The sequence below is a fragment of the Gobius niger genome, assembly GCF_951799975.1.
Source record: "Gobius niger genome assembly, chromosome: 1".
NCBI classification, from domain to species: Eukaryota; Metazoa; Chordata; class Actinopteri; order Gobiiformes; family Gobiidae; genus Gobius; species Gobius niger.
In genome coordinates this window covers 19217671-19461463 of record NC_136852.1, presented here as the reverse complement: position 1 = coordinate 19461463, position 243793 = coordinate 19217671, and the positions used below count along the sequence as shown (strand labels likewise).

The following is a 243793-nucleotide window of genomic DNA, read 5'->3' as shown; positions in this document are numbered from 1 at the left end:
TTTCTGTTTAGATGCAGGCTGGGCCTCCCAAAATTATATACAAATAGTAGCATTGTCTATAATGCTGCTACAATGTAGGTGGTTTCTAACTCAGGTAAAATTTGAACTTTTGTGTAAAATAATTTAAAAAAAGCTTCTAGAGCAGATGTGAGACGTCACATGACATCCATGGGGTGACAAGACCTTTACTTGATCTGCCTCTGCTTGGTGCTATTTCAGAACCAGTGTCCGCCTTTCAATTTCTTTTAGGGCACGGAAGAACTGGGGTTCAGGGCTGATTTTAGAGGAACCGTTTCAGCTCCTGCTCTGGGTAGTATTAAAGTAGTACTTTATAGCAAGAACAAAAACTCTTTGGTGATGAGGTTGCAGTACATGTGAATCACTGCATTTGGCGATTTCTGCAGATATAAAAGCTCAGATTGAAAGCTGCCCATCTAAATTGTTAAAAGCCAGTACTTGAAGGATTTGGTGGATTGTGACGTAAATTAGTTGTTTGTACGGCACTGTGACAATAAAACGTGAAATATGTTTATAAACTCATTCCTGTAAAGAAATTGTCATGAAATGTTGAAATTTAGGACTGAGCCACAAATCCTTTCATTACTTTAAAAGAAAAACAATATTCCTATTTTCTATGGAACAAAATCCAAGGCAAGCCTGTGATTAGTCAACAAGTATTCTTTTTTTTATTATTTCATTGAGTTTATGATTTTGGTTTTGTAGCAACCTACTGGAGAACTCGAATGAAGTGCAATTGAACTCAAGCTAGTTACATTTTGAGCAATGACAGGCACACAGTTTGTGCAAATTCAACAGCATCTGAATGGTTCCTACATAAACAGCAAAAATACATGCCAGAGAAACTAATAACTAAAACATTTTACAATAGACAGTACTCAAGGAACACATCCTTCAAAAGCAAGTCACTTCTATAGACCCACTACTAAAATAACTGAGCCACACTAGTTTCAACCACAGCAAGTCTGTTGTGGTCCAACTACAACTCAGCTACTACACCCAGACCACTCAAGCGACACATTTGAAAAGCCTTCGGAAATTGCACTTTTAACTAATACGAATATTGACATGACAAAAATGCTCTCAAAATTATTTTACAAGCAATTTGTCGATCTCATCTCAGAAGGCCTTTGTATTTTCCAGGTCTGGCAGTCAACATTGGCATAGCAACAAAACAATTATTTAATGCAACTAAGGCTATATTAGACAATATATTTAAGGACACATGATCAACAAAATATATTTTCCCATAATTTTATAGCAACCACCAAAAATAACAGCTAATAGGAACATAAATGACATCCATAAACTGAGATAATCCATTGAAATAAAAGTCCAAACATGCACTTTTGTTAGTACTCTGGAGTTGGGATCTGTATTATTTTACAGGCATTGGTCTGAATGAGCCATTTGCTTTCACAGTGAAACTTTTTAAAAGGACTTTATGAATGGTTGGATGCGCCTACAACACTCTTTACAAGTGTGCTTATGCTTAATTGCTTTTCTAGCAGCAAAACCATCATTTATCACTCCGTCCCCTAAACGTATCATAAACACATGCATGTAGTTTTTTTTCTTTCTACACAAGTAAATCTTAAATTAAAATTCTGCTCAAGTAAGGAGCTACTTTTCACGATCAAAAAGTCTTGGCATTGGTCAGGTGAGGGAATTGTTCTAACTGGTGCACACAGTACGATCTCACCATCTAACTGATGGGAGCTTCATAAGGACTTTTTTGTAGGAAAGCGTGTACCTTACATTCTAGGCTCTCCTTTTATACAATCAAGGGCCACATATTTTCACATCCTTGAATTGAACAGCAATAACAGAAACTACTTCAGTTGCATTCAAATGGCAACTATTGAAAAGTAAACTTACTGTAACATACATTTAATATAGTCCATGCAACTGTGCACGGCTGGTTTGCATTGTTATGGTATGTCATTATCAGAGTATGAGAGACATCAGCCACCAGTGCATTTCTCATTAGAGGTACTCCTTCAACATCTTGCAAAGCTCTCACCCAGACTTGAAAAGCAAAATTGCCACTTGGCCTAAGTAAAAGTAAATGAAATGCTTGGTCTCGTGAGTCACGTAGCTGCCGAAGTTTCTCCCGACAATGCAGTGCCAGGTTGGGTTGTACTTCTTGTCAAACTCCTGCAACAAGATGGGAGAGCTGAATCAGTGTTATGGCCCACCATAAAGTCTAGCAGAGCAACATTTGAAATTCTTGTTTACTGTGCGGCCACATAAACCCGTTTCAGGATGAGAACTTGTTAATGCATTATTACAACAATGTAATCAGACATTGACATTCACTGCTTCGCTTATTGGCCTGGCCACTGTGGCTATAGTCTTTTTTTAAATATTACCAGCTACTTCATGTTTCACAAGCCACACTTAAGGTGTTTGTGTTTATTTTGATTAAGCACAGACATATTAAAAGCCTGTATGACTGTATAGTGTATATTGATCTTAGATAGACCAAAAACATGATATAGCTTATCTTCGAGATGTAGTATTTAAGACCAGGACTTTACAAGCCATTTAAGGAACTCATGACTCAACTCAGTGACTAGTGACTCGACTTGAGGATTTTGATTGGACTCAAACTTCACTAATTTAATCTCAAGCCATGAACATTACCTGGATTCAGACTTGCACATTCTTGCACTTTAAAGACTTGGACTCAAACAATGTGGATTTAAGGGTGACTTGAACTCAAACAATACTCGAATGCAACTCTGTTTATATATCTATAGGTAGCCATTTCCCCCCTTTCTTACAATGCACAAACTGGCATCACCAAAGAGGCTAGTGAGTGAGAGTAAAAGTGTTACTAACCAAAAGTGGAAATCTGTCTGGCAATAGTTGGCTACTATAATGTCAAGCTCTGTCAGGATTAGAACGGAAATATTTAATATAATAACAATGTTTGCCACTAAGAGAATGAGGGCTTTGACTGTGGAGAAAATGTTGTGGAACCTGCCCTGACCATACCTTGATCCCTATGACAGATAACTTTAATAATGAATCCGAAGAGCCAGTAATATTTGCATATCACGTACCATGCACACTTACAACCGCGTTAATTGGCCAATGTCCCTCACCTTTTTGATGTAAGCTGCAATGTCCTTCTCTATGTTGTACTTCTCCATGGCCTGGGTGGCACAGTCCACGGCGTCCTGCTGCATGTCCTCCGACATGTCAGCGTTTTTGATCACAGCTTTTCTGTCAGTCATGTTGAGGACGATGATGGGAGCTGGTGATGACAACAGAGCGCACTGAAAATTAACACTGCACGTGGAGGGGATGAGGGGGTGTAGGCCGGGTGGTTATCAGCGGCACTCGAGCGACCATCTGCGCGCCTGCCCTGTGTAGGATGTGGTCCTTTTGTGTGCCAAATACAAAATGTAGGCATTTTAGGCCCTGTTGGGATACGGCTTGAGCTGCACATAGATTGGCTGCGTAAGTTGATACAGGTGGAGTTATATTACTTGGCAAAATCACTTTCCGATAAAAGCAGCCTCTGCTTTGGAAAACACGTCACCAAATGTCGCTTTATGAATGAGCCATTTAACGATTTGAACAAAACAAGGCGAAAGCGACTGAAGAAAAAACGCATCAGAATACAATACATATTAACTCTAACCCAAATGTGTCAACCATGCAAGTTGGTGTCGTCTTATTGTTAATGCACCCACTCACCTGAGCAGGGACACTTCTCCTCGCGTTTATCCAGTAAAGAATCAGTCTTGACCAGCAAAGCTTTGATAATGCTGCTGGTAATTGCTATTTAAAGATTTACACAATAAGCATGTAGGTTGTCCCTCTGCTGTGCTCCAAATGCTCCCCGCCCTCTGCCGCGTGCTTATTGGCTACGCCGCAGCCTCCCAGTGTGGTGCAAGCCTTTTCTCCTGCTCTTCTCTGTCGGCATCCTATTTCATCCCACAATGCATCATTCACGGCGTGCCTGCGTGCACCACCGACGGTGGGAAAGGGAACGGAACCTTTGTTGGTGATGCTGATGCGCTTAGCAACTGAGCATGTGGCTGGTCTATAGCTCATTACTAAAAATATCTTTTTTTGAGATGCATGATCTATCTTTATCATAGTGTGATGTAATAGAGCTTCAAATGCTCATGGGGAAATAAACTAATGACATTCAAGAAAGACGCATGAACAGATTTTTAGTTTTATTGAAAATGCTGAGAAAAAACAAACAAAATTGAGATACAAACTATTCCCAAATAAACCCATTCCCAACCAACCCAATTTTTCATACCGGACATCTACGACTCCATCCTTTGATCCAACTACTCCATCCTGTGATCCAACTTCCTGGTCCTCTGTTTCGTTTTCCTTGTAATTTAGAGCCATTTAATCTTTGACACTTTAGATGGGGTCTACTGGTCAGGGGATCCATTATTAAGTTCTGAAAAATCAACTGATTTGAATCCTGGAAAACTGATCCCGATCCGAGCTGATCCATCCTTGCCCTTCCATCCTATCCCTTTCCTAATCGATCCACTCATCCAGCTCCAAGGATTGGGATCCACTGAGCCACTCCTCCAATCAAAACCTTGAAATACCAGGAAGAAAATCAGAGGCAGACTGTTAGAATGGTGTCAATGGTGGGCCCTAACCTTCCATGTTGAGCACTTAAAAAGCTATAGCTATCTCTACCATTTTCTGACATAAAACAATTTACAATTGAGAACACTTGGGTCAAAGTAGAAAGTTCTTGCAACAAAAGTTTGAGATTACATATGACATCAAAGATGTTACACTTACATCACAACACACTTGTTCTAGGACTGCTTATTCTGTCAAAGGTAGGAGTAGCAAGTGTATTTTACAAGTACAGAACATATGGCTTCAGTAAGTATGACATGCATGATAACAAACCTATAAATGCATTTGTGTTATGGAATGAAGCGTACCATTTCTTTGACCTGATTCCTCCTCAATTAGATGTCCTATCCTGACCATACAAATGAAATGTGCTCCACAATGGTTTATTCCAAATCACTTTAATCCTTCTCTGCAGATGTCTAAAGGAAGACACAAGGGTAAAATACAGTTAAGCACTGGGCTTCCCACCAACATGACCCACCCCAATATTGAGGCATTAAAATAAAAAACTCAATTTTAAACACTTGCAAAAACATTGAGTACGGCTTATTTTGACTCAACATTTTTCAAGTCAAGAGACACAAATTATTATGTTCAAAAAATTGAGGACAGAAAGGAGTGGGGGTGGTTCAGGGAGGTGAAAGCAAAAAGACAGATTGAGGGGGTAGAGAAGTTGAAAGGAGAGAGCGGCAGACTTAATATCCACAACAATGGGACATAAAATGCACAAATTAAAAATCATAGCTGACATCTGAAAACTAAGCGGTAAAAACAGAAGGGTATAACACCAAGAGGGGAAAAACAGTGGTAGATTTAGGAACGGGAACGAGAGCGACTGTGGCGTGGTGAGTAGCGCGGTGATCCTCTGCCGCGGCCTCGGGAATTGCTGCGACTGCGGCTGGCGCTGCGACTGCGGCTTCTGCTTCGACTTCCACGGCTGCGAGACCGAGACCTCCCGTAACTGGGGCTGCGAGGACCGTCTAATTTCACACGAATGTAAGCGGTCTCTCCCTGGCAGACACAAGAGAACTTGACATTGAAAAGGCAACATTTTATGCCGTTGTGGAATTGCCACCAGTAAATAGGGCTAAGAATGCAGCACATGTGTTGCTCTTTACCAGTACTCACCAAATACAGCAAAAGAAACTGATTCCATGACAATCAATCAAATCAGTGAACATACCTCATGTGAGCGGAATTTGGTGTTGTCCAGCTTTCGAACAGCATAGGTCATGTCTTCTTTGCGCACAAATTCTACCACTCCAGTTCCGTCTCTGTAAACATCTGCATAGCAAACATCTCCTGCTTCACGCATGTGGTCCTTCAGATCCTGCCAACTGCCACTCTGTGGAAGACCTGAAAAACAACAATAATAAAGAGACTGTTGCAAATACAACCGAAAGAGCCAAATACTGTGTGTACTCATATTTGAAGACATGTAAATATTTCAAATCAGTCAGTGGATAACTTAATGTAAATTCTCTTGAATTCTCTCGCTTACCGGACACGACGACTCTGTATTCAGAGCGCCTGGATGGAGGTCCATATCTGCCTCTCGGGGCGCCGCCTCCACCGCCGCCTCCACCACCACCTCCTCCTCCGCCACCACCACCACCACCTCCTCCTCCTCCTCCGCCACCAATCCCTCCAAAACCTCCTCTGGAGCCTCTCCCGCTGCGAGGAAACTCCACACGCAGTCTGTATCCGTCGTAGTCATAGCCATCGCGACCATACACAGCATCGTCTGCGTCTCTGTAAGATGGATCATATATATAGCTAAATATAAAATTTAAAAAAAAAGGCAATCAATGCGATGCATTAACCTGCGCCTGCCAGTCAGTAGTTGCCAAGACGTTAATAACACACTGTAAGTTTAGTATAAACCAGATGAGGAGAGTGGTTACAGAGTAACTTGCTGCCATAAATCAATACCACACATCCAAATCAAAGAGCCATCGGCGCGAACATGTAGCGAAACTGTGTCAACATGCTAACTCAAGTTATTTACAAACCGTGGACTGCACAACCCCCCAAAATGCAACTAAACACACGAGCAGTTCAGGAAGCAGTAAACATTGATATTTTAGGGGAGTTGGACGCATGCAAACAAAGGCACTGCAATGGGCTACTTGCTAACTGCTAGCTAATCCACACTTACCTTGGATCCTCAAACTCTATAAAGGCAAAGGGTGGGCCTCCTCTTCGGTTTTTCAGGTCAATGTCTCGTATCGTCCCATATTTGTAAAACACGTCCTCCACGTCTTTGGTACGAATATCAGGGGGGAGATTTCCAACATAGATTCTGCAGTCGTTGTTTCCAGCGGGGCCTCGGACAACACCAGACATTTTGGCTACCGCTTAGCTTGCTGCTAACGTTACACGTTCAGCTTCAAAATTACCTCAACAGGAGACGTTAAGCCCCTGTTTGCAAAGCTGACAAAATTACCGAATGCCGAAAAAAGTACACTAACGATAAAGAGTGGGGTAAAGAATCTCAATAATGTCCTATCTTGGTGTTTCTGGAGAATAGTCGACGCAGCGCCTTAATCTGTCCGCGCTCTTTCGCCGATGAGCACCCACCGGAAACACACAGCCGCCGCTACATCCGCTTCACAAAATAGTGCGAGGCCACATGTCACATGACGCTGATCAGAGGTGGGTAGAGTCGCCAATATATTTACTCAAGAAAGAGTAACCTTACTTTGAAATAATAATAATTAATAATAATAATAATAAAAATAATAATAATAATAATAATAATACATTTTATTTGTCGACGCCTTTCAAAACACCCAAGGTCACCTTACATGAGCTACAATGATAAAAGCATAAAAAATAAAACACATCAAAGTAAGTAGCTAACTTTAAATAGGTGGGTTTTGAGACGCGATTTAAAAAGGGGCAGTTTTTACTCGAGTAAAAGTTTAAAAAAAGTACTTGTAAAATGTTACTTGAGTACTGTGAGTATTGAGTAACTTTTTGAGCAAAAAAGTCTGTTTCATTTTCAGTGATGCCATAAATTGTATTAAAAGAAACATAAAATCATGTAGAAGTTGGGATATTTACAAAGACAATTCTAAGACAATGCCATGAAAATACAGAAAAACAAAATAATTCTAAAGAATAAGGTGCGGGAGATGAACTGCATCTACTTTATAGATAATAATGAAGCATTTGCCACTAAAATATTTACTCACATTGGGAAAAGTAATATTTTCACTCAAGAGTACAGATACTTCATTATAATTTTGCTCAAGTAGAAGTAAAAAGTACTGTATGATAAAACTATGCTCTAAGAAGTACAATTTCATAAAAATAAAAAAAACCTGAGTACTACCTGCCTCTGATTGTGATAGGCTATAGGCTATCTTATCCGTGCAGTTAAAATTCTGAGGTATAAATATCCATGTGAAGGAAATCACTATTTGTTTGCAGATAGTGAGCACGCCACAGCATTGTTGTTTTACGCCAGTTTGTGACATTGTAGCATAATCACATATAGGCTACTTATTATTTGCCTATCAGCAAAAAAACAACAACCCAGAATTATGCACATATTTATTACTTTTATTAATCACACATTTTTTTGCAGGACAAACATTTTCAACTAAGTTGAGCTCAGCATGTTTTCCATAAGACTCGGATCAGTATCCATTATATCCATTGTTTGTATGTTGCTGTGCCAAAAATCAAACAAGAACTTGCACTTGTACTATTGTATAGTACTATTGTACTATTCAGTATACATAGATAGAGCCATAAATATGTTGTCCAGAATCAGCGTAGTTGTCACTGCCAGTGTACTTCCCCTGACTTGCAAGGCTGTTAATCTAAAAAAAGAAGTATGTTTAAAACATAAGTTCAGCACTTGTTTATAAGTTGTTGATATACCTCTGCTCTTTTTATAAACTGTTCAGTGGCAGTTTTCTCATTCTCCTTGTGTCCTCTCCAAGCTCTAAGTGCTGAGGCCTGAAGGGCACGCCCAAAGGAGAAGGTCAAGACCCAGGGTTTAGGTAGAGGACAGTTGTTGATGGCATTGAGGTGAACAGATGCCTCCTCCTCACCTTGACCCCCAGAGAGAAATGCCACTCCTGAATGAAAAAAACCCAAACATTATTAGTTGAAGCTTTTGGTCTCGTAGAGTATATGGTTTCATTATGGATTAATGTTTCCCTGTGACTGCTGGAGGGACAGTACGGCGTATGGCAGTGAGTGTGGCCATTGCAACCTCTTCTGGGCTGTACTTGCTGGGGCAGCTGTGTCCAGGGGTCACCATGTTGGGCTTCAAGAGAGTGCCCTCCAGGTAGACATGGTGCTCCGACATGGCTTTGTAAACAGCTGCCAGGACCTGCACTCCACACAGACAAATCACAGACAACTAATTCTTGTAAAAAAAACTAAAAAAACAACATAAAACAGACAGACTTGCCTTCTCTGTGACCGACTGACAACGTTTCAGATCGTGATCTCCATCTGGCAAAATCTCAGGCTCAATTATGGGCACAATGCCTTGCTATAGAAACAAAATAGGTTTTTGATTTGTCTATTGTTAATACATACTATCATGTCAGTAGACAGTTATTCAAAAAGCTTGACCTGCTGACAAATACTGGAGTAGCGTGCAAGGACATTAGCATTCTCTTTGATGGCCAACTGGGAAGGATTGGTGTCACTGATCTTTAGCACACAACGCCATTTTGCAAAAACAGCTCCATCTTTTTTGTACTGTGCACAGCGCTCCGACAAGCCATCAAGACCTAACAGGCAAAATAAACGATGCACATAAGTTCTAATTGCTTTTAAATTTTTCAACACATTGCCCTTCACCTTGTGTGGTTGTCTCCCCACAAGTTCCTGCCAGTGGAACAACACCCTTATCAACCTGAGAAAGAATACCACAGAAGTTTAAAAATGATTTCAAACTAGATGAGAGCAGAAATAATCAGTACCATCACCTTGATCCCTATCATGATCCCTCTATCCCTTATCATTTTGACAAAGGACACACCGCCATCCGAGTGCTGATAGAGAGTCTCATGAAAAAAGATGACTCCTCCAATGCAGCTGTTAATGCGTTCATCTGCACTGAACAAGATCTGCCTGAACTGCCTGCGATTCTCCTCAGTGTTCTCTACTCCCACCTGGGCCAGTCGTTTACCCATGCTCCCTGCAGATTAAACATGCAAAAATCAATAATTATATACTATATTAGTAAAAGGTTATATCTACTAACCAACAGACTCATCAGCAGCCAGGATGCCCTTCCCTGGAGAAACGATGCGGAGGGCGGCCTCATGTAGATCCTTCTTCTGAGCCTCGGAGAGTGTTGGGGGCATCCTGACAGAGCTGAACATAAAAATGAACATACACAGATCAATAGGAAATGGTCAATTTCAGCTTGATTTTGAATTAGCGAAACAAAGAAAAGATTTACATTGTACATACTTCAATGAGGCTTTACTGTGAACCTATACATAAAGTTAATCCTGGGTCTTACCTGAGAAAATGAAATCAATTATAAATGTCCAGATATGTGATGAACAGATGACAGAAGTTCTCTGTTGCCTTGCGTCCTGAGCTTAAAGTATGTCGCCCACTGAACCCACTCCTCTAGGCGGGACTTGTACGCCCACTTTTGCCCCAAATAAAGGCAAATATTTTTGGTGAATCACTGTGAGATGTGGTTTTACAATATATTCCACAGCTTAAAAAAAGTATACTTTACTCTTTGGTCCCCTTTCACATCTAGAATTCTTCATTTCAGTTAAATACAGCTACTGCACTTAAGCACTCACTGTTTGATGACACCGTAGCATTATTGAAAGTTGTTGCAAAAACCCTAGTTTCTTTATGGATCCTTTACATCCGTAACAAATTATAAAATTGTGTTTAAAGGTGCATTATGCAACTTTTTTTTGTGTGAAAACGTATTATCATTACTCTCTTTTGTGTTAAAAGATTAAAAGTTTTCTCATCTCGGGAACTCGGGCATCAAATTATCTCCCAGTTGGCAAGTGACATTTACCATAACTACAAGAGCACAGGAAAGCAGCGTTATTCTGATGAGTTCCCGAGATGAGATAACCTTTGACCTTTTAACACAAAAGAGAGCAGTGATAATAAGTTTTATTGTCTTTTAGCTGATTGTTATGAAGCAGACACTATGCATTAAGCTATTTAGCTACTTAGACACTTATTGTATAAAAAAAGCGCCAAACTTTATAGGTTTTCCATTCAAAGCAGATTCAAAGGAGCAGTAGCTTGTTGACGACTTTCTGAATGAATCTAATTTTTTGGTTTATAGTGTAATGGTGTTTGTTTTTAATATTCACTTTGCTGCGACACAAAAGCACTTGAACACAATGCACTCGTAACTTCCACTGCACAACTGGAAAGGATCATCTTTACCAGAGCTGAGTCACTGAAAGGTCAAATATGCACTAACAATCAACTTTTTTTTTTTTTCCACATAAAATGTTGCATAATGCACCTTTAACTTATAAACCTATTTTAACTACCCAGTCATGCTGTACCTCTCCATGAGCTATTTCTATTTTAATTAGCAAAAGCACGCCCCGAGGACATGTTCAGTCTCTCGATAATTTGATCCTCACCCTTGAATTCACTGGGGTCTTTACGTCTCAAAGCAATTCATGCACTTAGTGGCTTGTGAGCTTTAATCTGTGAAGACTGCAATTAGATGTTAAAATTAGAAGTATTAGCACGGGTCAATGTATTAAAATATTTTGAAAAAGAACATTTGTTGCAGTTGTATTTTGAAATTATCAACATGAATGTAAATGTTGTTTAAATAATATAAAACAATATTTTTACCATATTACAACATTTTATTTGTGTGGTTTGGGATTTGACTCTTAATTAATATAATTGTTTAATTGAGTTATCTAAAGTGAACTGTAATTGTATTTTTTAAATTATAGTTTATCGTCGAAACAACCAGGATGGCCAACAGCCTCTAGTTTAGTCGGAAGTGTACCAGAATGTAGAAATCAAACAATTTCGCTTTGCGCTTTGGGCCCTGTAAAACTAAGCTCCACCCCTGGGCGACCCTAGAGAAAATGTCTGGTTACGCCACACTGTTAAAAGTCGTATGCCCATTTTGTTATTGTAACGTAAGAGTGTAGTTTGTTTTCACATGACAATGATCGTTTTAAATGTTTAACTTATGTCAGTAAGTTCAAAGGTCAATAACTCTTTGAGGTGTGTTGGGGTAACATTTAAATGTGAACTTGACTTAGTTTGGTAAGTTTTAGAAAGAGACCGGATCTTGTAACCCCACAACCATATTACTGCGCCACACATATAGTGCTAGAAAATAATATAAAATAATATTCAGCTTTTTTGAGAGTGAATACTTATTTTTAATAATAACTCTTACTGTAACAGCTTAAGAAATGTTGTTGGTAAAAATCAATCTGGACCAAACTGGCGGAAGAAAACATCCACATCAGTCCGTCCTGCGGTACATTTCAACAGTTTTGTTTTCAAATGGAGTGGACGTTTCTTCGCTGAGGATCGCGCTAAAGTAAGGAAACAATCTTTCACTTGTGTTTTAGCCAAATATAATTTATGTTCAATATCACCCTAAGCCATGTCCTGCCCATATATGGATATATGGATTTTTTTTTTTTTTGTAAAGTAAGCCATGCGGTGCTAAAGCTAGCTTCAAAAGGGGTGGGCTATTTGAAGAAAGTGTGGGGTTTTTAATTTGCTCTAAAAGCTTCATCGTGGTAATATTTTCTCGTGTAACACAGCAGGCGAAGTCCAGGCCAGTCTCCCACAGAGGAGAGAGACAAGGAAGAGGGGAGCTACTGGGCTAGCCATGCCACAGGTTTCATCTGAGTTCGTGTCTGTGCGAAGGTAAACTACTAAGGCTGTTAGTTTACTGTTTAGCAAGTACTTTAACCGCTCAAGCAATGACTTTGCTACCGATAATTTCCGCATTACGTTATTATTTGTTTTGTACAACGCTGCGCGCCACTTTTCTCTGCTTAGTGGAGCGGCGGTGCTAAGCTAAACTAGCAGGGGTGCTAAGCTAGCAGGGGTGCTAAGCTAAGCTAGCGCAGTTCAAGCCCAAGAACAGGCCACGCTCTGCGGTCACTGCATGTGTCTCCGGCCGCAGACCCGTCTCGGTCACTGGGCTGGTAAAGCCCCGTGCTCCGTACGGAGGTTTGAACGTGACCAAGTGATTCTTCCACTGTCAGTATGATCTGCGTTTTGGCCCAGTTTAACATTAAATGCTCGTCAAACGTCTGTGCGTCACTGTTGAAATGAAATTATTATTCTGTTGTCATTCTGAGTAAATGCTCGGTGTGTGTTTATGACACGTGCGTGTCTCCGTGAACATGACGTGGAGACAACACACGTTCACAAAGGTCTGGAAATGCAGTACTATAATAATTATAGATTCACGTTCACTTGCATTGTCAGGGAGGGGGCACTAGGGCAGCAAAGGCAGAAAGATGAAATGTGTTCTAAATTGTTTTTTTTTTATACTAATACATTGTATACATACTTACTGAAATTGAGGGAGTAACCCGGTTTTATTTATTGGCACATGACAAAAAGTAATTACTTTAATGTGTTAGCATATAAACTTTGGGTCAACCTGGATATGTAGCAAACGCATTAGTTTCGATTGTGTGCTTATTTATGCAGTATGTTTGAGATTAAGTAGGTTTAATCTTAACATATTTCAAAAGGAGCCTCAAGAAGGTGACTGTGAAGAAGAAATGGAGGAAAACTGGAAGAATATGGAGAGAAATTCGTAAAAACAGCCCCATTCATGACAAAACCAATGTTGGCCCAGTGGAAGAGAGAGCTTGTCAGTGATGAGGTGATGTAACTGTTTACTGTTTATTGTTTTGTTTTATTTGCGTGCTTGCTAATATACATTATTTGTATTTTGTTCACAGATAAAAGCTGAATTTCAATGAGTGGCTATAACTGAACTGCTGGCTTCATTTCTGGACGGCCTTGAGGAAGTTTTTCCCCGACTGCTAGAGCTTCACTAATGTTCTAGCAATTCCTGGAAGGTGTTTCTCCTTGTGTCATGTAAAAAATGTAAGTATAGTGGGAAATTAAGTTATCCTTTATTAATCTCTGTAGAGTAATCTCAATCCTTAAGACTCTGGAACTTCTAAATGCAGTAGATGCCATTTTATTCCTCAGTGTCTCGTATCTTCTCCACATAATGAAGGAAAGTTGCTCATATACAACATTTGTCACTTTTTGCAGAACACAAGAGGAACAGGACTGCTGCTCTGGTGGTGGGATCAGCACTGCCTCCGAGAAGATCCATCCAGTGTTTTTGAATGTGTGCGGTGAGTACACTAAATTTGATCTAAAATTTAAATATCAACAACAATAATAATTACATGCATATTTGTTAGTTCCTGGCTTTCATTGTGAAACATGTTCGTTAAAGGTACACACTAACAATTTCATGGACACATTTCCCCCCAATTACATTCTGCTGCGGTGTTTTCAAATGTGTGGTATCGCACAGTATTGTTCTGTCATTCATGTGTCCATGCGTTTGTCCCAACACACACTATATCGTCCTGTTTTTCCAGTCGCTATTTTTATTTTCACACGTATCCTTCTGGTTATTGATTTATTGTCTATGGGTAGGACTTACACGGTGTTTCCTCTAATTTTGCAGCTTATTTAAATATTGAGTATATCAGCCCTACTAGCTCTGAAAGATGTTGAATGATCACAAAAAAGTAAAAAAGTAATGTAGAATAATGTATTGCAAAGGTAAATGACACTATATTAATCCCAGACATAAATAATTCACACATCATCATGAAAGGTAAAGACGCTTTGATGTTTTGACACTTACAGTATGATTTTTCTTTCTTAAGGACCATTCAAAACATCTGGATGAAGCGAATGGAACTTGGACTGCTTAATATCTATGAAGAGGAGCAGGATGCTGTTGCACATCAGGACTTTGTAGCAGGTGTGGTCACAGAAAGCCTAGTGCTTCACCGTGAGAAAATCAACGTCACATTTCTGCTAAAGGTCATCATGAAAATCAAACTAGAACAGGCTCCGCTGGAGTACATGGACTGTGCAGGTACAAGATACAAACCATTATTATAGGCAAATGTTGTTGTATTTTTTTTCATCCTCTCTCACTGTTCTGAGACATTTTTGATTTGTAACAGGCCTGTTTAATTGTCCCCTTTTAGAAGTAATTTTAAAATTAGTTATTTTTGTTAACACCAATATTACAGTTTTTGTCAGAGCGGCATCAGAGGCACTGCCATGCCTCCAGTTTGTCTACAACACAAGTGTCGGCCTGTCACAATCACAAAAAACCACTAAAACAAAATCTCAGTAAGCAGTTGTTCTAAAAGTACATGTTAAGAGATCTTCAACAACACGAGTTGCAATTAACATTTACTTTGGTAAAATGCTAAATTATTTTAGATTTATATGAAGTAGATATATGAACTTTTGTGACAGGCCTACACAAGAGCATACAAAAAATATACATGTATTTGCTTAAATGTATGAACAAAATGTGTAAGTTTCATCAGATTTTAACATTTGTAACTTTATAAGCACTTGTATATATTTTTACTGGAAAATTAAAATGCCTTGACTATAATTGTCTCTTGTCACTTGTATCTGTCTGTTAACAGGAATTATAAGTAGATGTTCTGTTAACTTACTAGTGTTTGTGAAGTTTCTGCCATAAACATTTGAGTTCTTTTAACATTAGACTGTAAGTGGTACCATTGTTTAAAAACGTAGTATTTTGTGTTACAGTAGCAAATATATTTGGTTTCATTCAACTACAGTGAATGAGTTGAAATCTGTTCATAACTTAACCTGATGTGTTCATAGAGCTCAAAACATTGTTTTCTTTTGACATTCAATTATAGGTCAAAGATGTTTTTAACTTAGCCTCGTGAGTTTAAAAAACACACACACTTGCGTTAATATGAAGAAGCAATACAAGTTTATGGTTGGCACAACAAATCATGTTGGTTTGTTAAAACTGAAACTGTTAAGTTGAAACAATTTATAGCAATGCTTTATGGACCATTTATAACTTACTGGTTTTACTTGATTGAAACAATATCGGTACCTTCAATGAGCTCAAATCTTTATGGCAGAAAGTTAACATAGAATTTTAAGTTGAACTGCTATATTATTTATTACAGTGCACTGCAGCTGGTTACTGTTATTGTCCACATCTGCTTGTGTTGCTACCTGTTAAGAGCCTTTTATTAGCCTAATGATGATGTTCTAAATGCAATTTTGTTCTATTTAACAATGACAATAAACCACCGAAGAGTTACATGTCATTTTGTAACTGTACACACCATTACTATAATAGTAAGGAACACGTGATTTGTTCATAGTCCTTGCAGCAATGTTGTTTTGTGTACATATTGTGTGGTAGCCAGGCCAGCCTATAGTAAAAGCTATGAACAGAGCATTGAGAAGATGTCTTTCTTGAATTGTGGGTCAGTGTGTCTGTGAATGAGATGTGGGTCAATGGACTGGCTGCCACAACACAGACATGGTGGACCTATCAAAGACAAGGGCCTGAGAGGGAGGTAATGTCCTGTGGCAGACGCAAGAGGAGATACCGTTTTAAATATAGGCTGCTTGGAGGAGCGCAGCAATTATAGACTACATCAAGTCTCGCAGGGACCTTAGCAATTCCTCTGTCACCCAATTAAAAACATTTAATAACACTGGTCCTCAGTTTGCTGTCCCATTAAGGTTGTCCTTAATAGATTTCGGAGTGTGCTTCTAACTGGGTCATATCAAGACAGTGCAACAGAACATATGGATTGAAACTGCAGTTTATTATTCTTATTTGAGTAAAATATAAGTTACATAACACAGTATTGGACTGTAACTTAAGTCATTTAACACATTGTTTGGTTATAATCTGATAACCTCCTTGCAACATGAAGTTGAAATGAAATTTCAATATAAAATGTGGGATTAACTCAACAAACTTTTGACACTACTCAACAGATAAAGTTATGAGCATCCAGAGTTAACGTCTAAAGGTCTAGATTCTTGCTGGTTAAAGCCCAGATTTGTTTTGGGTAATGATGATGATCCTTGAGAAATGTATGTGGGTGAGCAATGGACTTTGCCATAGTCAAAGTTTTTCAAATAGTCCACTGTAAGGCCTCGCATTGCTTTGGCCGGCCAGTCCGGGTGATTCCTAAGTTTAAGAATAACCTCAACAGGCCTTTTCTGCAACATCTCAGAGTCAAAGGAGGTTCCTCTGAAGAAAGCCTGCATTTGGAAACAGTCGAGATTACGGAGGCGGTTCACAGGGTTTTTAGACAGGAGCTGTAAAAAAAAAAAAACATACAAAAAAGTCACTATTTGATAATGTTGGTCTTGGTTCACAGGGCCAGTGACATGTACAAACCTCAGTGAGTAATACAGTAAGGGCAGCATTGCACGTATTGGGAATGATGTAAGGGCACTGTTTGACCTTGTTCAACATGGCGATGTGGCCCGACTCGGGGGGCACTGGAAACTAATAACAGAATTAAAGTCAAGGCAGATTTTTTTATAACTTTTCCTTCAGTGTACACAAACTACAGGCATCTTTACCTCACCAGTCGCCAGGCAATGCAGCATAATACCAAGTGACCACCAGTCGGCAGCGTGGTTATATGGACCTCCACCGAGAACTTCAGGGGCTGTCAAGGAAGCATGTGTTTTGGGCAAAGTCATAATATAGTATTAATCCACTACAATTATTTGTAATTATAATTATAGTGTCCAATAGTGGCCTACACTTGTATTAATATACAGTGGGCAAAAAAAGGATTTGGTCAGTTTCCTATAGACTTATCTGTACTTTTTTCCCCACTGTATAATAATAATAATGCATTGTTTTTTTTATAGCGCTTTTCTGGACACTGTACATTGCATTATTCATTCACTCCATACTTAGTGGTGGTAAGCTACTATTGTAGCCACAGCTGCCCTGGGGTAGACTAACGGAAGCGAGACTGTCAATATGTGCCATCACCAACACCAACCACTCACACACTACATCCATACAGGCAATGGGTGACAATGGGTCTGAGCCATTGCCGCCTCAACAATTTCTATCATAGAATATTTATACCCATGTACTGGATTGTGCCACATATTGTAAATGCTCTTCCTCCTCGCTTCAAGTGACGGGACAGTCCAAAATCAGACAGGCGAAGATGGCCTAAATCAAAAATGGTAAAGTAAGATAATGATCCAGCAGATGCACAAAGTTAACAACACTTACCATGGTCACTCAAGAGGATGTTTTCCATCTGAAATGCATTAACATGATCATTAATAATAACAATGGCTTAGACTTTTATTGCACTTAACAAGATTCTAAAAGCACTACACTGTAGTCATTATTCATTGATTTCATTCTCAGAGGTGAAAAGCTACTATGATCAAACCTTTATGTCTCTGTGCATGATACCCAAGTCATGAAGGAATCCTACGAAAAAGGACTGAGTTATTATCTGCAGATTTGACAGCGATGATTAAACGCCATATCTACCCAGAGCACTGGCCATCTCTGCAGCAAAGACCCGGATGTCATCCTCTTCAAACTGGCTTTGTAGTAACCAGCAGGTGTACAGATCCCCCATGTCACAGTAATCACACACTAATATTCACAAATACAATACACATTTAAAACAGTAGACTTGCACTATGTGACATGAAAATACAAAGATTGATGATACACCGAGAAAATGGGAAATGACAAAGAAAAAGTGAATTTCATGTATTAATCATGAAGCAGCAATCAGACCGCCTTGATCATTTTCCATAACTTAATATGCTAAGAGTTTTAGATGAAATTTTTTCATTGTTTGATCAAACTCACTGATGAAAAGATGGTGCTGTGTCTGCCAGCAGTCCTGAAGGTGGTGGATGAATGGGTGTTTGAGCTGCCGCTGAAATGCAACAGTGACGTCCAGTGAATGGATAAAATAAAGTGACCGTTACAGTTTGAAACGCTGCCATTTCTTTAACATTAACATTTCTTTAACATAACTATAGGGTAAGTATTCTTACTTACACCTTATAACTGATACCTTTCTACTCTTATACCTGCACTATTACTTCCTCTTTTGATTGGTCCAATCCTCCATGGTTTAGTATCTCAGACTTTGGCAGAACCTGTGACCAACAAACAGTAATAGTCTATTAATAGTCTTCGGAGCTCATTCATTTCCCAGGGAAAGAGCAGGGATCACACAACTAACCTTTACAGCATAGACTTTGTTTATGGAAATGTCTTTTATTTTTAATACAGGTCCAAATGATCCTTTGGCAATAAATCCAAGCACCTATCAGAACAAAGAGAAGAACACAACGTTTTAAGGCACGGTTCTTACAGGCTTTGTGTTGTAGACCGTACCTGGAACTGGTTTTGTCCAGGAAATTTACGAAGTGGAAACTCAGGCAGAAAGAGAGAGATGTAAGACTGTTGACTCTTGTTCATTTCACGGAGTAGTCCTCCTTCGATGGAAGTAGAGGTATTGGTGATGGGTAGCTGCACAGTCTGAGAGAATGGCGCGCGCCGGAGCCTGTGCGCCACAGACGCTCCAAAGTTTGAGAAGAGGCTGAACCTGCGGTGATGAGCCGCCGCACCATTGGGCTGTAGGGTAAGATATAAGAGGCTACATTATTGGGGTGCTACAGACGTTATCATAGAGTATGCTCATTGGTGTCATATAAAGTGAACAGCTCGTCTAAAACAATTTCTCGGAATAAACAAATTTGAACAGCATGTTAGGACACAATTTAGGCAAAACATGTTTATTTATACCGCGCATTTCGTACACAACTCAATGCGCCTCAATTTAGAGAGCACTTTAGGCAGGAAGGGCAGGCACTTATCGAATCAATGATTCTATTTTTACTTCTCTCTAATTGCAGGATTTAGACAACCAGACACATATTGAGGAGGTTGTATAAAACATGTAGCCTTTTCAGATGATTAAACTACGAAACAAAACGTTGCCGATGATGACCTGTGGGCTACTCACGCTTCGTCTTCTGCTGTCGCTGTTTCCCATCACATCTTAAAACAAACGTCGCTACAGGAGTAGTTTCGAAGGTTGTTTCTGGTTTAAAGTCAAAGTATCCGTGTAGACGCGTGTCCGGGTGGTGTTTGCGCTGCTGTGCCTGGTCTGCGTCAAGCTCGGGGTCGAGAAGGCTCGATTCCGCTCCAGTTCATCCAGTCACATTAATCAATCATGGCGCGGCTGCTCAACTTCACAGTGATGCTTCAAACCTTAAAAAACAAAACAAAACAAAAACTATATATTTATGTATATAGACTATATTTTTTATGCAGAATTAACAGACGTGAATATTTTATCTGTCGGATGTGCTTTATTGACAATAAACCACACACACACGTTCTTAAACTTATTTCATGGCAAGTGAATGAAGCTTTAGCAATTAGTTTAAAGTCATAACTATTTTGTACAAAAATATCAAAGTACTATGCATAAAAAGTGCTCCAGTGTTAAAATTACAAAACATCCCCAGCATCGGACACGGAACAGGATTAACCACATGAATAGCACTCATATTACAAAGTATAATGCACTGAAATTCACAATGTCTTGCTTTTTTGACACATAGCATGATGAGAATGAGGCACATACACAAGCTTGCCGAGCAAACCAAGTAAAACTCTAAACAAAACTTTTATGGTTGTTTTTTTTTGGCCAGAATGTCAAGCATTTCCTTTAGCCATATCACATGTGAGATATGATAAAACATACAAATATATAATTGGCATCATATGCTGTGTTTCAAATTTAATGTGTTGTTCCTGAACCAGCAGGAAAAAGGTGCTTTCAGTTTTGCATTTGATATATTTAAGCAGAGGAATCACCAAGTGCATTACTACATACATTTTCCTCGATGCAAAAGTGGTACAGTATGTAAAAGCAGTGTGAACATTAAAGTGACACATAAAGAAAACACATTTGGTCAAAATGGCACATAAAATACTGGCATTTGTTTAAACGCTAAATAATTTATAAGATATGGCAAAATAATTCAAGTATTGAAAAACAGAAAAGATTCTTCATTCAGCAGGCTCTGACTGTGATCAATACTAAAACGAACAATGATGTATTTGAAATCATTAGACCAACTCCCTTTTTCCCCCCATGATGACTTAAGTCTGTTTGACTGCAGTCATTTGCGTCGGCTGAAGATGCTCTTTTTGCCAGAGCTCTTGTCCGCGGTACTGAGGCCAATGAGCAGCCGAGCCTTCTCATCTTCCTCCTGCTGCTGTAGACTGTTGTCACTCTTTGCCTCAGACGACTTTCCTCGCACATCAGAGCCCGCAGCTGGCTTCAACCGCAGCTTTTCCTTTATCATCTGTGCACAGTGGGATCATCATGTTAATGTAGCATGCCGCATTAAATAGATTTCAGACTTTGATCCGTGCTGTGCAAATACAGAGGAAAAGGGAAGCGTAAAACATTGATACCTGTGCTACAAGTGCCTTTCGACTGTCTCTTTTCACTGCCATTGCAAAGTCCAGCCATGTCCAAGTGTTGTTGTGATACTCTAAACAAGGCAAGACCAAGTTCAGGTCCTTCCAGTCCACACTACTCTTCTCTCCCTTTAATGAACATTTTAGAAAGTTAGTTTAACAACCAAGTTAAATGTTGCAGGTATGCAGCTTGGCAGACTTACCTTGTAACTGACACAGAGGGGCACCTGAGGAATCTTTATGTAAATGAAAGAGTTGTTCATAGCAGCCCGTTCCTTCATTTTGTCAATGTCGTCAACAGGATGCTGTATGGGGGGATTACACAATGTTTGAAATATTAGTTATACAAACATGATTGACACTGAAGAACACACAGCTTGTTACCTCTGGAGGCTTTCTGAACGACCTTCTGACTCCCGCTGTTCGATTGAGTCCCTGGGCCATGCTTTTGCTCGGACCAATGGGGCCAATGGTGTCCTCCGATGACTGCCGAGACTTGACAGGGATCCCTGTAACACAGACCTCATCTCAGTGCTGCAGCCTCTCTGTAACTGTACCTGAACCTTATACTTCCACTGGGCTCCATACACACACATTAACACAGAGTCTTTTAATAGCTCTGAGGCACATGACCTAACTGGCTATTCAATATCACAAACACTCCTCACAAAGGAAACCAAGAAGTGCTATTGACTCACAAAGAAAAAAAGTATTTAAATAATTCATAACCCAAAAGGGCAAAAAACAGTTACCAGTAGTGACCAATCTAGACTTGTCCTCCTCATCAGCAACTTCCTCCTCCTCAACATTTCGACCCGGGAAGAAAAAACCCATCATCCTTTTGAAGAACTGATACATGAGCTGGATTGTTAGGGGCACCACGTTTACCTTATAATCAAAAAAAGAAATAAGTTCATCAAAAAAGGAAATCAAAATATAATATCATAGAGCGATCGGTGTCAATACTCACTTCAAAATGCTCCTTCACTGAAATTCCTCCCACGGGGGGGCGCACTTTACTGAAGATGCGCAAGGCAAACTGGCGTCCTGATTGGCAGGGACTTTGTGGTCTGAGCACAACCTATAACATTGGAGGAAAATTAAACATCTCCCACATTACTCTAAAATATTAGACAGATAAAGTGAATGGCGTCATAATGGAGACAATGCAGTATGAAATAACAAAATGTGTTTTTTTTTTTATGCAACGAGACCTTCCATGCATGCAACATTGTGGGCACAAGTGGATACACCAGATGATTTATGCAACACTAGTGATACTCGGGTTAAGTTTTTTGTAAGCCCTTTTGGCCTGCATTTGGAGCAGTTTCTACCGCGCCCACAACGTTTCTATTTTTATTGCCCCGGTAAGAACCATTAAAAGTTATAAATATGGAGACTTAAGTCTGAATGGACCACGACTTTAGGTCCACCTGAAAATGTGCTTAAAAGTAAAACGAACAATAAAAAGGCAAGAATGAGGCGTAGTTAAATTAATGGGAATAGCGCGTCTCATCCTGTTCTCTCTCCCTCCTGCTCAGAGCAGCAGACTGGTTAAAGAGTGGAGGTAACGCAAACTCATGCACAGAGACACATACCATGAAAACAGGTGGCATTGGACTCCATAAAAGCGTTCTAGGCACCACAGCTGCAAAACGGTGCTTGTTTTATGATAATCGGCCTCATATTTACGTCAAAAACCTGCTGCAAAGATGTCTCAATTAAACGTGGCTAAATACACGGCGACAATGATTGCGCATTTTGATTCGCCCCAACCCACCATACGGTCAAATTAGAATTTCATGACCCGACCCGACTCACGGGCAACCCACGGGGTCCACAGCTTTACCCGCAACCCGCGCATCACTAATGCACACTACCAGTGGCAACACTTTAGTTCTGTGTACATACCCTTAATCGCTGCACAGGACGACCAGGTAAAGAAATTGAATATAAAATAATAGTATTTAAGCAACATGTGCTGCAAATTAATAATAAACTGCAAACATATTAAACCAGTTGGAAATTTCACATAAAAAGTGTACCTTGTAGGCAGCATTGGGAAGAAGGTTGTTCATGGTGAACCAACCGAGCTCCAACAGATGTTCTGCTGTGTCATCAGACTTGTTCAGCTACAAAGAGAAAGGAAGCTCATAAAAACTGTCTACTCTCCACAAGGTGTACAAACATCCACAAGTTACTATTCCAGACCTTTGATGTTACTAAATAAAGATCTGTGACTGAGAGCAAACAACCAAATAACAGGGAGACTATTGATTGAAATAATAATGTCATATGGAAGCTGACCTTGCTGTACATAAACCTTTGCAGCTCTAGCTCCGCAATCCCGAGCTGTCCGTCCTCTTCGGTCAGACACCAACGTGCCTGCGCAAAGTAGATCTCCGTTCTCCTCACCACACTCACATCTTCAGGGGGCTTCCTCAGCTCCAGCTTATTGGCCCGTTGCAGCTGAAAGTCCTTGAAACACCTAAAGTTTACAGAAATTGTAAAATGTAGTGTTCTTTGCAACAAAGTCTGTAAGTGCTATATGTGTGAAGTCTAATGACAGACCTGATAAGAATATTGAGCTCCTCGCTTTTCATCTGCATGTCGTTCTTCTCCTGGTTCAGCTGATTCTGGAGTCCTATATTGATATCTGCCAGTTCATCCATGCTAAAGTCTTCAGGTAGGGCCTGTTCAAAAAGATAAAACTATTACATTACATTTTTCTTTCACATTATGGCGGTTACTGATAAAAGACAGTGGCAGACCCGAATATTTGAATATATCTGTTTCTCCAGCCGTCTGATCTGAGCCAGGTGCTGCCTGACTGCCTCCTGGAGATGTAGGATGCTGCTGCGCTGCTCCTCGGGGTTACTCGAAATCTCCAACTGGAAGCGCACTCGTTGCTTTTTCTCGCTGTGCTCCTACACAGTGGACAAAATGAGAAATGCGCATTAATAGGTTTAAAAATGGAATAATTCATCACAGTGGTCTAGACCCGTTAGCCCACCTTCCTCCTGGGCTCCACGTGAAGCAACAGGTTGTTTACAATATCCAGAATCATGGCATATTGAACAGGATTTGTTGATATCTCAAGGTCATGGTGAATAAGGGTGAAAGTGTCCACCGCTCCTGTAATGTAAAACAGCACAACACAATTAAAGAGTCATACCGCCCTTGTTACTGCATGTCCGAATACAGGTATAGTGTCAAGGCCAACGAAAACACGTGCATTAATGCTGGGGCACACACCGGCTTGCTTCTTCAGCAGGTCTTCTTTCTCGTGGGTGTTTCGAAACTCGGGGGGCTTAATTTGTGTTTCCAGTTCAGGGTTTATGTCATGGCTGTAACTGATGTAGTGCATTCGGCAGCTGCAGCGGGAAATGATTCGCTGAACCTGTTGGGTTTCGTTGACCTGGGCCGGCTGGTTCCAATCTGCTCATGGAAAAAGGGAAGATAGAATAGATTTACATTTTTAGCACAGTACTTGGGCTGCAATGGATCATTATTTCAATAGCTGACTGGTCAGTTTAGTTTAGTTTATTTATGCAGTTAAAATTCTGCTCAAAAGGAGTGTGCTGAAGCAAAATCTTATACGTTTATGTTTATTGCTCCGTTGAGACGTTTTGTTACATCTTCACCAGAATTGGTTGAAAATATGCAAATTAAAGTTGACAAAGAATTTTTCATTCAGATATAAATTGCTGTGCACGTTTATCACATTTCATATGACACATAAACACCATGTGATTAAGTGCAATTAAAATAGAGCAGCAATAAAAATGATTATACTAAATATTAGATCTATAGAAAATTTGTTGGGTTTGGGCATCTCTGCTGAGACTGCTGCCCCCGCGACCCGGCCCCGGATAAAGCGGAAGAAAATGGATGGATGGATGGAGAAAATGTGTGAATTCAAAGTAAAAAACAAGGGGTTTGTTTGTCTTCTTTTTTTCCACAATAAACCAAAACTAAATTTTGTTTTATTTTTCTGGTTTCAAAATATACCTGTAGTGGTGCTAACCATTCCCCCCACTGCCTGGCCACTTTCCATCAGCTCCAAAACAGAGTCTAGGTGCCTCTGCCTATGTTCTTCAATGTTTTTAACCTGAATACAACAAAAAGAATTTAGCACATTGGTAACGGTTGGATGGCCAATAAGTCGGACCTATACCTCCAGCCACAGCTGCCTGTCCTCATCCTCAGATGGGTTGGGCTCCATAGTGGCAAAGTACTGCATGCCATCGAGCAGACATGTCCATGTGGTTTTCTGCTTCAGAGTGTCATTGTACCAGGCTGGATGGTGTTCACACTGAAGGAGCTGAGCTTTAGCTGCAGACACAAGCACACAGCCAGCTGTCTCGGTCCCACGCAACATCATCTGCACAAGGAAAAACAAGACAATTGATGAGTAACATATTCATGTTTTCATTTAATCATGTCAAAGAAAAAAAAAGTGTGTGGAAGACGGGTGTCATTCCAAACGTATTATTTAGGCTCCAAATGCATCTCTTAAATGTAAGATAGATACTGTAATTAAGTAAGTGTTCCAAAACTACAAAGTATCAAAGGATGTTTTGGGGGGTTATTTGAGTGATTTCTTTTGCAAATAGTAGCACTTGTTAGAGGCAAAAATTAACTAAAACTATTACTATAGAACCTTTGATGAGCCCATATTTTTTACCTGGCAATTGACCAACTCAATGAACCAGTTGCGATTGTAAACATCATCAGTTTGACACGCTGCAATGCCACACAGCTGATCACTGACACCCGAGTCTTCTTCTGAGAACACCACAAACCGATCCGTTTCCTCAATCAATTTTTGGAGCATTGAGGTTCCTAAAAAGAAAAAAATGGATCAGTACAGAAAAATACATGACTTGCTTAAAACATTATTATTGTTTGGTAATTATAAAGCTAGTAGCTCACCTTCATTGTGATGTTTTTCTGCTCGACTGAGGGTGCCAGTGGTAGTGGGTGTCGTAGGAGCCGTTGTTGGAGAGTAGTTGGAAGGAGATCGTTTGAGCTTCTTGGCCTGCACTGTGTGTGTGTCAATCTTCAGTCCCTTCAAAGCTTCAGTGGAGAGGTTCCTCTTCAAGACCGATGCCTTTTTGTAGCCATCATACAGAGCAAAGGCTATGTTTCTGTTGGTGGTGGTCCAGGAGGCACGCAGGTCCACAAGACGCAGTTTATGAGTGTAGGAAGCATTGGTCTCATCTTTTGTATTCACCTCCTGTTCAGAAAATAGTATTGTTAAAATCCTAAAACCATGCTTGTGCAGTAGTTGTGTGCCTATTACCTCCTCCATACGATTGCTTTGGCGCTGGTAGCTCAGAGAAGACAGACTGAGCAGGTGGGTTTTGTTGACCTGGGTGTTTAATTGGTGATCTGCAGTCTCGTCCCACGTAGAGGCCATGAGGTGGACAGTCACCTGCGACAGCTCACTCACCATTTGGGTCACGTTCCACTCAGAGATCAGCCTCCTCATCACAGTCCCAGCTGGAGGAGACACAGGTCAATTAACGCTCAATTTGAATGGTGTGTGTAAATTGAGCGAAAACCAAGGCCGTACCCTGTGGAATGAGCCTCTGAGCCCCTCGAGTAAACACATGGCCTTTACTGCACTCTACTTGAATTCCTCTCTGCTGGGCAAAGGACGCCCAATACAGCACCTGAGGCAGCACATGCACCAATGCTATATTAGTTTAGCTTTATAGGAGAGAGTACAAATCCAACACAAAGCTTACATGCAAAAAAGACTCACCTGCAACTGTGGGAAAGCAGCGGTGTAAGACATCTGCTTGTAGTGCTGGCCCAGCTTCTTGCGAACAGGCTTAAGGCTTTGGAAGAGCTTGCCTCTGCATATGGGTCGAGAAACATTTGTCCAGGTGGCCCAAAAATTCTGCATCCACCGTAAAGTGCTGCTGTACAGTAGGATTTTGGGCTGGGAAGGCTCTAAAAAAACAAATTATATTGTTCCAAATGTATTACACATATAGAGGTTTCTTTGAATAAATCTAGAAAACGTACACACCGGAGCCAGTGCCCTGATTGAGATCCATGGTGATGGAGAGATTGAGGTTTTCTGAGCGGAAAGCTCTGTAAGAGTCATGAGGTTGTCCTGAAGTCACATCTGCGATACTGTCAGCACAGCACAGAGTCACTGCATGGTGGTCATGAGGGTTTCCATGGCAAAGCCACTGAAGGTCGAGGGTCATACACAGGTTTGGCAAATTCAGAAAGCAGATATCGTCATACCTACATACACGACAGATCAAACAATGAGTGACAGTTTATGATTTTAATGTTGAGTTACTTTCTGATAAAGTTAGCTTTACTTTGATGCTGTCCGAACGTTGACCTCCAAGTCGCCTTTAAACACAAATTGGCCAGGGTTCCAGTCAAAGCTGAGTTTACTCCACTCCCAGTGCAAGTTTTCTGTCGTGTTGTAAGGGTCCTATAAAAGAAAATGTAATGTGAATAATTAGATAATAACTTTTTGATTTCTTGCAAATTGACTGTGTGCTGCCTTACCTCTGTAGCCAGCTGATGGAGATTTGCTTGCTCAATGTCCATTACCCAGTGACCATGGAGAAGAAGCCGACTTTTGTCCCACCAGGCAAGGAGAGGAGAGAGGTCAGCTGTTTGCTTGGTCAACAAATCCACTGACTGGCCAATTAGAGTCCAGGCAGGGTCCCAACAGGGTCCCCAGACAATAGTGTACAGGGAGATGGTTGCTGCATAAAAAAAGAAGAAGCGGAAAACATCACTTCTGAAACACCAAAGAATGAACAGTAAACAATATTTCTACACATTCACTATTCAAAAAGCAAGCAACCAATTTTGTATCTGAAAAAACAAAAAACTTTATGGTTCATTCAGCCCAACAACTGATCTTCCCTTACATTTAAAGTCATAGTAGAACTTGAGAGGTGGTACATTCCTGTGGACCGTCACATCTCCCCACGGTGAGCCAAGAGGGACCACTTCTTTGCGATGACCTCTTGCAAGCCCATCTTGTTCTGTCCCAACAAGACGTCCTGACAGCTGCCAATCACGGATTTCAAATAAGTATCGAGGATAGTCCCGAATTCTCACTGTAACAGGTTAAAAGGGCACCTTATACAAAAGGTCAAAGGAAGCAAATACTTGTACGGTAGTTTTAAACATACCCAAAAAGGCGGCAAGTTTGAATTTGACAGCTCGACCCCACTGCACCACCAGGGGCAGTCCGTCTCTCGGGAATGGGCTGATCCGGTCGATGTCTCTCAGCTGCTCACGCACCCTCTCCGGCCCATGAAGGGAATCATCAGCCAGAGCCACCAACTCCAGGTCAGACACAGTCCATGTGAGCAGGGACTTCCTCATGGGAGTGTTGGCATAGAGACGTCTTGAACGCTGGATGTAGATCTCAATATGCTTTTTCTCAAGTGAACTGTATAGCTCCTCTATCTTCCTGGCCGGAAGTAGTTCACCATGCTGCTTACGGAGATCACCGACTTTCTTATCCAGTAACTGCAGACGCTTGGCACTTTCCTTACTCTCATCTTTCATCAACTCGTAGTTATCGCGCAACTTAATTTCAAAGACATCATCGAGGAAGACAAAAGAAAACTGGCTGATTTTAAACACAAGATCAGGAGGCAAGCGCTGGATGTCTTTAGTTTGACTCTGGGACAGATGAAGTGTTTTTAACCACTTCTGAACACTGATGGCCATGTCAAAAGTGTTGGAGAAGTTGTACTGATAGGGAAATTCCACAGCCAACAGCGGGCAAGTCAAGACCCAAACTCGATTCTTAGGAGTAGTCAGGAAAGAGAAGGCACCTCTGTGTAGCTGCATTTCTGCTAGATCCGAATGTGTCTCTACATTAAGGGATTTAAAGGTGACTATGTTGTTGCCGTCAAAGTTAAAAATGAGACACGGTGACTGTAGATGCATGGAACAAGCCTGCTTTGAAAGCAAAAGGGCTTCAGCATGGAGTAAAATGTAGTTTTCCTCGCTCACATGGGCTGTCAGGCGCGTACAGCCGAGTTCAAGGCGAACAATAAGACTCTTACTTTGGCTTGATCCACTAGCACTAGGCTTATCAGGACTTTCCTTTTGAGTTCTACAAAGCATAAACCAACAAGCCTGCGCCTCAGTCATGTGTTGATATAAGACCATGTGATCTGAAGGTGTCCAGTCAACACTGAGCTCCTCTTGACACTGGACCTAAATGACAAAACAGATAGGTGAAGATTATGCACAATTCAGACAATTATATTTACCTGTATGTTTTGTTACCTGAAATGTGTGGATTGTGATGTGATAAGAGAAACTAATAGCTGCTATTTTCAATATGGGGCTTGGAGTCTCAGAGGCAGGACAGCACATTTCCATGTTCTCCTTCACCGTCTTTATGACTGAGAGCGCAAACCCTTGCAGAGTGACATTACAGCTTTCTGTGGAGCTTAAAACAAGTATAGTATCCATCCGCACGGAGACAGCTCCTATAGGGACATGAACATTTGATGAAGGCACAGTTTTTGCAGTAGAAGTCGTAACGCAGCTCAAGAACATACCAGCCAGATTGGACAACGTGAACACATTTACATCCTCGAAACGGGAGTCCAGTTTAAAAAGAAAGCTGAGATGCGATGGAGTGTTGGGTTGGACTGTAGGATCATTAAGTGCAGGTGCTGCAGTGGTGTCTTCTGAAAGGTGCAGGTCCTCATCACGAGGGACAAGCAGAAACAAAAGGCGGGAAAGGCATAGTGCACAGGTCTCTGAGAGCTCCACCTGCAGCCCCTTCAGACTGGACTCCAGGTTCAGACACGGCAGCTGATCACAAACCTCAAAGTGCGGGCGGTTGAAGCTCCCCTGGAGAAGAAGAAACCGCATTTGATCATTTCGTTCTGTCAGTGGAAATCACAAAAGAATATGCCATACCTTTAGAGTTAGAGAGTCCAGTACGAGGGCCTCTCCCCAAACATGTTTACCAGGCGGGTGAGGGGCCTGTTGGATGTGAGAGCCCTGCCCCACTCTCCACCAGAAACTGTCCAGGACCACAGATGCCCGCTGGTGCACGTTCTGAGGCTCTGGTGATCCATGGTCCGTTCTAATGTCGGGCAAATGCTTTAATTCTGAAACGGCGAAAAACAATGTTGTGATCACCAAGTTCCACTGATAGGGCTGGGGCCATGCCTTGTTTAGTTAACATGTAACACTCACAGCTAATCTCACCTTGACGATTTTCTTTATATGCATAGAGTTTATATTATGTAACTTTCTGTATCCACGACTACTTTAATTTAGAAAAATAACAATAATAATGTTACCTGCATTCACAGAGAGGAACCCAAGAGCAAACGGTGTTGTGTCTCCCAGTTGAACAGACACATTCACATTGGTCACACTGGAGGTGAGCATTACAGGGGCATCCAGATGAGGGAGGCGCCTGAGAATAAGGAGGAGGTTGGGGAAATAAACTAATGGGCTAAAATAGAACAAAAACACCAAGACAAAATAGGATAGTGCACACAAACACACGGGTAAGAGGAGAAATAGCAAGAGATAAACATTAAAAAGTTTCATACAGCCTCAACATTCATATGATTAGAAACAAACAATTGAAATTAAAAAGTCTTGATTTTGAGTTTATGGTCACTTGCCTTTTTTTATGTGCCGTTTTTCTGTGCAGTAATGTTTCCCATGAAAACAGATTGAGCCAATGGGAGAACTCCTGATGACGGTAGTGGATGATGCAGGTGTTAACAGTGAAAAATGAGGAAATATCCATCGACGAAACCTGAACGAGAAATCAATTTAGCATTTCAAAAATCCGACATGTGAGGCTTTGCAAATGTGTGGCAATGTGTGGTAAAACTGCCTACTCACTTGCAGTGCTGTCTTCAGAGTGTTCACACAAAGAATCCTTTGTCTACTTTGGGAAAGAAGAAGTCCATCTGCCAAGCAACAAGAAATGACTTTATGTTAGGTAAATGTTTAAATCAGTGGTTCTCAAACCAACAAGTTACCAAGCACTATCAGGCCTGGATCAAAATCAATCTATAGTATATTGGACCAAATTATCCCTAAACTGGCCATGTTTGTGTAGGCTCTCGGGCAATCAAGTTCAATCCAGAAAATCACTTAAATGCATTGCTAAAGCACTAACAAAATTGAAGGATGAACAAAAATGAATGAAATCAAAAACTGTAGACACTAACCACCAGTGGTACACGTGCCAAAGTTTGAGAACCAATAAAAAACGAACCTTCCAGTTGGATTTGGAGGTGACTCTGGGGAAAGCTCAGCTCAGGTGAAAAGCTTTTGAGTGGATGCTGTTCATCGTCTCGACCGTAACAGAGTTTCAAAGACTTCAAAGTCCAGTTCAGGTGCCTTAGAATAACATTAATCAGTACAGTAAATATTCAAATCATACTGTTCTTAAAAAAATACAGGCTACAAAACACATCAAAATCATATGTTGAGTAATAAATCACCAAAAGGTTGACATACTTTGTGGTACATAAATAATATAATCTTGTGTTTATTTACTTCACTTGAATGCCAACAGATTTTACTTTCAATCTGCATTAAACCAAAGTGAAAAGGTCAACTCACCTTTTCTGACTGTGCATGGACAGAGTTACATTTGTGTTATCCAATTCCACATTGACCTTCTGAGGAACGAGTTGGTGAAACCGTTCCACATCCTCTGATCGGAAAAAGTCATTGCCTTCACAAACTATCCAAAAATAGAAAACAGAAACAAAAATGAGTCTCAAAAAAAAAAAGACATTGATTTTCAGTAACTACTTACTAGAGTTATCGTCTGTTGATGTGTTTTTTGTGTGGGAAGAAGGAAGTAGGAGTTGGCTGAGAAAAAGTCCTTCATGGAGCTCTCCTATGAGAGTCCTCACACACAAGGATAAACAGCCTGGCTTCAGATCTGGCAGACTGACATCACCTGACAACAACAGGCTCACAGCAACCTCAGCCAAACAGATGTCCTGTAGAAAAATTAAATATGTTAAACTGTAAAGTTTGCACCACTGTTGTAAACGAATAAATTAAAAATAACCTCACCAATTGACTGCTTTTGAGGACTTTACTGCTAAGTTTCCCCACAGAAAAATCCCAAGCCAACCTTGATCAGAAAATGAAATTGAATAAATATTATAATGATTATGATATAGAATTGTATACATCTTTTCAGACTTACTTTGTGCTCTGATGGTCCAGTAGTAACGTAATGCCACTGATCGTCATATGCCACAGTGACTCTGACAGTGCTAGGTTCAGCACCATCACATTGACTGAACTAATGTGAAATGATAGCAACTGAAAACATACATCAGTCGACATGTTAGTGGGTTATCATGCATCTGTAGTTCAAAATATATTATAAGCCTCCAAGCATAATTGCCCAAGTCCCATTTAAAGATTTTCGGCAGTAAATAATTAAATAAATACATAAATAACTACTTTGGTAATTATGTTAGGAGGGTGAAAATATGTTTATAAAAGGCTGCATACTTGTGAAATAAAGTGGAGCAAAGTGGGGTTGACAAACATTTTCCCAGATTTCTTCCCATGGCTTTTTGTCAGCAGTGGATTCAGCGGTGACTGCAAGTCTATCCTAATTCGAGTTTCTCCGATGCATAATCCCAAGTATCTCCTGCAAAACGCATCACTGTATCTGACATATGATCTGACAAATGACAGTATGGGTGAGGCGTGGGCCATATACTTACGGCAATCCGGGGTTGAAGAGTTTGCTTGATATCCATATTCTGTCAATTTCCTGTGGCAAAGAAAGATCTTCTTAATACACTTGTCTTGCATAGTCTGGATAGCTGTTTGAAGCCTGCAGTGTGTGGTTCGTAAGGCGTGTCTTACCAAAGTGTGCTGAGGGTGAAACTGGATGACGACTCCATTAAGAGAAAACAGTCCAAATGAGTTGATCTTTAACTCTGCGTTCAGGGCAGTCCTAAAATACTTTACAGCCAACCTAACTAGAAACCACCTGCAAACAAGAGAAGCATTTCCTGTAACGCTTTAACCCTCACAATGAAGAATACAAACTCCATCTATTTACCTGCATACAATCCACAAGAATAACGCTCCAACAATAAATAACAGAGGTATTGTTGGTAGAAGGAGAGACATCTTATCCCAGATAGATCACGCTCAAAAAGTGAACATGGTTTGTCTGTTCCTCCTCTGTCTTCTGCCAGCTGCTGTCAAACAGGAGACTGCAGCTCGGGAAAAGTCCCTCTCAGTTCAAGTGATTAGAGTCCCAGCTCCATTTGTGATGAAGGTTGCATCTGACATAAATAGTAACAAATGACAAGATTGCATTTCACAGATATGGTGTTTCTGGAGGAAACATTGCTAGCTAAACTTTAACTCTCAGCAAAGGGGTGTTTAAAAAAAACAATGCAATGTGGATGAATCACAAATGCCCAGCTAGCTATATGGACAGCAATTCGACTCATTCGCACAGGAAATGGTTAAAACATTTGGGCAGTCTCACTCCACAAAATCAGTAGCAAATCAGTGCTAGCAGGGACAAGCTAATGCTAAAGACGTAGCCGAGTTAGCACAACTGCTGCACTGACAACTTTCATTTCACACAAAAACCGCGTTAGTCTTCATTTAAAATCGAAATGAACCTACCTGATAACATGTTTAAAGCGCCAAGTTTCTTCAAACACGATACTTAAAGCAGCGACATACTTGTGACAGTTGCAGGAGAAGTAAACAGTGCAGCTGTGGTGATCCGCCCTGCTGCTTAGCTGGCATCTCTCTCTCAGCCAAGTCCAGTCTGGAAAAGGGCCGACCACTGTGTGATCTATGCTAACGCTGATTCTTCACATTAACACAAAAATAATAATAGAAAACACACAGCTTTTTATTACAACAAAAGGTACAGTGTCATATATGTCAAAAAATAATTATCAAGAAAAGATTCAATTTGATGGCATGATTATACATAAATGTAAGTTGGTAATAAAAGTTAGTGTTTTTCAATCTAATAAATGTACTAGGTGATTGTAGGACATTTCTCTCATGCAGTTGCCTTCTGCCGGTTGTGTTTGGCAAACCACTCTTCACTTTTATCTTCCGCCATAGCCTATAAGCAAGAAGGACAAGTATGAGGGACTTCTTGTGTGCAGTTTGCTTTAACATATGGGAGTGAAGACAATATTGTGCTCACTTTATTCAGCAATTCATTCCCTTGAGGATCCACTGAAGACAGTTGCTTAAATGCTTCGTCTCCAACAAAGCAAATCTCATGGCCATCCTGAAAAAAAAAAGTATATTGTTTTCATCATTTACAATCACATCATAAAAACTGATAAATACTAAAAAAGTATTTACTTACAGGATCTCCCAAAATAACCACCTCAACTGTGGCTTTTCCAGGTGTGTCAAGGCTGACTAATGGTGTGAGAATCTTTTGATTTTCTTTTTTCATCAGATTTTCAAGGTCCGGCAGCTGAATAAGTTGACAAGATATTGAAACATTAAAAAATATATAATTTTTTCAGCTTGATAAAATATTTTTTCATATATGCATTTGATATGAACCTGGTCTCTGGGACATGAAAAGGCTATTCTTCCAAATGCTGTTCCATGATCTACTGGCCCACTGACATCAAGAAGTTCCAGTTTGCACTAAAAACATGTATAGGTGCATCAATATCATAATTAAATCAATGTTGGGAACATCTTTGAGGACTCTGCTTACCTGTGTGTCTGAAAAACCCATTAAAACTGTTTTCTTCTGCTCATTTCTGTCCATGATGTTCATTCCCAAAAGTGTCGACCAAAAATGGGTGGATCTCTGCAAGTCTGACACAGCCAGGCAGACCTTCTGAACTGGGTCTATGAATTAACATGATATGCATTATATGTGCCTGTATAATAAACTAAGCTCTTTAGGGAAGAAGACTACTAACCACTGAGGGGTTGCTCTTTGTCAATCAGATAGAAGGGATAGCCTCCTGGAGCGTGGGTCAGATAAAGGTCCTCTTCTACCTTGGTCAGAGGCCAGCCCAGATGTTTGGCGTTGCTGACAGCCTTACTTGACTGAAGAGTTAGCCCCTGGTGTCATAACATTTGCAGCACAAACACAACCATACTTACAATTTATCACTGGGTGGATTTTAGTAGGAGAAATATAGGCAGTTGGAAGATTCTTACCAAGAAGTCATTACCAAGACGATACTCTCCCACACCATAATTATACGTCAGCTCAGCAACAAAATGATCATCTTCTGGTCCAAAGCCAACCATTGTTTTGCTCCACTTTCCATCATAAGGGCTACATAGGAATGCATTGTTTTCAGCCACATAACATCCTTCCTATACACATTACAGTGCAAAGTCCAATTAGGCTACTGCAAGATATTTCTTACCCATTGCAGGAAGCTTTGCAGCCTTCTTCAAACTCTTCATGCCGCAAAACCTTCAATATAATAATTCATATCAGAAGGTAATGAGTTTTTAAGCTGGGTGAGCAAGTTAAATGATAACAACATGGCCGATATGCTAGCCAAAAACAACCATTGTCATTTTAGTCATAAACAAACTAGAGGCAATACCTTCATCCCCAGAACATCTCGATAAAAAGTGGCTGTTTTGGTTCTGTCACCAACTTTAAAAACAAAATGCAAAGCTCTCCTCATAGCCATATCTTTCCAGCTGCTATCTGTCAATGATCTTAGAGCAAAAGTGCGACACTCGATTAAGCATCCTAGGGATCGATGATTCGGCCATCAAAGAAATTAAACAGGTTTAAATACAATATATATACAAAGACAAAATTGCATTTAACTTTAATGACGGGGTGGCATACAGGCAGAGACCTTTAAATACACAATAAAATGTTTGTTAATATTTCTTAAATGCAAAAATCAAGTTTTTACAACACTGGGGGGCAGTGTGGGGCGTCAGCGTCCCTACACAGCGTATCTGCACTATGTAGAAGAAGTGGCTACACAATCATGGCAGCTTACATGAGAGGCATGTTCTGCCTTCTTTCCTGTGAGAGAAAAGCGTTTCTGTTGGGAGCAAACAGCTGTAGACCTGTTGTGGAAAGTAAACGGTATGTACGCGGACTCAGGAGGAAACCTGTCAAAGTGTTATATCTTGAAGATGATACGTCTAACGTAATCAAGCCACAATCTGCTCCCAAACAGCAACGCGAGAAATCGGAGAAGCCCACAAAGGGCACTAAAGAAAATGCTTTTGCCAGGGAGTTTAAGAGTGTACATACAGCACCAAATGCAGTTCATGTTGTTCCCAAGAAAGATGAAATCGATGGACTCCATTTTGAGAAAGCTTTTCCTGGAGACAAGAGACTCGCGTGAGTAATTTGATTTTAGTTACAGTTCTGAACTATGTTGGTGGTCCTAGAGGCTGTTGCTTTATCTTAGCTTTGTATAATAACAATCAATCTATTTTTTTTTATTTGTTAAAAAAAAAACAAGGAGGGTGGTGAGCATGGCTCGGTCCAGGAAATTTCGGGAGCAGCAGGGTAAGATCCTACTGGAGGGCAGGCGGTTGATCATCGATGCCCTAAATGCTGGGGCCAACCCTCAGATGGTGTTCTTCAGTACAATGGATCGCCTTTTAGAGCTTCCCGTGGACAAACTGAAACGGGCCACTCTTGTTAAAGTCAAATTTGAAGATATCAAGATCTGGTCTGACGTAGTGGCCCCTCAAGGTGTAATAGGTAGGGTTTTTTTGTTTATTATTTAGCATGTTGCCTTTGACATGTAATTTGCTAATTAGCAAAAACAACTTTTAAAGTATTGCCTATTTTCTGATTCTGCAGCCATATTTGCTCGTCCAGACTCATCCCGGTTGCATTACAACAGGGATTATTCAATACCTCTGTCTCTGATATGTGACAACATTCGTGACCCTGGTAACCTTGGGACTATGCTACGTTGTGCTGTTGCAGCTGGATGTCACAGCGTTCTCCTTACTAAAGGTATGCACTTAATTCAAATGCCTAATATGACTTTGGTTTCAGAAAACTAACAGCAATTTGTGTCACCAACAGGTTGTGTTGATGCTTGGGAACCTAAAGTATTACGTGCTGCAATGGGTGCCCACTTTCGCCTTCCTCTCTATTCCAATCTGCATTGGGAAGACATTGAAAACCATCTCTCTAAATCTGTGACTGTTCATGTGGCCGACCACAGTGGGGATAGACCTAAGGAAAGTATGGAGCCAAGAACTGATGAACTGAAAACAGCTCAGAAAGCGGGAGACTATGGCTGGGTTGGAAGAAAGTCTAATTACAAACAAGTGGACTATGATTCAGATTCCGACTCCGACAGTGACTTTGAACTGTCTCTTCCCAGAGTGGACTCTAGACCATACTTTGAGAACTGGGCTGAGAGCCCCACAGCTCTTGTAATCGGTGGAGAAACATGTGGTCTCAGTATTGAGTCAGTACAGCTTGCTGAAAAAACTGCTGGGAAGAGACTTTTTATTCCTGTGGTTCATGAAGTGGACAGTTTAAATTCAGCCATGGCCGCCAGCATTCTCCTGTTTGAGGGCAGAAGACAACTAATGCAACAACTTCCGTCTACAAAGAAGGATAAGTCTAGGGTCTTAAAAGGAACACTGTCAACATAGATACTTTGAAGTCACAAAATATAGATTCCTGTTCAACAATACTGCAATTATCAATGGGACGCAAGTTTGATGAGGCACCATTTTGGTCTGTCATTTGCCTGCAAATATTTTTTGTAAAAAGTTGTGCATTTTACTAATATACTACTAATAGCTAAATTAAACATTGAAAGGAACTAGTGAGTCACTGCATTTTATTGTTTTACATAGATCCGCCTTTACTAATATTGTGCTTACCAGTGCATTGAAATACATTTTAATGGTTGGTCATATCAAAAGGTACACAACAGAAGTAACAGAGAAGGAGGATTTAAACATTCATTCAGAACCTTCCATGTGTTTTTGTGCAATCATAAACATGATACACACCCAGGATAAGCCTTGATTGTGAACCATTATCTTACATTCTAACATTGCAGACACACACACACACACACACACACATACATACAAAAAGATTGAAAGCTTCAGTCATCGATTTGTTAAAAAAAAAAAAAAGCACATAGTGTTCTTAGGTGTTTAAAAGTAGGGCCATGATGCCGTACAGCTACATCCAGCTGAGGTTTGGTGAAATATGTGGCATACGGGTAACAGACAGCACAGGTCCTTCTGGGAACATAATTACTCAAGGTACATAGCTATTATGAGTAAAAAATATTTTCCTCAGGCAAATATCAAACAAAATATCCATATATATTACTGTGAAGGTTAAAGTCAATGCAAGGCACCACAGGAGAAAAAGGACTCCATTAAAGATCATGTCTAAAAATTAAAATGTCAGTAAAAAGAAGGATGTGTCTAACAGTCTGACAACAGGAGAAAAACCAGGCTGGGAGCGGAGTAGACATCGCAACAGAACAGAGCTTGATGATATGAGTCCCATTCCTTCTGTTCTAGATGGGCTCTGGTTTGAGCTTCTCTGCCAGAAAGTCTTTGACAAACTGTTCCACAATAGCTTGCGTGATCTCCTCAACGTCAAGCACATACTTGGCCCGAGCGGACATGTCCAGGATAGTGAGAAGAGGAGCTGAATCTGGGAGGTTGGTGTAATCCCGCAAAGATTCAGTCATGTTGTCGTCCTGCAGTGAAGCAAAAGGAAATAAGTCAGATTAATGGTTTACTCATCAGTAAATTCCTTAGCTTGTTTTTCTAAACATTCAATTCAATTTAAGTGTACAAAAATAAATTCTGTAAAAGACGGGTCACAGGACACAGGTCATTTGCCTTGTGAGCAAAATGTCACGCGATAAAGCTTTTACAATAGAAATCAAACAGTGTTAAACTGAAGTTGCACAACTTCCATGAGGAAATCGCAACAACCTTTCTCTCTGCTACAGAGGTCAACAGCTTTACTCACCTCTGGATTTATGTCTCATTCAATACAATGCTGGACAATTAACTTCAAATCAAAAATCAAATGGGGAGTTACAGCCCTTCAAAAAATGTTTTTTTCTGATGACCTTATTTCCCCGTAGTAAATGTTACAGACTCACGTTGAGAAAACTAAAGATGAGAGTCACATGGAACAAATTACACTGAAGATGCAGAACTAAGATCTAAGGATTAGGGAGTGACACTGCAACAAAGACTTTTCAACATGAAAGCAACAACATTGCTTCTATCACACAGAACTCCATAACCATATTAAATACAAGGGCAATGAATGAATGAATTATTCTGTTATGGAGAGGTAATCATCACTCAGCCATGGCCTATGAGGAAGTCATGCATCTTCCTTTGTTTTGTGAGGTGCTGCCCTTCCAGTGGCCCTCGTTCCAGCCACTCAGTGCAGCTCAAAACAAAAAAATGAAGGGCCTCTCAGCTGCAGCAGGCCATGATGAGGCTTGACATGTGTTAACTGTGTACAGCCCACTGAGATTACTCTAACATTTCATACAGACAGACAGTCTGATATGAAATATAGTGATAAAACTCCCTTTTAAGCATCTCCATCCATCTTACTTGGTATCTTTGAGGACGAGCTTGAAATAGTATGGCATCAACATGTACAGATCAAAGACATAGGACAATTCAGTTTGGCATCAAGGGGACGTGTAAACAAGCAGCAACTTCCCTCTCTCTTGGTACAGCAGCGTTTTTTTGCCTTTTTCTTCAAACTTGTAGTTTGTGTTCCACATTCTTTCACTGGATACTTTTGTACATCTTTGCTGTGTTTTTGTAAGGTTCAGCTGGTTTATTTTACTGCAGAGAGACCGTACTAGCCATGAAGGACTCTGCTTATGTGACCTACACATTTTCTTCTACTGAAACACTGAAGAGGCATCAAGAGTCCCCTATACCTGCAGCACAGTGGAGGCGTCACAAGAGGCACTACAGGAAACAAAAAAGGACAAATGAGGAGAAGATGGTGAAAGACTGTTGTGGAGCGGAGGGAGCTGCACAGGAGGAAGACGAAGGATGAGGTGGAGGAGGTGAACAGTGCAGGACACCACGCTATGAAACGGGGACAAACCCAGAAGGTGGCACACCATTTCAGAGGAGCACTGAAGGAGGCCAGCCAGGTTTCCTCTGGTTTCCCCTACCCCCAAAAACATGCTAGACAGGTTGGCCCATGGTCGCGGCACGTTCATTCGTAGCATCTCAGAATTAACCAAACACCTGAACGTAATGTTGTTGTACAATTGTACAATGACAATTAAAGCAATGACATTTAAAATAAAACACACACCCAGTTCAAAAATCTACACTGCCTTTCCATCAATAATTGATAGCAAACATAATGAAGAGGGAGATGCCAAATACATCACCATCTTTGCAGCAACACGAGGCACAAGCATATGAACCTGAGCTGTGAGAAGTTAGGAACTTTAGCACAGGGATGCAAAGGAAGAAAACAACAGAAGACAACAGGAAAGTAAGTAAATCGAGTCGGACCTCATTTGCAGGGATTACTTGGCCTTTTCCTTGATTATACTTTATGTCCTAAAAACATTAGCGTTCATTTGTGTTTTTAATCAGTGTACAGTATACAGGACTTTAACACATTGTAACTGTGGGGAAACCATTAATCTGTAGGGAGGTTTTTGCTACAGTTTTTGAGCTAGATGAGCCAAGTAGTTACTAACAAAATAAACATACATCCACCAGAGGGAGCTGTTGAGCAATTTTTGTGACTCCACAACATGAAGGAACTGGCTACTTGAATGTGGTCATTTCTAGTTACTAACTATCTTGATCAATTCAGTCTTTCTCACCTCTCCAACAACAAAGAATAGAAGTGGCATTTCTTCTTCCTTGGCTTTGTACTTTGCCATCAGTTTCTCTGCTATTGGCTGAATGAGCTCCTTGGCAGACTCCAACTCGCCCTCTTCTTCTGCATCTGAACAAAATAAGAGACACAGTTCAATGCAGAAGGAATAACGCTTTCTGGACAATCACAGTGTGAAATTGTTGAGATAAATCATGATATGCCTGTGGTTAGAATTGTTACAACTTTTAACAGTACAATACAAACAGTATTTAGACAAAAAACAAACATTGTATTGTTTGTATCATCGAAGGGCATATTGGCATGCATAACTTTGCCTTAAATTGGTTTTCACTTCAAATGTAGAGCAACATTTGCCATTTTTTTGGCATCTTTCTGAACACCACTAAATGTTTTACTGTCTACTCATCCTTAAAACAGGTTTCAACATATGAAGCAAGGAGCCATTATCGATCTACACACCCACAAACAGAACAAGACAGGGCCCCTCATGAAGCTGCACTGCGTTTGACTCGCTGAGCTCCAGGACGGGCCTAGGGTGCCAGGGGAACAGGCGGCACTCCGGGTCGTTCAACACCTCCACACGGCCCTGTCGCGTGATTATGTGACCTTCAGCGTCCAATAGGATGAGGGTAGGGATACCTGGAGGCAGAACAAGAAATCCAAAATGTTGTGGGATGAGGCCATTACAAACGTGAAGACAACTGGGCACAGACGTGGGTGGTGGTTGAGGTCATTTCCTGTCATTATGGCATTGTGACGCAGCCGGCTTACTCTCATGCTGAGATGTGATACTGACTCGATGCTTTCTACCATTTTGGACTTATGTGTCATTCTTCACAGCTCTCTCGCCGCCTCAGCCCAATAAAATCTGAGTTTGCTTCACAGGTAACGGCTCACAAACACTGATTATTACACTCCTGTAGCCTTATTAACAGGCTTATCAGGAACAGACACCATCTGGGAGCTAACAAGAGTGAGTGCATGAGTCACTGGGTTCCTGTCTGGTCATGTGGGCAGCAGCAGAGGCAGGGGGCACCATGGGCTCTAGATGGGCTGCGAGTGTGGTAGTCGATATATTCCCTCTGCATTCCTCACATTCTGCGCAGGACAGGCCCAGAGCCAACTACTGCCAGCTTGATTCACACAGAGGGCAAAAGGGAGAAGGCACAGGGAGGGAGGGGTGTCACTTCTCAAGTCAGCCCAACTTAATTACTAGCCTACATTCTTCCAACGATGCAATGACTGCTTAGCAAATTTAAACTGGTTTGGAGGGTTTTTCTGGGCTTGAGAATTTTATTTTTTATGAATAACATTCAACTTGACGATGAGTTTATGAAATAAGGGAATAAAAAATGAACATGTACAAAGCCACAAGATGAATTACCTTGTATTCCATAAAGTCTATTGAGCCGTGATCGCCTGGCTTCATCCGAGTACGGCACTGCTACCCATGGCATCTCACTGAAATACTGCGTAAAAGACTCCTCTGACCTGAACGTATAGACAAATTACAACACACAGGGACTTATTTACACCTGGGGATACATAAAGAGACTGGACTACACATAATGACAGCACTCACCTATCAGCGCTGACAAACACAATCTCAAATTTCTGTCCCGACTCCTTGATCGCTCTGTATGATTCAACCAGGACCCGGCTCAAACTGCGACAAGGTGGACACTGGCAGAAAGAAAATTAATACATTATACTGTATATATTTCTCACTGTTAAAAGAAGACAGCATATTGTAGGGCAGCAGAATTAGTCACAATCTAAACAATATTCTGTTTAAACCTACAAAGTTTAGACCTCAACACATGCTAATTCTTGTAGCTTTAGTAGTTCATGTCAACACAATGTTAATTTATCTCATCGCAATACTTTCTGCTGTGTATTTACCATTTTTCAGGAAACTAATTCTCCAATAATTCAGGCTAAGTCTTATTTGTTCTGTGTGTGTTTACAGAGCACACACTCCGTCCGGCACAGTGCTGTTAATATGACTGGAATTAAGATGACGTCACATGGCTTTAGCAGCAACAGCAGAGAAACAGCACTTTTGGCTAGTGTTTTTTTTTTCTTTTCTTTAGTAGTGCCCAATCTACACTACCGTAAGTATCTCTCCCACACATTTATTTGTTAGACAAACAACTACAATGGCAAAGTAAATGAGGTTCAGCACATAGTTTGTTTATGGCACATCGGGCCAATTGCAGAATAACTCCGGCTACATTTAGCAGCACAAATCCAGTCATTGTCCATTGGTCACTTGACATTTTAATGCATTATTTGTAGGCATGCGTTGCCATTTTAGGCTTTGATGAGGTGTGTGCAGAACAGTGGATTAAGCCATGCGTGTCTACTTATCATACCGATGTCAACACAAGCGTGAGAAAGTGAAAGCCTAATCATTGCTTGGTTTTAATTGCACCGATTTAACTGTTAAAGGCACTCTGCGTAACATTTTGGGTTACACTCTTGCCAGCAATACAAAAACATGCTCCTAATGACCGGCTAGACACAGAAAACGTTATTATTGCAGTGGGTAATCAAAGAATAGATTTGGATGAGGACCTAAGCCATTTAAATCTTATATTTGGCTGCCTTTAGTCAACATCTCCATGGAGACGAGCTTAAAAATGTGTAATGTAAAATAAAGGCTTGTTTTTTAACTTATTCATTGGGTGAAACACGGTGCTGCTTTAAAAGGGCGAGGCCAGCTAAAAAGCTCTTGCGACAAAGTGTGATTTTTTTGTACTTTTCTAACAGATGAGCGGCAACTAGTATTTAGGTTTGCTTACAAAACACGGGTCTAAATATAGTCCATGTATCTTTTCTATGGACAATTTCACTTGCCTTGACACACACTGCTGTTTACTTGCATTCCAACACCAGATGCTGGAACTCAACATTTGCAGCCGTGACTTCAGCCCTAGATAAGTTTATACTAGTAGTGGGAGTGATTATACACAAGGTTGGTAAACGTTTTACTTCTGAGATGACGCCCTTTTTTTCAACCTTCAAGTGTACGGTTTGGTCACTGATGCATGTACCGTAAACTAATACTTTTGCCAAACTAATAACTATTGAGGCAAGGCAACTTTATTTACCACGCATTTCATACACAAAGCAACTCAATGGGCCTAAAAAAACTACTTTATTCCAAAAAGTCTTAAAAACAAAGAAGAAAGAAACCTTTTGCTTTGGACAAGACCAATAGTTTTGATCATTTACATGTGCTGACTACTAAGTGACTCTATTTTCACATAGATGACGTGTGATGAGTGAAAACAGGGCAACAGTGGCCTTCACTTACCCAGTGAGCTGAGAAGTACACGCCCACATAGTGCCCCTCCAGAGAGCTGCTGTCTGTGGTCTCCCTGTTGTTCCTGAGCAGAGGCCCTGCCACCACCTCCGCAAACGGCTTCGGTCCCCAGGGGAACTCTAAGCCTGAAAGAGGGTCCCAAATAGCGGCAATGAGTAAACAGGAATGGGCATGGACAGAAACCGTTGGCATATTGTTCGCATGCTGTTAATACATTAGAATGATTATTACCTAGAATTAAACCTAAGTTTTATATCGTGCTACAGCAAAAGATAATTCCCCAGTAGTGCAACAAAAGTGCAAATACAGCGGACAAAACATATTGTTTATCGGTTATTTATTATAGTCATCTTATTGAGCACTTGCTGTGGCAGTCCTACTTGTGCATGTCCCATATGCGTCCCTTTCATATAAGTGCTTTATTCCAAATGTCCTTGGCCATTTGTCTAGTGTGGTGTCATTGAAAATGGGTGGTCTTCAGTAAAAGACATTAGCACCGCTTCAAAATAGCCCTTTTTGTGAACTTGATCACCCAGAGCGTCATTAGGCAGAGATGACATTGGGGGAGAGCTGTGGTTTATTGTTGCTCCGATTGTGAAAACGCACTCTTGTCATTTACGCTGTGGGCTGGTCCGGCCGCCACTCCACACAGGCTTTTCATTGAAACTGAAAAGCAGCCACTATGAGTGTTTCAGCTGCACTTCTCTTTCATCTGGCTATATTCAACCATTCATTTGAGTTTCTATGTGCTTATGTGACGTGCAAAACTGTAGAGCGGAAAGCCAGAAAAAAAATCAAAACTAGGTTACAGGGATATTTCAGTATTTTTGACATAGGCCATGGTGTTGTTAATTTCTGGATATATATATATTTATATTTTAATTCATGCAGTCCTTATATTTGAAGAGTTTAGTGGTGCTAGGCTAGTGCATGTCTATGGTAACTAGTAGCCTACATTAAAAACCTCTTCAAAATCATCGGGTAGTCCTCCAACGTTGCCATATCTGATTTGTAGAAAGCTCCTTTGTGAATTCCACGTGTAGTAATGCCGACCGCAGGTAAACAAACTACTGTGGATCCGGTAACCAGCAGATCACTCCACCGTTGCGTAACTTACAACCAGGAAGCTGATGCTGCTCAAATACAACTTCTTGTAAATGCAAAATGGTTATATTAAAAAAATTATTCAGTCGACACAGACATTTATATGGGTAGTCTGGTGTTATAAGTGATTTGCCTCAGGTGCACTGTGCTCGGGTCAGACTGTTTTTAATGCAGGCTACTAGTTACCATAGACATGCGCTAGCCTAGCACTTGCCTAGCACCACTAAACTCTTCAAAAAAATATAAGGATAAAATTCTGAAATATCCCTTTAAGACTACCAAAATCATATCCACTCTATTCTGTTTGCTAAGAGGTCTTTATAAAGATGTTTACATATAATTGCTTGCATGTTAATCATTATATACTATAATTTGAGCATTCACACTGGTTGCAACTAGAAGGCTCAAAAGATAATAAAAGCCAAATCTTTCCACCTGAAAAGACTATTACTCGACATGTTACAAGCCTGTGAAATCTACTCCAGGGCTTCTAAAAGCACCTTTTAATCCTTGATTTGTTACTGCCCTTCTCCATTTTCTTCATTTATTTTATTTCAAGAATTGCCAGAGCAGCTTAGCCACAAAGGGTATTTTCTGCAAAGGAAATGAAAAGGAATGCAAGTCTACTCAATGTCTCCACTTCAAAGTGCAGAAATGAGAGAAACACAGACACACTGTAAGATGACACTGTAATTATGAGACTATAATTATCACCGCAATAGTATAAACAAGGATTAAGTATTTGGTTCATATGTTAATACTGTATAATTCATACGGCCAGAGAGAGGACTAGGGCTAATAAATTGTAATAGAATCTTCATTTGTTTAAGTGAGCATCTTACCTTTGGGGTCGTCTCTGACCACGAGCAGCCCATTTCGACAAACCACCTTCCCCGTCGAAGCGTCCACAAACACCAGAGATGGTATACTTGTTACTTTGTACTTGTTCCACAGCTTCATCTGAGGAGAGAAAAGTAAATGAATGTTAAAAAAAAAAAAAGCCATGAAAGATGACCCAACCTGTTCACCTGTGGTTTAAATACATCCCCGAGGTCCCATTTGCACCTGAAATATTATAGCCTATAAATGGTGTGTTTGCTTTAGGGGTTTGGCCAAAGAAGACAAACACACAGGCTATTAGGATCATATTTTAAAATCTACATGGAGTCTTCCGCCCCTGTAGGTGGAATTGTTTTTAAACCGAGCACCTGTTCATCTCATTTTATCCGAGGGACTGTCCTTTCTAGTTGAAATAACCAGTGTTATATAAATGGAAAAGTCTCGATTGATGAACGGAGAATCCAGCGCATGAATGTGAAATCGTAGACCAAAATGTAGTGCACTGTCTGAACTTTGATGTAAAATGTTTCCCATTAAAAGCAAAAGGCAACAGGAAATATAATCATGGGCGTAATCGATAAAGAACTGACCAAGGAACATTGTGAAAACCGAAAAAGGTTTTACAGTAAAAGGTCATCAGAGGACACCAAGTTTATGAAATTGTACAATTTATTACTTCTACACAGAGCCAAGCACTTAAGCGTCACTGTAACTCTAATCGCCGCAGTCTGGACATTTCTTTGAGCAGGTTTAGGCCAAATGAAGTGAAGGGAACTTTCCTCTGGGTTTAGCGGAGTCGGCCAGGAGTTCAGTTACAAATGAGCTTTCGGTTGATGAAAACCTTTTGTTGCTGGTTTTGTGTTAAATCCAACTCCACAGCAGAAGCTTAGCCCAAAGACTTGAGTGACGTGAGCTCGCACCTAGGGAAGAGTTTAGTAGAAAAACACACAATGTGGAAATAAGGGCTTAATGAACCTGAAGAATAACTCTTGAGCTACAGAAAACTGACTTGAAATTACATGGGCAAAGCGCAGAAAAAGTAATCAAAAAATAAATGTCTATTTGCAAAACATCTTAGCAAATTATAGTCCATTACAAACACCGAGGACAAACATTTATATTAGATACACATTTTGTTACAAAATGAAGTCCACTTTACAAAATTAACACCGAGTCAACTGATGTTGTAGGCCCATACACAAATCCAGACTCTTCTACAATTTCCATAGTGGTGTTGCAGAATATAGTTTAACAGTAAATTATCAATACCTAATGAGCATCAGGTTTTATTAGACACTAGATGTATTACTGATTCTCTATATTTCTAGGTTATGGGTGTAAGATATGCCAAGAAATTCCTATCAAAGGTTTCTTAGCCTAAATTTCAATCTTTCGCCCAGGTCTTATCTGGATGTTAATAATTTTACTTTAATGACTCATTTCAAATCCCTAATTCAACATTGCTCTGGACACAATATAGCCGACGTGCGAGTGACTTTCCTGACACCATGTTTAGTCTGTGGGGCAGCAGAGGTCACGCAGTGGCTCTTTGGACAAGACGACATGGAGCCTCCAGAAGACGTGGGTCTGGAAGGTCCTCAGAAGAAAAAAACAAGCCAGCCACACTAAACGGCTTTTCCACACACTGCTCTGGAAACTCCATCACTGCGCACAAATTGATGAGGTTTAAGGCATTAACTGTGACCGTCTCCAAAATCAAGGAGCAGAAGTGCAGCCATAGCTGATCCAACCTCGGGACGTGACACGAGTCGAAGAGTTTGTGTAAATGTCAAAAACAGACCATTGACCAGATGGAAACTGAAGGCCTTTTAATAAAAGAAACTTTTTATGATTCATCCAGAAGTAGCCAGCACTTTATTCTCCACAAACACTCGTATGGGATAAGACTGTTTTATGTGTTCATAAAATATTCTTAACAAAACTACTACAAGCCAAGATTGGAGCTGGTGTTGCCAACAACCTTATTATACAGCATGATGTGCTTCACTTTACAGGGGCCACACAATATGATATAATAAAAGCTCTTGAATCATGCACTGGTCTATAGAGAACTGCTTTCAAACTGCTATTTTAACCATGTATAATGAATTAAAATGAATTAAAGCAGCATGAAATTATAGGAGCCTCAATAGGACACTGTAGGGCCTAATTAAATGTGAGTTTCATGACAAAAGTATTGTCGAGTATCCTCCTTGTGTTACACTACTTTACAGCATGTTTGATTTAAGACGGTCTTGCTGTGAGATCAGAGTAGCCTCAAATAATAAATCTTTCAGGGGTTTGAGTTGTGCCTTTAGGATCAAAGCGCAGCAGTGATTCCCAGGCGGGTGGATAACCTTGTAACTAACAGCGCATACATGACCTGAAGCCAGTCACAATAAAATACAATTCACAACCTTGAAAGACTGGGATGGCCCGGATTAGCATCGCACTTTGTACAGATACAGGAAGGGTTAAGTTTCACTGCGTCTGTTTAAACGGTAGGTCAAGAAATTATCCACTGCTAAGCAGGAAGAATGTGCAGCATTTCTTTACAGCTACTGCCTCAAAACAGATGACACAAATACAGAAAATAACTAGAACACATCGAGATACCTAAATAAAACTAGTCTTAATCTTAGGAGTGCCTGCTTGACTAAACTCTATCATGGCTAAATGAAGCCAATATGCAAGGTCAGTGTCCACAGCTCAGAGCAGAGCTACAAAAGAGCAAGCACGGACTTTATACCCTGAGGTTTGACCTGTACATAACTCTAATTAGATACGATTATGATGCCATCTTTACGGACTCGGATTGCTGATTGTGCTGATAAATCTAAATGGTCTGGGCCCATGTGTACAGCAAATAATAATAATAATAATAATACAAAACATCCATTCTATATTAAAATATTCACTTAATTTGGGCATCCTTTGGTTTTTGTTCCACATATGTTGATTTCTTCGTCAAATTCTAGTCTCACTTGCTGTTTCCCAATCCGTTTATTCCAGAACACACATAAGCCCAACACTGTTCATCAGGCAAATAGGCAACGTTGGATCTACCATCCGTAACTGAGACTATATTTGAACTGGGTTTGACATATTACAAATAACAATATTCACCATATTTCTCCAGTCTTAGTAACTTGTTAGTGCACCATGCCCTCCTTAAATCTGGTTAAATAGAAACGCACACAACACAGACAAACCTAAATCCAATTCATTGCACACAAAGGCACAGATGACTTGGGTCTTTGAAAAAAACAAAAGAAAACTCAAGATACATGTGTTGAATAGGAATACAGGATTTGACTGCCAGTGCCACCCTGCCGCAGAGAGAACAAAAGATAGTGAATATGGAAGCCACATTTCAATGGTAAATGTCACGCATGACGAGACCACTTTCATGCATCCTCACCCTGGTGCACTTTATGGCAACATTTCAGAGTTAAAAGGGGATTATCATTGGAAGAGAAACCACCGTCGCCGCACTCCTAACCTCCGAGTCCAAACATACATCTGCTTCAGCTTTGCCCGTGTCCTTCTCAGATCCCGACAGCTCTGACCTGCTCTCAAACCTCTGTCAGCAGCAGGAGGGTCCACGGTTTGAGTGTCATGTTGAGAGTGCGGCAGAGGGGAGACATTTCTTCACTCAGCGTGGCCAATTCAGTCATCACTGTGAGCGCTGTGTCCTCTCATAGATGTGCATTCACCGGGCCAGGGAAAAGGAAAAAAAAAGGGCCTGAGGCATCTGCCAAACTCTGCTCCTTCTTTCTGCCACGCTGTCACCACAAAATGGGATAGCGGGGTCTTTTGCAACCGCACTGCCCCACACACCGTGTCACTGAAAGCACTTTATCTGTAACAGTTACACCTGGGAAATATTGTAACATGCTAGAGGATATATTCAAGCCAACATAATCATGGCTTCAAAAGTCAAGCATTTCCAAGTCATTGAGTCCAGTGAAGTGGAGTGTTTTCAGTTCGGCAGACAAAGTAGATTTGTGCAGCTTAATTCGACTACTCAGGAATTCTGGCCTTTATTATGGTCATGAGGTACAAAATATTTTCCATACTCTCCGTAGAAATTAAACAGAAACATCGGGCCCGGCAGCACACACAGCCACACGATATCCCCAAAGATCCCATTTCAATTCACAACGGACCGTCTCCTGTCTATGAGATAACACGGTGATCAGTATCTCCTCATAGATCACTTTGTGGAGGCATTGAAAGGAGGCAGGCGCAGTTATAGACTAACCAACCCCCTGTAGACACGTTCAACAAAAGCATTTCTCTTTTCACTGGGACTTCATTATTGAGTGGGCCTGCAGGCGATGCAACCTCTGACCCCTAAGATTTACTACGGAGAAGGCGCTGCTGGACTGTTGGTTTTGGCTCGTGGAAAAAACTAAAGAAAAAACATGACACAAGATGCTTATTGAAACTGCATGTGGAGCTCTGTTCAATTAATTAAAATCCTACGGGAATTGTGTTATATCGATAAGTTCTTGCAGCCAAAATGTGTATCCTCATATAAGAACTGGATGACTATTGACCCCTAAAGTCAGAAGTAATGGACGAGGGGATCAAGAGGAAGTGACTGAGACAACTGGATTGAGCGACTGACTTTAATATACTTTTTGTTGACGTTTTTTTCCATGCTTGGTGTTTAAAGAGACTAGGGTTTTCCCCTCTGTTGCTTGCTTTTTGTTCTGTTTTTTTTTTTGACAAAAAGACAATTTGCATCATCCACAAACAATAGATGAGATCGGAAAAAAAAATGTGCAAGCTTTGAATACAAAAAGACATTTGTGAAAATCAAAATAGGAATAACTTGATGTGACTTATCCCCAAGAGGAAAATCTTGACCAATGGAAAATAATTGTTGAAAAAAATAGCTTAGCACTTGAACAGGTAAAGTTAACCTAAACAAATAGCCATATAATCAGATTCTACAGCAACGCACGTGTTCATCCCATGTGGACCAGAGTTCAGATTGGAAACAGCCCTGCATTTTATTGTAAGCAGCTTGAACTTGTACATCACTCTCTTCACCTCACACAACACAAGTCGCTCTTTGGCTCAGTCCCTGAAGTCGGCAGCAGCAGCAGCAGCAGCCAGAATTGACTCGCATTCCTCCGCGCTCGATGGGCTCTCACACGCGGTCAGTATCCACTTCAAAAAGCCCTCTTGCTGCTGCTCTTCTCCGCAACAAAGGCCACCCTCTCGGTCTCCTCCTCTGCCCCTCTCGCCGCACTTCAAAAACCCGGGGCCGGACCAGTGTGTGTTACTTAGCATGTCCATGTGTGCCTCCTGACCTCACTATCGCGTTACTCTTCTGACAGAGTGCGGCTGGGGATCTCCCGGTGCTGACATCTTGGCTCGGTGACAGCTGCAGTTGCCGCTCATTTGCCGTATCGTTTTGTCTTGCACAAACAGGAGTGACACTTTCATCTGTCTATAAACCATCTATCGTTTATTTCTTTAAAGGATAGAACATGGAAATCTTCAAGGTATACTCGCTAATAGTAGAAGACAAGTTTAGCCACAATCTGTGCCAGAACAGATGAATCTAATTCCTTCAAAAACTCTCAGACCTTTCAGACCTCTCGAAACCAGGATTGAATAATGTAAAGCGCTTTGTGACCATGTCTGTGAAAGGCGCTATATAAATAAAGATCTTCTTCTTCTTCTTCTAATCCAGAACCGAACTACAACATTTCATGGACACCAAATAGCCAAGAGTGGTAAGCCAAAAGTAACGAGAGAAGATTTAAAAGATCAGAAGCTACAGTTACAGATCATAAAAACGGACTCTCTTGAGATTACAAGGCCATAAATCCTCTCACAGCAAGTCTCCGATCACAAAAAATATTAGAGCCATCTCATGCATTTGAACGATCTTGCAACACACTCCATCCAGCTTGGCGATTTTTTTTTCCTCTTTTTTTTGGGGGTGCTCGACTCACTGCCTAAATTGCTTTTTCGATGAAGGCCTCTTGTTGCCATAGCGACCACACGCCCCCGCTGCTACCACCACCTCCATCCTCGCCTGCCTCCTCCTCCTCCTCCTCGAGTCAGGACGTGTCACCGAATGCGAGACGCACTGTGGGGCTCTTACTTACAACAAAAAAGAAAAAAAAGAGAAAAAAAAAAGCAAGACAACATAAAACCTGTGTGATAAAGTAGGGTTTTTGTGAATGAAAACAGGTGCCATGTAATTATACAGGGCTTAGGGGGATAGGGCGGTAAATGTGTGAAAAAAACCTCTGCAGACCAGACTCAGAGAAAGGAGGGGTCATGTACAGCTTCCCCCGTAGCACAAAAGCCACTGTCTGAATACAGGCTCTAAATCCCAACTTGGACTCTCTCTGGCCATGGTGAGAAGTTTTTTTTTTTTACGCAGGGTGGATTGTAAAAGGAGAAAAGGCCAGGGCTCAATAGGTACGCACCGCTTTGTCTCTCTATGAGCATAAGCTGCCCTGGAGCCCTACAATCGCTAAGGCCATAGGTCATGACTACAGGGGGCACATACTTCACTCCCAGCAGACCAGACACTCCTGCCTCCTGGCGCACTTGCTGATTTTTATTTTATGAAGTTTGATTTCAATGCAAGTGAGTGAGTTGATTTAAAGTGCCACTCATAGGCAAAAAAAAAAAAATCCCATTCAAACACGTCAATAATAATGACATGCAGTAAGTAATGATCTCCAAATGATTTATAGTTCTCACACAATGTCAGGAGCTTGCTTGGTGCATGTCAGGAGTCAAGTTTCCACACATCTTGGCACAGCACCTCGCCCTCCATCTCGTCATGTTGAGGCCTGTGGTGTCTACAGCTGATCAGTGCAGATAGGAAACCAGTCTGGCGTCGCCCCAACTGGACCTTAATCCGACCTCTAAACCAAATCCAGTAAGAAATCCAGAATAGGAACGACTGCTGCATTTTTGTCATAGTTTGGCAATGAAGTAACTGTATAACTAGAGTGCGGAATGTATTCTGGCGAGTGTACGTGTCTCCAAAGCACTTAGTTCATTAACCCTACTGCGAGACCTGCCTTCTCTCATTCAATTGCATATTAATACTGAAACCACGTACACACACACACACACACATAAGGAAAACATAGGCTTTTACACTTACTGCTCAATTAGCCGCACTCACAAGCCAGACCCCAAACAGAGGGGAATAAAATCTACCCAAAGCCATAAGCCGCTGTTTCCTGGAGTGCCAGCAGCAGGGCTTAGACCCAGCTTCCTCATTGTAACCTTTGCTTGACCTCGCGTTTAAGTGCTCCCCTTCCCTCCTACTGGGACCCTGGGAAGTCTGCTGCTCCATCTCGGGGCTCACAACACATTAATATTTATAGGCATTTGGATCAGGTATTATCAGTCTGGCTTTGTGCATGAATGTGGCATTATACACCGTTTAATAGGGAAAGATATGCATAAACTGTATTGCGAAATGAAAAAACATGGCACCCTGTATTGCATTTTAACGTTTTAAACAGATAAATCTGACACAGAAATGATATGAATAAGTGAGTAAGCCTCGACTAGAATATCTAAATTAGGTTATGCAAAACCTAGAGAGAGAGAGATTAGGGCTATGAGAAAAATGCTAAAGTATAAAGTATTTTACATGCTTAAATATTTGTGTTAATGTATTTTTCAATCAACATTAAACAATCATCTTATCATTATCTGCATCGAATCCACATATATTGAAGACATTTAACAAGAACCGGGCGCTGGTGCTATATTCCTGAGCCCATTGTAAACTCCACAGGCGGGAGAGGGAGCGTCATAAATCACAATGGCACTCTTAGTCTGCTCTGCCTCATAAAAACAGTGGACTAGTCTACCGACTGGAGCACTGTACGTACTACCGCAACTATAAATAGCCAGGGATATTTGACGACCAGCTCCTCTCTCAGGTGCTTTTCAAAAACGTCCTTGAAATCCTGACCAAAGTGTAAGGTTACAATAGCACTGCTGTGGGCAACGATGCTGCTGCACCATGAAAAGCCGTCTCACCAACAATGGCTGCCTTTCCCCGAGGTATGGGACGATCTGCCTTAGCCGAGATAGTCCTCTAATGACACTACATGGTGAGAATACCAGGGCAGCTTTCAGTAATTGTATTGTGTTTTAAGTTAAATCATAAAGTGTATCATAAAGTAGTGTGCATTTTCCATATGTAAATTTATAAAGCCAAGTTTTTAAGACACTAATAGTAAACCTGTAATTTATACTAAGTAGTTTCCTCTTCTTCTAGTAAAAAGTCACATCTCTTTGGAAGAACATTGCATTTTATAGTCAAACTGTACATCTGGACTGCTCCTCCTCATTCTCCCTCCCTTCTTCTCTCCCGCATGTCTGTCTCCACACCACACATGCGAGAGTCTCACACGAGACTCATTCTGGCCCTTGACAGTTTTCACAGCACCAGCAGCACATTCCCATAAGCCCCCTCTGCAGCAGAACCACGAGACGCGACAATATGCTCTCAAATCAGCATGGGCGCAATATGGTAATGGATTTAATTTCAAACAGATGTCTAATAAACAGCTAAATACCATAAATCAAACACACAGCGGGATTCATCTCCATGGCAGCACACACCTTCTAGATCTGCATATGGGTCGTCCAGACAAAAAGAAGACATGACAAAACAAAGGCAAGCGGCAAACGCATGCTGGGCCCTTTTATCTGGCTACTGCAGTGTGACCTTTGCTTACAGGACCGACATGGTCTCACCCCATTCTTTACCCCCTTTTACACTTTACTGTCCCGTCTAATAGAGCCTAGAAAACAAAAATTCTTACAATTAGGGATAGTGATTTAAATTCAAGGCAACTAGTGACACTTTCATTCTCACATATCAAGAAGCAAAACAACATCATCTTCATGCAAACACATGATCTCGACTGGTTTCTCAGTAAAAGGATGAACTGTGGAGCACACAAACACGGGCACTGGGCAGCCACATGAAGTTTTAGGTCACGTCACTCCAGCGCAGGGCAGATTGACTCCACTGACACAGTTCAAAGTTCATGTCCTCCATTGCCAAACTGAGACAGCATAGCCTTTTATGTCCCTCTTTTCCCCCATAACCCACTTGTATTCCTCAATAATATTGTCCCACCTTGAAAACACTGCCTGTTTTAAGATCCCTTTTAAACATCCCAAACCACTTCAACTCTGAGGTCTGGAGCAGTGATTGATGTCTTTTTGCTGTAGTAAGGCTAAAAGTGTGTTTGTGATTCAGGTCCACTCGGCTGACAGCTCGGATCTGAGGCCTCCTGCTGTTTCTGACAGAGGTCATCGAGCGTTAAGCTTTGGCTTCCTACACGCTCCCCTACATATCACATTTCAGTGGCTAGAGGGTATTTTCAACAAGACTGTGTAATCCCTTCTACACAACTCTACTATTGGCTAAAAGTCTGTGTTCAATAGAGTAGCCATAAAAAGTTTTAAAATAGTTGAAACATCTGTCATTGCTGTTTTTCTGTAAAAGGTCTGATAGAAGTGATTCAAGCCATAGTCAAGACATTTTACTTTAAAGGCTACCACCAAGGAAGCAGCTTACATGAGGGCAAAACATGGCGTCTTGATTTCTATTAAGTGAACTGTGTTTTTTTGTTTCTACAGTATTCTAGTCCACAGAGCCCTGACCACTTGGCGCTGATTCCACATTGAGGATGTTCATCACACTTGGACTTCCTCCAAAAGTTCTCCAAACACAGGAAACGTGCACAGGACTTTACCCAGAGAATAAATCTCTGCTTCAATCCATTTATACAAAACAAATAGTTCACATCTAAATGCACCTAATGCCCTACGACTGAGTGCAATATTAGCTTGAGAAAACTGACCAGGGAAATGTGATGAATGTTTTCCACAAACTAAAAAAAAAAGCATGTGGAAGTAGAGGGGGAAAAGACCTAAAGTCATACAATTCATTGTTGTCAGTGAGTAACAGACCAATAATAAACTCAGCCAAGCAAAGGCTCATTAATGAATGCCTAAAAACATGTGGTGGTCATAAAAATAAGCGAAAGAGCGAATGAATAAAATACCGATGATGTGATCTGAGAGGGTCTATTCCTGTCTTGCATTTGGCCGAGGGCTGAGCGAGCATCGCGAGACAAAGACGACTCACACGGCAGAGGTGCAGCGCTCCGGGGCAGTCAGGAATGTGCCGGGGGTTTTACTGATTTAAAAATAACTGGAGTGAGCGGAGCGCGGGGCAGACACAAAAGGAGCTGCTGTTCTGAGCGGGACCACTGTGCCCGGACCATTGCAGCACAGCTCCGTCCGACTGCAGCAGTTAACGCCTGAGCTCAGCCCGCTGTTTCAGGGATTCCCACCACCATCCAATCACCATTAGTCGCCATTTGATACTTAACAAATAAGACTGCTTATAGTATGGTGACTGCGTCAAACAAAGAAAAGCAGCTCTGTCAAAAAACAGTGATGAAATTAATGAATGGCCGGCCTGCGTGGGGCCTTTAAATGGACAGGTCGTTGGAGGTAGGGGTGGCAGATATCATTGTATCACAGTTTTTGTAGAGCCATGATGCCATCTTCTGCTTCTGAAAGTTTCACTTCACTGCGATTGGTTAAATTCACCTGTATCTAAACACTGAACAAATTGGAGTGAGGAACAACGTCTGTATGAGCATAAAGTTGTGTTATACAGAAAAGGCTGGAGTCACAAAATGGCAAGATCAACACGGATCGTCACAAGAATTAGATTACAATTAACTTTCTTATTGCCCAGTCCATCTTGTCAATCAACACACTCTTATTTTTTTGGAAGATTATTGAGAATGAGAAAATGAGAAGGTTAAGTCCCCTCCTCAACAAAAACGAAACATCGACAACTCTTAACAAAAAACAGTATCAATGACGACATGAAGCATCCTTTTCCACGATCAGAAAAACAGCAACATGTTTAGTCTTATATCACCCAGCCCTACATGAACAACAACAGGCAGGCTATATGGATCCAAGGCCTTCGGAAGATGACAGAGGAGATTGCGACGAGGTTCATTTCCTCGTCTGGGCTGGAGCTGCTCATGCCTGGAGCCCAGATATACATCAACCCGACCTTATCTCTCCTGCTCTTCGTCACCTCCCCGCTTCCCTCCCTCCCTTCCTCCCTCCCGAGACTGACAGAGCACATGCACCGGGGGACCAGGGGAATGAGCCAGAGATGAGGTGAGAAGGTGATGACTGCACAACCAGTCACACAGAATTTAAATGATTCTCTCCAAGAGCGACAAAATGGAGACCGGCATGACGCTGTGATGGGAGCCTTGTTTTTTTGGGGGATTTGGAGCGTGGTCCAGACTTGGGTCTCCAATGCGATCTGTTGGTAACACGCAATTATCTTTTCAAAGATTTCCCCAGAATGAAATAAATCAGCCACAACTTCCCCCCCCCCCCCCTTGGGTTGTCCTTCTACAGTTCTGCAAAGTGTCTGACCAATTACACAAGAGGGAAAAGGCTCAAACATTTATTGCATTCACTGCACTATTCATTATTTGAGATTTGCTTTTAAAGTGTGGATTGCATTTCTGTGCAATTTCAGCTCTTCAAAATAAGCCACTAGGATTGTACGGGCTGTACGGTTTTGGAAAATAGTCTAATTGCGTTTTTTTGACTTGCGATTAATGTATGAAAGTCAAGACACCTTCAGTTAAATTTGAGAGAATTTGAGAGAATTGCTAAACTAATATAAGAAGTTTTTTTTACAATATTCAGAAATGATTACATTACCTAAATACAGTAATCGCGTTCTAAAATGCGGCCATTCTAATTCCGATTTTCGTCCGATTCATTGTGCCTGAATCCTGAAGTGACTAAAAGACACATACAAAATAAAATGTACCATTTATAGCAACTTAAACAGCCATTGCCTTTTCGTGGACTCCCCATGCAGCACCACATAGAGCGGATCTAATTAAATGCAGTTCCACATTAACAGGATTGAGCAACATTACACTTCTGCGGCTTCGTCTGCCGCCGGTTTGAGTGGCAATCGGTGAAATGCGCAGGAGCAGCGAACAGGCCGAGCCCCGCCACGACACGAGCGAATCCGACATGCACACACTCAAAGACGAGCAGTGAACAATTGTAAAGCATGTCCCGGTTTCACAAAGCAGTGCTCGCGGTCTTGACTTTTGCCCGACTACACTCTACACATTACAGCTAAGGTCTGACTGATCTTTTAAGTGATTTTTTTTCCTTTTATGTCTGTGTGGATCTTGAGTGACGGATAACACCATGAAACCAGGCTTAAATGCAATACGAGATGGTTTCAAGGTGGCTTCACTGTCACTGTAAGGCTTAGCTCAGTCGCACATCTACACGTAATACATTCCCCCTTTCCCCCCTAGTTATTTTGTTGTCACTGAATTTCAGGGCTTTGGATGAAAACCTGTGTTAGCTCAAGTTCCTCTCCCCTCTGCGGCCAAATCCCAACCAGGAAACTGTGGTCTGTCAAATTCAGAGTGAATGTGGCGGCGCAGTACAGAGACTGTTTGTATGAGGTTTGCGTTCCCTTACATTAACTACGACCCCAGTTTGAATATGGGTTTGTGCACGACAAGTCTCCGTGATTGTAAAAACAGACAACTTTCACTAGTGTGTTCATAAACATCTGAGCCTGTCCTATGCGTTTCTACAGCCCCTACAGTGCACTCTATTTATGTGAAACCTCTTCTATAAATATTAACGCATAATGAATCTCTCTATATGTTAGCAAAAGCCGCACTTCGCTGTTCTGTTTGTCCTCAATGACATCTGTTTAGACTGGACAACTGCTCTATCTCACCAACTGTTGCATTACACGACGGACAGCACAAGTTTTCTTCAACAATATTTTAAAAGTCTGGCATGTTTTGCAGCAGCAGCAGCAGCAGAGGAGGAGGAGGAGCCCAGCCTCTTCTACGGTCGTCCTGTGAGCCCCTGCTTTATGAGAGCAGAAATATTCCTGCAATTTCATTTACTGTTCAGACCATGTTCCGCAGTTAAAACAGCATGAGACCAATTCACCTCGGTTGTTAAGACTACTGGTACACACTTACAACCAGTAGTGAATCACAACATAAACAGTATTTAAGTCTGAGACAAACGTCAGAGAACAATCATCATTTGGGAATAAGAGGAGCATTGCTGGCCAAACCGCAGTACTTTTATGGTCCAAGCAGAATATTTTATGAATTCCACAACTTCTCACAGCTTTATCTTTGCTGACTGACTCCAAAATGTAATCAGTTCTAGAACATATACGGCATACATGATTATTAAGAGAGTGAGTTTGTGACCTTATTGGGGTTTTTTTCCGACTCTAAACATTGTAAAATTAAAAGATTATTGGATTGAAGCATGGTGATAAGCTACTGTGTAATGAGAGGGAATTGTGACCGAAGGAGGTCCACACAGCCTATAGCGCAGGCATGTCCAAAGTGCGGCCCCTCCAATTTTACACACATAACCAGAGCTGGTACTTTTTTACTGCCATCTTAATAATTCCACACAATTAAAACCTCAAAAAGTAACAATTATTGTGAGACAGAGCTGGCATTATGGTACCCAGCCTAAATAAACATGTGGGGAATGGTTTAAACCTCTCTTAAATACACCCAGATGAATGTTTGAATGGACTGATCATGCATCTGTGGCCCCCACGCTGTATCCATGTCAAAATGACGCCTTTGGTGAAAAAGGTGAGCAGAATTATTTATTATGCAGCTTCTTTTTGCCAGACAAAGTGGGCATAACAGACTGAACGTATTATAACATGAAAAAAGGTAATCAGAGGGACACTCACTCTTGAAAGATTCATGTAATAACCGTTTTAAGGGCTGATGATAATAAACAAACCGACAGACAACATGGCTCGAAGGCTTGAAAGTGTTATTGAAAAGAGGAGAATACAAGAGTTATTAATGAGTTGAGATTTAGTTTAAGTCATAAATGTTTTTTTGTTTTTTTCATTTTGTTAAGATGGGTTGGTATTTGGTTATCTCTTGTTTCATTGTGTGGCATAAACATTTATTTATTATGCAAAAAAAGCTTCTCTTCTCTTTTTCTTTAACCCAAAAAACTTATTACAATATCAAGCCATCAATCGACTGTCAAAATGTCCCATGTCTGCCCTAATGGTATGATTTTTCTAGGATTTCTCAATCTTTTACTTCACAAACAGGCTCTGTCCCAAACCGCAGTTTTTATAAACAAGCAGGGCCCGGGGAGCATCCTCACTCTGCGCACACTGGTGTTCATTATTCCTTTTGTTTGTGAAAAATAATTTGGTAAGCAATTCTGCTGCATGGCGCTTTTCCCTGGAGAAACAGAATGTTCGCTTGTGTTCATTGTGTTCACCTTCTCAGTCTGGGTGGTCCGGCCGAGTGCGCTGTAAATGACTGTCCCCATTGGTCCGGTCCACAGTGGACTCTTGTATGGAACACTTTTCTTTTAAACTCCATGCATTTTCTCTCCAGCAAATTGACAAACCTGACAATGCCGCCATTTTTCGATTTTAATGAGGTCACAAACATCCTGAATTGCCGTACTGTTTCAGGGGGGCTCCAGTCAGCATCAGCACTTTTCCAACATCACTCCCAAAGCCTAAACTGTAGCCCACATGGAATTACTGTAGAGACGGGAGACAAAAGGAGACATGATGCAATGCCGCTCAATAATTGATTTTCTCGCGCAGTCCGTTCCACAGAAATCCAATAACTACTAATTGCTCCTCGACAACATAAGCGCTCTGTACGTAATGACTCCATGTCTTTCACACTCTGCTCTTAAATCTCTCGAACTTCAACTCACGGTGCACCACAGCCCTGTAATTAATTCACGAACAGCAGCCCTTCCCTCCATTAGAGCGCAATGATTAAGTCCAGTTAGCCGGGATTGGTCCTTCCACACCTGGTCCATAGCAACAACAATCTGCCGCCGCAAGATGTTTGCAACTGCAGTTTGTTTGCAAGAACAGACAGACTACTATTGTCCAAATTGTCCAAAAGCCACACCGCCTTGTGAATGCCCGGTCGGGCCTGGTAGTACCTGGATGGGAGACTGAGTGTAAACGAGGTAGTCTGGGTGAGTGGTGTGTAACGCAAACATATCATTTTTTAAAAACTGTAACTAATCCTAAATCCTAATCCTTTTTCCTAAAGAGAATTGCTACATCATATTTTCTAACCAGATATTGCATAGCTGCATAGAATTCCTTTGGGAAGGACAACATAATCCAGAAATACTTTGTTCTTTGTTTGATCTAATCCAAGCAGTTGCTAATTGCTGTAGTGTTGTGAAGCATTAAGCTAAGATGAACAACACAAAAAGACTTCAGAGGAGGATACAATCTGGTCTTCTTTCATTGGACTTGGACACACTTTTGTAAAAAACTATTTAAAAGCAGATCCACAAAACAAGCAAAACTGGTGGCTTGAATACCTGCTAAAAATAATAGTTCCTTTGCTATAACATCAATTGCATTATGTCACCAGTTGTAATATGTAAAATAGGAATGAACACTTCCTTACACAGCTTAAAACGAGAAAGCAGACCGCGTAGAGGCTTGTGCATTCCTATAGCTGGTACTTTATCAGCAGTAATAGACTATAGTCAAATAAATCTCTAAGGCAGGACTGTAGCATTGATGTTTAACTAGCCCTGTCGAAAGGCAGCTTTGCATATACTTAGCAGCACCAGTCAGGGCAATACAACATTCCCCCACGAGCACGGTGGCTGAGTGGTTAACGCTTCCACATCGCAGCCAAAAAGGTCCGAAGATTGATCTATAGACATTGAATCTGCCCAGACCACACATCTCTAACCATTAGACCAAAGAAAAGGCACTTGACTTTCATGAAATGGTTAAGTGACTGTATAATTACATTTTAATAACAAGAAAGATGAGGAATCCCTTGTGAAATGTATCGTATAAAAGCAAAGAAATCTAATACAAAATACTAGAGGAAGGTGTGTCCATAGATAGACAAACACATTTGCAAAAGGAACAGTAAAACCTTAGAATGTAGATGGTTCCTGTGTTATACTACATGATATAGTAGCATCTAGTTTTCAGATAAATGGTCTTAAACTCTCATTCCGCTCAAGATTATTTACTAAAACTAATCTTTAATCAGTAAACTGAGAATGCTGTCTTTAGTGCATATCCCCGAAAGCTACACAATTTTATCAAACACTTCTAGATGTCAGTGTTCTAATTACTCGATGCAACCATGGCCTTTCTTTTCAGTCAAAATAGACCTACAGAAAGCACATAGTGGACTTCCATGGGCTGCTTTCATTAAATAATAATATGGACCAAAATGGCATCTGCTGCACAGTGTCCGCTGCGTATCAATAATGCACCATCCTTTGTTATGAGGTTTAATGGACAAATCCGCAGTCAAAGCATTCAACTTCCCTGTAAGAGCCTGCCATTGTTTCCAAACATTTAAGTGGGCTGCAGTTCTCCGCTGTGATTGGCTGCTGTTGACATTGCAGCGGGGAGCATGGCCCAGCAAACCGGGGCCACAGCAGAAGGTGGATGCACGAGGGGGACCAGAGGGTGTTAGCACAGAGGATTATGAGGGGCCAGACACCAGGGAGCTATTGTTGTAAGGCCTGAGAAAGTGTGCAGGAAGACTGGCACAGAGGCTGCAGGAGATGGCCAGGGTTGGCTTCAGTGAGGAGCGGAAGGAAAACAGGAAATTCACAGATAGACCATGTTTGAACTATTTTACTACCGTTGTTTTGAGAGCTGTTACGAGGAAACGTGATACTTATAACTTTTCCAACCCACACAACAGCAGTAAATCAACAACTCTGCGATGATTCTCTGCCATTGCGTGTAAAAGTCTGCTTTGCCATCTCAGTCCTGAAGTTATGAATTAGGAATGCACAATCTGTTCAGTTTCTTTAATTCATTTGTTGCTTTTGCTCTGCTCCAAAGATTATTGATTAACTTCTAACCTCAGGCTTCATGGCATTGTTACATTTCATGCAAAAGACCATTTTCCAGTCAGAATCATCTAAAAAGTGGCATCATAAACCGAAGACTAATTACAGACTTTAAGAAGATCGATTTCTTTTGTGAGTTTGTCAGCTCGTACTGCATCTATTTTTATAATTTATTATTAATTATTAAGCTTACAACGTCAATTTACTAATTATGTACACCCATTTTATTAAAAAAAAGTAATTGGCTGTAATGTACTTTGCTCCAGTCATTCATGAGTAGCATTTTTAAGGGCCTGTTACTGCATTGTAATTTCGCCAATGCATTTGCCTGCTGGAGTGTCGCCATTTTGCACAGACTGCATTTGGCAGGCTGGAATGACAGAGTGCTGCTCATCTGGGAAAATGGCCAGACAGGAGGATGTTTCTGATATGGGAAAAAAAAAATAATCCACAGTGCCTGAAAATGCAATTATCAAACTGACCTCAAGTCCAAGCCATCAGCCACAGTCTGTTATTTAAACATGGACATGGTAATAATCTGATGCACAAGAATATCTTTCAAAGGCAAATATTTTGTATTTCTTCCTACACTGCATCTGTGGGTTCACTCTTCCAGTCCAACTCAGTCTGTCAGGTTTGCTTGGTCAAAATTGACTTATTTATTTCACTGTAAAAGAAGAACCTGTGTTGTGACATTTTGTAACATGACATAATTGTGTCTAATTTTAAAATCCTTGGGCTTTTATGATGTCCTGTTCTCAACACTTAACTCTAAATCAAAGAATGCATTAACGTTATTTACATGAAGTGGATAATAACAGCATCAATCAAGGAAACCTGACCCAGTGTGTGTTTTTGGGAGCACATTACTGCGGGAGCGGCGGGAGCCATATAAAACAAACCGTAAATGTAAATGTCCAGGCTAGAGGCCGACCAATATATCGGGCCGATATATTACGAAATCGGCTATCGGCCGATCTTGCGCTGAAAAAACTCTCTGGGACCGAAAGTGATAGAGACTTCACGTTTTTTGCATTGGAAAGAGAGATGGCTTTAAAATGAGTCCCTCAACTCACTGGGCCTCAGGGGAACAGAGAAACATCGCAATGAAAATTGGTTAGCAACAAGTTTGTGAAATAAACGTTTTACTAAACCTCAGTCAATATGGACATGTTTACATGTCCTTTAAGCACAGAACCTGTAGAATTGAATCGCTTAGTTTTAACCAACAAAATTGATCGCCCCACAAAATGCCGTAGCTAGCAATAGTATGCTAATGCTAACGGCAGCTATTAAAAGCTGGGACAGAAACTATAATTGAATGAACTTAAAAAAATAAAATCGGCCGCTACTGGAGTGGCCAAGCATTTATGTTTTTTACAGGCTTATAGACCAGACATTTGCAAAAATCGGTCAAAAATGTCGGTCGAGCATATCAGCATCAGCCAATGAATATCCCAAAAATTGGCATCGGCCTAAGAAAAACCCATGTCGGTCGAGCTCTAGTCCAGGCATTGTCTTTTACAAGGCTTACGCAAACAATTGAAATATAACCATAATCTCAATATCAGTTATTGTCTCAGAGCTGATCAGTTCAACAGCACCTGATTGAGTTTGTCACTAGTAGTAACATGAAAGATTTAATAATAATAATAATAATACATTTTATTTAAAAGCGCCTTTCAGAACACCCAAGGACACTGTACAATGGACACATTAAAAACATTAAAAACAAGAGCAACAGAACAAAACAGAATACGGACGATTGAGAAGGTGAGCGCGTAGCTAGGTGGTGTAGGACTGTCTGAACAGGTGAGTTTGGAGTTTGGATTTGAAGAGGGGCAGGGAGTCTATGGTACGGAGGTCGGAGGGGAGAGAGTTCCAGAGCTGGGGAGCAGAGCGGCTGAATGCTCTGTGCCCCATGGTGATGAGTTTGACTGGTGGGACAGAGAGTTTGAGAGTGGAGGAGGAGCGGATTTCTTTGGTGTTTAATGGTACTGGAGTGATTTACGTAGAAGATCTTGTATATGGTCATGAATCATATACTAAAAGCTATATCTAATTAATATCAACATATAAAATACTCTAATCAGAATAAAGATTGATCAATATGAAGGAAAAAAATATATAAATACATATTTTTTGGTGTCATTGTCCAGTCCAGTCCAATATTTTCCATGTCACAGATTTTGATTATTGTAGCCATGTTGGTGTCCATAAAAACTCAAATCTCTCATGAATCTTGGAAAGTGTTGGTAAATTCAATAAATAACAAAATATTTTTTGTTTAAATTTGTTGCGAGAAAACATTTCCAGGTAAAGCTGTAAGTGGAAACCTTGGCAATAACAGTGATGGGAGCAAAGCATTTACCCCTGAACTATTCAAAAGCACTCATGAGACACCAGTGAGAGATGGGACCAAAGCTTTGGCTCAGTGTTGCGATGTTAACAGCATTTAGCCAATGGCAGGTCGACAGTTGGCTTCGTGTTGAAAAGATTCCTGAAGCAACAAAACATCCCTTGAAAGTCTTTCAAATCAAACAGCTGCAGATCCGCGTTGTTGCACTGGTCTTGCATATTGCAGTAATTATTTCAGTCCTCTGGCATCCTCCTATACAGCTGCACACACTTCACTCACAGGCAAACACAAAACGGAACCAGGATACAGCGTAGCTCAGGCCGTGTGCTTGTTTCTCTCGATCACAGAATTTTCTTCATGCCAAGAACGGAGTGCAGACAGAAACCAGCAGTCAGTCGCTACTCACCACTCACCTGCACAACTGAAGCGCAAAAGCCTGTTTTCTATACTGGCTTCGGTTCATGTATGAAGGTTGCACTATGCCAAATAATAGAGAGCGGTAGTAGCTGAAACAGAAACTAAGCTGCAGAAGTGTTAACAGTAATGGCAGTAGCACACAAGTACTTTCCATTGAATAGGCTACATATTAAATATACCTTTTTAAATATACTTTTATATCTGCAATCATTTGTAATCAGGGGTCTGCATTTTTACTCGGCCCACATATATACTAAAATATAAAGCACTCAGAATATTGATATCAAAGTCAACTGCTTGATCGAACATCAAAATCATGCTAATTGGAAGAATTTTGAAATATTGTGTCCTTTTAGAAATTCACGGGAAAGCCCGATCTTGCGTTCCGCCTCGACGATGAGGGGCGCACCGTGAAATCTTCAGCTCTAGACTAAACATACGTAAGTGGGTTGAACGGGGGCTGTACATGGGCTGGAGAGACACCCATGGCCAATGGCAAAGTTATATGTACAACAGCGGTCCCTCCCAAACCTTTTTCTTCATATTATACAGACCGGTGAGCACACGTGCTGGTGTTTTGATCACTTTACTGCGGTGCGTAAAGTCCTGCACGGCACTCTACGATACTAGGGCCAGCGTTGTGTTCTCTTTCTCTAGGACACGGCAAATATTTAACTCACAGTGCTATGAAGTTTGTAGTTTGTCCTATAAGAGATTGAAAACGATATAGCCTAAATGCTAAAGGAAGTACATGAGGCCGTGCAATGTTAATGTAAAGATGAGGAGAGAAAAGGGGAGCAACAAGTGCTTGTTGAAGTCACACCACGCCTCATTTGATCTCTACTTTCTAAGCCACGCCAACACTGTTTTGCACGCTGCTGTTGCGCCAGGCGGAGGATGGGTCTATTATTTGATGAAAGTGCTTGTATCTTAAAACATAATTTCTGCTTTTGTCTAGAGTGTCACTCGTCGATTTGTTACTCCTCTCCAACATGCCCACAAAACCATAAAAACATAGTGTAGCAATCATCATAAGCTAAAATGAGGAATGAAATACTGTAACTGGGAATGGTAGCAATTCAGACATCAAAGATGGTGTTGATGTCCTCAAAAACATGTCGACTAAAAAAAATGTATGAACAAAAATCTCCCACGGTTTTATTGCAAATTGCTCAGCTTTGAACGGTTGAATTGAACAGCTGACTCTGTCAGAGAAAGACATCATAGAGGCTGGGCTAATTAAAATATAATCCTGCTGAAGTAGGTATAGCTTTCAGGGCTTAATAACTCAGGCTTGTCAAAAGATCAACTCCAAATGACAAAAGACAGGAAGACGAGACCACCTACAGAACTCAGGAAATTCTAGTTGAAGGCTTTATCGGCTAAACTGAAACGCCCACCGGCAAAATCCAGACAGGAAGTTACTGGTTTCCATAGACACTTGCTTTTCCTGGAGCTGAAGAGGACAAAGACATTTTTCCAACAGAAGATGATATTTCCAGTTTCAGACAGAGTTCAAAGAGAAAGCCAAGTTAATAATTCCCACATTGTAAGGCTATACCAATAAAACAAAACAAATCTTATCCTTAAGTTTCAATGGCTAGATCAATACGGGATTTATAAACAAAACTGTGCAAACTCGGACTCTGCAACAGCTGCAAAACTACTCCAAATGATTTGCCAGGAATAGTTAACTGGTTGAGATAAATATTTGATCTTTGCAAATTGTTTTTTGATGCCAGACATTAGACAGGAAAATTGCAGGATAGAGAATGACAAGTCAAAACTAAGAAACTGCCAACCACATCAAGATTAATGGGATGCCACACATTTCTACAACCAACTATCCAAATGGGAGGAAATGTTTTAGGATGTACCTGGGAAATGTATGATTGTATTTCTGGACAGGCATGTTCACATTTAATGAAACTTATGCTCAAGTCTCATCTCCAACTTTGCAAGTCCTTTTTCAATCCACTAAGAGCACATCTTACTGACATTAAGTGCCTACATTGCTAATAAGGAATGTCCTCAAATAGCGTCACTTTTGCTTCATGTGGCTAAAGATGGCTTTAAGAAAATAACTTTTAATTTCCACAAGTTTTCGGTAACTTTGAAATTGCGAACACAGAGTTCTGCATGAAATGCTTGTGGTATAGCCCAATGAAACAGTCTTTATTTCGTTCCCAGGAGAACAAAGTATTGAATGCAAGCCTTTTCTATCTTGTGAGTGTGAAAAAAGAGAATCCATACCTCCTGGCTCTTGACGTACACTGTAATTAAAGTGGGAAATAGGTATCGCGCTTGGCAAACACCCTTACATTCCGAACACCAACCTTTTATCTCGGCACCAGCCGCTTTCACTGCTTCAAGAGCACATCCGTCATTGATGTGGGAGAACAAACAGGAGTTAGAATAATGTCTGTGTTTCTCAGGGAATAGTGACTGGCCAAAACCTGCTGCACACCTGCCACAGGCCCGAAACGGCGCTGGAGTGTAATGAGCAGGTGCTGAGTGACACGGAGCTGATATGCGAGTGGAAGGAGCGCAAGTATTTCATCTGTTTACTCGCGTCAGACTCAAATTTGAGTAACTAAGTAAGTAAATAAACCACAAGCCTGGACCTACAATTCAGCGAAAGGGCGAATTAATTATTAAAAAATATCACTGTGTCAGACCTGCATGGATATTTTATAGTATTAGGGATCTGACATGTGGGATAATTCTATGAAGTACACTATCCCCATCTCAAACACATTTCCTGGCTTTAACATTTAATGGCAGAGTTAATAATACAGGTGTTGTTCGGCAACAATAAATCTCATGGCAATTTTTAAAGGTCGCCTTTAGATGGAATACCAAGGTTCTCTCCATGGCACTGTTGGCAATGTTCAAGCACACACTTACTCTATTCCCAGACGGGCAGAGGGTAGTCAGTGCACAATTATCTTCCTAAATGTACCACAGTAAGAGATTCAAATCTTTTTTTGTTAACACAATGTCTGACGACTCAAAATCTATTAAAAAAAAATCTGTTTGCTACAGATTTAAAACCCACTTTCCCTCATGGCAGGATCCATTAGCGCCTTAACTGCCTGTTTGATAATGAACAAAGGGCCGGTGTCTTTATTGTTGGGCATCATGCGACTCAGAAACTCCTTCTGTGTTAATCTCTCTGGCCCTGCGTCTGTAATTGCCTGAACTCTTGTGCCGCACAGCTTTGCTCTCATCCCACAGTGAAAAGATGAGACCTCTGCTTGCTCCTTACAGACGGCTTAAACTGATAAACCCTTTGATTCAAAATGGCCGTGGGACTGGGCGCTGCTTGCAAACAGATTGAGGAAAGAACGAATAATCAAAACGACGATTAGCTCCCAACGCAGCACAGAGCCAAGCCACAACAGGGGGTCTGCAGTCTCCCCACCGCTGAAAGTGTTAAAAGGGACAGTCTGTTCGAGCCTTTTCAAATAGTGTAAGTGTAATGTAATGAAACAACATGACCAAAGCTATGCCTGGAATGCACGCCACAAGATTTTATTAAAGAACAAAGTTGTAGCAAGGGTGACTTTTAAAGGGGATGTGACAGCTGTAGAAGGGGGCGGACTGTATGGTTGTGTTCAAGGATACACACGCTGAAGATAATTACTCAGATAATTACCACTTTCCATGATAAACTCTCGTGTAGGCCACAAGCACATACTGTATGTGTAGAACCAGACAACAGCTCTGAAAGAATATGCACGGCCCTTGCAATGTCAATAGAAGTTGCTTGGTATGGCCACAGAGTTCTCAATCAAATCCAAACATCATACTTTGATTCATTACAAACACTGCACTAGCAAAGAAATACACAAATTCATAGAAGCGCACAGCACAAAGTAATGTATACAAAGCTTGCCAATAAGAAACAATCCTTGCAACATCCTTTCTTTAGCAAACTGAAACAAGATGGAGTGTTTCACAACATTTTGAAACCATCAGCTGGTCTTCAGGGCCAGTCGTGGCTGGTAATATTTCTCCAACGTGCATTTTTCCATTAAAAGGTAATAATTATTGGAAAGATGAAGAATGAGCCCTGCATATGGCTGTTTACATTACGGATAATCCAGTAATGCGAATCGATTCATGGCCCTACCATTATTTGTGCAGAAGAATAGCTTGGCCAGAGGTGACCTTAACTAATAGACCAGATGCGTGGTATGGAATCACGTGACTCAAGGGTGTTGGCAGGGATTTGGTATCAAAAGGAAGGCTGTGTTAGACTTGAATGTTGTTACAGGCTTAAAAAAGCAAAATAGACCTATCTAGATCTAAATTGTTAAGTATTATCTCTAAGCACGTTCTTAAAGCAATGCAAAAGCTCAACATATAACGCTTTGTGCCGATAATCCTAGAAAGCGACAGCGCTGCCATTTGACCCTTGACATTTGATACCAAGTCTTCTCATTATTGCGCGCTGCAAAGCGCACAGTGAATGCAGCATCTGTCTAGGTCTAAGTGAGGATCAACAGCCAGTCGGTGTCAACTAATTTGAATTAGGAAGGTCAGCAGTCGATCCATTTAGATGCAGCTCAATGTGTGAAATCGAAGATGTTTTTCTGCTCTTTAGCTTCAGTAGCACATGAAACTGAACAATTAATTTACATCTTGCCTATAAGAATGAAAACGATACTAAACTATAGATCTGTGCAATTCATAGCGTACAGCGGTAAATCTGATTCAATGTCAAACCAACAGACAATGGGAAGGAAAAGTGCTAATGTGCCACAGCAAAAGCACAAACAGTGGCTTTAATCAGTGTGAAACCAAGACACACAAGCCATTTAGCATCATTCAGAAAGCGCAATGGTCATACAGGATGGAAGGTACAGGACTATCAAATTTCCCCTACAAAAACCATCACACAATGAATAAATGTACATCAACGGTGTTATCAAACAGCACATCTCCTCCTGAGTAACAAATGCAAGATCCTGAAGCATGCAATGTTCCATACTATTTCATTTAGTCTTAGAAATATGATAAGTAGTGAGGACAAAGGGAATTCTGGGCTTCCAACATTCTGCTGTGGAGAGGTAACAAAAGCAGGACGAGAAAGGACAGCCTTGGATGGTGAGATGCCCCAGGGTGGTACTGTCATTATGTTTGTGAGGGCTACTGAGCAGTGGTGCAGGGGCCATTAGAGTCCGGAGGAGGATGAACGGGGGGAGGACCGACGAAATAAACCATCCATGAAGAGAAAGAGGAGCTCGCCTTTTAGCTTTGACGCTCAAATGAATATGGCAGAAGAGGATAAAACATGGAATAATGCCGGATTTATGCATTGATTGAAAAAACCACCATCTGCTTATTTCCGTGGAAAGAAGCAGAGCTATTTTTCTATCATCATCAGCATATTTTAAAACTGATATAAGCGAAGGAATGCAACAAAGCTGCAATAGAGACTGGTTAAATCCGTAGCTCTCATTTGAAGGCATGTAGACACTGTGGTGAGCAGTGACATTGTCATTTTATTATGGAAAGTCTAAAAACTACCACGTCGAAGTGATCCAGAGGAGATATAAAGGACATTTTATCACAAGAATATTTATGTAGTTCAGAGCCGACAAGCTAAAGTCACGGCCCAACTGCAATGGAGCACTGTTGTTAGGTTAGATAACGAATTCAAAACAGATTGAGCTGCAACAAAAAAAGAGGTTCACAGCTCAGTAACAAAGCCAAAACACCCACTACTGAGGATATCTCTATTGTCACTTTGATAACACAAATTAGTGAGAGGAAGTAGAAATCTGAGATGAGACCCAACAGTCACCAAGTCGCGTCCTTGCCCTGTGGCCTTGAGCTGCTTCTGTGGAGCAGGTGTCTACCCACATTCTTCATCTACGCCCTTGTCAAACACAAGGCCAAAACATCAAAACCTTGCAACAGTACACTTTCAACTGTAGGCACGAAGAACCAGTTAGACATTCACTTTACTTCACATTTTGTTTAGATTACTGCATAATGTAGAGCTGCACAAAAATGTAACAGCTAACTATGTTAAAAAAAACAGAAATGTAAGTAATAATACAACAAAAGCCAAACCATGAATTAACAAGGTGATGATTAACTTTTTTATGTAACTAAAGATTGACTGAGCAAACTTGTAATTTACAAGTCAAATATGCCAGAGCGTCTCTTGTAAAACTAGCTTTCCACTGGTACCACACGGAATTCTGTTTGCATCAAGATGCTGCACAGCCTGATTGAGCAAAACCGAGTAAGTAACGCAACCTCAGCGTATCCTTCAATTATCTGCAAAGCTTTCAATTACATACACCCCACATCACTCAGGCCTCAAATATTGTTGTTACCCTATCAACCAAATGCTCCACAGAGACAACAGCCTCGAATGCCAGATACACAACAGTTGTACGGACAGACTACACAGCACATTTCAGCAGGTCGGTGACATACTGCAGCCACTGGCCTCGTACAGCTGCTGGCACTGAGCCGAGGGAGTGAGTTAGCTGCCAACGACGAGGCCTGCAACAAAACACAACCGCAGAAGAACAGTAATGTAATGTGATCCATGTCCTGTTTTATTTAATGAAGTGGGTTGCATTGATTTATACTGAACTGCCTCCACTCTTCCAGCACAAGTCCATGTAAGGCAGTGTAAGACGGCCTTGAGACGCAGACAGCTGGTCAGCTCCAACTGTGCTATCAAGGATCCCCAGTGACAGGCAGTGCGATTTCAGAAAACAATAACTACAAGCCTTGATACCACATACCACACACAAGATGTTCAAGGTAAGAGATAAGATAGGAGTTTATTGATCTCACAATGGAGAAAGTCACTGAAACCAGATGTACAAGACAAAAAGAGAAAGGTAATGACACTGTGTACCTCCTCCTACTATTCAAAGGGTAGACCTGCCTTTTCTCTATGTAATGTGTTATCCTTATTGATAAAAAACAAATATTTCCTGCAACAGGAAGGAGAAGATAAATCGTGATGACAATGTGGCCAGTAGAGAGCAGGCGAATAAAACTGGAGGAGGATTTTGGAGCAGTTGTCTCATTTACAGGAGATGAACTCTGCTTGGGCTCCGAGGGCTCCAACAGAGGAGTGACAAGGCCGCTTGGATGCAGACCACATCCGTACTTACTTCTTCAATTAATCAGCATCTTCACTCACCACTAACATTAATGTGAATTATTAGCCGCTGAATAGCACTCTGGGGAAAGGGAATAAAAGAAATGAAACACGACACAGGCCATAACAATATTTTCTTGCCTGCATTGAATGCACAAAACAACAACCCTAATTCACACAATAGAGATGAAGACTACAGTGTAATAGAAATCCAGACTCTGGCCTTAATAAAAATGTATCGAACAACTGCATTATGTCCCAGAGAGCCACAATACCAGGTAATCTGAAAATGCATAAGACATTTTGATGCCACTGATTTTCCATGCATTAACGTCACACCAACGCGATGGATGTCGTGCTCCTCCCAGACAACCCCCCACTCCCTGTCATTTTTCACTTATGCCTCTCGGTCTCACTGGCCTTCATTATGGAAATCATCGCTGCATTGTGGACAAATACAAATGCTCACAAGAAGGCAACAGATTAGGCCCAATCATTGAAACAAAATGTGTAATTTGAACATTAAATTCCACAATTTTTACTTTTACTTACATTTTTTGTATTTTATATTTTCTTTTGATAACAAGCTTGGCTCTGACAGTGTTTGTGTGACTAAGATAATTATTATTTTGAAAAATAATTTTGTTAATCCTTGGCTCCACTCTGGCAACACTGAATATCACAGTACAAATTTCTTCAGAAAATGTAATTCATTTAAAAAATGTTTTAAAATAAATTGTATGGGGCTGTAAACTAACAAACAGCCTATTCTGTACTGAGAGACTGATTGCAAATCTGAAACTGAACCATATGATGCAGTGTATGGTGCCACGATACATCAGCTAATAGGTGTACAATACTGATTTGGTATTAGTTTGAAACTATTCATTTAAATAAACATGTTGAATTTGTTATATTGTTTCATTTAACAAAGAATGTAGAGGAGACTGCAGATGGGGTAATAACACAACAATAGGAGGCCTTCAGCACAGATTTGCTGCCTCACACTGAACATATGTGAAGCTGATAGAACTGGGACGGCTTCCAGTCACATTCATTTGCAATAACTTACATTTTGCTAAGTGTCTACAATTTATCATATATAAAATGTTCAGATGAGTAACAGGCATTTGTTTTCTTTAACATCTCAATACATACCATAACCTATAAGATGTACAGTTAGCCTAATACCCTACAAAGAGAAATGAAAATAGCCTTTTAGTAAAGCAAAAGTCTTACATGCACAGGCTGATCAGGCTTCAGTAATGTGATAGTTTCATGCAAACTGTAGACATTACAAATTCGAGTTCTGATTTTCTGTAGCCTAATCCCAGCTGTAAATGAGACTGACTTGTCTACAAAGTTTATGGCTGCCAGGTCAATCGAGACGTGTGGACATTAGGACGTCAACATCCCAAAACATTTTTCACAAGCATTTTTGCACATTTCTCACACATTACATGATCTCCACCACATCTTACCTTTTTGTGTCTATCCTTGAAAGGTAACGCGGCCCATGGCATCTCTTGTAAAAAGTCTTGCCAATGTTTCTGATCTTGATCAGATGAAACAAATACGATTTCCATTTTATCCTTGTGTTCCGAAGTCTTTTTAAATTTGCTGTAAAACTCGCACAGGCTGCCATTGAACTGCTTGCACGGGGCGTTCAGGCTGCATCCAAAGAACAAGCCGACCAGCGACAGCTTGGAGCCCAGTGATTGCACATCCACCTCGGCTTTCTCGCTGTTGACGAGCCGCTCTCCGAGTAGACTCACCAGAAACTCCGACATGGCAGCCTGCGGTCCGCGTTACCTCAGCCGAGACTGCTCCTCATACAACCGCTGTGTTGTGGGTGATTATTAGCCGCCACTTGGTCCACCTCGGCCGCGCGGTCTGAAAGAGCTCCTGCCCCTGTCCGAGTGTGTTGTGTGGAGCCTCTGCGTGCGCTTCCTCCACGGTGTGAGCGCTGTGCAGGAATGTGCACAGCTTTAGATGGCCCTGCCTGCAACAGCGGAGTGTGCTCACCTCCGCATGCTAACACTTAAAACGTGACATCTGCTGGCTTCACTTCAGACGCTACATGCTAATGTTTTAAAGCACCACCAGAGATGGCACATCTTTGGATTTGCTTTCAGGACACATAGCATAGCAAGTACAAAAAAACAAAATGTTCTTTACTCCTAGGGTCAAATAATACTTTCCCATCACCACCAATTTAATTAGGTAAAATTTGCTTGATTTCGGGAAAACCCTCTGGATAAATAAATGGCAGTGAAGAGACTGCCATCGAGTGTACAAAGCAGGTAATTACAAGTGAACAATTTGCACAAAAATGCAATATGTCATTTGCGATATGCTTGAAATATTATTATTGGTCAAGAGTGTTTTTAACGATCAAAGCTATTTTGGTGCCATGACTGTAAACTCCCTGCCAACGGTTGTGATATTTATTTATTTAATTCATTTTTTTTTACCTTCTACAGTGGGGCTGAAAGTTAGACTAAAGGATTTTGACCAAATACTTTTTTGCCCCACTGTTTATGTATATATTATACTTTTGCCCTTTTATGCAGATAAAAAAGTTGATATTTGTGTGCATTTGACCTTGTAGTGACCCATGTTGGCTGTATGAGGGGTCAGCATGGACCCTTATATTACTTTCCATAACGGTGGTCCTACAACGCTCCAGTATCAATTGTTTTGTAAGTTTTCTGGTGAGAAGGTCTGTCAGCAGTGAAAACCTTCCAAACAATTGATCCTAGAGCTTACTAGACAGACTCATACAGCTGCCGGCCAAATACAAGGTCAAATACACACATATATCAACTTTTTTTTTTTTACATATAAAAAGTTGCACAATGCACCTTCAAAGCTTTCTGTTCACTGTATATAAGATGCCTCTAGTTACTATTTCCTGTCTATTTTACACCCCCTGAGTATTTCTTAATCGTGAATAGTGAATTTCTCCATTGTGATAAAAAATCATCTTATTCTAAAAAATATTAAGTCACTTGTTTTTGATCAAATCCACACAGCTTCAGTTTCACAAGTGTCATTTACAGTAAACAAAAAAATATGAACTCTTTAGTGTCTTCAGATGGGCATCCATTTATATTATTTATTGGACTTTCAGGTTCATCTAAACATGCAAAAAATATGAATCCAACCATTTAAAATAATTGGTTCAAAATATCACTACAACACACCAAACACTGACAGCATCAGTTTTTCCTGATCCCCATAGCAACTTAAAAGTATGGGTCTCTTGAATGTTAAATGTCTTTTGAAACCCTGCAATAGTGAATAGTATAATTCATTTAATTGAACATTATAGCACAAGGAGTCAACTGAGATAAAATAATAAGAAAAACAAACAAACATTGAGGTTTAACCCTCGCTGCTGTCACATTTATTCCTCAAATACATGTAGTTAAAAAAAAAGAAGTATATTAGGGAACTTTTCAGTCTTCAGTAAACATCATGCGTACCAGATCAGATTTGAAGCATTCCTCCTCCACAAGTTTCTGGGGCTGTAAACAATTTCACACAGGTTACAAGGTAACATGACAAGCAGGGTAATACTTATTTTCAATTATAGGTGGTCTCACAGTGCCATATCGCAGAAGAGTTGGAACCCCAGTCAATTTTAAAGTCTTCTTGAAGTCATTGTTTGAATCCTTCCAGCTGAAAAATAATAAAATAATTGTTTATTAATAATAATAATAATAATAATAATAATAATAATAATAACAACTTTTAATAAGCCTTTATAATAGCTCATATCATAACACACACTATATTACACACAGTATTAATATACCACAGTATATAAATAAAACAATATCATAACATTTTTCTGTTTCCAACAGAGAATAAAAATACTGACTAGGCCCTCTCTCCGACTTGACAGTAGATGAAAACAGAATCCTCGGGAAGATGACTCATTTCCTTTCGGACAATAGGCTCAGCTGAAAAGTAAAAGTGCGCATTAAAACATGCATGTTCCACAGTAAATAAGTTTGCATGAAGTAGTTACCTGTTACACAATCTGGACACCAACTTTTCCCTTTGGCATCTTTATCACCTGAGAAATAAGCAAAAATGTCCTTCCCTTTTCTTTCAGCCACAGCCTGACAAAATTCTTCATAGCCATGCACACTAACTTCTTCGTACTGAGACATTATTTAGATAATCTCTGTTCCAATGTGGCGTTCGTACCTTGCTCAGTGAACCAGGTCTAATGCTTTGAAGTTGGTTAAATACTGCAGACCCGTGTACAGCTGTAGAGCATGAGCTGACAGTGCTGTATCCGCTTTGGTCAAGGGTTCTTAAAGAGACCGCCTCCCAGGTTTAATTTATTATATATATGTTTGTTGTTTTCGGATTCTTAATCGATTTAAATTTGAACTAAATCAACAGTGATTATGTTAAATAGAGAGTTTTCTTCGTAGAGTGTTAAATACCGCAGTATTTCAAATTGACTTTCAATCAGTTTAGATCCCTTCGAGCACCCGTAGTAAAACAAATCTACTTCCGCTTGAGCCGTTTATGTTGTCATGGCGGCCTTTCAAACTGTAATCATTATACGATAAAGTAAATGTATAATCATGTTATAAAAGCTTTATTATTTCGTTTTCTAAGCAGTCTGTGGTATCTCTAAGATACTTTTTATGGTTATGGCGGTGGAATACTTGCAAAGTAGTCCAAGAACTACTCACCAAAAGGGGTGGATTGTTGTGAACTCAAACCGTAATGTTAATGACAACAGAGAGCTGTCAGTATCAAAAACTGGAACAAAGGTAACGTCAACCAAGTTAAAGTCATCACGTAAACAGAAATATTGAATTGCTAGCTAATGTTTTGTATTTTATTTTTTGAGCAACTCATAAAGCTTTACTGACAAGCAACACATTAACTCTAGCTAGTCATGTTTTTGTAATGTGAAATAAAATTATGTATGGTAATTATTACCCAGTTTGACTGTTGTGTTGTACATAGCCTAAAGTCAATTAACAGTCTACTAGGGGTATATCATATAATTCATATTTTTGTACCTCCCAGTTACTATTCAATGAAGCTGTTCCTGCACGTTCCAGCAATCGTGCCACCTGTGTTGACCCACCTACTTCCATTGTCATTGAAAAGTTACTACCTGTGTCAGAAGAGCACAACCTCCCTGACAGTACCAAAAGCTCCATCAGCTTCATTGCTTTGTCTGAGGAGCGCCTCAATGCAGCTGTGAAACTTGCTAAAAGAGACTTAAGAAGAAGGCGACTTGATTCATTAAACAAATCTCCCCAAAAACATACCCAAAGGACCTCCCTCCTAGAAACGAGTGATGTTGAACTATTGCAGGTATGATGTAGTACATTTGTTTTTGTATTATGTTCATACTGTATTATAACTCTGAAATTGTTGTTATTTTGGTCCTTCTCCTCGTCCAGGAGATTGGAGCTACACCAAGCAAAGTTAAATTAAAGGCCTCCAGTCCAAAAGAGCAAATAGCAAAACCAAGAGGGAGATTAGGACGAGCATCCTATAATCGACCTCTGACCAGAGAACATGGTTCACAAGAGAACAGTTCTTTACACAATGAAATACTCAGGCTGCAGAATGAGCTGGAGATGTGCATACGGAAAGTAGAGGAGCAAGCCAGCAAAGGTACTGAGCCTAGTTTATGTTTAATTGTCAGATGCAATATGTTATATTTTCATAAATGTATCTTCACCCATTGTGAACAGAACAGAAATCATTGGAGCCACTGGAGCCTGATGAGCAAAGCAAGCTGAATATCCGAAAAGAGAAGCAAGCCGCTCGGTCTGCCAGTGTTATATATGCTCTTAAGCACCAGGTATTTAGATGTGGAATAATTATTTTGCAAGTTAAATCTATTTAACTAAATTTCCTATATTTATGTAAATAGGTAAACGAACTACAAGAAAACTTACAACAAGAACATTGTGAAAAAACAAAGGTAAGTTCATGTTACATTTTCACAATCTGATAATGAATTCTGTAGTAATTAATACTGCCTACTTGGATTCTTATTTTTAGTCTACATCACTACAGAGACTTGCAGCTGCTTACCGAGGTGCTCTCCGAGCTCTACATGGGTTCATGCAGCAGCTCTCAGATTCAACTCACTATACACATCCACCTAGTTTTAAGGATTTAGGGCAGCTCATTCGCCAACTGTGTTTGTGCTCAGCCAAAGTTGAGTTAAATAAAGGGTCAGCTTTGCCTCAGTCTGCTCTCTCCATTCTACAAAAACTAGAGGTGTGATTTACATTTCCTTGAAATTATTTTTCTTTATGTGTAAATGTAACTAAATATATACTGTATATAACACACATTTTGGTGTTCTATTCTCATTTTATTCACATCTTTTCTTTGCTAGACTTTGGATTCAGCCCTCAGTAAACAAGCCATGCTCAAAAAGATGCAAGTGCCAACGTGTCCTCCACCCAGGGAGTCTCACCAAGGAGCCAACGTATTTGCTCATCAGGCTAAAAATGCAGCTAATAACATAAAGGGTAAAAACAACACAATTGGTCTCCCACAGTTAGAAATGTCTGTTTTTATGCTGAAGGGCTGACTAAGAAATTATGTTATAACAAGAGCAGCAGTGGTCCTCCCCGGCTGTTCAAGGCACTTGACTCCTGCAGGTTTAAATTGGATTGGAAAGCTCCCCGTGGACAATGACAAAAGCATAAACCTTTACCTATCAGTCTCTTCAAAGACCAATGACCTTGTCCCTGGTGAACAGGCCCTACCATTAGGTTGAGCAGTAATCAACTGGGACTGAGCAGTTCTGAACACTACTGAAAATAAGTGGTCATTTTTTAATGAATGATTTTTAGATCGCAAGTAATGGTGAAAAAACTCTACTCTGTTATTATTTACAGGTAAGAAAAAAGCCTCAAGAAAATCCAAATCTGTGTCACATGATCTGACATTTAGAAGAGATGTGCTTAGAGCTGGTGTGGAACGACTTGCCCAGCAGAGGGTGCAAGGGAACAAAGATGTTGCACCTCTCAGAGACTCAAAAAAAGCAGTTCATCCAGAAAAAGTTGCTCCTCTCATTAAGGTTATTACATTTAAGAACTTACTAATACATTGACTTTTTGCTCTTTTGTCATTTTTACTTTACCCTTTTTTTTGTATGATTAGGCACACAGTAGTTTTCAGCAGCCTACAGTTTCATCTCGGCTCAGAGTGAATCAGCTCCCTCTGAGAGAGCGGTCTGTGCCCTGGATACCTACTTCCCCTCACTCTCCTCCTCGTCAACGGTGAGCCTCTAGTCTATGTTAAAGGTGTACAGGGCCTTTGTGTCTTCTCTGTTATTGGTTTTAGTTCTGCTACATCATTTGATTTGATGATATTAATGCTTCTAATAAGGTGATTTGTATAATTTAACCCTTATCTCTATATATTATATTCAGGCCTCTTCAACCAAAACCAAGACCAGAGCCCCGTTGCCTTTTTCCCCCTGAGAAGAGCCCTCAGTGCCCACCCAAAGCTAAAGTTGCTAACGAAGCAGAGCCAGCTTTAATCTCAGAAAAGGAACAACAGGCCCAGGAAGAGGCAATGAGGTACACAGAGCAATTCCTCAAACAAATCCTCATATGAATCTGTTATAAATATCATGAGTGGCCACTACTGCCCTCCAAGTAAATGGAAAGGGAAATGTTAATGAATGTGAATGATACGCAGCTCTTAGATCGCACTTGAAAGGGGCATTCAGATTCTGAGTCATGGTGAAAGCACGTTGATAGTTGTGTGCTGCCTTATACATATAATATGTTATTGATGCTATTTGTACTATACTTCAGCTAACAGGTTGCCACCTTCTGATTTGTGAAATAAGACATCCTGATTTATGAGGGAAGGTGAGATGTATTCAATTAACTGTTGCAGGAGAGTATGGTTGGATAAAATGACAATGCAGAGACTGAAAGAGCTTCAACAACTTAGTGAAGAAGAAAAACAGTGCATCCATATATTAAGGTGATTTTTAATATATAATGTTATTTCAAGATCATGTTTCTCTATAACTTAGTATACATTTGTAAATGGTCATAATATAAATCTGTGTGAACATTTTCCTTTTGTAACTTATATAACTTATAGTCTATGCCATGTAAACATTTTCTATCTAACTGTATAAGATGTACAAGCTCTTTATATGACTTTATATGCTGCATTGTGGGTGTGCTTTGGATTAAAGGTCTAAAGTGATCTCGCCAACTCGGTGGGCTGAGGGGCCTGAACAGAAGGCTACAGAAATTATACAGCCCCTTGAAGACCAAGCACATGTTTGTGGTTCATTTTCCTTTTTTGATAATGAGTTTCTTGAAAAACTCTACAAGATGTAAATATTTCCTTTTTTGTGTTAATAGCAATTTGATGCTTCAAGAAACACAACTGTTCCCTCTCTCAACAACAGACTAATTGAACATGTTGCACAAGGGGTAAGAAAATTTAGCTGTTTCTATCTAGTAGATGTAACGTTTTTAAAATGGGAACTATTTTGTTCTGGGGCACATGAATATAGTTTATGAATATTTTTTCCTGAGCAGTGTGCAGAAAGTGCAGAGCAGCTGAGTGAGGCCCTTCTGGAGGACCTGTTGGAGGATACGGTGCACGCGGCGTGGGCAGTGGAGACAGACAGACAGCTGGAGGGCAATGCCCAGAACTGGGCACAGACTAGCACCCTGGAGAATATGCTGCTTCGCATGGAGGAAATGCAGGTGAGACTCCCAATTGAACCTCCCACCATCTAAAGGTCACTCTGACCAAGAAAGGTCAGGACTAGCTCTGTTTTATTTATAGCTTCTGTTGTGATTGTGCAGTTTGTTTCTGACAAAGAAGCCAGACATTATTTTGATCTCAGAAACTGTTGATATTTGATGTGTGTTTCCTCTTTTATATGTGAGCAGAAGGACCAGGAAGAAGTAAGGAGACGAGTTACATCAATTATATATTCAGATCCTCTTAGCTGGAACAAGTCAAAAGACACAGGTAAAGCAGATTCTAAACAATGTTGTTGACTTTAACCCTGTAGGTGGAGACAAACTTTTCATTTTCAATAGATGAGGTTTTAATGTCTGTTGGTAGTTGATCCATTAGTCTCATCACACTCTTGTCAACCCTTTTCTTGCTCTTTGCTCTTTCAGGCAAAGACTCTTGCTCCAGGCAATGTTCTCCTCAACCAATCAGACTAACCAGACCACTGTTGAGGCAGAGCCCTGCTGCTGAAATAATATTGGAGAAACCTTTAGAGACCGGGTATGTACTACTATCAAACTGCTCTTACTTCCTTGACCTTTTCAACACCCTCCCATTGCAATGAATGTTTGTACTGTTTTGAAGGACAAGAACCGAGCCATTTCGGCCTGTAATTTCAGCTTAATGTTGACTATAGCCTGTGCCCAGTGTGTGTCCGTAATGAATGAAATCTTTAGCTATGATGATTGACTTGGTTAAATAATACAGCACATTGAATCAATAAAAGGGAAAGTAGTCATAATTCTTTCAATAATGCACTGAAATATTTTTTTTTCCTTTTCACACGGCATACTCTTGACCTGCTCTGCCATCATGGGGCCTTACTCATCACATAAACCCACATTGTGAGCACCATACCTGGGGCAGAGTCAGTTCTCGTTCTACTGCTTTAGCTACAGCTGCTCCACTGATTCAACTAATGAGAAGAACTTGGTGGCAGTCAGAGTAAAATAGTCAGGGCATCATCAAACAAATACAGTTACTATCATCACCAGTAATTGCCTTATGTAGACTAAAGTAATCCATGTGAGTTTGACAAATACAAGGAATTAAACTTCACTACACACTTAATAATACCACAATAAATTATTGGCTTTTGATATGGTGTTTATTTACAAAAGATCATTTTGTCACATCTACTCTGTTTGAACTGCACTGAATGATGAGTCTCTTTCTCAGCTGCTGTAAAGAGCAAAGAGAGTGCGGTGCAAGACTAAGACTGATTGACAGAATCGATTTAAGCATTTATTTGTTTTGTTTGAGTAAATTTAGCCCCGGGTGAAACAATCAAAAGGTCGGCTCAGCATCAGTCCTCTGCTGGTGCTTGTTTGTTTCAGAAAATTGTCTCATAACAAGACGCCAAAAGGTTTTTTGGGGGAAAGTTAACAACAAGTTTAAACTAAATTAGGAAAGTCATGGCAGAACTAAAAGAGAACTTAAGCATATTATTTCTTAGTGTAATAGTGCGAGATATATTGTGTTACATTTCACTTTTTGATTTGAAGCAATAAAAGGTACCTTGTCCCATATGATAATCTGTGGATATGCATAATCAATCCAGCGACAGAGAGGGTGGATGATTGAAGAGCTTTTGTCACAGGATGTCGATGTGTGCTGTTTTATTCATCGCAGCAGAACACACAGGCCTAGAATAAAAGAATGTTATTTCAGCTGCCGAGTGTGGCTCCTCACATGCGCGGCTGACTGGATGTTTATAATGGAAATTTCCAGTCACAGGCAAACAAATACCCAAATTCTGCAACAACGCTAACCAATAAAATTATACATTTGGCAGTTATGCAATGGACATCCTGGCAGCTTTGGGAGACTTTAATGTGACTTTCAAGAAACAACGAAATAAGGGAAGAATGGCTTCCAGCTCAACATTGTATTTTAAAAGCACAGGCGATCAAATGCTCATTATATCCCCAGAAAAATAACATTGTGGCATGCTTCTTTCTCAAATCCATGCATAAAACAAAAGTCATTGCTGTGTTGCCTGGCTAATAAATGACTGCATTGTCAATGCTATGACACAGCTCTATCTTTCCAAACACGAGCAAAGCAGCAGATGAGATATGTTTCCATAGTGATTAGATGTGGCTTTTGGATATTGCTGACTGATCCACTGCTTCACTCACAGCTGGTCAAATAAATTGATGAGAAGATAAAAGCTCCACTCAGCTATATTGTTAATATTTTATGTGTTTTCGTCTCTCCAATCCTCATGCCTATTTGGAACTGCAGCTAATTCACGTGTTTACACAAATTATCTCCTACTTTTTGATCAAAGGAAAGATGACTATGATGCAACTATTATTTATTTTTATGGCTCTGCAGCAGTATCGTGTGCATAAAAACAAAACCACAGGGGTTACGGAGTGTTTCTGTCCTAGACCTGGGTGAATTGAGTGAATGAAGCACTCTACGGCATCTGTAAATCTTACTCTTGGTGCCAGATTGTTTTCTGTGGCAACTCCAGAGGGGAAAAGAAAAACATAATAATGTAGTGTGACTGGACTTATACATGTTCCTAATAAGCGCTGGAGGGTTGCTCCTGAAACAGAATTTTAATTCCACTGAATCTGTGGAGAGCTGTTCTCAGTCGGCCACTCAACTGTAAATTGACCTATTTTGCACTAGAAGCACAGTCCCCTGCTCTGGCACTTTCATATTTATGGCCGCCCTGTGGTGTATAGCCTTTACAATCAAAACAGAGCAAGTTCAGTTGAGGCCCAGCAGCACAATGGAGCGGTGCTTTGCTTTGGGAAACTGCAGCGACACTAAATATAGCTCTGAGAGCGGCGTCGCCCGGGCAGGCTGATTTGTCCAAACAGAGAGGATTATAAAGCCAGACCATGGCAATGCCCAGCTGAGCCCCTACTCACTGCGTGCTCTCTGACACCTCTCCTAAATTCATCTTCCTGGATTTTATATTGGGCACAGCAAGTGTGTCTGCTCCATCACAGCGCCACACTTCACTGTTGTTGCCTTCTCAATAAATGCATTTGTTTCTTCCCCACAGCGTCTGCCCTGAGAAGACAGTTCATGTTGCGAGGATGGAGTAGATCCAGATAATGAAATGGAGTCACTTTCCCTGTGCGTACTTTAATCTTTCTCTTTCTGACCCAGAGTCTTTTTGGAGGACAGGCAGACAGAGGCGGAGGTGTTTGAGGTCAGGAGCATGTTCCCAGTCGCAGTGCAAAGCAGCAGAGGCGCTGTTCTCTCTGTGCCGAGCCGCACTCTGAGAAGCATCCGCCAATATCGGGAAGACTATGAGGCTTACTGTGGCTCTGTGGCTCTCAAGACCACTGGTGGTGTCACGCCCTGGGCCATTGCAGACAGGTAATTACAGAAAATAAACAACGTCGTTAAATATCTTCAGCATTTAATACCGTTCATCTAATCTATCTAGAATCTAGTTGTAATTCCAGTGGCATGCTACAATTCAATATGAATGTTCTAATGTCATAAGTGCTATTACCAACTCATTACAACACTCCCAAAGGTGCCATACAGAGTTTATGGTTTGTGTAATCTCCGTCTCCTTGGTTTTTACTGTTGTTCATCTCATCAGCATAACTAAGGGAATCTTTTTGTTGCCCACATTGAACAAGAAGACGTGTATCCAAAATATATACTATATTAGGGCAACAGCTATTCAGTACAAGACTTTGTTACTGCTGCTGTCACATAAAAATCTGTTTTTTTTTTACGATGCTGCTACGATGCCACACAACATCTGCCTCAAATGAACTTTCATTCTTCCTTGTTCGGTCGGCCATTGCTCCTGTCTGGTTTTCCTGAGGCACTGGTTGAAGGATGGGTCAAACGGGTCTACATAATCCAAACATCACTGTCACCATCTGGCAAAGCTCTCACTTGAGAATCGTCCGGTTTATGTTGTTTTTGAGCGGGAAAAGAATCTTTCCCAGTGCTTTGCCATCTAAGAAACTCGCCTGTCAGATTGCTTTCATGACTGTCTTGCCCTTGTCCCTCAGTCTAGCGGAGGAGCTGTTGGCGGAGGCGTTGACCGTGGTGGCTGCCGAGTTTCAGGACGTGGTGGAGGAGTACGCTGAGGCTGTCTTCACATCCGAGTTTCTTCAGCCTGTTCAGTCACCCACTCCTTCAGCCCAGGCAATAACGTAACAATGATAATGATTGTAATATTTAGATGCTATTTTAGACACTTTTTCTCTTCTACAGTATTATGAGCCAGCATCACACAGGAAGCGTTAGTCACAATAGGTTCGCACTCTACCTGTGTCTGTGATTAAACAAATGATGTGGTAGGTTTGTGCGCGTAAGCTGTGAGGGCCCATTAAAATATTATTGAGGATTACAAGATTACTGCATTCCCTTTCCGCCTCATAGAAATATCACAAGAGATTACTCTGCATCCATTTCCATATTGAAATACGGAAATAAATGATGAGCATCTGTTCTTGCACATGGGAGAAGCTAATATCATGTGTTTTTAGTCTGTATTGTTTTCCTTCCACTAATGTGATGCTAATCATTTGCTATCGAAGTGTGAGTATAGAAATCCTAGTATTTTGTAGTTTGCACCTTGGTTTGAAAAACATTTATTAATGCATTACGGCGCTATACCAGGGACAAAATAAACTCTGTGGACTAGTTATGCCAGCAGAATGTCCCTTGAGCGTCAGACGAAAGGCGGCAGAGCGATGCAGAGAGCTCAGATGCTGTGATTGTCTGTAGGGACTATCCTCTGACAGGGGACATACACTGACTGCATGAATTAGCTCACTTTATATGAACTGCCCCTATTTTTTCTCAAGCGGGGTTGTGTGATTGTCTGGGTACGTGCAAGCTCTCACTGTCTCAAAACACATATTTTTTTATTAATGGAAGATAAATGAGAGCACTCAAAGCAGGAGGGATATTGCTTTTGTAACTGATGTACTGGATTGAGGTTGTTCTACTGTGTAAGGAGTGGCTGGAGTGTGCAGGAATAAACTCAATTTTAAGAGCTGATTTGTGAGACCTATTTTTGCTCTTTTTATAGTTGATGCGCAGTTTGCACACTATTAAATGATAAATGACTGCACCTCCAGTGGTACATTAATCATTCTGTTTATGCAGAACAGCAGTGAAGAATTACTGATGAGCAACCTAAACTTTTTCTGTCCATGTTATACTCATGCTCACTGCACACCCGTATGTGTTGATTTTGTGATGTATAATTGCATTGCAAATACCCCGTATGTGTAATGGCCACTAGTTTTCCCATTAGTCTGAAATAACACCTTATGTAACAGTACTGTGCTGAGTGTATTTAGTGTAAATAATTATATTTAAATTTGCTATTAACATGGAGCTTTGTTTGTTATCACTGACTCAAGTTGTTTCCCGAGCTTTTCCACCCACCAGCTTCAGACACATAACAAAAACAAATCCACACCTCGGGCGCTATATACAGGCTGCTGACGCCAACTTTCGTGTTGTGTGACTGTTTAATGGGTCCCAGAAAACTTTAGGCAGAAAGGAGTAATTAACAATATAGATTTTTTTATTTTTTTATTCCGTTTCAACTACAAATATAACCAACAACATAAACTGGTTAGCTCTTTCCTTAACCACCACATTTATTGCTCTGGGTATTTGATGTTGCCAGCAGCAGAAGCAGCGCAAATTAAATATGAGTATGTTCTCCCCCACTTTCCCACTGGCTCTGAAAGTATTCTCCTTAATAGCTTTAGATGCTTTGTTTTTACCATTGAAGCTGTTTGCTATAATCACTTAAGTTCAATTGCAAAAACAGACACGTTTTGATTTTCTTCACTGCACTGGTTTGTAGATTGTTTTTTTCCAATAGCACTTATCTATTTTGGCCACTGAACACTTAATTCTTCTTTCAGTCTATATGTTCTGTATCTCTAATGGAATTTAGCTTTACTGGGGTGTAAATTCATGCTGTAACCTGGATAAGTAGGTTGGTTTTGGCAGCGCATGTGAAGCCTCTTCATAATGTCTATACTTAATGAGTTCAATGGGAGTAGACAGATGTCTATTTCAAGATGAGGTTTTTCTAAGGCACAATATGGGCTCCATATGTTATGATTTCCTGCAGGGGTGACTATACTGGAGAAACCAAGCCAAGGTGACACCTGCTGCTTCCCTGATTGATCGCGGGGATGGATCCTTGTTGTAGCTGTGTGCGTTCTGGATACGCACTGTGATTGCTTTCCACACGTGACGTGAAGCGCACAATTCTGTCACGATAAACTTTTGACCGACTCAAGACGTCAGACCTCGATGGAAAGAAACACCGCTGGAGGCAGTGGTGCCGCAGATTGAAGGCTTGTTTGTTAAAACTCTGGTTGATAACGCGAAGGACTGAGGCAGGAGAGGTGGGTGGGCTGGGCATGCCATGTGAGACAGTCTGCACAGAGACTGTATGCAGAACTATGTCTGCGGCACAAGAGACACACTCTCGGGGATTTAATACAGGTGAATGAGACATCAACAAATTCTGTTTTTTTTCCTCAATTTCCCGCGTTTCATTTTTTCCCCGCGGTAAATGAGGAGACAGACGCGTCAGCTGAAGCTCCGTGCCATCTTCACAGGATCCATCCCGCTGCAGAGCACTCCGGTCCGAGCAGGCGGCAAGGTGCAGGGAGCGGGGAAGAGGGCACATAAGAAACTGCTTTTTATTTAATGTAGGATTCGACTACACAGAGACGCGCGGAAAAACGTGACGACTTTTCTAAGTGAGACTGAGACCCACAGCGGAACCACTATGTCCAAGGAGACACGAGGCAAAGGTAAGGGGACCCGCGCAGTGTTCACGTTCACGACATGCTAACAGGTAGATGTGCAGGAATGTGCCGTGATCATCACGGCTGCTTAGTGACACATTGATGCTCCAGCCCCGTCTGTCCTCTCACCGGTCCTAAAGCCATGTGCCCTGTCCTGGCTCCGCGTGCCAGTGTCGCAACGCTCTGCACTACTCACCGCATCACACAACACTGTGGACTAGACCAGTATCAACACAACAGGACCGTGCACATTTTTGGGCAGTGATACATCCTTCCCATCTTTTCTCGACAAACCAAAAAAACCTAATTGAAATGCTATTTTTAGAACCATTTAAGCTGCAGTGTAAACTTGAGCATAAAGAGTAAGCTAACGTACGAAGCGCAAATGTGCAAATTTTGTATTCAGTGTATTGACTAACTTGAAGGTCATGCTAATAAAGATGGAACAAAACTTGAATGTGATGCTATTAATAGCGTCACCTGATTCTGGGGCTGCATATAGCTTCAGGCTATGCCACAAGTCATCATAGGCTATTCAGACTTTAAGCTTCTGTGGCATGGTGACAATAAACAACACATGATGGAGCACAGCAGAACCTTTTACTAGGTTAGGTGTTAACTGGAGAGAAGGATTGGTCTCCTGCTTGCCATATTCCCCTGCACTTGTCCAGAACGAGTCTTCTATTAAAGTGTGTCTATGCATTAAGGAACATTTCCTGAACATTTTTCTGCATGAATATTTTAACTCTGGTAAAGGCAGGTCATATATGCACGTAGTCCTCGGTTTAGCTAGTGCTACTATTATTACATTTAATAATTTAATGGTTTGCAACATATCCCCAAACCCCTCTTGAAGGAAGGGAGGACAGACGGACTGAGTGAAGCTGTAGGAGGCTTCTGTTGTAAAGAAAACTGGTGGGCGCATCTTGGGTTCTTTTGGTGTGAATTAAAGGTAAAACAGATCAGTCAGGTGCTCATTGGAGATAAGCGGGTGATTCCTTCTAATTGAAGTAGGAAAAAACTCCAAGGCACTCCAATGAAATTAAAGGAAAAAGCCTTTATTTTCACATGGCCTGTCAGGGTGTGTCGGGGTGCATGCTGTAGACACAGGTTTGAGGTGCGGGCGGCACGGTGGCACGTCGATTAGCCCTTGTGCTTCACAGCAAGAAGGTCCCGGGTTCGATTCCCACCTGGACGGAGCCTTTCTGTTTGGAGTTTGCATGTTCTCCCCGTGTCTTGTAGTAGTATGAGTGTGGGACAACGGATGCAAATTAGCCCAAGGCTACAATCCAGTGTGGCTTGTTTACATGCATGAGTATCATGTATGTTCGTTAACATGCACCGTCCCGACCAAACAAACAAATCAATATATGGAGGAGCCCTATGGACCCTCCTCTAACATCAGCAACACTTTATAATCATTTACAGTGGAAAAACGACAATAACATGCCACCATATGTCAACAAATGCATAAACATAAAGACATTTTGCAAACAGGAAAGAGGATTAATAGATGTAAAGCAGTTGTCAGATTTAAGTGAGAACATTTTAAGCTTCACCACCCTTAATGTTTAACCGGATTAGAAAAATCACTTCCAAAAACTCATAATTAAAATATTGCCTTTCTCGTGATGAAAATATAAATATACAAATACTACACAAAAAAGGTGCAATATCAATGTCATCATTTAAACCTGGCCAGCATGTTTCCTTCAATGTAACAATTCAGAATAGCCCTTATAGTCCACACCTCTGTGTCTATAGCAGGAGCTGAAACGCATTTTTAATTCAGCAGGCCATATGAAAATAAAGGCTTTTTAATATTAAATCATTGGAGTTTTTTCGTACGTTAATTAGGCTTCTGTTTTGCTTGGCATTTGGCACAAGGGTGTCTGAACTAAGGAGGTAATGGTACTCTACAATTACATTTCCGTTTGGTTCAACTATTTGAAAATGTTTGTAAAATGTCATTTAAAAACTGTAGATTTATTCATAATATTAGAACATTTCTACAATGCACTCGCATTTTGAATACTTTGGATTGTTTAAAGAATTTTGTGTAATCACTGTAACCACTCAAAAAGTAGTGCCGATAAATACTACTCCCAAATATGTCCAAGACGTGTGAAACATTTGTTCCGCTGCACTTAAACTTGCGCGACTAAATAACGGTAAATAATGAAACGGTTCAATACTTCACGTGTACAGTTACACCCCTCGCCTGAACTATTGCCTGTGCACTGTACAGTTCAACAAGTCCTTTCACCTGCATGGTCCCAAACCAGGATTAGATATAATGATGTGCTACTCCACTGAATGAAGATGAACAAATTATGAACTAAACAGTCGTCCATGGCAAGATTAAACTGTAGATGCCAATGTTTCCCCAATTAATGACAACAAACATGCAGTATTTTATTTTATTTTTTGACCAGCTGGATTAATTTAATGTGAAAGAACAGTGTGAAATGTAGAGCGAGGAGAGACACACAGCACATTGTCAGAGGTAAATATTTATCTCACTGGTGCAGCATAAATGTGCAGCAGACCTTAATCAAACGCATGTATCTTTCAAAGTGATAGATGCAGCCTTTGACCACATGATGTGCCCTGTGTGTGATTTTAAATTAATTTGGATAACAATGCATGCTCTTCAGGGTCGTCTGTAATGTCTTTGAGCTGAGCCTCTTTCTTGAGAGTTTTATCCCGCCGAGATCAATAAAGTGCCAGACTGTTGTTGCTCGAAGCCCTGACAAAGAGTCAAACTGCCAAAGGTCCATGTGTTTTATCTTAGGGAAGCCTATTTCAAAGTTGTGTCCACACTGCATCAGGGGTATCCTCAGACTTTTTAAGAGAGGTTCAGCAAGGTGGTGACGTGTTTTACCCAAGGACACAATGATAGTCTGTACAAGTAGGAGCCTTTGGATCTGTGGACAAAAGCTCTATCCAGCTTAGCCTCTGTGGCCAACAGTTTATTTAACAATAAGCTCTGCTCAGATGCTTTTACCTGCGACAGTATGTTATTTCTACATGTTGTCCCCCTAAGTCTAGGTAATGAAACGCCAGTGAATCACGTTACATTTCTGCTGGAGATTTTTTTTTGTTTATTAGAAAAGGCCTACAATTGCAGTTAATCTTCAATAGTGGAGTAAACACTGCCATAAACCTTGCAGGAAATTGCTCACTTGGGTCTCGCATTATTTCACCTAAATGCTGTAAAATTGTGTAACTACTGGGAGGGCTAAGAGTGGGGCAACAGATTAATGCAACAGGACATTGTGAGGTCGCTGTATGTTCATATAATTGATTTGCTTTCATTACAAACTGCATGAGCTCAGTCGGCAGTAAAATGCAGTTCAGTGCTCCGTAGTGGTGTATGCAGCCGTCCTCTTTTTCTCATTATTCAGTGACTGGGTGTTTATGACTTGTAAACTAAACAGGGAGACATTTCTTTCTCCAGCCGCTGCAGAAACCTGTCTGTTTGCCCAAATGTACTCGCTGTGTACACAATATTCAGCTTTTTTTTTTTTTAAATGACAGTGGAACGTGGAATATTCAAGAATTGTTACATGCCTTTAGTAATGAGGATTCTTTCTGTTAGAGAGCCTGGTTGCTGGGCTGCACAATACTGTATATCACCAAATTATCAGTGCAGAGTTAGCCAAAAGCCACAACATCACTGAGGTCTCCAATTCATACATTTTTGTGGCAACACAGCCTAAAACAAAAATGTCTGGTAACTTATAAAATGTGCAAGTTTAGCTTTAGTCCAAAAAAAATTAAATTGCTTTCCAAATTTTAGAATGTAGTGGGGTGTGGTGTCAGGAAATGCTTGAGTAAAACGTCTTTAATGATGCAATATTGTGCAGCCCTATATGGTTGTATGAATGAGGAAGGTTGAGCAGGGAAAGAACTAAAACAGTGATTCTCAACCATTTCAGGACCCACTTCCAACTTTTTGCAACTCAAATACAAATAGTAACTTGACCTTACTTTATTTTTTTGGGGAATTTAACCCTAACGTGTTGCAAATGATCAGAAAAAACAAGAATTAGCTCCATTGTTCTGTGGATTCAAGAACTGATCATTAGGCTGACTATGAAACCCTTTTTCTACAGTTATTTTTGGTAAAAGTCCATAAACGACTGACAATATAAGTTTGCGGCCCAACCGTAGATATAGGAGGTCCCAACCCACCCATTTGGAACCACCCATGGCAAAGCTAAGAAATATGCAAAACTCTGCCAGTAATAGACAGACAGTCTGCAGTGGGAATCCTTGAACGCAAAGGCAATAAGTAAAAATGCGAGGCTTATGCATTGAGTGTTGGCAGTGGCAGACCACTGAATAGTCCATTAGCTCATCCAGCTTTTCTGTAAAGCACAAACACCGTTAAGCATTTTCTCCAACTTGAAATTGGCGAAAGTAGAGAGAGAGATTTTTTCCAGTTCAGTTCAAATGTACAAATAAATGAGTTGGCTGCCCACTGCGCTTCAGTCAGAGCTTAAAATGACTCCAGAGGCTGCTCATAAAGTGTCTCTCTTTCAATCCTTTTTTCTTTTTTGATCAAGGTACTCAATACTATTGTCGCCGACATGCTTGTTTCCATTCGTGGTCCTCTGTTGTACTAACACAAGCAGTGTAGCAGTGTTTTGTGTTCTTTCAGCCTACATAATAATAAGAAGGCGGGCATATTTCCACGATAGCAACAGAGGTGTTTTAATGCATTCCGCCTGTGACCTCTGTAATTGTGTTTGATTATTAAAAAAAAACACTCTTAATTCAGACGTAATAGGTGTTTGTCATGTGGGCGCACACCGGGTCTTGTGTCCTCACGTTGTTCGCCTCAGCAGTGCGGACTGGTCAGACAGGATGTTCACGGGGGAACGGCCTCTTCCCCGGACCGCGACGCTTGTTTGTCAGTTGGTCAGATTGACGTCACGCTGGGGACGGAGGGACCATATTTGGCACTGCCTTCTTGACACTTTGGTGAGTCACTTTATATACTTGCCAAAAAAGACCATCCAATACGTTTTGGATGGTTGATGGACATTTTGATAAGCATTTCTTTTTTGTTGCAATCTTTGGCAGAGCTGCTAAAAATCATTCCTCAGCTGTGCAGCATTTCGCCATAGCTATACTCTGATTTAGAATTGGCCCAAAATGAACTTATATTTTTACTAATTTGATTGCATATAGTTATTCCTTCAATAGCTTCAATCTGCTCCGATATGTTAATTCTGCGGAGCACTTGTATCTAGCCAGATCAACGACACCTCTCCGCAGCAGTCCTTTATATCCAAGATTGATATTGACACATAACACTCCCATGAGCCTTTGCAGCACAGTGTAATGCAGGCACTGTCCTTCAACGGGAGCAAGTGAACATTTTATTGACACCATAGTTCACTTGTGGAGACTCTGCTCTTTCTGAATCCTGGCACTTAGATGTATAGAGTGGCGTGCACCTAGATCGACCCTTGTCTTTAATACTATAAGCAAAATTAGAATCGACTAAAATGTCAGCCTCCTGATAAACTCTCATGCATAGAATTTTGTTTATTTATGACCATGGACTGGATACTCGCCCATCTTGTTATGAACATAATTTAATTGCTTGTTATGGTTTGTACTATATTTGTACAGTAATTCCTTTAAGAATTGCTCTTTGAATATTTGAATAGTGCTTGTTTGTTTTCCATTAGTAAGAGAGAACACGTGGTGCTCTGAGAGTTGTTGATCCCTTTTGTTATCGACAAAACCGCACTTTGTACAAGCACTTAAGTTGAATATACATAATCACATGGGATTGTGCTAGAATAATTATCGCCAGAAATGTTAAAGCACATTCATTTTGCTCAGTGTTGTAATTCCAGGTTCGATGGTAGGTGAGTTTACTCTGGACAGTCACCAGTTAGTTCCTGGGCTGACAAAGAGACCAGCTGCGGCCAGTTGTCACGCTGAATCAGGAGCTCATATTATAAGTTTTTGAACCGTGTTACTAAAATATTACACTATCTATTCTCCAAAAATGAATCGCTGATTTATTCATAACTGCTTTTCATACTCTTCAGTTAGCCTGTTCTGGGCACTCCCTTTGGTCTTTCCAGGCACATGCATATAATTTATCATGATTTAAAAGGACTATATCCATCTTGATCCTCACTAACCATTTGACTAAAGGCCTATTATGTTTAAGAACATAATATCATACGTCAATATCAAATGAGATTATAGATAAGTAATTGCCTCTTCATATGCAATTTGCATTTCTACATGGACGTGTGGACTGAATGCCCTCTCTGGCGGAAAAATGTCATGTGAATGTGTCGTCTACTTTCTGCTGCAGACAGACAGAAGTGGGGCCATGCTCTTTTGTGATGATTATCGAAGAGTGGATGCACAGCGGTCCATTAATAGTCAATGTGGCGGCTGGTGCATAGCTGTGGTGCACATAGATACCATCCGGGATCATGTCTGGAGGGTTAAAGTGACCCATTTAACATTTCAGAGGCCCAGATCAATATCGACCGCTCCGCTCATTTGCAACATTGATTTTCAACACATACCAAAATTAAGTTTGTTTCAAGTAGAACAAAGGGCTTTTAACTGTGTACTAAAATAATTGTACCAACAGACGACCTGCAAACATCCAGGTTTCCTCCGGGTGTTACGGTTTACTCTACCTATAAAAACAGGCTGGTCAGGTTTACTTTTCTTTATCATTTGTGTCGTCATCTGTATCGGTTTTGCAATTACCTTGACTGTAAAAGTTCACAATATGGTTAATCGTAAGGATTTTAGGACCCACAGTTAACTGCTGTCATGTCTCACAAGCAGCATCCAAAACACATGCTGTCAGTGGCAGGTTCAATAATCCAATGTATCCAATGTAACGGAGAGCAAATCTCAACCACTTTCATGATAATTGCGTAACGCTGCCAAAAGAAGAGTCCCAAAAGAACCATCAGCAGCTGCGTTTTGTTATGTTGTGGTAAAAATGAAAGTGATAGCTGATAGCTTCATGATTTAGGTCACCTTTTTGTAATTATAGTGAATTTGTGAGACAACAGATCACAGGGGGCATATCTTATTATAGAATATCTGTTGAAAACATTCACACCAATAAAAAAATTTGATAATCGGGAAATGTCGCACAGCTGCAATATTTTTTCTCACAATAATGATGACTCAAACATTTTTAATTGCAACATTAATACACTGTATATCCCTCTGATAGTGAGGCCTTGTTTACCCTACTTCTACTGGCACCACGTCGGCTTCGTTCTGTTCGGACTCCGGAGTCAGCTACACCCTGTTAAGCATCAGCCTGTTAACTGGCCATTGTCCTGACATGGAGTACGTCTCGGTCTCATTAGCATGATTGAACTCATATGGTTGTTTTGATTTGGGGTGGCGAAGGATACTGTAGATTGTGAGATAGTGGGAAGATAGGACACTTTACCACATTATTCGCCAAACAAGCATTTAGTACCTTTGAACTAGCAGATATGTGTTCCTTGGCCTGGATACTATTATGTTAGATGAGTTTGTTTTTTTACTTGCGTATTTTTGCACAATGATGTACCTTTCTGTGCCTTTCTTCAAAAATGTGCCCACTGTTGCCTACTGTGCCTAAGGGCTTTGCTTTTAGTCTTTTAGTATCTAATTATTCATGACTGCAATAACGCCAATCAATCACAAAATCGTGAAATGCAATTAATCAGATACTGTTCCAAATATTATTCACGCTCGTCCCAGCACTCAAAGCCACTCATCTGATTTACTGTGGATTTTGAAATGTAACGGGAGGGAAATCCGTCCAGACAGAGAATAGGGGCGTCCGATTGTACGTGACTTGGTTATGAGTCTAATGAAGGTTAAGGCAGTGTTTTTCAACCTTTTTTGAGCCAAGGCACATTTTTTTCATTGAAAAAATCACGAGGCACATCACCAGCAGAAAATATTTAAAAAATGTAACCCTGTAGCATATATTCAGTCGTTCACATCAAAGTGCCTTGAATAGGAACACCGTATAGCAGGGGTAGGCAAGTTTTCTTGGTGGAGGGCCGATTTTCTTTATTGTAAATACACCGAGGGCCGAAGCTGCTGATTATATTAGCCCAAAGTAAAGCTCAACAATGCAAAAATGACCATCTTAAATTAGATAAATGACTTAAAATTGCTTGAATTAATGTTCTTCTATGTTGAATTTGAGTCGGTTTGAACTAATCCCAAGATACAAATGCTATAGCGCCATGAAACAAGAATGAAACCCACCTGGAATCAGACAAACTTATCTGAATTAAGAGAATAACTACTACTAAGCTTTTATCTTGTCTAAGACCAGACCAAATCTGCTGAAATCTTAGATTTAATCTGTTAATTCAAGTAGATTTATGTCATTTCTTCCTTTATACGATTATTCTTTTCCCAGTGCACTTCCTTCAAATGCCAGTTTTGTACAGAAAATATGACCTCATTGGGTGTATTGACAGTATTTCTACCTTTTTTTCTCCCATTTAACTCTAACAATGTTAAAAATACTCTCTGACTTGTGTAATAATGTTTCTCAAAATCATCTTGAGGGCCAGAGGTGCTGTGCTGGAGGGCCGGATTTGGCCCCCGGGCCTGACGTTGCCTACCCCTGCCGTATAGTCTCACTAGCCACAGTGTCACAGTCACCGCCACCTGCCGCATCCATGCATCACTATTTCTCTTGTTTCAAAGAAATGAGTGACCTAATATGGAGTATTTATTACATGGTTACTCTACTCTAGACAGAACAGACACTCGAAAACGGTACATTATTTGCGGATAATGATGAATTTCTTTTAAAAAAAACAACTAGGTGAAATTGGATAATTTTCCAAGGCACACCAGACAATATCTCATTGCACATTGGTTGAAAAACACTGGGTTAAGGTATTTTAGGAAATTAAACATACCATATCTCTTGCTCCACCTGTGCATTGTTTCAGAGAATCACAATATTCACTCCTGTCTTTTGACTGTACATGGTGTGCTTAGATTTATCCTTTTGGATTCTACAGCAATACAATGTCACTGTGTTCCCAGGGTGTCTTTCATCCTTTCCAGGGACGCTCTGGATTTTCTCATTTCCTGTTGTCTGTAAAGAAAAACAATATTGGATTTCTTTCTCGCGTCATGTTAAATATCACACCGCGTTTTTGAGCTTCGGGTTTGGTGCTTCCCTTCGCGGCAGCTTGCGGCATCCTCCTGTCCACGTCCTCCCGCTCCATGTGACGGCAGCAGTTGCAATCACAGACGACGCAGGGAGCTCTTTTTGGGTGTTGTTAATTGTGAAAGTTCATTAGATATTAAATAGTGCTGATTACAAATTGAAGAGATTTGGCCTTGGCAGCGGTAACCCCGGACCATCTGTGTGCGAGAGCAACGAGCACAGACACGGTTAAATCATGGGTAAATGGAGCAATGACTTTGCTGGATTGGGCTGATAAAAAGTGCATTATAAATCTGATGAGCTACTACTTTGGTCTGCAGGCTTTTCTCATCAACAGCAAATCCCCTTTTATAGCCTTGTTCAATATCTCTAAATGTGTTGGTTAATAAGTTGAGTCATGCTCTTCCAACAACTGCACATTTTTTGTTAACTCTCAAGCAAGTATTACGATTACAGTGTAAGCATTTTGAAGAACATTAAACAAAAGAGAACTGCATAGCTTTACTTTAAATAAGTAGTTGCTGCTGTATTCTGGTGATTTCTTGTTTAAGAGTGACCCTTGCAGAGAAAAATGTACAGACACACAGTGTAAAGGATTGTTTGAAAGTCAAACAGAAGCTGTTGTCATGTAAGAGTCAAGAGTCCTGAGTTTGTGTGGCTGTCCTGTGAAGTTTAGGGGGCACTCCACAGGGAAGAATGTCATCAAAGCAACAAAGAAGCATTGTACAGTTCCTGTTGACATTTTATTTTTGTTTTATGAGATGTTGTTTGCAAGATTCTAACAACATGTTGGTGAAATCTTTAGGAAAATGTCAGGAAAGGTCAGTTGTAACCAATGGGCGAGGAAAGTGCTTCTCTTTGGTCCTTGTGGCGAGGAGCTGACATTGCTGTAATAATTGAAAAGGGATTCCAATGTAGACTTTGCACCTCGCTGGTAGCCTGGTAAACCACAGCCCCTTTTTTTCTGCGTGAAAGAAGGTGAGTCTGGACATACACGGTAAACAACAAGTAACTGATTGGCAGCTGAGGTCGAACCAATCACAACATCTTCTTGATGCACAGCTGTCGTCATGTCCGGAGTTTTCCACCTTTTTGTTCTTTTTTGGAACATGAGCTGTAGGAGGAGATTGAGCAGCCATCATGGATTTGTTTCGAATGGAGTAATTAATGTAAAGAGGAGTGAGCACAAGCGATCTATCAGTATCATGTCTATGGTTGTAACTAATATAGCCTAGTGCCTGTTCAACCTCCGTCCCCTTTATCAGTGAATTACAACTTGTCGGCACAATGACAACCAATGCTGCCTTATGAGGGCACATCTACAAATCAAACCTAAGTCACTGCTAGTCCTTTAACCCCCATATTCATCTTCATAGACTATTTTATTATAAATTGCCATAATCAGATCCAGTCCAAAACAATACATGGTACCTTTGTTTCTGATTCATTGTTCTGTGTTTTATGAATTTTATTTCGTAGGCACTTGCAAAAAACACATTGATGGAAATGTTCTTGGATGACTCGTGATGGCTCCACAAAAACAATAATCTTCATATTGCACTCACCTGCCCAGAAACATTCATAGCAATTACTGCCACACACATTGACAGTCACAAGCAGTATTTCAGCCTCAACAATCCCTCTGAGAAAGTCACAATAGAGATAATAAAACACAGAGTAAATGTCTGGCTATGAATTGTATGTTTGCAATGCTTAATTAGACCTCTCGGAGCTCAAGAACTGAAATGGTTTCATGATAAAAGAATACAGTCTTTTAATCAGGTTTTCGGTTCTTTGAGCGTGTTCTTTGTGTTACCTTTATGTTACCAAGGCTGTTCACATTTCAAGACTTATCTCTTCTTTTTGCACAACGGCCGCAAGCACAATTCAAGGTTAGATTCCTGTATCCCCATTTTGATGGGAGTTGAGTAGACTAGCATACACAGAGAAAGGAGCCATTAATTCTAAATCTTTCAGAAATGCACTTCAAATAAAGTTGGACCCTCTCAGCCAGTCATTAGACTCATTTGTGAAGTGTTGAACGTAATCCTGATTAAAACATCTGTAATGGGCCAATTTCCTAAACAGAACTGCTCAAAACTAGTGGTTTAGGGACTAAAAATGCAGAGCTCTTTCGGGTGCCATCTATTGTGCAACAAAATACAGAAACAGTCTTTGAGTTTATACCAGGTCTTGTTGTCTAAAACAAGGCCACTCAAATGTGTCTCTAAAAGAGGAAATTTATCTTAACAACATTTTCTTGAACTGCGTGGGTTTTGAAAATGGCAATACATCTCCCCAAACTAATGCTCTCCTGACCGAGAGGCTCAATGAGTAATACTATGATGAATAAACAATGACAGGGTTATTTAAGGTGCAATCATTTGATTATTGAAATGGAAAATGTGTCTCTTGTAGTGTATTGAGTATCATAAAGCACACATATCAAGGCAAACAGGAAAAATAAAAGGTGGTTTAATTATCACTATAGGTTTTCAACTTTCATTTTTTTTTTTGTCTTTACATTGTTGACAAGAACTACTTGTTGAGAGTAGTTCTTTTCAAACAAAAATGGGTTGTTCAACCACTTTGGAGACTTAAAGGTCTACTGACCAAAACTAAAACCATTAGTGCCACTGACAAAGCTCCTTGGATGAAAAACGTCCAAAATGCCAAACCCTTGAACTACATAATGTTTTGGAAAACTACAATGCTATGTCTTAAAGGGACTATACAGAGTTTAAACTAAGTATTTTCCTCCCCTTACATGTTCCAGCCATGTCCTAATGTGTAGAATAAGCTCAGACCTGTTCACCACAACTGCCTCTGAAATCCTGCACTATCACTCAAAAAGGTGTTTCTTCGGGTCCAAAGTGCCTCATGCACAAGCTTAATATAGAACCTGCAGTTACGACTAAGACCTGAGGTGGCAGTAGTGAGTGTAAAATGACCAACTTGCATCTAGTCTCTTTAAAGTGATAGTCTGTAAGATCTGGGTCTGCATAAGGTGCCATCACTTTGACCAATAAGACAAGCTTGCCCGTGAACCGGCCTGTCAGGTCCAATCAGGAGGAAACAGTGTTTGATCATTACTTTTGGAAATTTGTTCTCACGCTTCTGATTTTGCAAATCAGAAGACTGATTTGCAAAGGAGGAATGGCTTTGTGGTCCAATCAGCAGGTTATGGGGGAAATCTGATTGTTTACTTTCAAATTTCACTCTCTCCTTTCTTTGCAACCTTACAGACTATCACTTTAATCTGGTAAGACTTGTGTGAAATAATTATTTAGCTCCAAACTCCAATTGTCTCCACCTCCAGCCAACTGTTCTGTAATGAATTGGAAGTGAACATAAAGAGAGGTGCTGTTTGGGAGTGGGAGCTTACAAACAAATGCTATAAATCACTGCACACCTGGCTACTTTGAAGTTAAAGTAGATAGAGTCTCTCACACCTTTTGCTGAGCTGGATCTTGGATAAGAAGCTAATGTTGGCTGACAGAGGCCTTAGAAAACCCAGTGGGCCATTGAGCAGCTGAGAGAAAAGTGACAGATGCAGCCCAATAAGTCTGTAGTATAAAGCCTGTGTAATTGTGTTTCAGTGCCAAAAGGTGGTAATCTGCTTAAGGCCTTATACCACACCGGGGACTTCCTCTGGCTTTCTCAGATAAACTGCCTTTGAATGTGATCTTGTGTTAAATTTTAAGGGACAATGAATGACTTTTTGTAGTTTGATCTGAGTGTTGCCCTGCTGAAATAATTTAATTGACCGGTGAGCTGTTGGATGTGACAGCTTCATTGCAGCAGGGGTATTACAAACACATTCTTCTAAAGCAACTTTTACATTTTTCCTTTCAAGATGCTGTTTATTTACTGATCTCATGTGCAACTGAACATCTATACCTGAGCTAAATATACCTAAGCTTTAAAATAATACATTTGTTACACATTATGTAGCCTCGTATTTACAGCGGGAACCATATGTTAACATACACTTTATAAAAAGATTCATTTGCATTTTTTTCTCACTGTCTGACATGAAACCAGAATTAACTTTTTTTTTTGGTCAAGTAGAATTTTAAATAGAATTTTTTAGAAATATTCTTGTTACTTTTTACAAAACCAAACATTTACATACATTTCCTTTATACTGTATATTTTGGGTCAAACGCTTTTCACAATAGTTGGCAGGAATTCTGGTCCATTCCTCCAAACAGAACTGGTGAAACTGAGCCACATTTGTTCGCTACCTTGCGTGCACATGCCTTTCCAGCTCTGCCCATACATTTTCACTTGCATTGAATCAGGACTTTGTGATGACCACTTCAAAACATTTACTTTGTAACCAGTATTGGCCATATGCTTCGGAAATTGTCCATTTGAAAGACCCATCTGCGCCCAAGCTTTAACTCCCTGACTGATGTCTTGAGATGTTGCTCCAATATTTCCACATAATGCTTTTTCTTCATGATGTCATCTGTTTTGTGAAATTTTGTCAAATGCATCAGTCCCTCCTGCAGCGAAAGAACCCCACAGCATGATGCTGCCACTCCTGTATTTCACAGTTGGGATGGTGTTCTCAGGCTTTCAAGATTCCCCTTTGTGACGCTGGTCATTATGGCCAAAAAATGCTTCTTCTTGTTTTTCGTCAGACCACAGGATATGTCTCAAAAAATTTAAGTCTTTGCCCTTTTTTATTTGCAAACCCAAACTGGCTTTTTAGTGTTTCTTTTGGAGTAAGGACTTCTTCCTGGCAGAGTGCCCCCTCAGCACGGGGGCCCTACAGTTCGCATCCCATGGTCATTCGATGAAGAGTGAATCCATTTACGATCAAAAACACTTCACTGTGCAGTAGAGCAGGGCGGAAGGGGGACATAATGACCTCAATTCTGCCCCACCGTGTGAGAACCACTAACCACTAAGCCACTGTCAGACTGGGATTTAGGACTACTACTAGTCTATTTCCCCCACTTATTAAAATGGTGAATGGTAAATGGTCACATTCTCTCACCTCTGGTCCCTGACCCACAGTTTGGTAACCACTGATTTAAAACTGACACCTGCACCTGACGTTTATTTCTGTCTGACCACTGAGAACTAGCCTGTGAGTAGCACAATTCATTTTAGACTGTGCACATTCGGAGAACCAGAGTTACTGTATGTTACTGTGCTCATGAGAACCATGTGGATTTAACTCCACTTTTAAACATAAAGGCTTTTTACTCTCGTCTACTCGCCAAACTACAGTCCTGATACTCTAGACTCACCAGACACAATAAGAAGTGAGTTTAAATGAGAGTATGGCCCTGCCGCTCAGAGTCCGCACACGGGTGACGTGCAGCCGTGGAGGAGCCGCGCATGAGGCGAAGCGAGCACCGGGAGACAGCTTTGGAAGTGACCGGGGAAGGCGATAGGTCTCTCCTGCTCATTCACTTCATCAGACAGCTCCGTTATAGTGTTACATGTGGCAAAGTAGGCGGAGAGTGAGTGCGTGCTGTCATAGAGCCTGTCCCCGTAACAATGCGTTGATCAGTAAAACAACACCTTAGTTTGACTGAGATGTGGGGCCCTTGCGGCTGCGGGGGCCCTTACGCATCTTGCGTAGTTTGCATATAGGAAAAACTGGCTCTGGATACAGGACTTGTTTCACTGTGGATAATGACAAACTCTTACCAGGTTCAGCATCTTCACCAGGTATTTTGCATTTGGTTGATATTCACATTTTAGACCACAGCATGTTCATCTCTGGGACACAGAGCCCGCCTTCTTTCTGATCTGTATGATGACTGGTCAAGGATGAACCAGGCTTGTGCTTCCAAGGACATGACATCATCATTTGGGCTATCCCAAATAGTTTAAAGGTATAGTTATCTTAGTGTATGTAAACTTCTGACTTTGTAAAAAGTAACAAAAACATTAAAAAAAAACAACAACTTCTTTCTCTCATCATTCTTCTGACATTTGACAAAAATAAATATTTTTTAAAATTATACATTTTGTTTCATGTCAGACAGTGAGAAAAAATGCATATGTGTCTTTTTATAAAGTGTATGTAAACATATGGTTCCCTAAATGAATAGACGGTTTTTGAACAAACCCATTCACGGCTGCTCTCCATGCAGCAATACAAATGTAAAGTCACGTTATCTTCCCACTGAATGTCAACACGTCTGGCTTTTCCTTGTCCTCTTGGTCAAGCCTAGCATTACCTCCCCACACGGTCCACGGGTCGCAGATAGAGGGGCCGTAACCTGTGATTGTTTTGGAGCTGTTGTGGTTATGAGTGCTGTCAGCGCGACATTTCAACCGACTGTCGGCCTCTCTGTAAACGCTGCTGGAAGTGGGTAATGGACAGAAACAGATGAAAGAGGGTGGAGATGAAGCACAACAAGTAACAGTGTGTTGTCTTTGAAGCTTGTTGGATGTGAGCAACCTTTTATTTGAACCAAAGGGCCATGATTCATCTCATCTCACTTTAGGTTCATTTGAAGAGAGAAGATGGTTTGTGTATAAATTGTACAATAATATCACTAGACATGATTGGAAACAGTCACAATGTATACAGCACATTTCCACCTCCTATAGACATCAAGCTTTTTTGTTTGTTTAATATAGTTTTTAGATGTATTTATTCATTTATTGCTCTTTTTGTTTATTTATGTGTTGAAAGAGCTATTTGGAAACCAGTGGGAGGTAGGAAGAAAAACGTAAGTGGGGCAATCTCCCGGACTGCTTCTCAACCTCTTTAAAAGCTTTATAGGGCCAGACCTGAGCACTTAGGACCTCTTATGGAGAGAGCAGTTTGACAGCGGTTTGGGGTATCAAGTGTTTTTGTTTGTCAAAGTATCGGCCTGATGCAGGGCTGGCATCACCACAGGAGGACCGGGACAACGCCGTAAGCCCACAATCAAGTAAAGCCACATACTGAGGTGAAAATATTGTGTTGCGGTTGAGGCATTCTGGGCTGGCCTCTGCTTCTCTGCACGCATGCCCTTTACTTGAGACGAACAGTTCTCTGATGGCAAAAAATACTTACCAAATAATCACAAGTGACCTATGTGAGTTTGCTTGTTAGTTGTTTTGTTAGCAAGATAATCAGGATGTAATGATTAAATTGTAAATATATTGTTAGCAACTGTGTCAGAGGCCATAGAAAGAGCAATTTTAGTGGCTTGTGACATAAACATAAATCAGTTGTTTTCCCGTAATATACCACAGCTGGAACGTTCTAATATAGATTTACAAAACTTCTCTTGCCAAAAGCATCCTACTGGAATGAAAGTGAAGTTATATTTTCCTGCTTTCAGATGTAATTTTGGAAAATGCCGTTATGGTTTGTGGATCAATTGCCTAATGGAGAAATGCTTCACATCAGAAAGATACCCACATGCTCTGTGTAAGTGGCAGTGCTGCTTATAGACGTAATAGTCCTCAGCTCAGTCACCATTGCTGTTTTGTCAGTGCAGCCTGTGTTGACAGGTCCCTGGAGAATGCTTGGATTTGTGGCTGCTCAGCCGTGAACACAAAAGGTGAGGGGTGAATTTAAATGAACAAAATCGTCATTATCTGATTATGTCTTGTCTTGCTTGTATTAGAGGTTGTTGTATAAGCAAAAGTTTGCAACATAGAATATATAAAATAGGATCTGAGGGGTACAAACTTGTGACTTGTGATTTTCACCGTGATGTTCCTCAGTTCCCCTGAGGCCTAGGAGTTTGTGGGAAGGTTCACTTTAAAGACCTGAGTTCTTTCCAGTGCAAAAAACGGGAAGTCGCCATCACTTTAGGTTCCGGAGATATCGGACTTTTATCGACTAAATATCGGCTGATAGTCAATAATATGAAGTACCCATATGTTTTGTTCAGCCGGCAGATATATCGGTTGACCTCTACCTTATATAACCTGCTTTTTCATTATAATTGCTTTGTGGCTCTGTGCGTTTATCCATGCAGTGGTGATCAACCATGTTTGTCTTGCATAAGTCTTTTACTTCCAAATAATTGAGAAGCTTTTCACTAGGGGTGTAAGTTAATAATGCACTGTACCAAATCGGACGAGATGCGTCGTACAAATGTGACGATGCAAGTTTTAGTCTTAGTTTTAGTTTCTTAATTATTTAAGCTCCGTTGCCGTGCCATAATAATGCCAAGTGCCCTCAAGGGTGGTTGGGAAACTGGTCTACAGATCCAACTTATGTCACTTCCACCTGTTCCCACCTGTTCATTAGGCCCTTGGGCAAAACACTTCACCCACCCTGTCCATGTACATGTGATGGTGGGTGAGAGCATGGTTGATGATAATGAACCATTGTTTGCACAGATTAGAATCCTGTTTTCAGTCAGCTCCTGAGCAGCTGTGGCTACAGTAATGACTCATGCCATCATGTGTAGGGAATGAATAAATGATGCTGCATTTAGCACTTTGAACTGCAACATTAATCCATCACAAATTGAGACAAATTATTTCCAATCTCAAACGTATACAATATTTGCTCAAGTGTTTGGTTGTGACCTTCTCAAAATCCCTTTGCAACCCAGTTCTTGTTTTAAATCGTAGTAAAAAATACTTTTACTTTTCCTGGTCATTGCCTCCACTAAAAAACCTCCTGCTGTAATAGTCCTGAGAACATCTATTTGCCCCTGTGGCTTTCACAAATCACCCCTCAAACTCAAAACTATTCACTGAACACTTTCTATTTGATGGACACTGAATTGAATTGTCTCTTTTACAGGTATGCGGAAGCACAGCGGCACGCATTGGTATCTGCAGAATATTGCACAAGAATCTGTGGACAGCTCTGATGAGGAGTTTTTCGACGCAAGAGGTGAGTCTGTGCATGCATGCCCAGATAAATGGAGAGGGTTGTGAGTAAATGGGCGGCGTAGGCATGCTAGGCAGCAGATAAATAGACAGACAAAAATTATAATATTTAAAATCTCAAATAGCCCTTTGATGAATAAATTGCGTTGCTGAATAAAAAAACACAATAGGATTTTGACAAAATGACCCACTGCAGCAATCGAGCTAAAGCAACAGAAAGGTCTATGAAATAGTCATTGACTCTAAATGATTTAACCAATTCACTATCTATGTGTCTGCCAGATGTTTTTGGGGTATTTTATTCAGTTGTCAGAGTGTCCAGAAATAGCCACACTTGAAAAGATTTCCACTGCTGGCCCATTTCACTATCCCACAGGGCACTCATCAGGGAATAAGTGGAATACTTATCCCGACCATTATCCTCCACGAGTGCCTGTTCTCTAAGAAGCAAATATGGATATACTGTAGCAATCTCTATTGTTATTACCTGTTGTTATGTCGCAGTCCTTAACAAGAAGAGGGCTATAACTGGCATAGCAATGTGTATAAAACACATCGACACTTTCTGAAAGAGGAAATTGGAAGAAACACTAGATTATAATCTATCAGTACAATTTGATCATAACTGCCTTATTCTACTATAACTGTGGGAAGATTTACAAAAATATCTTCCTTTTTTTTTTGGATCAAGGTCTTTTTATTGTTTTTTAAAATATCTTCCTTATATCTACTCTAATTTTGACTTTTGGTTGAATTATCTTGGGTTGCAAACTTGCACTGTTAAAAAAAAAAACCATAAACCAGTAACACGAATATTTGATTTTAACATGTTACCTAACCTAATAAAGGAAGGGTACAGCTACCTTCTCTTTACCACAGTTTATTCAATATTCAAAGACAAAAATCAGCCTTCCTGTGTTATTATTACCTTTAATTGCATTTTATGAATACATTGTGCCCTGTCAAAGTAAACACAAAAGTCTTGATTGCAGCCACAAAGAGGAACATTCACTTCCTTGAATGCTCTTTACAAAACCAGTGCTTACCGGGGGAGGAGAAAAACATGCTGATATTGAAAGACCTTTAGTGCTTTGGTCCAACATTCAACATTTGTGTGTGAAGTATTTTCACTCAGCGATACGGAGCAGATGTCTTCTAATTAAGGAGTACCAGCCGGGTTTACTGCCTGAAAACGTAGAATCTACCAGGTATTTGTCACGTCCGTGCTGCAGCTGAATGGACTCTGCTTAGAGAATATTGGCACCTAATCTCATCAGCACAAGAGCTGCGGGATATCGGCCTGATCTGATAAATCTGTGATGGATGTCTAACAATACCTCTGCACTCACAAGGCTCGCACAGGGAAGCATGGTGTTCTCCTTTGGACTACCATAGACAGAATGTATGAGTGCTGTCCTGGCTGACCCAGTGGAAAAGTTCGAACGGGGGATACTGAGGTCATAGTCTTTGCAATTCTATGGGAAATCCAGTAAATGCGATGCAGTGGGTTCAGGTACAGTTCATACTGCTCGAGTTTATTCAAGCTTAAACATGTTTTTTAGTGGCTTGTGTTTGTTATGGCGGCCATCTTGGAGACCCATTGTGAGCGACTTAAGGATTGATCAAGGTCATCATCCAAAAATAGCACACCTCAGTGCAGAACATGCGCTTAAAGAAAACTTAAATCTTGGGCCAAGATCCTGACACCACTCTGTGAACCACACGTAAAATGTCTTGTCTTGGAGCTGAGGAACTATTACTACATTTGTCAAAAATATAGATATAAATATAGAGAGCTGCAGGTGTTGTTTACTGTGGGGAGGTGAAATACTACATGCTACCCCTAGTGTCATAGACAGGTTAAACACTGACTGACAAACTGTAAAAATCACAATCGCTTTGATTCCGTCATTAAGATTCGGATGGAAACAGATCTGTGCTGTGTAACTGGACTGGCAGTTTGCTGCTAAAATACTTCTTTGCCTTGTAGTTATAGCCGCTGGTTTGTTTATGTGGCCATGTGGCTCTTGGGGTGTCTTTCTGCCAATCATTTTTGTGAGCAACAGTCACGTTCTCAACTGTGCTTTATTTTCATTTTGAGTGGCGAATTATTGAATCATTGGAAAGTAGGTCACACATGCATATGAGAATTTGTTTGTACCGTAGGTAATGAATATCAGACTGTCACATAACATATAGAAATGTTTTACAGGTATGAGGTCACTGTATATCTTATTTTATAGTATTTAGCATATATTTTTATTTTATCTTCTGGCAACTTATGCATATTTCCCTAGGATTTATCATATAACTCAGGTTTCTATTGTTTGTGTACCCCCTCGCTTTATTACTATGGTCTTCACAGTTTTATCCACACATTTTACACTCTTAATTGTATTTTTAATTGTGTGGCAGGTCCATAGCGTGAAAGATCAAAGCTAGCTGACCAACCTATCTCCAGGCTGCTATGATTATTGGTCGCCCTGTACATGTATCCACCAGGGACATACATAACATGCCTGCTTCTTCATAGTCGCTGTTAGCCCTGATCCCGCAAGTCTTGCTGAATATAACGAAACATATAGCTTCTCTTCAGTATGGTGGCATTTTGATGGACGGCTGTTGAAGATTGTTAAACATCACGATTTTCTTTTCACCTTTGGGCTCATCTTCAAATGTACAATGCACAATATATAGAGGACTGCATAGGAGAGGCCGGTAGGTTCTCAGACAAAAAACAAACACTCATGTCTCTGTGAAGAACTCATGAGCAGCTTCAAGCGATTTCTACCATCACAGCTGCGGTGCTTCAAACAGGCTGCTGCAAGAGTAGCATAATGGTGACGCTAGCTGTGGCATTATGTTGTGAAGTACCACTTATCTGTCCTGCCCTCAATATCACATAAAAAATACATCTTTTTGCAAGATTCATTCTTCCATCATCATTGTTACAGTACCGTAGTACAGGTTGGTGTGTACGTTATAGAATCAGAAGTACACAACATTCACTTACCCTCTATTTGAATTCAAAGTGTGCACTCAGATTCTGTGGTAATTCAGATGCAGTCCACTACATTTGTTTACAAAAGTGAACATACTTGCTATAATTTGCATGTTTTTAATTGAACAATGATACAGTATATATTATATCGTAACTTTTAAATTGACGAATAATTTGTTGTAATTTGTCCCATAGACACCAACCACGCACACCTGGTAAAGCTTGATTCACTGTCATTGCTGCGGCGCATCACAGACAGAGAAAACAGATGATAGAAGTAATGCAGCTCAGTGATTAGGGTGTGGGTGTCATGTTAAGGGTCCTCCTCTCAATTCTGGTGGGAGTTTTGTTTATGTCATGTTTTGATGAATGTTGTCATAAGCTGCGTGTTACTGTGAGGCCCACACACCGGATCTAAATATAGCAGCACTGTGAGAAATCTGCCCCTAAATATGGTGTTTATGTGAAGAGCAACAAGCCGTTACATTCCAGGATTAACATGTATGTTTATAAGCACCTGAAACATTAGCTGTGGAAAATCAGATTCAATTTCCATGTAATAACCACAGTCTGTAACTAATACTCACGCACCAACGCCAAATGTAGTAATTATCAAGACCAATAATAAAAAATACATGATTAAGGCATGGTTAGCACTGAGGCCAAATAAAAACATTAAACAAAGAGGATATTACTATATTTGTAATGAAGTTTAAGCGTAACCTACTTGCAGCACATTATTCTTCGCCTCATCTCCGGCTGCACCTCGGTAATCATCCAATCTATTATTGTTCAGCCATATCCCGGCTGTGCTGCGCCCCTCCTCCGCCCCTCCACCACCTGACCTCACCCCTGCTCGAAGCCTCAGCCCTCATCCTCTATCACCACCAGTGACTCTGGGGGAAGAATCTCCTACTACATTCTGTGCGCCAGACATGAATTATGACCAATAAAAGTCTTCTAATGCCGTTGTGAGCATGTGAGTCTTTTCAGGTTTGCGCATGATAAAACGACAGCCACATTTGTTACACCTAGGTAGGATAAACCATCCCCACAATTTGGACAATATATTTATTTTCTTACCTCTAAGTGAGCTATTTCAATCATGGGACGGTTATTCAGTCTCATATCCTAATCGCTGTCATCTTTCTCCGTGTTTAATCTGATTGAAACCTAAGGAACTTATGCCCCTTCCTTCTTTTGTCAAGTGCAGCCAACAGTGCTGTGCATGTGTTGACCAAATTGATTTGATTATATTAAGCATGTTCTTTTGTCAAAACATTTCAGCTGATTCACAATGGAGTATGAAAGGATGTGCTGTTCTTTTGTCCTTCGGCGCCCTGGTTCAGGAGCACGTGCGCATGATGTCACTCATCAACGTGCGTATAAAGCCATCTCTTAGGAAGCACCTTATGCTCTGTCTTGCTTATCAATATGATGCACGTTGGAGGTTTCTTATCCCTCTACATTTGGAATTATTGGCAGTCTTTAATGGTCAGACTAACACAATGTCCTATGTTCATCTCTCAGACTCCTGCTTTTACCATCTACTGTTATTGATTTTGTCTAAAGAATCTGCCGACTTAAATATATCAACATGTTGTCAAAAAGCTTTCAGGCTATGTGACATTTCAAAACTCAAATAAGTGTGCGTATTATTATGCAAATCTTCAGACTTTGTGTTATTCTCCTAAAAGCAAGGCACTTCTGGCACTTCTGGGAAGTTGAATAGAGTTGGCTGTTCACAGAGATCCCTGTCATGATTTGTACATGACACTTGAAGTCTTTGCAGTAGCGGTTCCCAGCTGTGCAGAGCCTCAGGGAGAAGAGGCAGGTGTAGGAGCCAGACACAAAACACTCCTCTAAAAGAAGTGAATTCAGGTCAGAATTCTTAAAGCAATAAGCTCATTTGAAGTTGTGAGGTTAAAGTACTTGAAAGTAATTGCATTCCTTTTTTAAATGAATATGAACTATTTTTGAAGAGCAAAACTGCTTTGGTGTGTCAGTCAGTCAAAATGGAAAGTTGGACACTTAAACTTGTTTCAAGATCAGTTGATCTGATTTTGCTGCACCAACAATTGCAATTGAGTTGAAACCATCATTTGGTGGCAATTAGGAAAGACTGCAATTATGTTATCCCAGATAATGAAATATCCTGTCTCCATGGGCTCTTATTGTGGTTTAAACCACTAACCCTGTAGTTTAGACCAATACAAGCTTGTTCTGAAGTGCATCTGCTTCTTTTAATTGTTTGTTTAGCATTTCGTAATTCTGTCTTCTCTCAAATGTTAATGCCTCTGGAAACACAGAATCGAACTGAATCCTAGAAATATAATTTGCAAATCCCAAAACAGTTACAACTCATCCAAAAGTCTGCATGTTTTCATTTCTCTCTCAAAGATTATGCTGTTGTGGAAATTATGATACGGTGACTTCTTGTTAGACACGCTGTGTATGTAATCAAGACTCGGGCTAACAGTTTTATCTATGATGAAGTTATGCTGGATCCTGTTGTTGTATGTCCAGGTGGAAATCTTGGCTGGATGACATAATGATGCAGTTTGATGGTTTTTGTGGAGCCCAGCTGTTCCTGGGGCCAAACATCCCCCAAACACATGCAGTCACTTTATCAGCAGGAGGAGAATGGTGGTCAAAGCTTTTCTAGTAATGAGACACTTCAGGTGAAAAGGGTAACATTTTCTAACTGATGGACTGTCATTTTGGACACTTCAGATTTCTAGTGTTTTTTGTTTGGCGTCACTTATCTTCACGCTCCTCTTTCCCTCATCAGCCCGTGAATAGTGCACCATATAACAAAGTTTTCTGCACTTTTCTTCAAACTACCTGTGCTACTGCAAGGCCTTCCTCTTCAAATTACCCCTCGACCTCATTGTACATAGTTAATTGCCTACTGCTGCAATGAATACATGCACTTACTATGATCTACTGTAGAAGCAACAAATTATTCTGCCAGCAAAGGCCAGAAAGATATTGGTTCTATTGGATGTAAAATAACAGGCTCTGTGTGTTTTTCAGAAGTTCAGGGTAAGTATACTGATTTAACATGGCTTGCCTTGTATTGACTAGCCAGTATTGCACACTTTTCACATCAATGCTCCCATGGAACAAAGTTTACCCAGACTCTCTTTCATAGGGTATACACAGAAATGACAACATTGAATTTGAAAGGTGGTTTTGCTGGAGAGCTTTCTTCACATAACGATGATGAACTATTGACTTTAGCAAGCTTTGTTCTTTCTTTAGCATATGTTTAAATATATTAGTATTTCACTTTAAACTGCTCATCACCGAGGCAGTTATACATGCACGATGATCGTAGCAGGGTCATGAATTTATAAAGACCTTCTGATGCTAAAAGAAGAGCAGACTTGTGCACGTCTGAGCGGTGGAGCAGTCAGACGTTTAGCCGTGATGGCTCGTGTGCAGTGTGCATTTTCAATAATTGTCTCGGGGGATTGGAGAGAGAGCTGCTCAGGCGTGAAAATCCGTCATTGTCTGAGGATGTTGATCCAATGTGTCAACTGTTTGCGCTCCCTAATGCAATTTTCTTTTTAAAACCTGTCATTAAATCTCCCTTCCACAGTCAGTGTTGATATGCTAAATCAGGTTTGTGGTACAGACTGTTCCGTTCACTAGCAAATCTTTTTCTTTTCTTTTTTTTTAAGGTTAGAGATAGTTGAAGGTCACTTAAGATTTTTAAATAAAAACAATACTTCCTGCACACTGCCAACCTTGCAAAAATAGTTTATTTGGATAAGGTCAACGTTTTGGTCCTGAGACCTTCATCAGGCACATTGCTGAAGAGCTCCAGGTGACCAGTCTTAAGTAGGGTGTGGCTGGCCCCCAAGGGTGACCCTCTTAAAAGGACATCGTGCCAAAAATGGTCAACCCATTAATACACATTAAACAGACATTAGAATGCAAAAATAAAATATTGTACATTATATAAACAGCAGTACGTCTGATTACAGGATGGAAGTAGAACAAAAAAACAGGTGGAACTGCATCCATCCTAACATGTAAACAACATGCCCACAGTACACAATAAAAGATCAGTATAGTCAGGCTACAAAACAATGCTCAAGTTCATTTCGTCGTTGAGGCTTTTAGGTGTGTAAAGTGTGGATCCAATCAGACTCTTTGCTTGAACAGTTTATCATGATCTCCTCTGAGTGGAGGGGGGACATGTTCAATAGAATCTCAGAGAACAGGCATCATGATCAGTCATTAAATTGCATAGCAACTGGGTAATCTCTTGCAGTTTTACCTACATAAGCTAAACCACAAGGGCACCATAACATGCAGATAACATGGATTGATGAGCATGTGATTACACTTTTTATTTGGTATTTGTTTCCAGTGTGAGGATGAACAACATTATTTATTTTGACTGTATTGTTACATTGGGAACATTTGCCATTGGGCAAAGGGCATAACAATGTTTGTGAGGCTAATGTAGGTTTAGAATTGATTTTCACCTCTTTTATTGACAAAAAGAGAATGTTTAAAATGGAGGAGATTTCAGGGTCTGATTTCAGAATATGCCACTCTTTTGAAAAATAAAACTCGGCGGGTGTGTGAGCAGAATATTGAGTGATGCTCTTTTTTAATACTTCAGAATTGGCCTTATTAAGTACCCGTAGATACACATCATCTATCCGGTTTTTGGGATACCCTCGTTGCTCAAACCTCATTTTAATAATTGTTGCTTGATCAATAAAATCTTCCGAGTAGCAAATTCTCCTTAATCTGAGAAATTGACTCACGGGTAAACCTTTATACGGTTTGGGTAAACAAGGGCAGGATGTTTATATGATGTATGCATTTTATTTACGTTTTCTAATGTCTGCTTAATGTGTGTTAACCATCTTTGGCCCAATGTTCTTTTAAGAGGGTCACCTTTGGGGGCCAGCCACACCTTACTTAAGACAGGTCACCTGGAGCTCTTCAGCAATTTGACCTTACCAAATAAACTATTTTTGCAAGGAAGGCAATGTTGTTTTTATTCATGTATGCTGGGATTCTCCCTCATCTCTTTTGCACCTGCCTCAGGTAATTGATGTACGAAGATACTCCACTTAACATTACCTAAAAGTAGGTAATGTGTCCCAGTGACTGAATTCTTGAGGTTCTGAGATTGAGGTATGGCATATTCACAAACTCAGGTAACTCAGGATGAGTTATAAACTACTAAGATTACATGCTATTTACAAATCAGCTCAATAAAGTGAAAAATATGACTTTCCTCTTGGTGAGGTATCACGCTGGCATCTCCCACTGTTCATCATCCCGTACCAAACCAGTGTGACTCAACCCCCATCTGTCAGTTATACATCTAAGACCCACACAGTTACACAAAGCAACTCTCCATCTTCATTAGGTGTGCACGTCCCTCTTGGCAGCCTAATTCTGACTTTATTTATTGATGTGAGCCTTTGATGAATTTACCATTTCTAATCCAGACTTTGCCCTGAAGGAGGCTGCTCATTGGCGAATAATAAATAATTTTTAACACACATCAAGTTGTTATCGTGTTTCTATTTTTCACACTGCAAAGTGTTTTCCAGGGGCAGAATCTGATTGATGATTTAAAAAGAGCTGCACATTGATTATTTATACTTAAGTTCATAAGGATTCACTTCCTGGCTGCCATTGCTGTCAGAAATACAAAATCTTTCTTCTTAAAGTACTGTCTGCTATACCCAAGCTTTTGGACACACCTCATAGCTGAGAAATCCTTTTCCCTCTATGATTTGTACCTCATAGTTTGGCTCATTTCTGTCGCTGTATGACTAGAAAACACTCTTGGAACCATTTGGCCAAAGCCTAATTTTTGGCATGTGTTTGAGCGATGCTGTCAGATTAGCTGTGGCAGGAAGTTAGACATGTAGAGCGCACAATTTGAGTAATTTGGAAGGTTCTGGAGCAAAGAAAGAGATGTGATTATGTTCGTTGGGCTCTCAATGGGCTTACAGGACAGCCCTATTATGTTAATGTCATTTTAGAAGATTGTGCTCAAAGAAATGTAATTTACATGCTGCGTCTTTTTTATATAAGCTTTAAAGGAAAAAATAGGAATAATAATGATAATAATAATGATAGATTGATATTTTGAAAAAAATATAATAATTTGAGCAATTTGCCTGCTATGTATTTAGATGAGATGATGGCTGTGAGGTTTGTGAATTGTGGAAGTAATTTGAGGCTATTCCCTGTTGTTTAGGTCCGTCTTCTTTCTTTTTCCTGTCCCCCACACACACACGCAGCCATCAGGCACACTCTGGGGCCACTTCCATGGTGATGCTGACAGGTTGAAGGATGCCCTAAATCTCCGGTGTGCCCCAGGGGGTTGTGTGCTACAGACTTGTCTCTCACTTTCCTTCCCTTTTGTTCATGTGCTCGCATTATCCTAAGTAGGGGGAGGCGCTGCTTTATTCTGTCATATTATACAGCTTTTGTGAGTTTGGATTTCAAGCAGGTAAGGAGCTTGTGGATCTCAGCTTTCCCTCCAGGAGATGATTCGGTAATCAGGTTTTTCAGCGTTTGCCAACAAGCTACTTTACATTCTCCTCCTCTCTAAAGGACTTCTGACTTCCTGTTTATATCATATGCATCTGACTATTTTTGGTGTGTTTTATATTGGTTTCTTTATTTTATTTTGGTGAGAGAAAACATCCCTTGCCCCTTTTTTTAACAGGAACATGGGAACACTTTACACTCTGGAATGCAGCTTCTTACAATTATATTTCTGTATATTGTATTGTTCCTACTACACTGACAAACAGAACACTTTCATTTAAAATGCACAGCCAGCTAAGTATAGGTCCTACCCTAAACCACACCAGTTATTTGCTGAAGTGCTTTTAGCAAGTGGCCCAACGGAGTGAGTGCAGAGTGCAAACTTTCCTTCAAGTGTAATAAAGTCTACCTTAAAGGGATATTTCAGGATTTTTGACATAGGGCCTCATTTCCTAGTTATCCAGAGTGTTGCTGATTTCTGGAGATATTTTTTCTTTTCTTATATTTGAAGAGTTTCGTGTTGGCAAGGCTAGCGCATTTCTACGGTATCAGCGAGCCTGCATTAAAATCAGTCTTACACACTCCAAATTGCACCTGAGGCAAATCACTTTTAACACCAGACTAACGATATAAATGTCTGTGTCGATAGAATAATTTTTGGAATATAACTGACCTTGCATCACATGAATGATCGCATTTTGAGGGACTATTTTCTAGCAGATCACTCCGCCGCTGCGTAGCTTATACAACCACGAAGCTGATGCTGCTCAAATATAAGTTGTTTTAAATGCAAAATGGTTAAAATTATTCTGTCGACACAGACATTTATATGGTTAGTCTGGCGTTATAAGTGATTTGCCTCAGGTGTACTGTGGAGCGGGTCAGACTGTTTTTAATGCAGGCTCGCTGATATCGTAGAAATGCGCTAGCCTTGCACTAGCCTAGTGCCATGTAACTCTTCAAACATAAGAACTGCATGAATTACAAAAAAAATATCTCCAGAAATTAGCAACAATTTAGGAAATAAGGCCCTATGTCAAAAATCCTGAAATAGCCCTTTAACTTAAAGGAATAGGCCACCGTTTTTCCATATTGAAGTCACTGATGCGCAGGTCAATGTAAACAACCCGCAGTTGATGTTTTCAACTAACCCGCCCGCAACTCGGACTACAAAAAAAAAAGAATTAAAAAATATTGTACCTGACCCGCTTCCTGTAACAACACCTTAGAAGCACTTCGACGTCCGCGTAGTAAAGTGCAGATATTACTGCGCGGACGTAGAAGTGCCCCTAAGGTGTTATTACGCCTTACAATATAGTACCCCATAGAGGAGAGGAGGAGAGGCTAAATGCTAGCAACATCTTTGGTCTTTTTGCATAACTGAGCACACGCGTAAAGACCAGACACTTATGCATCAACTTGTCTGAGCTCAGGTAAGAACATATATCTCAGTTTGGAAAAACAGTGGCCTGTTCCTTTAACCTTGGTACAAAAAGCTTAATTGCTGTGACGTTAATTCCTTTTTTTTCATCATTCTTAAATATTTCCTGAAAGGCAGATTACAGTGCTCAGAAAGTTTTGTTCTTTGGTGAAGATGCTTTTTGGTGTTTCGGGAGCAAAAACCAAGGCGCTCGTTCTCCTGCAAAATTCCCCATTTACATACTGTAATTCTAGCAAAAGAAGTCTCATTTTTAAAGCTCTCCCCTCACTCCCTGAAGAACCATGTTTATTCTTGGTAACATTTGCGTTTGGCTTGCGCTCTTTGACATGATGGTGAGGAGAGAGAGTGTCAAAGAAAGCTATCGTGACGGGCACATACTGACCACTGAAGCGACCCACTTGTCATCCAGATGGAGAGAGCGTGTGTGTTAAAGCCCTGGCTTTGGTCTGGGAGGCAGTGACTGTGAGAGAGAGAAAGGACACAAAAGACTTGGACAGTGAGATCCTTCCGGCGTGAGTCAGTCTGTCTCTGCAGAGTACGATGAGGGTCAGCGGCGTGACGACTGATGTGCCAAGTTTCACAGACACCTTCCCGCTTTTCTAATTACAACAGACACTCACTAAATAATTATGGCTTATACATCGCTGTGGGGTAGACTCGCAGACTTGAAATATTTAAAGAAATGATGTAACATACATAACCCTTGGATAAAGTGCTGTCAAGTAAAAGGTACTACATTGATTGGTAGAATATCAAAATCCACACGACAGAACCGAATCCACTCAGCCTTGATTAAAGGGACGCTTGATTGCTTAACACTGAGGACAATTTTTACCAGTAAATTAAAATCCTTCAAATCAAACATCTTTTTTTTTCTTCACCTAAGTGGAAGCATAGTGCGATGAATTTGTCCGTCAAGTCTGTGATGTGGAGTGTTTACAAAAATCTCCACAGGGCTTCCACCGGGCGAACAGAGCACTCGAGGCTGCAGTCAACAAGTACTTCCTTATCAGCTAATAAAGAGTCAGTGGAGTGGCTGAGGCTGAGGCTGAGGCTGAGGCTGAGGCTGAGGCTGAGGCTGTAGTCTGGGGCATTATTGCACTGATGATATAACATACACGCCAGATAAATGTTCAAGTCTGTTATTATATGATGATGATATATTGTCGTAGAACAGGGCTTAGAACATGGAGGGGTCCTCAAAAAGCCTGCTCTTTGCTTAAAATTGTATTAAAACCGTATTACTTCAGATACCAATACTGGGGTCTGAAAAGTGTCTTTCTGTGAAAAAGTGAATATTTCTCTTTTCTCCATTTTAAGATCAATAAAGTCTTATTTTTTCTTATGTTATAGATCAATTATCAGTTATATTTATTAATATATTAATGGAAAGCATTTAACAAGCATCACTGGACTTTTTTTTTACATCCTTGGCTACATGACAGGCTTTTAGGTTGCATTTATATAAACAACTCACATAAGTGATCCAATCATGACAACTTGTGCATTAAACATATGTCTGATCAATTGTTCTTTAACAGCGTATCATACACTAAATTACCAACACTTGACCACTCCAGGAGTGGTTAGGTATTTCTATCTTAGCATTGGCATTAGCATGCTGTTTCTAGCATATTCACTTCCATTTCGTTGGTGAAAGTTGTGTTTTTAAATTGGTAAGAGCCAAAACAGGTATCGGTTCAGTATTGGATATTTGTAGCCAATACCTGATATTGCATTTTTCCCAGTGTCGGCTCGATATCTGATACCAGTATCGGATCGGTGCATCCCTAATTTAATAACTGTGTGATTAGCTCCCAAATTAAACTTAGCTCACACCAAAAACGTGAGATTCGGGCTATGTGTGCCCTTCATCAGACATGAATGTAGGATTTGGCACACCTGTTTATGTAGTGTGCTTGATTGCACAAGGCAGTCATATGATGTCGACCATTTAAATTTGTTTACATTGCATTGTATTTTCAATTTCTATACACAAAATTTCTATGTACAATATTTTCAATATAATATATTTTGCAGCATATGCAAATCTGATCTCAATAGGACAAAAATCATATTCATAACCACATTCACATCAGGCTCCCGTCATATAGTACGAAAATCTAATGCTTATGTAGGTGTGTCCTAATGTGGTGTAGTGACAAATGTGACCACAATTAGCAAAAAGTACACAAAAACAGTTGTACATATCATCAATAAACAATAACACTGCAGTGTTTTTTCTCATAGCATCTGTTGCTTTGATCCAGCACACTGCTTTAAAAGAGATGTGCGTGTTTTGTGCTTCATCCCTAATTTGTACCCAGGGCTCAGAGTTGTGTGTGCTAAACATAAGCCTCAACCTTTCCTCTGCTGTTGTACCATTTAGCAAGTGATTTCTGTTCTGTTTGTCGAAAGACCAAACAATGAGTGATCTGTCGCTGATTTAGATATGCCAATTAAAAAAGACAAACATGCTAAAAGGTGGGATTGACCCTATGTTTCATCAAGTTTCGAAGGCAGTTTGATCACAAGTCGTCATAATGTAAAAGGTTTAAAGTTTGGTGAAGTTGTGTGTTTGTGTGCCAGCAGATGTTATGGAGGGGAAGAACGCCATCCTGCTCGGCATGAGTCAGTGGAACTCCAATGACCTGGTGGAGCAGATTGAGACTCTGGGACACATGGAGGGCCAGACACATGGTATGTACTGCGCGAAAAGACACACTACCAGCTACACACAGGTTAGCACAAGATATGAGCTTCTTAATTGCTCCTTAAGCCTAAACCCAACATACACTGCTACTACACCGACTCGACTGCTGTTTTTATGTGTTTTTGTATTTATTGTTGTATACTATGATTCTTGTTTTTATCCTGGAAAGCGCTCTGGGCACCTTCTGGTTGTTGTTGGGCGCTATACAAATAAAATTTGATTGATTGATTGATACACTGTTTATTTATTTTGGTAGTTTAGTTCAAGATTGATAAAATGTGCATATGACTCTAAAACACCTTATCCCAGTTCCCATGCTATTTCCATCCTTTTACCCCGCAGTCGCTGTGCTGTAAAGTACAAACTTGTCTCTTTTGAAGCTTGGACTAAATTGTGTCAATGTTTTTTCTTCTGTGACACTTGTAATTTATTCCATTGGTGCTTCTCAGTCTTGCCCTTGTTAGTAAAATATGGACAAATCCAAGGTTTATTGCCTTCGTGTCTTTGAGGGAGCTCATTTGAAAAAAATATGAGGCTGCACGCCTGCTGGAGGGTGGCAGCGGGTTTTATTGAAAAGTTCAAATGCATGTTTGAGACACAAGATAAACAGCGGCTGTAAAATAAAAGTTAGTGTGATCAAACATGGCGGCGTGCACTGCATCTCAATCACCATTTTTCACAGCGAGGAGACAAGCGGCGGGAAGCACATCTTCGCATGTCTGACTGCTCCGTCTGACCCTGTTTATCTATGCGCATCTAAAGCATCAGTTAAGACAGAATTTATGTTTCGGCAAGGCCAGTAATCTTGTTCTGGCTTTATCAGAGAAAAGCATTAAACCCCGTGTAAACCCAATTTAACCTGAACATTGATTTACAACCTACTGTTTACTCAGTATTTATGTGCTAGAGATTCACGTGGAACTGGGTGAATAGAAATAGGTTATTCCTCTGGCTTAATCTTTGAAAGGAAAGCTTTATTTGAATCAGTATTTGTGATTGTGATGTTGTAACTGGATGTTTATGGCAAGGCAAGCGAGGAGGAATCAATAGTGCTCAAAATGATTAATTTATGAAAAGATGAACAATAAATAAGAAAAATAACAAGGACTAAAATTACTACTACTACTACTACTACTACTACTAATAATAATAATAATAATAATAATAATAATAATAATAATAATGTCTTACACTTGTATTGCGCTGAAGTCATTATTCATTCACACAACAGCCCTGGGAATGAGCTCTGAGCTAAATACGGCATATTTACAGCACTAGTTGTCTATTCATTTGAAATAAATTAATAAATGAAATGAAAGGCACCAACTGCCTCCAGGGTTCTGTTGGTCACACAACCAAAAAGAAAAATATAATTGATATAATTTAATCAATAGCAAAGTACACAAAACAATAATCAAATCATATTAAAGCAATATTACTGATTACACAAATCATACTGAAATCATACAGAACGAAAAAAAGAAAATTTTATGGCCCCTCCAACTCAGTCCCAGTGCTGCAGACCAGCTACCCCCAGATGTTCCCACTTATTAGTCAGCTGACGACACTAAACATAAACAAAACAGTCACATTTACAATACAGAAAAGCAATAGAAAAATGTGTTGGGAGTGGGATTGAACCCTTTACAGTAATCTTTATATGAATGAACCGAACAGATTTTCATTCACACTTATTCACTCCTGCTTCATCAGAATATGCGGTTGGCTATAAAGACGGCTGTGCAGACGGACGGCAACCACTTGGTTGTCTTTGCACTTTTTAAAAAAAAATAATTGTATTGGACTGAAGTGTCTTTTTAGAGCTTTCACTTTCAGCAGGTCCAGGATTAACAAGACGAGTAAGTGGTGCTCTTCAGTTTGGCCTCAATTTGAATAGATATATTTCTCCTGATCCCTTCTCAGAGGCCACATAATCCGGTAAATAAAAACCTTAAGTACAAATGCTTGCGTGGCTGCAGGCACACAGGGTGTCAGAACAGCAGCTAAGGCTCATTTGAAACAGCTTATAATTAGGTGATTTTATTTTGAGTCTTTCCTGTGAGAAATAATTGAGTACAGACTCATGAAGGTCCTGGTTGTGAATACTTGATTACACTTCCGCCTTTGCTCTGCCCAATCCCGTCAGACCTTGGAAGCTAAGCAGGGAAGGGCCTGGCAGGACTTGGATGGGAGACCGTTTGGGAACACCAGGAAGCCTAGCGAATGTAGTGAGTGAGTGACTGAGTGGTGGTGGTCGGAGGGGCTGATGGCGCAGACTGGTTGCCTCGCTTCCGTCAGTCTACCCCAGGGCAGCTGCTTCTACATTAGTAGCTTACCACCACCGAGTATGGAGTGAATGAATAGTGCAATGTAAAGCGTCTTTGAGTGTCCAGAAAAGCGCTATATAAAACCAGTGCATTATTATTTTTATTATTACTTCATCAAGATAGTTTAAAGAAAAAAAACAGAGACAGTAAAGGTTTGCAAAGGCCTCAGTTCAAACAGTATGTGCAGATTCACAGAAGTACTGTAACATGATTGTCAGCTCATCAACACTGTGACATACAGAGATACAGTCGGCTACAGCACAGAAAAGAGACAATGAGTGAATTTATCTGCACAGGGCCTTGTCCTCGCACCAAGACTGGAAAACTTTAACCTCTTTCAAAGACTCTGATGGGCCGTCTAAGTAATCTTATAATTATTGCGCTTTACAAGCCTGTATGACCAAGTTTCTCAAAGCGCTACACTTTCGTCATTATTCATTCACGGCATACTCGGTGGTGGTAAACTACTGTTGTAGCCACAGCTGCCCTGAGGTAGATTGAAGGAAGTGAGGCAACCAGTCTGTGCCATCGGCCCCTCCAACCACCACTAACCACTCACTCACTACATTCACCCAGGCTTCCTGGTGTTTCCAAACGGTCTCCAATCCAAGAACAAGCTAAGCTTCCTAACCTTGAAATGTCTAACTTGTGATTTACCTTGCAATTACTAAGAACAGCAAACAACAACAACAATATCCTCTTTTTGTTGATTGTAAAAAAAAAAAAAAGTATATATAAAATCAGTTTTTAATTGTGCAGTGAACTAAGGCAATGAACGATAAAGTTTATTCAACTGTTTTTAGCGAGTAAAACAATGACAATATCTGAGAGATGTGACCGTCGAGGTTCCTGATGACACACACTTTAATGGAAGAGGGTGGACTTGTAGACTTTCCGGAGGATTCATAACATTCTTTTGGAAAGCCATTGACCACTTTGTTACCGCATTTTCCTGAGCATGGATACAGAAATGATAAAGTATAAAACAGCCTATTCATTTTGATGCACACTCCTACAGCGCAGACATCTGAGCATTTGCTTTGGTTTTTATTTACTGATAAAAGGAGCGGCTCGTGCTGTAAAGGGCAGCTTTGAGCTTTGACATACTCGAGAGGAGGCTTTTAATCACTGCAGCTCAGTAGCTCTGCAGCCCGGACCTGCAGAGATGATAGGGATGCTCCGATGAAAAGAGACCAGAATGTAACTAAATTAGGCCCATCCACAGAGCGATCAGCAAACCAGTAATGAACCGAGAAGTGCTTCATCTAGACTGGAACACACTTTCTGCGGTTACTTAACCTTTTAAAGCAGAACTTTTCCAACACTGTGTTTGATAGAAACTCAACATTTGCATAATTCAAGACACCTCATGCCATAATGTGTCATGTGTGTTTGAGCCTGTACTGTGCCTTTGGCTTTAACATGTGCAGGTCATTTAATAAAATTAGTTAACATCATCGCAGCATCAAGGATGCGATATCCATTTTGTAACAAGCTGCAATATGTATTGCAAAATCTGTGAGGTCTTTTATCTGACTGAGATATGCACATGTTTTGCTGCCTAACACAAAACAATGGTAACCTAAATATGTTTTTTCCTAATAAAGTTACATTTTCGCTTTGTTTTGGTCCTATTTGTTTTGACACAATTTGATGGAAAAAAAAAAATCCATTCAATTTACAATTTTTGTTTATTTTATGAAATGTACTGTGTTGAAATGCATCATGAGTCACTCTCATATATATTCTACAACATCTCTGGGATGACAGATGTGCAGCTCATTTATAACTGACAGATACCTATTACATCACACATCCATCACTTGCTGGCTTCGTTGCGATTCTTCTATTTCTAGTCCGAACTGTCAAAAAGAAAAGAAACAATAACTGTCTAAAAAAGAAAGAATTGTGGGTTATTTTAGAAAAAGTGGCCATTTTGTTTGTTGTTATCCAATTCATATCTGATGCCTCTATCTTTTAGTGAGCAATCTAGTGGGTATTACATGTTGTGCGTTCATTTTCCCCAGCAGAAGTGTGGTTTGTTAAACTGATGGAGTCGTTAAAACAAACCTCCTGCTTAACTGGCCCTTTTGTATGTTACTGGTTTACTGGCAGTAATTTGACCAAAAGGCCTGATGTGTGCACTGTGCAGGTATAAGCAGATTAGAGCAGAGCATTCTGTGGAGCCACTATCTGCAATTAAAATCTGAATAATTACGAAAACCTTGAAGCTGCAGCCGCTGTGCTGCTGTCAGCGCAGAGAGCTTTATCAGACACTGGTGAACACTGGAAGCACTTTGATCTGCATTTGTTGCTTTTAAAAGAAACTCCTCCCCATCTACACTTTCTCTATGCTCTCCTCCGTCTCCTCTGTATCTCTGATCATATCACGGGACGTTCCTCAAATCAGTGAGGTAAAAAAAACACAAATTTACTCAACTAAAATCAATCAAAATACAGATATTTTTTCTCTTACGTTTCCCTTCCGGTGTTTTGCTCTATACTTTTTATGCCTTTCCTCATGCTCCACTCTCCACGATATTACACAGAGATCTTGACTGATGTTGGGTCGGTTGCACCGGTGCACTCTGGTTTTTCATTAAACTGTTTCAGGGGCGACTTTTTAATTATTTATGTGGATTCTTTCTCTATTACCATACATTTTACATAATACAGGGGCCCAAAGTGGGCGGCACAGTAGCGCTGTGGTTAGCGCTTCCGCTTCACAGCTAGAAGGTCCCGGGTTTGATTCCCACCAGGACGGGGCCCCCTGTGTGTTTGCATGTTCCCCTACCACTAAAAAACATGTATGATAGGTGAATCCTCCAGCCACATGTTTCTGACCACTTACGCACTTATGGGTCGCCCCAGCAGCATCGAAGGATGGGTCAAATGCATAGGGCAAATTTCCCTACGGGGACTATAAAGCATGTAAACAAACAAAGTGTGACCTAGTTAGTTCCATGTGCAGCAAATATTTCAGTGACTAATGTTTCAATTACAAAGGGCAGTTCTCCTGGTCCACACTTCAGTTCTGGAGGATGAGAATGATTTTCATCATTGATTGCAGTTGCTGCACAAGGTGGAAACAAAAGTAAAGGGCCAAAGATATCAAAGATAATCCATCCAGTCAATTGTACCTTACATTGGCACATTTCATAATAACTCCTTATCCTTATTGTAAACACCTAACCTGATGAGTATGAATACTGCATTCTCCAGCAAGTGTTAGTTAAAAGTTGGCACCTGGACCCTCATCATTATTTCCCTTTGCCCTCCACATTCACCTCATCCACGCTGGTTGAAGCCGTTTGGTGGTCAACCTGCTGTAAAATTACTTAAACGGACTAGAACTGTGGGAGCTTGGGGTTTGCTATGACTAAGCGATAAGGCTGCCAAACAAGCTGACATGGACCATTATGCAAGAACATGAAACATTGTGTGAATATGAGCTCAAACACAGTGACCCATTGAGAGATGTATTGAATTTCATTTTGGTGGCCACTTCCAGCCAGCTTCCCGTGGTTCTCTTCAGACACAAGCTGTGCTAAGAACAGACAGCTCACATAAATTACAATTCTCATCCTTTTCTCTCCTGTTTTGTGCCTATTTTTCCCACAATGCTTAAAGACTCTGCTTCCTACTGCTGCAATTCTTTTTAGATTAACAACGCTGTCTTTTGATGCTCATCAATCTATTTGAAACAAGCCGCTCTGGAATATGTTGGCAAATCATCAACATATCCTTAAGAAATTGCAATTGTCGTTACAGATTTCACTATACTTAAATTTCAAACTCTATTTTGTTACTAAAACATTACAGATTTTAGTATCACAGTCCTTATAGTGTTAATTGACCAAGGGTACATCAAAAGGGAACAAAGTATAGATGCTAATATGCAAAAATGTGTTACAATAGCGAGCTGTGACGGGAGGAGGAGCAGTGCTGACACAACATAATGATCTCTATGTGGGATGAGTTGGATAATGGATAGATCGTCATTGGGATGAGATAGAGCAGTTCAGGGTACACACACATTAACATGAGAGACACAATAATTTTTAAGGATAAAATATTTTTTTAGAGTATTTTATTGTATTACTTGCAAAACAGACAAATAATAAGTAATGGTAAGTTGTAAGGCTAAACCAAGTGCTCCCAAGACCCATTGTATATCTGAGTTATGACTTTAAAATCTGATCTCTATTTTTCTTGTTTAGCATTGTATTGTGTGGAATTGATTCTCATATATTTTGCAATATTCCAACGGCAGTTCTGTGTGTGTACGTTTTGTCTGTCAGGAAATTAAGTTGGAAAAATTGGCAAGATCTGACACAGGGGAAAAGATAACACATACTCTCAAGCAACAGTGTCGCAGCCTGGAGGAGCAGAGCAGGTGACAGTTCAAGAGGGAGATGGGAGAGCGAGAAGATGCACGAATGGAATAGTCTTTGCCTTCTAGCCATAGATCTCCGGTCGCTTTCTCCTGTCACCGCTTTACTCTCCATTATTTGACGGCTGAAGGAGATGATGTGTTCGTGTGTGTGTGTGTGTGTTTTGGTCAATATGAGATGGGACTTCTGGTGCATTCTTGCAGAAGTTTTCTTATTGCTCTTTTCCGGCATATGGTCGTAGTAAACTCAGAAATATAACTTCCTTGGTTCACTTAATAAGCAGACACAGTCTAAAAATGACTGACAGTAACGATTGGCTCATGGAGATGTTTTCAAGGCTAAGGTACCACCAAGTGTGGAGTGAATGTAGCACTGTCAAAACCGATGCATTATTAGAGGTTTGTGCATGTTAGAGGAGCACACAGAGGACCAGGCAAAACTGTTTCTCAGTGCACAGAGGGTCACATGCCAGGTAGCTTGTTGTCCAGCCCCAACTGATAGATTAATCTCTTGCCCTCCGCCTGAACCAAGAGCATTTTCTCCAGTTCGGCTTTACCCAAATCCAAAAGATAACGCCTAAAAAAGTGATCATAACTTTTTAGTCTCTTTTTTGTTGCTTTTCCGTTTTTTGTCATGTTTTGTCGTGTTTTTGTCATGTTCTTATCATGTTTTTGTCATGGTCTTGTCATGTTTTTGTCATGTTCTCATCATGTTTTTGTCATGTTCTTGTCATGTTTTTGTCATGTTTTTGTCATGTTTTTGTCATGTTTTTGTCATGTTTGTGTCATGTTCTCATCATGTTTTGTCATGTTCTTATCATGTTTTTGTCATGTTTGTGTCATGTTCTTGTCATGTTCTTGTCATGTTTTTGTCATGTTCTCATCATGTTTTTGTCATGTTCTTGTCATGTTTTTGTCATGTTTTTGTCATGTTTGTGTCATGTTTTTGTCATGTTCTTGTCATGTTTTTGTCATGTTTTTGTCATGTTTGTGTCATGTTTTGTCGTGTTTTTGTCATGTTCTTATCATGTTTTTGTCATGTTTTTGTCATGTTCTTATCATGTTTTTGTCATGTTCTTATCATGTTCTTGTCATGTTCTTGTCATGTTTTGTCATGTTCTTATCATGTTTTTGTCATGTTTTTGTCATGTTCTTATCATGTTTTTGTCATGTTCTTGTCATGTTCTTGTCATGTTTTGTCATGTTTTGTCATGTTTTTGTCATGTTCTTGTCATGTTCTTGTCATGTTCTTGTCATGTTTTGTCATGTTCTTATCATGTTTTTGTCATGTTTTTGTCATGTTCTTATCATGTTTTTGTCATGTTCTTGTCATGTTCTTGTCATGTTTTGTCATGTTTTGTCATGTTTTTGTCATGTTCTTGTCATGTTCTTGTCATGTTTTGTCATGTTCTTGTCATGTTCTTGTCATGTTTTTGTCATGTTTTGTCATGTTTTTGTCATGTTCTTGTCATGTTTTTGTCATGTTCTTGTCATGTTCTTGTCATGTTCTTGTCATGTTCTTGTCATGTTTTTGTCATGTTTGTGTCATGTTTTTGTCATGTTCTTGTCATGTTCTTATCATGTTTTGTCATGTTTTGTCATGTTTTTGTCATGTTCTTGTCATGTTTTTGTCATGTTTTTGTCATGTTTGTGTCATGTTTGTGTCATGTTTTGTCATGTTCTTGTCATGTTCTTGTCATGTTCTTATCATGTTTTGTCATGTTCTTGTCATGTTTTTGTCATGTTTTGTCATGTTTTGTCATGTTTTTGTCATGTTCTTATCATGTTTTGTCATGTTTTTGTTATGTTTTGTCATGTTTTGTTATGTTTTTGTCATGTTCTTGTCATGTTTTTGTCATGTTTTGTCATGTTTTTGTGATGTTCTTGTCATGTTTTTGTCATGTTTTTGTCATGTTCTCATCATGTTTTTGTCATGTTCTTGTCATGTTTTTGTCATGTTTTTGTCATGTTTGTGTCATGTTTTGTCGTGTTTTTGTCATGTTCTTATCATGTTTTTGTCATGTTTTTGTCATGTTCTTGTCATGTTCTTGTCATGTTTTGTCATGTTCTTATCATGTTTTTGTCATGTTTTTGTCATGTTCTTATCATGTTTTTGTCATGTTCTTATCATGTTTTGTCATGTTCTTGTCATGTTTTTGTCATGTTCTTGTCATGTTCTTGTCATGTTTTTGTCATGTTTGTGTCATGTTTTTGTCATGTTCTTGTCATGTTTTTGTCATGTTCTTGTCATGTTCTTGTCATGTTCTTGTCATGGTTTTGTCATGTTTGTGTCATGTTTTTGTCATGTTCTTGTCATGTTCTTATCATGTTTTGTCATGTTTTGTCATGTTTTTGTCATGTTTTGTCATGTTCTTGTCATGTTCTTGTCATGTTTTTGTCATGTTCTCATCATGTTTTTGTCATGTTCTTGTCATGTTTTTGTCATGTTTTTGTCATGTTTGTGTCATGTTTTGTCGGGTTTTTGTCATGTTCTTATCATGTTTTGTCATGTTTTTGTCATGTTCTTATCATGTTTTTGTCATGTTTTTGTCATGTTCTTATCATGTTTTTGTCATGTTCTTATCATGTTTTGTCATGTTCTTATCATGTTTTTGTCATGTTCTTATCATGTTTTTGTCATGTTCTTGTCATGTTCTTGTCATGTTCTTGTCATGTTTTTGTCATGTTCTAGTCATGTTCTTGTCATGTTTTTGTCATGTTTGTGTCATGTTTTTGTCATGTTCTTGTCATGTTTTTGTCATGTTCTTGTCATGTTCTTGTCATGTTCTTGTCATGTTCTTGTCACGTTCTTGTCATGTTTTTGTCATGTTTGTGTCATGTTTTTGTCATGTTCTTGTCATGTTCTTATCATGTTTTGTCATGTTTTGTCATGTTTTTGTCATGTTCTTGTCATGTTTTTGTCATGTTTTGTCATGTTTTGTCATGTTTTGTCATGTTCTTGTCATGTTTTTGTCATGTTTTGTCATGTTTTGTCATGTTCTTGTCATGTTTTTGTAATGTTTTTGATGCTTTTTCATTGCTTTTTTTGTTACTTTTTTGTTGAGCTTTTGTCACTTTCTGTGGCATTTTTGTTGCTTTTTAATCTCTCTTTTAGATTTGGATAAAGCCAAACTGGAGAAAATGCGCTCGGTTCAGGCAGGGGGTAAGAGGTTAAGGGATGCCTAAAATGACACAAATATGCTGAATCTATTTAAAACCACTGCACACTAGAAACTAGAGGTCATAATGGATGTTGTGTTGTGCAGTTTGTTATTACAAGCAATCCTTATTTGCCATCATTTGTTTGTTTATATCAGTTAAGCACATTACTCGCATCATCAGCTCAAATTATCTCTCCGTCACTTGCTTCAGATCATGTCGTTCAGTTTCTCGCTGTTGTCCATGTGTCAGTATCATGTTTTAATAGTTGTCTGCCATCCGTTTGTTTATTACTACTTGTTTACTTCCCGCAGAAGCAGCTTGTTAGTGTTCCTGTCTATAATGATCTGTGTACAGCCTGGTAGTTTGCGTGTGGGCGTATGTACAGCGTGGTGTCTGCCTGCAGCGGTGGCTGAGATGGGGGTCTCTTGGGTCCACTGCATGAGGGGATAAGGGCAACTTGTCGGCGAGAGTAGGGAACAGATGGCTTAACGTGTCACATGGTTGTTATTGTGCACGGCGCCAGCAGAAAATGCCTGTTGACACTCTCCCAGGGCAATTCACAAGACAGTGCAACAGACAGCACTATAGGCCACTCGTCTCTCTGGAATTTGCATTTTCTTGCTCGACATAGATTTTCATTTCATATTCAGAAATGTATTCTATTCTATTATTTATGTTTATTCTGTCTTCTATGTTGTATTTAAAAGCAGAATCAAAAGACCACCTGCCCTTCTTAGCACATTTTTCCCTCATTTTGTATCATACTGTAATTTCAAGACAGTCCACTCCATATGCATCTTAAAGTTTTTTTCCCCCGTACAGTACATCTAATCCCCTTTGAAACACTGCTTCTCTTCTGCATATATTTGCCAGCAGCACAGAAATCCTCCTCATAAACCCAGCGCAAGTTATCTCACGCTCAAGCAGTCAGGAAACTTTAAGGCCACCTCACCGTTCTCAAACTCCCTGATGAGAGGGCATCCACTCGGCACTGTAGGCTCCAGGAAATCAAAATGTGGCTCTTGGCCGCGGGGAGCCGGTCTACTTCAGTGAGCAGGAAGATGATGTTGTCAGTTTGCCCCAATATCAGACCAATGACGCACTCACGGTTGAACTAAAGAGCAGCACGGTGTGAGTGCTGCTCTCAGAAGTGAGTAGGTGCGCCGCTGCTCCCCTGTTGGTACTTGAATCTGCCACCAGTGCTGTTCGCGCTACACCTGCAGCTGGTACAAACAGGAATAGCACTGTAAATGGGTTATGGCTTATTTTTAATTTTGCCTGGGGCCTAACCCTGGATTCAGATTTGTGTAAATTTCAAGCAAAGTGTGACTTACTTACACAGAAAGTGATTTGCCTTGGAATAGGAATTAAGGAGTAGTAAATAAATAAATAATAAGAAGTTTATTTCCGGGGACCCCCAACCTTCAGGGACCCTATTGTAGACGTTTTGGCAGAGGCGCACTCAGGAAAAAACTCACACAGACACTGGGAGAACATGCAAGCTCCACACGGAAAGGCTCCACATGGTTCGGAAATCAAACCCAGGACTTTTGTATGTGAGGCAAGAGCACTTACTCGCTGTGCCACCACCACGCCGCCTCTTTGTCTGTCCGGTCTTATTTGAGATCTTTTGACCACAGACGTTGCAGCACTTAAACGTTGGACTATAATTTTAGTGTATTATGTTCTAATACATTTCCAGAATAATGCTTTCCTTCTTACTAAGGTCACTTATACAAAATAACAACAGATTTGTCCTCTATGACTTTAATTAAGGAATAGAGGTTTTGCCCTGTGGCATTATAGACTGCAGCACACTGTGGGATTCTGGAGGAACTATATTGCTCTCAGCTCTACCTCTCTCTCTCTTTTTCAGAAAAAAAGGGCTCCCATCCATTGATTTTCTGTTACTTTTCGACCAGAATAGTTGGCTGTGTGCTGTGTCTCCTGCGTGTGCGACGCTGTTTCAGGCAAGTGAAGCAGGCTGTGTGCTGGGAGCAGAGCTGCCAGTTTGAGGGAGAGCCTCATGACAGCCAGCCTCACACCAAAGCCGAGTAAACAACGTGTGCACAGCCATGTCTTCAGCAAAGACAAGGGAAATAGGAAAAAGGAGAGCCGATAGGATGACACAGCGTCTAAAGGTTTCTGGAGAGGGTAATGAGTTTTACAAGGTTCCCCATTTGCTGTGAACCTGAACGGAAACACTCATCCAAACATAATCTAAAAATATAACCAGTATCTAGCAGTGCATTTGCATTTCAATGAAAGTTAACAAAATGATTATCACTACTTTAATCTGGTTAACCTCTAGTGTGCAAGTCATTTTCAGAGGCGTACGGAAGTGAGTAAAAACTACACAGCTCGAAATGAAAAATGAACTTTTATCAAAGATAGACTAACCTGTGTTTTATGTATCCATCTTTGTCTCTTGAGTTTAGGATAAATTCTGCTTCATATTTGACTTTTATCTTCAGGATATCATTTTGGTTGAGAATTTGCAAAAGGATTTGTAACATCCACTCTTTACTTGTCACAGTTCAACATAAGCACAAAGAAAATGATGGCGCTGTGTATAGCAGCATAGAGAAATGTTTGTATTGATCTGTGTGAATATTGCGGTTTGCTCTTGGAGTCTAAGGGCCCGATCTTGTGCATCAAAACGGAGACGATAGCGTGACATTTTGCGCTCAGTAGGAGCGCACTTTGTGATCTTGCCACTCCAGACTTAGCGCATTTAAGTGGGTGGAGACACAGATTTTACTCCAACCAGATCGACTCCGCGTCCAGGAGAGTGGTTGTGTGGGAGTGGGGGGTGAACATGTGCTTTTGTTTTGCTTCGCGTTCGCGCCAAGCGCGGGCTGATCCGCGCCACAGCGGACACTGTAGCTCTTTTTCTCTCGAGACGTGAACATCGTTTAGCTCACGATGGGGTAAATAAAGTTTTTAGTTTGACCTGTGAGAGCCTAAGGCTTAAGAAAGAACGCAAGACAGCGCAATGTAAACAAGGAAGTGAATGTCAGCCGTGTTTCCATCAGTGCAGTCACTTCCTCTTGTGACGCCCCCTCACAGGTGGCGGAGGCGAATGGCACATATAGCGCCGCCACTCGGAAAATAATTCGCCAAGAGCCTGCGGCGCCCCGTGCGCCGCCACAAGATCTGGCCCTAAGTGTACTAGAGGGATGAAGTTGCATTAGTGGTATTGACGATTCAGATTCATGCCGATCAATATTCTTTTATACTTTTTTGTTAATGGTTGAATTGGCTCTTGCTGTGACCTTTCTTTTTCCCCCTCTTTTTCAGAAAACTTGTATCAGCTGGGAGGTCCACACTGCGCCCCTCAGAGCAGCCTGGAGGAACTGGAGGTATAGGCGCGTAAAAAAGCACAGAAATGCAATGTTATTTGTTTGAAAACCTTATACGTCTGTCCCTTATTACTATTGTATTTCACAGAGCAAATGTAAGACGCATGTGCTGCTGCTGGTGGTCCATGGAGGGAACATATTGGACACAGCAGGTGGAGACCCCAACACAAAGTCCAGCGACGTGTCCACCTTGGCATCTGTCCTGGAGAAAGTGACACGGGCACACTTCCAGGCCGCCACCGAACATGTGAAGATCAAGCTGGTGCCGTGCCCCGCTGTGTGCGCTGAAGCCTTCTCCCTGGTGTCCAAGTGAGTGAATTCCGGGGCCACAGAAAGTCTACATGTTGGTCTTGTTGCCCTGTGATAAACAGCTGATTTCACTACGTGTTTGGGAAATGATAAATGTGAACAGTGCGATATATATTGGCCACAGTAAGTCAATAATACATCTAGAAACATCTTAAATCTAGCTTCGAGTCATGATCGAAAAAGACCCCAGAAGATCCCAGATAAAAACGATCATAATAAGTTTCCTCCTCTGGGTGGCTGGACACACAAAAGGAGAAAGGAAGGAGAGGAGCTCAGAGTAGAGCTGCTGCTCCTCGTTGCTGAGCGGAGGCAGAGGTCTGTTCTGGTTGGAGACCTGGGGAAGTGTTCTGGGGAAGTCCTGTTGGGTGGAGTCTTTCGAAAAGACAGAATGGAGGGACTGTCTCTCAGTTGGCTTGGAAATGTCTGGGGATGAGGAGCCGTGGGGATCTGTGTGTGGGAAAGACTGATCTGAGGAGACTACTTTTTTTGTGACCCAGACCTCGATGAAACAGATGGATGGATTTATTAAAACTATTAAACAACAAATAGAATATTGATTAACAAAAGGGGGATGCACTGTAAAAAGTACTGTGTATCCCCCTTGTGTTAATCAATATTCTATTTGTTGTTTAATAGATATAAAGCAAAGCAGACACAAATCTATACATTTTTATGTGTACACAATTTCAGGACAAAACATTGAAAAAAATAGAAGAAGAAGAAGAACTTTATTTATATAGCGCCTTTCACAGACATATAGTCACAAAGCGCTTTACATGAGACAATTGGACATTCACTCCATACTCAGTGGTGGTAAACTATGTTTGTAGCTTCAGTTTCCCCTGGGGGAGACTGACAGAAGCGCTGTCGCGATGCCACAGGTCTGCGCCAACGGTCCCTCTGACCACCACCATACATTCACTCACACATCCTGGCCTATTGTACATGTTTTTAGTGGTAGGGGAAACCGGAGTACCTGGAGGAAACCCACGCAGACATGGGGAGAACATGCAAACTCCACACAGAAAGGGGGGAATCGAACCCTGGACCTTCTAGCTGTGAAGCGAGAGCGCTAACCGCTGCACTACCGTGCCTCCCCATATAAATGAAATGGGGTTTTAAAATCGACCTTCCTCTCCATCTACACTCCCGTGTAAGTGAAACTTGCTGCCATTGCTCCGCACTAACTTTACTTTAGGACTCAAGGCGAAGGTGCTCCATAAAAATAACAGGGAGAACAGATGTCAGGTTTAAGAGAAAAGGTTGAGTGATTATTCAATTGAACATCGGCGAGGGAAGGCCCTTGCATTCACTCTTTGGTAAATAAATAAACCCCTTCGCTAGAGCACAGAAACTGAAGTGAAATAAATGTTTCTCTTCTGACTGTGTTGAGAAATGAAACTTAAGACTTACCTTTGAACGCTGTCTTCAAGTGCAGTGCAAAAACATGACAAATTAATAAGTGAAGCCCAGAAAGGGAGAAGCCAACTGGAAAGAAAATGATGAGAAATTCATGACTATTTATGAATGTTAAAGTGATCCTTTGAGCTAACAGAGGGGGTCAAACATTATGAATGAAACTTTTAAAATGTGCAAATTTAAGGTGCTTTTTTCCCCTCTACCAACTGTCATGATTTCTGACATGTTCTGGCACAGGTCGCAGTCACAATCATTAAACTGTTCATACCGTTGCTCCGTTTGTTATGGTAGGAAGTCCCCGATGCTTATGCTCTGTCACATTAATGCTGCTGTGAAGAGAGATTTCACTGCTCTGACAGCGGATATCTCCTCTGGCTACTGTTTTCACTATGGACCAGCAGAGGCGGGTGTATTTACAGCCCCTTGCACCTGTCGGCCTCAGTTATAGACATATTACTGGAGTTAATGGACCATTGAAAACCATCTGCATAACACCACCTGGACCTGTTACACACTGATACATCAAAAACAATAAAAAACACATTTTATTTAGGATATGTCAAGTGAGGTATAACTTATAATAGATTAGAACTTTAATATCGTTTTACAATGAATGAAATGCTGCTACAAACGACTAAAATAAACCACAACTTAATTTAGCCAAACTATTTTGATAGTTTGATGTGAAAAGTCTGATAAATGTAATTTTGAATAAAGATGAAAATTAGCTGGTTAACGTTTTAACAAGATTAATAAACAGAGGTACAGTATGCTCAGTAACGGAGAGAGTGGCAAGATTTTCTTTTGTCTTGTCAGTAATGCGATGATTTGGTGTGTTTTACAGATATTATGTCGTAAGCGTCTTCATTTTACTAACCTAGAATTGGCACAAATAGTCAAAAGCTTGTGGGTGCAAATGTGACTGTATTAAGAGCAGATGATCGAATTAAATGGAAACATCATCGGTAAATGGCACTTGATGAATTGAGTCGTGACACATTTGGCCTCACAGTGACTCATTCAGTGGCCTGTGAATAGGCTGCGTCACGTTAGTCATCAGGTTCAGCTCATGCACACAAGGAAAACAATATTGCCGTCTGATTAATGGGAAATATTTTGCAAACGGATCACGGATCAATGATGATCCGTTGCACCACTAGTGTTTAAGCTGCTCAAGATGTTAGCGTGCTACCTGGTAGCAACTGTCAACTATTGGCTTCAACGCGATGAACACATGTGTGGCTCACATCTATGAACACTGAAGAAATAGTAGAGTAACAGCTCAGCTCTGACCTCTGTCACATGCCGTATCCAAGGCTAAATGGTTGGAGTGTGGTTCAGGGCTTTCTCTGAGACAGGTCAGCTGAGCTGTTGAAGTTAAATGCTAAGCGGTAGCATGTTAATGTCTTGAGCAGCTTAAACACTGACTTAGGCTACTGGTTTCATCACATAAACGTGCACTCTCTGGGGCTGTGTTTTTACGGTTATCTTACGATTATGAGTACATAAAAAGGCCACTGTCAATCAGTTGTCTTTCATTTTCATTCTGGGTAGAGATATTGTTACATGTAGTACTGCATACTGTAATTCTACTTCGTTATTCAAAATGGTGGCCGTAGCAACAAAAGTCTGACTGAAAGGCATGTATTATCTATTGGTTTTATAATATTAACCTTTTTCCATTACCTCTTCGGGTCATCGATCACTTCTCCTGCTAAAATTAGGGTCACTGGGTGAAACCATAATTTCAACAGTAAATGGGCATTGCATGTATTTTATCTTTGTTAGTGAATCTTGTGAGATTTCCAAAGGTTCAGATTGTTGTCGTTCGGGTCAGAGCATTATGTGGGATATCCCTGTCAATAGTAGTCGATGAAAGTGGTGCAAGCAAGTGACAGCATGGAGCCAATAATCAGCTCCGGTCTAATCCGGTTGACAGTTACTAGAAGAGCGGCATTCAAAGTTAATGATGTTTTTGATCAAAGAAATAAGAAAAAGCAAAATACCCTGCACAACTGAGATGCCTTTTGACCTGCCTGGCTTCTAAACAGCAAGATCACAGCTTTGGCAGTTTGAACTGGAAACACTGGAGTGCACATTTTGCAGGAATATATTGTAAAGCAATGCGTAGTCATCAGTCAGATGGTCGTCGGCATCAGGTCTGTAAAGTTCCTCTTTTAACCATAATCAACCGCCCCATTCTTTTCCCCTCGTCTCTCTGTTTTGTAGGTATTTTAATGACTGCAGAGACAGAAAGGCAAGGTGCAGAGGAATTTGCTGATTGGGAAGCCCTTTTGAAAAATGACGGTCTTCTAGAAATGACATGATGGGGGGAAAAGAGCTGCTTTAGGATAAAGGTTAATTAGAAAAAATATTGACCGCAGGCAAGCCCAGTGAGCAGACTGTGCGACGCTCATTAGCATGCGATGGTTATGACATTTTACATTGCCTGGCTGTGTTTAATGATGAGAAATGTTTAATGCCTAACCTTTTTAATTGGTTTGTTAAATGGGTTGGGTTTGTCTGACTTCTTTTTTTCTTTCTCTCATAGAAAATATTCAATTAGATGTTCCTGCAAATAGCCTATGTAAACAAATCTATTTTTCCTCATAGGCATCTGGCAGCTGCTTCTTTTTTGAGCCACAAACGTGTAACTAATGATTGCATTTTGCATTTACCGCCACTCGCTGAGCTGGTCATTGTTTTTTTTATCTCCGACAGCTTGACATCCCTGTTCTTTAATTTTGAGCTGAGTCGTTAATAAGCACGACTGGAAGGATGTCTTTGAAAGCCGGGTAGAAACCTGCGCCTGTAATTGACGTTTCAGAGAGTGAGAGCTGATGCATGAACAAGAGGCGAGCTAGCGGTACGCGTGCGGCAGAATGACGTGCATTTGGCCTCCACCACATCCACATGAAAAATACAGAGAGATTCCCACAGCAGTCAGCCGCAGTTTGTAACGTCATATTATGTGCTGCAAATGGCCACATCCATAAAATATTCAAACCGAACTCAGACTGCCCTGACGAAGGCCTACAAGGGCATGTAGGCCATGTTTTAATCAAATGGTCCTGCTACAATAAAGACCTTTAACAATTTACTTTCTTTGAGTGCCTCAGTTTTGTCTCTTTTTAAAGCTGACCCCTGCACTGAAGAGCACCAAAACAACATTTTCTGAAAGAACCAGTATAAGTAGCACTCCTGCATGTTTTCAAATATTAAGACAGGAAATCTTGTATTCTGTTGTTTCAGCCTGAAAAGACTCAGACAGAATGTGTTAGTTTTATGGAACCTAGATCATGATTGGGGCTTGGACCCTGGCGTAAGATTGCATTGACGATATGGAATACACGGCGATGAAGGATGATAGCAATAATCTTCCCTCGGAGCCCAGACACTGGTGGTAGGAAGAGACTCGGGACGAGCGGAGGAGGAGCGGAGGAGGGTTGCAGCACGGTTGGGAAATGACCGTGTGATTGACCGAGGAGCTTAACAAGGGGATCCTGGGTGATGAATGGCTGAAGCAGGATGAGCAGCTGCGGTGATTGATTAACTCAAAGGTGCGGCTCGAGATGGGGCCGTGATTGGATGATTGGATAATGAAGGCTGCAGGTAGGTCTTCCAGGTTGCATTTACGCTGAGATTCTTTTTATCTTAAGGACATCCCAATATGTTTGTACTTTCTACAGCTTTTATATGCAAACTGTAGTCGACACTATTCATCAGGAAACCTCAGAAAACCTTTCTTCATTTGCAGATGTAAGCAGCCCATTCCATCTCATCTTGTTGATTGGGTGTACCTAACAAAGTGGTGTTAAGGACATAGCTGATTTCGATCCAGGCTGCTCCAGCTTTTTACCATACTCTCCGCAATATGCGCAGTCAGTGGGCATCTGAGCGCGCCCACACCGTCTCACAACGCCACCACTTTTTCAACTCCACTTTTTCGACGGTTTGCAGTGTTTGTGCTAATGACAGTGTTGGACTCGTGGGTGTGCGAAGTCTCATTACTCGCGTGCCAACATAAACACAACAGAGACAGGACGCCCGACAGCCGCGCGGTGAAACGAGCTGCTGCTGTGTGCCTAATTTACTCCCGTCGCAGCGAACAGCTTTGGCTAAATAAGAATCACACCACAGGGCCGAAGGTGCTGAAGCCTCTAAGCGCCTTAAGAGAGGAAAAAAAACTTCACGTAAACAAAAGGCTTCGGACTAAGTGCCTTGATAATTCCTCTGGCGATGTAAGGCGTCTCTATGGAGAGGGTTTTCCAGCGCGTGTGGTGTTTGTTGCCATGTGCATTATGGGCGACCGCTGCTCTCCAAGGGGCTCTCAGAGTTCATTATTGGGCGGGCCGATAATGAAGCCACTGTGCAGGGTGTGAAGGCAGCGCACAGGCAATTATGGCGCTCAAACATGCATACAGTAAGCTACAAAAAGTCACCAGTGTGTGTGAAGATCGCCCCCACTAACAACGTGTGTCCAATTAACAGCAAGTGAGAAAAATTGACTTCCTCTCCCTGGGGATGCTAGGAAATATCAATTAATAATGGGTGTGCTGTAATAATGTCAAAAATAACCACTGCTTTTTCGGCTGTAACAAATTGATTGCTTCAGTTGCCGAATGAAATTCCAAAATAAAATTAATGTTGCTTTATGCAAATGTAAACAGAGCGCTTTTGGGAAGATGATAAACTATGTGCCCGTGTTCACTTTAAGTTAAATGTAAAGAAGTTTAAGGAAATATTGCCCCTTGAATTTCTGAACTGTTTCATTATATGGTTTAAATTTCTATGAATTGTGTCACGTTCAGACCTGCTGTAAGCAATGTGAACCTGATTACCAACAAGCGGGAAAAAGAGACTTTCACAGAGCCTCTTTGCATCGACTTTGGAACAAGTTTGCAAAACCGTTTTGTTTTGGAAACTTCTGAAAGGTTGAACTAAATGAGGTCCGGCATTCTCTCATCACAGAGAGGCTGCTGACGCTGTTAAATTGTCTCTGTCCGCAGACGAGGAGGGAGACTCTTTATTGTGGCCGCTGCTGCTATTCCTGATCTGCTGAGACATATACTGAGGACAGTTGCGTCTCACGTTAATTGTGTAAACGCAGAGCCAAGGCATCCATTAAACAGAGGGAGGCGAGTGGTTCGCTTTAATTTGTCAGACCTGAGATTATGTAAGGAAGACCCATAATAGCCATCGACTTCAAGGTTATTTGAGATGAGACTCATTTGATTTTTAATCTTCTCGCTTGGCCTCACTCTCTCACTATTTCTGTTAAAAGGATTATCACATCATAACGTCACAGTCTAATGCTGTGTTCATGGGCTCTTTTGAAAATACTCATGCACCTTCTGGGGAATAAAGAACATGTATACTGTTGTTGGTTCATGTCGTGTTTTTCATTATAGCTGTCCAGAGCAGATGGGGATGGCTTTTAAACTCAAGGCAAAAACTATAAAAACTCTTAATTCGACACTGAAAACGCTGCTCTACACTTGGAAGTTTTCAGAGCACACTAAACAATTACAGAAAGTGACTGAACACAGTAGGCTGTAAAACAGTACGTGAATCATGTTAATAAAGCTAACAAGTGTTTGTATCATCAGCTAATTATGCCACGTAATAATGAGTGCCTCACCTGGCATTTGTGGAGCGCTGCGACAGGTGTTGCACTTCTGTTCGTGTCCTGTGGATCGTGAACCCAGTTCTGTCTTAAAGCGTGTGGTAAGAATATTAATGAATATTCAGTTCAGCGATGAACAAAAGCTTTCTGACCCAGATTTATTTATAGTTTTGGTATTATAATCATTGAAAACATTTTACATCAATGCTTTGGATAATAATATCTTTTTCATTGCACCACAGAGTATGAAGTGAATGTACAATTGTCTCATGTAAAGCGCTTTGTGACTATGCCCCCCCCCCCCTGGATTGAACTAACTGTTCTGATCTGGGATTGGTGAAGTTGGTCAGGTCTAGGTTCATCAACACTATGAGCCCAAAGAATGAGATCAGCTGACTACCTGAAGTTATTCCATCAACTAATTTTTTCTTCCCTGATGGCACTGGCATATTCAAAGATGACAATGCCAGGATTCATCGGGCTCACATTGTCAAAGAGTAGCTCAGGGAGCATGAGACATGGATTGGCCACCACAGAGTCCAGGGGCCTGATCTTGTGTTTTCTAAAAGCAGGCTGTAGTAGACTAATGGGGGATTCTCTGAGAAATCTTCAGCCCCAGACCTGATGCTGTAAGTGGGCTGGACGTGGGCTCCCTTTTTCTCTGGGCACATATAGTTTTAACCCATAACGGATTAAATAAAGTTTGTAGTTTGTCCTGCGAAAGCTTAAAAACAATGTAGCCTAAATGCTGAATGATATTCATTAGGTGGTAGAGCGATGTAAAGGGCAAGATGAGGAGGGGCTGCGAAAAAGAAGCAGTGGCTTCTGCAGCAGACCACGCTCAACCCCTTTTTTTTTATTAAGCGACACCTAGCCACTGGCTGCAAGATGACAGCCTCGCTTTGACCAACGCTGTTGTTATGGCAGGCAGAAGATCATGCTCCTGATCTTAACCCCACTGAAGGTTTACAATGTGTCTCTTGTGTTAGAGGTCTGAATTTGCTGTAATATGTTAATTGCTTCTAAACCTGCACCATTTATCTCTTGAAATTATTTGACTTTGGTTGTCCGGGTGGCTGTATTTTAATGTATTTATTTGACAGGGACAGTACACGAAAACATTGCCAACTCAGTGGCCGATGTTATGTACATAAGGCGTCTAGCCATAGGCTAATTTGCAACCCCCATCTCTGGTTAGGATTTTCAAAGTGTTTATAAAAGAATAGAAAGATAAAAAATCAGTAAAAAGCATCCAACAATTCATCAATTAGAAAAAAGAAGAGAAGACATATCTGACCACTTCCCATCCCAAGTTCGGCCATACAGAATGTGTAGAATGCACTTCTGCAATCTCTCAGTAATGGAAGGGGCAACTATAAAATGACAGGATAATGCGGTAATCTTCGAGTTTTCAGTGGGCCTTGACAGGTTTCTGACTGGCTTTCCTAATGTTGGAGCCATGCTGTGCCTCTCTGTCACCAATGCGATCATTGTGCTGACACTTTTCAACCTTGGCACTAGATTGCTGCTATATTCTGTAATCAGTGCATTGATGGACGATGAAGAGAAGGCACAGCTCAAGGAGAGTTCAGAGTTCACATCAAACTGTAGTGGTTTTCAAAAATACCTCACGGAGAAGGAAGTTTGAAGATGTTGGTGCCATCAGATAAAATGTTACAGTCGCACTTGATGATGATCGCACTTCATTGATTACTGATGTTTGTGTGGTTACAGGTATATTGTAAGCTATTGTTTGGAAACAGATCAATTTACCATTATATTGCCCCATGAATAAAAACTAATGCACTGTGCATTTTGGCCCTTTTGAATAATTGAATAAAATGTGTTTTCCACTAGAACTCCGTAATATACTGTACATTATCCTAATAGAGTACTATTGCAAAAATCTACGTAGGCTTGTCATTTTCTCTTTATGTTGCAGGTGTGTAGCAACCAGATCTATTTTAGTGTAATAAAAAGTGTCTTTTTTAATCAAAATATCTCAATTTTAATTTCACTTGTATTGTCTGCAAAGTGCAATATCAAAAGTCAAAGGTTTTGTAGTCATCTCAACATGGCGATATCAATTGCAATGGAACTCTTTATATCAATGCATTGCCAACAGAGAAAGATCTATCTATTCTGAGTAAATCTTAAAGAAGAGTCTAGACATTGAAACTCTTTCAATACAAAGTTTCAAGAAAAAGAGTGAATCTGTCCTTGGCCGTCATTATAAAATATTAAAAGGCCTCAATGACTTTTCTTTCTCCTCTGTCCTCTTCAGTCTAAACCCGTACAGCTATGATGAGAGCTGTGTGTCCAGCAGCGTGGACCACCTTCCTCTAGCGGCCCTCCCCCTCCTGGCCATCGTCTCCCCTCGATACCAGGACGCCGTGGCAACAGTGATCGCCAGGGCCAACCAGGTGTACCGCAGCTTCCTCCAGTCTGAGGATGGACAGGGCTTCACTGGTCAGGTGTGTGTGAGTGCTTCAGACACTCTTCATTGTCATTTTGATGGGCTGCATATGCTCCCAGGACTGTGAAAACCCTTGGCAATGAAAAAGACTCTTGCGGGTGAAGTGAAGTGAAGAAACATTATGCAAATACTGCAAGCTGTTGGTATAATGCATTTTTGATCAGGCTATACAATCGAGACAAAGGGGCGGCGGCTTAAACTATATACGGTATACGGGCTACTCTTTACATTTTTACACCCGATCGCCATTAGGGCTGATGAAGGCCTATTTTGAATTGTTATTATAATGTCGACAGACTTTGGGTCAGGACAGTATAGTGTGTAAACTGGTGAGGAGTCTAAATCTCCTGGGACTCAATGAAGTTCAATGAATTTTCATGGCATGCATAATGACTGCAACAACAACAAAACCCACACACATTTCATGTAATAATCAACTGTAGTGAATGAAGAACTGCATCTTTTTTATTCTCATGTTCAGCCGAGGTGTAATGCTTTTGTTTTTTTTTCCATTTGGAAATGTTTAGTAGGCTACGTAACTGCTTTTGTTCTGAGACCTCGGTGGCAGACCTTGCCACTTTATGTGGGCCACAGAACATAGGGTCAAGGTCCATAATTGTCCATTATTCTATTGCTCGCGGTTTTGCCTTGGAGCCTTGTAAGTCACCATTTTCTCTCAGGCAATAATTGCACTTTAAAGCAACCTTTTTATTACATTGTACTATTTGACTATCGATTCATCTTACATCCTATTATTATTTTCAAAGCTTAGTATAATTCATCACACACAGGATATGAAAGCCCAAATGTAACGCATTGTATAAAAGGCTCTGTTTATTATTGTTGTGCCTCTCTATTGTTTGAGCCTGGCTCCTTGACATTTTAAAATTATATGTTTCCTCTGGTAATCACGTTCGTTCATCTCAGCGTCCATGGCTTTCAGTGACTAAGGCCCGATGTGCTTTTGATACCGAATTGTCCTGGATTGCATGTGTGTGTTTTGTGCAGGTCTGCCTGATGGGTGACTGCGTGGGTGGCGTGCTCTGCTTTGACGCCCTGTGCTTCAGTAACCATCACAGGACTGGCAGCCCAAACAGCAGCAGCAGAAACAACAGCACCGAAAGCCTGAAGGTACAGCTCTGCTCTGGAATGTGTGACAGAGGTTTTTATGGAGGCACCTCGATAAATTGACACGAGTTGCACACACAAACGACATAGAAAACAACCCTGACACAGCTCAGACAACATTGTAAGATTTCATTTCTTTCTGACAGTTATTTGGATAGTTATTTGGGCTTTACAACATCCTAGTGCGAATAAAGCTATAACACTCTCAGTATTACTCTCATTCAGTCAATTTGCTTTGCACAGGACTTTGAACTTTTCCAATAAAAAAAATCATCTTTCTCTTTTCTTTGGGCTTTTGTTTTTCAGGCTCGCTCTAGCTGATCTGGAGTGATTTGCATATCCATTTGAATTTGAATCACGACAGCACAGAGTCTTTTTTATTATAGAATTGGAATTGAGTGCTGCCTATATGAAGAGACCCTTTCTGGGAAATGAAAAACTATACCAAACTTAACATTAAACATTAACATTAAACAGTATGTTGTTTGTTGCTGTGTGTTGGTTACTTGACCTGACCTGGTATCATTTGCTCTTTCCTCTCTTCACACAGGACAGTTCAGGGCCCCACAGTGAGTCCAGTCTTGGGTTGAGTTCCAGCAAGAGACTGAGTAAAAGCAACATCGACATTTCTGCTCCAAACAACGGCCAAGGAGGGCCGTCTTTGAGCCGCAAGCAGAGCGACAGTTACGACGGAGACTCATCATCCGCAGGGCAGCGCGGCTTCTTCTCCAGGTAGAACTGCACCCGCTGAAGACTGACGTGTGTTGTTTTATTTATTTGTTTTTAACCTTGTTTGTTTTCATTCTGGTTGGTTTAGTCTCTGCCAGATATTTATAGTAACATATACAGCACTTTGGGGCAACGACACAAAGGAAGAATGTCTGCACACAGTATCAATGAGGCAGGAGGAGATAATGCATAGTGACAGGAATGAAGACGTTTTGCCAAGACTTGTAGAAATGTAACGTGCCTTTGGGGAACTGCGTGTGCATATTAATGGCCGGCATAGGGACTTTATTCCTAGACAAATAGATGGGCTACGTTCATACATTAGTGTCATTATCACTTACATTATAGTGAAATCCTTGGTTAAGTAAACATTTGAACAGAGTAACAAAATCAGTATGTTTTGTCGTTTGTGCCCATGTCGCTCTCTGACACAGGCTGATGTGTGTGTTATGAGTTCATTGAGGCCCAGATGCTTCCCTGAGCCCCTCATCTCACAATATGTCAGTCTGCCTGGCCTTGCTTCTCTATCAATATTTTCAGCTTGTCTGTTCCTCCCTCCCCGTTTGCTCTATAAATAGCCTCTGCAGGTCCGTGCCAGCCCTTTTCGACAGTGCACACCGGTGAATTAGCTGTCTCAGGTTAGATGTAATGGATACAACTATTTTGGCATGTAGCAACTGGGCTTACAGCCTTGCAAGTGGAGCCAGAATAGAAGCTCATCGACTTGCTGTTTCGTGGGGGTGTGGTGTTTCTCCCATGAATCCAACATGATTAAGCCGTGGCCTGGCTCTGCTGTGGGTAACCTTTGCTCCTCTTTGTGCTCTCTGCCTCTATTAGCCCTGGTGGAATCCCAGCATCAAGAGGCCTTATTAAAGCTGCTTTCCAATACATTACATCCCCCCGCACCCACATTTCACACCGGTAGCTCCTCGGATTAGTGCACAGTGTGTGTAAGGCAAATTATTTCGCACGTAGCTTGGCCCAACTACGCATAACGGCCAATTTGTCAACCATCATTCGTGGTTGTTTTAGACAGAAAGACCGACAGAATATTGTTTATGGTGGATGTAAATGCTAAGCCCTTAAAGCTAAAGAACCATCTAATTGATTTTCGTAAATGCAGCTTCAGTCCCTATTTTTAAAGCCTCATGGTTACACCCCAATAACTTTCCACCACATTTTAACATCCGAGGACACACTAAGATGCAGATTCTGCACTTGGTTTGTTTAATCAGATGATATTTTACATGTTAGCCAAATTACTGCTGTACATCTGCCTTGCGACTTACAGAATACACATGATAAGCTTTGTTGAAACGCTAACCTTTTCTCACTGCATTAGTATCATGGAACAGCCAGGACTCCAGACATTGATTTCTACAGTAGTGGACATGAAGGCAAACAACAGGCTGATGATTACACAACCACAGAATAAGTGCAGAATGAAGGGGTGAACTTGAGAGAGCAGCAGCCTGAGAAAACAAGCGCAGTATCGATCCTGGCTTTTAAATAAGGCAGAAGACCGGTGGCTAATCCCTCTCCCTCTAATGGGGAGATGTTGGGCTCTCTACAGGGAATTCTGATGCCGTCGCTCATCAAGTAATCACTGCTTACAATAAAATTTACAAACATTATCAGCCAGTGCAAAACAGTTACATCAATGTCCTTTGAGTCCCAGCTCAGGTCTAAAATGGATTTGAATTGTGTTTTTCATCCGTTTGTGTTCACAGTTTGATGAAGGAGGGTGTGGAGGTCCGCGGCAGCAGCAACACCAGTCTGGTGTGGAACCCCGGCCACTTTGACTTTGAGGTGTCTGATTGTTTCCTGCTGGGCTGTCCTCTGGGCCTGGTGCTGGCCATGAGGAGGACAGTGCTGCCCAATGTCCAAGGTAAAAACTGCCCAAAAATATGGGCACTTTAACCCAATTGCATCATGTATTAGAATTGAAAATAAAAGTAACTGTAACTGTAATCTGGTACAGGACGATTTTAGTTTCCATTACAGTAGTCTCTTGGATGCTTCAGGATTAATTGTTTGGGAGGTTTTCACTGCTGACGGACCCTCTCACCAGAAAACCAACAAAACAATTGATCCTGGAGTGTTGTAGAGAGCACTGTGATCAAAAGCAAAGGCGCCATGCTGACCACTCATACGCCCACTGGATCATTACAAGATCAAATACGCACAAATATAAACTTTTATTTTGGGCACAAAAAGTTACATAATGCACCTTTAATGCTTCATGTTTTTGTAATTAGTTTGTCACAACAAACAACTTTACATAACACTTGTTATCTTTGACAGTGTGCCAGCTACGCCCAGCCTGCTCTCAAATCTTCAACCTGTTTTATCCTTCGGACCCCTCTGCCTCCAGACTGGAGCCCCTGCTGCAGCCTGTATTTCACAGATTGCCCCCATTTGCTGTGCCCCGCTATCAGCGCTACCCTCTCGGGGACGGCCGCACCATGCTCTTAGGTAAGAAGTGAAATCTCCCAAAAGCTTGTTCCTGTTAAATATTTGATGTTTTCATTAATGATTCTAGTGGTATTTTATTGCCATTTAATTTAAGCAATGTACTTTTACACAGAACGACAGATAGAACGCTGTACCTTCCCACAAGCGCCCAATGTTTCAAACTCATTTGTGCTTCCTCCCGCGTCCGTGCCCTACCTTTGGCCTGACACCCCTCTGCTCGTCGGATGTGAGATATTCATTGCCAGAAAAGATGTTGTAATCCCCCTGGAGGCCCAGCTGTGGAGGCTGGAGTCTTTTTAATGAGCTTCTGATTTATTTGAAGCATGTGTTAGCCCACTTTTGGGACATGAGGCACACTCTAAACAGTAGTTATGACGCATTGACTCGTCCCCCTTCCTTTTTCTGGCTTTTTACCGCAATAAAATAGGACAAGGACTGATCATTCATAGATTTGAAGTAAAAACAGTAATCGAATAGGTGGTGAAGGTTTGACAAAATACCCTATTATCCAAAAACTTTCAGCAAAATGAGTAAAAAATGTCCTGGAAATATTTTGTCGTTATGTGTTACCTTGATTCTCCTTAATTGCCTTTTTTTATTTCAGTTAGCAAGAAAGACAGAATTGAATGTATATATATACATTAATTCATCCTCTTCTGCTTGATTGTAATTGTTTTAAGTGGTAGCAGGTTCTTTGCCACACGCTCACAGCAATTCACTCTCCCAGTCACTCTATAGGGAAACCACAACTCAATGTGTTGTAGACTGTATTTAAACACTGACCCCACACTACGGCTGTGAATTAACTTTAATGACTTTGGTAATTGCTAGAAGTAAATAAACGGAGCCTTAATGATCACCCAACCTCAAATGTCAGTGTTAACGATATATTTAGAAACTCTAGGTTTGTCTAGAGACAGAAGCAGATGGTTTGTCTTTCTATCAGTGCTGCACGCTCCTGTATATTCCACAGGGTGAAACTGAAAGACGGATAAATGTATCTTTGTGTTACTGCAGTTTCACTTGTTAAAATGCTTTCAGTTTTTGTGCAATGATGAAGATGATGATTTCTGGAAATATATATATTTTTTAAATTCATGCAGTCCTTATATTTGAAGAGTTTAATGGTGCTAGGCTAGTGCCAGGCTAGTGCATTTCTTCGGTAACCGCCAGCCTGCTTTTAAGTCTGACCCACAGTACACCTGAGGCAAATCACTTAGAAGACCAGACTACCGACATAAATATCTGTGTCGATAGAATAATTTTTGAAATATAACTGACTTTGCATCACATGAATTACCGTATTTTGAGGGACTACTTTCTAGCAGATCACTCCGCCGCTGCGTAGCTTACAAGCAGGAGGCCAATGCTGCTAAAAAAAAAAAGTTATTTTAAATGCAAAATAGTTAAAATGATCCTATCGACAAATATCTCCAGAAATCAGCAACATTCTGGATAACTAGAAAATGAGGCCCTGTGGAATAATCCTGAAATATCCCTTTAATGTTCCTGATTTAGAGGCACACTCTGCTCGTCGCACAATGACTATACCTGTTAAATGAATTTGAATGCAGTCAAATTATGGGGTAAATTAAAACCATTTGCAGATGCAGGGGCATAAACAGACTCCCTCCCACTTGATGAACAAACACTGTCATCCATTTCCTGTGTTTAATAATAATCATTAGTTATTATGAGCGAGCGGGAGGGGGGGTGTGGGGGGGGGGGGGGTAATGGAAGTCTTAAGGCTGCAAATTTGTCATCAACAACTGTCAACAGCCAGGCTTTATTATAATGAATGTTGCCAATATAGGCGGGATGAAGCCGCTTCCTATTGATTTCCAGTTAAGACCCACTGGGAAATATGAGAATGCGCGGGGAGGTACAGTTCCCCGTTCTTATCATGTCACATGGTCCACTATAATGTGTTTATGAACACCATGGAATTATTCCCTTGTATGATCTTGTATAGAGGTTCGACGAGGTTATCGGCTCTTTCTACCGTAATCTTTCAAGGTCATAACACGTTTTCTCATCCAATACCATTTATATCTTCCCATAATGAGAACATGCTTTCTATCTTACTTTGTTTATTATTTGTCATCTTTTTTTAAATATTCTCTTTCATTCTATGTGCTCTTTGTCTCTTGGATCGTGGAGAAAAACAGTTTTGAGGCTCGTTATTGATAACACATTGAAAAAGAGTGTGTCTCTGTTGCTCCTGCTCCGCTAGTGGATGTGCGAGTGACAGATCCCGTCCTTGTAATTGGGTCGTTTTTTGCAACGAGAATGTACATCAATATCTAGACACGGAGAAAGGTGCCATTTTGCCATTGTTAGAGGTGTCACCATGGAAGATTTTTTTCCCGGCTGCTGCTGCTTCCTGTTGTGAAACGCTGGCTCCGAATATTGAGAGGTTTTGTGAATCCATTTTGACACCCCCAAGGTTACACAATACCTTGAGGTGTTTGTGAAGGCTTATTTAACTTGGTAAAACCGTACCGTGTTGATATTCTGATCACTGTCTCGATTGCAATTCATTCCCCATGCACGGATCAAGAACACGTACGTTTTGAGGTTTAAATACACATCGAAAATAATGGCAACTTCAAGCTGACTGATACAAAACAAAAAACGACGGAAAATAATGTGTAGCCGTGCCAAATCGCCTCTAATTTTACTGATCACACAGCGTGGTGGTGAGACCAGTGATTGTGAGACTGAGACTATTGTTATTTTGAAATTGTGTAATTGCAATTCTGGACGCTGGCGGGCAAATTTAACCCGACATCCTGATATTTCCTCAGTGAAAAAAGTAAATGCCCTAATAAGCACTGTTCAATGATGTCACTACTGATTGATTGTGCTTTTGCTTCTGCCTCTAAACAAAGAGTTATGTGGTTCTTATACATTTTTTTATTTTTACAGAGTATATTTTTTGGTATCACAGTAGATTCTGTCACATAGTAAATCGATCGGTCAAATAAAGTAGTGAACTAAAGTATAAAGTAAATAAAGTAGTAATGTAGTGAACTAAAAACAGCTGGACTTACTTTAGGTTGAGCAGTCCAGCTGTTTTTAGTTCACTACATCAAATTTGACACAAAACTCTCCAAGGAATGTTGATTTGTTTTTTGTCTTCTGTGTTGAGACAGGGACTACGGGTGGAAATTAGCACTTGAGCTATAACCTGGTACTATGCATCTCTCCCTTTGAGGTTAATGTTTATTGTCCCTGTTTCTGTAAATAAATAAACTAAACTAAAAAAAAACTAGACACACAAGTAACCACTGAGGTCATATTGTGAAGCTTTGAATGAAGGAACCTGAAGTGGCATTTAGTGTCCACAGAGAGGACACCATGTAATGCACATAGATGTCCTCTTTTATTATCCACTCAATTCATCTTTGATTAAAATGTCCTTTGTGCAGCTTTGTCTTTATTGAAGACTCCTTTGGCATTGATCTGAAGAAATTGTTACAATGTATCTGACAGAACCCTGGGAAAATATGTGTTTGCATAACTTAACCTGAAGAGGGTAAAATCTCATTCATGCATTTAGAATTTTACAAAACCAAATGCTTTTTATTCCTGGTAGAAGCTGAAGGATTTATTTGGGCGGCAGCATGTGCTATGAGCTTGAAAAACAATGTGTCATTAAGCTGAGTCACTGCACATTTGCTTTTGAAATGGTTAAGCTATTGATGCAGTTTGTCCTGCCAGTGTTGCGTGCCTCAAGGAATAACAGGATTTATGATTGTCCCCAGCAGAACATATATATTTATCTATTATATTAAATCAGTGGCTGAGCTTTGTCCTTGATAAGTTATACATCACCTAAGTGAGTGTAGACACGTTAAACGTGCTATAGTTTAGTCCCACAATATCCACCAAGGGTAAAATATTTACCAAAGTGAGAGCAGCTTTGAGAGTAAACTAGGTGTCAAACTCCTCCCTACGGTACGGGCTTAATAGTTGAGTTGTCAACTTGAAAACCTTTCAAATGGTAATTGGCGTTAATTGACATCCTGCTTTTCCACCTTCATTAGCCAGTCCTTCTGCACTTTTTGAAGGAACCACTCACCCATTCACACTCCAGACACTCAAGTCAAGGTGGGTCACTCTACCATCTGAGACACTGTCGTCCACAAGTCCTGCCACTGAAGTGATGTCTTTGTGGTAATTCAGTAGCGCCAATTGATAGTTTCTGAGGTGGAAGACGAAAGTATTATACAAAGGTTACAAAATAGACTGTGGCCATTCACATAATTTGCATATGGCAGGCTCTTAGAGGACTTGTTGCTTGCCAGAACCAATAACAATAGATTCACGTGCAACAGTAGAGAAGTAGCCTTATTGACCTTCAGTGCTCCTTTTGGTTTCATTGATAGAGCCAAAGCAAGTCGATACACAGCGAGAAGTGATCTTATTAGCAAAAACACTATTGATTTAAAGACTGCTGGCCAGTGGTTCTCTGATCAAAGCTCTCTGTCTCTTTGCCTTCTCTCCACTCTCGCCCGAAGATGAAAGTATCCAAGGCCATTTCAATGTGTTCTTAAAAAGTGAACAAGCCAAGTCTGAGCCGCTGGTGGACAGTAAGACTGAAAAAGACGAGGAGGGAGGAGGCCGCAGACCCAGTGTGACCAGTGTGGAAAGTGAAACTTCTGTGTGTTCCATGAGCCAACTTGGAAACGTAATGGCTTACAGTGAGTGAATAATTCACATTGAGCAGCCTGATTTGACCTTTTGCAATAGTTTGCTTCTTCAAAACTATATATTAACACGCTTAGTGCCTAGAAATGTTTGTTTAAGTTCTTTAAGTTGTATTCTTCACAAATTAAAACTTTGAAACCTGACACATGTCTAGGCTAGAGACATTTTTCAAGTATCCTGAATTGTGCTCTTGTAAATTAGTATTGTTTCTTTTTGATAAGTAATTATTTGAATTAATTGATATGTATATATGATATTATAAACTAGCCATTGTTAAACAGCTGATTATTAATGTTACTTTAATCATTTTAATTAAGTCTCATAAATGTTTCAAACGACCACTTGCGTCTAATACATAGCTCTTTGTTCGCTCAGTTTCCAGTTTGTGGTGGGGCTCCAAGCGTCTGGACTGTGCTCTGTATTGCCCAGACGTGCTCACTGCCTTTCCCACAGTGGCTCTGCCTCATCTTTTCCATGCCTCCTACTGGGAGTCCACTGATGTGGCAGCTTTTGTTCTCCGCCAGGTAAGCAGCTCAAAGAGAAAGACATAGGGGACCTTTCCCTTGGCAAGTCTCTTTTATTTAGACATGTATGAAATGCTAAAGGTAAACGCTGTAAAATTAGCTGGACTTAATGGCACAAAATGGCTCTGCAATTGCTCTGAATGTTAATTAAAACCTGAATCAAGAGCAGCTCAACAGTATTAAAGATTTCAACTCCTATATTTGTTGACGACACCCTGTAAAACAGTTTTACTACCTCTCTGTGGTGGTGGGTAACACCTTGTCAGCTGGAGCGCACTGCTTTGTCAAAATACACAAAGCACAAAGCAATCCAGGATGAGTCTTTCCATGGTGATGCGTGTGCAGGTGCTGCCTAATGCCAAACTAAAGAAAGGTTAATGTAGGCACCATTGTTTGCGAAGTCTAAATATTCAGGGCACATCTCGATCAGCCCTCAAAAGAAAAAGCATGTGGATTAAACTTTACTTTTAGCATAGTTTTGGTCTTTAAGATTTTACTGACAGCAACACATAACGCGTGTATTGGGCCATTGGGATGATTTATGGTTAGTACTTTAGTGTTACATGAAAGGAGTTTTAATGAGGTGAGAGGGCTACTTAAAATAGGGCAAAATTCTCCTGTGTCGGACTCGTATTGAAAATATATTGTTAGTGTTCCTCCAGACTGTAACTAGATGCATAATTTCCAAGCTGTGAGCAGAGACTTTCTTGTAGTACTTAAAAAATAATTCTCCTAAATCTCTCAACTCCACTTGTGGTTTATAATCGAACTGTACAGGCGCTACGAGAGCAATTTCCAAAAGAAATATAAAATGCTTCTGTTATATTGAATTGCAGCTCATGCGATGCGACTGTGTGAAGACCCAGGAAGCAGACAATTTGGACTCAGCTCCTTTCTCTCCCTCAAGTCCGCGAGAAAAATGGCTCAGAAGGAGGACACATGTCAAACTGAGGGTTTGTTTTTCTTCAACAAAATTATTCTTTCTAATCTGTAGATCAAAGACATATTGCTCTTCTCGTCAACAGTGTATATAATGTGTATGCTTTGTTTGTTGAAATGCGTGTGGTGCTTTTTTCCCTGCATGCTCCCACGTATTCTCGTGAAGCATAAACAGACACATAACACTCATTTGCCGGTTTTGTGCTGAGCCAGTAGAAAAGTGAAGGCCACATCTCTATCGTCGGAGCAAGTGCTGCTTTTGTATTAAGAGACGGTCTTTTAAGCCACTGCTCGCTATAAATAGAACTGTGTTACTAGCACCATGGAAACCTATTTCTATTCGAGGTCTGTCTCATTCCATATAAAGGCAAGTGTTTCTGATTCTTAACAGAAAACGTGAAGAGTCCTATACCCTAAATGGTCTTCAGCTGACATCAGTGGTGCACAGTCTACGCACACGATGTTTGTCTGCATGGCAGTGTTCTCAAGGCTTTGCTCTTGATGTTTTCTGTGCTGCAATAAAGAGCCTTAGTTTCAGCAGGAGACCACTCACTGTGCGCTGTGTAACTTGTTAAAATCGCGCTCTCATGGCTCTGGCTGTGCAGCTCTAATCCTCCACATTTTGTGTGTCACTAAATGTTTTATTTATGCTATAGTTTCTCCTTTAACATATTATATTGTGTTGTGTCCTTGAGTAAGCCATTGCCTCTGTGAATGTTATGTGTGAGTGAATGCCTTGTTAACTCCAGGGCAGCTGTGACTAAATTAGTAGTTACTTACCACCAGTGAGCAGTGTTGGGGGTAGCATATTACAAAAGTAAATATATTACTTTTTTCAGTAACTAAGGAAGATAACTTATTACTTAAACAAAATACGGGAATATATTAGTCATTACAATTCAAGTAACTCGAGTTGCAAGTGCTTTTAAATGTATGAACAAAAAAATGCCAAACTCCCCCGAAATAAAATGCTGCATAACAAATCAAGTTGGACACTGGTGTATAAGATCTGCAGTCTGTAGTTAATGTCGTCAAAACAAAACATGAGAGAATGGAGGAAAGTGATGGAAAAGGACATTTCTGACTGTACTTTTGCTCAGTGGCTTTATTACTATTTTCAGTTTATATTTTGCCAAAAGTAACTCAAAGGTAACTCAAAGTAGTGTAACTACTACACTACTACAAGGTAAATTTTTAGTAGTAGTAGTATGGAGTAAATGAATAATGGCTACAGTGTGACGCTTTGAGAAACTTGTCGCTTGTAAAGTGCAATACAAGTGTTAGCCATCATTATTAATATGTAGCTCTGGTCTCATACACATCTTTTTTGTGATTACAAGGATATAAGGAATGTGTAAATCCATGCAGTCTTTAAATCTCTCATGCTGTCTAAAATCCGCATTAACATTTAGAAAGCTTTATATTTTCTGCTTCTTATAATGAAGATGTTTTAATGTATGCAAATAAAAGTTACTGATGGATGCGGTAGAAATACCCAGGTGTTTCAAAACCTGTTGTTTGTTTCTGCAGAACGTTACTGCCAACCACAGGGTGAACGATGTCATCGCCACTGAGGATGGGCCGCAGACGCTGGTCGGTCGCTTCATGTACGGCCCATTGGACATGGTCACTTTAACAGGAGAAAAGGTGACGGTCCTTAGATCACTCACCAAGGCTTCAGTGTGTTGTGAAAGGTCAACAATAATGGCTTGTTGCTGCCTCTCCCAGGTGGACATCTTCCTCATGACACAGCCGCAGTCTGGCCGCTGGGTGCACTTTGACACAGAGGTGACTAACAGCAGCGGCAGAGTCACATACACTGTCCCCAAGAGCAAGAAACTCAGTCTGGGAGTCTATCCAATTAAAATGGTGGTCAAGTAAGTGGCTTTATGGCTTATGCATTTCCACTGTTATGAATTATTAAGTAAGGTGCTGCAGTCAAGGGGCTTACCGACATGAGATATTAGTGTGTGGCCTGCATCGTTGTGTTATGCAGTTTTAAATTATGGCCCTTGTTTCAGCTGGAGGCCTACAGCACATTGAGCTTGAGTTTCATTACTCTGTATTTCTCTCCTGTTTCCCCTAGAGGTGATCAAACAAGTGCAGAGGCCTACCTGACTGTGTTGCCGAGGGGTATGGAGTGTGTTGTCTTCAGTATTGATGGCTCCTTTGCTGCCAGTGTGTCAATCATGGGCAGTGACCCTAAGGTCCGCCCCGGAGCAGTGGATGTTGTCAGGTAAAAGTAACTGTCAAAGCTGGTTACTGCCTCTGTATGATTTATTTGTAAAGTGGAATACACCTTTCAGGCATAATTTAATGTATGATATGTAGACTGTGTCAACTGTGTCCCCATGAAGTCAATGTTAAAATCAGATTTGACTTTTTATTTGTAATATTCATTTATTCACAATGACCAAATTTAATTTCACATGATTTGCAGTTGTTTTTGTGTGTTTTTTGTTTTGGTTCTTCAGAAAGCCCACAAAGCGCTTTGCTTTGGGCTGCCAGATTCTGTGCTTCAAACCACATGGCCATAAAGCTAAATATTTGACAGGTTAAAAAAACTTAGCTTGTCTTTATTTTTGTTGTGTGGTTTTAAAGCAGTACTAAGTAACTCATGCACCTAGAGGCCATAAGCATCATTGCAGGTTTCGTAGCATTGTTACTCATTAAATGTCCATAAGGGCAAATACTACGCTGCCAGAAAAGACAAAAGGAGAGAGGAATATTGTACACCCAGTTACACAATGGAGATCATTTTTTTCACTCACTTAAGTGGCGCTAGCCCACAGTTAGCTTTGCCCGTTAGCCTGTTAGCTTCTTCTTCGTGATTCCGTTAGTGTGTATTGGTGACTCAGACCCGTAGGCAGCGAAGTTGCAATTGGGGTTTTCTGGCCAGAGACACCAGGGGGAGATGAATCATCCCACTAACATTTGTATTACCCCCAGAGGGACTAGGAAAAGGATTTATTAAGGTAAACAAGTGAGTTAGTACTGCTTTAAAACACTATATGGGGGTCATTTATCAAGACAGGTGCTAAATAGCGAGTGCAAGCTAAACAATAAAATATGCTATTTTGCATCATGTTGCACCTAATTTATCATTTGATATATCCTGTATTACAGAATTAGGACCACAAATTTGATATGTAAATGAGAGTTTGCTCCGTGTATTAAAAAAAAAAGCAGAAGAGACTGCTGATCCACTTTTTTGTACTTGTTTTGCGTGTGAGCAAACGCTTGGCAAATCACCCCTGAATGAGTGTGTGTTTGTGTGTGTGTGTTGCATACTTAACTGTCAAGACCACCTGTCCTCTATCTGTTTTAACCACCTGTGAAATGTGCAGCACTTCGTTGTAGAGTAGGTTTTAACCTTCAATCTGATTTAGCTGTAACTAAAAACTATTTGAGCTGCTGCTTCTCATCTGTTAACTCGCATCATGTGTGACCTCATACCTTTTCAATTTTTACACCCAGGAGATGGTATGGTCCTGTCTCCAGGCTGGATAGTTTCACCTTTGTCAAACATAAATAAAAACTTACATTGTTAACTCCATTTCCAAGACAGCGGCCACACTTTCTCTAGATTATTAATCGTTCACTTATCTAGTCTCTTCCACACCTTCACTTTAATATTTATGACAGCTTCATGTATGAATGTTAATACAAAACCCTCTTCCTTATATTCATGCTAAGCTGTTAACTCCCATTTGCATGCAGGCACTGGCAGGATCTGGGTTATCTGATCATCTACATCACGGGCCGTCCTGATATGCAGAAGCAGCGTGTGGTATCGTGGCTCTCGCAGCACAATTTTCCTCATGGGATGATCTTCTTTTCGGAAGGCCTGGTGCATGATCCCCTGCGGCAAAAGACCATCTTTCTCAGAAACCTCATACAAGAGGTACATCAGCTTACACTGCACGGAGTGTCTTATCTGATTTGACTATGATGCCTGTTTTCACATAACAAAGATAGGAAAACGCCTTGCCTATTTTGTCGCATGACTTACAGACTTAAGACATGCTTTAGACTTAAGCTGTTATTACGCGCCATCGTCTCAGGACCCGTTGCTATCCAGTATTTTTCTTTGTATCTAAGTTATTTCTTTTTACAAGCATGTCTCTAACTGCACCTTTTTCTTCCCTTGACAGTGTCACATTAAGATAAACTCTGCGTATGGATCCATGAAGGACATATCTGTTTACAACATGCTTGGCCTCAGTCCCTCACAGATTTACATTGTTGGACGGCCATCAAAGAAATACCAAAACCAGTGCCAGGTAACCTGACGCCTTTGTTTGTGATTGTTGTTTTTTTCCTCTCTGTGTACGACAGCTCAAAATTCTTTTCCTGTGTGCAGTTCTTGAGTGAAGGTTACGCCGCACACCTCTCTACTCTTCAGTTTGGCCACCGAGCCCGGCCCAAGAAATCCTCATCAGTTCGCATGGTCCTGAGGAAGGGCTCGTTCGGACTCTCGGCTAAACCAGACTTTCTGTGCAAGCGGACGCACCTGCGCAGGACCATGTCGGTGCAGCAGCCAGACCCGCCGTGCACAGCCAACCCCAAACCGGAGAGAGCCCAGAGCCAGCCCGAGTCGGACAAAGACCACGGCGGAGCAGGAGGAGGAGGTACAGGAGGAGCCGGGGGGCAGGGTGCCTGGGGACGGGCTTCAATGCTCCGGGGCGACACCACTCCGTAACACCATGACGGAGAGGGACGGATGGGCGTACAAAACTGCAACGGCTTACGCTGTTGCACAACATGCAGAGGGGATGTGTGCAGGGGTGAGCTGAGAGAGCGAGCAACATAAATCAAGGAAAAGTCGATCAATTCACCCAAATGTTAATTAAAACAAAACAAAAAAGAAGGCACTTATATGTTTTGGAAATATTGCATATTTATGTCCCTCAAAATGTATCTATTGTATTTTTTGCACTTATAATGCAGCATACACTTTGGCCGTGAAGATACTATGTGGCGAGTGTCATTTATAATTGTAAATAGCGGTGTATGTTTCCCTTTTTGCTCCAAATCCATCTTCCCTGTTCAAAAAAACAAACAAAAAAACAACCCCTGCCAACCATACCCACTTATACACAAAAATCAGCACTATGCATTTTGATGTACTCGAGTGGTAGAAGTTGGTGTAATATTTGTAAATATGTATTTTTGTTGAAAGAATGAAAGTTGTTTTTTGGCATATTGTTCTTTAAGGGGCACAAAGAAGCTTATCTGACGCAAACTAACGGATGACGACATATCATTCCCCTGTGAGATTGGACGGAAGGCACAGTTATTATGAGTCAGTACGTTTGTCTTGACCCACTGCTGGTTAGCTTGACCTCATGCTGACGCTACTACATAACCTGCTGAGAATATGTAATTTTTGTGTTTTGTCAGACCATTACCAACAGCGGCTCTAATACGTATTCATTGTTGAGGAGTATGTACATTTGATGAATTGGATAATGTGGTGAACCTGTGGGGCCTGCACTCATATGTGGGTGGTAGGTGGTCTTGTGGACTCGCTGTTGTATTCATCCTGCCCCAATACAAACACAGAAACACAATAGAGGACTCTCAAACACTGTGACTTTACGTGGAATGTGCCACACGTGGGCCCTGTGGCACCACTGGATTTTTTCCTCATCTGTCCTCTGCTCCCTCTGTTTTCCCCAGGGGAGCAGTCAGGCAGAACATGCTCCTGACAAAGCCCAGTGTGGTGGGCGAACGTGGCTCACCCCTGAGGTCGCATTTGCACTATGGAAGCATGACAAACCGGTCCTCCCTTAGCTGCAGTTCAGTGACTTGTGTATATTACATATCTCTGTTTTTGGATGAACATAAACAGATTAGCGGTGATTATGTCCAGAGAGAATTATAAGAAATGTTTACAGATGGTTGACTCTTATGTACACTATGTAAAAGGCAACATTATGCATATTTGGTGGTTTTTAGATAAGTGTACTATAAAGACCTTATTGGTGATATCAGGATGTTGTGACATCCATTTATCAAAGCTGCACTGAAAACAATGAAGTACAACAAACGACAGTCTTGTGCACTTGATATGTGGCTCTGCCCAAACTTATTTTTCTATGATGAAATATTGTACAAAGTAATATTTTGAGTAATGTGATGACTTGTTTAATCCGTAAACTGGTAGAGTATGCCTTATACTTGCATAGAGAACGTTCATTTATGACCAAATGTCTTTGACCAAAGTTTTGAGTTTACAGTTTCTTTATGACCAAGTACATTTGAATGTGATAGTATGTGAGAGATGACTGAATGTGGCAAAATTGTATTTATTTATTGTAAATATTTTTCTGTGGAAAGAATTTACAAAAGACTGGGGGGCATTGTAAGCCTTTTTGAATGTACTGTATTTTTCTTCCGTTTTCTTTTTATTTGGATCAGTGTCAGTTCAGGAAATGTGCAGTGAGAGTGAGATGTGCACTGCTTTTCTATACACCTGTGTGTTCAGTAATTATAGGTGTTTGATTACTGTGTGTATGCTCCCTGTAGTGCTGCCCCTGTAATTGTAAGGCACCAATTAGACCTAACTGATAATTGTTTAGCAAACATAATGAGTAGTTATGGTTAGTAGGCACTTAAATACTCCTCTTATGATTTCTAGTCACACAGAACAGACTTTATAAATGTTCAGACACAGTTACTAAATGGCAAACTGTGATTTCATGGTTAACTAACTATTTATTTCATCTTATGTAACATGTTACAACCATCTGTACAATAATTGTATTTATGCTCACAATTAAAAACATTGACATTTGTATTTCAGTGGGCTTTTAGTGATTTTTTGTGTAAACCTTGCCTAAATAAAACTAAATTGAATATATTTTAATTTAACCAGGTAGATTAAAGAATATGTGCAATATTTACAAAATTTTCATTTAATTATATTGACTTGGTTTGCCATTTATTAACTCCATCATTTGATAATTATATGCTGTTTTGCATTTGAATGCTACCTGTAAATGAAACTGGCCTCGGAACGAATGGGAAAAATCAGGTTATGTGGCAATTCGGATTTTAGTTTTGTACAAATATCCTGTGCTGTACATATTGTGTTGCGTAACCAAAAATGTCTCACACTACTGAAAAAATAAAGACCTTTCAGACAGTTTATCCTGTGACGTGACCTTGCTTAGTGAGCCATTTACAGAGTATTGGTATGGTCCTATTTAACGCTGCCTTTCTGCTTCAAGCTTCACCCTCGCAACCACCTCCTCCCGGACCCTGACTGAGGTATGTTTGGCAGTGAAACAGTTTCATGTCAGTCGTGAAATTAACTTATTTTGTGATAATAAAGAATGAGCCATTGCATTAGCTTTGTCATTCAAAATCAGTTACTTGAGCAGCTTCCATTTGTTTTACCTAATTATTATCGCTCATTTCTTATTATTCCATATCCCAAACAGTGATTTGAGCTTGACTGGAGTTTGCTTTCTCCCGTGAACTGGGGGTTGATTTCTAAATGCCAGCATATCAGTGAGGAATGCATTAATCTTGAAAGTGTATGTTAAAATGGATGACCTTCTGTCAATAGAAATACAATAAGGATCTTTCTGGGAAGTTTGTCTGGTTACCAAGAAAAATGTATTGATCACTTACAAGGGGCAAAGTTTGCAAGTTTGCTTGACACAAATCTTATTGTTGGAGAAGAAAATTAAGCGAATACAACTGCTATTGGTGAATTAAAAGTTCATTAATCTCATCAATCTTACAAGCTACTTCTTGCAGGAAGAAGCATTGAGGATAGAATTAAAACTCCAGCTCTGATAATGGAACTAATCCTAGATCAATATATTTTTTACGGGGAATTTTAAGGGAACATAATAAAAAAAGGAAAAATAAAAACATATTTTGTTTGCATAAAAAGAACAATCTTGAAGGTAGATTGAAAAAGCAATTGTGTGACATGCCATCCACTTGCAGAAGGTGGGTGAGCTGCCCCAGGAACATATCAGAGTGAGCCAGGTCATGAGACTTGACAGGTGCTGTCTCCACTGAGTACGCCTCGCATTTCTCACTCGATTAACCAAAGGTGTCGATATTTTATTCAGGCAAATGCCAGAAAATGTGCACATTGAGTTTAGGAATAAACTGATCCATTTGATATTCTTTATACAGGTATAGCACATATTTATCTTTCATGTATGCACATACATATAATACAAGTATAAAGCGCTCAAAAGCACAACTAAATCATCTAAAAAAAACAGCTACAGTATATGCAGTTTTAATAATAAAGCTACAGGGACAGCTGCGGCAGTGAGGTTTGTGGAGCACTGACAGGATGTCAGTCTCTGAACTGGAGCATGTTTAGGAAAATAATAAGTGACAGATACAAATGAGTAGCTCTGCTCACATGGTAATGGCAGTCATTGCTGGTTGGAGTGTAAACCCTAAGGACTAGACTGTCATGCATAGAGCCCTTAAATACTTTGTCTATGTTGCTAATTGTAGGCATGCTTGGTTAATGTTTTAGTGTATTCTTTCTTCTTCTTAAACGTCAGAAAATCCAAGTTCTGGAAAAGTGAAGGACAGACTCAAGGAAAAGCTGATTATTGATGGATTATTTTCATCTGAAGTCGGCAGCACATTCCAGAATATTCTTCTCACATGAAACATGAAGTGAACTATCTGTCTCCAACAGATTATTTACATTCATTGCAGAACAGCACATTTTGAATGAGACTAGAGCGTTGTTGAACATTATTGTAATGTGGAACACAGGTTAGTGTCTAAGACTAAAATCTGATTTGCATAATATCATTTTCTCACATATTTGGTTTAAACCGTTAATCAAAATACAGTCAGTGCATGTTTCACATCCTGCACCTGTTATCATATTCAAAACCGGTGTTGGTTACTTAGTATTCTGCTCAGAGCCAGCCATTACCACAGAACCATTTGCTCACTGAAAGTAATGAAATGCAAATATAAATGTAAGAGCATTGAAATCAACAGTTTTTATTTTATTTTATAAAAGATTGTATTTGTAAATGTGACAATGATGTCCTTAATGTTTAGACCATACACAAACATTTCAAAGTTCATTCTTGGTGTTTAGTTAAGTTTTCAGTGTCTGGGTCTTGACAAATTATGTAGAGCACAAAGGTTAATTGGTAACCTTTTAAATAGTGATAGTGCATTACAGTAGACATGGAGGCGTCCAGCGACCGGCTCTTCTGCTGCCCCTGGGTCCGGAAGCGACTGCCACAGGCCTACAGAGATGAGCTCTACCACATACTCAGGATGACTGCGCCAGTGGTAAGAAGCAAAGCATCCTGGCTGTACATTCATTTAAGATATTAAATCTAACCCACCATTTTGATGCAATATGTTGAGACAGCATTCTACCTTGTGCAAAACCAACATCTGTCATTCTAGTTAGTCACTCGAATTCTCAGTTACATGCTCCCCTTTGTGAACACCATGTTCTGTGGACGTTTGGGAAATAATGTGATGGCTGGCTATGGACTAGCTTGTGCTGTAAGTACTGTGTTCGCATATGACAGCATTATAGTTGATTTTGTCATTCTAAAATTACCACATATCTATCAACTGTAAGTCTTGAGCAAATATTTCACAAGAAGCAAGTGTTATACGTTTTCTCTTGCATTGTTTTTGTTTTATAGACTATCAATATCACAGTAGCTTCAACTGGATATGGTATTGCAGGGGCCTGTGATACTCTAGTGGCTCAGGTGTGAAACTATGAAAAACCAGTTCAGCTTTCTCCATGCTAAAGCCCTTGTGTGTCTCTGGGTTGTTCAGACTTTTGGGGGTAAGAACATGTTGCGTGTTGGAGTGATCCTGCAGAGGAGCATCCTCATCCTGCTGCTGTTCTGTCTGCCTTGCTGGGCGTTGCTCATCAACGCACAAGCCGTCCTGCTCTGTATGGGGCAGGACCCCGAGGTCACAAGGTGAAGTGCATCAACAGGCATTAACAACATCACTAATTTAATAAACTGCACTGTTTGAAATTTCACACAGTTGATTGTGCATTTACCATACTGTCATGTTTCTGTAGAATAGCCCAGATGTATCTCACAGCCTTTCTTCCAGCAGTGCCAGTAAGTGATGACTCCTCTACCCAACATCACTCATTCATTGCTTTTGCTAAATGTGGTCTCTTTTTGTTTTTAGGCAATGTTTATACAACACCTGCAGGTCTCCTACTTACAGAACCAGGTGCGCTTTTTACACAGTCCAACAGAACTCTTAAAAATACATGACATTATCAAAACCAGTGGTTTTTGGTGAGTCAGACAGACATTATTGCCAGTGATTCACAGCAAACTAGTTCACAATTGCACTTTCACTTTTGGAAGTGAGAGGAAAAAGTGTGAGAACCCAAATTGGAATTGAATACATAGCTGCCTATGTTGCTCATAAAATGTGGTCTGATCTTTATTTAAATCACAAGAATGAGTAAACAGAGTCTGCTAAAACTAATACCACCCAAACAATTACATGCTATCATATTTTTATTGACCATAACATGTAAACATTCACAGAACAGGGAGGAATAAGTGAGTACACCTCCTGGCGAAGAATCCTCCAAGAGCTAATTAGACAGATTTATGCAGACATTTAGAGTCAGGTGTGAGCCAACCTGAAGTCCAATCACTGAGGTGTGGCTTAAAGCTGCCCTGGGCACTGAAAAACACACACTAGTTAAAATTGTCTGTTGTTGAGAAGCATTGTCAGGTTTGCACCGTGCCTCGCTCAAAAGAGCTCTTTGAAGACCTTGTATAAAGGTGGAACCGGTTACAAAACCATCTCTAAAAGTCCACGGTTAGAAAAAAATGTCTATATGTGGAGACAGTTCAGCACTGTTGTTTCACTGTAAAGATGACTCCAAGGGCACCGGGCAGAATACTCAATGAGGTAAAAAAGAACCCTAGAGTATCTAGGGTTCTTGTGTGACTTACAGAAATCACTGGCGCATGCCAACTTCATGGGAGAACGCCATGGAGGAAGCCATGCATTGCTGCATGTTTGAATTTTGCAAAGAGCACTTGGATGCACCACTGCACTACTGGCAAAATATTCTGTGGACTGATGAAACCAAAGTTAAATTGTTTAGGAGGAACACACAGCGTCATGTGTGGGGGGAAAATGGAAAAGCACACCAATATCAAAACCTTATCCTCACTGTGAAGTATGGAGCAGGAGCATCATGGTGTGTGGCTGTTTGGTTGCCTCAGGGCCTGGACAATGTGCTATCATCAATGGAAAAATTAATTCACAAGTTTTTCCAGATGTTTTGCAGAAAAGCTTGAGGCCATCTGTCCAACAGTTGAAGCTCAGAAGAGGATGGGTGCTGCAACAAGACAATGAGGCAAAGCACAAAAGAAAATCAACTTCAGAATGGTTTCAGAGGGATAGAATACACATTTTGGAAGTCAAAGTCCTGGCCTAAACCCAATTGAGATGGTGTAGCATGACGTCAAGAAAGCCATTCACACCAGACATCAACCAGTTATTAATTATAAGGCTTTACATGTAATGGCCAATAATATAACATGTAATTGTTTAGGGGGATATGAGTTTAAGCAGACCCTGTTTACTCATTCTTGTGATTATAATACAGATCAGACCACATTTTATGACCAATTAAAGCAGAAATGTAAGACATTTCAAACGGTTCACATACCTTTTCCTCCCACTGTAGCACTTGTATATAAACATTCACTTTTATTCACTATACAGTCTCTATGTTTAGTCTGTTTCTTTTGAAGGTTATTATCCTGCCACAATTGTATGCTGCAGTTGCAGCAAACATAGCAAATATATTAACTAACTACATCCTTCTTCACTGGCTGGATCTGGGCATCAGGTGAGTGAACAGTTTACATATTACGTAGTTGCAGAGACTCAACTGTTTACTTGGTCTTTTTGCCCACAGTGGCTCGGTAGCAGCCAATGCCTTGTATCATTTTTATTCTTGTGGGTTTCTTTTTGCTTATATTCGGTGGAAGAAACTGCATGCTAAGACTTGGGGAGGTGAGGCTTTAGTGTTGCCTTGTTTCAGCATGTGAAACAAGCATGTGAAGATGGTCATTTTGCTCCATCTACAGGTTGGTCTGTGGAAGCACTACAGGAGTGGGGCTCTTACATGAAGCTGTCCATTGCCAGCACATTCATGAAGTGTGCCGAGTGGTGGGTTTATGAGTTCGGAGGATTCTTTGCAGGTACCAGACACACACAAACACAGCTCAACCATCTGTATTATTTATTTGTTTATTTCTTTCTTTTAGGAATGATGAGTGAAGATGAGCTGGCTGCCCAACATGGAGTCATAATGATAGCATTTATAACATACATGGTAGTTTGTTTTCTACTTGAATCTAAAATTTGTGTTTATTTTTAATCAACTTTGAATCTGTAGTTTCCTATGGGGATCCAAGCAGCAGCCTGTGCCCGAGTGGGTAATGCTCTTGGAGCAGGAGACACTTCTAGAGCAAAACTCACCATGAAATTCTCCTTTGGACTTGCAGGTCTGTTGATGAGAACTGTTGAAAATGTATAGTTTTCAAGCATCTATTATTCCAGTTTTGTTTTTGCAGCTGGCTTTGCCATTGCTGAGGGTATTGTGCTTGGTTCCATTAAACATGTTATTGGATACATTTTTACCAATGATGAGTAAGTACAGTAGGCCTAGACAGGGGTTCTCAAACTGTGGTACTGGTGGTACTTGGGAAATGTCTTGAACCTACCTGCCTTAACTTCTCTTGGACAGTTATGTATTTATTGCTTTTTTATGTGTTATCTATCTATCTTCTTATGGTGGTACTCCGGAACATCTGCAATCTTAGACTCTACTCTTTTTAATTAAACCCTTCTTAAGACCAGGTCTAATCCTGATTTAATTTAGATCTAGGTCTGGTGGTACTTGGAAGGTCAAATAATGAATAATAATAAAGTGATACTTGGAGTGGAAAGTTTGAGAACCACTGGTTTATGCATGAGTTATTTATGGACGCGCAGAAATCATGTAATATGTACACATGCTTTTCAGGAAAATTGTAAGCCTCATTTCTCACTTGATGAATGCTTACTGTTTCCTCCAGTTTTTTGATGGCCTTGTGGTGAGTTGTTTTTGTTTTTTGCACTTCTTGGTGTCAGGTGAACATTAATGAATGCACACTATCCACAGTGCACATCCAGTGGCATCTTTGTGGGCTCAGGGAAACAGAAGATCCCAGCTGTGGCTAACATCTTTGGTTACTACGGCATTGGACTCTCAATGGGAGTGGTGCTCATGTTTGTTGCAAAGCTAAGAATTTTAGGTAATGTAGTCGGTGTCTCATGTAATTGTTCATTATTAACCAAGGGGGACATGCTACAACTTCTTACCTCACTGTAACAGTGACAATGTCACTGTCAGAGTTAAAGCCCCACTGTGTCTAAAATGAAGCAGTTTATTAGAATAAAGGACTTTGAGAAGCATATAAGGCATAGAACAAACAGATTGCACTATCATAATTCTGAGTTCAATTTTGAACTAATTAATATGCCTATTTGATAAGATTCCACACTGTTTCTCTACACAGGTTATTGGCTTGGATTGTTAATTTGCGTAAGTTTACAATCAACCCTTTACATTATTATCATTATCTTCAAGTTGAATTGGAAAAACATAACAGATGAGGTAAACTATACTATAATAATAACTTATCTTTATGTTTATAACAAGACTGTATCCATGAGCAAATGATGTGGTTCTGTTGTTACAGGCTGTGAAACGAGCACGCAAAAACAACTTGGTATCATCAAATGACACAACGCTATTAGAAAATGCTGGTAATGACACTTCTGTACAGAGCCCTGGGGCTGGAAATGTAAGTATTATCATGATGGAGTCATGGCTGACAGTTAATACATTATGTTTCCAAACATTGCTGTGACTATTTCTAATGATGCTTCAATATTTTTGAGTAGTTATTGACTGTGTCCATGCTACTTCTGTATGTGGGAAACAGTTATGTTTATACTATAAAAAGTTAGAACAGTATAACACTTTTCTGAAGTATTGTGATTGCAATTCCATTTGTGGTGTGTGTTTAAAAAATAAAATGTTTAAGGGCATGTTTAAACAGGTAATATTTGAGAGAAGACTGAACAGCTAAACTAGTACAAGAATCACAATCATTAGTGAGTTAGCATGTTTCCTTAAAAATATGGGACACATACTTTGCCTGCATACAATAATATGTGGCCTGAATAATTGCAGCCATGGCAATTGGAAGTAAGAAGTGAACTGCTCTCTTTGGCCTTTGGTTGTCACTAGTGATTTTTCATTCTGTTTAAAGGTCAAGCATAAGTAATGTGATGTACTGCATGACTAATTCATGCGTTATCCTCTCTCGCAGCTGGTGGATGGCCGCAAAGCTACGTGTGCAGGAAGTTATGAATCAATGAAAGAGGAAAACTCTGGCCACAGGCAGGGGAGACGTGGTCTGTCCTCCACTCAGCTGCTCCTCAGGCGTGGACTGGTGGCACTGGGTGCTGTGGCCCTGCTGGCTGTGGGGGTCATGGTGCACTTTGTGGTGCCTCTTTCTGAGTCACAATCCCTGGAGACTAACTCCACTTTGGACTGGAGCAACACAACGGATGTCCCAACGCTGCTGTTCCCATCACAGCCATCGTCAGCATACTGAGATTGGAAATGTTGGGCTAAGCTAATGGCCAGTCTTGGTAATCAAAAAAAGCTCTCTGGAGGACCAGACATCTACATTTGTATCAAGTAAAAACATCAACAATATGCATTCTTATTTTTTAGAAAATTCACTAAATACGAGTAAATACTGTAAAATGTTTCTGTGTTATTAAAATTTTACATGGGTACGTTTATTATTGTCTTTTGTTATGTTGGTATTTTCATTTTATAAAAAGGGGGGGGGGATCAAAACATAAATTACCCCTAAAAGCTTGCTTTGATTGAACCATTCTCTCACACACTTTGTTGTCTTTGCTTCTTTGGCCGCGTTCCAAGGCAGCTGAGACTACATCCCATCACCCCAACTATCCCAACAGTCAAGTGCTTAAAAACGTTATTAGAAAAGGAAGACTTAACTTTCTGCAGACTACTTTAGCAGCCAACATGGAGCAGTCCTTGTGTCATAGGATTGCACTGGCCTATAGAGAAGAACTATGCCATATCCTCACATTGAGCGGGCCACTGGTGAGGAGGCTATCTGTAGCAAAAAAAAAGTATTTGAAAGGCTTTATCAAACTTATTTGTAATGACTTTATTAATGCAGCTGTTCTCCCGAATCTTCAACTTCCTGTTGCCGTTTGTGGTGACCATGTTCTGTGGACGTCTGGGAAACAAAGTGATGGCTGGCTATGGTTTGGCTTCTGCTGTAAGTTCACTCCTATACGAAAAGTAAATGTACTGTGTTTGGAAATGGTATTTTATCTCAAAGGCAAAAATAAATATGCAATGAATTGCACTATTTTTAATGAAAGACTGCACTGTAAACTATAAATTATAGATAAGCCTATAAGATTTGTTGAGTTATGAATAAGCTGTTTTTTTTATTTTTTATTCTTAGACAATAAATGTTACCACAGCAGCAACAGGATTTGGTCTAGCAATGACTTGTGATACTCTGGTGTCTCAGGTTTGGAAAAAATACATTACATTCTTGCAAACATTATATTACTGGCTAATGTATTGTGATTATCCAAGACTTTTGGGGGTAAGAACCTGTTGCGTGTTGGAGTAATCCTACAGAGGGGTATTCTCATACTCCTGCTGTTCTGTCTGCCTTGCTGGGGGATGCTCATTAACGCACAGGCCATCCTGCTCTGTCTAGGACAGGACCCTGAGGTCACCAGGTAACAAGCTCCCCTGAGCACTAACAAACCACTGCTGCATTTCAATATATTCACTGCTACACTCTACGTATATTATAGCATTCACATTTATGACATTGACCTCTCCAGTCATGCACAATGTACTCACTGCAAGCCAAATGAGAGACAATGTCAATAGGGCTGGGTGACATAGCAATATAAATTGAATGATGATCTGATACCTGTGTTGACCTGCTATTTTGGTGAATCAAATTCAAATAGTTTTTCTGTATAATGTAGCTCAATGTCGAATACAGACACTTTCCCCACTAATCATGATCTACATTTGTTTATGATATCGTCAAACCCTTCTGTGGCAGTCTTTGTGAGGCCCGGCGGTGCAGCGGTTTGTGCCCTTGCATCACAGCAAGAAGGCCCTGGCTTCAATCTGTGTGGATTTTGCATTTTCTACTCATGTCTGTGCACCAGGGAAAACATGTACTATAACCAGGAGAATGAGAATGTGTTTGTGAGTGTGGGACAATGAATGAAAATTAGCCCATGGTTAAGCTGTGTTTACATACCTGAATCTCATCCGTGTTCTCAAACATGCTTTGTCCCGACCAAAAAAGCAAATGAAAAAGAATGCATATATTTGTTGTTGCAGAATAGCACAGCTGTATATAAGGGTCTACCTTCCAGCTGTCCCAGTAAGTATTAGTGTTAATAGTCTAAAACCAAATTTTTATTTAATTACCGCGTTCTCTCTTTCTCATCAGGCAATGTTTCTATACCAGCTTCAGGTGTCCTACCTGCAGAACCAGGTGCTGAATCTCAGACCACATCAGGATCCTCCAAGATAACTTAAAATTTGGGTTGGAACTTAAATACTTTTAGGATTTAACTTTCTGTCTCTGTTTTGAAGGGAATTACTCTGCCTCAAGTATATACTGCGTTGATGGCAAATGTTGCTAACATTGGAACCAACTACATCCTCCTGTATTGGCTGGATATGGGGGTGAAGTAAGAATGCTTAATACAAAGCAAACCCAAGTCTATCACTACTTCAATTATATTTCATCGTGACTATAACCATGTTTGTTCACAGTGGATCAGCAGTGTCCAACACTCTGTCTCAGATTTACATATGTGTCTTTCTCTTTGCCTATATTCGATGGAAAAAGCTCAATGCAGCAACATGGGATGGTAATTGAACAGTAGTCAAATAATGTTTTACCAGAGGTTTTTTATTGTCTTGCTCCCCCTGCAGGCTGGTCTGTGGAAGCACTACAAGAGTGGGGCTCCTATATGAAGTTGGCCATTCCCACTACAATGATGAAGTGCTTTGAGTGGTGGGTTTATGAGTTTGGAGGATTTTTTGCAGGTGATGTTAATGCAACATTTTAAGTATGTTTTAGCTATTTAAATTCTAAAGTCAATTTAAAAAAACAGGAATGTTAAGTGAAGACGAACTTGCTGCCCAACATGCAGTTATGATGGTGACATTGATAACATACATGGTAAAGAATTCTTTTTAAATTACCCATCTGTCACAATTATTCTGGCTAGTTATTAATTTGTAAAATCCAAACATTTATCCAGTTCCCACTGGGCATTCAAGCAGCAGCCTGTGCTCGAGTGGGAAATGCCCTTGGAGCAGGAGACACTTCTAGAGCTGTTCTTGCTTGTAAAATCTCCCTCACACTTGCAGGTTGGTCTGACATGTTTTAGACACTATATTAGTGACATAATTATTGTGAGGTTTTTAATTTTAATTGCAGCAAGCATTGCCTTGATTGAGGGTGTTGTACTTGGTTCTGCTAAAAATGTGATTGGCTACATTTTTACTTCGGACAAGTAAGTGTCTGTTTAACTGTATTTTATTAAACTTAAAATGAAAGAAGGAAAAAAACTTTTTCCAATGACAGTGGCCCAGAAGGTAGAGCATGTCTTATAACCAAATATATTCCATTTCACTCAGTATTTATTTCACTCAATTATTTCAGTGTATCACTAATCGGGGCCATACCATTGGACGTATAATACATAAGTATATGTGCAGAAAAACTGCTTCAATATTGAGTGCATATAAGGTGAAATACATCAAGGTTTTTTCAGGGTTTACAAACTGTAGTAGTTATTTCTGAAATTATATATTTTTTCCATTTTATTCAATCTGTATTTTCACTTGTTCATCAGTTGGTGCCTGGTAAATGTGTCCTTTTTATATCTTACAGAAAGATTATCGACCTGGTTGCTCATCTGATGAACGTGTACTGTTTTCTACAATTCTTTGATGGTCTTGTAGTAAGTAGACTTTTCCTTTGGCTTATACAGTCTACTGTACACAAGAGTTCAAGTGTTACTCCAAAGAGGAATCCAATCCCATAATAATCCAGAAAGAAGCAAACAGTGTCAATTCTGTTTACTTACTCCACTTCTGATGCTCACACAGGCAACTGGTCACGCACACAGGCAGTAGGAAATTACATAGTCATGAGAATGCTGTTTTTATTTTATTTTTTCCTGTTTATCAAACAAAGACAAGTGTTACTGTCCTGCAGTGTGTGTGCACAGGCATCTTTGTGGGCACAGGGAAACAGAAGATCCCAGCTGTTGCTAACCTCATTGGATACTACGGCATAGGACTCTCTCTTAGTGTGACCTTCATATTTGTAGCAAAAATGAGGATTTTTGGTAAGTAACATTTAGGTTTGTAATATCTAATACTCTTCAACATATACATGCATGGTAGAGGAAATGTGATGACAAACCAGTCTTGTTTTTCCTACTCAGGTTTTTGGCTGGGCCTGCTTATTTGTGTCATTCTGCAGTCCACGTTTTTCATTGTTGTCATATTCAAGTTGAACTGGAGGAGAATGACAGAAGAGGTAAACTGGCCAGTCCGTGACTATGATGAGGTTGCATGCAGTGTACAAAAATATGTTTGTTATTTTGTAGGCAGTAAAGCGAGCCCACAAGAACAGTGACGTAGCTGCTGCCCCATCTCAGAGCGTGGGTACTTAGTATAGTCTATACAACAAAATATTATTTTCTATCTACAATTGAATTTGTAGTATATTGTATTTTTGTTCCAGCTTTCTGATGCTCACACAACAGAGTGCCCCGTGAGACAGAGAGCAGAGATTGCAAGTCTGCAACTGTCCATGTCTAAGCTTATCATCAGAAGAGGGATCACTGTCCTCGCTGCTATTGGACTTCTTGGTCTGGGAATAACCATCCATTTTGTTGTGCCTTTGCCCCAGGCAGCAGATGTTTCTTTATTTTGGCTCAACAGCACACTTAAGTCAAATCACTCAGCCACAATAGTTCAAAATAAAACATTGCAATAAATTAAGATAGAAATTTTATAACTTAACTCTTAACTTTGGGTTGTATCAGTGTTACATTTAGACTGTTTTCTCTGCCTGTTGCTTTTGCAAACTTGAAATCTCTTGACAGCTCTATAATCTGCTCTGTGCTTCTGTCCCATAAACATACTGTATGCATCAGCACTTGCTTAAGGCGTCAAATACTTTAACAACAACATAACTAAGCAGATCACGTTATGGAACTTTGAACAAGTTCATTTGTAGTAATTCCCACTGCTAGAATGAAAAGCATGGCTGCCAGGGCCAGGCCCCTGCGCAGCACCGCAGTCCTGTGTGGAAGTCTCTCAGATCCACAGTCTGCCACTGAGGTCTCTGTGTGGACCAGCTCCTGGAGGTCCATCTGATGTGGTCCTGTATCCTCACTGATGGCAACTGGAGAACATGGTGTATTCAAGAAGTGCAGTGTTAATGTTCTGTATTCAGTAAATTAGACACACAAAATGCTCAACATAAAAAGTCATCTATCTTACAGTATACAACCAACCTGATAATAATGATTAATTATGATTAATACGTTTACAAAGTAAAAAAGTCTTACATGCATCTGTGGTGTTTTCACCAACTCCCGCTCGAATCTTAGCCTGAGAAAGATATGGCTTGAATTGCAAATACAGACAAAATATCATGTGTTCAAGGTTGCTTTCCTCTTCTCGTATTTGACAATCATATACAGGTACAACTCAGAAAATTTGAATATTGTATTGCGTTTTCTCATAAATACTAAACTTGCACTTTTATACCAAAAACAAACAAAACTCTATGTAGACACAGTGCTGGGTTCCAAAGATGTCCTCTACAACACACATTAAGAAGCTAAGAAACACAGTGAAAGAACAGTGTCCTATAAAGTCCATGTTACTGACTCTGGTTCTGTTTAGGAAACACACGGCTGCGGATGCTTGTTTTGATTGTTTTCTTCTGCATTCTATTGATAATCTCCAACACAGTCTTTCTTAGTGCTCAGGTTCCCAAGACACGGTTACACACAGCGTTATAATGTACGACTAACATCTTTCCCATTGACTTTGAATGAGCAGCCCTCATCACTATGACACCGAACTGGTCATGAAGATATGAAGAGATATTAAAAACTTCAGAAATAAATAAATTAATTGTTTTCACTTTTTCTTCAAATATGTAATATGTAATTTTCAATTTAGCAGAAATTTAGCAGAAAAACAACACTGCTTGTGGTGGTTTTTTTTTTACTGTGTTACTAAAAAGTAAAAGTATAAATACATGTGTTTTTTAATTGATTTGAGAAAATGTACTTTTACACAATATTCTAATTTTCTGAGATGTACCTGTATATTACAGCCATATACAGTAAGAATTACCTCAGCTGTTGCCTTTTCCCAGTTCATTCGAGCCATGTAGATTAGCAGGAATGAGCATTGTAGAAACACACAGATAAACAAACCTGTCCAAAGACCTGCCGAGCACATTACTGTTTAATGGTTTTCCTTTAGCACGCAAACCACCTTCTCTGGGACAAATAACCTGGAGGTTTGCCTGAATTGCTCTGACCATGACATGCACTGCACTGACAACTTAAAGCATATAAACAAGTCATAAATCTTACCCTTTATTCCTAGCTTGGCTGCAAACATAAGAGGCACTCCAATGGGGAATCCAATCCCATAATAACCCAGAAAGTAGCAAACAGCCCCAATTCTCTGTTTACCTGCTCCCCTTATGATGCTCCCACAGGCTGCCTGGTCACGCACACAAGCAGTGGGAAATTACATAGTCATGAGAATGCTGTTTGTACTTTTTTGTTCCTGTTTTTCAAACAAAGACATAGCAGATACTTACTGAAATTGCATCTAAAAGAATAAATGGAGCATAGAAGGCTATAATCTCAGAAACTCGGTCTCTGATTTGTCTGTAAAAGAACTAATGACATTTAAAAAGTATAAATTCTGGTAGGATTAAGTAAAAAAGCCAGCTTTAATTATTTGTTAACATGAAATATAAATATATGTTACTCACTCGTCATAAGTAAAAACATAGGAGATATGGTCCTTAAGGCCTCCTATCAATGAAGCCAAGCAGATAGACACTATTCCTGTGTAAAACACAAAAGGAATTGCCACAGTATGTTTTATTATTTGATAATTAAATGCAAAACATTTAAACAACTGTAACAGTTTCCAAAGTGCACCACACAGAAGGAATGCAAAGAATAAAGGATTTATGTATTGGTTTATTTGGTCGGAACAGTGCATGTTAATGAACATACATGCGTCTCACACCGGATTGTAGCTTTGGGCTAATTTCCATCCGTCGTCCCCATGCACACACTCAAACATCCTTGCCTATTGTACGTGTTTTTAGCAGTAGGGGAAACTGGAGTACCCGAAGGAAACCTACGCAAACACAGGGAGAACATGCAAACTCCACAAAGAAAGGCCCCGTCCAGGTGGGAATCGAACCCGGGACCTTCGAGCTGTGAAGCATAAGCACTAACCGTTACAACACTTACCTGCGCAAAACATTGTAACTTTTGCAGTCAACTTGGCTTGGTCTGTATTTCCTGCTCCTAAAGCATTTCCAACTCTTACACTCCCAGCCACACCAAATCCTGCCGGAAACTAGAAACAATTTGACATAAACGTAAAAGTGATCATTAATAACAACAACAAAAACAATGTATTTCTGGTCACCATGTATGCGATATTGGCCAGCTGGAGGATGACTGACTGAGCTCCCAGCTCTGTTTCACTGATTATACCTGGACATCACAGTTTTAAGAGTTTCATGCAGTTTCATTGTTAATGTGTTCATTATGTACTGTGAAAATAGTATACCTGCTAAAAAACCTCCGATCTCATATGTCCACCATTCAACACACAGCATGATCATACTGGGTATGGCCAAGTGAATGTATGAACCCCAATCCTGTAGGCAATCCCGGGACCACCCTGGACATGTTAGATTTACATTAGATTTAACAACCATAAAATATGGCAGTATAACTTTGTTTAAAAAAAGAAAAGGAACAAATGAATTAAAAAATGTGTGTGTAGATGCACAAAGAATGGCCTTACCTCCCCATGAAGCCTTGTGAAGACCTTTCCAGATAATGTAGACCCAGAGAATCACAACCATCGCAAATTCAGACAAACAACTGGCTACAGCGGAGCCTCTGTAGAAAAGATTGAACGGAGTGAAATGTAGGTGTGATGGTAGAAGGACCTGATTCATGTAATACTTACGTGACTCCAAGGTTCAGGACAAAGATGACAATATAATTAACAAAAGCATTAAGAATATTGACCACAAGACCAGTGATAACCTGTGGCCATATAATTCCCTAAAATCACATTTCAAATATAATATGGTTATACGTCACTTGTCAACAAATGTATAAAAACTGATAAAAACTCATCAAAGATCAAAAACCCAAATAGAAGCTTAATTAAACACTAAACACTTGTAACACACTACAATAGAATTACCTGGCTTTGTAGATATCTTAATTGAAGCGAAAACATAAAAGTGGCCTAAAAGAACACACACAAAAGAATCATAGACCCATACATTAAATTAAAAAAACTAAAGTAAGCGCTTACAGGGAGAGCTGGCATGAAGATCTTCACATACATTTGAGCCAACCTGAGAAGTGGAGACCCAGAATAATAACTACAAAAAATAGATCAATGTAATAACCAGGGCTTGACGTTCACTTTTTTTGCTTACTGCCCACCGTGGTGAGTGCATGTCAAATATTATGAGCCAAACTAAGCTTTTACTAGTTTCCAGAATTCAACAGTGCTTTGTCATTCAGTTGTATGTCATGTTATTACATGTTTCTATTGCCAGCCGGACTCTCTGGACATTCTCAAAACACAACTCAAAACTTACAAATAAATCTCGCAGCATTGGGCTCGTTGGCAAGTATCGTGTAATGTCAAGCCCAAGTGACAATATCTGACCTGGCAACCTCGGGTTCCTGTCCTACTGCCAGCAGGATGGGCTCAGTGTTAATCAGGATGGCCCAGCAGGGGAAACAAGCTAATGTTAGAATGAGTATGGCCCGTTGAAGAATTACTCCAATTCTGAAGTGATTTCCCCCTCCAAAAATCTGAGAGCAAAGACAGCCTGTTAGGACAATGCTTGTTGAAATGTAAATACTTGGAAAATAGGAAGAGGCTACCTGAGAAAGTAGAGTATCACAGGCTGAGGCCAAACCAACTCCAATGGATATACCTGTAACATTGATGGCCTGTGGGAAAGAGAATGCAGTATTTAATATAATCTCTATAATAGACCTACATTTGGTCAAAACTGATGGTTACTTACAGATATGGCCAATGACACTGATGCCAGCTCCACTTTGCCCAGGTGACCACAGAATATAGTGCTGACAAAATTGACTAAAAAGGCCATCATCTGGGCCAAAAACTATACAGATCAAAAAAAAGAAAGAAAGTAGAGAGAGAGAGAGAGAGGGAAAAAAAGAACAAATAAAAATCATTATGCAAACATCGGACAGTAGGTCATAGGGCGAGTAGGGTTATTATGAGACAGACTACTCACCACAGGCACAGCCAATTTTACAAGTTCACGTACTTCGGCCTTACAGCCGACAGGGACAAAACTGCGAATTCTTGTTGTCCAAGAAGTGGCTGTTGTGTTTTGAGCCATTTCTTGTTGTGATTTTAGACTATAGTTTCAGTCAAACGGCGCAGATGAGGCACACACGTCAGTTCCTTATTCTATAATGATGAAATGTGCTGCCGTCAAATGCAAGCATGTGTCATGTGGTCAATAAAACCTGGCCACTCCTCCTGTGCTTCAGTGTGTTCGAGATGAGGCAGACGGACGCAGTTTTGACAGCCGACTGCAGACGCACGGTGCATGCCGGTTAGATTTCTGTCCGACTTGCTCCAGACGGGCTCATGTCACGGGCACGTGGGGCACGGAAAGATCGTGAGACCCCAACGAGAGCAGCCGACTTGATCTGCCGCTGCATCTCTCCAGAGGCAACTGCAGCGGCTCCACGGCCGCGTGCATGACGGGAAAACGCCCACCTGTCCGCGGCTCACGCTCAGGTGATTGGATACGAGTCTGCTGTGATCAGAAACGTGCTCCTCGCCCCCTCCCCTCTCCTCTTTAGATCTGAGCAAATAAACTATGACTGAAACTATTAAAGTTTTGTATCGCCCCTAAAATAGAGCTCATGTTTAATGATCTTACTCTTAATGATCTGATTTAAAAGGACGTATTTATCTCACAAACTTGAACAAACAAAGTTTTTTCAAGTTTCCTCTGATGAACAATGACGTCTCTGGAGTAAAGGAAACAGAGCAGGAGGTGAATGACTTTTATTTAGGATAAACTTTAAATGAACGCGATATCTGAACGGGACGCTGCATGATAGATCTGTGGCCGCTCTCGTTGTTCTCTGAATGTGGAGGGTCGGATCATAGGGTCGGATGGTCTTCAGACTTTTTTCTCCGCCCCGTTGCGCCGGCTACTCTCGCCGATCATCCAGGCGAGCCGCAACCGCATCTTAAACACACCTAACCACGGACCAGACCACACTTTCGGCTACAACCGCTGCTGAATGTGACGGCAAAGTTGCAGGGAAGCGTCCGACGTCATCGTAGACAATTATTTTGCTCTCAAGACGTTTGTCCAAATAACAAACTTCTCACTATGTATTAGGCCTTGTCACTATTGTAATTGTATACTACTATTGTATATTTTAATGAGCAAATGGGATCGGATACTGATATCTTTTAGAATTGTTCTGTTTGTTTAAAAGTAGTCGTAGTAGTTTCTGTTTGCTATTTTCATGAAGCTACATTCTATAGCTAAATAACTGTGGTGTATGCAAACATTTACAATTACAGAATACATTGTGATACAAACTTACTTGCAAAGTGAGTTTTGCGTCCTCTTTTCTCTCGGTTCCCCATGCTGGTCTCACGCTGCTGTTGTTGTTGTTGTTGTTGTTGTTGTTGTTGTTGTTGTTGTTGTTGTTGTTGTTGTTTTTCTTCCGAGCCCACATGTGCTCGGACACGGACATCGATTTTTTTCCCCCCGGAAAGTAAAAGTAAGTGAAATACACGTGTTGACTAAATCAGATAAGATCAGTGAACCATAGACTGTAGATAACAATAGCATGTTTTTCATGTCTATGTAAAAAAAAAAGAACCCTCATACGTCATTTGCGTAATGCCCCGCACTAGGTAAGTAACCAGCCGACGTGTAACTTCAGGGTCTTTTATTAAATAGCAAGCTGCCAAAAGTACATGATGCCTCTGTTCAAGCCACAGCTCACGCGCAACACAAAACATGAAGAACCTCTACCCCTTGCTTCTCTCAGAGAACACTTTTACATGCGCTCACAGCGCCCCCTGGTAGCACAGCAGGTACACAACAGCAGGGCATAACAAGGAATACACAGCTATTACATATGGTTATTTGTGAGCATGTTGTTTACAATTCGTTTTGTGAGTAGAAAGAGGCCGCTGCTCCATAATCGCTCTGCTCATGAGCAAACGCATGCACCCCGCATTCAGCTGAAGAAATCCCAAAGATTAGGCCAGAACAACAAATATTTCATTCCAGCAGGTGGCGGTAGAGATCTTCAACAACAATAATCATTATTATGATTATTGTTATTATTATTATCATCATCATCATCATCATCATCATCATCATCATCATCATTATTATTATTATTATTATTATTATTATTATTATTAGTAGTAGTAGTAGTAGTAGTAGTAGTAATAGTATTAATAATAATATGCTTTCAATTAAAATGCATTATTTTCTTTGGGGGTGGAGGATGAATTATGGTTTAATAATTTACTATGTATTTTATTGTATATTTATGTGGCGTCTTATTGACAAGTGCTGGCAGAAATATCTTTGCAGGAGTGCCTTTGCAGCCCTTTGGACCAACTACTTCAGGTGATCTAAAAACACGCATGGACTTTGACTCAGCAGGCAGTACCAATCCAAAGCTCCAAGGCTACCTCAGGTCTATGTGAATTATCTGTTTAGTTGTGCATGCTGAGGCAGTAGTTGGGTAGCAGCACACCTCTCATTACACCTGAAAATGCTAGGTTTACCCTTGAAGTCTTGAAACTGTAGTGTGAGTGATTGTGGTCTGATGTGGCATTTTGGAGGCAGTAATGGAATACCTGACACGTGCTGTATTGCATGCCAAGAAATCTAGAGGACACTCTCTCCCAATAGTCTTTAAAATATATGGATTTGCTGCTGAGATTCTTCAACAAGCTTTATCAAATTTAGTTGCGTGGATCTGCATTTTCATACAGGTATGTGCATGCAAAAGCAAAAAAAACAGCCAGAATGAACCCTTAACCAAAGTTGATAGATTCTGGTGGTACAATGTGAAAGAGGCCTTTTGTCTTCTCCAGGGCTCTTTGTCTTTTAAAGATGGCTTCTGTCTGTGGCTTAATTGGTGACTCAAATTGCTAACCGAAACCATTTCCACTCTAATGTCACTATGCACCAACTGAAACCAACGATTTCATCACACAGGCAGCATATTGTCCCCATCTGTAACTGATACAGGGAAGATAACGAGAAGTTTTGGGCAGAGCTAAGACTGGGTTCTCCAAAGGCATTTAATTTACCTGGAAGTCACTTATTAAGCCAATGTACCAGCTTACTCTGCAGAAAAGCTTGTGTTTGACACAGTAAGCATAAATAACCTTTTCTAAACAAACTATGAGCACAGAGGTAGTTGCAGGTTCAGGCTCCTGGTCATGAATGTATGTATTCATAGGTTATAAAAGGTATGGCATGTGTTTCAACTGGATAATGAGTGGGTGGATAAAAGGCCGTGAGGGAAGAGAAAGGCTCTGTAATTACATAAGCCTTTTCCACAAGTGGCAACCAAGATCATAGTTATTTCAAATGCTCTTTGCAACCAACTGCTTGTTGAAACTGTGACTATCTTACATTTTAATTGTCCAAAAGTGTTGAACTGAGTCTGGATGGAACACTCACATTTTTTTTACTTGATCTTTTTGCCTGTTGTGAAGTGGACACGTGTAAGATTGAAACATGCACAAGACACACAATACTGTAAAAAAAGATAGCCTTCTTTAAGCCTATAATAGGTGTGACGTTAAAGCACACCAGACCAGATACCTTGACCATTGGCTTATGCAATGTCTGAGCCAGGTGGACAAAGACATCTGACTGCATGCATTAGGTGTGGCCTTTGAGTCCAGGATTATTGCGGCTTTCTACACTGTATTTTGAAGATTATATCAGATATATGTGACAACGTAAGCAGCTACATCTTCAATAATCAAACTAAGTTATGACGAAATGTTGTGATGTTTTGAATCAGCAATGTTTGATTTAGCCATTTTTTGTGTAATATCCTGCTGTGCTAAACTGCGGCTAAATATGCATGTACTCTTCAGATCTTGGATGACAAGACATGGATGGAGATGGTTGAAAAGAAGAAACACAAAGTGTCTTTTTATATTAAGCACACAGCATGTATTCTTTACTTTTAATATATTTAATAAATAAATAATAGGTTTTCTCATATTTGTGAACAGCAAGGCTGATTTCAAAGTTCATGTGATGCAGGGTGAGTGTTATCCACCAAAGTAAATTGAATTCAATTCAATTTTAAAGAACTCAAGCAGCAGCATTAAAATTCCTGAGGAAAGAAAATCAATGAATATTAAGGCTGCTGTCTTTTATTATGAGCAATAATGTAACATCAAATAACTGTCCATGTTTACAGTTACAGGCAAAAAAAAATATATATATATATACAGTGCCTCTCGTTAGTATTCATACACCTTGAACTTTTGCACATTTTGTCATGTTTACAACCCTAAACATAAAGATTTTTTTTTTTTTTTTTACTGAACGTTCACACACAAGTAACAGACAACTGTGAAGTGAAAGCGAAATGATACATGATTCTGTTAATTTTCAAAAAATAGAAAAGTGAAAAGTGGGGCGTGCATAAGTATTCATACAGCATTTTCTGAGTGCATTAAATTGCCTTTAAAACATTTCTAATGACTCCAGAATGTTCACACCTTGGCCTAACGGTTAAATAGAGGCCACCTGTGTGTAATCTACTCTCAGTATAATTACAGCTGTTCTTTCAGGCCCTCAGAGCTATGGTCGGAGTGTGTTGGTCACTGAACAGCATAATGAAGGTCAAGGAGCACCAGAGAGGTCAGGGATAAAGCTGTGAAGAAGTTTAAAGCAGCCTTAAGTTATACAAAGATTTCCCAAGATTTGAACATCTCCCGGAGCAACTGTTCAATCCATCATTCAGAAATGGAAAAAGTAAAGCACCACTGCCAACTTACCAAGGTGTGGTCCTCCACCTAAAATATCAGAGCGAACAAGGAGAGCACTGGTCAGAAAGGCAACCAAGTGCCCCATGATAACTCTGTAGGAACTGCGAAGTGCTGCTGCTGAGCTGGGGGAAACTGTACATGGGACAACTATAAGTCGTATTCTTCACAAATCTGGACTTCATGGACGAGTGGCAAGAAGAAAGCCATTATTGAAAGGAGGCCATAAAAAATCCCGTTTGAAGTTTGCTAGAAGTCACATGGAGGACACAGCTCCATGTGGAAGAAGGAGCTTTGGTCAGATAAGAGAAAAATGTAACTTTTTGGCCCAAATGCAAAACGTTATGTATGGCGCAAACCTAACACTGCTCATCGTCCTGAGTGCACCATCCCCAGTGTCAAATATGGTGGGGGGAGCATCATGCTGTGGGGCTGCTTTTCCTCAGCGGGGACTGGGGAGATTGTAAGAATAGTTGGGAACATGGATGGAGCCAAATATAGAGACATTTTGGAGGAAAACCTGCTGGAGTCAGCAAGAGAACTGAGGCTGGGGTGGAGATTCACCTTCCAGCAGGACAATGACCCTAAACACAAAGCTAAATCTACAATGGAATGGTTCAATAAAAACATATTAATGTGTTAGAATGGCCCAGTCAAAGTCCTGACCTAAATCCTATTGAAAATCTGTGGAAAGAATTGAAAACTGCTGTTCACAAACGCTCTCCTTCAAATCTGACAGAGCTGGAGTTGTTTTGTAAAGAGGAATGGGCTAAAATTTCAGTTTCTAGATGTGCAAATCTTGTACAGTCATACCCCAAGAGACTTGTGCTGTTATTGCAGCAAAAGGGGGTTCCACAAAGTATTAATTCATGCTGTATGAATACTTATGCAAGTCCCACTTTTCACTTTTCTATTTTAAAAAAAATAACAGAATCATGTATCATTTTGCTTTCACTTCACAGTTGTCTGTTACTTGTGTGTGAACGTTCAGTAAAATAATCAAAATAAAATCTTCATGTTTAGGGTTGTAAACATGACAAAATGTGCAAAAGTTCAAGGTGTATGAATACTAACGAGAGGCACTGTATATATATATACAGTATATATATATATGAATATTGTAAAATGTAAATTATGTACATTGTGGTGGGTAAACAAAGTTTTCAAAGCTTTTCAATTGGAAAATTCAATGTCTTCATATTCACATAAGTTCTTACACTATATCAGAAAAAAATGCTGCACAAGAAAGTAAATGCCACACAGCCATCTATCAGCATCCCTTCAGTTCATACCACTACATTTCCGCATAAGAGGGAGACAATACACCCTCACCAGTGAGCTCCTGCTTGCACTTGCACACTCCAGTAGTAGGGATGGAGCAATTAGTCAAAAATTGATTTAAAATCGACTGCAAAAAGTCCGATACATATATATGACAAAAATGCAGATGTTATAAAAAAAAAAACAGTCAAAATGATGGTTAATTTTTTTGTCTTGTAATTTTTTTTGTAAAGTAAAGTTCTCTTATCGAAGTAAAAAATGAAAGAATCATAGAAGAATCATAATCATACAAGGACAAAAATGCAAATGTTAAAAGAAAAGAAACATATTTTGGTTATAAAATGTGACATATTCATTCTGTAAAAAAAAAGGTAAGAAAAATAATAATATTGAAATTGGAAACTTAAAACTGAATGGAATCGTAGCTTGAGTGCATTGTTATATCCCTATCATGTAGTACACATTTAACTTTACTGTCCATGACCAGAACTCGCTTTGTGACTCGTGTGGGCTAATGACAGGCTGGGCTCTTGTCTCCATCAGACAGACGCTCACACTCCAGTTGTGTTGGCCCAAGAAGGAAAAGTGTTCAAGTTAAACATGGCCTTGCCCCAACTGTTAATGGCCAGTGTTATGCAAAGGATACCAATTATATTCATTACAATGCCCGTCTTGGCCTAAAGAGAAAACATCCAGTATTAAGTCATTGCATATGAAATTCTTCATTTGTTTAAGTCCAATGCAATGACCGAATGACAAATAACAATTTTGTAAAAACAGAAACTCACCATGTCAGCAACTTTGAGGTACCCATAAGAGAAGACAATGGCATTTGGTGGGGTGGCCACAGGCAACATGAAAGCAAATGACGCACTGAGAGTGCAAGGCACCATGACATACAGAGGATTCATCCCAATGGATTGAGACTGAAACAATAACAAAGCAGTGGTAGACAGGGATGAACACAGATTTCTGGACAAAATCCTGCAATGATCCATCTGGCCACTGTAATCATGGACTCATAACTCAGAATGAAACATGTGGTGCAAAACTCCCATTAAGTTGTGTAATTAAGATGTAAAATCTGCAGACTCCAGGCTGAGTCATGGTGTCAAAAATAGGAGCCTCTGCATGTGTAGTAAAGACAGAAAAGGCCTAAGAAAATGTTGGAATGATGCCACAATAGGAGATTTTAAGTGCACAGTAATTTGACGTTCCAAAAATAAATAAAATATAAAACAAGTCCTACATTATTACAGTTATGGTTTAACTACAGAAGAAAAGTGTAATTTTCTTTAATGTGCAATGTTCTTTGATTCCAACTTGACAATTTAAAAACGTGTCCAACACAACCGCTTTCTTGAGTATTTTACTACCAGTCATAGTGTCATTCTTTGGCTGTTGGAAGGAAGGCATCAAGGCAACCGAATGCCACTGGGTTGGTGTGTTTGGCAGGCTGCAAAGGGGAGGAGGGGCCCAGAGAAGGGGGTAGAACATATTCAGCTTGAATGGCCATTTAGATACCAAACAAGAGAAGTAGGCTAAACCTCAACTGCTGTGTGTTTGGAGCTAGACTTTCATTTGGGAATCATTTGAAGTATAACAAGTACGGAAAAAAATAAAACTTCACCTTACTGCACCTCCCTTTAAATATTGTATATGTAACTGTTTCATCCATGACCATGCACGTGTTAACCTGCTCTGGACATCTTACCATTGAAGCCAGAACTGGCAGGAAGAGTGTTGCAGTGGCCACATTACTGGTACATTCTGTGAAGGTAGCAATCAACAGGCATAAGACCATAGCTATCGCCCAGGGAGGAATGGATTGAAGAGGACTCATTTGGTCTCCCATCCATTTTGAGAGTCCCGATACCTAGAGACACATGATTTAATTAAACAAAATAACGACCAATGAAACGTAATTGACCTGTCTTACTTCACTGCCCTTTGCCAGAGCAAATCCTCCTCCTAGAAGAAGGACAATGCCCCAAGGTAACTTCTTTTGGACCACTTTCCAAGTCAGGAGTGGTGGAGTTTTAAGCACTACAAACCCAACATACATAAATAACTGTGTAAACCCAATCATTTACCAAAAAAAACCCTGTACTACACTGGATAATATTTTCTAAGAATCTTACTTTGCTCACTGTGATTCCTCCGAGAACAGAAACTTGGAGGCTTGGATGGTAGAAAGAAAAGCAGTATCGCAATGAAGATGGCCACAGTGGCATCTGTCACATACCTAATATCAATACAACAATGTTACTGAGTGTGTATGATCAGAGAAAGAATAACTTTGTATACATACTCTTTTTTAGAGTTGAATATATCTGTTGCCCAGCCACTGACAAAGCCTGGGTCCCTGGTGAACCACAGCACCACCAGGAGAATGAAGAGACTCAGGACACTAATCTCTCCGAACGACATGGACCCCAGTGCTCGGTACTCTTCCCGAATCACATTATAGGCAGCTATTTCTTTCTCTGTCTTCACAGAGCCACATCCCCATGTCTTCTTGAAGCTGTCAATATACACACATTACAAATCTTTGAAATAAAGCAATGCAGGTATTAATAGCAGTTACTTTAAAAACATTCCTAAACTTACTTAAAACCCATGAACACAAACTGCAACCAAAGCCAGGCCAATGTCAGCATAAGAATCATATTAGGGAATGCAAATCCAAACCAGGAGGCAAAGTTGATCACATCTCCATTGTCAGGGAATAGTCTGAAAACACACAAACAATTACAATGAATAAAATGAAGGCGGCACAAGTTATACATTAGATATAGTCCTACTGGTTCATCTGGCCCATGAGCACCAGGTTTGGACCAGTCCCTGTCAGGGTGGCAGTGCCCCCGATGCTGGCAGCGTAACAGACACACAGAGTCATCCCTTTGCACATCCTTCTTCTCTCATCTGCTTCTCTCTGCTTTTCTGCTTCTGTTTCAGCATCCAGGAATGTCACAATTGTGGGACCTACAAATAAGGGCACACTTTTAAAGTGTATTCATTTGTAATAATGGTATACAATGAAATAATCAAGGTCCACCTTTACCCTCGCTCTGTTTCTCAGCTGGAGGAAGCGGTTTGTTGTCACTGTCTGTAGTCTGAAGCATCTCCTCAGAGCTCAGGATATGAGGAATTTCTGCCTCATTGTTGTTGAGCTGTTCCAACACAGCCTGGACTATAGGCACCATCATGGCTGTAGTCGCAGTGTTACTGATCCACATGGAAAGGAAGGCGGTGACTCCCATAAAACCTAACATCAAACTGACACATGATAAGACTTTCAGTAAACAACTATGTATCACATCTCCAAGATCATAAAATTACCCAGATAAGATTGTATCAATGTTTTTATCTGATATGCTTTGCTTTTAACAGATACTTACAGTGCAGGACGAACACCTACTAGGAGTAAGACTCTTAGAGCGATGCGTTTGTGTAGATTCCAGTGCTCCACAGCCACAGCCACCATCAGGCCCCCCACAAACAACAGGTTTGTGTCCTTCAGATATTCCATACAAACCTGGTACAATATAGCACACTTTAGCAATTCACAATATCCACTCAGGAAAGAGGTTTAATAACTCACTTGTTTTGACACCATGATCCCAAACAGAGGGAAAAGGAGGGCTGGCAGCAGAGCAGTCACAGCCAGAGGCAGCACTTCTGTGCACCAATACACTGCCATCAGGATGATCACATAAGCACATTCTGCCTCCTGAATAAGGAAGACACAAATGAGTGCAGTACAAACCAAAACATTTTGTATTAAAACCTTTTGCAATAAAAATGTAACATTATAATGGTTCAAGGGTTAAAGTTATAACACTGCAATGCTGCACAGTTTGAAGGATGCAGAGTAATAAATGATCAACATTGGGGAAACAAATCTTTATGTTTTTAAAGACTTTTGGCCTTTGTGATGTACGTCTAACCCGAGTCAGCGTCGGTCTCTGTCCAAAGCCGCATTCAGTGCACAGCCCAGGCTTGTGTTCCCACGCTGGGCATGACCCTTAACGTTAACAGCGGCATGTTAAAACAACACGGAGGACCGCACCGGCCCTGGCTGCAGAGATCCAAGGGTTTTAGTGCAAGGGCAACAACAGGTGCTAAACCCCCGTTTACAGTAACTTGTTCAGTAGCCTAACACTAGTGTCAGAAATGCTGAAACTATGAAGTCCACAATAGATCAATAATCCATAAAAAAAGGGGGGAAATATGTTCTTTTATAGCCCCGACATTTCTACACCAATTACAACAAAGTGGAATATTTTTCTTTTTGGTCCAGATAGTCTACTTTACATACCGGTGTCCCGATCACCAATGGCAGAGGAAGAAGGAGAACAGGAGTGAGGAAGAGAATAATCGGGTCCTTAATTGAACGCACATATCTGAGGAATGCCATGCTCAGGGCATACACAGTACAGGCGCGTTTGTTCCATGGGCCCCGCTTTTCATGAGAAAAGGCGGGGGCAAGCAAGTGCGGTGACGAATCACAATTAAGAGGGACGGTGCTGGACAAAGGCCGGTCAAGGACGTCCCTCGGGCCGGCAGTTGAAAGCTTGTTTGCATCTCTGCAAGCATAATTGAATGCAATTAAAAGAGTTTTCATCGGCTCATTGATATTCAGATGAATGGGTCCAATAAACTGGCCATTGCAGTTCCTGAAATGTGGGTAAGCTGTAGGCCTGAGGTCATATACGGCAATGTGGAGTAGACAAATAGGAATGTGTCCACTATTAGGCCTATTGAAAATAAAATTAAAAGGGTTTGCAAAAATCGTATTTCTGTGAGAAATACCAATATTTGTCCATGCCCACTGGTCTTTATAATATTTAACTCTCCCTTTGGCGAAAAAATAAAAAATAAAATCACACATAGAAAAAACGAATGAAACATTTGCAGATTTCGATCTGAGCCTATGTTGTCTAACAGCAAAATCAGTCAAATCATCAATATATATATTTTCTTTGTCTTGTCACCATATATATAGGCTATGCTATTGTAAATATCCAGACCAACATAACAATACAATGAAAAACAAGATTTATTTTTTTAATCAGGGTTGAGATATGTGCTGCATAAAAAATACACAATCAACCAGGATTTATCTTGTTCATTCAATAATATTAGGCAACACAATGTGAAGAAAGACTTCATGTGTCCATATGTCCACGTTTAAATGTGGTGGCCCCATAGGTGGCCCTCCCACATAATGCTGTAGGCCTATGCGTTAACTGAAAAGGCAATGACGGCATCTGCTGGTGGCTCTTCTTCACTACAACAGAAAGCCTACGCAATTTTGCCACTACAGGTATAGTACTATATAAATCAATAGACAGAAACGTATGATAAACTTGACATCTTAAGAAACACTAAGATGTAATGACATTAATTCGTAATGGCCATCTCCACCTTCTGTAAACTCGAAGCTTCTTTTGGATGCCCGAGTCACATGACGCCACTGCGCGTCACGTGAGCTTCTGAAAACATGGCTTTATGGAACGCATAGAAAACAATTAAGAATCCGAGTTTTATTTGACAGTTACTCTTTACGTTTAAAATGGAGCCCACAGATAGTATTAGACGCCATGATCGGAGGTAAAAAGGAACAATATGAGTCATAGTTTTTCAATGAGCAGTGTTTGAAAGCAGCAGGGCGTCGATAGCTCTGTGCTAAGTTCCTCTGCTACAAGTTTAACAACAAACGGGTAAGTGTGTCGGGCTTTTATTTATTTTCTTTGGGCAACCATGGCTAGTTGATGCATAGCCATTGTAAACTGTACTATTGGTGATTGTTAAGTTCAGAGTAAACTGCTCCCCTGTTTTGATTTCCGTAGCGCTAGCCGTTAAGCTAACAACACCTCTATAGTGTTATTATTAGGGTATACTGCTAACAACGAGTATACAATGATGACTTTCTTTGGTGACACAACCTAGCAACGTGTTTATTCGGCTAGTTGATGGTCAAACACAATGCATGCAGTTACAACAGGACAGAGGCAGTCATGTGATACACATTATTCTGATGACGCCAGGAATATTGCTACTACAGGCAACAAGCGAAGGAGGTGTACTGTGTAGATGCGTAATAGTAACGGATCTCAAAGTTGCTTTATACTTTCGTGCATTATTCCACCACAGCTGTAAGGTAACGCTAGGTTGCCCACTGCTACACTCTGACCGCAAATCACACATAAGCCTACGTGTTAATACAAAGGGAAAGTGATTGTAGTGTCTTGTCCAAATGCTTTTTAGACCACATATGATATTACGCCCATTTCTCTCAATCTTATATCATACAAACACACAAACAAACAAACAAACCATAACACTTATTTTGTGTTTTTCCTAGAGCCCGAGAAGAGGATTCCTTTGAGATTGCGTCAACATTGGAAAATGAAGCTGTGAATGAAAACATTTGCACAGGTCACTATGGATTGGCTTCTAGATGCTGTGGAAAAAGACCTGGGCATTGACCAACATCAACTGGGGCCAGGACCTCGACCCACAGAGCTTACAGCCCTAGTTCCTACACGGTGGGTCATGGGTCTCAGGGAGCGGAGGCTCCTCCGTTGTGCCCGCTTTAACAACACCAATGAGACTGAAGTTGGCTCCTATCTTCAGTGTTCTCATGCAAAATTACCACCTGGATGGACTCGAGTTTGCATTCAAGGCTTACGAAAAAGCAAACTGGACTACAGATTGGCAAGAGATCCCTGTTACAATCAAAATGAATTAATCTCTCATAATTCTTTCATCCAAACCATGCAATGTATGTCCCAGCTTAATATCAGGTACAGTAAATTGTATTTTAAATAACATGTTTTTAACTGCACACAAGTCTTTATTTTTGTTATGCTTCTCCTTGATGAAATACATTTAACTAAAGTGTTTAAATTTGTTTTGTTTACCTTTATTTTTCAGAAATCTGTGGTATGAGGCTCATTGTAAATTTGTGCAGCCATATGCAGGGACCAGTGAGCAGATGCACGTTGCAGCTGTTGATGCCATACGTAGCGGATTGCAAAAGCTCTTCAATACCACATTTATCTCAAATGACAAAGGGTCACCTTCCATGTCCCCGGTTAGAGATAGAGACTTTTTGTCATCGTCTTGCTTTTCCAAGTCTCAGTCAGAGGTCCTGTGCCCCAATGTTCTTCCTGCGGAGTGTCTTTTTGAAACTTCTGATGTGCTTTATATTATTCTACCTTACACTCAGTACACTCTACATGACATTGTGTCCTTCAGCCCAGCCAAGCTAGCAAACAGCCACGCAAAAGTATTGTTCATTCTCTACCAGCTACTAATAGCCTTACAGGCTTTCCATGCAGCCGGCTTGTCGTGTGGAGAACTCTCTCTACAAGATATAGCAGTGGATGAGCAACTTTGCAGTCGACTCAAACTTAACCTTTCTCACTATGAAAATCTCAGGAGAGAAGAAAATGGATCTGATGTTATTGACAAACAAAAGCATATGCTTCCCATTGGCAGCACACCCATAGACAAAACGCTTTGTGACGATTGCTTTGGTGAGCTTAGGACCTTGGTTTTAGACTGGGTCCACGGGCGAGTTAGCAACTTCCGTTACTTGATGGAACTTAACCGTTTAGCTGGCCGGCGCTATGGAGATCCCAATTACCACCCAGTGCTTCCATGGGTGATTGATTTCACAGTGCCATTTGGGAAATTTCGTGACCTTCGCCGATCAAAGTTTAGACTAAACAAAGGTGATAAGCAGCTGGACTTTACTTATGAGATGACCAAAGAGGCTTTGGCAGCAGTGACTAATGGAGTACGGGGCGGGGGTGTAGGAGGAGACCTCGTAGGCTCCTTAGCATCTGGTAATGCTGGACAGTCTGACCATCTTCATGTTCCTCATCACATCTCCGATGTGCTTTCAGACATAACGTACTATGTTTATAAAGCTCGGCAAACTCCCAAAGCTGTGTTGTGCAGTCATGTAAGATCTCAGTGGGAGCCCAATGAGTATCCAGCAAGCATGGAACGAATGCAGAGCTGGACCCCTGACGAGTGCATTCCAGAGTTTTACACAGATCCTTCTATTTTCCAGTCCATTCATCCAGACATGCCAGATCTGGATGTACCTTCTTGGTGCAAGTCGTATGAAGAATTTATTGAGATCCACCGGCATCTTTTGGAAAGTAGAGAAGTGTCCCAATATTTACATCACTGGATAGACCTCACGTTTGGTTATAAATTGTCTGGAAAAGAAGCTGTTAAGGCTAAGAATGTGTGCCTGCATCTTGTTGACAACCACACTAATCTGACTACCTATGGTGTTGTTCAATTATTTGACCAACCACACCCACCTCGCCTGTCTCCATCCCAATATGCACCAGCTGAGCCTCCTCTACAGGGCCTTGCCTCCTTTAATGTGCCTTCACTACACATTCCTCACTTTGATACAACAGCAGGTGCCATAGATGGGCAGGTGCCTGAGACCACTGGTTGTGAGTCGAGTGGGTGGACTATGGTTGACAAAGATGAAGAGCTTGAACAGGGTATGGAAGCCCTTGACTCATTGGCATCATCTGGCTCGTCTGCAGCATTGCCAAATGTTAGCACTACCCTTGGAAAATTTTGTTCAGAACATTCAGCTCTGGCATCCCAGTCAGCAGGATCTCTGTCTGATTTCTCAACTAGTGCTTTAGGCCCAAATCTACGCAGCTCGATGGTTTCTAAAGGAGGGCAAACTAACAAAAAACACTGCGAAGGCGCTGTTAATGCCACTAATTTTGATGAAATTAAAATAACACTTTCAGAAGGTTTCAACGCATTACAACCTCTGGATGAGTTGGAAAAATTGAGCAATTTTGTAGTTAAGTGTCTACATGCTCAAGAGCAGCATACTTTAAATGAAGGTATCTCAGAGACAGAGGCTCTACCCTCAAATACAGAGCTCTACCAGAGAGATATGCAGGCCCTTGGAGTTGTCATTGCAGAGCTGTTTTATTCCTCCAAACTTAGAGGGCTCAAGCCGGGCACCCCTCTCAGCCGGCGATTTGAAGCTGTCATGAAGCTCTGCACAGTTAGTCTGCGTGATGTACCGCTGCCATTGCAATATGCTCTTGAGACTCTACTTGTTATCAAAAAGCATTTTAGTGCAAAGACTCAAAAAGTACCAAGTTGCCCAGGACCACTGCTTTTCAGATATGCTGCCATTCGAGATGGTCTGCCACCCCCAAACCCCTGGCAGTTATTGAATTCCATCACTAGCCCATTTCCATTCCCTCCATATTTTGCTGCTCTGCATCATTTTATTTTTTCCTATCACACAAAAATGGAGCCTACTTGTAATGTACAAGGAAGAGACATAGTCTTTCATCTTTGGCAACGTCTGGACACCTTGCTTCGTGAGAACATTACAGCAGAGGGTCTTGAAATTTTATTGCCATTCATTCTCACTTTGATGCTTGAGGAGTCGACTGCAATTTATGCTGCATGGTATCTTTTTGAACCAATTTCAAAAGTGCTAGGCCCCAGAAATGCTAATAAGTATTTACTGAAGCCACTCATAAACATTTATGAGAACCCTCAGTGTCTGCGAGGACGTTTCTATCTTTACACAGACTGCTTCATTCTGCAGTTGATTGTACGCCTCAGCCTTCAGGCCTTTCTGTCAAGCCTACTACCCCATGTGCTGCAGGTTCTGACTGGCTTTGAAAGATGCAACTTGGGCACTGGTGACACATGTAAAGGATTTGGAGGTGCCAGGGGTAATGTGGAAGAGGAAGAGGAGGACTTTGAGTCGTCATCAGGCACTGTTACAGGCGCTGTAGGAGCGGGAGGCGGAGCTGCCGGCGCTGTGGCTGACAGTGGACTGGTTGACTACTCTTCTGGCATCAGCCTCAATGATCAGGTGTTTCTCACAGAGGCAGAAGATTTTCAGAATGGCTTCTATGTCAGCAGTGGGTCGGGGGTTGGAAAGCAACTGAATCAAAATGCTGTTGCCAAGGATCAGGATCAGGAGTCTCTGAGTGTGGGTAAACTGAGTGACAAAAGCAGCACCAGTGAGCTATCAGTTGGTGATGTAGACTCAATGAGGGATCGAGCCAGTCTTAAATCAGCAGACAGCAGTCAAGACCTCAAACAGGCCAGTGAAGGAGAGGAGGGTGGAGAGTTGGAGGATGAGGAGGTGACTGATGTTAATGATGGTAGAGAAGAGACGGATGACGCTCCTGTTTCCAGAGTAGACTTGAATTTGTCAGAGAGAACAGAGGCCTCAGGAGCCACTGTCACCACTTTAGAGGGAGACTTTGTAAATGGCATGGTACTGGATCATAGTGAGAAGGAAATCGTGGAGCAGGAAGAGGCTGACCAGGATCCATCAGAAGATTCAGAAGAAAAAGAACAGAAAATTCTTTTAGGTGAGATAATGCAATGTGTACATTCAAGATTGTTCAATGGACCGTTCACTATATATTTTTTATGACCTGTAGATACTGTTTGCAAAACCGTAAGATGGCTATCTGCAAAGCTTGGACCCACAGTGACTTCACGTTATGTGGCACGGAATCTTCTGCGGTTGCTTACTAACTGTTACATTGGTAAAGTACTGATTAATAAAAATACAATTGGCGACAACTGTTTTGAGATAACTTATTGTGTTTTGATTGCAGGTCCTAAAAACCACCAGTTTGTGACTCCACCAGATGTGGAATGCAGAAGTGAGACTGTAGCAATGGGCAGTGTGTATGAGAGGAAACCTGTAGTAGGCGACCAGACAGCAGAACCAGTGCTCGATTGTCTTATCTACATTGCTCAACTTTATGGAGAGCCTGTGCTCACTTATCAGTACTTACCTTATATAGGATACCTGGTAAGATAGCAGCATAAGGATGCATAAAATATTTCCTTGGAGTAACATCTTCATTCTTTTTTATCATTTCAGGTATCCCCTCCTTCTTCACAGCGCCTTAACACACGTAAGGAGGCCAGTTTGCTTGGTGCTGTTGCACTTACGCAGAAAATCATTGTGTTTCTCTCTGATACCACTTTAATGGACATGCTAATGAAAATTAACCAAGATGTACTCCTGCCACTACTGGATTTACTGACAACTCCCAAAATGGGGTAATTGAATGTGACCCAACCACAATGAGTGCAACCAAACTGTGTGATTCTGATCAATGATGTATTCATCATACATGTGCTTGCCATATTCAGATTCCCCAGTGGGGTGGAGACACGCACTGCTGTGTGTCTCAAAACACTCAGCCTAATGGCTCTCATCTGTCTGCGCATCGGGAGGGAGATGGTCCAGCAGCACATGGCTGATACTTTACAAAGATTCTTTGCAGTTTTCTCTTTGCTGCATTCCTTGAAGCACCAGGTGTGTATTAATTTTATAGGGCAAATGGGTTTTACATTTCATCTGACGTATGTATTAAATTAAATTAAATTATTCTGCTATATTTAATTTCATAGAATATTATATAAAATATACCGTTATTTATTATGTTATTTATTATGTTATTCAAATTATACTGTAAACATTTTATTCTGTCGTCCTTACTATATTCCTATTTTTGTACAAAAGCTGAACAATGCTCCTCGGAGGATGGTGGGGGAATTGACTGTGGTGGATGTTTGTACTCCTGAAGAAGAACATGTCACATATGAATTGGGGGTACTGGAGGAGCTTCAGAACGTGTTTAATTCTCAAATGGCCCATGCATCCTATGTACCTTTCTACTGTCTCATAGGTACGAGTCAGACAATCATCTATTATCAAGTACTTATTCAAAGTTAAACTTTGCACTCACACGTGTGACTTCTTTAGGTGACACTGCTATTCGGAAACTAATTCCCAACCATGAACTAGTGTGGCAGCTGTCTCAATCCTACACTCCTAGACAAGACAACCCAAATGTGAATGTCACGTCCTCCAGAATGGAGCCCAGTGTGTCTTCCACCTTTGGCAGACAAGTATCATCCAATCCATTCCCTGCACCTTCGGGTAACTTTAACCTCCCTGACTCTGAGTCAGGTACTTTTGGCAGCCACCTCATAGGTAATCGTATACAAGTGTCTCAAGACAGTGATTTTAGTGGCACATCTAACTTGTCCAGCTCTTGGGGACGCTCTGGTAACACTGGCCCTATTGTTACCACTTCTTCTACAATTACAAGTTCAGCCACTGGACCAAGTTCTTCAACTAATTCTTGGCTGACTGGGCACACCCCTGAGGATAGTGCTTTAAAGCAAGAACTGCCACGCAGTAGCCGCTCACTTCAGGGAAACTGGCTCGCTTATTGGCAATATGAGATTGGCCTTAACCAGCTGGATCATTTCCACTTTCACCAAATTCGCCTTCAGAGCTTCCTGGGTCATTCAGGCACAGCTAAATGTATAGCGCCACTGGCAGGGGAGGATTACTTCCTTTCAGGTAGTAAAGACAAGACTGTGAAACTGTGGCCTCTCTACAACCATGGTGATGGCACACAGACGGTGGAGCCCAGACTCACTTACTCAGAACATCGAAAGTCTGTTTTTTATGTTGGACAGCTGGACTGTTCTCAGGAAGTAGTGAGCTGTGATGGCACAGTGCACCTGTGGGACCAATACACTGGTAAAAGCAATCAAAAACATAAATAATAACAAAAATGTATGTATGTATTAACATTATTTTGTTTTGTTTGCTTTCAATAGGAAAACTTATTCGTTCATATGAAGCTATTGATGGTAAAAACCCAATTACATCTGTCACCACAATGCCAGCTCCTCATTCCAGCATAGTGTTGGGCAGTGCAGATTCTGTTCTCCGTTTTATTGATCCTCGCAAGCCAGGACTGCAGGTATACCTTTTAATATGATTTGACATTTAACAGTGTAACCGCATATGCTAAGATTATGCGACTCTGACAAGAAGGATATTTGTCCCCAGCATGAGTTTCGCCTGGCATACAACAATGTGAGTGCTGGTCTCATCCGCTACCTTGCTGTGAGTCCTGCAGGGCGCACTGTTGCCGCAGGTTTCTCATCTGGCTTTATTGTTCTGCTTGATGCACGTACGGGACTGGTTCTGAAAGGCTGGCCTGCTCACGAAGGAGATATTCTTCAAATGAAGGTATTTAAGCATACAGTTTGTAGGACTGTCCACAAAGATGTTTGCACGTGCTCAAATTAACTAAATACATGGTAATTAGAAAGCATGTATTCAATCCAAGCAGACTTAATTCAAGCATACTTTTTTTACTCACATGGCAGATTTTAGAGACTTTCCTCGTATTCCTCTTAAATGTATTCTGTTTTGTGTTGCAATATTTGCTGTGTTCAGCAGAGGTGTTTACTGAGGACGTTAGTTGGGAACATCTGATGTGAATTCAAGTCACAAACCCTTTCTGACTCAGTTGTAATTTTGTTACAACATTTTGATGTGTTCAGTTTGTTTGCACTACTCTTTTTATATATTGGAATTGTAGTTTTAGTGTACCATCTATGTGGTACAGAAATATACTACCATCAAGCAATGCTTGAAAACAGAATTTCTTTATTGGAACTTGTAGATGGTTAGTAAAAATACAGAAAACATTTGTGGAAATTGTGTGCCTATCTCTGCTGTCAACAGAGCAAGGATGAGCAAACTTTATTTAACCTCAAATTGGGTCAAGGATTGTATCTCTAGTTTTAACAGCACAGGTTTAGACAAACATGGACAAAAGTGACTCATTCGAAGGGATGAGTTCTTTCATTAGCACCAACACCAATACCGTTTAATTAGAAGATGATACACTCGTGTCTTCGTAACTTTGCCAAAAACAGATTCATTATCCCAATACTGTACTTTACAAATGCAGTATATTGAAAAGGTTGATTTGTATAAGGATGCAAAATTAATCTGTTTTGTATGTTACTTTTTAGGCAGCAGAGGGAAACCTGATCATCAGCTCCTCAACCGACTCCACACTCACTGTGTGGAAAGATTTGGAAAATAAGCCTCTTCGGCAGTACAAGTCACAGTCAGATCACGTCCATGCATTTGACATTTATGGCTCTGAGATTGTAACAGGAACAGTTTCCAATAAAATTGGAGTGTACTCTATGGCAGACATCTCACTGAGCCCTGTTAGCACCACAAAGTTAAGTTCAGAGAACTTCCGTGGCACACTGACCAGCCTCGCTGTCCTACCCACCAAAAGACTCCTGCTGCTGGGCTCGGAGAATGGAGCTATCCGGCTTCTAGCATAGGCTAAATTGGCAACACCCATTGGCCTTACGTGTCAGCTCTTTATATGGTATCTGCTGTTTTCAAAGTCCGGGGATTGATACGCTCTCTAACTTTAACTTCTGCACAAAACAACTTAGTAACTTTTGTTGACAGTCACCATTGTAGATTTGTTTTATTGACATGTGCCGCACATGTTTTAGTGCTTTCTCTATGTGTACTGTATATAGTATAATATTTTACAAAAAAAGGAAGTCATGCAATTTGCTCAGGAAAGTGGAGCCAAACCTGGTTCTTTTGTAGTGTTTACACTTTCCAAATAGATGCATACAACACCAAACAGCTCTGAATTTTTATGTTAATTTCTCTTGACATGATGTACCTGAATGCACTGATTAAACTATGCAGTATTTGTAGATCAAATTAACTTTGCTAAGCTTCATTTTATTTAGTGTGACTTTTTTTATACAGTGTAGTCACTCTTACGAAAGTGCATTCCAGGGGTTTTAAAGCTTCAATATAAGTAAAGATCAAACATAATGATGTTACTGATACACACTTGTTTTGTAATACAAGTATTATTATCTGTTTTCTTTTTAACGTTTTACATATTGATAAACTACTTGAATATACATATCTGGGTAGTGACACAGCTGTGGCTCTGTGTTGATGATTTAAAATTTAGTATCGACAGTGTGTTTGTATTAGCCATTTATGTGAACATATTTAGCAATTACGATTAAAAAAGATCTTATTTGAACAATATTTCAGCTGTGTACATGTCCCTATTTTTCTACCCAAAGAACAAAAATATTTTATCTGTGACTTTTTTATTTTCTGCTTAACAAGTAGTACAAGCATTGAAAGACCAATTTTGTTTGAAGGAGGCTACATTTTGCTGAAATTAATTATGTATTTTAATGTTTTAGAAAATAATATATTAATGAAAAATAAAATTTCTTTCATTCTCTCTGTGTGTTCATTTTTATAAGTCATTCGCCCAGTTACTTCACTTTTCATGTATGTACTTCTGTTTGGACAAAGTCCGAAGCTGTTTGCACACAGTGTCATGTGATGCAGACTTAATGTAGTATTGATAAAGTGAGTTATTTTAAGGTTTTAAGGATTTTTTTTTTCCCATCACAATTCTTTTATGTGATATTTTTCGAACATACATGATACAATTTGTGGTGTTAATAATATAAAACATTCGAGGACAGTGGACCTGAATCTCTTGCCTAACACCAAATGTCAACATACATAGTTACAAAATGTGTTTTTCAACAAAAAACCTACACTTTCTGTGTCATTTTCACCATCGTGTCATCTGCCCTGTCATGTGTAAAGTATTCGCCATTAAACCTGGAGGATTCTCAGGAGCTGTTACAAATAAATAGAAGGTAAAACGTGGCCCGATCAATGGAAGTTGATATTTAACTGTTTGCTGAGCAAGTGCCAATCTTTTACTCTCAGGAATTGTTCCATACACATGCAGCGGATCCTTTTTTTGGACTGGGCTGAGAATTTTTTTTCTAATTTTAATATTCAAGGTAAGATCCATTACTTGGAATAAATCTGTAAATGTATACTCAATATACTGGTCAAGAATATATATATGTTTACTAATACATAGTCTTATGTAGAGACTGAAATTAGAAAATGTGGATAATGATAATGTTCCTATCAACATTGTTTTTTGTACATTATCTGAATAATTACTCGAAATTTCAAACAACCAATTTATTTCTTTTTTGTTGTTGTCCTTTTTAGAAGGACATTTGTATGGACATGGACCCTCATCTTACACTCCTGTTATTCTTTATCTGCAGCATGGGAGCCATTGTAATACACATTTATCATTTTATTTAAATGCCACACTATTCTGTATACTATTTATATGTTAGTCATGTGAAAAGTGGTCATTATCTTGAACTTTGCAGAATGCGGAGGTGTCTGAAAATGGATCAATCGCCACAGTGCCTCCTGTGGAACACAGCACAGAGGTCAGTACAGAAGATAGGCCTCGGACATGTGGATTGCAAATGAACATAATATTAATTTGCCTCCCTCCCAAAATAAAAACAAAAATAAAAACAAGACAAAAACATACTGGGTAGCACTACCTACATAATTCACAATACTCTACTTGAGCTTGGATGTATTGAAAGAAAAAAACAAAGCCAATGGGTGGACTTAGTTTGAAAGTAGTTATGAAAAGGTTTACTTTTTAAATAATCTAAACCGTACCACTGATACAGTTTAAGAACCCCTAAGCTACTTTTATATCTTTTGCTAGACAAGCATAACAACTAATAATGTGTTTGCTTTATCTGCTCTCAGACAGTAAAAGTTCATGAAAATGCAGTCACAACAGAAGCACCTTCAGAAGTGACAGCAGCTCCTAGTGGGGCTGATGAGACCCCGACAGAGGAGGCAGATGAAGGGGGTTGCCATTCTAAAAGTCCTTTGTCAAGGAAGACAATCGCAGCTGCAATTGAGAAACTGGGCATGAAGCTTTTACAGAATCTGGACACAACACCAGAACAGCCGAACATAATCATATCTCCTCTAAGTATTGCACTAGGACTTTCTCAACTGGCCTTAGGTACGTATGAAATTAACATACAGTGGGGAAAAAAAGTATTTGGCCAAAATCCAATAGAATGTCTATGTGAAACTGACCAAATACTTTTTTTCCCCACTGTACATCCTCTTGGTGCTCTCGGACGCTGGAGGCATTATTATTATTATTATTATATTCAGGTGCAGTCAATGAAACAGAGGAACTTCTAATGCAGCACCTCCATGAAAACGCTCTCCCCTGCTACCACCAGGCTCTCCGTCATGTATTAGCACAACTCAAAAACGACGACCTGCAGCTGGCCACGCGAATCTTCCTACGCAAAGGTTACACAACTAATGACGAAAGAAATGTTGATGTTGAAGTGTAGCAATTGTTGAAGTGAATGTGAAGTTTTAATCTTGTTTAATTTGATTAGGATTTGAGCCAAAGCAAGAGTTCATCAACCAGTCGCAGCAGTTTTATGGGTCCGATGCTGCAGTTGTGGAGAATCTGGAGCAGATAAATGAGTGGGTTGACCAAGCCACAAATGGAAAGATGAATAACTTTCTCACAGCTTTACCACCAAACATGCTTCTTTTGCTCATCAATGCAATCCACTTTAAAGGTAACACACACAGTTTAACAGCTACTCATACTATACTCATACCTTCCTTTGGTTTCCCACCAGGACAATGGCAGACTCAGTTTGACCCACGGTTCACTTCCAGAGGCGTCTTCTATCTGGATGAAAAGAGCATGGTTGATGTTGAAGTAATGGAAGCTGCCAAACATCCTTTAAGTGTATTCATTGACCATGAACTAGAGGCACAGGTAAATAATGTTAGAATTTGTACAACAATAGTTAATATATAATTAACAAAGCTAATAATTAATTGGCTTTTTTAATACGTCTTATCAGGTGCTTAATTTGATTCAGCGTGTCTCTGTTTTAGTGATTAAAGGCCCTATACCTGATATTTTCATTTCAAACAATGAGAGGAAGCCACTAAATTGAAATGTCGGTGGGGGTACAAACTCATCCCTAACCTTCCTAGCATATTTGTAGCATCTCAGTTCTTAACAGGGAGATGTTTATAGGCACATTTCACCACTTGCAGGGTCACTTTTCCGGGTCACTTTCACAAGAATACTAGAAAACTAGCCTCCAAGTTCATGAAATTCATACAAATGCTTTATAATTAGATCGACAGTGTTTTCCCCACAAATGTCTGAGTTTAAAATATACTTAAGGAAGACAAAACCAATTTCATTCCATAACTAGAAAAGAAATCTCCTCTAAGAATTCAAAGTAGTACTGTTTTTTGGAAGGTGTAAAACCATTGAAATAGCAGCCGTCCATAACAGGAAGACATCATGTAACCGAGACCCAATGAACTATAACAATTATATATATATTTTTATTAATTCAGACACTTTTCAGGGATTATTGGTCAATGACTTGTCATTAAGTAGGCTATTGTAAATGAGCAGTAATTATAGCTCTTTGACTTCTGTTCGTGTTTATATACATTGTTTTTGTCAAGAAAAACAATACATTTCTTTATCTTACACTAATGCTTTATTCATTTAATAGAAAAAAAATCATTTCTATTTTCTTTTATTGTACAGGTAGCGAGGTTCCCGTTCCTAAACTCCATGAGCTTACTTGTGGTCATGCCTATATCTGGTCATGTCAATATATCTTCCATGGCAGCAAAATTAAACCTATCCAGCATTTATGAGCGTCTGCCTCGGGAGAAAGTGGTGCAGGTGAAGTTCCCCAAATTCAAGCTCGAGTACAGCCAGGAACTACAGGAAGTCTTGATGAAACTTGGTGAGTGTGGATTCTTTTCGTTAAAATAAAAGTTCTGGTGCTTTTTCTGTAGTCTTACATGTGACTTGTTTTAGGTCTTGGAGATGTATTTCAAAAGCCAAACCTGGCGGACATATCTGATGGCCCCCTGCTGGTGTCCAGTGTCCTGCACAAGTCCATTATAGAGATAAATGAAGAAGGAGCCGAGGCGGCCGCTGCTACAACTGTGGTCATCTCCCGAGCATCCAATCCAGTGTTTCACCTGAGCCAGCCTTTCTTTATCGCCCTCATGAATGATGCTCTACAACTTCCAGTCTTCATGGGAGTGATCAACAATCCCAGCCCAGGAGCTCCTATTACCCAGAGAGCAGAACCTGCAGACAAATTGGGATACCCAGTTGACAAGAATTATCCGGGCACATTTGGAGGACCACCTAAATAAAAACAAATCACCTGATAATCCACACCAGGACTTTGTTAACTGGACAGAATTAATCTTAACTATACACGTCTTTATTTGGGAATGACATGATGGCCAGGTGTGTACAATGTTCAGTTTTTGGGTCGTCTAATAAATGCCACTGTCAAACAGCCAGTTGCATACAGTGTGGAAAGTCTTTATTATTAATTGGACAAGCTTTTTTCTCTTTCTTTTATTATTACTATTATTTAAATCAACTCGTTTTAGTTTATAAAATGGAATAGATATGGGTGACGCAATAGTAACTTTCTAAAGTCAGGCACTGAACTTACCTTATGTAACTCAGATTTGATTTAGCTTCTTCTTGTTTTCTTCTGTTTACATGTGCGCAACAAGCTGTATTGTGATTGGTAAAAGTAGCTTGGCGCTGAGAAATCTAAGGCTGATCCCAGATCAGCATCAGAATTTGCTTGCGCGAGAAGAACACGTAGGAAGTGCCTAAGGTGGACGTCCACGGCTGACTCTAGGTCAGTAGGCGGAACCGGAAACAGGAAAAGTAAATAGGAGCTTGGCGGGTTTGTCAAAGCTGTTGGCGCCAGTAGCACTGAATACTAAACGGGGACAGCAGCAAGAGGTTGGAGCAGATAGAGGAATCATTTTCTTTTGTTTGCAATAAAATTCCATTTCAAGACAATGAAACTCACAGAAGGTGCCATTGAGGTAAGAAAGTTCCGAAGGCTTTGCACTTGTAAACTTATTTTTACAGTTTGCTAGTAATGCGTTTCTCTGATCTATCAGATGAAGACGCTGGTCTTTGTTTTGTTTTCTTCGAAAAAGGAGACATTTAGACTTTAGACTTAGACTGCAGTGTAAATGCATGTGTTATTCTCTCTCAGGCTTTAGCAAACGGAAATCCAATCAACGACGTTGTGCTGCAGTTGGTGGTAAATAATTCATTTCCCCTAAAACTATTAAAACTATATCAGTCCAAAGGTACTGGCATATGAAACAAAGCCCGGTTTATATTGTTTTTACAGAATATTCGCAAAATTGATGGAGGTAGCGGTCCTGCTCGCTTTAGGGCCATGATGAGTGATGGTCGACACTCGATGACTTGTAAGCTTAACGTTTTATGCAGGGTTATTGATTTCACATGACATGGCTTTATATTAAATGGTTTTCCTTTTTGATTTCTTGCGTGTACCTGTGCAGCCTTTATGCTATGTACCCAGCTGAACTTCATGGCTGAGGAGAATACACTTGCCCCTCACTGCATTTGTGTCATCAAGAGGCACGTGACCAACATACTGAAGGATGGACGGTATGTATGTCCTCATTTACTAGTGATGTGCTCTTTTCTGTTTTCTTTAAAACCTCTTTCTCTCTCACAGACGTGTGGTCATCATCTTAGAAATAGATGTAGTAAAGTCCGCTGATCAAGTTGGTGGAAAGATTGGTGAGCCGGTTCCATATACTGAAGGTAATGATTAGTATGATTTAATAATTCATGATTAGTTCCTTCTTTGTAATAATACATGTTTGCTGCAAGAAAACTCATAATTAAAAGTCTGCAATCTAAGTCCATTAAACACGCATGGAGTCACTTCTAAAAATAACCCTACTCCTTTTACTATTGACAGGTCAGAAACAAAGTGTCCAGCCATTACAGTCGAATCCTGCACCCCGTGCACCGTTGCACCCCCAGAATAGTAACAATGAAGGTAAGACGTGGCTTTTTACTTCAACGAAAGTATACATGTCACCACTAGGTGGCAGCATTCCACGACTAATTTTCTGTGACAAACCAATTCTTCTCTGTCAACATGACATTGGTTCCCTTATTTCTGTAATTTGCTTTAATTTTAAAATCTCTTTTAAAGAGTCTCAGAGACTGGACCCTGCTTTATGTTTAAGTATGTAAATACAGACACTTCACTCTGCAAAAGTGGTATAAAGCAAACACATAATATTGCCTTTGATCTATATTGCACTTATACTACTTTAGTCGATTATTCAACTTCTCCCGAAACCAGGGGGTAAGTTACGTTACTGTTATAGCTAAAGCTGCCCTCAATGCCTTGGGACTGATGCACAGAAATGTGGCTGCCAAAATCTCTGAGCAAGGTGGAATAAGTATGAACTGGCGGAATCTGGGATCGAACACCAACCTTCACTCTTCTATGCAGTTGCTGAGATTAATGTAGCAGTTTTTCTTACACATCTGCCCCACCATTAGCAAACGGCTTGTACCAAGAGAAGCACGGGCTGCAGCTGTCAGAGGGGTTTGGATCTCCACTGTGTCGTAGCAGGTTCTCATCCTGTAATCCGTCACGAGAAGATTGAGGGTCTTAAAGGCGCCATACTCATCAGCACAGTCATTGTTCATTTCTCCGTGTGCGCGCCTTGATCTCTTGGCTTAATTACCAGAAGTGCAGGGGTTGGCAAAAGTATGAGGACTTAAGTGGACACTTTGAACCCTAATCCTTGTGTGAGATGCGCAAATCAAATGAGCAGCACTTTTTTTTGCCTGTTCACAAAGTCAGGCCTGACTGTAGAAGTGCAGTTTGTCACACTTTTCCTCAGCTGGGAAGTATGACTCATCTTGCTTAAATGCTGGATAACTTTAGTTGTGTTGCTCTTTTCCCCTTTAAGTTACATGTTAAAGTACACTTGACTAGGCTTGGATCAAAAGCCATAGAAACTTTATTCTTTCATAATGATGATTATGTATGTTATAATTTTGCTCTACACCTTTTACTTTTGTAGCTAACAAACCTTTCCATCGAGACATGGGGAAGAAACCTTTTTCTAACATGCCCAGTACCCCTGGTGGCGGCTCGAAAGTTGTTCCCATTGCCAGTCTCAACCCTTACCAGTCAAAGTGAGCACTCATCCAAATTTGTGAGCCTGCTGTATATAATTTTAATAATTGACTAATTATTGTTGAAATATGTCTTTCAGGTGGACCATTCGTGCTCGGATTACGAATAAGAGTAGCATTCGAACCTGGAGTAATTCCCGTGGTGATGGGAAGCTCTTCTCTATGGAGATTGTGGATGAGAGTGTGCGTTTAAACTAAGTGGCGTTTTTGTATTTTTGAAATACAAGTTACTGAAATATCGTTTATTGTTTATAGGGAGAAATTAGAGTCACCGGCTTCAACCAAGAAGTGGACAAATTCTTTGAGCTGATCGAAGTTGGCAAGGTGAGGCCTTCCCCAGTGAAATATCGAGGTGTTCTTCATTGTGTGTAAAGACTAGATTGGCTGCAGGCTGCTGTATTAACTGCTGTCAGTACTTTGTGATTAAAGCCATTGAGACGGTGAGTCATCTGGCACCACTGCACTGTGCAATAAGCAGCTTATGAGCATCTGCCTCCATCGGAAGTCATATCTCGTTTGCACTGTTCATTCAGGTAAATATTTCACTGATTAACACTCACTCTATCCAAATGTCTGTGCCAGGTCTACTACCTTTCCAAAGCCTCGCTGAAGATTGCCAACAAGCAGTACACATCTGTGAAGAACGACTATGAGATGACACTCAACGGGGAGTCTACCGTCATCCCGTGTGACGACAGCGGCGACGTGCCTATGGTGCAGTGTGACTTTATCCCTATTGGAGACCTGGAAATGAGGGAAAAGGACTCAGTTGTGGGTAAGAATCACAAAACTATACATGATAGAAGTATATTCAGCTTACAAATACATTAGGAAGAAGTCAGATTATGTTTTCTTCAGAATTACCTGCCTAACTGTGAAAGTTGATTTAGTGCTTAACTGAATGGTTCTCAAACCTTTACTCCAAGTACCACTTCATAAAAGATTTGACTTCCAAATTTAAGGGTCTGAAGTAGCTTCAAGAGAACTCCATTATGTCTAAACTACCTGAGTTTAAACCATATGTAAACACGATAAAAGCTGAATTTAAATACATTATAAAGGAATACATTTGATTTTCTTTGAATTTAACTAAATGTATTCATTAGAGCAGCATATTAGTGCAAACGTTTTTCATTAAAATAACAAAATAAGACAATTACGCACAAAAGGAGTAGGAAGAAGTTAAAACGACTTGTGCAAACCTACCCCACATTTTAATTAAATTGAGTAAGTCATTTTTGACTTAATTTATGAAGATGATGATTCTGAATACCCTCTAAAGTACCAGCAGCGCTACACGGATCCCACATACTACTCTGCTCTGTTGTACCATTTCTTATGGTGTATTATAGTCCGTCCGTCCTCCATATGTCCGTAGCCGGGTCATGGGGGCAGCTGTTGGAGCTTCCCAAATCACATTGCACCAGCCCCTTATGGCTCCTCCTGCAGGTGATGGGTCCACAGAAGGATGGCCTCATGGTTCCAACCGGGCCTGTTGGTCTCTCATATGGGGCTTCTGAACCACTCTGACCCGTCACCTAGGACCTGTTTGCCCTGGGAGACCCTACCAGGGCCATCCACCAGATGGCACTATCTGCCCATCACTTGTGGGACATTGTGCATTGCCCACAAGTGCATGGACACTCATTCTGTGCACTTAGTGTAGGGCCGTAATTTAGCTTGTGCATTTTTTGTGAGATTTTTAAAAAGAATATTAGGGGACGATTCTATTTTGGAGAAAATATCTGATTGTGATAAAATCAAGAGTTTACTGTCCACATTATGAACATATCCAGGAGTCTTTAGCATTATGGAGATAACCTAGTTACCTCACATAAATATGATCCTTGAAGCCCCCCGTACACGTCCTGTAGTTGGGCTGGGTCTGATAGTAAGGTACACACTGCCTTTAATGCACCTTTTGACATGTTCTATGCAGCATATTTTCTTACATTTCCTTTTGATACACAGATGTGATTGGTGTGTGTAAAAACGTGGAGGAGGTGACTCGTCTTACAACAAAAACCAACCGGGAAGTGTCAAAGCGCACTCTGGATCTGATGGACATGTCGGGCAAAGTGGTGACTGTCACACTGTGGGGAGAAGAAGTGAGTCAAGTGTTTCTTCATCATTTCTTCTTTAGCATTTCATTTTGATGCCATGATGCTCCAAAAACATAACACATCCCCTCTCCATTTGACCATTTACCCAGACTGAGGCGAGAGTATGGTTGTGAACTGCCCCCATGGGCTTCTGTTACTTAACACTATGCACAAGGTCTTTATTCAGACCTGGTCGGTACATTTTGATTCTGAACTTGCAGTAATACTAATACTCTATCAATGATTCACAACCTCAGAATTATTGGCTGTATCCTTTACATATTCTATTAAAATGCTGCTGTTGCTTTTTATTATTTATGATGTTTTATAATTCTATCAGATGCTTATTGTCTTTGCAATGTATGTAAATAAGCAACATGGCCCGTTTGCTCACCTGTTTGCCTTTTCTTACATGAAGTGCTTCCTTTGTTTGTTCAGCATACAGCTCTTGTCCCAGGAGGGAAGGTGCAACACACAAGATTTATAGTTAACAATGTCAAAGCCAAACAGCAACGTTGACATTATTATCCTGCATCTCTTAGGGCTTCACTCAGATTCCACCTCATCGCTTTTTCTAAATTGGTGTCTAATAGTGTATTGATTCCAAATCGATGTAAAAGTTTTGTTTTGTGTTCATCTCACACAGGCTGAGAAATTTGATGGTTCAGGACAGCCCATTGTAGCTATTAAGGGAGCCAAGCTGTCGGACTTCGGGGGCAGGTCGCTCTCTGCATCCTTCAGCAGCACCTTGATGGTCAACCCCGACCTCCCAGAGGCATACAAGCTCCGAGGCTGGTAAGGAAGCCTTATACTAAAGTAGAGACAATATCTACCATCAGATTTGCCTTTTCTCATAAAAAGTGTTGAAATGTGACTTCTCTCGAGGGTTTAAAATTCTATTCCTATTCCTCAAGTTGTGCGAGCACATGTTCTGATTCTCATTAAGAAGATTAACTTTGGCCCATTAGTAACAATGTGTGCAGCGCTGCACCAAAGCCATACATATAAATGGAAATCATTCTTAATCTGTGGAAATGCATTTTACCTCCCTAGTCTTTCCAGATGTAATAAAATCCTGTATGATAATTCTGCGATTAGATTGATCCAGAAGTCTAGTGCATGTTTTTGAATTTATTTGACGGGGTTTTTCTTATGTACTGCATGAAAATACACTACATATTAACTGTAGTTAACTGTTAGGATGGTCATTACAGCTATTGATTATGAAACCCTTTTTGGATGAGATTTTGTGTTAAAATGATAAATCTGCAGTAAAGCAGAGGTTTGTATAAAAGCTCTGTCTAAGTTCATGAATCAGCTACATGTATACATTTTATTATGAAAAATCAAATCAAAACAGAAATCAAGATCACCGGTAAATTTTTTTGCCATCGTCCAGCCCTAATTTGATTAGTTTGGTTTCTCTAATCCATTCCTCCTTTATGTTGAGAACACTGGAAAGTGGTAATGCATTTGCTCAAAGGCAGCCCTTTATCTAAGAAAGTGAAAGTTATACTTCCTTTCCTTTTCAGTTACTATTTGATCATATCCAGCTGTCTGTTTGATATGTTATTTTCTTGGCCTCAGCCGTGTGAAGGAATGTCTTAATTGTGGAGTTAAGAGTGTGAAACATTGTTTTTGTGTAAGACCAGGCATCTTAATTGTGTTTTGGTGCAAACCTCTGGGACTTGCTCAGATGAATAGTCTTTCATTGGAGAGCTGTTTACTCTTGTAAAGCCTTGGTCATAACTAACTGCTCAGTACAACTAAGCAGTTTGTTGTTTAACAATACAGTTTTAAGTAATCAGACTGATAATTTAGTAAACTAAAGGGGAAGTCGTTAATTACATGTGGCAGCCCGAACCGTACCGCACTGTGTTCTGACTTTAAATTCCCCTTTCTAATTCAGGGTTTGAAGAGATTATGGATAAATATACACTTTCTTACAAGGGAATAATGGGACGCAGGCTGTCAAAACACCCGTCTGCTTCGACATTAAAGTATAGGAAATGTATTTTCAAGCTCATATTTTTATCTAAAGACACCAGTTTAAGGAGATTCTATGCAATGCTTAGTTTTGTTTCAATTTCAAGTGTAAATGTCAACTGCATTGGCTTCATTTACATTTGGAGGAGCACATACAGACACCACCTCAGCTAAATCAAAGCTGTTGAGAATTTGGTGTTTGCCGGCTGTAGGATGCTTTTCCTCTCTGTGAACTCAGTAATGGGCACATTTTCCAGCTTTTAGGAAAAAGCCTTAGTGTTCTGTATTTACGAGACCATATCCCTGTTGTACACAGCTGTGCCTCCTGGCAACCTGATTAATAAGAGCCATTGATCTGGTAATTTTCTCCTACTGCTCCTTGTTTTCTTCATCGTTCTTTCTGTTCTATTTGGTCTATTTGCTTCCTCTTCCCTCCTGCTCTGAACATGGAGATTTCACTCGCAGTCACAGCGGCCTTCATCTGGAATATAAACAAACCATGTTGTATTCCTGCAGGTATGACAAGGAGGGCCATGCGATGGATGGACAGTCACTGACAGAGCTGAGAGGAGGTGGAGGAGGAGGAAGCACCAACTGGAAGACGCTGTCAGATGTGAAGACGGAGCACCTGGGCCACGGGGAGAAGGTGCGTGTTTCACCAGCGCTCACTGCGACAACTGCTATTATTACTACTACTACTATTCAGAGAACCATTTATAATAAAGAGCATTACTGGATTGTGTTAAAGTCAAACTGAATAATATGAAGTTGGATAACGGTGGATATTAGTTATTTTTAAACGTACAAAGAGCATGGAGGTGGCTGAAGAATAGAAATGTAACAGTCTTATGTTCTGTCTGGCGTGAGTAAAGTGACATTTTAAATCTTGTTTTTGGTGTGTGTGTGTGTGTGTGTGTGTGTGGCGACTTGCTGCTAAAGGCAACACATGACCTTGTTCTTTTCCCTTAATAATTTTCTCCTTGGGTCCAATCTACAGTGGCTCAATGCTGCTTTATATTCTCCCTAACCTACTTGGCACGTTATCTAAAGTGTTTTTAGAGCGTCTCGAGCAGCCTCTCACCTGTTCCCCACATGCACAGCTTCATCTCGTCAGGTGAGGGGTCTCTTCACCGCAGTAAAGCTGACTCTTGGCCTGAAGCTCCCGCGATAAAGCACATTTGTGACAGTCTGTCCTACTAACCTTCTGAGGCGTCTCATACCGCAGGGTGCGAGGTCAGACCTCTGAGGAGGACCCCCAACTAAACTCTGCCGCAATTAATTGTCCCTGTCGCAACATCTTTGTGTCACAAGCCCCAGTTTCACGCTGCTCTTCTGCCCTCTTTGACAGAAAGTGCCTCATTCTTTACGCCGGCTTGACATGGCGCTAGTAGAGGCATGTGACAGGCTGTGCTCTTTGCCGCTATGGCCTGGTCAATCAGAGCCTAATGAAGGAAGAAGAAAAAAAGCCTTTACTTCATTAATTAGGGTCTATAGAGAGGAGCAGTTTATGTGGTCTGCTTGTTTGTAGCAAATCAAAGCGAGTCATTAAATGCTTCACCGACGGCTCCTTGTTTTGGACCTAGACACTTTTCCATTTTGTGACCGTCGGTTGGCGCAGCCTCTTACGGGCTTTTATTGTCCTGAGTGACTTGAAATATCAATCGCTCTGTTTTGAGTTAACTGAGGTCGACGGCTCCCTGCAAACTTAAACTGTGGTCTGAATGTGATGAGAGCATTGATTTGCATCGCGCTCCAGGGATAATCTGTTCTCAGACTGGCCGTTATTGGTTAAACAGCAGCCACAAAAGCAGCATAACGCTACTTTAAATGAGCACTCTGAATCTGTGCTAACAACCACGTGTGCGGAGGGTGGACTCTTAATAACATGTTTTAGTCCCATGTGGCTTTTGATAGTTAAATATGTAATTTTCCTATTCATTTCTGTGAGACTTCCATTACCTATTCGTTTAGCCTTGGGCGATCCTTTCTTTCATATAATTACCATTAACATAATGCTTTCACTGATGTTTGATAACCTGTTAGTGAGCTCACAGAATGGGTGCCTTCAGCTTTCACAGTTCAGCCTGCATTGCTGTGTAATTTTTAAATTCAAACTGCATAAAATGATGTGCATTCACAAACAATAATGATGTAGCTGCAGTCAAGGCAGATTTAAATATTTTATTTCATAATTTTATTGTTGATTAAAAAGGACAAATAATTCATATAAAGACAATACAGTTCATTATTAATACTTAATATTTCATTGGGTTTTTTTCATTTCTTAAAAACTATGTAAATAGGGGAGAACGTATTTTTGGTTCCGCTTTAATTTGAGTTGCTACGGGGACAGCATAGGCGTGGCACAGAGCAACATGAGGCCACCGGCACCCACATGAAGCAGAGTCCGAGAGAGAAGCCAATTAAGACTAAAACTTTATTTCCTTGGAGTTTAAGCGGCCAATGAGGTATTTTATTGAATCTGTGTGATATTTTGTGATTATCTGTGACATTATTTTAAGTTTTATTGTCTTAACTTTTTAGTTCTGACGGCATTGTACTGGCATGATTACGGCATGTGAAGACATGATAGCCAAATAAATGTCTGTGGAAACCAGAGGATGACTTGAGCCTTGATTAACTCTGAGGGAGTAACAGTCAGAACTCAGCCTACATCGTGCTGGAGAAGAGAGAGGAGAGAGCGGGACCAGTCGCAGCCGCGGAGCCGACAACGAGCAGCTCGTTAAGGAGTGACGTCGCGCTCTAAGCATCAAAGGAAAGGCCGACTGCATGCGCGGACTGCGTGCACGGACTACCCAAACCAGAGGCAACCAGGGTCCAGGAGTGCAGCGTGGTTAACCTACCCTCAAGTAACACGTTTAAAACAAGTTAAATGTGAAGAAGTGGATTAACCTAGCTAACTTTAAAGGGACTCTATAAGTGCATTAAAGGGGTAACCTGCTGCGGTCTTAAGTACAAGTTTAAGTTCAAGAAATTGCTTTTGTAGCAAAGAGACTGTTAATAAGCATAGTTAAGTTGAATTACAAATGTTTTGACCATTTTTAAAGGGTACATCAAGGTACTTAAAGGGCAAGTCATATCATTTTGTTTGACTTGAAATTATTTTCTGTTTTGTAACAAGTGAAGAAGATTTATTATTTTGATTTAAGTGTTGTAATACACATTTAAGTTCATCGTTCAAAGAGAGATCTTTAAGTTGATAATTTGTAACCACCCTTTGAATGGTATTTAAGTTGAGTTAAAGCTACTCACAACTAAAGTAAAGACATTTTAAGTTAAAGTTAAGTAATTAAGCCCAAAGTTCATACACAAGAAGAATTGTGACATGGCCGACCAAAAGGACTATGACACTGAAGCTGTGGAGTTGCTGCAAGAAGTAAGTCCTGAAGAAGAAACTACAGACACAAGCTCAACAGGCCAAACAAAGTTAAGCACTGGTAAAGCTTCTGCAGAAGAGGTCTTGAGGAAAAGTTTGAGAGTGAGAAAACTCACCGAGAAAGGCCAAGCACTGCGTGATGAAAAGCTGAAAAAGCTTCAAGCTCGCTTCACTCACAGCTATGACAAGTGGAAAACTGCTGCTAAAGAAGCCAAAAGAGCACTTGATGCACCTGTTAGCGCAAGTTTGCAAACTCACATCGTTCAAGTCCGATATACCTGTGGAGAGGTGAAAGATGCCTATGAAGACCTACGCAGTTATGAAACTCCGGATGGAGACACCCGCCGCAGAGTGGACACATGTGATGCAGTTTCTCAGAAGATCATACGACAAGCACAAGAGAATCTTGCAGCAGAAGAAGGTGGAAAGAATATAGAAAGATCCGCTCAGTGGAGTGAAGCTGGCTCAGTGTTCATTTCAGCAACCTCCCAAAGATCCAAACACTCAAGTAAGTTGTCTGACAAAAGGCAAGAAGCAGCAGCAGAAGTGGCTGCAACAGAAGCTACTCTCAAGGTGATGGAAGAAATGGAACGTGAAAGACAGAAACTTGAAGATCTTGAATTGGAGAATAAACAAAGGCTTGCAAGGCAAGAAGCAGAGAATGCTGAAAACCAAAGAGCTTTCGAGCAAAAGAAAAGAGAGCTTGAACGCTTAGAGACAGTTAAACAGATGAACGCTGCTAAAGCACGGCTGAAAGTGTATGAGCAAGAAGGCAACTCGGATGAAGAAATATCTGACCTTCTGCATGACAAGAGCAAATCAAGAAAGACCACATCAAGATCAGTGAGTCATGCTGAACCCAAGTTTACACTTTCAGTACTCAATCCAATTGCTAAGCCATTTAGTATGGCACAAGACACCACGAGAGGGCGACCTACAAGCGATGCCACACAGGAAGATGGAACAACAGCACTGGCTAAAGCATTAGCAGAGTCCATCAACATAAGCCGTTTACCAGTTCCAGAACCCGCAGTTTTCAATGGCGATCCTATCAAGTACAAGGATTGGAAAATGTCGTTTCAAATGCTTATTGAAAGAAAGAACATCCCAGTCAGTGAAAAGATCTACTACCTACGCAAGTATGTTGGTGGTCCGGCAAGAAAGGCTGTTGAGAGTTACTTCCTGTTGGGAACAGACACGGCATACCATGGAGCTTGGGACACTCTGGAGGAAAGATATGGAAGTCCATTTGTAATCGCCAAAGCCTTCAGAGATAAGATTTCGTTGTGGCCGAAGATTGGAACAAAGGACAGTGCTGAACTAAGAGAGTTCTCAGACTTTCTCAGAGGTTGTGAAGCAGCAATGTTCCAAATCAAGAGTCTCGAAGTCCTAAACGACTGCAGTGAGAATCAGAGAATGCTCAGCAAGCTTCCTGATTGGCTTACAGCAAGATGGAATAGGAAAGTCATTCAGATTGAAGAAGAGTGTGGTTCATTTCCAACATTCAGCAACTTTGTTGACTTTGTCGCAAGAGAGGCCAAGATAGCGTGCAATCCAGTGACCTCGTTGCATGCACTCAAAGCAAATGATTCTGAGAAGATGAAGACTCCAAAGATTCGAAGTGTTGGAGCAAAGACATTTGTAAGCAGCGCAGAAGAGAAAACGGAAACAAAGAAGTGTGTTTTCTGTGAGAAATCCAATCACAACATTCAGACATGTCGAAAGTTCATGGAAACGGCAATAACTGAAAGAGTGAAGTTCGTACAATCCAAAGGACTGTGTTTTGGATGTCTCAGCTTTGGGCACCTTTCCAAGAAATGTGAAAAGAGAAGTATCTGTAATACATGCAAGGGAAGACATCCAACATGTTTACATGAAGAACGAGACAAAGAGTACAGAAAGACTAAGGACAGCGAGAAAGAACAAAGGGATACTAAAGGGATGAAAGAATCGAAGGACATCAAACAAACTAAAGAACAAAGTAAAGAAGCAACAAGCGAGGCTATCTCAAATCGTGTGATCCAAAGTGATAAGAGTGACCTCACGTCCACAATCGTTCCAGTTTGGTTATCCACAACAAGCAACCCGGAACATGAAACACTGGTATACGCCCTTCTGGATAGTCAAAGTGACACGACATTTGTTCTGCAAGAAAAGGCAGACGTTCTGGACACAGAAAAGAAAGATGTGCAGTTAAAGCTCTCCACACTGTCGTCCAAAGATTCAGTCGTTCCAAGTCAAAAGCTATTAGGGCTACAAGTTAGAGGCTTCTATTCGACAAAGAGAATCCCTCTTCCCATGACCTACACAAGAGAGTTCATCCCTGCCAATCTAAGTCATATTCCCACACCCAAGACAGCAAGAGCATGGCCTCACTTAGAGCACCTCGCAGAAGAGATTGCCCCTCTGATTGAATGTGATGTTGGTCTGCTCATAGGTTACAACTGTTCACAAGCACTGGTACCGAGAGAAGTTGTGACAGGACAAGACAATGAGCCCTTCGCCCAAAGAACAGATCTTGGCTGGACAATAGTTGGAGGTGTTGATCCATGTGTTGACTATGGAGACGCTATTGGATGCAGCCACAGGATTATTGTCAAGGAAGTGACACCCAGCCCAACATCTGAGCAATTGTTGAAGGAAGTGCACTACATATGTCGCACACAAGTCAAGGAAGTAGTCACACCATCAGATGTCATCAAGGTGCTAGAGTCCGATTTCAATGAGAAGAAAGTGGAAGACTCTCATTTCTCCCAAGAAGATTTGCGCTTCATTTCAATCATGGAGGAAGGAGTGAAAGTACAAGAAGATGGACATTGTGAGCTACCTTTGCCGTTTAAGGAAGACAGACCAAGTCTACCGAACAACAAGAGCTGTGCAGAACATCGACTCAAATGCCTCAAGAAAAGGTTTGAAAGAGACAAACAATATCACAACGACTACACAAAGTTCATGAATGAAACAATAGAGCGTGGAGATGCAGAAAGAGTGCCTCCTGAAGAACTGTGCAAAAGCCCGGCATGGTACATACCGCACCATGGGGTGTATCATCCCCAGAAACCTGGAAAAATAAGAGTGGTGTTCGATTGTTCGGCAAAGTATGAAGGAGTCTCGTTGAACGATCATCTGTTGACAGGACCAGAGTTAACCAACAGACTGGTAGGAGTCCTGTGCAGATTTCGGAAAGGTCCAGTGGCAGTGACATGTGACATAGAACGCATGTTTCATCAGTTTAGAGTCAGAGCTGAAGATCAAGACTATTTTCGCTTCTTTTGGTGGGACAATGGAGATTTCCAATCCACTCCGTCTGTCTACCGCATGCGTGTCCACCTGTTTGGAGCCGCCTCATCACCAGCCTGCGCAAACTTTGGTCTCAAGTATATCGCGGCACAAGGTCAAGGACAGTTCAGTGAAGTGACGATAAGGTTCATTGAGAGAAACTTTTACGTGGACGATGGCCTGATCAGCTGTCACTCTGAAGAAGAGGCAATCCGTCTCGTAAACGAAGCAAAGCAACTCTGCTACACTGGGAAATTACGACTCCATAAGTTCATTTCCAATAGCCAACAAGTACTCGACTCTCTTCCCAAAGAAGATTGTGTAGAGACGGTAAGAAACCAAGACCTTGCATTTGGCGAGCAACAGATTGAAAGAGCTCTAGGCGTGAAGTGGTGTATCGCCTCAGACCATTTCCAGTTTCGAGTAGTTGTGAATGAGCGTCCACTCTCCAGAAGAGGAGTGTTGTCGACTGTAGCTTCCATCTACGACCCACTCGGGTTTTTGGCGCCTTTCGTTCTACTTGGCAAGCAAATACTACAGCAAATGTGTCGTGACAAGGCAGACTGGGACGAACCACTCTCAAGTGAACTCAAGCCACGGTGGGAGTCCTGGTTGTCGGATCTCAAGAACCTTGCAGAAGTCAAGATCGACCGTTGTTACCTTCCAAAAGATTTCCAAGCAGTTCAGAAATATGAACTCCACCATTTCTCAGACGCAAGTGTTTCAGGATATGGAGTTTGTACCTATTTAAGAGCCATCAGTGGATCAGGACAAGTCCATTGCTCACTTGTATTCGCCAAGTCCAGAGTAGCACCCAGCAAGGTAACTACAGTGCCGAGGTTGGAGCTGTCTGCAGCAGTTGTCGCAGTACGTGTAAGTGACATGCTTAAAGCAGAATTAGAGCTGGATAACACAGAAGAAATCTTTTGGACGGATTCGCAAGTAGTCTTGGGATATATCAAGAACGAAGCAAGACGCTTTCATGTTTTCGTAGCGAACCGCATCCAACGTATCAAAGAGAGTACTCAACGGACACAGTGGAAGTATGTTGCATCAGAGGACAATCCCGCGGACCATGCGTCTCGTGGACTGAAAGCCAAAGACCTCATTGCTTCCAGCTGGTTCAGTGGACCAAGTTTTCTCTGGCAAGAAGAGCTTCCCAGCGGAGAGATCAAGGTGGGAGAACTTGACGCAGAGGACCCAGAAGTACGCAAAGCTGTTGTGCACCACACGCTAACAAAGATGGATTCTCTGGCAGAACGTTTTCTGAAATTCTCCAGCTGGTCAAGACTAGTCAAAGCTATTGCAAGGCTCACCAGATTTGTGAAAGAGTTTAAGAACATACAAAAGAGAACCAATGAAGCCACAAGTCTAGAAGAAAGACAAGAAGCTGAATTTACAATCCTAGCCATTGTACAAAGATCAGTCTTCTCCAAAGAAATCAAGGAACTTCAATCCAGACAAGACTTGACGAAAGACAAGGCAAGTAGGCTGTATCGACTCAATCCCTTCCTGGACCACAAGGGTATCCTCAGAGTGGGAGGTAGATTAGAGCAAGCTACATTGCATCCGCATGTCAAGCACCCAGCTATCTTACCGAAGACCTGCCACATCACAAAGTTACTGATTGGTCACTATCATCAGCAAGTGCAACATCAAGGGCGTGGCATGACGATAAACGAACTAAGAGCAAATGGCATTTGGATACTCGGATGTAGTCAAGCAGTAGCATCCTATATCTACAACTGTGTCAAATGCAGGAAATTCAGACGAGGAACAGAAGAGCAGAAAATGGCAAACCTGCCCAGCGAGAGAATGGAGACAACTCCTCCCTTCACGTATTGTGGGATGGATTGTTTCGGCCCGTTTTATGTTAAAGAAGGAAGGAAAGAGTTGAAACGCTATGGACTGCTGTTTACGTGCTTGTGCTCACGCGCAGTACATATCGAGTTACTCGACGATCTGTCAACTGACGCCTTTTCTAAACTCACTCCGAGCTTTCATCGCCCTACGCGGAAATGTGCGTCAGCTTCAGTCAGACCAGGGCACCAACTTCGTTGGAGCAAGACGTGAGTTCCTGGAAGCAGTCAAAGAAATGGACCAGGAAAGCCTGAAGCAATTAGGCTGTGAGTTTGTCATGAACCCTCCCTCTGCCAGTCATATGGGTGGAGTCTGGGAGAGGCAAATCCGCACAATCAGAAGTGTGTTGACCTCCATTCTGGATCAGTCTTCTCGAACACTAGACAGTTCATCATTAAGGACCTATCTTTACGAAGTGATGGCTATAGTAAATAGTAGACCCATCACCCCACACCTACTCAACGATCCTACCGGACCTCAACCACTTACGCCCAATCTTCTTTTGACCATGAAGTCGTCAGTAATACTACCACCACCAGGAGACTTTGTAAAGGAGGACCTGTACCTTCGCAAGAGATGGCGTAGAGTTCAATATCTGGCCAATGAGTTCTGGCACAGATGGAGAAAAGAATACTTAATGAGCCTACAGCAAAGACAAAAATGGCAGAAAACAAGGAGAAATGCACAAGTCAACGACATAGTGATCATAAAAGATGACACAGCACCCAGAAACGATTGGAAACTCGCTAAAGTCACCGCAGTGTATCCAAGTGAAGACGGATGTGTTCGTAAGGTGCAGCTGCTAATCAGTGACTCAGCATTAGATGCCCATGGAAAGAGACTCAGTAAACGAGTACACTTGGACAGACCGATCCACAAGACTGTTACACTTTTAGAAGCAAACTAGTCCCACACATATGTTAAGTTCATTATAATAGAAATCACAAGTGATTTGGTGGGAGTGTAGCTGCAGTCAAGGCAGATTTAAATATTTTATTTCATAATTTTATTGTTGATTAAAAAGGACAAATAATTCATATAAAGACAATACAGTTCATTATTAATACTTAATATTTCATTGGGTTTTTTTCATTTCTTAAAAACTATGTAAATAGGGGAGAACGTATTTTTGGTTCCGCTTTAATTTGAGTTGCTACGGGGACAGCATAGGCGTGGCACAGAGCAACATGAGGCCACCGGCACCCACATGAAGCAGAGTCCGAGAGAGAAGCCAATTAAGACTAAAACTTTATTTCCTTGGAGTTTAAGCGGCCAATGAGGTATTTTATTGAATCTGTGTGATATTTTGTGATTATCTGTGACATTATTTTAAGTTTTATTGTCTTAACTTTTTAGTTCTGACGGCATTGTACTGGCATGATTACGGCATGTGAAGACATGATAGCCAAATAAATGTCTGTGGAAACCAGAGGATGACTTGAGCCTTGATTAACTCTGAGGGAGTAACAAATGATGATGATGATGAAACAATAATGTGTCTTTTGAATGAATCAGTCTGATAAAGTAACCACTAAATGATGAGACTAATTTAGCTTCTTAACCCCCGCCTGAACAGAGCACATTTTCTCCAGTTTGGCATTACCCAAATCTTAGATGCTTCTTGAACAACGCGTCAACAAGGATGAAAATACAAACAAAAAGTGACCAAAAAAAGTGACAAAGCAAGAAAAATCTGCCGGAAAAGCAGGAATAACACAATAAAAAAGCAACAAAAACACGACTAAAAAGCGAAGAAACATGACGAAAAAGCAAGGGAATAAAGCAACAAAAGATGACAAAAAAAACAAGACAAAAACGTTTCCAAAATTTGGCGACAACACAGCAAAAAAAAGTTGTGATCAATTGTGTAGGTCTTTCAAATGAGGCGTTACACTTGCCTATTGGCTGTAAGCTTGAGTCCAGAAGATTTAGGTCAAGGTGATCTGGAGAAAATGTGCTCGGTTAAGGCGGAGGGTATGAGGTCAAGGTTTGTTTTTGTTGTTTATATTTAAGTGTAAGCCCTTTAAATGTTTTTTATTGTCATTTATTGGACGTCCCTCTGCCTTTTAACAGAAAAGGGGCTCAGGTGTGATGACTGTAATGTTTCTTCCTTGAGGCTGTTTTTCTGCACTAGTTTACCTGTTTGCGACATGGGCAGACAGCTCTGTGGTCTGCATATGTATGAGACTATTCTGTTATGCATGACAACATGGCCCCGAGCTCTTTTAATGCTAATTGTTGTCTTAGATTTATTTCTCTCTGGCTGCTGGTGGCATAACTGATTTTTCTATTTTCACTTTCTCCACAGGCGGATTACTATACCTGCATTGCAACCATAGTGTACCTCCGAAAGGAAAACTGCCTTTACCAAGCGTGCCCGAGCCAGGACTGCAATAAAAAAGTCGTGGACCAGCAGAACGGCATGTTCCGCTGCGAAAAGTGCGACAAAGAGTTCCCCAACTTCAAGTACCGCCTCATCCTTTCTGTAAGTGACACACGGCATTCTGCGTTTCTGCTTAGCCCTGCACTCAGGCGCCTGGCAATGGAGTTCAGCATCAGTCCAAGCCCCTCTGCTCACATTAACAAACTGAACACGAAGCGAGGAAGCTATAGAAGTTACTGGCTGACACGGGCACACAAGCCACCAAGTAGGGCTGCATGATACCTTGTTTACCCGATCAGATTACTTAGTTTAGTTTCTTTGAGCAGTTTACATTCCAAATTTTCTTTAAAAAAGTCACATTGTATTGTGGAAGTTACTGCCTGGGCTCAGGGTAGTAGTCCACACTCAGCATTCTAGTTCTTCCACTCCAGTCAGTATTTAAGCATTAGTCACGACTCATCTGTGGGCCCTTATAGCGGGGTATCATATCTGCGATTTCAATTGGATATGATACTGATACCAGCAAACTAAAATCCAGCATCTGTATCTGAACCGCCTACCACAAAGCTAACTTTTTTTTTTAGCTTTTGTTGATGTGTTTCTCTTTGTTCCAGGCAAACATTGCAGATCATGGAGACAACCAGTGGGTGACCTGCTTCCAGGAGAGTGCAGAATCCATTTTGGGGCAGAATGCAGCTTACCTGGGGCAGCTCAAGGACTCGGTGAGAAAGAATTACAATCCTGCACTCAAGAAATTGTTTAAGCTTAAGACTGTTCTGTTCTTTTTAACTTACATTTTTAAGAGCTCTCGACACTGAATACACCTCATATTAAAGCTATCGATTTCTCTTTTAGAATGAAGCAGCGTTTGATGAAGTGTTTCAACAGGCCAACTTCAACACCTTTATCTTCCGCAGTAGAGTCAAGATGGAAACGTATAATGTAAGACTCAACATAAATGTTTATTAGGTTAATCAGAAATATGTTTGACATCAGGATGTTCAATCATTTTAATTGCCTTATTGTTACTGTTGGGCACTCAGTGGACCCCACTTGACTTGTATTTCAAGGTAATAATTTTCCATCAGCACCAGACCAATCATTTTTGTGTGACTGGATGAATAATCGTTTACCTGAACGTTGTTCATTGTCAGCGCTTTCACAAAGGGCAGAGTCGTATATTAGTTGCGGCTGCCGATTCCTGTCGCCGGCACAGATAGAGTATTCTTAGGAAAGAAGCACATTAAAAGAGAGATTGGGCTGAGGCTCTGAGCAGGAAGTCTGGAGCTCTGCCAGAGGCTGCATCCGCCCTTCCCACAGAAGAGGCCACTGTCTGAGCCAACGGCATGCCTCATGTTTCCCCAACACACCTGCACTTCTCTGCTCAAATTGTCTCTATTCTTTTAACAATTAGACCACATTGTACCGTGGCCTTTATAGATGTTGTGAATTGTTAATGTTTCTCAATCTGCTTTACCCGCTCTTTAAAGGGTGAACTCAAACCAATTTGAAACAAGATTTAGAAAAAGGCAGTGTTTAAAACGGCAGCATATTGTGAGTCAGTCTGTCTTACTTTCTTGCCTTACACTGATTTTCCTGTTTGTCTTTATGTTCAGGATGAGTCCAGAATCAAAGCGACTGTGATGGAAGTGAAGCCTGTTGATCATAAAGAATACAGCAACAGGTTGATCATGAACATCAGGAAACTGGCCAACCAGTAGAAAGCATCATCTTTGTTTATATTGGCACTTCCATGGGTTTGTGTGTCGCTAATAATTATTTTGTATTTGTACTGAAAATTAAATGGACTGTTTTTGTGTTGTAGTTTTGTGAAATAATGCAATACTAATTACTGCATTTTATTGGTCAAACAAACATGTCATTTGTTGGAAAAAGAGTGGGTCGACTTTTTTTTTTTTTTTTCATTTGTCCAGATGTTCCAGTATGAGCCAGGTTTTGTGGGTGCAGGCTTTTTGTGTGCGGAGCCACTCTTAAGCTAGCATTTTCTTTGTCAGAAAAGTTGGGCCGGACCTGCACACTCCTGATAACAGTTTACTCTCCCTCTCTTATTTAGCCTTTTTACAAACTCTGCTCAGCTTAGACTTGTAAAACGGTGTACAGCAGGAAATGTAACTAAAGCGTCCAATAAAATGCTTGTAATTCAACTGTGGTGTGTATTTTCTATCTGCATTTTGACTCGCTATTCAGCCTTCTAATTGCAAGTAGTATTTTAAAGTGATCGTTTGGAATTTTTATAAGATCTCAGCAATTCTAGTTTAGTATCCTCCCGCGTTGACCAATGAAAACAAGCTTTTCTTGTGAACTAGCCCGTCGGGAGCGGAGGGGGAGGAGCTTGATCTCACTTTTCAAATTAAGGGAAGAAATTTGTTTAATCTGGTTAGGTCAGTTTGTCTGTTAAGCACTTTGGTCAATGTTGTCAGCCCATTTTCAACAAAGTATTTAAGCGCTTTCTTATTGTTGGTAAATGGTTCACTGTAAATAACAGTATTTATTCATCTTTTCGCTAAATTAAACACTGTCTTTTTATAATTGAAACCGGAAGCGCGCCCATCACGTGACCTGTTTATGCTAGTTTAAAAGAGCTAGGCCCACAGCCTCAGGGCAGAAGCTGTGGCGCAGTAGTCGGGCCGTGGCCTAAGCCTTGCTACATCTGGGACGTGTAAGTGTCGTTTTATCTGTGTATCCATTTTAACTTAATCCATAGTACGCTAAAAACTATTTTATTCTTTGTTCACAGGGGACCTATGTTTACCCTTTTCTTTCTGTAATATTTGAGCTCGAAATAAACTTTGAAAAGCCAACTGATTCTCCCTGGTGATTTCGAGGGGGCAACATCAACAGTAGTTTTAAATGTGCTATAGAAATAAAGATTTGATTGGTTCATCCTGGCTTTCATTTTGTCGGCCTCTAGTTTTTTGACACATGGCTTTATGTACAGATTTTTGCTAAGGACGCCACCAGAGGCTTATTGCAAGATGAGGTCAAAGATACTTCCATCAAACACAAGGGTTCAGGGAAGTCGGTGAATATGGGGATTTCTTGTTCCGGATCTAAAATAGTTTTCCTTCACGACCCGACCCAACCCAGTCTTTTTTCCAAGTCCTTTCTTCTTGACCTGAGGAATCCTCCCTGTTGCCGCTTTTAAGTTGTGTCCAGGCCGCCAGTGGCAGCGACGGCATAGAGATAAATCACAGTGATGAGAGACTGCTTGTACTACACAGTGCTCGAGCAAATGAGACCATGTACTGCGTGTTTCTTAAGATTCATGGGTCTGGGCTGCTCCACAGGTACTTGTTTATGTGTACCAGATCCATGTACGGGACAGGTGCATGGTACACCTATGTTCTCTTCAGTGTGATTGCCTGTGCAAGGAGTCCAGGGGTATGTTGACTAAATTGAGGCCTTGTGGATTCTGTGTTATAGCTTGTTCACAGGCTCCAGCTGTGACAGTCAAGCGCTTTGGCAGGTTCTGTGCTTTGTCTTCAAATGGCTGTGGAAAATGGCACTGGCTGTCAAATGTCTGGCAGGTGGAATTTGGAAAACAGATCGTTACAATAATTGTGCCAGAGTTAAATGCGGCCATTTTGCTCTGTTAGATTGATAGATTGATTTTGTGAGTTTTTAGTTTCCTGCGCTGATTAGGCCTATGCTGTCAGTTATATTTTATTTGTCTTGGCTTTATGCCTTGGGCTTCATTGTGACTCATTCACGGTGACATCTTTGTGATTGCAACAAATGTTTTCTCCATTTTTCACATTCGTTATAGGACGAATACTTTCTTGAGGGTCTTCTGTTTGTGACTCGTTCACTCGTCCTAACCTGGAACATCCCACATTTTAACTATAGTCCAAAGTCATTCCCAACTTTTCTAACACATTCCTATCATGCTTCACACCCCCTTTACCTTTGAGGACAACAAATGTTTTATCAACTGTTAAGTATAACATGTACTCTAAATATTAACCACATGAACATAAAAGAGTTGAGTTGTTTCACCAGCACCAGTAAAATGAGCACTACTTTAGTCTCTGTGATCAGAAAAACCTCCCTCACTACTACAAGCTGTCTTGTCTCTCACAGGTCCTGAGTCCACACCACAGGGGCATTTCTGAATTGTCTAGAGGCTCATTACATTCAAGGGAGAAAAAGAAAATAATAAAAGAAGAGACATCAAAGGTTGAGTACGTCAGTGAAATTACTATTCCTGCTGTGTGTCTTGAAATCAAAATAACTTTGAAGTTTTCCTGATTTCCTTTGGTAAACCCCCCCTCCCCTCCAAAAGACCTGACGTGTCCCGCTGTAGCCGGTGTGGACTTCATTGTGCATGTGCAGGTGCTCCTGACCTTGTCTGCATCCTCTCTAATTGGATGACCTCTTGCTTTGAGAAAGTCCTGCTCATCAGTAATGGCATCATCTCTGAGTTCACTTAAGTGTCAGGATAACAAGTGATAGATGTTGGAGGAGACGGGGTGAGACTGACAAATCCTATTGCAATCGCTATAGGGGCTAATGTAATATAGGACAATTGACTTTCTACCACTATTAGGTTACCTATGCCTCCTGAAAAAGAAATAAACAAAAAACACACCTTTGTACAAGTTTCTAATAGTTGCCCTCCTTTCCCACCTACTGGAAATAAAGCAGAGTAAAGTCCTCTTAACTTGAGTTACAAAAATGTGCACATGAGTAACCCTGCATATTCTAGTACTAGTCTGGCTTTCAAAAGTTAAAAACATACTGATGTCTGGAGGAGGCGGTTGCTATTGTGTTCTACCTTTGTATTTTATATAACTACAAAGTGTATCAGCATTTGGCAAGCACTTCACTCAAGAACGGCTTGAACACAAATCTAAATAAATCAAAATGATAGGAACTAAAGGTGAACAAGAGTGGATAAGTGGAAAGTGGAGGCAGTCTTTTAAGTTGCTGCAATTTCTCCCTATAAAGCCGATCACTGCCACTGTCGTCCTGTGTCCACATTGCATCGTCTTTAAGTCTAACTTTACAGCTCGTCTCTCCTTCCCAGCCTCTGCGTACAGATGCTGGGGTGTGAATTTGGACATCTTTCCCTCTATTACGGTTTTATAATTTTCCATTACTCTCCGTTATGACCTAAAATAGTTTATGCCTGTACAGAGCTTGCTGGAGGTTTGTTTGACCTGTGCCTCTACTAAACATGATAAATTTAGGGCAGCTCTTCTCCAAAATTTGTAATATTCCTTTGTGGACTGATTCACCTGTTTTTTCCACGTTTCATTGTCTGGTATCTGTTCAGTGCAATGGGAGTCCGAGGCGTAACTTGTGCATGCCAACTTGTTTATTTGACTGTGCGCCAAGGTCTTGTTAAGAAAACAAAATGTGCCTGCCTCGGTGTTTCTCCCCAGGATACAGATTACATCTCCATGTCAAGTAGGCCAGCGGTGCAGGAGCTGCCCTTCAGGGAGCTCCAGGCCCTACTACAACCACTCACCAGACCGAACCTGGTATTGGTGAGGCACACGCACTGCTGTGACACCCTTAACTCCCTCTCTGAGCAATTCATAAATATTTTCCCAAGTGTCAAAGACTCTTCAGGGATCAAATGTGGCATTTCTGCTCTGTCATGTTTTGTGTTCCAATATGCAAAAAATAAAATAACGGTTCTTTTAAGAAAAATTGCAGGGTCGACCTTGAATTTATTCATAGTAACTCAAACCCGGTGGCTTGTGTTTAGTGTGTTTGAATTGACTGAAGAAAACATTTTGAAGATGAAAGTAAGGATTAAACAGTTTTAATGTGCGATGCGGAGAGTAAAGAAGTTTTAGTATTGTGGCTGCTCTATTCCAGCATTGTGAATTTTGATTAATTCTGAAAAGAAAAAAAAAAACCCTCAGGATTTTTTTGTGGCTTCTTTGAGAGAAAAAAATCATAAAGTTGCTGAGGAATAACGTTCGACCTTTTGATGTATCCACTCCATTCATGCCGCTCGAGCAGTGACTGTGCCAGGCTGAAACAATAAACTCAGGCTTACAGAAATGTTTAGTAGAAAATCTCTTTGAACTACTCCTCACTGAAGCTGCTGGCTGAAGAACACTATAAAGTCATTGTCATAGGCTCTGCTGTCGGATAATAGGTGTCAGGGAAAAGGCTGTCAATGGAGAGATCATTTTGAAACCGAAGTCACACGCAGAAGCCACCGCTTTACCGCTGCCTTATCAAAAGTGGCCTGGGTTGGTCATTCTGGTAATTATAGTTGTTTCTATCATTTATTATTGGACATCCAAGTCTAAATTCTGGCATCAACCAGGCCTTTTTTTTGTACTGGAGTACTGTGTGGTATTATTCTTTGTGTGATGATTTAATTTACATCACAGTAAAAGCGCAGTAATATGTACATGACAACTTTGGTAATTACATGGAAAAAGGACACTCCCAATAATCTTAAAGGAACAGGCCAACGGTTTTCCATACTGAGATCATGATTTTACCTGTGTTGATGTGTGTGACGAGTTGATGTGTAACTGTCTGGTCTTTACGCGTGCGCTCAGTTACGCAAATAGACCAAAGACGTCCCTATTTAAATACGGTTACATGAAAAGTTACACGATCCAAGTCCCTTTACTCAAAATTAAACATGTCGATTTTCTAAGTGGTGAAAAAGGGGAACTATATTGTGAAGCATAATCACACCTTAGGAGCACTTCGACTTTACTGTGCTGACGTCAAAGTGCTCCTATTATTACACCTTACAAGATAGTACTCCTTTTTATCAGCTTAGAACGGGGTGTCAAACATACGGCCCACGGGCCGGATCAGCCCCGCGAGATGATTTAATCCTACCCCTGCCCTGTAGAGCCGAAATTCCAGAGTATGTAAAAAAAAGAATGCTCATTCCAGCCACTAGAGAGCCGCTTCAATTCAAATAAAAAGGATAGATTTTCATATGTGTCCAGCAGAGGGCACTGATATAATAAGAGATCAGGATATGAACAACACATTATAGCCACGTGGTGAAGTAGTAGTACTTTGAGAAACTTGTGACACAGGCTTGTAAAGTGCAATACAAGTGTAAGCTGTTTTTATTGATTAGGCTACAGTCAAGTTGGGGCTTTGAACAAATAACAGCTCACTATTATTTATTCATTGGAAAAATTTTCTCAATATGTATGTATGTCCTTAAACCCAATAAGACGGTAAATTACCAGGAAAAACTGTTTTCTTTCCCATACTATGGCTGCAAAATGCATTTTCCCTTGTCTTCTCTTGTTATATGCAGTTGAATTATTATACTGTATAAAAATGTACTGGGTTGTGTTGCAATTCATGACTACTTGAAAACATCTTGCAAGAAGGAAAGCCCTTGTATGACCGAGAGCTTACACAATCATCCAACACCAAAGTGTTGCTTTTAAATCCTCTTTTCCCATCAATTCCGCTCGATTGGCGGGGAACATGCAACAGACATGTCTGCACATTACTGACCTTTACAAGCATTGGCATTCCTAATAAAGTGGCCAGCAAATGTATCATGCTCATCCACTATCCAGCTGTCAAAGCGCTGCACGTTGCTCTTCCCGCTGCTGCTGCTGAGGAGGAGCTGGCATTAATTCAACTCATGGCCCGCGGTTCTATTTGAAATCATTACGTATACGAGCCATAGCGGCACACATAAAACAACACATAAAACCAAACAGATTGTGAGAGAAGCTGTGAGATACTTTACAACTATCATTAATGTGTGGGAAATGACAGTAATGTTAGCCATAACTGTGTGGAGTAATGATTTAACAGACTGTGCCGATTGTACTGCATGTAGCCCAGGCGTTTGTGTCAGAGATAACGTGATGTGTGGGTGAGAGTGTGTCCTCCTCCTGCCCATTGTAGCCCGTACTAGTATGTGCAACTGGGTTATAATCCAAGTATAATGTGACTGTTTGTGAACATGTGAATGTTTATTTAATGGTATTTGGACAGTTTTTGCACACCACATGAAGACCACAATAAAATAACAAGTTAAGAAATTCTACAAATATCAGTGAAAACAGTTGTGGTGGTGACCATGGCTGCAGTTGTAGTAGATATAGTTTGTCAACACCGTACTTCAAATCTACAGAGCCCTCCAAGTCTACCCAAAACAAAAAACAACAAAAATTGATCCAGGTAGTAACAACACAGAGGGCTAAATTAGAACCTTTTTTTTCCTGCATGCCTATGCTTTCCAGTAACAGGTACACAGTTACATTTCGTGCTAATGTACTTTTCAATCTTAACACTTCAATAAATGTCAAATGGCATTTGGTTTATAAACTTTGGACACAAACATTTTAATATAAACGTATTACTTAGGAGTGAATGAGAAGGGGCTGAGGCACTCTGCTTCACGGGGGTCTTACCTGTGACCCCCTCTTTAAAATGGGGCTCAGATGTGATGTCTTCTTACCCAGATGAAGACTCCATAGAGTCAAAACGTCAGTCACGCTGTTGAATAGATAACTCTTTATTGCCTCAGGCCCTTCTCATTTCCTTCTAAGTATGTTTGGGCCCACAAGCCTGAAGAGCACCTGATTTGCAAGTTTGCTTGCTATTTTGTTTTTAATTTAGTTTATTTTGAATTATTAATACATGACAAACCAATGCAAATTTGTATGATTATGTGCAGTCTTCTCAGTTGTACAAATATACAATATGTATTCAAAGCATGTACATATTCACAAAACGTTTTCTATTTAGTTGCGGGTAAATTTTTAAACTTGAATAAGGATCAGGAAGAACTAAAACTTATAAACTCCCACAGGCGTCATCATTTCTTGATTATGGTGGAAGCCAAAAGTGGACAACTCCCCCAGAACAACGATCTCAGTCAATCCCAAATGCAGCCGACCGGCAATAACACTCCCGTCCTGCGCCAAAGCCATCGAGCAAGTGTCACACTAACTCTCCTGGAATTTGGCAGGTTACCATATTTTTTTTCTCGATTTGAATTATATCTAGTTGGAATACATAGGTTTGTGTTGCTCAATCCAAATAGAAGTACAATACGTACAGTCTTCATTTCCAAGAATCTTAATTTCTGTTCAGCATTTACTCTGCTACCATTGTGATCCAGCGAGTACTCTGCCTCTCCTCTTCCAGTAAACATATTACTTATCATAATTACTTACTTTATCACATTAGGCATCAGATCGGCCCCTGAGTATCGTGAAACGTATCGGATCGTGACAAAGGTGGACCGTCCCAGCCCTCATGAACACATAGGAACAAAGGACAAGGATGTGTGGGGTGAATTGTGTGACCAGTATCATCTGGTACCTTCACTGTTTGAAAACGGCAAAAATTACCCCTGCTTCAAAGGAAGTGAACTTGTCAAATTCCTTCCAAATTTGTTAACTCTGTTCTGGTGACTCAGTGATACGTTTACCGTTGAGCTACTTGAGTGTTGTTTTCTCTCGAGTTATTGTGAGCTATCTGCTCTCAGAAGGAAAATGGATTTTGTCACATTTTTTGTTCCATTAATAAACAATATGGTGCAAAAGTTCATATTCAATAGCTGAAGGAAAGACACGGCAATCTCCAACATGAAAACCAAACATAGCAAATCTCTTGTGTATGTGACTGTGAATAAATCATAAGATTTGAAATTGTGCTGTGTGGGAAATCTTATTTCCACTGATGTTTTTTTGTGAATTGTCCTGAAACCACCGCCTTGAGGAGTTCACTTTGAGTTTGATGGCAAAAGCAGAGGAACACAGATCGCTTTGGCAGTGGAAAATATCCATTTACTGCAAAGTGGTAGAACCCAAAAGTGAAATTACAAAATTATTTAGCTCAGCATGCATGAACATTTTCTAATATTCTGATCTACCATAACATCAATAAATACTCAACAGTATTTTACCAAATGCACATGTCCATTTACCTGAGCCACGCTGAATACAAAGCTGTGTTATCCAGTAAAGTGCTGACACTATAGACATGTCCTCAGGGCGGACATGGTTCTTTTATGCTAAACGTAAATCTGACATGGCTTTGAGAAGAGCTTCACAAATATTGACACAACTGTCAGCCTCTCTAATCCTTACTGATAGTATGTAGTACCTTTATGGGGAACATTTCTTCCCTCAGCACACCATCATGCTTACTGTCAAATAATGCCCCAAGTCAAGTGTTAACTGGATTTTATTAGGGATATGGTTTATGCAGCCCGTTGTTTTACACTAATGTAAAAACAAAAAAATCAATGTTGATAATCTGAAAGACTACAGTAACGATGCAAGATATTCATGACTAAAACAAGGGTATGAGGCTTTCATTTGCTGGTCACTTTTCTGTCAGTCCGCCTGTGGGGTAGCTGTGGTCCAGTGTGACTGAGGAGTGAATAAGCAATCTATTAAACCGAGAGTAATCTGAGAGTAACTTTCTACCATCTAAATGTCTTAAATGGGATTCTGCACGGGGACTCTATAATGTTTTTAGGAGCCTATGATGTTTGTATTTCGCAGCTTCCTTAAACGTACATCCCAGTAATCATCTCACTCAAATCTACTGATAATGGCATAAACGCCATTTCTGCAGATCTCGTAATTATTTAATGATGCAATTTAAATTATGTTCAGCTGCAGAGCCTTGCAGCCAGTGAAGTAAGTCTGAATTCATTATGAGGGTTGCCATAATAACTTACTACAAATTTGTGTTGGTTGTAAGTTTTTTTTGGTAATTGCCTATGATTTTCATTTGAGTGATGCACTCTAGCCACTTTGTTAGGTACACCAGTATCTAACCAGCTGTTTCTGTGTACAGCTTTGGTGGTATGGCCTAGTCCTGATGTAGTTTTTTTTTTTTTAGTTTCTTAGTTTACAATATAAGGCTTTCTATTTTTCCTGTTTTGTTTTACAAGTAGGCTTGTTAGGATATGCTTTTATTTCATTAAACAAAGCACCCACGGTAAGCTTGACCATTGTTGCTACAGAACATCCCCAAATCCCTTCAAAAATAACTTAATGACTATTCCTATGAACAGTAAAAGACCCCCTTACACATGATCAAGTCTATATAGCGCAGTCTCCCCTGGGTCACTGTTTATTGATTTGGCTGAAAAGGCTAAAGCCTTGTGTCGCTACAGGACACAGAGTTATTGGTTTAAGATGTGTTGTGGGGTCGTCAGGTAAGAATACAATAATGTTCTTCTTTCCACAACTGTGTGCCGGTCGGACTGGGTCATTATAGCTCAGCCAGGGGTTTTTTCAGCTCCAATAAGCACAGGTCACTGCCAAGATATGAAGCTATTATTTACCCAGAGTGCATAGCAATCAACGTGCTGAGCTGCTCTGCATTTTATGTTGAGGTTAATTACACTAAAGATCAGCTCTGGTTGCGAAGGAGTGTGCCCTATGGCCTAGCTGATTAGCAGGTCAACTGGCCAATACTCTGCTCTCAGTGCTAATCATTGGACGTTTGGAAAAGGTCAACTGCATTGAGACTTCTTCTTTTCGGGACTGCTTTTATAACAGAAAAGAATAACCAGTATCACTTAATGCAAATGCACCAAGTGAGCTGCATTTTCTCAAAGCTGAAATTCTTTAAACCAAAGTGGTGAACAAAATATATATAATAGCCAAGCAAAATATATATTTTGCTTGGCTATTTGGGAACCCAGGCTGGGATTGGGCTCAGAGTAAAAAAAAACAAATGCAACCTTGTTTACACAAAGGAAGCAGCAGCAACTAAATAATAAAGATTGTGCATGTATTTGCAATTGTATGCACATCATAACTTGAAATGCTCTACATAAATATGCATTCACCCTGCAGCCACTCTTATTTTCAAGTAAACGATGCAGTAAAATATCATAAAGCAAGCAGGGCAACCTGACATAACCTTACAGACCATCTGGCCGCTCAAATGGCCTGCCCTTCATGTCTCACTTTATGTTGGAACAAAGGCAAACCCAAAGTTATTTTCTTTTCCCTTTCTTGTTTTGAAAAGCAGACCTAACCATGCAAGTGTCCAAAGAAAAGGATTTCTTTGCTGCCCTGGAATAAAGCTGTTAATTTTTTAATGTTAAGACAAATTTAATTACATGTTCGTCAAACTAATTGTGTTTAGTTTGACTTTGGACAAGTTCCATTGAGGGAAAAAGCTCATTTGTTGCTTTGTTCTGAGTCACACACAGACGGAAAAGCTTGTCTTTATTTTTCATTTCAATCCTTTCTTACTTGGGAATATGTTGTATTTTTGATGTCAGGGGTGCGTGAAATAGACAGAGCAGCGATGTGTGTCTCAGAAGTCCCTGCAAAATAGGACTGTTTGCTTTTGAATGGTTTGTATGGACTTAGGATTCACTGTGTTATTGCAAGAGTATGGAATAATTCATTTACATATTGGGTGTAAAAAGTGCTTTGACACATCACAATTTGCTCTGGCACTATCTCACTTCAAACTGTAAAATCCTCTACAGTTTGTAAGCTTAATGATCTGCAATTTGTATGTGCTGTATCTTAAAGAGTCTTCACTTGTGCAAAAGGTCAGGAGTATCTTTGCGTTAATTCTGTTAACTCAGATAACAAGTTATATAAAAATGTTATTTCCATTACATCTGTAAGGCTTTTGCATTGTTCTATGCCTTATTTATTCTGCACCATACTTTGTCAGTGTGGGTCAAAATGTACATAGCTGCTTTAAACACTTCTATCCACACTTATACACTTTTGACCTTATTTGTAAAAAAAATATTTTGATAGGCAGACGGGAGACCTCTCACCTCTGCTCCTCAACCCAGTGTCATGTTATTTGTGGCGCATGCACAAAAATGCTCACAGCTTTTTCCACACTGACTGTGACATCTGACCTGCTCTGTCGTCATGGGAACATGGCCGTGAAGGGACAGAGAGAGGCTAGGGTTTACACTAAAAAGCCAAATGTTTCCAGCAGCATCCAGCATTATTACCTAATGTTTAAATCTATGTCTGAAATCGAACAAGCTGCACGCTCCGCCTCTGATCTCATTGTTTTTGTACATTTCACATTGGAGAGATGTATCACTCTCATGCTCTCACTCAAAGTTACCCTGCAATGTGATATCTTTTCTTTCACCCTTCAGTCAAACAGTAAAGCTTCAGTGTGTGCTAATCCTGGTTCACAGGTGGACATGCAAAGCTCGAATGAACTGTAAGCTCGCTATCTTAAAGCTGGTTTATTGTGATCAGATCAGAGAAGTGTCTGATGGAGGAAGCTGCTAATGAAGTGCAGACACAGCGTCTTTGACCTGACCTGCCATGTCTGTGTGTGTGTGTGTGTGTGTGTGTGTGTGTGTGTGTGTGTGTGTGTGTGTGTGTGTGTGTGTGTGTGTGTGTGTGAAAATGTCATCTTAATTTTCTACTGTGTAAATGAGAGCTCACACCTCTCTGCGTCTTTGTGGGGTGTGTCATGTACAGTGAGTGAGAAATTTGGTGGAAAGGCTGTTTGATCTAAGACTATTTAATTAAGTGATGAACTGTGAAAGACACAAGGAGTTCTGGTCAGCAACGCACTCAGCAGAACAGGACCCTTGGAGGAATCGTTATTGCTGCAGGGATAACGAATAGGGATCTGTAATAAAGACAAATCAGTGATTACAAAGGGTTTTGGAGACCTGGGACTTGATGAAGACTTGGAAGAACTATCTGAAGCTTCACCTATCCTCAGTATATCCTCACAGCAAACTGCATTTTGCAGATGTACACAAAATATCAACAACAAAGGTTTAAAATGTGTAGCCTTTACTGACTCTTTAACATTTTCATCTTGTGTATGAACACTGTGATATTTTAATTGAAATAATGTGCATGAAAATGTAGAAAAGCAGAAACAAGCTTGAAAAATATGAAATAATTACACATCACACATTTTCAAATGGGCACATGTGATTTGACCTCACAAGCATTTAACCAATGGTTTATTAAAGTACTATTCAACTCTTCTTTTGTGTTATCAACTTTGTTGACTCATGTCTGTGTAGGCTCTCAGTTGTACAGGAGTTGTCGATCTTCAATAAAGGTTCTTGAGTCATCTTCCATACTCTGTAGTTGAAGTGTCGAACATTTGGCCTCTGATCCAAAAGGCTTCGTCAGCGCACTAAGGTTCCAGCTCAGCTCGCAACCCAGATAAATACCACTGGGAGGAATGTCCCCTCCATAAATTGCTACCCTCAGTTGTGGGTAAACATCTTTTGTAATTATGAGTCTTTGTATTTCTAAGCTGTAACGACCTAATTTACACCTTCTTTCAAATGTCACACTGTACCTCAATTATGGAAAAAATCTGTAATTGTGCTGGTGCCAAAAGTTTCAAGTCCAGCTATGAATAATGACTGTAGACCTGTGGCGCTAACGTCCATAGTAATGAAATGCTTTGAAAGAACTGTGGTTAATATGCTTAAATCAGAGGTAGGCAGCAGCCTCGATCCATGACAGTTTGCCTACAGGCAGGGTCATGGGACCGAGGATTCTGTCATTACTGTCACATATCTGGTTAACAAATATCTTGAGCAGCCCCTAGCCTACGCCAGAGTTCTATTTGCAGACTTTAGCTCCACCTTTAACACAGTCCAGCCACATTTGATTATACAAAAATTAGCTGACTTGAATGTTTACCCTGTCATTGTGAAATGGTTCTACTCGTTTCTGACAAACAGATCACAGCAGGTTATAGTCAACGGCTCACTTTCTAACATCAAGCAGAGTAATACAGGTGTCGCACAGGGTTGTGCTAGCTCCCCTGTTCTCTTTATGTTGTATACGAACAAGTGTAAGAGTACCCATCCTTACAATCATGTAATCAAATTCTCTGATGATGATCATTCTCTCCCTGCTAGACACGGAGGTTGACCCCAGCGTGTATATCAGGGAGATAGACACTTTTAAATCTTGGTGCGACGATCATTTTCTGGCGCTTTACACGAAGAAAACGAAAGAGATGATCTTCGACCCTTGGGAGGGTCGCAGCACATGACCCTGTAATAATTGGCAACCGTGTCATAGAACAAGTGTCCTCATACAAATGCTTAGGCTTGATGGTTTCTAACAACTTGAGCTGGAGTGAACATGTAGACTACTTATGCAGCAGATTAGCCCAAAAAGTGCATTTCCTCAGAAGGCTGTGCTTGTTTGGAGTGAATGAGAGATAATGAGAGAGATCAAGGCTATATTTTACAATGCAGTTTTTTCAAGCATTGTGAGATATGGTATGGCTGTGTGGTACGGCTCCCTGACAGAGCAAGACCAAGCTGCACAGAATGGTACACAACAGCACTGAAGCTAGTGGGAAAACCAAACTCTCGGCCTCTTCAGTCTTTGTATGAGGAGGTTGTTGTAGCCTCTAAAATCCTGGCTGATCCATCTCATGTTTTATTTTCAGAGTACGACCTGTTGCCCTCGGGGAGGCGAGACAGAGCCAGCAGATGCAATAGTAACCGCTTTAAATTTTCTTTTATTCCCACCTCCATTTCCCTCCTAAACAAGCAGAAAACTACAGCACGGTCCTCACCCCTTCCACTCCCCTCCTATAGGCTGAATAAGGTGAATATGCACTGTGTTCGAGAGCCAGAGGTCCTAATAACATCAACGTCTGATCTTGTCTTCATTATAAAAAGTGCATGGACAACATGACAAATGGTCGAAATCTGATAACTGGAAACAAAGAGGGAATGTCTTGCGAATCTGTTTGACCTTAAATGGTATTTTCATTTTTTTTGTCTGTTGTTACACCACATTACTACCAAGCCACACGTACATAGTTCCACTCTCACCTGCGATCCAAACTTTGTGCGCTCTGGAGGTATTCAGCTTGACGTGTTACATGCCTGATTTTAGATGCTGACATGGTTCTGGTGATACCGGAAAAGACTTGATCCGACGCCGATTGGGATGTTGGTGTGAAGACAGACAGATGCATGGGAAGCGTTTTTTCAAAAGGTGTGAGATCTTATTTTTAGAGCAGTGTGAACAATGGCAGAGAGGTGACACGAGTCCCCAGTGACAGAGTGGCACTTGGAGCCCTTCCTGTCAGTGATGGGACCCCCCCCCGCCTCATATCGCTCCCTCTGGGCTACAGAAGAGGAGACTCCACCGGTATGATACGCTTTTATACAGCTATAGAATGATTGGAAGCACAAGAGGAAGAGTGCTACGTATCATAAAAAGGAGATGATGCACATTTATCATTTAAAACGTACTTTGTTGTGTGTAAGCCTATAGATCAGAGCTCACATTTGACTGACCTGTAAAGTCTTATCCTCACACTCTTGTTCTTTCGTGTACATTTCTTTGTGCAAATGTCATACAGCAGGTGAGTTAAATCTGTGTGGGCTGCCAGTCTGTCAATGCCAGGGGAAACTCTACGAGCAAAAGGTTCAAAATCCACCGCACACTCCGCTATACTGGAACACTCACGAAACCAACCAACTCACGCTTTCTCCAGCCAAAGAACCAAAGTCAGCCCAGTCCATGTGGTAGCCCCTCTGCATTGCTAACAAGGATGTTTTTCTCAATGCACACATCCCGCTATTGACCGCAGCACCTGCCTCCCAGGACGTTATCGACAAAACACTGTTGTCCCACTCCCGGTGCATTAGTGCTAGAGAAGGCCCAGCGCTCTACCTTTGACTGGGGCTGTTACTCAATGTGAGACAGCACGCTTTGGGGATGGAACAGCAGGACTTAAACATTAAGCTGCAATAGGTCCGGCAGAGTGTCCCAAGCTCTAACTGCCCCTCTGTAATTAACTGTAAAAGCACATTTCTGACCTGCGCTGCGTTCTTTTGTCATAAAATCAATGCTTTAGTGTAGGAATTGCCACTGATACTAAAGTCTGAGCGGCTGACTTGCTCTCTCGGATCAAGTAGATGTTTGGCTCCGCATTATAAAATAAGTTTGTTTTGTAATTTTTAAAAACTTATTCTTGAAGTCATGGCACCTTTCCTCACGAAACAGCTTTGGCAGATTTCAGGACTAACGAAAGAAAATGACAACCACCTAAAAGAGATCTCGCACTTTGATGTGATATTTTGATGTATTCATATGCACCCTTTTAACTTTTGACATTAGTTGTACTGTGGAGGAAAAAAAAAGATATATAGAATCCTTTGTAGAGAGTTAGGATACACTGATCAAATGCATCTGAAGGATGAGACATCAACTTTTGCCTTTGGTTTGTGAACCACAAACAAATGACAATTTATAATACGCAATGTTGTATCAACTATTACAAAAAAGAAATGATTTTGTGGCCAAGGGATTTAGGGATTGCCATTACCTTTAAAGTTGACTGTGACAGAGCTCTCATTCAGAAACACACACATATACGTTTACTTTTGGCATTTTAACTCATTGTTATTGACAATTCTTTTAATACATTGTATCCGTAACATTCTTTCACTGAGGCTGTTCACCAGTCTCTGCACTCAAGTATGGGTAGTTTTTTTTTTATAGCACAGCTACAGTATGTGGTGCTGGCATGGGCGCCACAATCCTACTTACAGTCATCCACATTACTAAACAAAGAGACGCATGAGAGTCACTTGTCGAATTCGGTCTGAAAGTTTGTGTGGTTATTTGTGCAGAGCTCAGCGGTGCATGTGTGCTTGTGTGTGAGTGCATGGTGCCTTTGCCGTGGGCCAGTGGCACTCAGCCAACAAGGAGACGAGCCTGAACTGAACCTCCAACCATGACACTCCCACTGTGAAGCAGCGGGTGTGACAGAGGGACCAGAGAGGGGACACTGGGGCAACAGACAGCTGCAAACATCTTAAAACAGCTACGCTCATTATAAGTGTGTTTTCAAGGCGAGAAAGCAGCAGTATGTTGTCATATGCTACCCTGGAGTGCAACAGCATCGGGTTTTATCAGGTTATGATGTTTGATACATTGCAGGAACATAACTGAACACAACTTTTTATAAATTGATGGGCCCTGTACTGGAAGTTTGCAATTTGGTCATTTTTATGCTCACTACTGCCACCTCAGGTCTTAAGCGCAACTGCAGTTTCTATATTAAGCTTGTGCATGATGCCACTTCAGACCTGAATTAACACCTTTTTGAATTACAGTGCAGGATTTTAGAGGCAGTTGTGGTGAATAGGTCTGGGCTCATTCTACATTAAAGAAGAACTAGCTTGTTTACCTTACTAAATCCTTTTCGTAGTCCCTCTGGGGGTATTACAAGTGTTAATGGGATGATTGGGGGGTCTTTCATCTCTCCCTGGTGTCTCTGGCCAGAAAACTACAATTGCAACTTTGCTGCACCTGGTCGGAGCCACCCATCCATCCATCCATTTTCTTCCGCTTTATCCGGGGCCGGGTCGCGGGGGCAGCAGTCTCAGCAGAGATGCCCAAACTTCCCGATCCACACACACCTCCTCCAGCTGTTCTGGGGGGACCCCGAGGCGACACCAGGCCAGCTCGGAGACATAGTCCCACCACCGTGTCCTGGGCCTTCCACGAGGCCTTGTCCCACTAGGACATGCCTGGAACACCTCCCGCGGGAGGCGACCAGGAGGCATCCGAAACAGATGCCCGAGCCACCTCAGCTGGCTCCTTTCGACGTGAAGGAGCAGCGACTCTACTCCGAGTTCCTCCCGGGTAACTGAGCTCCTCACCCGATCTCGGAGGGTGCGCCCAGCCACCCTGCGAAGGAAACTCATTTCGGCCGCTTGTATTCGCGATCTTGTCCTTTCGGTCATGACCCAAATCTCATGACCATAGGTGAGGGTGGGAACGTAGATCGATCGGTAAATCGAGAGCTTTGCCCTCCGACTCAGCTCCCTCTTCACCACGACAGACCGATACAGCGACCGCATCACTGCTGACGCCGCACCGATCCGTCTATCGATCTCACGCTCCATCCGTCCCCCACTCGTGAACAAGACCCCGAGATACTTGAACTCCTCCACTTGAGGCAAGGACTCCCCACCGACCTGAAGAGGGGAAGCCACCTTTTTCCGGTGGAGAACCATGGCCTCGGATTTGGAGGTGCTGATCCTCATCCCGGCCGCTACACACTCGGCTGCAAACCGCCCCAGTGCGTGCCGAAGGTCCTGGTTCGTTGAAGCCATCAGAACAACATCGTCCGCAAACAGCAGAGATGAGACTCTGAGGCTCCCAAACCGGACACCCTCCGGCCCCTGGCTGCGCCTAGAAATTCTGTCCATAAAAGTAATGAACAGAACCGGTGACAAAGGGCAGCCCTGGCGGAGACCAACACGCACCGGGAACAGGTCTGACTTACTGCCGGCAATGCGAACCAAGCTCCTGCTGCGGTCATACAGGGAACGGACAGCCCTTAGCAGAGGGCCCCGGACCCCATACTCCCGGAGCACCCCCCACAGGGCACCACGAGGGACGCGGTCGAACGCTTTCTCCAGATCCACAAAACACATGTGGACTGGTTGGGCGAACTCCCACGAACCCTCGAGTACCCGATGAAGGGTATAGAGTTGGTCCAGTGTGCCACGACCAGGACGAAAACCGCATTGTTCCTCCTGGATCCGAGGTTCAACTATCGGCCGGATCCTCCTCTCCAGCACCCCGGAGTAGACCTTACCGGGGAGGCTAAGGAGGGTGATTCCTCTGTAATTGGAACACACCCTCCGATCCCCCTTCTTAAAGAGAGGGACCACCACCCCGGTCTGCCAATCCAGGGGCACTGTCCCCGACCGCCACGCGATGTTGCAGAGACGTGTCAGCCAAGACAGTCCTACAACATCCAGAGACTTAAGGTACTCAGGGCGAATCTCATCCACCCCCGGAGCCTTGCCACCAAGGAGCTTTCTCACCACCTTGGTGACTTCAGCCCCGGTGATGGGCGAGCCCACCTCCGAGTCCTCAGCCTCTGCTTCCTCATTGGAAGACGTGACGACGGGATTGAGGAGGTCCTCGAAGTACTCCTTCCACCGCCCGACGACATCCCCAGTCGAGGTCAGCAGCCCCCCACCCGCACTGTAAACAGTGCTGGTGAAGCACTGCTTCCCCCTCCTGAGGCGCCGGATGGTTTGCCAGAATCTCTTCGAGGCCGACCGATAGTCTTCCTCCATGGCCTCCCCGAACTCCTCCCAGACCCGAGTTTTAGCCTCCGCGACCGCCCGAGCCGCAGCACGCTTGGCCTGCCGGTACCTCTCAGCTGCCTCAGGAGTCCCACAAGCCAATAAGGCCAGGTAGGACTCCTTCTTCAGCTTGACGGCATCCCTTACTTCCGGGCGCCACCACCGGGTTCGGGGATTGCCGCCGCGACAGGCACCAGAGACCTTACGGCCACAACTACGAGCAGCCGCATCGACAATGGAGGAGGAGAACAGAGTCCACTCTGACTCCATGTCCCCCGCCTCCCCCGGAATCTGGGTGAAGCTCTTCCGGAGGTGGGAGTTGAAGACCCCACTGACAGAGGGATCCGCCAGACGTTCCCAGCAGACCCTCACAACACGCTTGGGCCTACCAGGTCTGACCGGCTTCCTCCCCTGCCAGCGGATCCAGCTCACCACCAGGTGGTGATCAGTTGACAGCTCAGCCCCTCTCTTCACCCGAGTGTCCGAGACACGCGGCCGGAGATCAGATGACACAACTACAAAGTCGATCATCGACCTCCTGCCTAGGGTGTCCTGGTGCCACGTGCACTTATGGACACCCTTGTGCTCGAACATGGTGTTCGTTATGGACAAACTGTGACTAGCACAGAAGTCCAATAACAGAACACCACTCGGGTTCAGATCGGGGAGGCCGTTCTTCCCAATCACCCCCTCCCAGGTCTCACTGTCGTTACCCACGTGGGCGTTGAAGTCCCCCAGCAGAACAATGGAGTCCCCAGTCGGAGCACTATCTAGTACCCCTCCCAGGGACTCCAAGAAGGCCGGGTACTCTGCACCGATGTTGGGCCCGTAGGCCGAAACAACGGTGAGAGACCTGTCCCCGACCCGAAGGCGTAGGGACGCGACCCTCTCGTCCACCGGGGTGAACTCCAACACGTGGCGGCTGAGCTGGGGGGATATGAGCAAACCCACCCCAGCCCGCCGCCTCTCCCCGCGGGCAACTCCAGAAAAATGGAGAGTCCAGCCTCTCTCCAGGAGTTGGGATCCGGAACCCAAGCTGTGCGTGGAGGTGAGCCCGACTATATCTAGTCGGTATCTCTCAACCTCCCGCACAAGCTCAGGCTCCTTCCCCCCCAGCGAGGTGACGTTCCATGTCCCGAACGCCAAAAGCTGTGCATGCGGACCAGGTCGTCGAGGCACCTGCCTCTGACTGCCACCCAGTCCTCTCCGCACCCGACCCCTACGGATCCCTCTGCGGGTGGTGGGTCCACAGGAGGGCGGGCCCACGTCGTCCCTTCGGGCTGGGCCCGGCCGGGCCCCGTGGGCAGAGACCCGGCCACCAGACGCTCGCGTTCGGGCCCCAACCCCAGGTCTGGCTCCAGGGTGGGGCCCCGGCTGCGCCATGCCGGGCGACGTCACGGTCCTTGAATATTGTACGTCCATAGAGATCTTCTGAACTGCTCTTCGTCTGACCCGTCACCTCGGACCTGTTTGCCATGGGAGACCCTACCAGGGGCATAAAGCCCCAGACAACATAGCTCCTCGGATCATTCGGGCACTCAAACAACCCCACCACGTTAAGGTAGCAGTTCATGGGGTTGGAGCCACCAATACACACTAAAGCTAACAGAAAATGGAACTTTAGAAAAGAATAATATACATGTTATTCATACTTTACATCAAAATGCAAGATCAGTTGGGTGATTTTGCACATTTTATAAAATTTGCTAAACATTTAGACTACCAGACTATCACTTTAAAAATGAACATTAAAAAAATCAGTTTCAGGCAAAAAGTAGAGCGCTCACTGCTCCTAATCATTTACAATCATATTCATTTTGACCTGACCTTTTTATAGACGAAACTCAGCATTTTCTATTTTACTATTCCGACAAAATTATGCAGCGTGTGAAGGTTCGCCTATTGCCCTTCGCCATGGTTAACGCATTCCAGAGAGCAGCAAAACCCCCACTCCAAAACTCCTAGGCCTGTTTATGGCTTCGGAATGTCTTCACTTCCTGTCTTGTGAATGGCTGATCAGATCGAACACAGTTCAGGAGAAAAAGACTGTGATTATCTTATCCTTAAGACTTCACAACCAGAGACGAGAACTCTTTATTGACCTTCGAATTGGACTAAAGACTGAATCTCAAACATCCGATTTGAGTAATAAGCCAATTCTTTAATTCATGGACAGTGAGAATGAACTCAACCAATCTGTTCTAATGATGAATTCTTCCCCAGGTCAAAAAGATGCAATGTACAAACATACTGTCGAAATGTTGGTAATGCATTTGGAAAGTTGTGAAGTTGTTACTCAATTACTGTCATTTATATGCATTGATTTCGATTGTTTAGTAATTTCAGGTGATTTTAATGTGCATGTGGATGTGACCAACGACAGGCATGCAAAAGAACTCAGTGCTGTCCTTGAAATGTTTGGTTTAACTCAGCACGTGAGTGAGGCGACTCACAACAAAGGCCACACTCTAGATCTAGTTATTACAAAAGGTGTTAATATATCAAATGTGAATGTTGTTAATGTTGCATTATCTGATCATTTTTGTGTCTTCTTTGACCTGTGTGTTACACCTAAACCAGTGGTCGGGCCTGGAGTTATTCAAAGAAGACACATAAATGATACAACACGGACACAGTTTATGGAGATGATCAGATTTGAAAATGCCCCATGTTCTAATGTTGATAATCTGTTGGACTCTTACACATCAAGGGTCTTAAATGTTTTGGATACTATTGCTCCTGTCAAGGCTAAAATGGTTAACAATAGGCAAAAGGCACCTTGGAGAAGTGAAGTTTCGGTCAGGGCACAGAAAAGGGAGTGCCGAAAAGCCGAACGGAAATGGCGCAAGTCAAAGCTCC

The 243793-nt window shown here is 40.8% G+C and overlaps 18 protein-coding genes across 29 annotated transcripts; 8 read left to right on the top strand and 10 right to left on the bottom strand.

The window, feature by feature from the left end:
* Positions 1-631: 631 nt before the first annotated feature.
* Positions 632-3886, bottom strand: dynll2a (dynein, light chain, LC8-type 2a). 2 transcript variants are annotated; one of them, XM_079557298.1, is made up of 3 exons: positions 3727-3886; positions 3129-3280; positions 637-2175 (listed from the first exon to the last, which is right to left on the bottom strand). In XM_079557298.1, the coding sequence occupies exons 2-3, from the start codon at positions 3258-3260 to the stop codon at positions 2038-2040; spliced, it is 270 nt and encodes an 89-aa protein (XP_079413424.1). In that variant the 5' UTR covers positions 3261-3280; positions 3727-3886; the 3' UTR covers positions 637-2037. The 2 variants fall into 2 exon arrangements, with proteins under 2 accessions (XP_079413425.1, XP_079413424.1); XM_079557299.1 differs by lacking the exon at positions 3727-3886 and having other exon boundaries at positions 632-2175.
* Positions 3887-4208: 322 nt separating this feature from the next.
* Positions 4209-7222, bottom strand: srsf1a (serine and arginine rich splicing factor 1a). 2 transcript variants are annotated; one of them, XM_079557267.1, is made up of 4 exons: positions 6812-7222; positions 6155-6405; positions 5837-6009; positions 4209-5799 (listed from the first exon to the last, which is right to left on the bottom strand). In XM_079557267.1, exons 1-4 carry the CDS (start codon positions 6997-6999, stop codon positions 5467-5469), a joined length of 945 nt encoding a protein of 314 aa, XP_079413393.1. In that variant the 5' UTR covers positions 7000-7222; the 3' UTR covers positions 4209-5466. The 2 variants fall into 2 exon arrangements, with proteins under 2 accessions (XP_079413393.1, XP_079413392.1); XM_079557266.1 differs by having other exon boundaries at positions 4209-5664.
* A 1159-nt stretch (positions 7223-8381) lies between these two features.
* On the bottom strand, positions 8382-10277 carry LOC306963686 (fructose-bisphosphate aldolase C-A-like). The gene is made up of 9 exons (XM_079557318.1): positions 10151-10277; positions 9887-9999; positions 9609-9820; positions 9481-9535; positions 9250-9410; positions 9083-9166; positions 8827-9001; positions 8545-8744; positions 8382-8483 (listed from the first exon to the last, which is right to left on the bottom strand). The coding sequence occupies exons 2-9, from the start codon at positions 9987-9989 to the stop codon at positions 8391-8393; spliced, it is 1083 nt and encodes a 360-aa protein (XP_079413444.1). The 5' UTR covers positions 9990-9999; positions 10151-10277; the 3' UTR covers positions 8382-8390.
* Positions 10278-16684: 6407 nt separating this feature from the next.
* On the bottom strand, positions 16685-19835 carry LOC306963606 (ribosomal protein S6 kinase-related protein-like). Its single transcript, XM_079557182.1, has 12 exons — positions 19725-19835; positions 19094-19333; positions 18939-19022; positions 18784-18852; positions 18557-18626; positions 18227-18334; positions 18123-18163; positions 17957-17984; positions 17804-17893; positions 17281-17369; positions 17093-17203; positions 16685-17010 (listed from the first exon to the last, which is right to left on the bottom strand). Exons 1-12 carry the CDS (start codon positions 19752-19754, stop codon positions 16690-16692), a joined length of 1281 nt encoding a protein of 426 aa, XP_079413308.1. The 5' UTR covers positions 19755-19835; the 3' UTR covers positions 16685-16689.
* Positions 19836-20109: 274 nt separating this feature from the next.
* On the bottom strand, positions 20110-34016 carry LOC306963319 (bridge-like lipid transfer protein family member 2). 4 transcript variants are annotated; one of them, XM_079556847.1, is made up of 41 exons: positions 33929-34016; positions 33288-33447; positions 33089-33215; positions 32944-32993; positions 32726-32867; positions 32412-32530; positions 32276-32336; positions 32010-32199; positions 31811-31934; positions 31461-31585; positions 31082-31149; positions 30856-30992; positions 30523-30680; positions 30134-30327; positions 29767-30064; positions 29489-29694; positions 28375-29416; positions 28108-28299; positions 27737-27939; positions 27541-27659; positions 27237-27460; positions 26967-27157; positions 26775-26874; positions 26502-26701; positions 26132-26435; positions 25884-26041; positions 25374-25580; positions 25208-25307; positions 24452-24634; positions 24210-24331; positions 23968-24123; positions 23768-23889; positions 23504-23684; positions 23242-23328; positions 23108-23116; positions 22167-22277; positions 21949-22084; positions 21581-21705; positions 21400-21501; positions 21191-21325; positions 20110-21078 (listed from the first exon to the last, which is right to left on the bottom strand). In XM_079556847.1, exons 2-41 carry the CDS (start codon positions 33356-33358, stop codon positions 20893-20895), a joined length of 6765 nt encoding a protein of 2254 aa, XP_079412973.1. In that variant the 5' UTR covers positions 33359-33447; positions 33929-34016; the 3' UTR covers positions 20110-20892. The 4 variants fall into 4 exon arrangements, with proteins under 4 accessions (XP_079412973.1, XP_079412975.1, XP_079412974.1 ...); XM_079556849.1 differs by having other exon boundaries at positions 30523-30641; XM_079556848.1 differs by lacking the exon at positions 23108-23116.
* A 113-nt stretch (positions 34017-34129) lies between these two features.
* glod4 (glyoxalase domain containing 4) lies at positions 34130-35934 on the bottom strand. The gene is made up of 9 exons (XM_079557257.1): positions 35800-35934; positions 35614-35663; positions 35399-35519; positions 35155-35299; positions 34944-35080; positions 34784-34870; positions 34578-34691; positions 34410-34496; positions 34130-34325 (listed from the first exon to the last, which is right to left on the bottom strand). The coding sequence occupies exons 1-9, from the start codon at positions 35887-35889 to the stop codon at positions 34260-34262; spliced, it is 897 nt and encodes a 298-aa protein (XP_079413383.1). The 5' UTR covers positions 35890-35934; the 3' UTR covers positions 34130-34259.
* Positions 35935-36187: 253 nt separating this feature from the next.
* Positions 36188-37934, top strand: mrm3a (mitochondrial rRNA methyltransferase 3a). The gene is made up of 4 exons (XM_079557134.1): positions 36188-36563; positions 36688-36932; positions 37035-37193; positions 37266-37934. Exons 1-4 carry the CDS (start codon positions 36202-36204, stop codon positions 37844-37846), a joined length of 1347 nt encoding a protein of 448 aa, XP_079413260.1. The 5' UTR covers positions 36188-36201; the 3' UTR covers positions 37847-37934.
* Positions 37935-38059: 125 nt separating this feature from the next.
* Positions 38060-75330, bottom strand: nxn (nucleoredoxin). The gene is made up of 8 exons (XM_079557222.1): positions 74744-75330; positions 46350-46467; positions 44395-44528; positions 42658-42758; positions 42460-42566; positions 41535-41714; positions 41059-41183; positions 38060-38922 (listed from the first exon to the last, which is right to left on the bottom strand). Exons 1-8 carry the CDS (start codon positions 75050-75052, stop codon positions 38737-38739), a joined length of 1260 nt encoding a protein of 419 aa, XP_079413348.1. The 5' UTR covers positions 75053-75330; the 3' UTR covers positions 38060-38736.
* A 1315-nt stretch (positions 75331-76645) lies between these two features.
* On the bottom strand, positions 76646-77602 carry txndc17 (thioredoxin domain containing 17). Its single transcript, XM_079557325.1, has 4 exons — positions 77299-77602; positions 77149-77230; positions 76871-76946; positions 76646-76792 (listed from the first exon to the last, which is right to left on the bottom strand). Exons 1-4 carry the CDS (start codon positions 77441-77443, stop codon positions 76724-76726), a joined length of 372 nt encoding a protein of 123 aa, XP_079413451.1. The 5' UTR covers positions 77444-77602; the 3' UTR covers positions 76646-76723.
* Positions 77603-77934: 332 nt separating this feature from the next.
* On the top strand, positions 77935-87049 carry kiaa0753 (KIAA0753 ortholog). Its single transcript, XM_079555924.1, has 18 exons — positions 77935-78061; positions 78324-78617; positions 78707-78923; positions 79004-79113; positions 79186-79236; positions 79317-79538; positions 79660-79795; positions 80147-80349; positions 80433-80551; positions 80705-80854; positions 81180-81269; positions 81490-81577; positions 81662-81733; positions 81842-82012; positions 82202-82283; positions 82439-82550; positions 85182-85394; positions 86051-87049. The coding sequence occupies exons 1-18, from the start codon at positions 77939-77941 to the stop codon at positions 86196-86198; spliced, it is 2601 nt and encodes an 866-aa protein (XP_079412050.1). The 5' UTR covers positions 77935-77938; the 3' UTR covers positions 86199-87049.
* Positions 87050-88299: 1250 nt separating this feature from the next.
* Positions 88300-159223, top strand: pitpnm3 (PITPNM family member 3). 3 transcript variants are annotated; one of them, XM_079556994.1, is made up of 20 exons: positions 88300-88683; positions 88752-88837; positions 106765-106857; positions 120425-120535; positions 133731-133792; positions 133881-134101; positions 143431-143620; positions 144631-144753; positions 145301-145482; positions 147210-147367; positions 147784-147954; positions 152478-152660; positions 153043-153191; positions 154028-154144; positions 155661-155777; positions 155859-156007; positions 156217-156366; positions 157851-158034; positions 158285-158413; positions 158494-159223. In XM_079556994.1, exons 2-20 carry the CDS (start codon positions 88813-88815, stop codon positions 158830-158832), a joined length of 2853 nt encoding a protein of 950 aa, XP_079413120.1. In that variant the 5' UTR covers positions 88300-88683; positions 88752-88812; the 3' UTR covers positions 158833-159223. The 3 variants fall into 3 exon arrangements, with proteins under 3 accessions (XP_079413120.1, XP_079413119.1, XP_079413121.1); XM_079556993.1 differs by having other exon boundaries at positions 88300-88837; XM_079556995.1 differs by having other exon boundaries at positions 88302-88837; positions 120428-120535.
* Positions 159224-163325: 4102 nt separating this feature from the next.
* Positions 163326-168921, top strand: LOC306962619 (multidrug and toxin extrusion protein 1-like; the record flags this gene model as incomplete). Its single annotated transcript, XM_079555816.1, has 17 exons — positions 163326-163433; positions 163554-163655; positions 163802-163870; positions 163941-164089; positions 164197-164239; positions 164313-164357; positions 165911-166008; positions 166078-166175; positions 166250-166363; positions 166430-166497; positions 166561-166669; positions 166739-166814; positions 167191-167260; positions 167329-167461; positions 167726-167823; positions 167909-168013; positions 168545-168921. The coding sequence occupies 17 exons, from the start codon at positions 163326-163328 to the stop codon at positions 168830-168832; spliced, it is 1773 nt and encodes a 590-aa protein (XP_079411942.1). The 3' UTR covers positions 168833-168921.
* Positions 168922-169123: 202 nt separating this feature from the next.
* Positions 169124-173346, top strand: LOC306963500 (multidrug and toxin extrusion protein 1-like). Of its 4 annotated transcripts, none has more exons than XM_079557073.1 (17): positions 169124-169356; positions 169436-169537; positions 169730-169798; positions 169867-170015; positions 170641-170683; positions 170753-170797; positions 170899-170996; positions 171082-171179; positions 171244-171357; positions 171426-171493; positions 171576-171684; positions 171755-171830; positions 172211-172280; positions 172538-172670; positions 172770-172864; positions 172935-172999; positions 173072-173235. In XM_079557073.1, exons 1-17 carry the CDS (start codon positions 169276-169278, stop codon positions 173103-173105), a joined length of 1449 nt encoding a protein of 482 aa, XP_079413199.1. In that variant the 5' UTR covers positions 169124-169275; the 3' UTR covers positions 173106-173235. The 4 variants fall into 4 exon arrangements, with proteins under 4 accessions (XP_079413199.1, XP_079413198.1, XP_079413200.1 ...); XM_079557072.1 differs by having other exon boundaries at positions 169125-169356; positions 170771-170797; positions 172935-172988; positions 173072-173346; XM_079557071.1 differs by having other exon boundaries at positions 169127-169356; positions 172935-172988; positions 173072-173346.
* Positions 173347-173531: 185 nt separating this feature from the next.
* slc47a3 (solute carrier family 47 member 3) lies at positions 173532-178099 on the bottom strand. Of its 2 annotated transcripts, none has more exons than XM_079557103.1 (17): positions 177908-178099; positions 177671-177772; positions 177525-177593; positions 177304-177452; positions 176941-176983; positions 176827-176871; positions 176584-176681; positions 176416-176513; positions 176176-176289; positions 176032-176099; positions 175851-175959; positions 175358-175433; positions 175181-175250; positions 174948-175080; positions 174703-174797; positions 173904-173961; positions 173532-173737 (listed from the first exon to the last, which is right to left on the bottom strand). In XM_079557103.1, the coding sequence occupies exons 1-17, from the start codon at positions 178013-178015 to the stop codon at positions 173535-173537; spliced, it is 1638 nt and encodes a 545-aa protein (XP_079413229.1). In that variant the 5' UTR covers positions 178016-178099; the 3' UTR covers positions 173532-173534. The 2 variants fall into 2 exon arrangements, with proteins under 2 accessions (XP_079413229.1, XP_079413230.1); XM_079557104.1 differs by having other exon boundaries at positions 173904-173946.
* Positions 178100-184358: 6259 nt separating this feature from the next.
* slc13a5b (solute carrier family 13 member 5b) lies at positions 184359-188434 on the bottom strand. Its single transcript, XM_079570982.1, has 12 exons — positions 188294-188434; positions 187577-187705; positions 187374-187510; positions 187031-187251; positions 186777-186957; positions 186583-186705; positions 186284-186496; positions 186114-186217; positions 185912-186018; positions 185687-185848; positions 184761-184898; positions 184359-184649 (listed from the first exon to the last, which is right to left on the bottom strand). The coding sequence occupies exons 1-12, from the start codon at positions 188390-188392 to the stop codon at positions 184524-184526; spliced, it is 1740 nt and encodes a 579-aa protein (XP_079427108.1). The 5' UTR covers positions 188393-188434; the 3' UTR covers positions 184359-184523.
* A 1033-nt stretch (positions 188435-189467) lies between these two features.
* On the top strand, positions 189468-199056 carry wdr81 (WD repeat domain 81). The gene is made up of 12 exons (XM_079564004.1): positions 189468-189698; positions 190343-190784; positions 190915-194378; positions 194451-194558; positions 194631-194830; positions 194903-195084; positions 195178-195343; positions 195551-195716; positions 195794-196582; positions 196663-196808; positions 196898-197080; positions 197875-199056. Exons 2-12 carry the CDS (start codon positions 190399-190401, stop codon positions 198199-198201), a joined length of 6117 nt encoding a protein of 2038 aa, XP_079420130.1. The 5' UTR covers positions 189468-189698; positions 190343-190398; the 3' UTR covers positions 198202-199056.
* A 533-nt stretch (positions 199057-199589) lies between these two features.
* On the top strand, positions 199590-203116 carry serpinf2b (serpin peptidase inhibitor, clade F (alpha-2 antiplasmin, pigment epithelium derived factor), member 2b). The gene is made up of 9 exons (XM_079566073.1): positions 199590-199728; positions 199949-200020; positions 200119-200181; positions 200519-200783; positions 200942-201085; positions 201178-201366; positions 201430-201572; positions 202371-202575; positions 202650-203116. The coding sequence occupies exons 2-9, from the start codon at positions 199961-199963 to the stop codon at positions 202994-202996; spliced, it is 1416 nt and encodes a 471-aa protein (XP_079422199.1). The 5' UTR covers positions 199590-199728; positions 199949-199960; the 3' UTR covers positions 202997-203116.
* Positions 203117-203528: 412 nt separating this feature from the next.
* rpa1 (replication protein A1) lies at positions 203529-223033 on the top strand. The gene is made up of 17 exons (XM_079558904.1): positions 203529-203695; positions 203872-203919; positions 204013-204091; positions 204188-204296; positions 204367-204455; positions 204616-204696; positions 205742-205856; positions 205937-206039; positions 206112-206180; positions 206439-206631; positions 207828-207964; positions 208605-208753; positions 210461-210590; positions 220789-220965; positions 221478-221585; positions 221719-221805; positions 222480-223033. Exons 1-17 carry the CDS (start codon positions 203669-203671, stop codon positions 222582-222584), a joined length of 1806 nt encoding a protein of 601 aa, XP_079415030.1. The 5' UTR covers positions 203529-203668; the 3' UTR covers positions 222585-223033.
* Positions 223034-243793: the final 20760 nt, after the last annotated feature.

Excerpts from the sequence above, each read along its gene's own strand:
- dynll2a (XM_079557298.1), bottom strand. The coding sequence starts at position 3,260 with ATGACTGACAGAAAAGCTGTGATCAAAAACGCTGACATGTCGGAGGAC. Across the intron at positions 2,176-3,128 it reads TTGCAGCTTACATCAAAAAG|GAGTTTGACAAGAAGTACAA; the intron begins GTGAGGGACATT and ends ATCTTGTTGCAG.
- srsf1a (XM_079557267.1), bottom strand. The coding sequence starts at position 6,999 with ATGTCTGGTGTTGTCCGAGGCCCCGCTGGAAACAACGACTGCAGAATC. Across the intron at positions 6,406-6,811 it reads ATAGAGTTTGAGGATCCAAG|AGACGCAGACGATGCTGTGT; the intron begins GTAAGTGTGGAT and ends TCCATCTTACAG. Across the intron at positions 6,010-6,154 it reads ATACAGAGTCGTCGTGTCCG|GTCTTCCACAGAGTGGCAGT; the intron begins GTAAGCGAGAGA and ends GTTGTTTTTCAG.
- LOC306963686 (XM_079557318.1), bottom strand. The coding sequence starts at position 9,989 with ATGCCCCCAACACTCTCCGAGGCTCAGAAGAAGGATCTACATGAGGCC. Across the intron at positions 9,411-9,480 it reads TGGGGAGACAACCACACAAG|GTCTTGATGGCTTGTCGGAG; the intron begins GTGAAGGGCAAT and ends TTTGCCTGTTAG. Across the intron at positions 8,484-8,544 it reads AGTTTATAAAAAGAGCAGAG|ATTAACAGCCTTGCAAGTCA; the intron begins GTATATCAACAA and ends TTCTTTTTTTAG.
- LOC306963606 (XM_079557182.1), bottom strand. The coding sequence starts at position 19,754 with ATGGGAAACAGCGACAGCAGAAGACGAAGC. Across the intron at positions 19,023-19,093 it reads CTGGACAAAACCAGTTCCAG|GTGCTTGGATTTATTGCCAA; the intron begins GTACGGTCTACA and ends TTGTTCTGATAG. Across the intron at positions 17,894-17,956 it reads CATCCTCTTGAGTGACCATG|GCCATCTTCGCCTGTCTGAT; the intron begins GTAAGTGTTGTT and ends TTTTTGATTTAG.
- LOC306963319 (XM_079556847.1), bottom strand. The coding sequence starts at position 33,358 with ATGTCTCTCCTTCTACCAACAATACCTCTGTTATTTATTGTTGGAGCG. Across the intron at positions 31,150-31,460 it reads CCTCCAAATCCAACTGGAAG|ATGGACTTCTTCTTTCCCAA; the intron begins GTTCGTTTTTTA and ends GTTGCTTGGCAG. Across the intron at positions 27,940-28,107 it reads GTTCTACTATGACTTTAAAT|CAACCATCTCCCTGTACACT; the intron begins GTAAGGGAAGAT and ends TTTTTTATGCAG.
- glod4 (XM_079557257.1), bottom strand. The coding sequence starts at position 35,889 with ATGGCTATGAGGAGAGCTTTGCATTTTGTTTTTAAAGTTGGTGACAGA. Across the intron at positions 35,664-35,799 it reads GAGATGTTCTGGGGATGAAG|GTTTTGCGGCATGAAGAGTT; the intron begins GTATTGCCTCTA and ends ATTATATTGAAG. Across the intron at positions 34,326-34,409 it reads GGAATGAATTGCTGAATAAA|GCTATGGCGGAAGATAAAAG; the intron begins GTGAGCACAATA and ends TCTTGCTTATAG.
- mrm3a (XM_079557134.1), top strand. The coding sequence starts at position 36,202 with ATGGCAGCTTACATGAGAGGCATGTTCTGCCTTCTTTCCTGTGAGAGA. Across the intron at positions 36,933-37,034 it reads GGCCCCTCAAGGTGTAATAG|CCATATTTGCTCGTCCAGAC; the intron begins GTAGGGTTTTTT and ends CTGATTCTGCAG. Across the intron at positions 37,194-37,265 it reads CAGCGTTCTCCTTACTAAAG|GTTGTGTTGATGCTTGGGAA; the intron begins GTATGCACTTAA and ends TGTCACCAACAG.
- nxn (XM_079557222.1), bottom strand. The coding sequence starts at position 75,052 with ATGTCGGAGTTTCTGGTGAGTCTACTCGGAGAGCGGCTCGTCAACAGC. Across the intron at positions 44,529-46,349 it reads GGTCAGAGACGACCCCAAAG|GCTTAGAGTTCCCCTGGGGA; the intron begins GTAAGATGCTCA and ends ACCCTCTTTCAG. Across the intron at positions 41,184-41,534 it reads CTGTCTTGTTCTGTTTGTGG|ATGCAGAAGAAGAGGGCGAG; the intron begins GTGTGTAGATCG and ends TATTTTGTTCAG.
- txndc17 (XM_079557325.1), bottom strand. The coding sequence starts at position 77,443 with ATGTCTCAGTACGAAGAAGTTAGTGTGCATGGCTATGAAGAATTTTGT. Across the intron at positions 76,947-77,148 it reads CAAGTCGGAGAGAGGGCCTA|CTGGAAGGATTCAAACAATG; the intron begins GTCAGTATTTTT and ends ATTATTTTTCAG. Across the intron at positions 76,793-76,870 it reads CTCTTCTGCGATATGGCACT|CCCCAGAAACTTGTGGAGGA; the intron begins GTGAGACCACCT and ends AATTGTTTACAG.
- kiaa0753 (XM_079555924.1), top strand. The coding sequence starts at position 77,939 with ATGGCGGTGGAATACTTGCAAAGTAGTCCAAGAACTACTCACCAAAAG. Across the intron at positions 81,270-81,489 it reads CAGTGCATCCATATATTAAG|GTCTAAAGTGATCTCGCCAA; the intron begins GTGATTTTTAAT and ends TTTGGATTAAAG. Across the intron at positions 81,734-81,841 it reads TTGAACATGTTGCACAAGGG|TGTGCAGAAAGTGCAGAGCA; the intron begins GTAAGAAAATTT and ends TTTCCTGAGCAG.
- pitpnm3 (XM_079556994.1), top strand. The coding sequence starts at position 88,813 with ATGTCCAAGGAGACACGAGGCAAAG. Across the intron at positions 143,621-144,630 it reads GACAGGGCTTCACTGGTCAG|GTCTGCCTGATGGGTGACTG; the intron begins GTGTGTGTGAGT and ends TGTTTTGTGCAG. Across the intron at positions 156,367-157,850 it reads GGAGCAGTGGATGTTGTCAG|GCACTGGCAGGATCTGGGTT; the intron begins GTAAAAGTAACT and ends ATTTGCATGCAG.
- LOC306963500 (XM_079557071.1), top strand. The coding sequence starts at position 169,276 with ATGGAGCAGTCCTTGTGTCATAGGATTGCACTGGCCTATAGAGAAGAA. Across the intron at positions 170,016-170,640 it reads CAGGACCCTGAGGTCACCAG|AATAGCACAGCTGTATATAA; the intron begins GTAACAAGCTCC and ends TTGTTGTTGCAG. Across the intron at positions 171,494-171,575 it reads TGACATTGATAACATACATG|TTCCCACTGGGCATTCAAGC; the intron begins GTAAAGAATTCT and ends ACATTTATCCAG.
- slc47a3 (XM_079557103.1), bottom strand. The coding sequence starts at position 178,015 with ATGGCTCAAAACACAACAGCCACTTCTTGGACAACAAGAATTCGCAGT. Across the intron at positions 177,773-177,907 it reads TAAAATTGGCTGTGCCTGTG|TTTTTGGCCCAGATGATGGC; the intron begins GTGAGTAGTCTG and ends TGATCTGTATAG. Across the intron at positions 177,594-177,670 it reads CAGTGTCATTGGCCATATCT|GCCATCAATGTTACAGGTAT; the intron begins GTAAGTAACCAT and ends TCTTTCCCACAG.
- slc13a5b (XM_079570982.1), bottom strand. The coding sequence starts at position 188,392 with ATGGCATTCCTCAGATATGTGCGTTCAATTAAGGACCCGATTATTCTC. Across the intron at positions 186,497-186,582 it reads TTTGTGTTCATGGGTTTTAA|CTTCAAGAAGACATGGGGAT; the intron begins GTAAGTTTAGGA and ends GTATATTGACAG. Across the intron at positions 184,899-185,686 it reads TGCCAGTTCTGGCTTCAATG|TCTCAATCCATTGGGATGAA; the intron begins GTAAGATGTCCA and ends TTATTGTTTCAG.
- wdr81 (XM_079564004.1), top strand. The coding sequence starts at position 190,399 with ATGAAAACATTTGCACAGGTCACTATGGATTGGCTTCTAGATGCTGTG. Across the intron at positions 194,379-194,450 it reads AGAACAGAAAATTCTTTTAG|ATACTGTTTGCAAAACCGTA; the intron begins GTGAGATAATGC and ends TATGACCTGTAG. Across the intron at positions 195,085-195,177 it reads CTGACAACTCCCAAAATGGG|ATTCCCCAGTGGGGTGGAGA; the intron begins GTAATTGAATGT and ends TGCCATATTCAG.
- serpinf2b (XM_079566073.1), top strand. The coding sequence starts at position 199,961 with ATGGACATGGACCCTCATCTTACACTCCTGTTATTCTTTATCTGCAGC. Across the intron at positions 200,784-200,941 it reads ACTTTCTCAACTGGCCTTAG|GTGCAGTCAATGAAACAGAG; the intron begins GTACGTATGAAA and ends TATTATATTCAG. Across the intron at positions 201,086-201,177 it reads GCGAATCTTCCTACGCAAAG|GATTTGAGCCAAAGCAAGAG; the intron begins GTTACACAACTA and ends TAATTTGATTAG.
- rpa1 (XM_079558904.1), top strand. The coding sequence starts at position 203,669 with ATGAAACTCACAGAAGGTGCCATTGAG. Across the intron at positions 206,181-206,438 it reads AGCTGATCGAAGTTGGCAAG|GTCTACTACCTTTCCAAAGC; the intron begins GTGAGGCCTTCC and ends TGTCTGTGCCAG. Across the intron at positions 206,632-207,827 it reads GGAAAAGGACTCAGTTGTGG|ATGTGATTGGTGTGTGTAAA; the intron begins GTAAGAATCACA and ends TTTGATACACAG.